Source organism: Hylobates moloch, unplaced genomic scaffold (assembly GCF_009828535.3).
Source record: "Hylobates moloch isolate HMO894 unplaced genomic scaffold, HMol_V3 SCAFFOLD_1, whole genome shotgun sequence".
NCBI lineage: Eukaryota > Metazoa > Chordata > Mammalia > Primates > Hylobatidae > Hylobates > Hylobates moloch.
In genome coordinates, this window is record NW_026652276.1 from 97,507,966 (window position 1) to 97,793,200 (window position 285,235).

The window sequence follows — 285,235 nt, forward strand, 5'->3', positions numbered from 1 at the left end:
GGTGGTGGGGGTGATGACAGAGGCGGGGGTGGCTAGACAGTAATAATTCCCATCCACAGTGGCTGTGAAAATCTGCTGGGATGTCTTGGAGCGGGTTGGGAGTGGGGAGACAGACAAAAACAACAAAAAATAAGTAAGCAGCATGGCTTCAAATGATGATGAGGTCATGAAGAAAATGAAGCCAGGCTGGGCGCTGTGGCTCACACCTGGAATCCCAGCACTTTGGGAGGCTGAGGTGGGAGGATTGCTTGAGCCCAGGAGCTTGAGACCAGCCTGGGCAACATAGTGAGACCCCATCTCTTAAAATAAGAATAGTAGTAATGATAGATGAAAATGAAGCTTGGCTGGGCATGGTGGCTCCTGCCTGTAATCCCAGCACTTAGGGAGACAGAGGCAGGAGGATTGCTTGAGCTCAGGAACTTGAGACCAGACTGGGCAACACAGTGAGACCCCATCTCTTAAAATAATAATAGTAATAATGGTAGATGAAAATGAAGCTTGGCTGGGCAAGGTGGCTCCTGCTTATAATCCCAGCACTTAGGGAGGCAGAGGTGGGAGGATTGCCTGAGCCTAGGACTTCAAACCAGCCTGGGCAACATAGTGAGACCCCATTCTCACGAAACAAGAAAATGAAGGCAGGTGATGGGAAGGAGTGCTACTTTACAATGGATAGTGAGAGAGTGTCTCTTGGAGAAAGAGGTGGCTTTTTTTTTTTTTTTAGACAGAGTCTCGCTCTGTTGCCAGGCTGGAGTGCAGTGGTATGATCTCAGCTCATTGCAACCTCTGCCGCACAGGTTCAAGGGATTCTCCCGCCTCAGCCTCCCAAGTAGCTGGGATTACAGGCATGCACCACCATGCCTAGCTAATTTTTGCATTTTTAGTAGAGACGTGGTTTCACCATATTGGCCAGGAAGATCTCGAAATCTTGACCTCGTGATCCTCCTGCTTCAGCCTCCTAAAGTGTTGGGATTACAGGTGTGAGCCACTGCGAGAAGGTGGCTTTGGAGCTGAATCCTGAAAGACAAAAAGGACTGAGTTAAGGAATGAGTTATGGAAAGATGTGAAACTGGATTTCTCCACCTGGGCACTGTGGATGTTTGGAGCTAGATAGTTCTTTGCAGTTGGGGGAACTGGGCTATCCTGGGCTCCCTGTGCCCAACAGGTTGTTGAGTGGCATCCATGGCCTCTGCCCTCTGGATGCCAGTAGCCCCCTTCTCATCCCCCAGCCCCCAAGTCCCCACAACCAAAATGTTGCCAGATCACATGTCCCACAGGAGGAAAAGTCAACCACTGACTGAGCCACAGGAAGGACGTCCTGCAACAGAGAACAATAACCGTGTAGGATCCAATGTGGGAACGAGCTCAGCAGGTTTTCTTGGAACAGAAGTTTCCAGAAACAAAAGACTTCAAGCAGATGACAGATGATGGGTGGAGTCCAGTGTGGGAGGAGAGGAGAGGAATGGGGAGAGGTGTATGGCCTGGGTGCTGGCAGGGAGCCTGGTGCTGTGGGAGGGAGGTGGATTTCATTCTGCATGGCAGGGGAGGACGCTGGAGGGACGTGACCTAAAAGATCCCTCCAGCTGCTGGGGTAGGGGCCGGGGGACAGATTGGAGTTTACAAGAGCGTTAGTTTCCTGTGGCTGCGGTAACCAGTTACCAGAGAGGTGGTGGTTTAAAACAGTAGAAATGCGGCCGGGCACGGTGGCTCACCCCTGTAATCCCAGCACCTTGGGAGGCCGAGGCAGGCGGATCACCTGAGGTCAGGAGGTCGAGACCAGCCTGGCTAGCATGGCGAAACCCAGACTTTACTAAAAATACAAAAATTAGCTGGGCGTGGTGGCGGGCACTTGTAATCCCAGCTACTCTGGAGGCTGAGGCAGGAGAACCGCTTGAACCAGAGAGGCAGAAGTTGCAGTGAGCCAAGATCTCGCCACTGCACTCCAGCCTGGGCGACAGAGTGAGACTCTGCCTCAAAAAAAAAAAAAGAAAGAGAGAGAGAAAGAAGAAAGAAGGAAGGAAAGAAAGAGAGAGAGAAAGGAAGGAAGGAAGGAAGGAAAGAAAAGAAAAGTAAAGAAAAGAAAAAAAAGAAAAGAAAAGAAAAGAAAGAAAATGTGTGGCACATCTCTCTCTTGCTCCTGCTCCTGCCATGTAGATCGCCCGCTCCCGCTTTGCCTTGCACCATGATTGGAAGCTTCTTGAGGCCTCCCCCAAAAGCAGAAGCCTCCATGCTTCCTGCACAGCCTGCAGAAGAACTATGAGCCAATTAAAACCTCTTTTCTTTCTCAATTATCCAGTCTCAGGTATTTCTTTACAGCAGAGCAAGAACAGACTCATACAGGGATAGAGCAGGGATTGTGTGTGTTTAACCAGCCTGGGCTCTGCCATATCACAGCCCAGACGATGGAATAACAGGGCTGAGATGAAGAGTGTTCCATCCAAGCTGGCAGCCTCTCAATGGCTTGTGGAAATCTGAGCAGCAGAAATCAAAAGGGAAACGATGGGCATTGCTTGCCCGTGAGTGAACAAGTTCAGAGCCGTATGCTCAAAGTGTCTAAAACATCATTTCCAACACATCCACGACCCTGCCCTGGGCTATACTGTGAATGGAGCTAAAGTTGTCTTTTTTTTTTTTTTTTTTTGAGGCGGAGTCTCGCTCTGTCACCCAGGCTAGAGTGCAGTGGCACGATCTCCGCTCACTGCAAGCTCTGCCTCCTGGGTTCACGCCATTCTCCTGCCTCAGCCTCCCGAGTAGTTGGGACTACAGGTGCCCGCCACCACGCCCGGCTACTTTTTTGTATTTTTAGTACAGATGGGGTTTCATCGTGTTAGCCAGGATGGTCTCTATCTCTTGCCCTCGTGATCCGCCCACCTCGGCCTCCCAAAGTGCTGGGATTACAGGCGTGAGCCACCGCGCCCTGCCAAGTTGTCTTTTTTTAAGAGTCCCTGAACAAGGTGCGTTGTTGCCTCTTCTGCAGAGCTCTGGCCCACTGCTGGAGAATTAGAACTCCCAAGCCACAGCCAATCTTGAAGCGCTAAAGGAGAATCCCGCAGAAGACACATCAAACCATTGTAATGTGGAACATAAAACTTCCAAATACTGCCTGTCTCAGCTGCTTTAAAATCCCAGGCCTTTTTTTTTTTTTCGAGACAGGATCTTGCTCTGTTGCCCAGGCTAGAGTGCATGGCACAATCATAGTTCACTGCAGCCTCCAACTCCTGGGCTCAATCGATCCTCCCATCTCAGCCTCCTGAGTAGCTGGGACCAGTAGAGCGCACCACCGTGCCCACCTAACTTTTTGTATTTTTTGTAGAGATGGATTTCGCTATGTTGCACAGGTTGGTCTTGAAACTCCTGGACTCAAGCGATCTGCAAGCCTTGGCCTCCCAAAGGGTTGAGATTACAGGCATGAGCCACTGCACCCAGTCAGTTTTTTTTGCATTTGTTATTACTTATTTTTTTAACTGACAGCTAAACTTGTATATGTTTATTGTTTACAACATGATGTTCTGAAACACATATTCATTGCAGAATGGCCAAACCAAGCCAACCAACAGGCATAAGCATCACCTCACATTTGTAATTTTTGCAGTTGTAATTTTTGCAGTGGAAACACTTAAAATCTACTCTCTTAGCATTTTTCAAGAAAACAACATATTGTTATTTTATTTTTATTTTTGTTTTTATTTTTTGAGGCAGGGTATCTCTCTGTCACCCAGGCTGGAGTGCAATGGCACAATCACAGCTCACTTCAGCCTCAGACTCCTGGGCTCAAGTGATCCTCTCTCCTCAGCCTCCCGAGTAGCTGAGACTACAGGTGCACACCACCGCACCTGGCTGATTTTTAAACTTTTTGTGGAGATGGGGTCTCGGTATTTTGCTCTGGCTGGTCTTGAACTCCTGGGCTTAAGCAATCCTCTGGCCTCGGCCTCTCATAGCACTGGGATTACAGGCATGAGCTACCTTGCCCAGCCAATATATTGGTCACCATGTTGTACAACCAATCTCTTGAACTTATTTCTCTTATCTAACTGAAATTTTGTAACCTTTGACCAACATCTCCCAAACTTCCTCCCCCATCACCACCCTAAGCCCCCTGGTAACCTGGGCTCTGCCATATCACAGAGCAGATGATGGAATAACAGGCCATTCTACTCTCTACTTCTCTGAAATCAACTTTTTTATGTGCCCCATGTAAGTGAGATCACACAGTATTTGTCCTTCTGTAACTTTCTTATTTCAGTTAACATAATTTCCTCCAGGTTCACCCATGTTGTTGCAAATGATAGGATTTCCTCCTTTTGTGGCTGAATAGTATTCCACATTTCCTTTATCCATTCATCCAGTGATGGACACTTAGGTTGATTTCACATCTTGGCAATTGTGAATAGTGCTGTCAATCAGGAGTGCAAAAGACTTAAAAAAGGAAAAATTTGGCCCAGCGTGGTGGCTCATGCCTGTAATCCCAGCACTTTGGGCGGCCGAGGCAGGCGGATCATGAGGTCAGGAGATCAAGACTATCCTGGCTAACATGGTGAAACCCCCTCTCTACTAAAAATACAAAAAATTAGCCGGGCATGGTGGCGGGCGCCTGTAGTCCCAGCTACTCAAGAGGCTGAGGCAGGAGAATTGCTTGAACCCGGGAGGCAGAGGTTGCAGTGAGCCGAGATTGCGCCACTGTACTCCAGCCTGGGTGACAGAGCGAGTCCCAGTCTCAAAAAAAAAAAAAAAAAAGGAAAAAGATTTTTAAAAGATAATGACGTCATTAACATGAGTGCGCAGATATCTCTTTGATGTACTGATTCTACTTTTTTTTTTTTTTTGAGATGGAGTCTCACTCTGTCACCCAGGCTAGAGTGCAGTGGCATGATCTCAGCTCATCACAACTTCTGTCTCCTGGGTTCAAACAGCTTCCTACCTCAGCTTCCTGAGTAGCTGGGATTACAGGCGTGAGCCACCACGCCCTAGCCTGATTCTACTTCTTTTGGATATATGCCCAGTAGTGGAATTGCTAGATCATATGCTAGATCATATGCTAAAATTTTTAATTTTTTGAGTAATCTCCATACTGTTTTTCACAGTGGTTTCCATGATGGCTGTATTGATTTACATTCCCACCAACAGTGTGCGAATGGTCCCTTTTCTCCACATCCTCACCAACACTTAATCTTTCATCTTTCTTCTAATAGCCATTCGGACAGGTATGAAGTGATATCTCATTGTCAATTTTTTTGAGACAGGGTCTCGCTCTGGAGTGCAGTGGCTCAATCATAGCTCGTTGCAGCCTCGGCCTTCTGAGCTCAAGCAATCCTCCTGCCTCAGCCTCCCGAGTAGCTGGGACTACAGGTGCACACCATCATGCCTGGCTATTTTTTTTTTAATTTTTTATGGAGACGGGGTCTCACTTTGTTGCCCAGGCTGGTCCTCCCACCTATGCCTCCCTCCATAGGGCTTTGTAAGCACTGCCAAGCAAGCTATCTCATGCGCCTTTCTTCTTTGTGCCTGTCACAAGGGCGCTTTCACATTTGTTTGTGCTGTTATTTATTGATTTATATATTTTTTGGAGATGGAGTCTCACTCTGTCACCCAGGCTGGAGTGCAGTGGCATGATCTCAGCTCACTACAACCTCTGCCTCCCAGGTTCAAGAGATTCTCCTTCCTCAGCCTCCCGAATGGCTGGGATTACAGGCGTGTGCCACCACCCCTGGCTAATTTTTGTGTGTTTAGTAGAGACAGGGTTTCACCATGTTGGCCAGACTAGTCTCATACTCCTCAATTCAAGTGATCTGCCTGCCTCAGCCTCCCAAAGTGCTGGGATTACAGGCGTGAGCCACCAAGCCCAGCCTTGGGTTGTTATTTTATCAGCACCTGTATCAGGGATCTTTGGGTGACAGAAAGCTGAACACAAGCTGACTTAAGCAAGAAGGGGATATCTCGGGTTATTTCACTGAACTTGAGGTCAGGGCAGTGATATGATGGAGCAGCTTACTGACTGTGTGCAATGTCTCCCAAGCCTGAGTTCAATCAGCCTGGTGAGAATATTTACACTATGGAAATTGGCAGATGCTGTGAATCAGGGCTCCCTTACCCCTCACCCCAGAGCTGATTGTTAAACATTTACCAGCACACCACTGGATATTTATTTCAGGTATGGCTGCATACAGAGGCCAAATGATGTCACCAACCTCTGACCTCACTTTATGTCTCTGTTTGGCTTTCCTCTGCTGGCTACTCTCAAGCAGGCTTTCCCTTTATGATATGCGACAGTGGTGACAGTTCTAGCCTGCAAGCTTCCAGGACAAGCCAAGGGCAAGAGAAAGGACCCCTTTCTCCCATGTCAAAGCCTCATTTTGTCTCTCTAATTCGAAGTGGATTATGTATCTCTTTCTTTTCTTTAAAAACATTGTTTTGGGGCCAGGTACAGTGGCTCACGCCTATAATCCCAGCACTTTGGGAGGCTGAGGGGGTGGATCACGAGGTCAAGAGATTGAGACCATCCTGGCCAACAGGATGAAACCCCATCTTTACTAAAAATACAAAAATCAGCTGAGCATGGTGATGTGCGCCTGTAGTCCCAGCTACTCAGGAAGCTGAGGCAGGAGAATCGCTTGAACCCAGGAGGCAGAGGTTATAGTGAGCTGAGATTGCACCACTGCACTCAAGCCTGGGTGACAGAGCGAGACTTCATCTCAAAAACAAAAACAACAACAACAAAAATTCATTGCTTTCGTTTTTTTTTTTTTTTTTTTTTGAGAGACAGGTCTTGCTCTGTCACCCAGGCTGGAATGCAATGGTGCAATCATAGCTCATTGCAGCCTCAAACTCCTGGGCTCAAGCAATCCTCCTGCCTCAGCCTCCTGAGCAGCTGGGGCTACAGGCATACACCACTACACTCAGCTAATTTTTAAAAAAAATTTTGTTGTAGAGACAGGGTCTCACTATGTTGTCCAGGCTGGTCTCAAACTACTGGGCTCAAGCAATCCTCCTGCCTTGGCCTCCCAAAGTCCTAAGATTATAGGCATGAGCTATTGTGACTGGCAGATTACATGTCTGTTTCTAAACCAATCACTGTAGCCGTTTAAAATTGAGTTGAAAAAAATATATAGCCAGGTATGGTGGCTCACGTCTGTTGTCCCAGCTACTCAGGAGGCTGAGGTGGGAGGATTGCTTAAGCCCAGAAGTTGGAGGCTGCAGTGAGCCATGACTGTGCCACTGCATACCACCCTGGGCAACAGAACAAGACCCCATCTCAGAAAAAAAAAAAAAACAAGACCCCAGTGGCAGTTGAAAATTATTTATTGTGTGCCTACTATGTGCCAGGCACTGTTCCAAGCTCTCGAGTTTCAAGATAATCAACATAGGAAAAATCCCCTCTGCCTCCAGAACTTATGTTCTAATGAAGGGAGACAGACCAAAACCAAGAATGATAAAAGTCAGGGGCTAAGAAGTGCAATAGAGAGCCCAGGCACGGTGGCTCATCCCTGTAATCCCAGCACTTTGAGAGGCCGAGGAGGGTGGATCATTTGACGTCAGGAGTTCGAGACCAGTCTGGCTAACATGATGAAACCCTGTCTCTACTAAAAATACAAAAATTAGCCGGGCGTGGTGGTACATGCTTGTAATCCCAGCTACTCAGGAGGCTGAGGCAGGAGAATTGCTTGAACCAGGGAGGCGGAGGTTGCAGTGAGCCGAGATCATGCCACTGAACTCCAGCCTGGGTGACAGAGGGAGACTGTCTCAAAAAAAAAAAAAAAAAAGTGCAATAGAGAAATGAAATGGTGGGGAGAGGTAAATGGAGAGTGTGGGGAAAAGGCTACAAGTAGAGGGTGGTCAGGGAAGGCTTCATTGAGCAGGTGACATTTGAGTAAATACCCGAATAAAATGAAGAAGCCAGGCAGGCAGATGTCAGCATGGGGGGGAAGGGTGTTCAGGGCAGAGGCAACGGCAAGTGCAAAGGCTCTGCAATGAGATGTTGGAGAAAAATCCAGCTCTTGTTTTTTGTTTGTTTGTTTTTTGTTTTGTTTTGTTTTGAGACAGAGTCTTGCTCTGTTGCCCAGGCTGGAGGGCAACGGCGAGATCTTGGTTCACTGCAACCTCCGCCTCCCGGGTTCAAGCGATTCTCCTGCCTCAGCCTCCTGAGTAGCTGGGATTACAGGTGCCTGCTACCACGCCTGGCTAATTTTTTTGTATTTTTAGTAGAGACAGGGTTTCACCATGCTGGCCAGGCTGGTCTCGAACTCCTGGCCTCAAGTGATCCGCCTGCCTTGGCCTCCCAAAGTGCTGGGATTACAGGCATGAGTCACCGTGCTCGGCCTCAATGAAGCATTTTTGAGTGCTACTTATAACATTTATATTTAATATCGACATCCCTGAAATTAAAAACATTTTATTAATTTTTTTAATTTTTAGAGATAGGGTCTCACTCTGTCACCCAGGCTGGAGTGCAGTGGTGTGATCATAGCTCACTGCACCCTGGAACTCCTAGGCTTATATGATCCTCCTGCCTCAGCCTCCTGAGTAGCTGAGACTACAGGTAAACACCATCACACCTGGCTAATTTTTAAAAATTCTTATAGAGACAGGGTCATGTCATGTTGCCCAGGCTGATCTTGAACTCCAGAGCTCAAGCAATCCTCCCACCTCAGCCTTCCAAAGCACTGGGATTACAGGCATGAGCCACCATGCCTGGTCTAAAAACATTTTAAGAAAAGCATGCCAGTGATGGTCCAAGTACATTTGGTAGCACATTAGAGCCTTGTTGCCCTTTGGAAGGATGTGTAACCTGGAAGATGTTGGTGTAGAGAGAGGACAGAACCAAGGGAGCCATTCTCAGCAACAGAGCATTTTTCATAATGCTTTCCGTGTGGTTCTTCTTTTTGCCTAGCCTTGTATACAATGAGTCCCCCTCCCAAAATTGAGAAAATGATGAAAAAAATTACACAAAATGTCAACTGAAGAATTATGAGGTTCGGTTCACAAATTTGGAAAGGAGAGCTTTATTTCTTACAAAGGGTTGCAGCCTACAGGCTGCCATCCCACAGGCTGGGAAGTGTAGCCTCAGGGAGAAGCCAGAAGCAGGTACGTGGAGGGAGGAAAGAAGGAGAGAGGAATTTACGTGGAACTATAAAATTTCAACTATACATATTCAACAGGTGACTATACATATTGAACAGGTTGTGGGAGGAGCTATGAATATTCATGAAGGGAGAACATGCACATGCCTTGTAAGCAAACAGCATGTTACATGCATCCTATGTTCACTTTGGGCAGAGACTTAACATTTAAATGTATTACAATGAAGCCCTACACATCAAAGGACACGAAGCAGAAGACACGAAGGCGCTCAGTGTGCAGCGTCTGTAGACCGGTCAGAACCACTCCATGATCTGTGGTCTCTTTTTCTGTTTGTTTTGAGATGGAGTCTCCATCTGTCTCCCAGGCTGGCGTGCAGTGGCGCAATCTCGGCTCACTGCAAGCTCCACCTCCCGCGTTCACGCCATTCTCCTGCCTCAGCCTCCCAAGTAGCTGGGACTACAGGCACGCACCACCAAACCCAGCTAATTTTTTGTAGTTTTAGTAGAGACGGGGTTTCACCGTGTTAGCCAGGATGGTCTCGATCTCCTGACCTTGTGATCCGCCCACCTTGGCCTCCCAAAGTGCTGGGATTTCAGGCATGAGCCACCGTGCCTGGCCTGTCTTTTTTTTTTTTTTTTGAGACGGGAGTCTCACTCTGTTGCCCAGGCTGGAGTGCAGTGGCCCAATCTTGGCTCACAGCAGCCTCAACTCCTAGTCTCAAGTGATCCTCCCACCTCAGCTTCCCAAGTAGCTGAGACCACAGGTGTGCACTACCATGCCTGGTGAATATTTTGGATTTTTTGTAGAGATGGGGTCTTGCTATGTTGCCCAGGCTGGTCTCAAACTCCTGGGCTCAAGTGGTACTCTTGCCTCAGCTTCCCAATGCACTGGGATTTACAGGCAGGAGGCACCACACGGGACCTCAGTGATCTTTTATCAGGGAAGAATGCTGGGCAGTTGCTGTGTTGAAACTGCAGACAGGGAGGGGAGTCTGGCAAGTCTTTCAAAAGCGCTGGTTTCTGTTTAACCCTTAGGAAAGAAAGTCTAACTGCAGTTAGCAAGGGAGAGGACACGGGGAGCCTGTCTAACCCCCCGTTTCATCATGGCTGGGAACTCCATGTGTAAACTATCTCTGCGGTCCCCCTTGCCAAGAGGGAGCCTGTTCAGTTGTTCAGTTGGTTGAGGAACTTAGGATTTTATTTTTGTTTTTCAAATTGAATCAAGGAGAGTGAGAAAAGTGATGGCAATGGAAAAGAAAGTATTGAATATAGCCGGGTGCAGTGGCCTGTAATCCCAGCACTTTGGGAGGCCGAGGCGGGCGGATCACCTGAGGTTGGGAGTTCAAGACCAGCCTGACCAACATAGAGAAAACCCATCTCTACTAAAACTACAAAAAATTAGCTGGACGTGGTGGCGCATGCCTGCAATCCTAGCTACTTGGGAGGCTGAGGCAGGAGAATCGCTTGAACCCAGGAGGCAGAGGTTGCAGTGAGCCAAGATCGTGCCATTGCACTCCAGCCTGGGCAACAAAGGCAAAACTCCGTCTCAAAAAAAAAAAAAAAAAGGAAGTATTGAATACAAAGCAACTGTACGTTAACAACCATCTTGTTCTATGATGGAAACCCCATGCTTTAAGCATTTTACTTAAGCATTTATGAACATGATGGTTTGTTGTCACATACAGGAGACTTATGTATGATAAAACTGACTATTTTCACTTCTCCATTTCCATCCTTTAACCTCCTAGCCTAGGAATCTGCAAACATTTGCTTTTTAAAAAATTTTTGAAATTTTTATGTTTTGGGACAGGGTCTCGCCCTGTCACCCAGGCTGGATGTAGTGGTGTGATCACCAGCTCATTGCAGCCTCAACCTCCTCCCACCTCAAGTCATCCTCCCACCTCAGCCTCTCAAGTAGCTGAGAATCACAGGTGTGCACCACCATGCCCAGCTAATATTTTTATTTTCTGTAGAGATGACATCTTACCATGTTGCCCAGGCTAATCTCAAACTACTGGGCTCAAGAGATCCTCCTGCCTCGATCTCCCAAAGTACTGAGATTACAGACATGAGCCACCGTGCCTGGCCTTTTTCTTTTTTTTCAGTAAAGAAGGGGTCTCGCTATGTTGCCCAGGCTGGTCTCAAACTCCTAGCCTCAAGCAATCCTCCTATCACCATGGCCTCCTCCCTGTGGTGACAAAAGGCAGAGTAGTGGTGACCTAGAGGAGAGAATGATGGGGACAGGTCCCCAAGGAGCCTGGCCAAATGCTGGAAGTGCTCTGTATCTCTGCCACCCAGTATGTAGCCACTAGCCACATGTGGCTATTTAAATTTAAACGTGAAATTTACTTCCTTGGTATAATAATTCCTGAAAAAAACAATCAAACATAGAATTATGCTGTGACTCAGTCATTCCACATCTGGTGCTGTAAACCCGGTAGAATGTGAAGGTAGAGTCTGGAACAGGTATTTGCAGCATTATTCACAATAGCCAAGAGGTGGGAGCAACTGAATGGCCATCAGTGGATGAACAAATGTGATGTTTTCATACAGTGGAATATTGCTCAGCCTTAAAAAGGAAGGGAATTCTGACTCCTGCTACAACACTGATGAGCCTTGAAGACATTATGCTTAGTGAAATAAACCAGTCGCAAAAGGACACACACTGTATAATTCCACATTTATGAGGCACTTAGAGAATCAAATTCAAAGAGACACGGCTGGGCGTGGTGGCTCACACCTAAAATCCCAGCATTTTGGGATGCTGAGGCTGGTTAGCTGGCATGGTGGTGCATGCCTGTAGTCCCAGCTATTCAGGAGGCTGGGCAAGGAGGATCGCTTGAGCCCAGGAGGCCTAGACTGCAGTGAGCCATGACCGCACCACTGCATTCCAGGCTGGGTGACAGAGCAGTACCTGGTCTCTCTTTAAAAAAAGAAAAAAAGAAAAATAATAATAGAGGCAGAAAGTAGACTGCAGCTGCCAGGGGTTTGGGGGAAGGAGATGAGGAGAGTTCATGGGTAGTTTCAGTGGGGGAAGCTGAGAAGTTCTAGGGGAGGATGGTGGTGATAAATGTACAAGAAGGTGAATGTGCTTAGTGCCACTGAACTGTACACTTACAAATGGTTAACATGGGCCAGGCACACTGGCTCACGCCTGTAATCCCAGCACTTGGGAGGCCGAGGAGGGCAGATCACCTGAGGTCGGGAGTTTGAGATCAGCCTGACCAACATGGTGAAACTCCATCTCTACTAAAAATACAAAAATTAGCTGGGTGTGGTGGTGCACCTATAATCCCAGCTACTAGGGAGGCTGAGGCAGGAGAATCACTTGAACCCAGGAGGTTGCTCTGTCTTGCTCTGTTGCCCAGGCTGGAGTGCAGAGGTGCGATCTCGGCCCACTGAAACCTCCGCCTCCCGGGTTCAAGCGATTCTCCTGCCTCAGCCTCCAAAGTAGCTGGGATTACAGGTGCACACCACCACGCCTGGCTAATTTTTATATTTTTAGTAGAGATGGGGTTTCACCATGTTGTCCAGGCTTGTCTCGAACTGCCGACCTTAGGTGATCCGCCCACCTCAGCCTCCCAAAGTGCTGGGATTACAGGAATGAGCCACCGTGCCCGGACCTGCTGCTTCTCATTGATGTAATTCCCAAGCATGAGACTTATAGACAAGGAGAGGGAGCTGCAAGCATTTCTACGCCCCTCACGCTGAGGGAGGTTTACTGTCATCTTCTCTGATGGTTAGAAGACCTGGACTTGATGGTACAAGCAAAGCCCCAAATCTTATGCTTACATTTGGCAGCCAAAAAGACAGGTACTCTTACTCAACTTCAGAGAGACTGCAGCAGGTCCTTCTTCCTCCAGATGGCTTCAGTCTTTTTTCTCTCTCATAATGGCGTCTTCACATTCTTGTGAAGACAAGAATGAATGAATTCCCATGCCTCACTGTGTACTTTGGGGTCTTGTTGAGGACAGAAGCTGCATCTCACCTATTTTTCTACATCCCGTAGCACCTATTACAGTCTCTGGCGCAGGTAGCCATTTGCTGTTTTATTTTGAATTATTATTATTATTTAATTTTTCAAGACGGAATCTTGCTCTGTCACCAGGCTGGAGTGCAGTGGCGCAATCTCGGCTCACTGCAACCTCCACCTCCCAGATTCAAGCGATTCTCCTGCCTCAGCCTCCCGAGTAGCTGGGACTACGGGTGCGCAACACCACGCCCAGCTAATTTTTGTGTTTTCAGTAGAGATGGGGTTTCACCACGTTGGCCAAGATGGTCTCAATCTCTCGACCTCGCGATCCGGCTGCCTCAGCCTCCCAAAGTGCTGGGATTACAGGCGTCAGCCACCGTGTCCGGCCTTATTTTTAATTTTAAAATTTTATATAAGTGCCAGGATTCCTGCCACCAAGGTTGAGATGACTTACAAAAAGAAAATGTGCCACAAAATAATCTTAACTCAGATAGGAAGAAGGAATCAGGGCCAGCTCAGCAGAAAAGAAGTGACAACGAGGAACAGAAGAATTTAAAAGGCAAGTCAAAGGCTGACATAGTTGCTCTAGGCAAGCCTCTTATTTGGCTCAGAGCTTCCTGGCAGGCAAAGTGAAAAGGGAGATGTGACCAATGAGTTGCATTCTTCTTATTGTCAGGGAAAGAAACACATCTATGCCAGGTATCTCTCCTTTGCCGATTCAGGCCTGCTCTCAACCGTTCTCCAAGCCATCCTCTATACTACAAGGCTGAGCTGTAGAGACTTTATCCACAGGTTCTTGTACTCTCCAGCTTCTAGCTGGGTTGAGCTCTGGCATGAGATCAGAGGGAGGGAGAACAGCGAAGTCTGGCTGTTCATCTTCTCCCTATCCCATCTTCTTAATCCTTCAAGGTCAAGTGGCCTTGGGCTGGCTATGGCCCTTAACTGAAGATCATCCTTCTATACCTAGCTGTCTTCCCTCTTGGGTTCTGGCAGCTCCTCCTTTCCCGCTTCTTCCAGCCAGGGGTGATAACGACTTGCTGCTGTTATTCACACCTTTGTAAATAATTTCATTGTAAATAGCCCCTTCTAAAATGATCCTATTTTGAGTGCATCATCAGGATCTTAATGGTGATGCAGGGCAGGTAAGCCCCAAATTGGGGCTTAGCCTGGGAGGGCTCTTGGGTTCACCCAAGAAAGAATTCAAGGGCAAGCTGGTGGTGTCTTTATTATTATTATTATTTTTTACTGTCGCCTATGCTAGAGTGCAGAGTGCAGTGGCACGATCTTGGCTCACTGCAACCTCCGCCTCCTGGGTTCAAGTGATTCTCCTGTCTTAGCCTCCCGAGTAGCTGGGATTACAGGTATGTGCTACCATTCCTGGAAAAGTTTTGTATTTTTAGTAGAGACAGGGTTTCACTATGTTGGCCAGGCTGGTCTCAAACTCTGGACCTCAGGTTATCCACCCACCTCAGCCTCCCAAAGTGCTAGGGTTACAAGCATGAGCTACGGCACCTGGCCAAGCCAGTAGTGTTAAACAGCAACTGTTTTTTTTATTTGTTTGTTTTGAGACAGAGTCTTGCTCTGTCACCAAGGCTGGAGTGCAGTAGCGCGATCTCGGCTCACTGCAACCTCCACCTCCCACGTTCAAAGCAATTCTCCTGCCTCAGACTCCCAAGTAGCTGGGACTACAGGTGTCAACCACCATACCCAGCTAATTTTTTTGTATTTTTGTTGTTGTTGCTGTTGTTGAGACAGAATCTTGCTCTGTTGCCCAGACTGGAGTACAGTGGTGCGATTTTGGCTCACTGCAAACTCCACCTCCCAGGCTCAGGCAATAATCTTGCCTCAGCCTCCCGAGTAGCCAGGATTACAGGCCCACCACCGTGCCCAGCTAATTTTTGTATGCTTAGTAGAGATGGAGTTTCGCCATGTTGGCCAGGCTGGTCTTGAACTCCTGACCTCAGGCAAGCCACCCACCTTGGCCTCCCAAAGTGCTGGGATTACAGGTATGAGCAACCACACCCGGGCTTTTTTGTTTTTTGTTTTTTTTGAGACGGAGTTTCACTCTGTCACCCAGGCTGGAGTGCAATGGCATGATCTCAGCTCACTGCAACCTCCACCTCCCGGGTTCAAGCAATTCTCCTGCCTCATCATCCTGAGTAGCTGGGATTACAGGCACCCACTACCACACCCACTAATTTTTGTATTTTTAGTAGAGACAGGCTTTTGCCATGTTGCCCAGGCTGGTCTCGATCTCCTGACCTCGTGATCCGCCCACCTTGGCCTCCCAAAGTGCTGGGATTACAGGCATGAGCCACCGTGACCAGCCTGCACGGGTATTTATACCCACTTTTACCTATATGCAAATAAAGGGGTGGTATATGCAGACATTTCTAGGATGAGGGTGGTAACTTTCAGGTTGTGGGGTCATTGCCATGGAAAGGGGTGATAACTTCCAAGTGTTGACATGGCAATGGTAAACTGACATGCTGCACTGGTGGGTGTCTTATGGAAAGCTGCTTCCCAGTCTCTGTTTTAGCTGGTCTTCAATTAGGTCCAGTATCTGGACCCCGCCTCTGGAGTTGAGTCCTGCCTGTTCCCTCATTGGGACCCTAACTGATACCTTTTCCATTTCCCTGCCTAGCCCTAAGTCTTAAAATAAACTGGCCAGGCCCGGTGGCTCACACCTGTAATCCTAGCACTTTGGGAGGCCAAGGTGGGTGGATCACTGGAGGTCAGGAGTTTGAGACTAGCCTGGGCAACATGGACAAGCCCCGTCTCTACCAAAAATTAAAAAATTAGCCAGGCGTGGTGGTGCACATCTGTAATCCCAGCTACTCAGGGGGCTGAGACAGGAGAATTGCTTGAACCCAGGAGGCATAGGTTGCAGTGAGTTGAGATTGCACCACTGCACTCCAGCCTGGGTGACAGAGCAAGCCTCCATCTCGAAATAAATAAATAAGTATATAAGAAAATGAAATGAGATAAGATAAAATAAACTTCTCGTGTGGTGATATGAGACCTAGTGAATGGGGGGTGATGAACAAGTTCCCCACGGCAAAGGCGAAAGCAGCAATGAATTTTAATGGACTGCTTCCTTCGATGAGAGCCAAGAATGTCTAATTCATTCATTTGCCAAATAATTATTGAGCACCTGCTATGGTGACCTGCCATCATTCCTAGTTGCTGAGAATTACAGTAGTGAACAAAAAAACCCAGTGAAGGCCGGGCGCGGTGGCTTATGCCTGTAATCCCAGCACTTTGGGAGGCTGAGGTGGGTGGATCATTTACAGTTAGGAGTTCGAGACCAGCCTAGCCAACATGGTGAAACTCTGCCTCTACTAAAAATACAAAAATTAACCAGGCGTGGTGGTGTGCACTTGTAGTCCAAGCTACTGGGGAGGCTGAGGCAGGAGAGTCATTTGAACCTGGGAGGTGGAGGTTGCAGTGAGCTGAGATCGCGCCACTGCACTCCAGCCTGGGCGACAGAGTGAGACTCCACCACAAAACAAAACAAAACAAAACAAAACAAAACAAAACAAAAAAACTCCAGTGAAGACAGCTCTGTGAGAGACAGAACTCATGTGGCCCGGGTATGTGGGCTTTGGGACGTGATTCTCAAACCTCAGCACCAGAAACCCCTGGGAGGCTTGCGTGTAATAGATGCAGATCGCTGGTCCTGGCCGCAGCCTCTGATTCAGGAGCTCAAGGCTAGGACCGGAGAATGTACATTTCTAACAATTTTCCAGGTGATACAGACGCTGCTGGTTTAGGGACCACCTTGACCTCTTTTTTAAAAAATACTTTTTTAGAGACAGGATCTCGCTCTGTCACCCAGGCTGGAAGTACAGTGGTATGATTATAGCTCTCTGCAGCCTCACTGTTGCCCAGGCTGGTCTTGAACTCCTGGGATCAAGCAATCCTCTCACCTCGGCTTCCCAACGTGCTGGGATTACAGGCGTGACGCACCAAGCCTGGCCTCCTACTCTGACTTCTGATGCTCAGATCTTGAGGGTGGCACATAGAAGCCTTCTATCAGTATATGTTTGTAGGCCGTTTGGGGACGTGTATTGCAGCCAGGGCCCGATGCTAAAATCCTCTGTCATTAGTTAACTGGGTCTTGGTCATTAAAAACCAGGAGGACATCCCTTTATGAAAACAAAGTCACCAAGACCAAGCACAGGGGCTCATGCATATAATCCCAGCACTTTGGGAAGCCAAGGCAGGAGGAACACTTGAGGCCAGGAGTTCAAGACCAGCCTGGGCAACATAGTGAGATCCTATCTCTAAAAAAAAAAAAATTTTTTTTTAATTTGCTGGGCATGGTGGCACACACCTGCAGTCTCAGCTACTCAGGAGGCTGAGATGGGAGGATCACTAGAGCATAGGAGTTTGAGGCTGCAGTGAGCTATGATTGCAACACTGCACTCGAGCCTGGGTGACAAAGGGAGACCCTGTCTCCAACAAAAACAAAAACAAAGGTACTAATTCCAGGACTCTGGCTGACAATGGTAGAGCTGAGGAATAAGATCTAGCCCGCAAGTGTTTGGGCACCGTTTTCTGTGTTCCCTTATTGTGGTAGACACTGCTGACTGCCCGTCTGTTGTTTCTTTCTTCTCGAGTACAAGAAAGCCACAATTCTTTTTTTTTTTTTTTATTATACTTTAGGTTTTAGGGTACATGTGCACAATGTGCAGGTTTGTTACATATGTATCCATGTGCCAAGTTGATTTCCTGCACCCATTAACTCGTCATTTAGCATTAGGTATATCTCCTAATGCTGTCCGTCCCCCCTCCCCCCACCACACAACAGTCCCTGGAGTGTGATGTTCCCCTTCCTGTGTCCATGAGTTCTCATTGTTCAATTCCCACCTATGAGTGAGAACATGTGGTGTTTGGTTTTTTGTCCTTGCGATAGTTTACTGAGAATGATGTTTTCCAGTTTCATCCATGTCCCTACAAAGGACATGAACTCATTTTTTATGGCTGCATAGTATTCCATGGTGTATATGTGCCACATTTTCTTAATCCAGTCTATCGTTGTTGGACATTTGGGTTGGTTCTAACTCTTTGCTATTGTGAATAGTGCCACAATAAACATACATGTGCATGTGTCTTTATAGCAGCATGATTTATAGTCCATTGGTTATATACCCAGTAATGGGATGGCTGGGTCAAATGGTATTTCTAGTTCTAGATCCCTGAGGAATTGCCACACTGACTTCCACAATGGTTGAACTAGTTTACAGTCCCACCAACAGTGTAAAAGTGTTCCTATTTCTCCACATCCTCTCCAGCACCTGTTGTTTCCTGATTTTTTAATGATGGCCATTCTAACTGGTGTGAGATGGTATCTCACTGTGGTTTTGATTTGCATTTCTCTGATGGCCAGTGATGATGAGCATTTCTTCATGTGTTTTTTGGCTGCATAAATGTCTTCTTTTGAGAAGTGTCTGTTCATGTCCTTTGCCCACTTTTTGATGGGGTTGTTTGTTTTTTTCTTGTAAATTTGTTTGAGTTCATTGTAGATTCTGGATATTAGCCCTTTGTCAGATGAGTAGGTTGCAAAAATTTTCTCCCATTCTGTAGGTTGCCTGTTCACTCTGATGATAGTTTCTTTTGCTGTGCAGAAGCTCTTTAGTTTAATGAGATCCCATTTGTCAATTTTGGCTTTTGTTGCCATTGCTTTTGGTGTTTTAGACATGAAGTCCTTGCCCACGCCTATGACCTGAATGGTATTGCCTAGGTTTTCTTGTAGGATTTTAATGGTTTTAGGTCTAACATGTAAGTCTTTAATCCATCTTGAATTAATTTTTGTATAAGGTGTAAGGAAGGGATCCAGTTTCAGCTTTCTACATATGGCTAGCCAGTTTTCCCAGCACCATTTATTAAATAGGGAATCCTTTCCCCATTTCTTGTTTTTGTCAGGTTTGTCAAAGATCAGATAGTTGTAGATATGTGGCATCATTTCTGAGGGCTCTGTTCTGTTCCATTGATCTATGTCTCTGTTGTGGTACCAGTACCATGCTGTTTTGGTTACTGTAGCCTTGTAGTATAGTTTGAAGTCAGGTAGCGTGATGCCTCCAGCTTTGTTCTTTTGGCTTAGGATTGACTTGGTGATGCGGGCTCTTTTTTGGTTCCATATGAACTTTAAAGTAGTTTTTTCCAATTCTGTGAAGAAAGTCATTGGTAGCTTGATGGGGATGGCATTGAATCTATAAATTACCTTGGGCAGTATGGCCATTTTCACGATATTGATTCTTCCAACCCATGAGCATGGAATATTCTTCCATTTGTTTGTATCCTCTTTGATTTCATTGAGCAGTGGTTTGTAGTTCTCCTTGAAGAGGTCCTTCACATCCCTTGTAAGTTGGATTCCTAGGTATTTTATTCTCTTTGAAGCAATTGTGAATGGGAGTTCACTCATGATTTGGCTCTCTGTTTGTCTGTGATTGGTGTACAAGAATGCTTGTGATTTTTGTACATTGATTTTGTATCCTGAGACTTTGCTGAAGTTGCTAATCAGCTTAAGGAGATTTTGGGCTGAGACGATGGGGTTTTCTAGATATACAATCATGTCATCTGCAAACAGGGACAATTTGACTTCCTCTTTTCCTAATTGAATACCCTTTATTTCCTTCTCCTGCCTGATTGCCCTGGCCAGAACTTCCAGCACTATGTTGAATAGGAGCGGTGAGAGAGGGCATCCCTGTCTTGTGCCAGTTTTCAGAGGGAATGCTTCCAGTTTTTGCCCATTCAGTATGATATTGGCTGTGGGTTTGTCATAGATAGCTCTTATTATTTTGAGATACGTCCCATCAATACCTAATTTATTGAGAGTTTTTAGCATGAAGCGTTGTTGAATTTTGTCAAAGGCCTTTTCTGCATCTATTGAGCTAATCATGTGGTTTTTGTCTTTGGTTCTGTTTATATGCTGGATTACATTTATTGATTTGCATATGTTGAACCAGCCTTGCATCCCAGGGATGAAGCCCACTTGATTATGGTGGATAAGCTTTTTGATGTGCTGCTGGATTCGGTTTGCCAGTATTTTATTGAGGATTTTTGCATCAATGTTCATCAAGGATATTGGTCTGAAATTCTCTTTTTTGGTTATGTCTCTGCCAGGCTTTGGTATCAGGACAATGCTGGCTTCATAAAATGTGTTAGGGAGGATTCCCTCTTTTTCTATCGATTGGAATAGTTTCAGAAGGAATGGTACCAGTTCCTCCTTGTACCTCTGGTAGAATTTGGCTGTGAATCCATCAGGTCCTGGACTCTTTTTGGTTGGTAAGCTATTGATTATTGCCACAATTTCAGAACCTGTTATTGGTCTATTCAGAGATTCAACTTCTTCCTGGTTTAGTCTTGGGAGGGTGTATTTGTTGAAGAATTTATCCATTTCTTCTAGATTTTCTAGTTTATTTGCATAGAGGTGTTTGTAGTATTCTCTGATGGTAGATTGTATTTCTGTGGGATCGGTGGTGGTATCCCCTTTTTCATTTTTTATTGCATCTATTTGATTCTTCTCTCTTTTCTTCTTTATTAGTCTTGCTAGCAGTCTATCAATTTTGTTGATCTTTTCAAAAAACCAGCTCCTGGATTCATTAATTTTTTTGAAGGGTTTTTTGTGTCTCTATTTCCTTCAGTTCTGCTCTGATTTTAGTTATTTCTAGCCTTCTGCTAGCTTTTGAATGTGTTTGCTCTTGCTTTTCTAGTTCTTTTAATTGTGATGTTAGGGTGTCAATTTTGGATCTTTCCTGCTTTCTCTTGTGGGCATTTAGTGCTATCAATTTCCCTCTACACACTGCTTTGAACATGTCCCAGAGATTCTGGTATGTTGTGTCTTTGTTCTCGTTGGTTTCAAAGAACATCTTTATTTCTGCCTTCATTTCATTATGTACCCAATAGTCATTCAGGAGCAGGTTGTTCAGTTTCCATGTAGTTGAGCGGTTGTGAGTGAGTTTCTTAATCCTGAGTTCTAGTTTGATTGCACTGTGGTCTGAGAGACAGTTTGTTATAACTTCTGTTCTTTTACATTTGCTGAGGAGAGCTTTACTTTCAACTATGTGGTCGATTTTGGAATAGGTGTGGTGTGGTGCTGAAAAAAATGTATATTCTGTTGATTTGGGGTGGAGAGTTCTGTAGATGTCTATTAGGTCCACTTTGTGCAGAGCTGAGTTCAATTCCTGGATATCCTTGTTAACTTTCTGTCTCGTTGATCTGTCTAATGTTGACAGTGGGGTGTTAAAATCTCCCATTATTATTGTTTGGGAGTTTAAGTCCCTTTGTAGGTCACTCAGGACTTGCTTTATGAATCTGGGTGCTCCTGTGTTGGGTGCATATATATTTAGGATAGTTAGCTCTTCTTGTTGAATTGATCCCTTTACCATTATGTAATGGCCTTCTTTGTCTCTTTTGATCTTTGTTGGTTTAAAGTCTATTTTATCAGAGACTAGTATTGCAACCCCTGCCTTTTTTTGTTTTCCATTTGCTTGATAGATCTTCCTCCATCCACAATTCTTTTTGTTGTCGTTTGTTTTTTTTTCCACTGTGGGATCTTACTATGTTGCCCAGGCTGGAAAACCTACAATTCTTTTTTTTTTTTTTTTTTTTGAGATGGAGTCTCGCTCTGTCGCCCAGGTTGGAATGCAGTGGTGCAATCTCGGCTCATTGCAAGCTCCCCCTCCCGGGTTCACGCCATTCTCCTGCCTCGGCCTCTTGAGTAGCTGGGACTATAGGCGCTCACCACCATGCCTGGCTAATTTTTTGTATTTTTATTAGAGACAGGGTTTCACCATGTTAGCCAGGATGGTCTCCATCTCCTGACCTCATCATCCGCCTGCCTCGGCCTCCCAAAATGCTAGGATTACAGGCGTGAGCCACCGCGCCCAGCGAAAAGCTACAATTCTTAGCGGGCCATGTAACCACCTAAAATAAAGCCTTCATTTCCCAGCCTCCCATGCAGCTAGGTATGTCTAGATATCTAAGTCCTGGTCAATGGGTGTGTTTTTTAATTGATATAAAATTTGCATACCATCAAATTCAGCCTGTTAAGGTATATAATTCAGGGCTGGGCACGGTGGCTCATGCCTGTAATTCCAGCACTTTGAGAAGCCAAGGCAGGTGGATCACTTGAGCTCAGGAGTTTGAGATAAGCCTGGCCAGCATGGTGAAAGCCTGTCTCTGCTAAAAATACAAAAATTAGCTAGGTGCGATGACATGCTTCTGTAGTCCCAGCTACTCAGAAAGCTGAGGCAGGAGGATCACTAGAGCTTGAGAGATCAAGGCTGCAGTGAGCCGTGATCATGCCTGCACTCCAGCCTGGGTGACAGAGTGAGACCCTGTCTCAAAAAAAAAAAAAGTATACAATTCAGGGGTTTTGAGTATAATATGCAATGTTGTACAATCATCACCACTATCTACCTCCAGAATGGCCAATGAGGTTTAGGCTTTCAGGAACTTTCCTTGAAAGGTGGCTGTTACAAATTATCTGCTCCTTCTTCTTTGTCCTTCCTTCTATTTTTATTAAACTTGGAATGTGAATGTGGTGGCTGGAGTTTCAGTTGCCATCTAGGACCACGAGGATGAGGTCACACACCAGGGATGGCAAAATGAGAAGCTTGAAGGAGCCAAAATACCAGAGGCCTTTGTGCTGTCATACCAGCCAAGACCATTGTCCCAGACTTTTAAATGAAAAAGGAATAAACTTTTGTCTTGCTTAAGGCACTCTTGGCCAGGTGCAGTGGCTAACAGCTATAATCCTAGCACTTTGTGAGGCTGAGGCAGGAGGATCCTTTGAGGCCAGGGGTTTAAGGCCAGCCTGGGCAACATAGTGAGAAGACTCTGTCTCTTAAAAAAAAAAAAAAAATAGCCAGGCATGTTGGTGTATGCCTGTAGCTACTTAGGAAGCTGACGTAGGAGGATCGCTTGAGCCCAGGAGTTTGAGGTTGCAGTGAGCTGTGATTGTGCCACTGCATTCCAGTCTGGGTGACGGTGAGAATCTGTTTCTCTTTTTTTTTTTTTGAGATCGGGTCTCACCTTGTTGCCTAGGCTGGAGTGAAATGGTGCCATCATAGCACACTGCAGCCTCAGCCTCCTGGGCTCAAGGGCTCAAGGGATCCTCCCACCTCACCCTCCCAAGTAGTTGGGTCTACATGTGCACACCTCCACACCTGGCTGATTTTTGTATTTTTTCTTTTTGTAGAGATGGGGTTTCACCATGTTGCCAGGCTGGTTTCAAACTCCTGAGCTCAAGCCATCCTCCCGCCGTGGCCTCTGAAAATGCTGGGATTACAGGTGTGTTCCATTGTGCTTGGCCAGAGAATTGGTCTCTTAAAGGAAGAAAAGGGCACTCTCAATTGGCTGGGGGTGGGTCACCAATGTTTACAGCTGAACCTAATGCTAACTGATAGCAAGCAATCTGATGAATCAGTCTGAGTTCTTAGGCATAACCACAGAAACGAATTCTAACGGGTCTGAGCAGAAGAGAAATGTAATTAAAGAATAATGGTTCACGCCTGTAATCACAGCACTTTGGGAGGCTGCAGCGGGAGATCGTTTGAGCCTAGGTGTTCAAGACCAGCCTGGGCAACACAGTGAGACTCCATATCTACAAAAAAAGCCAAAAATTAGTTAGGCATAGTGGTGTGCACCTGTAGTCCCGGCTACTTGGGAGGCTGAGGTGGGAGGATAGCTTGAGCCTGGGAGGTCAAGGCTGCAGTGAGCTGTGGTTGTGCCACTGCCCTCCAGGCTGGGCAAAAGAGCAAGATCTTGTCTCAAAAAGAACAAAAAAAGAAGAAGAAGGAGGAGGAGGAGCAGGAGGAGGAGGAAGAAGAAGAAAAAGGAAGAAGGAGAAGAAGAAAGAAGGAAGAAGAAGACGAAGAAAGAAGGGGCCAGGTGTGGTGGTTCACGCCTGTAGTCCCAGCACTTTGGGAGGCTGAGGTGGGCAGATCACCTGAGGTCAGGAGTTCGAGATCAGCCTGGGCAACATTGTGAAACCCCGTCTCTACTAAAAATACAAAAATTAGGCCAGGTGTGGTGGCAGGTGCCTGTAGTCACAGCTACTTGGGAGGCTGAGGCAGGAGAATCGCTTGAACCCGGGAGGCGGAGGTTGCAGTGAGCCGAGATGGCGCCACTGCGCTCCAGCCTGGGCAACAGAGCCAGACTCCATCTCAAAAAAAATAAAAAATAAAAATAAGAATAATGAAAGAAAGAAGGGAGAAGAAGGGAAAGAAGGGGGAAGGGGAATACTGGGTAATTCGGATCTCTAGGAAGGCTGGAGATCCTGGCTTCGAGTCTATAGAGTCAGGAATAAGCCTCAAGTCACAGAATAGAACTGGTTCAATGCAGCTATCACAGCTCATGCTGTTAGAAGCAAAAAGCAACCCGGCTGATTCCCTCTCTCTAGACATTAGATGTAGCGGTGGCTACCCAGTTTCAAAGTGAACATGCCTGGTACCTGCTCCTCTTTCTCCCTAGCCTCTGATTGGTGGTACACAGGTCACATGGCAGGATCCTAGCTTTAAGGGAGGCTGGGAAAATGATCATCAGTTTGCAGTGGCCAGTGCTGGACCACCAGGAAGAATAATCAATGGCTACAACATCCACCTATGTGTTCCCTATAGCTGTTGCTGAATCAGAACCTCAGATGATGTTTGCTGCATAGAGCCTCTGATTTATAATGTCTGCGTGTAGGAAATCCCTGATGGACAGCAGCTTATCTCCCTGACTTAATCAGCAGCACCATTGAACGCTTTACATTGCCTGTCACTTTGGATTGAATGAGGCTGATTGGCACCTCTTGAAATTCCCTGGCCCACCTGGAGGAGAAATTTGTCCATGCACCAGGCAGGTTGTGGGCAGCAGACTGTTCCTGACCCAGCAGAAAATTTCCCCTACCACTCATTGTCCAGATTTGCATTTCCCTTCTGCTTTATCCTTAAGAGGCTCCATTAAACAGCTGTTCCCTGGGCCCAGCCATTACCACCAGGACAGAGGAACTGTTTTGTTGCATAACTTGGACTCAACGCAGATTGTTTATAAAGCGAGGGCTTTGGACTCCGAGACTTCTGAAGACCCCTCCATCTCAGACTGATGTTTCAGGGTTTGATGCTGCTGTGGTTTCTAAATTTCCTGGGCGCCCCTCCTGGACGTAGGTGTTGACACCATGGCTCAGGAGGCAGAGAGCTTTCCAAATGGCCTAGTTTCTATTAAAATGTCTGCTTGTTCAGCAACTCCACTTCTGGGCATATACCCAAAAGAAAAGTGAAAGCAGAGACATGAACAGGTATTTGCACACCTGTATTAATAGCAGCCTTCTTCCTAACAGCCCAAAGTAGAAACAAAACCCACGGGGCCGTCGACGAATGAATGGATAAACAAAATGTGGCAAATACATCTGGTCACAAAAAAGACAAACACCTTACGATTCCAGCTGAATGAGGTTCCAAGATTGGTCCAGTTTATAGAGACAGAAAGTAGAATGGTGATTACCAGGGGCTAGGGGATGGGGTAAAAGGGGTGTGAGAATTCCATGGGAGAGAGTCTCAGTTTGGGAAGACGAAAAAGTTCTGGGGCTAGATGGTGGTGGTGGTTGCACGACCATGTGACTATGCTTAATGCCACTAAACTGTACGCTTAATATTGTTGAAATGGGCCAGGCACCGTGGCTCACGCCTGTAATCCCGGTATTTTGGGAAACCTACATGGGAGGATTGCTTCAGCCCAGGAGTTGGAGACCAGCCTGGGCAACATAGCGAGACTCCATCTCTTGAAGAAAAATTTTGGGGTCAGGCACGTGGATCATGCCTGTAATCCTAGCGCTTTGGGAGGCTGAGGTGGGCAGATCATGAGGTCAAGAGTTCGAGACCAGCCTGGCCAACATGGTGAAACCCTATCTCTACTAAGCATACGAAAAATAGTCAGGCATGGTGGTGTGGGCCTGTAATCCCAGCTACTCGGGAGGCTGAGGCAGGAGAATCGCTTGAACTCTGGAGGTGGAGGTTGCAGTGAGCCAAGATCACACCACTGCACTCCAGCCTGGTGACAGAGTAAGACACTGTCTCAAAAAAAAAAAAAAAAAAAAAAAAGGGCCGGGCACGGTAGCTCATGCCTGTAATCCCAGCACTTTGGGAGGCCAAGGCGGGCAAATCACCCGAGGTCAAGGGTTCAAGACCAGCCTGGCCAACATGGAGAAACCCCGTCTCCACTAAAAATACAAAATTAGCCAGGCGTGGTGGCACATGCCTGTAATCCCAGCTACGCAGGAGGCTGAGGCAGGAGAACCACTTGAACCTGGGAGGCGGACGTTGCAGTGAGCTGAGATTGCACCATTGCACTCTAGCCTGGGCAACAAGAGTGAAACTCCGTCTCAAAAAAAAAAAGAAAAAGAAAAAAAATTTAATAAAACAGTGGTTAAAATGGTAAATTGTATGTAATGCATATTTTACCATAATAACAATTTTTAAAGTCTGCTCGCTCTGAGCTCAGTGTCTTCAAAAGCTCTCTGCTGGGTCCTATTAGCAGGACTAAAGGCAAGTAACATAGTGCCAAAATATCTCATCAATTCAGTTGATTCGTTGATAATTGTAATCAATACAGAGGAAAACAACTAGCTGACCCTTTCTGCACCTATTCTCCTAGGAAACAGCCGCCTGACTCCCTAACCAGCATGAGCTGATGGCCTGGAGACACAGCTCCCCTGAGCCAGCAAACCTGACTTGTGGAAAGGTGCAACTCCTCTGACCTAGTCCAAAATTGCATAGGATTTTTTGCTGTCTAATGACCCCAGCTGCCTTCTGAACACAGAAGTGCACACCCAGATTGGAATAAAGATGCGACAAATAGAATTCTATCTCCACGCGTCTATACCTTGCTCAGAAACAAGGCAGAATAGCAAAATGGAAAAGCTATATGCCATCACCAGACAGCAACAATCCTTCAAGTAAGATTTTAAAAAAGAATACATGGAATGTAGCCAACCATCCCCACCAAAAATAAAACACTCCACTTCCCTCAGCCGATTCAATTATCTCTCTAAAAAGGGCTTTTTTTAACACCTCCCAGCAGGCAGCAGATTCAGTGAGTTGGTGAGGATAACAGTGAATAATTAAGCAACCAGTGCCCAAGGTGTAAAGGAAAACATGGACTGGCTCGACTAGGAGCAGCAGTGTCTAAGCTCCATGAATATAAATGTTTAGAAATGCATATTATTGCCTAGTGCCATCTGGAATATTTTTCATTATGTACAGCATGTTTTGGAAAACTGTTAATGATTTCCTTTTTTGTGTGCCTGAGACAGGGTCTCGCTCTGTTGCCCAGGCTGGACTGCAGTGGCGTGATCACAGCTCACTGCAGCCTTGACCTCCTGAGCTCAAGCCATCCTCCCACCTCAGCCTCCCAAAGTGCTGGGATTACAGGTGTGAGCCACCGCGTCCCACTAATGATTTTCTAACTGTGAAGCCATCCCTGTGACAAAGTCTCTGTCCTTGACATGATATTGCTCTGAGTTGAAATTCTTACCTGAAAAATCTGCCAACGTAGGCCGAGCACGGTGGCTCACACCTGTCATCCCAGCACTTTGGGAGGCCGAGACGGGCAGATCACCTGAGGTTGGGAGTTCAAGACCAGCCTGACCAACATGGAGAAACCCTATCTTTACTAAAAAAAATACAAAATTAGCCAGGCGCATGGTGGTGGCCTATGCCTGTCATCCCAGCTACTCAGGAGGCTGAGGCAGGAGAATTGCTTGAACCTGGGAGGCGGAGATTGCAGTGAGCTGAGATCGTGCCATTGCACTCCAGCCTGGCTGGACTTTGCTTTTCGCAACAAGAGCGACACTCTCAAAAAAAGAAAAAAGAAAAAAAAAATCTGCCAACGTAAACATAAAAACAGACACGCAAACAACAGTTCTCCCTTTTGCCTGTTAAATAATTGAGGTTCATTCCAAAAAAATGAGAACCTTTGAAAAAAAGAAAAGAAGAAACATCCACTGTGCTATCATTTAGAGACGATCACCGTTAGTATTCTAATGTTTTGGTGATTTCCTTCCAGTTTATGAATATGCATGAGTATACATAGGCATATGAGTATGAGATCGCGTGACCTCCTTTTACTAATACGGTCACATGGGCATTTTCTCTTGTTCACACGGTCACTCCTGGTTGGGTCACATTTGCATGGTTCCTGCTTTCCTGCTTTTTACAGCCTTTGACCTCTGTCCTCTGGCTGGAATACTGTCACCTTCCTTATGCTTTCCAACCTTGTCCAACCTCACCAAGATGTGATTCTCTGCTATTTACGCCTCTACGAAATGTACATTTTACATTTTATGTATATATACATATATATTTATTTATTTTGAAATAGAGTCTCTCTCTGTCACCCAGGCTGGGGTGTTTTGGCACAATCTCAGCTCACTGCAACCTCCGCCTCCTGGGTTCAAGTGATTCTCCTGCCTCAGCGTCCAGAGTAGCTGGGATTACAGGCACGTGCCACCATGCCTAGCTAATTTTTGTATTTTTAGTAGAGATGGGGTTTCACTATGTTGGCCAGGCTAGTTTCAAACCCCTGACCTCAAGTGATCTGCCCACATCAGCCTCCCGAAGTGTTAGGATTACAGGCGTGAGCCACCGTGCCCGGCTCATTTTACATTTACGTGGTCTTGACCTCATGGCTGCATTGGAGTTTCTTTTTTTTTTTTTTTCCGAGATGGAGTTCAGCTGTGTCGCCCAGGCTGGAGTGCAGTGGCTCAATCTCGGCTCACTGCAACCTCCGCCTCCTGGGTTCACACCATTCTCCTGCCTCAGCCTCCCGAGTAGCTGGGACTACAGGCACCTGCCACCCCGCCCAGCTAATTTTTTGTATTTTTAGTAGAAACGGGGTTTCACCGTGTTAGCCAGGATGGTCTCGATCTCCTGACTTCATGATCTGCCCACCTTGGCCTCCCAAAGTGCTGGGATTACAGGCGTGAGCCACCGTGCCCGGCCTGCATTGGAGTTTCTGTGCTCGGGGCCTGTACTGGGCAATCAGGCCTTTCTGGGGACGCAGCAGTGACACTGCCGGACCCCAGCTCTCTGGCCAGGTCTCTGGCTCCCACAGGCAGCCTCTGGAGAGAGTCACCATTCACTACCCATTCTCCTACCAGACAGAGATCAAATGTACACCATAAAAACTGTAGTTCACAATATCATATAGTATTTGGGATTTTTGCTAAAAGAATAGATTTTAGGTTGCTCTTGCCAAACACACAAATGGGTAACTATGTAAAATGATGAATATGTTCATTTACTTGGGTATAGTAACCATTTGACTGATTATATGTATATCAAAACGTCATGTACACCTTAAATATATATAATAAAAATAATAAAATAGCAAAAAAAAAAAGCCTGAGGCCCCCCTTTTTTCTTTTCTTTTCTCTTTTTTTTTTTTTTTTTTTGATGCAAAGACAAATTTTACCTCTTTTCCCCCGCCTGGGGTGCGGGGGTTTTTTAAGGGTTCACTGCAGCCTCAACCTCCTGGGCTCAAGCAATCCTCCCATCTCAGCCTCCGGAGTAGCTGGGACTACAGGTGCACACCACCATGACTGGTTAATTTTTTAATTTTTTGTAGAGATGGGTCTTTCTATATTGTCCAGGCCAGTCTCAAACTTCTGGGCTCAAGCGATCCTCCTGCCTCAGCCTTCCAAAGTGCTGGGATTATGGATGTGAGCCTCCACACCTGGTCCCATTCTTTTCTTTGAAATCTCCCCTACTTTTTTTTTTTTTGGGGGGGGGGAGTGAAAGAGTTTGCAATCATTTTTCTCTGTGAGAATTATTAGCTCACAAATTTTCCATTTCTTAGCCACCTCAGTAAGAAGAAAACCACAAATGGTTGTTCTCCAAGGAATCGGGGGTCGTCAAGCAAGACCCACATAAATGCCACCAGCAGAGGAGAACAGAGGCTGTTTCCAGGGCTGCCCAGAGATGTCCCACACATTTTTTGTCATCTGATACCTCTTAGGGGCAAGGAAGTCCCCATTTTCCAGCTAAGAGATAGCTGAGTTGTTTTATCTTCTGGTATTGGCCTCTGTGCCCAAGCCCCCTCTGATCTGTCCTTTCCCTGGGTCTCCATCCGTCTGCCTGAGCTGGACGGAGCCTCAGCCCTTCCAGAAGAGAGGTTGTAACCGAATCACAGGTTCAGTCACTCACCACTTGCAAAGTTCCATTAACAAGCAAGAGGTCTGGTGGCTTTTTATTTTAAAGCTAGCTTGCGGGAAGAAGTACAGGTTTCCTGGCTTAAGGGTACCACTTCGCTTTTGGAGCAGAAAGTGTGCACTTTTAAAGGGGGGGTCTGGCGTGAATGGCATGCAGGGGAGAAAGTGAGCAGGTGGGGGGTCTGCCCAAATTTGTTTGGTGCCTTATTTACTGGGCAGTCAAGCTAGCACCTTCATGGGCAGAACTAGGTTGTAAACTCTCCAGGTGGGAGAGAGTTTCAGTCTTCAGAGTGGGTGAAACTACCCAGTGGGAGAGAGTTTCACAGTGGGCATACTTTGGGTTGTAAATAGATCGTAGTCTCTCAAGGCAATCTCCTGATGGGACTGAGTTCCACTCTGGAGTTTCTAAGCACATAGTTAGATAAGCTTGCCCTGCAGGGAGTGTCTGGTGAAGGGGAGGTAAAAGGTTATCATGTCATTCCTTTTTGTTTGTGGCAGGGGAGGGACAAGGTCTTGCTCTGTCTCCTAGGCTGGAGTGCAGTGGTACGATCTTGGCTCATTGCAACCTTTGCCTCCTGGGTTCAAGCCATTCTGGTGCTTCAGCCTCCCCAGTAGCTGGGATTACAGGCATGTGCCACCACGCCTCCCTAACTTTTGTATTTTTAGTAGAGATGGGGTCTCGCCATGTTGGCAAGGCTGGCCTCAAACTCCTGGCCTCAAGTGATCCACCCACCTCGGCCTCCCAAAATACTGGGATTACAGGTGTGAGCCATCATGCCCGGTCAAGGTATAATTGCATTTCTAAAGGGCTAAGTAGGAAATGAGGAACAGGAGGAAACAGAGAAAAGAAGAAAAAAATAATAAATAATTACTCATTCTCTTTTTCTTAGAAAAGTAGGGGAACTCAGTTACTAGGTGAGCAGGTGGGGTTGGTCAATTTCCCCCAAGAGGAAATAGATGCAGAGAGAGAAACTAATAACCTCAAGGTCCAAGTGAAGTCAGTAGCAGAAGGTCGGCTTCCTCAAGAGCCCTTCCTTCCTGCTGATGATCAAATACTGCCCTAGTCTTCTTGGCATCACCCACAGGAAAACAGAGGCTCTCTGATTCCTGCATGGGTAAAATGGGCACAGCTCCACCCTCAGAGGACTTATTGCAGGGAGAGATGACATACCTCACAGGAGATGCCTGCGTGCCACCTGGGACACACAGCTGTCCAGGCATCCTGAACCGAATCTGAAATTGTTTGTGGATTATTCGTGGGGAATCAGAGAAGGGCAAACACGCTTGCCCTCTTAGCAGATGAGCTGTGGTTTGTGATTACAACCTGGGTGTACAAGGGGCAGTGAAAAGCTCAATTTCTTTCTTTCTTTTTTTTTTTTTGATAAGGAGTCTTGTTCTGTCACCCAGGCTGGAGTGCAGTGGCGTGATCTCAGCTCACTGCAACCTCCACCTCTTGGGTTCAAGTGATTCTCCTGCCTCGGCCTCCTGAGTAGCTGGGATTACAGATGCCTGCCACCACACCTGGCTAATTTTTGTATTTTTAATAGAGACAAGGTTTTACCATGTTGGACAGGCTGGTCTTGAACTCCTGACCTCGGGTGATCTACCTGCCTTGGCCTCCCAAAGTGCTGGGATTACAGGCGTGAGCCACCGCACCCAGTGAAAAGCCCCATTTCTTTCTGTTTGTTTGTTTTTGAGATGGAGTCTCGCTCTGTTGTCCAGGCTGGAGTGCAGTGGCACCATCTCAGCTCATGGCAACCTCCGCCTCCCAGGTTGAAGCGATTCTCCTGCCTCAGCCTCCTGAGTAGTTGGGACTACAGGCATGTACCACCATGCCCAGCTAATTGTTTGTATTTTTAGTAGAGGCAGTGTGTCACCGTGTTAGCCAGGATGGTCTCGGTCTCCTGACCTCGTGATCCGCCCGCCTCGGCCTCCCAAAGTGCTGGGATTACAGGCGTGAGCCACCATGCCCAGCGAAAAGCCCCATTTCTAATAAAGTCTGGCAATTAAATAAGTAGCCACAACTCCTTCTGCTATTAAATAATAAAGCCATTGAGTGTTACACAGAAAGAACCACAAATTCCGGCCAAGCCTGTTGGTGGCTGTTGGAACCGCCCTAATAAACAATTTCAGGTGTGGCAGAGGGAGGTGCAGGAAGTTCCCTGGGGCCTCCCAGCCTAGGCCCCCCCGGCAGCGGGAGTGAGGGCCTGCTGGTGAGGCCTGGCTTCCTGCTGGGCTCTGAGCCCAAAAAGAAGCCAAAGGCAGACCCAGAGAGCAACTGCAAACAGTGATGAGATGGTTGATTTGGGTGACCTTGGACCCAGGATTCTGGAATGCTGGGTTACAGGGGAGTCACTTCCTCACTTCCTCACTTCTCACCTTATGGGGTCACATGGAGCGTTTGCTCCCCAGCGATTTGGGGAAGATAGAAGCGACTCCTTAGAGTATCTTGAAGTAGGGGCTTACAATCAGACAGACACAGAAAAAGCTCCCCCCATTCCTCTTTCCCGCTGCCCCTCACTGAGATAGGTGGATGAGACAGGGTGGCATTGCATGGAGTGGTGGGGAGACCCAGGCCGGTCTTGCTGGAGGAGCTCCCCAAGGACTCCCTTTGCTGGAAGGCTCCAATCCCTGTTCTGGTCCAGTGCCGAGGAAGGGACAGAGGATGACGCTGCATGAGCTAATTGGTCCCTGGGAAGACAACGGGCCCTGCCCTACCTGCCCATGTGCTGGTCTGGCACCAACTCGCCTGGCCTGTTCTAGCTGGCCTGGCGGAAACTGACGCAGCAGGTGACTCCCTCGGTTTTATGGGCTTGGGGCAAAGGTCCTGTGGCCAGCAGAGTGGCTGAGGCAGGTAGGGTTTTCCACAGCAGCCTGGGCTCTCCTTGTCCTAGAAGTCTAACAAGTCATCTTCTTGTTTACCCTGGTGCCTCCCTGGAACATAACTTGACACATCACAGGCACTTCCTGTGTGTGTTGAAATAATTATCAAAGGATTGGTAAGGAGCAGATGTGAGTAGAACACGTGCCCTGTGCAAGAGAAGCCCGCGGTTCCCAGAAACTCACAATTCTTTTTTTTAATTTTTTGTTTTTGTTTTTAAGATAGGGTCTTGCTCTGTCACCCAGGCTGGAGTGCAGTGGTGTGATCATGGCTCACTGCAACCTCTACCGCTGGGGCTCAAGGGATCCTCCCACCTCAGCCTCCTGAGTAGCTGGGACCACAGGCATGTGCCACCATGCCCAGCTAATTTTTAATATTACTATTTTAAAATACATGTAATTGTACTGAGTCTATCTTCTCAAAGGACAAAGGTTTACTCAGCAACTATTAACTTCAGGGTAGAGCTTGTTCCCCACCTCTGCTCTTCACCCTACTCCCCAGCCCCAATCCCACCAGAAAGCAACACTTAATAGGGTCTCTCACCTGAGGGGTATCCAGGAGCAATTTGGCCCACACCTCATCTTCTCAAAAAGCTTTTAATGTATACTTTGTTGTTGTTGTTGAGACGGGATCTTGCTCTGTTGCCTAGACTGGAGTGCAGTGGCTCAATCATGGCTCACTGCAGCCTTTCTCTTGGCTCAAGTGATCACAACCCTCCCGCCTCAGCCTCCTGAGTAGCTGCGACTACAGGTGTGTGCTGCCATGCCTGGCTAATTTTTTTTTTTTTTTTTCTGTAGAGACGGGGCCTTGCTATGTTGCCCAGGGCAGTCTTGAACTCTTGGTCTCAAGTGATCTTCCCACCTCAGCCTCCCAAAGTGCTGGGTTTACAGGCATGAGCCACCGAGGCATGCAACGGGCCTCAATGTACACTTTTGACATTATTCGGTTTTGACTCTGATACTTAGCAAGGATGCCGGAGCCAGGCTACCTGAGTGTGAACCCTGCTTCTGTCACTTACTAGCCATGTGACCTTGGCCAAGGGCCTTATCTTCTCTGTTTCTCTCCCCTCATCCACAAAATGGGAATAAGGATAGATTAAGCCAATCACCAAAAGCAACGTATTGTATGATTTCATTTATATAAAATGTCCAGAATCAGCTGAATGCAGTGGCTCCTGCCTATAATCCCAGCATTTTGGGAGACCAAGGAGGGAGGATCACTTGAGGCCAGGACTTCAAGATCAGCTTGGCAACATAGCACGACCCTGTCTCTACCAAAAATAAAAATAAAAAAGCCTAGAACAGGCAAATCCATAGAAGCAGGAAGTAGATTAGTGGTTACCAGGGGGAATGGATGGGGAATGACAGCTAACGGGTAGAGTTTCTTTTGTGGGTGATAAAAATATTCTAAAATTAGATAAAGCTTAAAGAGTTATTACTTATAAAGTGCTTACAGCAGTGTCTGACACATCAAAAGTGATCTGCAAGTCATTGTCGAATAAAACTTACCTCGAAAGGAAGGCATGCATACTAATGAGCTTGGAAAAAAAATCTTCATAATACAATTTAAAAACGGTATTTCATTCCCGAATCTCACTATCTGCTGTGTACTTTTTATAAATCCTGCTGTAATTATTTTGTGCATGGCATCATTATATAGCTGTATAAATTATGTATATTAAAAGTGTTAATTTGTTAGACTTAAACATGTTAGCCCTTTTTAACATATTGGGTGGTTTCCGCACCCCCTCCAAAAATGGGAGGTGGCTCAAGGCTCTGGTAGGCAGCTGGTGAGCTGTCCCTGAGTCAGAAAGGTTTAGAGGCAACAACAGGTAAGGACTTTGCACAAAGGCATTTGGAAAGGCAGCCAATTGTCCATCATGATATCTCACCATTGCCCAGCATGGTAATTGATGTATCATTTGCATTAATGATACACCACACATCATTATGCAGATAAAGTTGGCTATCATCCAGAATGAGGCGCACGGCCTCATTGGCAGAGAAGTAGGGAGAGTCAAATGACTTTTAACCTACTTGGTCTCCTTATTTGTCTAATGCTGAATTAAAGTCACACAATCACGACAGGGATTCAAGTCAAGCAAAGGTGATCATAAAGACCCGTGGGAGGATGTCCTATGGTGAGACCACTGATGTGCCGGCTAGGGGTTAACAAGTGGCTCTTGACTGGGTGCGGTGGCTCATTCCTGTAATCCTAGCACTTTGGGAGGCTGAGATGGGAGGCTCGCTTGAGACCAGCCTGGGCAACACAACAAAAACCCATCTCTACAAAAAAATGTAAAAAAACCAGCCAGACGTGGTGGTGCATGGCTATAATCCCAGCTAACTGGGAGGCTGAGGTGGAAGGATTACTTGAGCCTGGGGAGGTCGAGGCTGCAGTGAGCTATGGTCGTGCCATTGCGTACTCCAACCTAGGCAACAGAGCAAGACCCTGTCTCAAAAAAAAATAAATAAATAGGTGGGGTGCCGTGGCTCACACCTGTAATCCCAGCACTTTGAGAGGCTGAGGCGGGAGGATCATGAGGTCAGGAGATCGAGACCATCCTGGCTAGCACGGTGAAACCCTGTCTCTACTAAAAATACAAAAAATTAGCCGGGCGTGGTGGCAGGTGCCTGTAGTCCCAGCTACTTGGGAGGCTGAGGCAAGAGAATGGCGTGAACCTGGGAGGCGGAGCTTGCAGTGAGCGGAGATCACACCACTGCACTTCAGCCTGGGTGACAGAGCGAGATTCCATCTCAAAAATAAATAAATAAATTAATTTAAATAAATAAATAATAGAAAAAAGAAGACAGGAAAAGACACCAGGTATGCATGTGGCCAGAGGAAAGACCATATGTAGACACAGAGAGAACGCAGCCATCTACAGGCCAAGGAGAAAGGCCCCAGAAGAAACCAACCTGGTCAACACCTTGATCTTGGACTTCCAGCCTCCAGAGCTGTGAGACAAGAAATTTCTGTTGTGTAAGCCACCCAGTCTACGTTTTTTTTTTATGGCAGCCCATGTAAACTAATACACTCAGAGAGCAGTTTGCCCTTAGAATAGGCAGGGAGGGTTGCCCCGGGTTCTTGTGCTGGAGGTGCCCATGTATCAGAGGCACAAACAGAAATGTATGAAAGAACACATGGGCCCCCTGTCATTTGGGCAGTGTGCACCCTGTAACTAAACATCCATGCATCCACTCTCTTTTTTTAAAAAAAAGCTTTTTTTTTTTTGTAGGCTGGGCACAGTGGCTCAAGCCTGTAGTCCCAGCACTTTGGGAGGCCAAGGAGGGCAGATCACAAGGTCACGAGTTCGAGACCTGCCAGACCAACATGGTGAAACCCCATCTGTATTAAAAATACAAAAATTAGCCAGGTGTGGTGGTGCGTGCCTATAATCCCAGCTACTGAGGAGGCTGAAGCAGAATTGCTGGAACCTGAGAGGTGGAGGTTGCGGTGAGCTGAGATCGTGCCATTGCACTCCAGCCTGGGCAACAGAGCAAGACTCCGTCTCAAAAAAAAAAAAAAAAGAAAAGCGTTTTGTTTTGTTTTAAATAGAGACAGGATCTCCCTATGTTGCCTAGATGGAATTGAACTCCTGGGCTCAAGTGATCTCCCACTTTGGCCTCCCAAGGCACTGAGGCCAGGAGTTCCAGATCAGCGTGGGCAATACAGTCAGACTGCCATCTCTCCAAAAGAAATTTAAAAATGAGCCAAGCATGGTGATACATGCCTGTGGCCCGGCTACTCAGAAAGCTGAGGTGGGAGGATCACTTGAGCCCAGGAGTTTGAGGCTGCAGTGAGCTATGATTGTGCCACTGCACTCCAGCCTGGGCAACAGAGTGAGACTCTGTTTCAAAAAAATAATAATAATAATAATAATAAAAGTAAATAACAAAACAATTTAAAAAATGACTTTCTGGGGAAAAGGAGCCCCAATTAACAGTGTTTGCCAATTACCTCTGGTATAAATACTCATATCATGGCTTATTTAAGCTAGACATGATGTCACTGAACTTGAAGGTGGGAAGAGGTACAGTATTATAATTCCCACCATAAAAAAAAAAAAAAAAAAAAAAGATGGGCCGGGCACGGTGGCTCACGCTTGTAATCCCAGCACTTTGGGAGATGGAGGCGGGTGGATCACCTGAGGTCAGGAGTTCGAGACCAGCCTGACCAATATGATGAAACCCTGTCTCTACTAAAAATACAAAAATTAGCCACGCATGGTGGCATGCGCCTGTAATCCCAGCTACTCAGGAGGCTGAGAGTGGAGAATCGTTTGAACCCGGGAGGGGGAGGTTGCAGTGAGCCAAGATTGCACCACTGCACTCCAGCCTGGGCGACAAGAGCAAAACTCTGTCTCAAAAAAAAAAAAAAAAGGTCAATAACCTTAAGAGCATAGATAACATAATTAGGCATCAATAACTTTTAAGCATTTATTATCTTTGTTTTTTCAATAACAACTTTATCGAGAGATAACTCAGACTGTAAAATTCACCCCTTGACAGAGGTGAATTTTGTAATATAGTCACCGAATTGTGCAACCATCACCATCATTTAACTTTAGAATATTTTCACCACTCTAAAGCAAACCAAACCCCTATACCTATTCACTGTCATTCTCCATTCCTTTCTCCGTTCAGCCTCTGGAATTACTAATCTACTTCCTGTCTCCATGGGTTTGCCTACTCTAAATTCCTGAAAATGAAATCATACGATGATGTAGCCTTTTGTGGCTGGTTTCTTTGATTTAGCATGATGTTTTCAGGGTTCATTCATGTTATAATATGTATCAGTGTTTCATTTCTTTTTTCCTGCTAAATAATATTCCATTGTATGTATATACCACATTTTGTCAATCCATTTATTCGTGGCTGGGCATTTAGGGGGCTTTGGCTTTTTGGCTCTTATGAATAATGTTGTCATGAACATTCATGCAAAAGCATTTGTTGGGATGTCTGTTATCATTTCTCTTTGGTAAAAACCTAAGAATGGAATTGCTGGACAATATAGTGATTCTGTGTTTAACATTTTGAGGAACTGCTTGTTTTTCAATACGCCTGAACCTTTTTTTTTTTTTTTTTTTTTTTTTTTAAAGAGATAGGATCTTGCTCTGTCCCCCAGGCTGGAATGCAGTGGTGCAATCGTAGCTCACTGCAGCCTCAAACTCCTGGGCTGAAGCAATCCTCCTGCGTCAGCCTCCTAAGCAGCTGCAACTACAGGTGTGCACCACCTTAGTCGTCTAATTTTTAGTAGAGATTGGGGTCTCACTATGTTGCCCAGGCTGGTCTTGAATTCCTGGGCTCAAGTGATCCTCCTGCCTCAGCCTCCCAAATGGCTGGGATTACAAGCGTGAGCCACTGTGCCCAGCTAAGCTGAACCATTTTGTATTCTGATGAGCAATGAATGAGGGTTCCAATTTCTCCATATTCTTCCTAATACTTGTCTGTCTTTTTTATTATACCCATCCTGGTGGATGTGAAGGGGTATCTCATCGTGATTTTGATTTGCCTTTTCCTCATGGCTAATGATGTTGCACATCTTTTCATGTGCTTATTGTCATTTGTACATCTTCTTTGAAGAAATGTGTATTTAGATCCTTTGCCCATTTGGCTGGATGCGGTGGCTCATGCCTGTAATCCTAGCATTTTGGGAGGTCAAGTTGGGCGGATCACCTGAAGTCAGGAGTTCGAGACCAGCCTGGCCAACATGGTGAAACCCCTCTCTACTAAAAATACAAAAATTAGGTGGGTGTGGTGGTGGGCGCCTGTAATCCCAGCTACTCAGAAGGCTGAGGCAGGAGAATCGCTTGAACCCGGGAGGTGGAGGTTGCAGTGAGCCAAGATCGTGCCACTGCACTCCAGCCTGGGCAACAGAGTGAGACTCTGTCTCAAAAAAAGAGAAAAAATCCTTTGCCCATTTTAAAATTAGGTTATTTATATTATTATTGAGTTAAGAGAGTTCTTTATATATCTGAACACAAGTCCTTAATCAGATACATGATTTGAAAATATTTTCTCACATTCTGTGGGTTGCATTTTCACTTGTGTTCTTTCAAATACAAAAGTCTTTAATTTTGATGAAGGCTAATTTTGATGAAGTCCAATAATTTTTTTTTGCTTGTGCTTTTGATGTGCTTTCTACAAAAACATTGCCTAGTGTAAGGTGATGAAGATTTATACCTAGGTTTTCTCCTAAGAGATTTATTGTTTTAGTGCTTACGTTTAGGACATTTTGAATTACTTTTTTAAACTGCTTCTTGCAGAGCAGGGCTAACCCATAAGCAGCGTGCCCAGAGTAGCCAAGTTAATTTTTTATATGACGTAAAGTAGGAGTTTATCTCCATTCTTTCCATGTGAATTGTCCCAGAACCATTTATTGAAAAACCATTATTTCTATTAAATTGTCTTGACAACCTTGCATAAAATGAATTGACAGTAAATGTGAGGGTTTATTTCTGGACTCTCAATTTTATTCCACTGATATCTATGTCTATCTTAACTCTTCTTATGCAGTACCACACTGTTTTCATTACTGCAGCTTTGTAGTAAGTTTCAAAATCAGACCGTGTGAGTCCTCCAACTTTGTTATTTTTCAATATTGTTTTGTCCATAGTGGATCTTTTGGAATTCAGAATGAATTTTAGAATCAGGTTCTCAATTTCTGCCAAAAAGGCAGCTTTTTGGGGATTTTGATAGGAACTGCATTCAATCTGTAAATCAGTTTGGGAGTATTGCTGTCTTAACAACATTACATCTTCTAATCCATGAACATGTGATGTCTTTCCATTTATTTAGATCTTTAATTTCTTCCAGTAATGTTTTATAGTGTTTGGAGTATAAATTGTTCCTAAGTATTTTGTTAAATTTGTTCCTAAGTACTTAATTCTTTCTGACGCTATTGTAAATGAATTGTCTTAATTTCTTTTTTGATTTCTCATTGCTAGTGTACAGACACAATTGATTTTGTATTGAGCTGTATCTTGCAACCTTGTTGAACTCATTTCTTAGTTCAAATAGTATTTTAATGGAGTCCTTGGGATTTTCTACATACAAAAGGATGTTGTTATCTGTCAACAGAGATTGTTTTATTTTTTCCTTTTATGTCTGAATACCTTTCTTTTTTTTCATGACTAATTGCCTGGCTATAATGTCCAATATAATGTGAAATAGAAGTAACAAGAGTAGACATCCTTGTCTTGTTCCTGATCTTAGGAGGAAACATTCAGTCATATAGCAAGTATGATGTTTGTTATAGGGTTTTCATAGATGTGCTTTATTATGTTAAAGAAGTTCTCTTCCATTCCTATCTTGTTGAGTGTTTTTATCATCAAAGAGATTTTGTCAAATGCTTTTTCCATGTTTATTGAGATGATCATGTGTTTTTGTCCTTTATTCTACTAATATGATATATGTTGACATTGATTGATTTTCATATGTTAAACCAAGTTTGCATTCATGGGATAAGTCTCACTTGGTCATGGTGTATAATTCTTTTCATATGCCTGTAGATCCTGTTTCCAAGTGTATTGTTAAGGATGTTTGCATCTATATCCATAAGGGATATCAGTAAATAGTTTTCTTGGGCAATGCTGGCTTCAAAGAATGAGACAGGATTCCTTTTCTATTATTTGGAAAAGTTTGTAAAGGACTGGTGTCATTCCTTTCTATTAATGTATGTTTTGTAGTATTCAGTAATAAAGCTGTCTGGGCCTGGGATTTTCTTTGTGGAAAATTTTATGATTACTAATTCTGTCTCTACTGTTTATAGGTTTATTCAGACTTTCTATTTCTTTTTAAGTTAGTTTTAGTAGTTGTGTCTTTCTAGGAATTTGTCTATTTCATTTAGGTTACCTAATTTGTTGGCATACAGTTGTTAATAATATTCCCTTATAATTATTTTTTATTTCTGTAAGGTTGGTAGTGGTATCCTGTATTTCATTTCTGATTTTAGTAATTTGAGGTTTATCTCCTTTTTTTCTTGGTCAGTCTAGCTAAAAGTTTCATTTTTGTCAATCATTTCAAAGGATAAACATTTGGTCTTGTTGTCTTTTCTCTATTACTTCAATTATTTCTGCTTTAATCTTTATTTCCTGCTTCTCCTAGCTGTTGGTTTAGTTTGATCTTCTTTTCCTAGTTTCTTTTTTTATTTGTTTGTTTTTGAGATGGGATCTCACGTTGCCCAGGCTGGTCTTGAACTTCTGGGCTCAAGTGATCGTCTTGCTTCAGCCTAATCAGTAGCTTGGATTACAAGCTATAGGTGCACACCACCACACTTAGCTCCATATTTTACTAGTTGCTTAGGTGGAACACTAGGTTATTAATTTGAGATCTTTCTTCTTTTATAATTTAGGTGATTAAAGCTATACATTTCTCTATAAGCACTACTTTATCTACATCCTACAAATTTTTGTATGTTGTGTTTTCATTTTCATTTATCTCAAATTATTTCCTAATTTCCTTTGTGATTCCTCCCTCCCTCCCTCTCTCTCTCTCTCTCTTTCTTTCTTCCTTTCTTCCTTTCTTTCTTTTTTCTAGCTTTGTCACCCAGGCTGGAGTGCAGTGGCATGATCTTGGCTCACTGCAACCTCCACCTCCCAGGTTCAAGTGATTCTCCTGCCTCAGCCTCCCAAGTAGCTGGGATTATGGGCGCCTACCACCCATGCCTGGGTAATTTTTCTATTTTTACTAGAGACAGGGTTTCACCATGTTGGCCAGGCTGGTCTCAAACTCCTGAGGTCATGATCCACCCTCCTTGGCCTCCCAAAGTGCTGGGATAACAGGTGTGAGCCACCACACTCCATCCCTTTGTGAGTTCTTGATTTATTTGTTATGTAAGAGTGTGTTGCTTAATTTCCGCATATTTGTGAATTCCCCAAACTTCCTTTTATTATTGATTTCTAACTTCACTCTACTCTTGTCAGAGAACACATACTTTATTAGATTTTAATTCTTTTAAATTTATTGAGACTTTAAAAGTGGCCCCAAATATGGTCTATTCTGAAGAATGTTCCAGATGCATTTGAGAAGAATATGTATTCTTCTGTTCTTGGATGGAGTGTACTATAGATGTCTGTTGGTCTAGCTGATTTATGGTGTTGTTCAAGTCTGCTGTGTCCTTGGCTTTCTACCCAGTTGTTCTATCTATTACTAAAAGTGGGATATTGAAGTCTAAAGTATTATTTTTGAATTGTCTATTTCATTCTTCAATTCTGTCAGTTTTTGCTTCATGTATTTTGAAGCTGTGTAGTTAGGTGCATGTTTCGACATAATTGTAATATCTTCTTGATAGATTGACCATCATTATAAAATGTCCTTCTTTTTCTTGTTGTTGTTTCAAATTCTATTGTCTGATATTAGTATAGACACTCCACCTCTCTTTTAGATGCTTTTTGCCTGGTTTTCTTTTATCTCACTTTAAATTTATTTTGCTTTGAATCTAAAATGTGTCTCTAGTAGACAGCGTATAGTTGAATGATGTTTTCCTATTCATTCTGCCAATCTTTACCTTTTGATTAAAGCGATAAGTCCATTTACATCTAATGTAATTATTGATAAGAGGATGAAGATGATGATGATAATTTATTAATTTTTTTTTTTTTTTTTTTTTTTTTTGAGACAGAGTCTTGCTCTGTCACCCAGGCTGGAGTGCAGTGGTGCGATCTCAGCTCACTGCAAGCTCCGCCTCCCAGGTTCACGCCATTCTCCTGCCTCAGCCTCTCCAAGTAGCTGGGACTACAGGCGCCCGCCAGCACGCCTGGCTAATTTTTGTATTTTTAGTAGAGACGGGGTTTCACTGTGGTCTTGATCTCCTGACCTCGTGATCCGTCTGCCTCGGCCTCCCAAAGTGCTGGGATTACAAGCGTGAGCCACCTTGCCCGGCCGATAATTTATTAATTTTTTTAAAGTAAGGATCTGACTCTGTCATTCAGGCTGGAGTGCAGTGGTGCAATTATAGCTCATTGCAGCCTCAAACTCCTGGACTCAAACAATCCTTTCACTTCAGCCTCCTGAGAAGCTAGGATTACATTTGCATGCTACCACACCTAGCTAATTTAAACAATTTTTGTAGAGATGGAGCCTCACTGTGTTGCCCAGGCTGGTCTCAAACTCTGGACTCAAGTGATCCTCCTGCCTTGGCCTCCCAGATCCCTGGGAGTACAGGTGTGAGTCACTGTACTGGTCATCAGCAAAATAGGATTATGTCTGTCATTTTGTTATGTATTTTCTATATGTCTTATGTGCTTTTTACTCCTCTATTCCTCCGTTACTGCCCACTTTTGTGTAGATATTTTCTAGTGTATAATTTTAATTCACTTGTTACTTGTTTTTAAATATATTTTTCGAGTTTTCTTAGTGGTTGCCCTACAGATTACAATTAACATAATACCCTAAAACAAGCTAGATATGATTAATACCAGCTTAATTTTAATAGTATTTAAAACTTTGCTCCAGTATAGCTCTCTTCCCACATCCATCTTTTGTGCTATTATTGTCATACAAATTACATCTTTATACATTATAAGTTCCTCTGCCAGTTTTATAATTGTTGCTTTATGTAGTAGCCTTTTAAATCAGATAGGAGAAAAGAGAGTTATAAACAAAAATACATTTATATTTATATTCTTATATTTAGTGATATAGTTTCCTTCTCCTGGTGTTTTTTATTTCTTTATGTGAATTTAAGTTTCTGAATAGTGACGTTTTATTTCTGTTTAAAGGACTCCCTTTAGTATCTCTTGTAGTAAACGTTGTTAGCAACAATTTCACTCTGTTTTTGTGTATTTGGAAATGTCTTGATATTCGTTTTATTTTTGAAGCTTTACTGGACATATAATTCTTGTTCGACAGTCTTTGCCTTTCAGCTCTTTAACATGTCAGCACTTTGAATTTGTTGTCCCACAACCTTCTGGCCTCCATGGTTTCTGATGAAAAGTCAGCTGTTAATCTCATTGTGGAACTTCTCTATATAATGAGGTTCTTTTTCATGTTGCTTTCTAGATTCTCTCTTTGTCTTTGAACAGTTGACTATGATGTGCCCAGATGTGGATTTCTTTAAGTTTATCCTACTTGGAGTTATTTGAGCTTCTTGGATGTGTAGCCTAACACTTATCATGACATCTGGGAGATTTTCAGCCGTTATTTCTTCAAATGTACATATTTTTTCCCTTTCTCTCTATCCTCTCCTTCAGGGAATCCCCCGCTTTATGTATTTTGGTATGCTCAATGGCATCCCACAGAGCTTTGAGGCTTTGTTATTTTTTTTCTTTTAAAATAAGCTTTTGATAGTTTCAGATTTATAGAAAGATGTGAAGCTAGTACAGAGAATTCCTATATATCCCACACCCAATTTTTCCTGTTATTACTTTACATTAATGTGGTATATTTGTTATCATTAATGAATTGCTATTGAGATATTATTCCAACTAAAGCCCATATCTTACTCAGATTTCCTTAGTTTTCACCTAATGTCATTTTTCTGTTCCAAGATCTTATTTTGGATACCACATTATATTTAGTTATCATATCTCCTTAGACTCCTCTTGGCCATGACAATTTCTCAGACTTTCTTTGTTTTTCATGACCCTGACATTAAAAAAATGTTTTTTAAATAACCAAATACTTGCAACAAATGACCTTGACATTTTTGAAGACTACTGGTCATGTATTTTGTAGAATGTCCCTTAATTGGGATTTGTCTGATTGGACTAAAGTTATACATTGAGGATGAAGACCACAGTTCATAACATCATATCAAAAATACATAGCATCAACATGACTTAACATTGTTGATGCAGACCTTGATCATCTACCTGAGGTAGAGTTTGTCAGGTTTCTCTACACTTCAGTAAAGCTACTCCACCCACCCCCACACTATACTTTGTTCATTTTTATTTATTTGGTTTTCCTTCTACTCCTCAGACTGGATGATCTCAATTTACCTATTTTCAAGTTCATTGATGCTTTTTTCTGTCAGCTCAAATCTGCTATTGAGTCCTTCTAGTGAGTTTTAAATACAAGTTATTGTACTTTTCAACTCCAGAATTTTTATTTGGTTCTTTTTAAAGTAACTGCTATCTCTTTGTCAATATTCTCTTTTTTTAAGTAGTTGTGTGCACAGGTAATGAACTCCCTTTTTTGAAGTACAATTCAATAGTTTTAAACAGATTTACAGACAAAATTTTAGAACATTTTCATCATCCCCCAAAGAAATTCCATACCCATTAGCAGTCATTCCTCATTTCTTCCCCACCCTGTCAGCCCTAGGCAATCACTAATCTATTCCCTTCCGTCTTCAGCCTCTGGCAAACACTAACTTACTTTCTGTTTGTATGGATTTGCCTATGCTAGACATTTCATAAAAATTGAATCATACAATATTTGGTCTTTTCTAACTGGCATTGTTCACTAAGCATTATATAGTTAAAGTTTACCCATGTAGTAGCACATATCAATACATCATTCCCTTTTTTGTTGGTGACTAATATTCCATTTTAAGGATATACCATATTTTGCTAATCCATTCATCAGTTGATGGACATCTGGGTTATTTATACCTTAGGACTATTATAAATAATTCTGCTATGAACATTTGTGGAAAAGGTTTTATATAGACATACATCTTCAATACTATTAGGTATATACCATTAATAGAACTGCTGGGTAATATTGTACCTCTGTGTTTAACATTTTAAGGAACTACTAGACTCTTTTCCAAAGCAGCAATACCATTTTACCTTCTCATTTGTAATGAATGAGAGTTCCAACTTTTCTACATTCTCACCAGTCTTGTGTCTCATATTTTAAAAATTAGACCTGTCTTTTTATAAACTAAAACCATCCTATTGTGCATGAAGTGGCATTGATTTGCATTTCCCTGATGCCTAATGATGTTGAGCATCTTTTCATTTGTTTATTGTTTACCTGTATATCTTCTTTGAAGAAATGTGTACTCATACCCTTTTGCCTAGTTCTTAATTGGGCCGACCAGGTGCTGTGGTTGATGCCTGTAATCCTGGCACTTTGGGATGCTGAGGGGGGTGGATCATTTGAGGTCAGGGGTTCAAGACCAGCCTGGCCAACATGGCGAAACGCTGTCTCTACCAAAAATACAAAAATTAGCTGAGCATTGTGGCACATGCCTGTAGTCTCAGCTACTTGGGAGGCTGAGGCAGGAGAATCACTTGAACCCAGAAGGCAGAGGTTGCAGTGAGCCAAGACTGCACCACTGCACTCCAGCCTGGGTGACAAAGTGAGACTCTGTCTCAAAAAAAAAATTGGGCTATTTGTCTTCTTGTCATTGAGTTGTTAAGAGTTCTTTTTGTTCTTTTTTTTTTTATTTTTGGTGTTTCGTTTGGGAGGTATTTTGTTTGTTTTCTTACTTTTTATTTATTTTATTTTTTGAGATAGGGTTTCTCTATTTGCCCAGGCTGGTCTTGAACTCTCAGGCTCAAGCAATCCTCCTGCCTCAGCCTCCCAAGTAGCTGGAATTACAGGCATGTGCTACTGTGCCCAACTTGTAAGAGTTCTTTTTGTATTCTAGATGCAAGTATCTTATCGTATATATGGATTTCACATATTTTCTTTCATTTTGTGGGTTATCTTTTTACTTTCTTGGTTGTGCTTTTTGAATCACAAAAGTTTTAAATTTTGAAGCCAAATTTATCTATTTTTCTTTGTTTGCTTGTGCTTACAGTATCCTATCTCTGAAACAAACCTAATCCAAAGTAATAAGGATCTGTGCCTACATTTTCTTGTAAGAGTTTCATAGTTTTAGCTTTTGCATTAGGTTCTTGATCTATTTTTAGTTAATTTTTGTATGTGACATTAGGTAGGGGCCTATCATCGTCATTCTTTAGCATGTGGATATCCACTGTCTCATAGCATTTGTTAAGAAACTATTCTTTTCCATTGAATTGTCCTCCTCATTGAAAATCAATTGACTGTCCATCTTAAGATTTATTTGTAGACCCCTAATTCTATTGTTTGATGTATATATGTCAGTGCCACACTGTTTTGATTACTATAGTTTTGGAATATGTTTTGAAGTCAGAAAATGTGAATACTCCAACTTTGTCTCCTGAGCCCTGCCCAAGATTGTTTTGACTATTCTGGGGCCCTTAAATTTCCATATGAATCTTAGGATCAGCTTCTCGATTTCTGAAAAGAATCTAGATGGAATGGATGGGAACCACATTAGATCTATAGCTCAATTTGGAGAGTATTGCCTAAACAATATTGTCTTTTGATCCAGGAACATGGGATGTCTTTCCATTTATTGAGGTCTTCTTTATTGTTTTTCAATCAACCTTTAATTCTTTAGACATAGTTATAATAATAATTATTATTTAATTATAATAATTATAATTTAAAGTCTTTGTCTATTAAGTCCAACTTCTCGGCATCTGATATGGTTTGGCTCTGTGTCCCCACTCAAATCTCATCTTGAATTGTACTTCCCATGTGTTGTGGGAGGGACCTGGTGGGGGTGGTTCCCCCATACTGTTCTTGTGGTAGTGAATAAGTCTCACAAGATCCAATGGTTTTAGCAGGAGGTTCTGCTTTTGTGTCTTCCTCATTCCCTCTTTGCCTGCTGCCATCCATGTAAGACAGCACTTGCTCCTCCTTGCCTTCTGCCATGATTGTGAGGCTTCCCCAGCCACATGGAACTGTAAGTCCAATTAAATATCTTTCTTTTTTCTTTTTTTTTTTTTTTTGAGACGGATTATTGCTCTGTCACCCAGGCTGGAGTGCAGTGGTGCCATCTCGGCTCACTGCAAGCTCTGCCTCCTGGGTTCATGCCATTCTCTCACCTCAGCCTCCTGAGTAGCTGGGACTACAGGCGCCTGCCACCACACCTGGCTAATTTTGTTTTTGTATTTTTAGTAGAGACGGGGTTTCACTGTGTTAGCCAGGATGGTCTCCTTGATCTCCTGACCTCGTGATCCACCTGCCTTGGTCTCCCAAAGGCCTGGGATTACAGGCATGACCACTGTACCCGGCCATTAAATCTCTTTCTTTTGTAAATTGCCCAGTCTCGGCAAGTATGTCTTTATGAGCAGCATGAAAATGGACTAATACAGAATCCTCAGGGAAAGTTTTTGTTGTCTAATTTTTCATCCTGTGTATGAAGCATATTTTCTTGTTTCTTTTTCTGTCCTGTAACCATTTTTCAAACACTGGACATTTAAAATTGCATAATGTGGAAACTCTGGAAATCAGTTTTCCCTGATATTCCCCTTCCCCAGGGTTTGCATTGTTGTTGCTGTTTGTTATTGCTGCTGCTGCCATCATTCATTTTTAAAGGGATTTTCCTGGTCTAATTCTGTATTTTGAAAAATTTGTGAATGGCCATGAAAGTCTCTGTTTAGTTAGCTTTGTGGTCAGCTAATGATTACAGAGATTTCCTTAAATTCTTTTTTTTTTTTTTTTTTTTGATATAGAGTTTTGCTCTTGTCACCCAGGCTGGAGTGCAATGGTGTGATCTCGGCTTACTGCACCCTCCGCCTCCTGGGTCCAAGTGATTCTCCTGCCTTAGCCTCCCAAGTAGCTGGGATTACAGGTGCGTGCCACCATGCCCAGCTAATTTTTGTATTTTTAGTAGAGACAGGGTTTCACTATGTTGGCCAGGCTGGTCTCAAACTCCTGACCTCAGGCGATCCGCCCACCTTGGCCTCCCAAAGTGCTGGGATTACAGGTGTGTGCCACTGCACCTGGCCTCCTTAAATTATTTGAGCCAATATGTCTCCCTGGTTTTGCTAAAGGTCTCTGTATGTGTGTTGGAGCATGCATCTGATGCTCTGGCCATTTAAAATTCTGCCTCAGTCCTCACTTTCTGCTTGCATAGCCTCATGATGAACTAAGAATGAGAAACGAGGGCCTTCTCATGTATTTCCTGGCCATGTTCATAGCCTTGTACATGCACATGGCTTTCCAGATTTCCAATAATATGGTGGATCTTTTCAAAGCTCCCACTGACATATTATTCCCTAGATTTTTCTTTTAAGTTTCTCATCAGCCAACTGGTATCACTGGCTCAGGCAATTGCAGTGTTAAACAGTTGTCACTGATTATTTTCAACAAACAGGATAGGACTATTTGCACTGAGGCATTTATCAAATGAAAAAAGCCCTGAAAATAGTGCCTTTCTAAGGAGCTGCCAGACAGGTCAGATAGTCACAGTTCTTTGGGGATACAGGTTTTGGGGGAGCTCCAAACCTATTCTGCCCCCTCTGGTAGCTGCTAGGCTGCTTATTTTCACAGTTCCCATGGTGGTGAAGCTGCTGGTTTTCAAGGCTATCACAGAGGTGGGGAGAGAAGAATGGAAATAGGGCAAGTAAAAATTTCATGAAGCTCATTGTTCTTATGATATTTGGCCATTTTTCTTTTCTTTATTTTAAAGGACAGGGTTTCACTATGTAGCACAGGCTGGAGTGCAGTGGTGCAATCACAGTTCACTGCAGCCTCAAATTTCTGGGCCAAAGCAATCCTCCCATCTCAGCCTGCCAACATGCTGGGACTACAGGCATGGGCCACTGTGCCTGGCTAATTATTTATTTTTAGTAGAGATGGGGGTCTCACTATGTTGCTCAGGCTGCTTTCAAACTCCCAGGCTCAGGTGATCCTCTTACCTCAGCCTCCCAAAGTGTTGGTATTACAGGCATAAGCCACCACACCTGGCCTCAGCCATTTTTCTTTAACAAATTGACTCATGATATTGCAAACCTTTGGCGAATTCCTAGAGTTCTGAAGAAGTTTATGTGGACAATTTTGCTAGTGTTCTTCTTGCCTTCCATTCTTCAAGTATCAGTCCATTCTTGCATTGCTATAAGGAATACCTAAGATTGGGTAATGTATAAAGAAAAGAGGTTTAATTGGCATATGGTTCTGCAAGTAGTACAGGAAACATGATGCTAGAATCTGCTTGGCTTCTGAAAAGGCTTCAGAAAACTTACTATGATGGCAGTAGGCAAAGGAGGAGCGAGGCATCTCACAAGGTGGGAACAGTAGAGAGAGAGAGAGAGGGAGGAGGTGCTACATGCTTTTTAAACAACTAGATCTCATCAAAGCTCACTCACCATCACAAGAACAGCACCAAGAGGATGGTGCTGAACCATTCATGAGAACCCTCTCCCATGATCCGATCACCTCCTACCAGGCCCCACCTCCCAAACTGTGGATTACATCTCCACACGAGACTGGGTGGGGACACAAACCCAAATCGTATCAAAATGCTTCCCTCATGACCTTTGTTTTTAAAATAATTTGTTTAATTATACATTTATATAATTTATTTATTTATTTTTGAGATGGAGTCTCGCTCTGTTGCCCAGGCTGGAGTGCAATGGCATAATCTCAGCTCACTGCAACCTCCGCCTCCTGGGTTCAAGTGATTCTCCTGCCTCTGCCTCCTGAGTAGCCAGGATTACAGGCGCCCGCCACCATGCCTGGTTAATTTTTGGATTCTTAGTAGAAATGGGGTTTCACCATCTTGGCCTGGCTGGCCTTGAACTCCTGACCTCAAGTGATCCACCCGTCTAGGCCTTCCAAAGTGCTGGGATTACAGGCGTGAGCCACTGCCTATAACTTAAATTTTAACAATAGCCGTGTTGAACAACCAGTGTGCAAAATTCCTGAACATTTAACAATTGGCTTTCATGAGTTGGCACCAGCAGCTCCAGGACCCCACCGACAGGCCTCCTGGGTGCCCCATTTGATCCAGCTGAGCTCTGTGAACCTTCAGAGTATCTGCTAGGTGCCAGAACTCCAGAAGTGCTCATCCAATACTAAGCTGACTCCACACCCTTCAGCATCCAGGCCTCAGCCAGAGCTTGCTGGCAGGACAGACACTGGCAGGAGGGTCTTCCAAGCGATGGCTTGGCATGAGGGAAAACTTGCAAGAATGGCTGTAAAGGGCTGGGCATGGTGGCTCATGCCTGTAATCCCAACACTTTGAGAGGCCAAAGTGGGCAGACCACTTGAGGTCAGAAGTTCGAGACCAGCCTGGCCAACATGGTGAAACCCCGTCTCTCCTAAAAATACAAAAATTAGCCAGGTGTGGTGGCGGGCGCCTGTAACCCCAGCTACTCAGGAGGCAGAGGCAGGAGAATCACTTAAGCCTGGGATGCAGAGGTTGCAGTGAGCCAAGATCACACCACTGCACTCCAGCCTGGGTGATAGAGTGAGACCCTGTTTCAAAAAAGAAAAAAAAAAAAAAAAAGAATGGCTGTAAAACACTGAAAGATATTGCTTCTAATCTTAGGCATCGATTTCCAAATTGTGCTAAAAGCTGTGTTCTGACTTCTAGGTGAAACTAAACAAAGCCAACAGGTTTTTGTTTGTTTAATAACATCTCTAACTGGAAGTCTTCAAGTATTGAGTAAAGGCATACACGGTGAGGGGGGTGGTGGGGCAAAGGTTGCCTTTAGACATCCTCTGGAGGATGTGTACTGTAACCCCTGTTCTGTGAAAGAGGAAAAGAAGTTTGTTTGTTTGTTTGTTTGTTTTAACTTTTGGGCTTGCTCAAATAATAGCAAAATCTACTTTGGGATTGTGGTCCAATGTGCTGTTGGAGTGCACTTTAGTTGTAAATAACCACTACCAGGATTATCAGGCAAGGCCTTCCTTAGGCCAGCACTGCGGCAGGCAGTCACGAGTCTCCTCGCAGTACACAGCGTGGGTGTCCCTGGCTTCTCTGAACTCAAAGTGAGAAGCTTCCTGATAGAAGTAGAAGTATAGGCTGGGCGCGGTGGCTCATGCCTGTAACCCCAGCACTTTGGGAGGCTGAAGAGGGCAGATCACGAGGTCAAGAGATTGAGACCATCCTGGCCAACACGGTGAAATCCCGTCTCTACTAAAAATACAAAAATTAGCCGGGTGTGGTGGCGCGCACCTGTAGTCCCAGCTACTCGGGAGGCTGAGGCAGGAGAATCGCTTGAACCCTGGAGACGGAGGTTGCAGTGAGCTGAGATCGCGCCACTGCATTCTAGCCTGGTGACAGAGCAAGACTCTGTCTCAAAAAAAAAAAAAAAAAAGAAGTAGAAGTACAACAGGGTGATTATGTCTCTTTCCTAGACCATTGCCTTCCTTACCAATTCCGCATATCATCAGCAGAAAGCCGTGAACTTTTTTTTTTTAAGAGAGTCTTGCTGTGTCACCCAGGCTGAAGTGCAGCGGTGTGATCTCAGCTCACTGCAACCTCTGCCTCCTGGGTTCGAGCAATTCTCCTGCCTCAGGCTCCCAAGCAGCTGGGATTACAGGCATGTGCCACCATGCCCGGCTAATATTTTTTGTATTTTTAGTAGAGATGGGGTGTGGCCATGTTGGCCAGGCTGGTCTCGAACTCCTGGCCTGAAGTGATTCACCCACCTTGGCCTGCTAAAGTGCTGAGATTACAGGCGTAAGCCACCGTGCCTGGCCAAGCCATGGGCTTTTAAATTCAATGTTTCTCGTTCCAGCTATTTGTCTCCTTAGATATTTATTGGCTTGCCTCTATCATCCAACAAATATTCCCTGGGCATCATCTGTGTGTCCAGTGCTGTGTTAACATCATCAACAGCTGGTATTTAGGATGGACATTTGGGGAGTTTGGAGAATTGGGGAGGTTACCCTGTTGCCAGGTGGCAAAGTCTCATCTGATAAGATTGAAATCAGCTCCTCTCATGCACACACTGAACCAAAGCTCCTCTCCAGTAAAGCTTGGCATTTTCCCAACCCTCATGCATCTGAGCACTATATTACTTGTGTCTGGAGAGTGCTTTCTCTATCCTCTCTGAAGGACTGTGTTCTCACCTCACCTCTTGGTGGGGAGAAGGTCACCGCTGCTCTGCCCTGGTGCAGGGACCAGGGCCATGCACCACTGCTTTAGAGAACACCTGCTCCGACCCAGGTCCTGCACCAGGGATTTCCCACCAGCTGAATCAGACACAGTTGCTGTCCTCAGGGAGCTTACAGTCACGGGTCAATAGGACACTGCAGCTGGGATAGCAGTCCATACAGGGCCAGGGCGGGGCACTAAGGAGATGACAGTCATTTCTCTTAGAGAGTCATGGATGAAGTCATATGTCAGGTGAGTCTCGACAGATGAAAGGAAGAGTGTCTGCCAGATGGACAAGAGGCAACAGCTTGAGCTCAGGAGGTGAGTCAGTGGGTGATGCCGAGAGAGGCATTCTCTTGTTGATCAATTCAAGTGAAAAGCCCAAAGCTGTTTGATGGCTGAGAGGATGTGTAGGTCAACTTAAGGAGAAGAGCCTAAAACAGCTCTGACAAGTAAAAAAAAAAAGGCAGAAGACAAGACAGGCCTATTTTTGCATGTTATAAAACACCGAGAAAAAAATATCAGGATGATTGTCATGGTCTTCTTTACATTTTCCTGTATTTTTCAATTTAAAATAATTGTTGGTGTTACCTGCTGCCCACGCACTCCTCCGTCTGCAGGGGGCGCACCGGCCGCCACCGCTCACTCCTTCAGGATGATGGGCGGGGCCTCCTGGGCTGGTGTGGACTGACGAGTGGCTGGCCGCCCTGTCCATCACGACGTCCCGCCCCCGCGCTACGTCACATGACGCAGCCCATCATGGCGGCGGGAGCGCGGCTGCTAGGGCCTGCCGCTCCGCAGGGCTGCTGCCGTTGCTGCTGTTGAGAGGCGGCGGCGGCGGCGCAGGCGGGCGGGAAGGATGGTGTTTCTGCGACTGGAGCGGCAGGTGCGGACCGGGAGCCGGACCGAGGTTTGGCAGAAGCAACGTGTGCTCGGGAGCAGCCGGCGCGGGTGCCGCTGAGGCAGCGGAGGGAGGCAGGACCGACTGACGGGCGAACAGACGGACGGACGGAAGGCGACTCGAGAGCCGGCCCCGGAGCCGCGCCGTGGGCGAGATGCCGGGGCCGCCGGCGTTGCGGCGGAGGCTGCTGCTGCTGCTCGTCCTCCTGATCGCCGGCAGTGCTGGGGCCGCGCCACTTCCGCAAACAGGTGCAGGTGAGCGGGCCCGCGGCGGAGACTGGGCTGCGGGGTCTTCGGCGTGTAGCGGAGGGGGCGGCAGGGCTGGGCCGGCCTCGGCGCCGAGGGATCGGAGGGCCTGCCGGGGGCGGGAAGGGAGGCGAGTGATTAGGGAGATTTCTGCCGCAGGGGCGTGGGATGGGGGGGGCGGGGGCAAGGCGACGTCGTTGGGGCTGGGGAGGGCGGCGGGCGAGGTGGCAGCCACCGACCCCTCCCGGGATAGGCTGCAGTACCGGCCCTGGACCTGTTGCCTTAAGATCCTCAGCTTATATCGCTTCCTGGCAGTTCAGCTTCCCTTTCCAGATGTCACCTGCCCGTTGTGCTTTTTTCTCGCATCTCATAAGAACCGTTTCTTAGCCCTAATCATACTTAAATACAAATGACTTGGCGAGCTGTGCGGAGTTTGTTTCGCTCCCTGCAACTTATTCTGAAGTTGTAAATTGATTTTAGACGCTGTGCTTTTTATTCGGAATGTATCTCCGGGGATAAGAAGGAAACAACTATAAATATTTCTATTTTAGGAAGCCAGTGATTAGAGTAGCAGGCGTTGAATAACTATTGACAAACTGGCTTAAGGGTGATGGAAGTTTCTATTTTAGCTAACGTCAGTGTATGATTTTCTTTCCCCCCCCCCTCTATTTTCTCACCATCGTTTTTATTTGGGGTTTATTTTCCTAAATAAAATTTCAACCCAAGAAAACATCCCAAGTTGGGTCATTTTTCTAAAAAGGAAAAAAAATCTAGGCTAACTTGGCATTATTGCCTGCCGCCATTACCTTTGAAATGGGGAAAGATTGAAATTTCATACATTTATAGAATGTTAGAGTTAGAAGAGACCTTAAAGAAAATTTAGACTAATTTCTTCGTTACGTAGTAAGAGATACTGGGGATGTTGGGTCAAATGACCTACCCAAGGTGACACAGCTTCATTGTAGGCAGAGCCCCAAACCCAGGTCTTAGATATCCCTAGTTGTATGATGTTTCTTTTTAAGTCTTGTAACTGTTTTGGAATACTCTTGAGGTCAAGAGTTATTTTGGAATAATGTTAATTGGGTACAGAATGTGGATGTACTGTCTCCAGTAAAGACATATTTTTCTAACAAATCTACGATGAAAGCTACATGTAATTGCTTCCAGAGCTACATCAGGGTTTGTCATTGAGTGCCCTTTAGTTGAACGTTAAATGTCCTCATTGTACCGTATAATGTAGCACTAAATTTCTGTTACTGCCTTAGATCAAATACTTGTGAGGTGAATTCTGTTTTCTGATCTGATAGATAAGAAGAGTAAATGTTATCAGATATGTATAGGCAACCCCGGTAAGAGTCACAGAAAGTACCTGGGAAATAATGAAAGATTATGTGGAAGGATGGTGATGTTGATATTTAAAGATATTGATATTGAAAGTTAGCACTAATGTAGGGTAGTAGGTAAAGAGTATTTATATGATGGGGATTCAAGAAGTTTCCAGATGACTTTACACTTAATTGGATTTTTATATATTTTGAAGTATCGATTCTTTATAGGAACCTATGTCTGCCTGTACACTTTTTTTTTTTTTTTTTTTTTTTTTTTTTTGAGACAGAGTCTTGCTCTGTCACCCAGGCTGGAGTGCATCGTCGGCGCGATATCGGCTGACTGCAACCCCCACCTCCCGGGTTCAAGCAATTCTCTGCCTCAGCCTCCTGTGTAGCTGGGACTACAGGCCCCTGCCACCATGCCTGGCTAATTTTTGTATTTTTAGTAGAGACAGGTTTCATCATCTTGGCCAGGCTGGTCTTGAACTCCTGACCTCGTGATTCACCCGCCTCGGCCTCCCAAAGTGCTGGGATTACAGGCGTGAGCCACTGGCCTGGCCACCTGTACACTTCTTACAGGGTTTTTATTCCATTCTTTTACAATTTTATGGTGTCATGAATTATAAGAAACAGTTTTGTTGGGGTGTTGTAGAACAAAGCAATCAGAAAAGTTAATCTGTAAATAGAGATATCAAATCTTGACATACATAAAGCATAGGAAATATTTGGTAATTTGTAGCAGCTTTTGCTACAAATTTTCCTTTCATATTCTGATCTTTGTAGGATAGGTGTATATGCTTTGATGTGTTGCATATGAATAATGGGTACCTAGGGTTAAAGTCTGGAAAAGATGGTCAGGCCGGGAGCAGTGGATCATGCCTGTAATCTCAGCACTTTGGGAGGCCCAGGTGGGTGGATTGCATGAGGTCAGGAGTTTGAGACCAGCCTGACCAACATGGTGAAACTCCCTCTACTAAAAATACAAAAATTAGCCGTGCGTGGTGGTGGGAGCCTGTAATCCCAACTATTTGGGAGGCTGAGGCAGGAAAATTGCTTGCACCCAGGGAGCGGAGCTTACAGTGAGCCGAGATTGTGCCACTGCATCATAGCCTGGGCAACAGAGTGAGACTCTGTCTCAAAAAAAGAAAGAAAGAAAGATGCACAATCAGATGTAGATTGAGGGGCTTGTCTCTCCCTCCAAAGAGTTTATTGATCCTCGTTAACTGAGGTGGGTTCTTGACCAAGATGTATTAGACCAAGATTTTAAAAAAAAACCTTTGAGCTAATCCTGACTAGTGAGCTTGCTGGTTAAAAAAGAGGAATCCTGCTTGACCATGTATGGTAGATAAAAGAGCAGTTACAGGCCAAAAACATAGCTAAAGCTTCTGGTGATCCAGGAACCTGCACTCCTTGTGATGATAGAGCTAGACACTTTCAAATAAGGATAGACCCATTTCATAGAGTCCTTCGCCTCCTTGTTCTTCTTTCTCCTTGAAGCCTGATCAGCCTATCCAGTTTAATGGTGCCTTAGAGAAAGCATGCAGTTAACTGAAATTCAGCTTTTAAACTGAAGATTGTTTATCTATGATGTCTTCATCATCTAGATTCATTGCTAGGCTCAGAAGCTGAAAAAGATATTTTTTCAGTCATAATAACGCTATGTAAATATATAGATTGCACTTGCCCATCAGGCAAGAAGGCATTTCTTGGTTGAACTTTATTTTAGGCCTCTTCTTTGAGCTGGGATGCCCTTATGCCCCCCACCCCCACCCCGTCTAGGAGCCTCTTTTCCTGAGAATCTGTGTTTCTGTAAGGGCCCTTGTTGTTATGTAGACTAAGACTTGCTGGTCCTCTCTAGGAAGCTTTTATGTAAAGGGAGAAGGTTCACTGTTTTCACACCCAGTTAAATTGCCAAACTAAGATTACAGTTCAGTTCTTTTCCCCAGATCATAGTTATCAGATCATTCTGCTCTTAGAAAACATGGATGCGCCTTTTCCAAGATTCTCAGGATTCACATCATAAGTGGGGACTAGAAATAAAGAAAGATCTTGTATATGTGAACGAATTTCTCTAAGCTCACACTTTCTTGTTAATATTAGGATAGTGGTGAGACAAGGAAACCCAGTTCTATTGTTCTGCAGCATATTAGGTCACAGAGTACAGAGGAAGCTTTTAGCAGCTCCAGATAAAGGACCTCACGGAAGCCCGTGAAGCCAGTGGGACTCAGCTACTGATTAAACGGCAGCTTGTGAAACCGAGCCTCTCGTTTTAGATTAAACAAACAGACTTGTATTTTGAAAAAGATTTCTAAAGTAAAGGAAATGTTTTCTAAAGTATGAATTACTGTGTTTAACAGCCTCTGAGAAAATTATTTTCAGCAGGCTTTCTATGCAAATTATTTTAGGATTTATAGCTGTAAGTCTTGAAATTTGATTTTGGTTGGGATTGCTGTAATTACTTTTACTTGGTGATATTTTGGGGTTAACTAAATATGCTCATTTGAACAGTAATAGGAAGTCTGTCCAGCAGTTTTGTAGCTGACTAGCACTGAAGTCATCAAATCCTTACAGTTTTGCTGATAATCAGTGTGCTGAGTGTTCCTGCAAATTCTCTTAAAAATTTAGAGTCCTTGGGCCCTCTCTGGCCCCTGTGTATTGTGTCACTTAGATAACAGCTGTAGATATAATTTTAAAAAGACACTGTCATGTAAATAAGGGACGTCCAGGGTTCTGAAACAGTAAACAAATGAGTCCTCAAAAAAGTTCTTGTAAATGGACATATAGAAATAATCCAACTTTTTCATTTAATTGAGAGTAAAATTCATGAACCAATCCTAGCTGGAACACAGTGTTGTAGGAAGAGCTTGGGCTTTGTAGTGAGATCTGAGTGTGAAGCCTTGGCTGCCACTGGAATAGCTTAGGGACCCTGGGTCAGTTACTCGACCTCTGGGCTTAGAACTCCATCATTAAAAAGGGTGGTGATGACAATATTTACCCAAAGGGTTGTGGGGGGCACAGTGGTATACCCTCTCACACTAGATTGCTTCATTGTTTCAGATTTCTTTGTAAATTTGGTTGTCATCAAATTGACTAATGGTAGGTGGTATGGCTTCAAAGCAGGAGCTCAAAGTGGTAGCTGCTTAACATGGCATGTCTAGAATTTACTGGATTTAAGAAATCTTTGTTGCTCAAAATAACTTTTTTATGGTGGATAGAGATGCTTTAGAAAGAAATCTGGTTTATTTAAGTCTAAGCTGGTATTGTTACTACTTGAAATTCGTAGTGTTGGAGAACTATGCTGGAAATTTTTAGGATCATCTGGGTTAGTCTGCTTTTATGTAATAAACCTGTTTTTAAAGTGGAAGATGACTAAAGCTCTTGCATGTGAACAGTTGCTGGTTTTAATTTATTTAAAGGAATCATGAGCACTTGAAAGTTTTTCTTGATCTTAAACACAATTGTGTATGGTCATGAGGCATCCCTGATTAACCCAGGTTGTAGTGGAACAAGCCCAGAGCTGATGCTTTCTCTTAGAAACCGGAGAGATGAATGTGACTGACGTTTTTCTTTCTCCCTCTCATTTTTCCTTTTTTTAAGAGACAGGACCTTGCTCTGCTGCCCAGGCTAGAGTGCAGTGGTGCGATCATAGCTCACTGCAACCTCCAACTCCTGGTCTCAAGAGATCCTCCCATTTCAGCCTCCCAAAGTGCTGGGGTTATAGGCATGAGTCACTGCACCAGGCAAGACTTGGTTTATCCGTAAAACGGGGAGAACAGTTACAGTCTTGTGAAGGTCCAAGCCTGTGTCGTCTAGTACAATAGCCACTAGCTCCCTGTGGCTGCTTAAATGTAAATGTTTTAGAACGAAAGCTTCAGTTCTTCAGTGGCACTGGCCACCAATTAAGGGCTTGATAACTACAGGTGGCTGGTGGCTACAGCATTGGACAGCACAGAAGAGAACTTTCCATTATGGAAAAAGGTTCTGTGGGACAGTGCTGGTGTGAGGTGGGTACGGTGCCCAGTCCTTGATTAGGACACGTAAGGCCAGCTGGGGTTATAATTATGATCGTGATCCTGATTCTTTGTGAACTGCCAAATCTAGGCCCACTACAAGGGTGAGGGAAGTGAGAAGAGGGCTTTGAAAAAAGAAAAGACAAAATAGTTGTGGAGTTTTTGCTGGTGAAGAGATGAGAACTGAAGTAGCACAACCTCAGCTCCCCACTGCAGAACAGAAGAAAGAGACTTCAGGGAAAAACAGTCTTGCTCTGTCACCCAGGCTGGAGTGCAGTGGCGCAATCATAGCTCACTGTAGCCTCAAACTCCCGGGCTCCAGCAGTCCTCCTGCCTCAGACTCCTGAGTAGGTGTGTGTCACCTACACACACTTACCTGTAGGTGTGTGACTACAGGTGTGTGCCACCATGCCCACTTTATTTTTTTGTAGAGATGGTGATATGGTTTGGCTGTTTCCTCACCCAGTTCTTATCTTGAATTGTAGTTCCGGTAATCCCCATGTGTCGTGTGAGGGACCCGGTGGAAGATAGTTGAATTATGGGGGTGGTTACCCCCATGCTATTCTTGTGATAGTGAGTGAGTTCTCACAAAATCTGATGGTTTTATAAGGGACTTTTCCCCCTTTGCTTGGCACTTCTCTCTCCTGCTGCCATGTGAAGAAGGACATGTTTGCTTCCACTTCGCCGTGTTTATAAGTTTCCTGAGGCCTCCCCAGCCATGTGGAACTGTGAGTCAATTAAACCTCTTTCCTTGATAAATTACCCAGTCTTGAGTGGTTCTTTATAGCACTGTGAGAATGGACTAATACAGTTGGGGTCTCACTGTGTTGCCCAGGCTGGTCTCAAATTCCTGGCCTCAAGTGATCCTCCTGCCTCAGTCTCCAAAAGTGGTAGGATTATAGGTATGAGCCACCGCACCCAGCCCTTTCTCATTTAAAATCATGTGCTTTTATAGTCGACTAGCTGTGCTTTATTACTGTTTTAAAACTTTATATTTACTAAAATGAGGGAAGGAATATTCTCGGAGGAGATGCTGGACAACCATCTCTGATCTAGAAAGACTGCTCCCTCTAGGGTTTTTAGATTCCATTATCAGCTTTTCTTTGAATCTTTGTATGACGATACTGTTGCAGAAAACTGGGGAAGTATGGTAAAATTAACGTGTCTGCAGAGCAAAATATTGGATTGATGTCTTTTAAAATTGCAGCAAGTGGCTAATTTGGAGCCCTGCCTCGGCATTACAATTGTTTGTCACAAAGAGCAGGCATATCAGAAAAGTAACCTCATTATTAAATTTTTTTTTTTTTTTTTTTTGCAAAAGTTAGCTCAGTGCAGTGATTCCAAATCTCATTTATTGTATTGTGATTCAGGTGGGAAAAGTGAGCACTATTTATGCCAGATGTCTCAGATGCCCTCAGCCACAACGTTGATCAGTATCTTTCATTTTCTCTGCCTTTTTTTCCTTCCCCAACCACAAAAGAGTGACTCTGTACTCATCTGCCCACCTGGGCGTTTGGTAGGAGGGGGTGGTGGTGGTAAACCTTCTGTTTAATTTTTGACAATTTGGTAGGTTTTGCATTTTATTATATGTGTTTTTTTAAAGTTTTGTTTTTTTTTTTTTTTAGAGACAGGGTCTTGTTCTGTCACTCAGGCTGGAATGCAGTGGTGCAGTCATATTCACTGCAGTCTCAACTTCTTGGGCTAAAACGATCCTTCCACCTCAGCCTCCTGAATAGCTGGGACTACAGGTGCACACCACCATGCCTGACTGAGGTAAAACATTTTTTTCTATAGAGATGGGATCTCACTATATTGCCCAGGCTGGTCTCAAACTCCTGGACTCAAGTGATCCTCCCGCCTCAGCCTCCCAAAGTGCTGGGATTACAGGCATAAGCCACTGCACCTGGGTAGTTTTAATATTTTAAAAGGCTTGAGTTACCATCAGGTCAAATTAGGTGTGCAGGACCATGTGCTATGGCTAAAGTAGCCCCCGGCTCCCTGCATCTGGTGAAGGGAGACCGTTGCATCGGGATGTCTGCTGCAGTGCATCTGTTGTTGTTCCTGCCTCCATCCTCCACAGCACTTTCTTCAGAGCTAACTTGATCTGCCGATCGCTTGCAAAATATTCCGTGCAAGTTCCTATCTTCTGGCTCTCCATATATTCTCCCTGTTTGCAGTTGCCTCTTTTCCTGCTTTTGTAAGTGCTGCCATCTTTTTATTTTTTAAAAACCTCTTTGCGGACCCACCTTCCCTACTGAGTTATTGATCCTGGCCCAGCCCTTAGAGATTCCTTCCCTTGGTGAACTTGAGAGTGTATACCTGTGGAGCAAGATATTTCATGGGGTGCTAGATGAAAACATTGGAACTGATGTTTATTCTCATTTCATCCTCTTAAAAAGTTAACTTATGTGACGTTTTAAGGTATAGAATGTGTGGTACACTAACATTTTTTGATTTATAAGTGATATGGGATGGAAAGAACATAAAATGTACTGCCTGGGTACAGTGGCTCATGCCTGTAATCCCAGCACGGTGGGAGGTCGAGGTGGGTGGATCACATGAGGTCAGGAGTTCAAGACCAGCCTGGACAACATGGAGAAACCCTGTCTATACGAAAAATACAAAAATTAGCTGGATATGGTGGCACACTCCTAAAGTCCCAGCTACTAAGGAGGCTGAGGCAGGAGAATCGCTTGAACCCAGGAGGCGGAGGTTGCAGTGAGCCGAGATCATGCCATTGCACACCAGCCTGGGTGACAGAGTAAGACTCAAAGAAAGAGAGAAAGAAAGAGAAGAAAGAAAGAAGACAGAAAGAGAGAAAGAAAGAGAAGAAAAAAAGAAAGAGGAAGGAAGGGAGGGAGGGAGGGAGAGAGGAGAGAGAAATTACTGCTGGCTGAAATCAAGAAAGGTTTGGTTTCGGGCTGGGTGCAGTGGTTCACGCCTGTAATCTCAGCACTTTGGGAGGCCGAGGCGGGCAGATCACGAGGTCAAGAGATTGAGACTATCTTGGCCAACATGGCGAAACCCCATCTCTACTAAAAAGTTAGCTGGGCGTGGTGGCGGGCACTTGTAGTCCCAGCTACTCAGGAGGCTGAGGTTGAACCTGGGAGGCGGAGGTTGCAGTTAGCTGAGATCGCACCACTGTGCCCAGGCCTGGTGGTGACAGAGCAAGACTCCATCTCAAAAAAAGCAGAAAAAGAAAGGTTTGGTTTCATCATACCAGTCTACTACTTGCACTTAACAAATACCAAATACTACTTTATATCTTCATATCATTGGTTTTTTGTTTGTTTGTTTAAGAGACAAAGTCTTGCTCTGTTGCCCAGGCTGGAGTGCAGAGGAACTGTTATGGCTTACTGCATCCCTGAACTCCTAGGCTCAAGCAGTCCTCCCACCTCAGCTCCTGAGTAGCTGGGACTATAGGCGCATGCAACCATGCTTGGCCAATTTTTACTTTTTGTGGAGATGGTCTACAAAAGTAAAGTTGCCATGTTGCCTAGGCTGGTCTCAAACTCCTGGCCTCAAGCAGTCCTCTGGCCTCGGCCTCCCACGGTGTTGGGATTATAGGTGTCAGCCACAGTGTCCGGCCTACATCATTGTTTAAGTCCTGTCTCTTTACCTAGTTTGCAAGAACCGTGTCTTATGTCCTTGGGATAGCACATTTTTGGGATTGATGTTTGGATGGTATGTCACAGGTTGTAGATGCTCTGTCAGCATTTGTAACTGAGGATGATGAATATGATACTAGAGAACTAAGTTCTCCAAACCAGTACCCCAGTGTGTGTGTGTGCATGTGCGTGTGTGTTTGTGCACATGTGTGTGTTTGTGTGCGTGTGTTTGTGTGTGTGTGAAGGAGAGGGTATCAGCTGGAGCCTCTCATTCTCTTGTGGACTTGACTTTCCATGCAGCCACAGACCTTCACCTGGAATGAGGCCATTTATAGTTTTTTTTTTTATTAAAACCTTTTTCTTTTAGAACAATTTTAGATTTACAGAAACATTGCAGAGATAGTAGAGTGTTCCTGTGTATCTTTTCCCCAGTCCCTGTTGTTAACATCCTACATTAATGTACATTTGTCACAACTAAGGAACCAGTATTAATATATTGCTATTAAATAAGTCCACAGCTTATTCAGTTTCTTTAGCATTTCTCTAGTGTCTTCTTTTCTCTTCCAGGAAACCACATTACATTTAGTAGTTATGCCCCTTGGGCTCCCCCAGTCCATTCCTTGTTTAGAGTGACCTGGACACCTTTGAGGAGTACTGGGCAGATATTTTGTAGAATGTCCCTCAACTGGGATTTGTCTGATGTTTTTGTCACGGTTAGACTGGGGGTGTGGGTTTTTGGGAGGAAGACCACAGAGTTAAAGTGCCATTCTCATCATATCACATCAAGGGCATGTGCACACAACATGGCTTGTCACTTGATCACCTGGCTGAGTAGTGTTTGTCGACTTTCACCCTGTAAAGTTACTCTGTCCTCCCCTCCCCATGGTGTACGAGTGCAGGGTCAACACTTAATGAGTGGCAAGCTATGCTCTACCTCTTTGCAAGGAAGTGTCTGTAGACATTCTTTGGAGTTCTGTTTAGAAGACTTGCCTATTCTCTTCTTTTCTTTTTTTCTTCCTCTTCCCCTTCCCTTTCCTTGACAGGTCTTGCTCTGTAGTCCAAACTGGAGTGCAGTAGCACAGTCATGACTCACTGCAGCCTTGAACTCCTGGGCCCAAGTGATCCTCTGTTTATTTCTTTATTCAAGCATTTACTTATGTCAGTGTGAATGCATGGATATTTATTTTATACTTCGAGTTGATTCCACAGTGTTGTTTATTTGTTCTTACGTTGTTCCAGCTTTGGCCATCGGGAGCTCTTTCAGTTAGCTCCTGGGTGCCCCACTGACATATCCTCATTTTTTTTTTTAAGTATTTCCTTATTTTCTGGCATTTCAAGAAGCTACAGGTTCATCTTGTATATTCCCTGCCCCAGTCCTAGAATCAGCCTTTTCTTCAAGGAGCTCTGGTTCCCCTGATTGGAGAGTGTTATGAGAAACCAAGATCTGGGCCAGGCGCAGTGGCTCATGCCTGTAATCCCAGCACTTTGGGAGGCCGAGGTGGGCGCATCACTTGAGGTCAGGAGTTCGAGACTAGCCTGACCAACATGGTAAAACCTCGTGTCTGCTAACAATACAAAAATTAGCCAGGTGTGGTGGTGCACGCCTGTAATCCCAGCTACTCGGGAGGTTGAGGCAGGAGAATCACTTGAACCCCGGAGATGGAAGTTGCAATGAGCCGAGATCGGACCACTGCACTCCAGCCTGGGTGACAGAGTGAGACTGTGTCAAAAGAAAAAAAGAAAAAAAAAAAACAGAACAAGATCTGGGTGCTGGGTTTGCTCATTGCTTGTGGGCATTTTTAATAGATTTTTGATCCCCTGCTTCCTGTACCTAATCTTTGGGGTTGTGGGGAGGGGAGGAGAGAGCAACTTTGGGACCTCTTAGAGACAGATGAGCTGGAAGGACTCTGTCCATGTTTTCTCCCTGTCACTTAAACTATTAAATACCACCATAAACATTCTAAATACCATGTTTGTGGTACTAACTGCATTATAATGATATTGGCAGAATCTTATTTTTCTGTTTAGAGTAATAGATATATGAAAAATAGATTCGATTTACCTCCTCCAAGAGCAGCTTAATCTCTGAGAATATGAACGAAACCTCTTTGGCTTAAGAATTTAGTTAGAGAGGATTATTTTGGGGGGTCTTTCAGAGTTGGAATTGCTGAAAGGGATTATAGGCAACTCCTTGAACTGGTAAAAGTTCAGATGAAATTTCTACTGGCAAGTCTCTTGAAGAGCATGGGGCTGTAGACTTACTTTGATCTGTTTACTGAGCTTTGCTTTCTTTTGCCTTTTTTTTTCTTTTTATTATGGAAAATTTCAAACATACAGAGAAGTAGAGTGAAGTGGTATAGTGGACCTTTGTGTTCCTGTCACCCAGCATCCACAGTATTTTCATTCGTGGTTCATCTTGTTTCACCTTTACCCTTCCCTCTGCCTTGGCCTTTGTTGTATTGATGTAAATCTCAGTGACAGATCAGTGCAGCTGAAAATGCTTCAGGAAGAAGTAAGGGTGTTTTTATAAAACAGGATGGCTTGCATGAAGATCACCTAGGTATTTGTAGAAATGCAGATTTCAGCCGGGCGCAGTGGCTCACGCCTGTAATCCCAGCACTCTGGGAGGCCGAGGCGGGCAGATCACAAGGTCAGGAGATCGAGACCGTCCTGGCTAACATGGTGAAACCCCATCGCTACTAAAAATACAAAAAATTAGCCAGGTGTGGTGGCGGGCGCCTGTAGTCCCAGCTACTCAGGAGGCTGAGGCAAGATAATCGCTTGAACCTGGGAGGCGAAGGTTGCAGTGCGCCAAGATAGTGCCACTGCACTCCCGCCTGGGCGACAGAGTGAGAATCCATCTCAAAAAAAAAAAAGAAATGCAGATTTCTGGGTCCCAAACTAAGCAACTGAATCAAAATGCTGAAGGCTGGCCTGGAACTTTGCATTTATAATAGTTTTCTGGTTATTTCTCCCCTCATCCCCTCACTGCCACAACACACATATTTTATCTTCTACTACCTACAAAATAGTATCAGTTATTTACTGGAAATCTGTTGACTTGTGTAACTAGTGAGAATGAAGGAAAGGAGGAAAACATTCCATTTAATTAAAAACTTGAGATTTTAAAATGAATGCCAACACCTGAAATCTGAAGAGCTCACTCATCCTGAGCACCACGTGTAAATATCTTCCTGTGAATACATATGCCATCACCACAGAGGAATTCAAGCACTCCAGGGCAGAACACAGCTAAAGCTTGAAATAAGTATTTTTTTATTTTTAAAAAAACTTCACTCTTTCTCTAGATGTCTGCATAAATAATAGCTTCTTTACATTTTATGAATATCCTGTATAAATATCAGGAAAAACAGCAGGTAGTCCGACAATCAAATGCTGGTAACGTAGCTGAGAATCTTGGTGCCAGTCCTGGACCACCAGGCCTCAGCTCACTGCAGCTAGAGTCGGGGTGGCAGGTGACTTGTAGGGAAATTTTGAGAGCAGATATAAAACTGTGACATTCTTAATTCCCCGGGTGATAAATGTGTGTGCTATAATATGAGAACCCCTGATTCATGATCTATACGGTAACTTGCAGGGTATTTTGTTTTGCTAGGATAATATGTTGTTAGCATCTTGCTTTTAAAAGTTTATTTATTTATCTTTTTGAGATGGAGTCTTGCTCTGTCGCCCAGGCTGGAGTGCAGTGGTGCGATCTCGGCTCACTGCAAGCTCCGCCTCCCAGGTTCACGCCATTCTCCTGCCTCAGCCTCTCCGAATAGCTGGGACTACAGGCGCCCGCCACCACGCCCGGCTAATTTTTTTGTATTTTTAGTAGAGACGGGGTTTCACCGTGGTCTCGATCTCCTGACCTCGTGATCCGCCCGCCTCGGCCTCCCAAAGTGCTGGGATTACAAGCGTGAGCCACCGTGCCCGGCCTAAAAAGTTTATTTTTCTAAGCTCACTCATTTAGGTATAGCCTAGGATTTGTAACCTATTTCATATTTTTCGATAGGTACTTTTTCTTAAAAGCTGTTTGTTGTTATATTTTGATATATTTGCTGTGGATGATCTGTACAAAATTTTCTTATGATGAGCTAAAAAAAGTAAACTGTCTCTGAAGCTGCTACATTATAATGATCGTATAATCATCAGTCGGGTTTGATGAAGAACACCATAGGCTCTTGTACTAGTACAGACTATTTTTTGGCAACATGTATGCCTTGGGTGGGAGAAAAGAATTTAGTTACAAACATCTATGATAGTGGTTTTTGAGAGAGGAGCTGCTCTTATTTAAAAGTGAAACCACTATAATTTTAAAAGGCTTATGTCTTTTTTCCCCCTTCAGGCTCACATTCTCAGTCCGTCCCCAAACTTTGTTTTTCCTGTTTTTGCTAGACTGAAGAAGGGACTTGAGTTTGACATGGTATAATTGCAACCTTTAATTATAGGAAGTAAATCCGCAAGACAACTTGGACTTAGAAGATAAAGGAGGAGAAGTTTGCAATCATTTTGCACGTTTAAAATATCTGTTTTAACCAACTAGTAATTATAAAATTTTGCAGTTTCAGCTTTTTACTGCAAAACTAAAGTGTTGTGATCTATTGGTGGCCTCTCACATTAGCCACTAAATTCAAGTTTAAAGTATTTTTCTCATCGCAGATTCTTCTCAGAACCCTCAATAAATTAAACTTGTGCCCCTTTCAAGAGGAAAAAATATCCTGTCCTCGTTCTTTCCTGGCAATTTGCCCCTGTAGAAGGGTTCCCTATCTAGGCAGCAGCGGTTGCTTCCCCGGATCCAGCCTGTCAGTTACTGAGCAGAGCCCCACTTGACTCTTACCTCAGACTGTTATTAAAATGCAACACCCGGACACTGATTGCTGGTAAGGCACTGAAAAATAACCAACTTACCAAAATAGCCCCCTGGGAACACTCTCCCAAAGGCCTGCCACAGCAGTACAATTCAGGAATCTGTCATCTAACTTAGTTTTCTGTATTGAAAAGAAAATTCACTTTATTTAATAAAGATCTGATCACCAATATTAACCGTATAGGCACTTGGTAGACTTAGAAAATGTTGGGACTGTAAATCCTTGTCTATAGAATTTTAGAGTTGAAATGCCAGTTTTACAGATGAAGGAACTGAGGCCCAGAGAAGTTGATCAGTGAAGTCAGTCCCACATCGCCAGTTAGGGGCAGATCTGATTCAAAAGTGAGGGTCCTAAGGTCCAGGCCACCTGTTCACCCTGGTGAACCACATTGTGCTTTAAAGAACCTCTGTAGTGCGATGCACATGCACACACACGGAGACCCAACTCCAGCCCCTTCTCTGGATATTGATGTCTATATATTCCCTGAAAGTACTGGGGTGAAGTGTTAAACTACGAATCATAAGATTGACTCTTGAAGTACTAAAGAAAATGCCATATTGAAAATTAGGAAACCAAGCCTGGCGTGATGGCTCACGCCTGTAATCCCAGCACTTTGGGAGGCCAAGGCAGGTGGATCACGAGGTTAGGAGATCAAGACCATCCTGGCCAACATGGTGAAACCTTGTTTCTACTAAAATACAAAAAAAAAAAAAAAAAAAAAATTAGCCAGGCGTGGTAGTGTGCACCTTTAGTCCCAGCAACTCGGGAGGCTGAGGCAGGGGAATCGCTTGAACCCAGGAAGGTGGAGTTGCAGTGAGCCAAGATTGTGCCACTGCATTCCAGCCTGCCAACAGAGCCAGATTCCATCTCAAAAAAAAAAAAAAAGAAAGAAAATTAGGAAACCAAAGTGCTAGCTTCCATAATTAGGCTGAAAAAAATCATATTCATATTGTTTTTAAATTTGTGCCGGGCATGGTGGCTCAGGGCTATAATCCCAGCACTTTGGGAGGCTGAGGCGGCTGGATCGCTTGAGGCCAGGAGTTCGAGACCAGCCTGGGCAACATGGCAAGACCTCGACACTACAAAAAATTTTTTAAAAAATTAGCTGGGTGTGGTGGTGTGCACCTGTGGTTACAGCGACTCAAGAGGCTGAGGTGGGAGGATCGCTTGAGCCTGGGAGGTCTAGGCTGTGATCGCACCTCTCCACTCCAGCCTGGGCGACAGAGCCAGACTGTCGAGACCCTGTCTCGGGGTAAAAAAAAAAATTGTAAGAACAACTATTTAGTTTCTACCTATGAGATGACATTATACCATTTAATTAAAGGCGATAAAAATGTTTCTGACTTTTAAGAAGTGTAATCATAAACTTGTAAGCATTCATTTGTAAACATGGAAGATACTTTAAACACCACCATTGATTTATATGCTTTTATGGAGGTCTGGACTCCTTTTTTTTTCTTTCCAACTTTTGTTTTAGTTTCGGGGGGTACACGTGCAGGTTTGTCACGTGGGTAAATTGCATGTCGTGGGGGTTTGGTGTATAGATAATTTTGTCACCCAGGCAATCAGCATAGTACCCCATAGGCAGTTTCCCAGTTCTCACCCTCCTCCAACAACCCTGGACGGCTTTAGGAATCCGCCGACTGCTGTAGATCCCAAGAATAATGCTCATTGGCGGATATTTTGTATATCCTTGCAAGAGTCATGGACAGGTATTTTAAAAAGCGTGTGGAACAGTCAACAAATGTCATTTTTCTCCTCCTCTTTTCTCTCAGCTCTTTAAAACAAGCTTTGTGACCCATTCCTCTCATCCCACCCTTTCCTGGCAGCTGTAGCATCCTTCACTTACGTTCTCTTTGCCTCCTGCTCTTGGACCCTTGCTCTCAGCTTATATAATAAATAATAGTTCAGTGAATATCTCTACATGGTGTGTGTGTGTGTGTGTGTGTGTGTGTGTGTGTGTGTGTGTGTGTGTATAACTGGATCTCACTCTGTTCCCTAGGCTGGGGTGTCCCCTCCCAAAGTACTGGGCTTACAGGCTGAGCCACTGTGCCTGGCCCCCATAACACTTTTCAGCATGCTTTTCTCCTCTGCCTTCCATGGTAATGTGCCTGCCTGTTGCCCCCGAAACATCCTCTTTACTATTTCCTATCAGCTCTGTTTCTTTGTCCCCTCCCTTAAATGTTGTTTCTTATCTCCTTGGTTCTCTTTTTTTTTTTTTCCTTCCCCCTTGATCTGTTTTGTAAATTATAGTTGCAAATGATGCATGTAAATAGTTTTTAAAAATTAAATAGTTTTTCAGGGTTTATGACAAAAATAGTGAATCCCTGTCCTGTCCCATTCCTCCCCATCCCTGCTGCTGGCTCCCAGTGGCAACGCCCTGCAGCTCTTTTAGCCACATCGTGGGCTAATGTGCTTGTAGCAGTGTTTGTTGGTTTAATCAGATACTGAGTTTCTACTATGCATGACAAGGATTTATATATTCACACACACATATGTGCATTCACCCTTCTTCTCAACACAGTCACTTAAACTTTTCGATTAAATCACCATTCATTATTTATATTTTTATGGCTACAAACATTATTTACAACTGACCCTATAGTGTTTGTGATGATTACAGTTCTTTTACTTTTGTTAGTTTTTTATGAACACATCATTAATCCGTCCCAGGTGCCTTGTCAGGATCTTAAATCTCCTCTCCGTGTGTTTGGCTGTTGTGTCCTGGAACCCTTGTGTCCTATGCCAGTCTTGCAGTAGTGTCTCTGTGGCTGCTGTCCAGCCTGTTGAGAGGTCTGAAGCTTTTAAGACTTCCTCTGTGTCTAGATTCTGAACAGTTGTAAAGCTGTGCCTTGGTATGAGTCTCACTTCATCCATTTCATTCATCGACATGGATGCACAATGGGCCCTTTGAACCTTGAAAGTTGTGTGCTTTAGTTCTGGACAATTTTCATATATACACACACACACACAGATATACACATGTATGTGTATATATGCACACACTTTTTGGGAAGAATTATCTTCTCTTCCTTCTCTTTCTTCTTTCCATCTAAAACTTCTATCAGCAGATTGTTGGATGTTTTGGAATGAGCTTTTACTTCTGTTGATCTTTTTGTCTGTGTTCTACTGCTATGTGCAAGTATTTTTTTCAATTTCATTTGATTTCCAGGAGGCCTCCTCTCCCCACTTTTTAAATAACCTCTTTCTTCTCATGAGTATACTGTCTCTTGTTATTTCTAAGAATATAGTTGTTGTTTTTTATTATTTTTTAGCCCCTGCATTGTCTGTTTCCCTCAGGTTCCTTTGTATCTGTTTGGGTTGGGCACTGTCTTTTACCTAAGAGGTTTTTCAAATGTCAGATGAGAATTGAAAGTCTGTTCCTGTTTGAGAGCAGGGAGTTAATCAGTGGATTGGAGGTGTGCTCCATGCCCCCTTTTCCCTCCAGCTTCACCTCGCATCTGCCAGCAAGTCCTGGCTCCGCCTGTTTTCGTCCCCTGCTCTGTCATGGAGCGGGAAGAGCTTGCACTCTGAGCCTCACCATGTATTGCCTGACCTTGGAGAAGTTACTTTGCCTCTTCATGCTCCGTTTCTTCATTTTAAAATGGGGCTTATCAGGCACAGTGGCTCATGACTGTTTCCCAGCACTTTGGGAGGCCAAGGTGGGGAGAATCATTTGAGGCCAGGAGTTCAAGACAAGCCCGGGCAACATAGTGAGACTCCATCTCTGCAATAAATTTTAAAAAATTAGCCAAGGGTGGTGGTCCATGCCTGTCATCTCAGCACTTTGGGAGGCCAAGGTGGGAGGATCACTTGAGGCCAAGAGATGGAGACCAGCCTGGGCAATATAGTAAGACCCTGTCTCTACAAAAAATTAAAAAATTATCTGCGCATGGTGGTGCACACCTGTAGTCCCAGCTACTCGGGAGGCTGAGGTGGGAGGATCGCTTGAGCCCAGGAGTTCAAAGCTGCAGTGAGCTAAGATCATACCACTGATTCCAGCCTGGGTGACAGAGCAAGACTGTGTCTCTAAAAAATACAAATAAAAAATAACATAAAATGGGGCTAATGATACTACCTACCTCAAAGAGTTGTTATTGGAAGAGTTTAGAATACTGCCTGGAACATTGTATGCAACATGTAAATATTGACTATTTTTATAATTCTCCTGGGACCAAATCACTGTCATTTCTTGCATGAGTTAGTTGTAATATCAGAAACGTGTTCCCTGGTCATTTCCATATAAAATAACAATCTCCCCAGTCCAGGCCAGGCGCTGTGGCTCACACCTGTAATCCCAGCACTTTGGGAGGCCAAGGCGGGCGGATCATGAGGTCAGGAGATCGAGACCATCCTGGCTAACACAGTGAAACCCCATCTCTACTAAAAATACAAAAAATTAGCTGGGCGTGGTGGCGGGTGCCTGTAGTCCCAGCTACTCGGGAGGCTGAGGCAGGAGAATGGCATGAACCTGGGAGGCAGAGCTTGCAGTGAGCCAAGATCACGCCACTGCACTCCAGCCTCGGCGACAGAGTGAGACTCCTTATCAAAAAAAAAAAAAAAAAAATCTTCCCAGTCCTTTGTTTTATTTTTCCATATTGCTTCTTGCCATCTGACGTATCATATATTTACTTAGTTGCTTATTGCCTGCCCTGTGTGCAGGGACTTTGTTTTTTTCACTTCTTTATTCTCAGAACCTATAGCAGCACCTGTCTTATAAGATGCTTAGTAAATGTTTGTTGAATGAATGGATGTGTTGGTGGGTCTTTCTGCCTGGTGAGCTTCACAGTAGGGTGACTGCGCAGCCATTTCAGTAGGTGACACCCCTGTCCCATAACCCTCTTAACTATTTGGAGGTCTTTTATCTTGGGCTGGATACCTGAGTATCTGGAAGCACCTAATTAGATATTGAATTGTCTTTGGGCTTATTTTTCTGTATGACATAAAGACAACAGTTGAAGCGTTATCAAATAGGAAATGCTAGATGATCTTGCCTTTGTGTGCTGTAGAACCTTGTCAAGGTCACTGTTGTAATCAGTTTCTGACTTAGTTTCGAAGATGGTACTTAAAAATCAAAACTTCATTGTAGAGAATTTTGAACATATGCAGAAGTAGAGAGAAGAGTATAATGAATTCTCTCTACCCATACACGGGCCCAGCCATCTCTCACCGCCAGTCCTGCTTCAATATTCAATAGTACCACCAGATACTTCCTCTCTGAAGAGAGAACTTGGAAGGACACATTGCCTAAGATTGCATTTCAGTTATATTTGCAAGAACTTAAGTTAGGCTTTAGGAACCCAGAAGGGCTCTGAGAACATAGACTCCATCGAGGGATTGTAGGAGATTTGAAAGAAAAAGTAGACATGTTTTTCTAGGCTATTTAGGGTCTGCCCTACATGGGAAGTAAGGAGCAGACATTTAGGGCACTTCTCCCATCCTTTCAGCTGTATTGTGCAGAAGTTGGATTGGCTAAGTGTTGTGAATCTAGTACTGCCATTGACTTGCCTGCACATCTCTGCAGATGTACATGGGAAGTTGTGTGACAAAACAGAATATCCTTCCCCTAGACGTTGGTGGTCCACTGCAGGGATGGTTGTGGGGGTGAGCCCTGGGAATCTGGCTCTGAGTCTCTCCTTCTGGGACTAGATGCTTCCCGTTCCTGCATCGGCTTCCTGGAGTGTGGAACCACCATTCAAAGCTGTTAAAGACATGGAAGCGCCATGGATGACGCCATAGCTCAGCTATGCCAGCAACTTAACCAAAGTTCCAGTTCCCGGAATATCCAGCCCTTCATTTCTTGGGGTGTGGGGACCCAGTCATCTGGCAGAAGTCATTCAAGCCCGACAGTCTTTTGGCCACACCGTGCTGCCTTAGATGAGCTTTTCTGTAGTAGTCTCCATCCTAGTTAGTGTTTTAAAATGGGAATGAAATGGCTCTTTGATAACAAATTTTAGTGGAATTGTCTGAGAGAAACCAGCAGCTTCGTATAAAATGATCTCATTCACAGGTATTTAATTAGCACTCAAATTATATAACCTTTCTGCAAGTGTGAGGGAGCAGTTGGGCTGGCTGACCTTGAAAATCACTTTTGAACAGAGGAACACCTCCCTGTCTGTGATTAGCACACAGAGCGATCTGTTTTTCTAGGCTGTTGAGATTCTGGCTTAGGGTCTTCGTGGAATCTCTGATTCATGAACAGGATCATCGGTGCACTCTTTACTGTTGTGTGTGGCTGAGTATATTTACTGCCATGCTTCATTTCCCTTTTCCTTTCCTATATTAGAATACCTGAGGGAGATTCTAGGTTATTTAATTTCTTATAAATAGATATATTGTTATATTATGGCAAGGAAAACACTTTGTGACTTAAAATTCTGTGTACAGGAAACCTTGATGATAGATGGGTTTGTACGTTTGAGGCGTTAAATAAAAATGTGTGATCTGCAATAATTGTTCAGATTTTTTTCCCCAAGTAGTGTGATGATGATTCATTTTATTAAGTCTCTGGGCTGCAATGCTACTTGTCAGGGTGTTAGAAGAGGCCTCAAGACAGGCTTAGGGGTCCTAACGTGCTAAGAGAAAAAGGCCCAAACAATGTGTTTTAGAGATAGGCTTTATGTTGGGCCCATTTGGAAGGTTGCTGGCCCTTAGCTTCCCTCAGTTCTGTGAGTTTTCTTTGTCTAATCCTTTGTCTAAGTAGCCACTATTGTTAATTTTCAAGTAGGCACCGAATTCTCCTATGCAAATTCCCTGAGGCGAGAGGGTCTGGGCAAAACAGAAAGCAGGCGAGATGTGTAAGGACCTGGCCCTTGCTTTACACTTGCTTTTCCATTTAGAAGGCAGGATGCCCTCATGCCCGTGCCTGTGCTGTCAAGGATGGACCCCTGCCGGTGGGATTGGCTTTCTTCAGTTAATACATGGACCAAGTATAGGTTAAAATAACTAAAGGAGTGGAATTGGAGTGTTCCTAACACAAAGAAATGATCGATGCCTGAGGTGACAGACACTCCAAATACCCTGATGTGGTTATTACACTTCGTATGCCTGTATCAGAGCGTCACACATATGCCATAAATATATACACCTATCTGTACACTTAAAAATAAAAAATTAAGGCTGGGCATGGTGGCTCATGCCTGTAATCCCAGCACTTTGGGAGGCCAAGGTGGGTGGATCACCTGAGGTCAGGAGTTTGAGATTAGCCTGGCCAAGATGGCGAAACCCAGTCTCTACTAAAAAATACAAAAATTAGCTGGGCGCGGTAGCAGGTGCCTATAATACCAGCTACTTGGGAGGCTGAGGCAGGAGAATCGCTTGAACCTGGGAGGTGGAGGTTGCAGTGAGCCAAGATCATGCCACTGCGCTCCAGCCTGGGAGACAGAGCAAGACTCCATCTCTAAATAAATAAATAAGTAAATAAATAATTTAAAAGGTGAAAAGATTAGTAAATTGACACAGTGCTAGGGGCTGAGTTTTACCCCTCCATGTACCTCAAACTATAACTGTATTTGGAGATAGGGCTTTTAAACAGGTGAGTCCTGAGGGCGGGCCGTAGTCCATTCTCACTGTTGTCCTTGTAAAATGGGGAACTTTAGACACACACAGAGACACCAGGGGTGCACACAGAAGAAAGCCCCTTTGAGAATGCAGAGAGAAGGCCACTGTCCACAGGCCAAGGAGAGAGGCCTCAGGAGAAACCAGCCCTGCTGACATCTAGTCCTCTAGGACTGTGAGCAAGTCAAGTTCTGCTGTTGAAGCCCCCAGCCTGTAGTATTTTGTTTTAGCAGCCCTAGCAAACTAATACACGCAGTGTTCAGACTAAAACAAATTTAAATCACGTCTTAGATGGCACCAATTAAGATTCCTGTTTTGTTCCTAAACACATATTGGCGCAGAGGTCCCAGGGCTGTGGCTCTTCTCAGTCCTGTGGTCCAGGGGCTCCCTGGAGAAGAGGATGCCTTTGGATTCTCGCTTTGCCTGCACTGAGTAGAATGTACTGATGGCCTCCAGTGAGACGAGGCCGTGCGAGAACATGGTGCGTGTGGGTAAACACCTGTTTTTGAGGGGGAACATAAATTGGAGGAAATCCACTTTTTGAGATAATGTATTTCTTAATAAAACACCTTAGTTAGGCAGCTGAAGCAAAATGGGTACATGTTTGTGGGAGTTCTTGGAGCCCTGGGGAGTAAGCATCTCGCCACCCCAATACAGTGTATGTTAACAGTGGGAAAATGTTCCCGAGTAAGAATGTAAAATTATTGAAGGATGCTTCTCTTATAATCTTATTTGTTTGACTCTGAAAACATAAGTTTATTATTATTATTATTTTTGAGACCGTCTCATGCTGTCACCCAGGCTGTAGTGCAGTGGCATGATCACAGACCACTGCAGCCTTAACATCCTGGGCTCAAACCATCCTCCCACCTCAGCCTCTCAAGTAGCTGGGACTACAGGCTCATGCTGCCATGCCCAGCTAAGTTTTTGTATTTTTTTGTAGAGACCCAGGCTGGTTTTGAACTCCTGAGCTCAAGCACTGGGATTACAGGCATGAGCCACCGTACCTGGCCCATAAGTTTATTCAGTTTTGTTTTGTTTTGCTTTGCTTTGTTTTGTTTTGTTTTGTTTTGTTTTGTTTTGTTTTGTTTGGAGATAGGGTCTCACTTTGTTGTCCAGGCTGGAGTGCAGTGGTATGATCGTAGCTTACTTCAGCCTTGACCTCCTGTGCTCAGGCGAGCCTCCCAAGTAGCTGGGACTACAGGTGTGTGTCACCATACCTGGCTAATTTTTCACACTTTTTGTAGAGATGACGTCTCACTATGTTGCTCATGCTGGTCTTGAACTCCTGGGCTCAAGTGGTCCTCCTACCTCAGCCTCCCGAAGCACTGGGATTACAGGCGTGAGCCACCATGCCTAGCTCGTAAGTTTATTCTGTGATCCGGTAGGTTGGTTATGGTTTCTTTCTGTTGTGGTTTTTCCTGTTTCGTTCCCTTGCTTGCTTATTTTCCCTCGCTTGCTCATGCCCCTTCATCGCTCTCTCACTTTTTTCCCTTTTTCTTACCCCGACTTCTACCTGAATGCTAGACGCTGGGCTAGGCTCTGGGGAGTCATTGGTGGATTATACAAGCCTGGCCCGTGACCCCATTCAGCTTGCAGCCTAGTGGGGAAGTCATCTGGGCATTTACCACATGGAATGACAGTTTCCATGGGGCGATGCGGGGTAATTGGGGGTGCACAGGCAGCGACTCCAACCGTGGGCCTGAAGGATGGTTTCCAAGTTGAGCTCTGATGGGCAGGGATGAATGAATGGTGGGGGCAAGGGGGTGTGTCATGGTAGCGTCTCTGGGTAGGGGAAGTTATGAGAATGAAGTGGCAGAAGATCCATCTGGAAGGATGGAGAGAGGGTCATCGTAGCTCATAGGAGAGAGCTGATGGGGAGTGATGGAGTCAGGGCTGGGAGGTCAGGAGTAGCCAGACAACGAGGGATGCCGAAGCCTTGTTAAAGAGTTTTGCCATTAGGTTAAAGATGGCGAGAAGCCAGGGGTACAAAATTCAACAAATAGGAAAGGATATATCACCTTTGTTCTATACCAACGAATAGGAAAGGATATAGCACACTCTGTCCCCCAGCCACTCTGTTTCCGTCCTTGCAGGTAGCTGCTGTTGATATGTGCACCTACTGGTCTCTGGCTCTTCTTTGTTTTTCCTTGTTTTCATTTAAGCATCTGTCCTGGAGATGTGTTGGATGGTGTTCCCCCTAAATTCATACGTGGAAACCCTAACCCCAGTGCCTCAGAATGGGACCTTATTTGGAGAGAGAGTCTTTACAGGGATGATCAAGTGAAAATGCGGTCATGAAGGTGGGCCTAATCCAGTGTGACTGCTGTCCTTATATATATAAGAAGAGGAAATTTGGACACAGACACACATAGAGGGGAGATGATGGGAGGAGACTTAGGGAAAAGGCAGCCAGCTGCCAGAAGCAAGGAGAGGCCTGGAACAAACCCTGCCACCACAGCCCTCAGAAGGAGCCCGTCCTGCTGCCACCTTGATCTTGGACTTGGAGCTTCCAAAACTAGAGAATAAATTTTGGTTATTTGAGTCACCTAGTTTGTGATACTTGGTTATGACAGCCCTATCACGTTAATGGCCATATCAAGAGTAGGCAAGAATATGGAGTATAAATTATGATATCTGCTTTCTTCCATTTAAACTTTTAAAATTCATTTAATAAATGAAAGCTTCAAGCATGCAAGACATAGATACTGTAATGAATTCCCACACAGCTTCCACCCAGCCTGAATTAGCTGCGGCCTATCTTTCTTCATGCTGCCCCCGTCCACTTCCTCCACTCCCTCGTGCTGTTTGGAAGCAAATTCCAGACATCATTAAGTAGGTCACTATCTCCAAAAGATAAGGACTACATTTAAAAACAAGCACATGATCATTATCACTCCGAGGAGAAATGAATTACATTTTCTTAATATGGTCAGTTAGTGTTCAGATTTCCAATGCCTGAAATGTCATAATTTTTAGAATAGGTTGAATCATGATTCAAGTAACATCCATATGTTGGAATTGGTGGGTAGGGCTTTTAAGTCTTTTAATGTTCGCCACTCTCCCTCTCTTCATCTCTTTCTTTTTTACAATTTCCTAGGTTTTTCTTCCCAAGTGTTTTTCACAGCCTGTATTTTGCTGATTACATTCTTGCGGTGGTATTTCACATGTTTCACTATTCACAATGTTTCCTACACATTGACATTTGGATCTAGGTGGTTGATTAGATTCAGGTTTGATATTGTTTTTGTTTGCTTGTTTTGGGCAGTACTGTTTCATAGGCGGTGATGTGTTTTTCTATCAGGAGATACATAATGTCTGTCTGTCTGTGTTATCAGCTATTGATATAAATTTCATGTCTCATAAAATGTTATTTTGGATTAAAAATACGATTTAAAAATGTGAATTCTTAATTATTCTTAGCTTTCAGGCCATACCAAAACAAAAACTATGGGCAGGATTTCACCCAGTGGCCACAGTTTCCTGATCCCTATTACCCGAAGAGGGCAGCTGCTTAGACCACAAGGGTACCAAAGTTCAATGTTACAAAACCGTGTGATACATTGTTTTCTAAGGTAGTTGTGACACCGGCAGTGAATAAGCAGCTCTACTTCCTGAAACTGAGGTCTTTACATTAGCAGTTCACTTTAAAAGAAACCAAGGCTCCTTGGGGAAATGATTGATAGGAGGTCTGAAACAGAAACTATAAAAGATGAGCCTGGAACAACCCAGGGAACAAGAACTCCACCCAGGCCTGCTGGGACCCTGTGGGAGGGCTTGGGAGCAAACCGCTTTAGAGGCCCTGCTTGCCAAAGACAGGACAATGGAAGTGTCAATCAGAACAACCACAACGGATGGAAGCCCGTGGGTGCTTTAAATCCATTAGCTCATAATGATATCACAAAACAGTGACAGCAGCTCTCTGAACTGGTCACTGCCAGAGGGTGCTAGTAAACCAACTATTTTTTTTTTTTTTTTTTTTTTGAGACGGAGTCTCTCTCTGTCACCCAGGCTGGAGTACAGTGGCGCGATCTCGGCTCACTGCAACCTCTGCCTCCTGGGTTCAAGTGATTCCCCTGCCTCAGCCTCCCGAGTAGCTGGGACCACAGGCGCGCGGCACCACGCCTGGCTAATTTTTTGTATTTTAGTAGAGACGGGGTTTCACCATGATGGTCAGGATGGTCTCAATCTCCTGACCTGTGGTCCCCCGACCTCGGCCTCCCAAAGTGCTGAGATTACCGGCGTGAGCCACCGGCACCCAACCACCAACTCATTTTTTAAAAACTGGCAAAGAAACAGAAAGATTTAAGTATCTAGTCTGCCTTTTCCTTATGACTTGAACCACTGGGTAACCAAATAGTAAATGTGAGGAAATTTCTCTTTATAAAAGCATATCCACTAGTGACTGAACAAGGAATGACAACATTAGAATATCCAGCATTTTGTAATCCCTAATGGATCTAAACATTGATCATCATTTCTTTTTATCTGTGGCCTTTAATTTTTTTTTTTTATTGAATCCCAAAATAGCTTCATAGACAACTCTTTAGTTAATTACATATGGATCCAGTTTCATCTGAGGTTCTAGAGATCATGAATCAGATAATTGGGCTGGAGTTATAATAATTGAATTAATAGGTGGTATTCCTGGCTTACCCTGAGTCATTACTGAGAAATTGCATTCTCCAAATTACCTGTCTCTAAAACAGATAATATGTACCTATCTCTTAGAGTTTCTCAAGTTTTCTGCTTATTAAATCAAGTTCTAGATAGCTATTAAAATGCTTTGAAAACTATTAAATGAAAACTCACAGAATGTGCTGTAGACATGCCAGGTATTTTTTAATCAGTGTCTTGGGGGAAGCATACGTAGTCCCCCAGACCTCAAGTGGTGCTTGCTCTCAATTTGTGATGGGAAAAGCTGCCTAAATGTATGGTGATGCCTGTTCTTGATGTTGTTTGGTAGATGACTGGCTTGATGTATGCCCTTCTCAGTGCCGTAGGCTGCATGTTAAAGAAAGCTGCCTTTCTTCATTGGGTTCTAACAGCTGCAGTCAGGAACTGTGTCAGGGCCTGGTTTCTAGTTTGACCACAGCGGTGTGGGGATTTTATTTGTGGTTCCTCAAGTCTAGAATTTACTTCCTCTCTGTGGTTTCTGCAAACCCATCTCACCTTCCAGCCTATGTTTGATTTCCTCATTTTATGGAAGTTTTTTTTTTTTTCGTTGCTAGAGTTTTTTTAAAGCACAGTGCTTTTGGACTCATCAACAGAAAAATACTTTAAAGTTTTAAAAAGGGGTAACTAAAAATGTCTACTTGAAGCTACCTAGTCAGTTTCTCAGGCAATAGTTTTAATGGGACTGTTAGATGCTGAGGTTGAGTAAGTGTGGTTCACACTGAGGAAATCTAAGGGAGAGTAGGTGCCCCGCAGCCCCTAGCAGAAGTAAGTATAGCAGAGAGCTAGGGCAAAGCTTGGCATAGTTCATTGGTCTTAACCTGGTTATACTCTTCATGCCTATCTAGTGACTCACAGAGGACACTTTCATGAATCAGATAATTAGGCTGGCATTCATACAGTCCTTATCCAGTTCTATAATAAATGGGTAGTTTGTGATGATTAAAAAAACAAAACAAAAGCTCTGGGTGCAAGAGAGGAAAAAGTAAGTCAGGATCAGCTTTGTGGAGTTTGAAGAAGTATAAACTACCCTAATTAATGACAGACTTGGGTTCAAAGGACAGTGGGCTGTTTTTAAGTGTTAAAAGTTAGCCACGTTGAGGCAGAGCAGTGGGGTTTCAAGGAAAGCGAGGGAGCTTGCACCCAGCACACCTGAACTCAGTCTGGCCTGCCACTGTCCCACCTGGGTTCATGGGCATATCGATTTCTTCATCTGTGACGTGGAGCTGGTCATATTACCTCAGAGGTATTGTGACAACCAAATGAAATAATACTGTATTTTATCAAATGTCAGATGAGGTTGATGATAAGTCACACCCTTATTTTTGTGCCATTAGAAAGAAGAAATGCTGCCAGTTAAACTAATTTGAAGTGTGAGATGCACCTGAAATTCAGAGATGCAGTGGACAAACTATGTCTTATTTTTTCTTTTTATTCTCCCTTACAATCCAAATGCGTCTTTAAAAACAATCAATAAAAAACAATGTACATGAAAGTGCTTTGCTATATAATCCTCAGGAGTCAAATTTAATTTTTATTATGTGAATCGGGAGTGAAGCACAGTTCTTCAGAAATAATTCCAGCAGTCTGGCGCAGTGGCTCATGCCTGTAATCCCAGTGCTTTGGGAGGCTGAGGTGGGAGGCGCACTTGAGCCCAGGTGTTCGAGACCAGCCTGGACAACATAGTGAGACCCCTGTCTCTTAATAGAAAAAAAAGAAAGAAGGAATTCCAGTGGGGAAGCACAGGCTTCACTTGTCTGGATGAGTGAACAGCTCACTGCAAGGAGGAAGAGAAGAAAATCCTCCCTCTTGGTCTTCATAAGAATTGGCTCTCAGTGCCTCAAGCTCCTCACTTAGTTTAGGTTTTCCAAATGGACACAAGTGTGTCTGTGGTTAGGGAGTTCTTGTTCTCATTGAAAGTTGACTTCCTCCAGATTGGTTTCAAGAGGAAGCACTGAGTTACCTCCTGTGTTAAATGTATGGGCTTTCCTCTGTTTTAGACTTTGTTGATTTAGAACTCGGAGATTCTCGACACCCCTTGGTTAACTATATTATTCTTAAGCACAGACTGAGCCCACATGTAACAATGGTGTTTCAGCATTGCTTTCACAAAGGGACCTTTTGTTATTGAAAAAGAACTTAGTTCTGTTTGCAGTTCATTTTAGACTTCCCTGATCTTCACTGAAGCTTATTTTAGATTCAAGAATGTGTTTTGCTCACCTAGGAGTTTGGGTTAGTTTTTCTTTTCTTCAAGTACCCTAGCTTCATTTAAGAAAAAAATAGCCTCATTAATTTATCTCTCTGCCTTCCTTTTGGTGCATTTGAACACTTAATTAGCCATAGATGAGGATTTATTTTTATTTTTCGAGACAAGGTCTTGCTCTGTCACCCAGACTGGAGTGCAGCGATGTGCTCATAGCTCACTGCAGCCTCCTCCTCCTGGGCTCAAGCCATCCTCCCACCTCAGACTCCTGAGTAGCTGGGACTTCAGGCATGTGTCACCACGCCCAGCTAATTTTTATTTTTATTTCTATTTTTTGTAGAGTTGGAGTCTCACTTTGTTGCCCAGGCTGGTCTGGAACTCCTGGGCTCAAGCGATCCTCCCACCTTGGCCTCCCAAAGTGCTGGGATTACAGGCATGCCCACTGTGCCTGCCATAGATGAGGATTTTAAGGAAAAGTTTATTCCTCAGTAAAACTCCGGTAGCTGAGACTTTATTAGTTTGCTCTAACAAAGAAAAGGTTCACAACTATCCTAGTTGAATAAGATGTTTTCCGGATAACGAAGAACTTGCTAAAAATAAGATGTAAAAATCTTTATGCTCTAGATAGGGATGGGAAAAGGCCAGGCGGTAAAATATTTTAGGCTTTGTGGCTCACAGGCAGTATCCTTGGCATATTCTTTTTTTTTAAACAGCCCCTTAAAGATGTAGAAATCATTCTTTGCTGGAGAGTCGGGGAGGCCCCCCATGCAACAGCAGGCCGCAGGCTGTAGTCTGCAGGCCGCCTCCCTCCCTGCTTATCATGACCAGAGCTCCTTGGAGCAATGGCTGGTTCTCAAGCAGAGTAGGGAAAATATGAGGAGCCTGGAGCTTCCTGTAGTGCCCGGAAGTAAGGAAGAGTTGGAGAAAAAGGGAAGGATGGGGCATGCCAAAAAGATCTAGTAGTCACCTTGACAGAGCTCCCAGTGACAAGGCTGGAACCATTGGAGCCACAAAATGTGATGATGACTTTGGATTACAGCCCGGCGAATAAATATCCATGAGTCCATAAGTATATACATGACTGAATAAAATAAATAAGGGGAGGAGAGGGGACCAGTCTTCCTTACAGAATACCAAATAACAAATGTACAAGAAACGAGGGAAATAGAAAATCACCTTCCAAACATCACAGTAGTAATTGCTGTAGGCAAGATGCGCTGACAGATGCGGAAAACTGGTGTGCAAGACCTGAAGGAGAAACAGGCAGTTGCATAGCCTCAGAGTTTCTTCCCCCGATATTACTAATTACTGGAGGGTTTTTAACCTGTGTCTGCAGACTCTCTACCACTCCTCCCTCCAGGAAGTACAGCTTACGTCCCTTCCCTGTGGGCCAGCATTGCTTTCGAGGAATAGAGTACGAGAAGGGAAAGGTAGGCCTGCAGTGGTTTGGTGACGCCTGGTGGGAGCCACCTGGCCCGTGGGATCTAAGGTCACTTCACCAGGCGTAGGTCATGCACCCTGCTGTGCAAGCAGAACAGTTCACCCCACTAGAATTCTCTGACTCCTTCCCAGGTAGCCACAACCTTGGTCTGTTCCTGAGAGGACATTGGGTGGCTCAGGTTGAGAGACGTTCCACAAAATAACTGACCGGCACTCTTCAAAAATGTCAAGAGTTATGAAATGTGAGGAAAGACGAGAAGCTGTCAGAGACTGGAGGAGCTGAGGGGCATGTGGTGATTAAATGCAACGTTGGTAGTTTGGATTGAGTCTGAAAAGAAAAAAGGACTAAAGTGGAGAAAACAGTAAAATCCGAATAAAGCCTGAAGTTCACTGCATAGCCTTGTTACCAGCGTTACTGTCCTAGTTTTGATCAGCGTACTATGGTAATGTACGATGTTAGCATTAGCGGAAGCTGGGCGAAGGCTGTATGTGAACTCTCTGTATTGTCTCTGTAACTCCTCTGTAAATCTAAATTATTTCAAAGAAACAACAGCTTCTTATCCTGGATGGATCATCAGCTTTTTCTCAAGCATTATTTTAGTAACCCTTACACCCGTTTGTATATAGAGGAAAATATATTGATTCACTAATTAAAGTTGATTTTGGAATGTATATGTTTTTAATATTATTTATCTCTCTTTCCAGGGGAGGCGCCACCTGCTGCAGAAGTTTCCTCATCTTTTGTGATCCTGTGTGTGTGCAGTTTAATAATATTAATAGTATTAATTGCAAACTGTGTATCCTGCTGTAAGGACCCAGAAATAGACTTTAAGGTGAGCACAGAGGGTAGGAACATTTAAAACGGTCTTCCAATATGTTTTTCAATAGAATAACTGGATAGCACAGTCCTTTAGGAACAGGATCAGCAGATTTTTTTTTCCCCTAATGGCCAAATAGTAAATATTTTCTACTTTAGTGAATAGTAAATTTTGTGGGCCATACAGTCTCTAAAACAGCAGCTGAACTCTGCCAGGATAGACACTGTTAACAAATGGTCATGGCTTTGTGCCAGTAAAACTTTATTTACACAAATAGGAGGTTTGGATTTGGTGCACCAGCTGTAGTTTGCTCCGCCTCCATCATTGACAATAACCACTTGCCTGTGGTGAGTTGAGGTTTTTGCTGAGTGGGGAGTGAAGCGTGGTGATTGAATTCACTGTTGTCCATAAGGCCTATGAGGAAGAGCAAGATGATTGTTCCCGTCCACCCCCAAACTTCTGTAGACTGGTGAATTTGTGGTCACTGAGATTACTGAGGCAGAGGGATCCCCCAGTGTGTTTTGTGAAAGAGGAAGATCATCGAAACCTCGAGTTCCCTAACAGGGAGGAGGAAGCTGCAGACTGTAAAGTCCTGGCCAGGGAGGGTAATAGAGAAGATCTGGTTGTAGCAGCAGACGGTGGAATCGACCAGTGAACCAGCCGGGAAGGCCTCTAGAACTTACTGCATGCCTGCTGGAGTGCATTCGGCCTGTGTAAATACTTGTTATAAAGGAATACATGGGTGAAAGAAGGAAGGAATGCGGCGTGCAGAGAAAATGGTCCTTAATGTCGCCCGCTGTTGACTGCACAGGGCTTGCCCAGGAGTCTGGAGGTCCAGTGGTTCAAATTGAGGAAAAAAAAGGTCGTCTTCTGGCTAAAGCCTTGTTTTCCCTGGGCATGGGACCCTGGTCTTTAAAACCTCATGGCTGTTTTTGTGTGCTGTCTTTACCCCGAGCCTTCTAGTAGCCCTGAGGAGACACACAGATGTGCTGTTTTCTTGCGTCAGCACTGGCCGTATACACACAGAGGGCTGAGAACACAGGAGGGCGGTCAGAAAACACTAATGGAGATCAGTTCCTTTAGAAGATTTTGCCCCAGACCTGTAGAGTTTTACTCACAACGTGAGTCCCTAGGCCTTAGAACCCCTACAGACACTGCTGTGGCACCTGCTGACTGCACTAGTAGTAGGGGCACAGTTGTAGGTGGACAGTTTGTGTCCCTTGCTTGTTAGTCTTGCTGTGGGACTTTACACAGAAATCTGGCCATTTCAGGACAAAGATAAAGCCTGATCAGTGTTGCTGATACTGAAATCCAGTCTCCATCTCACATTTCATGATGCCTCATTCTTGCCTTAGATCATGCAAAGCTTTTTGAATCTCAGGACTGAATGCGGGAGTTCATTTGAGAGCCAGGAATCTGTGTTGTTACCAAGCTTCCCCCGGAGATGCTGGCGCAGGGGCCGCAGTGTCTTAGAGGACTCTCCAGCTCTAGAGTCTGTGTGACTGTGTAAGAGTATTTCCATCTGTGATTTATTGGCTTTCTCTAGATTTAAAGCTGTGCAGTTTTAGAGCTGATGGTCCGTGGAAGTCGTTTTACAGACCAAGAAGCTACAGTCTGGTAACACAGGTGACTTGCCCACGTTCATCCAGATAGCCAGCGGTAAAACTTTAAAAGTGACCCAGGCTTATCTAATTTTTCTTCTTTTCTTTTTTCAGACAGGGTCTCTCTCTGTCACCCAGGCTGGATCCCACTTCACTGCAGCCTCAACTTCCCAGGCTCAAGCAACCCTCCCACCTTGGCCTCCCGAGTAGCTAAGGTTACTGCAGGCACATGCCATCATTCCCGGCTAAGTTTTGTATTTTTTGGAGAGACAGGGTTTCACCATGTTGCCCAGGCTGATCTTGAACTCCTGGGCTCAAGTGATCCTCCCGCCTCTGCCTCCCAAAGTACTAGGATTACAGGCGTGAGCCACCGGGCCTGGCCATTTTTTTTTATTTTTATACTACATTACCTGGTCCAAATCTTTAGAATCATCTGTTGGTATATCTAGTGGTATGTCATACTGCTGCCAAATTTTGAATGGCATTATTTTAAGGTAGGAGTGATGGACAAAATCATTTTACAGAGAGCCCTATTTAGGAATGTCCAAAAGGAAAATTGAAGGATTTTCTCTGTTCAAAAATCCCCTCCCAGATTGAAGTTACAGTACCTCATTTTTCTTGCTCCCAACTCCATCAATACAACTAGCAATAAGGTCCTTTAATGCATTGGAGAACATACATGAGAATAATGTCTTCTCACATTCATATGGAAACACAAGTGTTAGAGAAATCTACCATTGTAACTTTTAGTTTCTTTCTTGTATTGGATGGGGGCTAGGAGAGGTGGTAGAAAAAATGAAAATAAAAGTTCATAGACCGTTCAGTGGAGAACAGTCTTGTTCGCTGATCTGTTCCCAGCTTCTGTTATGGTGCCTGGAGGGGTAATACATGTTAATTATCTGAACGAATGATTTGATGAATGACTTGATAATTGGCCGTCTCTATGGTAAATTAACATGGATATCAAGGTATACCAGTTCACCAGAATGGTGACAGAAGTCATAAAATTATTATTTTCTTTTTTTTTTTTTTTTTTTCTTCTCTTCTTCTTCTTTTTTTTTCTTTTTTTCTTTCTTTTTTTTCTTTCTTCTTTCTTTCTTTCTGTCTTTCTTTCTGTCTTTCTGTCTTTCTTTCTGTCTTTCTTTCTCTTTCTTTTCTTTTCTTTTCTTTTCTTTTCTTTTCTTTTCTTTTCTTTTCTTTCTTTCTTGACAGGGTCTCGCTCTATCACCCAGCCTTGACCTCCCAGGCTCAAGCAGTCCTCCCTCAGCCTCCTGAGTAGCTAGGACTACTCCAGTAGTCCTGCGCCACCATGCCTGACTAATTTCTTTAAATTATTATTTGTAGAAACAGAGTCTTGCTATGTTGCCCAGGCTGGCCTAGAGCTCTTGGGCTCAAGTGATCCACGTGTCTCAGCTTCCCAAAGTGCTGGGATTACAGGCATGAGCCACTTCGCCTGCCTGCATCCTCAGTTGTAAAGTTGTCATCTTTAGAAAGCCAGACGTGCTTGTATGTTAATTACACTTATGCATCGCACAATTTTTTTAGTGACCTTTGTGGTTCAGATCCTGGTGATTTTTTTAGCTAATTTAGTAATGTTTCCATTGTTACTCTTTTCAGAGAAATAGAACTCACTTAAAAATATCTTTTCTGAGTCTTTCAACATTTATTTTGATAGAAATCACATTTCAATTAGAAATGCATATACAACTTTAAAATAAAATGATTCATTTTGATTCAGTATGCAAAGAATCATGTCACAAAAGTAATAATTTTAAAATAATTGCCTGGCTAGGCGCTGTGGCTAACATCTGTTTTGGAGCCTGAGACAGGAGGATTGCTTGAGCTCAGGAGTTTGAGACCAGCCTGGGCAACATAGGGAGACTCTGCCTCTACAAAAAAGAAAAAAATCAAAAAATTACCTGAGTGTAGTGATACGTGCCTGTGGTTTCAGCTACTCGGGAGGCTGAGGTAGGAGGCTCACTTGGTTCCTGGAGGTCCAGGCTGCAGTGAGCCATGATCATGCCACTGTGCTCCAGCTAGGCAACAGAGCAAAACCTTGTCTCAAAAAAAAAAAAAAAAAAAAAAAAAAAGAATTGCTTAAACTGTAGTCATTTAAAAGTAAATTTTTTAAGCCTAGAAAAGTATTTTTGTGTAAATTCCATTGCATTTAACTTCAAACTAACAGTTTAAAAAGTTACATGAAATATATATAATTTATTTTCCTGTCTTATGTATTCTGCTGTTTGGAGTCAGAGAACAAAATTACATATGCTTTTTACTTAAGTACGAACTGGAAAAAAATAATTGTGGTAGCAAGTTCCAAATGATTGCGCAAATATGTTCCTATTTTAAATGTTAGCCAATGGTTTTTAATGCTTGCTCTCTTTCATTTTAGGAATTTGAAGATAATTTTGATGATGAGATAGATTTCACACCACCAGCAGAAGATACTCCCTCTGTTCAGTCCCCAGCAGAGGTCTTCACACTTTCAGTACCAAATATTTCACTCCCAGCTCCCTCACAATTCCAGCCTTCTGTAGGTAAGACCATACAGCCTAATGCCACATTTTCATGAATTGTTTCTGAGATGTGAGAATGGAGCCTAGCCATCATAAATATTGGACTGCCCATCTCCTCTTTGGTTTATTTCTCTTCCTTCTGCTCCCAGTGAAGCTGAATTCTAGTGGTCAGGCCCATTGTATTCCTGCAATAGCTTTGTCTTCTGCTTTCTGGATCCTGGGTCTGGTATGATAATAAAACGGATCTCCTTGATTCATTGACATTGAATACCTGGACAGAACTCCCAGGCTCTGTTCTGGAGCTGGTTTCTCTGCTAGTTCTGGCCACGGCTGACCTTGCTGAGTAGGACACTGCTAGCTTCCATTGGGATGCCCTGCATTTGGGTAGGAGAGGAAAGTTTGGATATGTTAATCAGATTGACTTTTCTAAGCTTCTTCAGATAGAGTTTTGGTTCTATGTTAATTGATGTCTTGTGAAAAAATAGAATGTGACTAGAAAAATAGAATGTGACTATAGTTTTTTTTTTAGAGTTTGAAATTTAAGCCCTTTTTAGAGTTAGAACTTTTTGTGGTCTTAAGAAATTCTGTGATTAAAATAATACCTTTTTAAAAACATTTTAAGCTTTTGCTTTGACAAAAGAAGTAGGTTCAAGAAGTAGGGTTTTCTGAGATTGCTGCAAGAAGGCTGTGTAAGTCTGTAGGTGCTGGGACTACCTTTTCTGGTGTGACACACGCTGTGGGCTCTGCCTAGGGCAGAATAAACCCCCGAACTGATGCCACTGCAGGCAGGCATGACTACAAGAAAAAGCCAGATGGAATGTGACATAGCTGGTGCATTTCATTTAAATATTTGTAAAGTAAGAATATATTTAAATTTATAGATTTTGCAGCATTAAAAAAAAACAACCTGGAGTGTTTAATTGCTGTAAATAACAATACCACTACTCCAACCAAAATAATGAAGTTTAAAAGGAGGTCTAATATATTCTTGGGATAACTTAAGTATACTTACTCTAAATGGAAATATTTTATCGTTGCTTGTTTGATAATTTGCTTTCCTTTATACTTAAGAAAAACCTTGAGAGACTTCTCAGAGCTTTTACAGGCCCATAGTCGATCCCCGGTGGATTTATTTCAAGTAGCTGAATTCCAAATTAGATCAGCCTAAGTGGAAAAGAGAATTTTCTGACACATGGACCCAGACAGTAGGAAGAGCAGGGGTCCAGCTGACCTTGGAGACAGCTAGAACTAGGACCTGGAACACCATCAGCATTTTAATTCATTTCTGATTTTCTCTTCTTTTTGCATATCTGCTGAATCTCTTAGGCAGCTTCTCTGCTCAGTAGGGAGGTTGGCTGCCAGCAGCTCCACGCCCATTCTCTTGTAGTTTTATAACCATAGAGGAAGGGAGCTTCTTTCTCTCTCTCCTTGGACCAGAAAGAAAACCCTTTGGAGGGACATTCTGGTTGTCTTCACCTACGTCACAAGATGCAGAGCCATCACTGGTCAGGAAGGTGGGGACAGACAGACAACTTCTCTTCAGGATCTACTGGGGATGGATGGGAGCACAGTCAGATGCGGGCAGAAGAGAAATTATGGTGACCTGGGCAGCCATTGTAATTTTGTTTATATACACACCCCTTTCTGTTTAACCGAAGCCCCGTACCCTAATATCCCTCTTCATATGAAGAAATTATTTTGAATTTCTCTGCATAGAATGCCCTCAGAATATTTTTATCATCTTGGGATACAAGAGGCCTTTCCAAGCATGCACCAAATCCAGAATCCATAAGGGAACATACTGCCAAATCTGATTTACAAAAATGAAATATTCTGTATAGAAAAAGACACCACACACAAATTGACAAGAGTCGCAAAAAATATTTGTAAACTACAAACAAGATTAAAAACGGTTACATATCAAGAGTACAAACAAATGCAGGATAAAAAGTAACACGCTACTAGAATAAATAAGCTGAGGACATGAAAGGAGAATCTCAAATAGCCAATAAACATAGTAACCTCGTTATTAATTAAAGAAATGCAGACTTAAACTGATAGCAGATAGGTAAAGATGAAAAGAAATGACGCCAGGTAGTGACTGGTGAGCATGTGGAGGGCAGCAGGCAGTCTCATCCACTAGGATTAGTGCAACTATAAATTGCTGAGGATGTTCTTTCTGGAGGGGTAGTCGGGCAACATGTATCAAAATATGAGACATGTTGACTCTTGATTGAGCAGTTCCACTTTTAGTAATTTATCTTTAGGAACTAATTGGGCAAGTGTGCAAATATGCACGTACAAAGGAATTTATTGCAGCGTTGTTTGGCAGGGTAAGATGGAAACAGATTAAATGTCTGTCAATATGCGATTTGCTAAATTATAGTCAATACAGTGGCGATTTATGTGTTCCCATAAAAGGATCAAGGTGAACTGTATTTGACTATGAAAGATATTTATGATATATTACATGAAAAAGATATACCACATACAAGCAATTCTACAAGTTCTACCATTTTTTTCTATTTTTAAAATGTATTTTATTTTTTGCATAGATAACATATTCACTTGGTTCAAAAACCATAGCATTACAAAAAATACATATATTTAGGCTGGGAGCAGTGGTTCATGCCTGTAATCCCAGCACTTTGGGAGGCCGAGGCAGGTGGATCACGAGGTCAGGAGATTGAGACCGGTGAAACCCTGTCTCTACTAAAAATACAAAAAAAAATTAGCTGGGCATGATGGCGGGCGCCTGTATTCCCAGCTAGTCGGGAAGCTGAGGCAGGAGAATGGTATGAACCTGGGAGGCGGAGCTTGCAGTGAGCCAATATCTCACCATTGCACTCCAGTCTGGGGGACAAAGTAAGACTCTGTCTCAAAAAAAAAAAAAAAAGAAAGAAAGAAAGAAAAAATACATATATATTGAAAAGTCTCCCTGTGGTATTTAAATCTGACCTATTTAACACCGCTGCCTTCCCTAAGTAACAGCTGCACTCTTGGTTCTGGTTTTTCATACACCTTTCTAGAATTTGTTGATGCAGGTATTTCCCCTCACTCCCATTCACATTTACTTTAATTTTTTAATTTTTTTTTTCAAAGACTTTTTATAGAGAAGTTTGAGGTTCACGGGAAAATTTAGAGGAAGGTAGGTACAGACATATCTATATGCCCCCACCCACACACATGCATAGTCCTCCTTTTTTTTTTTTTTTTACTCAAAGGTATCACGGTAAATTCGTTATTCTGCATCTTGCTTTTTTTTCACTTACCAATGTACCTTGGAGATCTTTCCATATCATTAAAGCGTATGTATTCTTGCTTCTAGGTTCGTACTATGTAGATTGTATAGTTTAGCATAGTTTATTTAAACAGCCCCCTGTTGATGAATATTTGGCTTGTTTCTAATGTGAAAACAAAGCTTGTATCTGTGTTGTTTTGCAGGTGGTTGTTGTACTGGTATCCGTGGAATACATTTCTTAAAGTGGGTCAAAGAGTACATGTGTTTATAACTTTGATGGGTCTTGCCAGCTTACCCTCTGCAGGAGTTGTACCAATTTATTTTCCTGCCAGTTGGGTATCTAATGGTAAATGCCATTGCTTTTGAAGCTAAATTGGTATCAATTCAAACTAGATGGTTATAAATTTAGGATGCTAACTGTAATCCCCATGGTAACCACTAAAAAATTTACAGAAAGGGAAATGAAGAGGGAATCAAAATGGTACACTAAAAAAAAAAATCAATCACACATATACAAAAAAGGATTTTTGATGAACAGGATTCCTAATTTTAATATAGTAAATTTTACAGTTTTTTTTAGAGTTTGAAATTTAAGCCCTTTTTAGAGTTAGAACTTTTTGTGGTCTTAAGAAATTCTTTCTTATTCTGGGATTAAAATAATACCTTTTTAAAAAATATTTTAAGCTTTTGCTTTGACATTTAGATCTAAAACCCATCTTGAGTTGATTTTTGAGGATGGTGTTAGGAGGAAATCCAACTTCAGCTTTCCTTATAGATTGCTGTGGTTTTTCAGCTTCATTCATGCACTGATCTTTCCTTTTCTGTCTGCCTCCATATGTGTATGGGTCTATTTTAGGCTTTCTATTCTCTGTCATTAATTTGTGTATTTCTTGTCCCAATACCATTCTCTTAATCACAATCATGTCGTAATAACATGAATTACAAATATTTCTCAAATTCTGTATGTTCTCTTTCACTCTCTTAATAGTGTGCTTTGATGCATAAAAGTTTTCCATTTTAATTTTGATGAAGTCCAGTTTATCTGTGTTTTACTTTTGTTGCTTGTGCTTTTGGTGTCATATTTAAGAAACTATTGCCAAATCCCTGGTCATGAAGATTTATCTGTATGTTGTCTTCTGTAAGTTTTATAGTTTTAGCTCTTGCTCCTTGATCTATTTTGAGTTAATTCTTTTATATGGTTGTAGGTAAGGATCCACCTTAATTCTTGTATACATGGATATCCAGTTGTCTCAGTTACCAGTGTTTGAGAGACTGTTGTTTTCCTGTTGAATTGTCTTGGAACCCTTTTTGAAAATCAGTTTACTATATTTTTTGGGGTTATTTCTGGACTCTTGGCTGTATGTCCATCTTGATACAGACTCTTGATCTGTATGTCTGTCCCTATGCCAGTACCACACCATTTTGATTGCTGTAGCTTTGGTTTTATAGTAAGTTTTGAAATCAAGATGTATGAGTCTTCTTTGTTTTAATTTTTCAAAATCCTTTTGCCTATTTGGGATTTCTTACAATTCCAGCTGTATGTAAGGATCAGCCTTCCTATTTCTGTAAAACAGGCCACTGGGATTCTGATAGTTGTTTTTTTTTTTTTTTTAAGTCTAGTCAGGTGAACCAGTGGGAGTGGAGAAGGAACAAAATAATCTGTAATGGTTGTAATCTAGGAATTTTTTTTTGATGTACCATTTTGATTCCCTTCTCATTCCCTTTGGATTATATTTTTAGATGTTTTCTTAGTGATTATAATGATTACAATTAACATACCAAATTGATAACACTTTTGAATTGATATCAGCTTAGCTTCAACAGCACACAAACTCTTCTCCTGTACAGCTCAGTCCCATCCCTTTATGTTATTATCACAAATTACGTCTTTATACATTTTGTGCCTGTTAACACAGAGTTATAATTTTTTTAATGCATTCGTATTTTAAATTGTGTAGGAAATAAAAAGTGGAGTTAGACACCAATAATACAGTAATAATGGCTTTCGTATTTACCTACATGGTTACCTTTACTGGAGATCTTTATTTCTTCAGATGGCGTTGAGTTACTGTTCAGTGTCCTTTTATTTCAGCCTGGAGGACTCTCATTAGCTTTTGTTGTAGGGCAGGTATACTGGCAGCAAACTCCCTAAACATGTGTTTATCTCAGAATGTCTTAGTTTCTACTTCATTTTTAAAAGATAGTTTGGCCAGATATAGAATTCACAGGTATTTGCTTTCAGCACTTTCTCCGTGTCATCCCACTGCCTTCTAGCCTCCACAGATTCTTTTGAGTAACTGGTTGTTAATCTTATTGAGGATCCCTTGTACGTGATGAATTGCTTTTCTCTTGCTGCTTTCGGGATTCTGTGTCTTCGGTTTTCTACAGTTTGTGTCTCAGTATGGATCTCTTTGAGTTTATGTTACTTTTTTTTTTTAAGTCTCGCTTTGTCACCCAGGCTAGATTGCAGTGGTGCAATCATGGTTCACTGCAGCCTCAACTTCCTGGGCTCCAGCGATCCTCCCACCTCAACCTCCCAAGTAGCTGGGACTACAGGTGCATGCTACCACTCCTGACTAATTTATTTTTAATTTCTTGTAGAGGCAGCATCTCACTGTGTTGCCTAAACTGGTCTCAAACTTCTGGGCTCAAGCAGTCCTCCCATCTCAGCCTCCCAAAGTGTTGGGATTACAGGCATGAGCCACTGTGCCTGGCCAAGTTTATCTTACTTGGAGTTTTTTGAGTGTGTAGATTCATGCCCTCTGTTTCCTTTTCTTTCTCACTTCCTTCTGGGACTCTAATTGATAATATGTCTTGGTTTATTTGACAGTGTCCCACAAGTTCCTTGGGCTCTGTTCCTTTTTCTTCATCCTTTTTCCTTTCTGCTTTTCAGACTAGATAATTTCATTTGATCTATCTTTAAGTTCACTGATTCTGTCTGCTCAAATTTGTTGTTGAAACACTTAACTGTGCTTTTCAGGGCAAGCTTCTTCTAGAATTTCTAGAGAAATTCTTCTCTATTTGGGAGAAACTCATTCTCCTGGTTTCCTTTGGTTCTTTGTCCATCATTTCCTTTAGCTCTCTGAACATATTCACAACAGTTGATGTAAAGTCTTGTCTAGGCCGGGTGTGGTGGCTCACACCTGTAATTCCAGCACTTTGAGAGGCCAAGGTCAGGAGTTCGAGACCTGCCTGGCCACCATAGGGAAACCCCATCTCTACAAAAAAATACAAAAATTAGCCAAGTGTGGTAGCTTGTGCCTGTAGTCCCAGCTACTCAGGAGGCTGAGGTAGGAGAATCACTTGAACCCAAGAGGCAGAGGTTGCATTGCGAGATCGCACCATTGCACTCCAACCTGAGTGATAGAGTGAGACCTTGTCTCAAAGAAAAAAAATTAGGCCAGGTGTGATGGCTTATGCCTGTAATCTCAGCACTTTGAGAGGCTGAGGTGGGTGGATCACCTGAGGTCAGGAGTTCAAGACCAGCCTGCCCAACATGGGGAAACCCTGTCTCCACGAAAAATACAAAAAAAGTTAGCTGGGTGTGGTGGCGCTTGCCTGTAGTCCTAGCTACTCGGGAGGTTGAGGCAGGAGAATTGCTTGAGCCCGGCAGGCAGAGGTTGCAGTGAGCCAAGATTGCACCACTGCACTCTAGCCTGGGTGACAGAGCGAGACTCCATCTCAAAAAAAAAAAAAAAAAAAAAAAAAAGAAAGAAAAAGAATTAATTAAAAAAAATAAAGTCTTGGGCCGGGTGCGGTGGCTCATGCCTGTAATCCCAGCATTTTGGGAGGCTGAGGTAGGCGGATCACAAGGTTAGGAGATCGAGACCATCCTGGCTAACACGGTGAAACCTCGTCTCTACTAAAAATACAAAAAATTAGCTGGGTGTGGTGGTGGCACCTGTAGTCCCAGCTACTCGGGAGGCTGAGGAAGGAGAATGGTGTGAACCCAGGAGGCGGAGCTTGCAGTGAGCTGAGATGGTGCCAGTGCACTCCAGCCTGGGTGACAGAGAGAGACTACGTCTCAAAAATTAATAATAATAAAACAAAATAAAAAATAAAGCCTTGTCTAATAATTAGTCCAATGTCTGTTTTCTCAGCGACAGTTTCCGTTCATTCATTTTTACTTGTGAATGGGCCACATTTTTGTTTCTTTGTATGTTTCATAATTTCTTTGTTGGAAACTGGACGTTTTGAATAATATGATGTGCAAAAGAGAAGTAGAAGAAAGAAAACAAAAAATACTGTCTAGGTCTTTGCAGATTGGCTCTGCTAGGGCACTCCTTCAACACCTAGCCAGGCCATTTATAACCCTGCCTTAGCCTTCACTTCCTTCTTGTGTTGGGCCTGAAGACCAGCTCCAGCTGAAAGTCTGTGTTCTTCCTCAGCCTTTCTGAGCACGCATCCTGCCCTGAGCATACATGTGGCTATCTAGGTTCCCATCTACACAGGAGCTTTCCAAAGCCCCCTTTCTCCTCCAAAATCTCACTCCCCAGCCTTTCTGCCAAAACTTTCAGCATGTGTACTGTTGGCCTCAACTGTTATTTTTTGCCCTAGGTGGCAGTAGCTTGTTCTCATTTGCCTTTTGTTGTTTTCGAGGAATATGTGACCACTCCATCCTGATAGAATTGTGAGTTATGTGAAACAAAGAGAAGCCACTTGTGGCAGTTCCTCAGGGCAACTCCAGTTAGGTCAAGACAAACATAGTTCCTTGGGAATAAGGTCCACTGTGCTCCCTGTGGACCCTGGTACCCACCTGGGAACACAGGTCATCTTTAAGACTGTGGCTGCACTGGGGAGGGAGATTGGAGAAGTAGGGTAAGTTAAAGCTACAAAGATATTCTACCCTGTGTCAGTGGACTTTCTCCTGGCTCGCTTGGTTGCTGTAAACCTTTGACCATCTTCTAGAGTTTTTATAAGGTTGACACTGGCAGTTTAAAAAAAGTCTTTTAGTCTTTCTTGGAAGGGACAGCTGCCAGAGGAGACGTCTCTGCTCCACCATTTCCACTGCTGTCACTGTTTCCACTGCTGTCAGTTAATTCGATAGAGGTGCAGTTAAATGGTGCCGGAACACCTGGATATTCATTGGCAAACAAATGAACTTTGATCCATGCCTTGCACTATATGTAAAAATTAACTCAGAATGCATCACAAACCTAAATGTAGAACCTAAAATTATAAAACTTCTAGAATAAACTCTTTATAATCTTTAGTTAGACAAAGATTTATTAGATAGGACACCAAAAGCATTATTCACAAAAGGAAATAGTTATAAATTGGACCTTATCAAAATTAAAAGCTTTTTGGAAATTCAAATTAAAATTTAAAATTTAAAGTGTTTTGGAAAACAGTGTTAAGAGAATGAAAAGTCAAGCCATGGACTGGGAGAAAACATTTGCAAATTACATATTTGTTAAAGGGCTTGGTTTCAGAAGATAGAAAGAACTTTCAAAATTCAATAATAGGAAACAGCCCAATAAAAATGAGGCAAAGATTTGCATAGATATGTTACCTCAGAAGATATACAGATGGCAGAAAGGCAAATGAAAAGGGACTTGACATCATTAGGCATTAAGAAAATAAAAATGCACTTTGGGAGGTCGAGGCGGGCGGATCACAAGGTCAGGAGTTTGAGACCAGCCTGGTCAATATGGTGAAACCCTGTCTTTACTAAAAATACAAAAATTAGTTGGGCGTGGTAGCAGGCACCTGTAGTCCCAGCTACTCGGGAGGCTGAGGCAGGAGAATCGCTTGAACCTGGGAGGCGTAGGTTGCAGTGAGCTGAGATCATGCCACTGTACACCAGCCTGGGTGACAGAGCAAGACTCTGTCTCAAAAAAAAAAAAAAAAAAGAAAAATGAAAACTAAAGTAAGATTGCATACCCTTTAGAATGGCTAACATGAATAAGACTGACTACACCAAGTGATGGCAAAGAGATGAGGCAACTGGAACCCTCATGTGCTACTCATGTTTTAGGAAGCAGTTGGCAGCTTCTTGAAAAGTTAAAGAGACACCTCCCATATGATCTCACCATTCCACTCCTTCGTATTTATTCAAGAGAGATGAAAGCACTTGTCCCTACAAAGATTTGCATGCATGTATTTATAGCATCTTGATTTGTGATAGCCTCAACCTGTAAACGACATGAATGTCCATCCACTTGTGAATGAATAAACAAACTGTGGTATATTCATTCAGTGGAAAATTCTTCTGTGATAAAAGTAAGAATAAACTCCTGATACACTCCAGACCTTGACTGAATCTTAAAATAATTTATGTAAGCCATACCATCGAAAAAAGAGTACATACCATATGATTCTGGTTGCATAACATTTTAGAAAATGCAAATTATAGTGCAGAAAGCACGTGAATGGTTGTGTAGAGATGGGGACAGGTGGAAGGGATTACTGGGGGTATGAGAAGACTTGGGGGTAATGGAGATGTTCCGTATTTTATTTAGGTGATGGTTTCACAGGTGCATACAAATATTAAAGTGTATCAAAGTGTATACTTTAAATATGTGGACTTTATTGTATATTGATTATACTTCAGTAAAACTTTTTCAAAATTAAGGGGAGTAGTTTAAGAGGGCTAATCATATGTCTAGGTGAGCTGTTCAAGAGAGATGAAAATGAAGACTAAGTAAAGGCCATTGGCGTGGTGATTGGTGGTTACATGAGAGTAGTTGAATCGGAAAAAAACAATGCAAGGTATTAAAGAATTGGTAGGAAACTCATTAAAAAATATCGTCAGTTTTGAAGCCTAAAACTGTTTTGGCATGATTCGTTTGAAAGAGGTGTTGTATGTATTTATTCCTACCTTTATTTGCACAAGCCTTTATGTTAGTGTTTATATTTTATAGGTTATATATTTAATATTTAGATACTTATATTTCATTTTTAATGTTTTTTTCTCTACAGAGGGATTGAAGTCTCAAGTTGCCCGCCACAGTCTAAACTACATACAGGAAATTGGAAATGGCTGGTTTGGAAAGGTAAGATGCTCTCCACTTGTGTTTGTTTACCTCTGAATGATACTGTGTTCAATGCAGGGCTGATGAAGAATTGTGTTGTGCGGAGTTCCACATGCCCTGTTGGCCCTGCAGTATTAATTGAGTTTCCCCATTCCCCCTGTGGCAGTGTGGGGGCGTGAGCTTCAGCCTTGCTGTGTGTTGAGCCTTTTCCAGGAAGGGTGTCTCATGGCATACAGGCTGTTATAACAAAATATCATAAACTGGGTGGCTTATAAACAACAGAAATTTATTTCTCACAATCCTGGAGGCTGGGAAGTCCAAGATCGAGGTGCTGGCTGATTCAGGATCAGGTGAAGGTGGCACCTTCCTGCTGCGTCCTCATGTGGTTGAAGGAGCAGGGCAGCTCTCTGGAACCTCTTTTGGAAGGATGCGAATCCCGTTCCCTCCCAAAGGCCTTCCTCTTCTCCATCGCATTGGTCATTAGGTTTCAGTTTATGGATTTGGGCAGGACACAGGACACAAACATTTCGATCATAACAAAGGCCTTTAAAAAAAATGTATCAGAGACTTTTCTAATTGTTGACATAAGAAAGTAAGAAGGGAAAAGAGACCTGGAATCTTAGCAGCTTCAGCTTTGTATCCTCCTCAGGTTAGATTGTTTTTTAATCCCTTCCCCTTATAGCACTTAAGCCACTTTAGAACTGTAAATACAGCCTTACAATGAAGACCACCATGAACAACTAGCCTTCTCTCATAGCCTGTCAAGTGGCCTGTAGTAACAGTGCTTTGTTGATCTTTTTATCGTAGATGGCTCGGAAGGAGTAATCTCCTACAGCCATTTCCACAGTACTGCAGTCGTGTTCTGCAAGAGGTTCCTAATGGAGTAGGGATTACATCGTAAGCAGGGTGCTTATGACGAGAGGATGCACTTCCCAGTAGTCAGCCATCTGCTGCTGCTTCTCCTTCCTTTCAGCGTTGTCTGTGTCTTTCATGTCCTCCCAACTGTTTGAATTCTCTTCTGCACCATTCAGCAAAACCTGTTACGTAGCAGCCATTGTTATTGGTGCTAGGGGCATGATGTGGAAGAAGATGGGTCAAACCTTGACCTGTGTGGAGTCCTGTATGAGAGATCAAACAAAACCCTATCTTCACAAGGCTTAGATATCTAGTTGGGAGGGTCAAACAGCAAACAGTCAGTTGTGGGAGGTGGGCTCAGAGAGGTAGAGGGCAGGCAGGTGATCTGGGATATTGTGTGCCTAGAGACTGCCTTGCTCAGAGTGAAACGGGGAGATACTCTGGTGCTTAAGAGATCATGATGTAATTGAGCTACTTTTTTAAAAGGATCACTCTGGAAGTCATAGAGGGGGAAGGTGAAAGCAGGGAGGAGATGGGCTAGAAGGCTTCTGCAGGCATCCAGGGAGAGGCCCAGGCAGCTTGAACCTGGATGGTAGTGGTGGAGGCGGCAAGAAGTGATAGGACCCAAGACAGATGTTCAGACAAGAGCATGCAGGTGTAGACTTAGGGGGATGAGACATGGACTGTGGAGGAAGAGGCAGTCAGGTTGACTGCTGAGGGCCTGATGAACTGGAAGAATGGAGTTGCTGTCAACTGAAATGCAACAGACACTGCAGGAGAGGCAGGAGGAATTCGGGAGTTCACCTTTGCTATGTCAGGTGTGAGTTGGCTGTTAGACAACTCAGTGGGGGCACCAAGTAGCTGAACTGGAAATGCAGAGCAAGAGTTGAGGAGAGAGGGTCCTGGCTGGAGATGTAAATCTGAGTGATCTCATTTTATAGAGTGTATTCAAAGCTAGGAGACTAGGTGAAGTCATGGAGAATTTCAAAGTGGAAACCAGGGGGAGGCTCTGCAGCAAGGAGAGGCCGGTGCAGTCAGGGAGAAGCAGTGAGGAGGGAGAAGCCCAGGAGACAGGAGTCTTCTGAAAGTTCCAAGAAGATTAATTGTAGTAATGCTGCAGCTTACAAATGGAGTAAGATGAAGCCTGGGAGAATGAGGATTCAGCAGCTTGAGTTCCTTGGCGTCCTTGAAAGAAGCTGTTCAGGGGGAAATGGTGATGGCACATTCTTGTGTGGAATGGATTCAAGAGAGAAAGAGGAGACAGTGCATTTAGACAACTCTCTTGAGGAGTTTTACTCGTTAAGGAACAATAGGCCGGACACGATGGCTCATGCCTGTAATTCCAGTGCTTTGGGAGGCCCAGGTGGGGAGGATCACTTGAGGCGAGGAGTTTGAGACCAGCCTGGGCAACATAGCACAACCCCATCTCAAAAAAAAATTCGCTAAGGGGGGTGGCACACGCCTTTGGTCCCAGCTACACGGGAGGCTGAGGCAGGAGGATCACCTGGGCCCAGGAGTTCAAGGCTGCAGTGAGCCATATTTGCACCGTTGTGCTCCACACAGGGTGACAGAGCAAGACTCTCTCAAAAAAAAAAAAAAAAAAAAAAGAAGGTGATCTAGTTAATTATCAGAATTTCTTGTTCTCCATTTTTCTGTCCTTATATTTCTGATAAACACATTGAGTTCTGTTCATGTTCTTACTGTATTTTCAGGACATTAAAATTAATCTATTTTAAAAGAAGTATTTTTATTTTGATCATTCTCTTTTTTAAAAATAATTCTCTAGATTTAAATAAAAACCTTTATTTGCATTTTCATCTTAAATATTGCACTTTGGAATACCTTGGCATTGTCCTGTTCTATATTTACCATTTCCCTTGTAGCTAGTTCTTATGTGAGGCAGCACATTCTTATTTCGTGTTCTGTTGATTTCAGTGGGGTGTTTTGAATGGAGTTTTGGTAGGAGATCAAGGCCGGGTATCATTGGATGGAGTGCGATGGGTATTTAAGTTTCAGGGCAATGATTGATTGTTATTAGCTTTTGTCAGTTTACTTTCTCATATGTATAGCAGACTAAATAACAAAACTTATTGGAAGTGTTTTTGAGGAACATTTGAGTTATGTTGGAACGGAACCTATAAATTGCACTTCCATAAAGTCATAGTTAATTTCCTTGAAGTAGAATACATTTTTAAATAAATCAAACAAAATAAGTATAAATACATTTTAAAATAAATAGAAAAGAAATATATGTAAATATGTGAATATTGTAAATATCTGGTGAATAGTTTAAAATGGTCCTTTTACTGACGAAAAACATTTGAGTTTTGCAAGCTTTTGGTGAGTTAGTATGTAAAAGAATAGAAGGTCACCTTATTGCTTAACTCGTTCACCTGTATTCCATTTCCTTGGTAAATGCGACAGACTCCTTTATCATTTTGATGGAAATGAGACAAAAAACTGTTCTTTGATTTTAGGTTCTCTTGGGAGAGATTTACACGGGTACTAGCGTAGCAAGAGTCATCGTGAAGGAGTTAAAAGCAAGTGCCAGCCCAAAGGAACAAGATACTTTTTTGAAAAATGGAGAACCTTACTAGTAAGTAAACCTTGTCATGTGTTCTGTAAGGCTAGTCTGTGGTCTGTTGAAGGTCAGGTGTTTAAAACTACTGTGGGATTTCTGCCTGCAACATACATGATTAAGTAAGTTCCAAGGTCTCATAAGACCTAAAATGTCCAGGCATCATCTGAAAATCACTTAGCATTCAAAGAACCAAGAGAACCCAGCCTAAACCAGAAAAGACAACAGATTCCAACACAGATGACAGAGATGTTAGAATTACCCAACAAGAATTTTAAAGCACTCATCATAAAAATGCTTTGTGAGCAATTGCATCACATTTAAAACAAAAAAATACAGTCTCAGCAGAGAAATAGAAGACATAAAGAAGACCTAAATGGAAACCTCAGGACTGAGAAATACAGGAACTCATCATTTCAGTTACATCCCCAGGGACATGGGGAAATATAACAAAAGATCCAGCATTATTCATGCATAGATGTCTCAGAAGGAAAGGAGGTAGAGGATGGGGCTGAAAAAGGATTCAAAGCAATAGTGGCTAAAATTTTCTACATTTGGAAAAGAAAAAGCCTACAGATTTAAGAAATTGAGAAAATGCTAAACAGGATCAACCCAAGGAAATCCATGCCAAGACACATAGTCAAACTTCTGAAAATGAAAGACAGAAAATCCTAAAAGCAGGGAGACAGAAACAGCACTTTACCTGTAGAGGGAAGCAATGTGAAGGACAGCCGATTTCTCATCAGAAACCTGGAGGCCAGAAGGAATCGGCACGTTTTTCACCTTTCTAAAGAAAAGAACTCTGAAATTCTTTCTCCAGAGAAAATATCCTTCAGGAATGAAGGGAAATATCAAGACATTCTCAGATGAAAGAAAACTAAGAGAATTTATTACCAGCAAACCTGCCTTAAAAGAATAAATTTTCTAAACAGAAAAGAAATGATAAAAGGAGGTGTCTTGGAACATTAGAAAAGAAGAACAAAAATATGGCTAAACTTCCTTAAAAAAACTGATAAATTGTATCATCAAAATTAAAAACATTTGCATTGTGAAAGACCTTGGTAACAGTGAAAAGACAAGCCACAGACTGGGAGAAAATAGCTGGAAACCACATAGCTGACATAGGACTCATATCTAGAATTTATAAGAAACTCTCAAAACTCAAAAGAAAATAACGTAATTTAAAAATTGTCAGAAGACATTAAGAGACATTTCACCAAAGAGGAGATAGCACGGATAGCAAATAAGCAAAATAAGCACATGAAAAGACATTCAGTGTCAGGAGCCACTAAAGTAATGAATTAAGATCCCTTCATACCTATTAGAAAAGCTGTAATGGCCGGGCGCTGTGGCTCACGCCTGTAATCCCAGTACTTTGGGAGGCCGAGGCGGGTGGATCACGAGGTCAGGGGATCGAGACCATCCTGGCTAACACGGTGAAACCCTGTCTGTACTAAAAATACAAAGAATTAGCTGGGCGTGGTGGCGGGGGCCTGTAGTCCCAGCTGGTCGGGAGGCTGAGGCAGGAGAATGGCGTGAACCCGGGAGGCGAAGCTTGCAGTGAGGCGAAGCTTGCAGTGAGCCAAAGCTTGCAGCGAGCCGAGATCGTGCCATTGCACTCCAGCCTGGGCGACAGAGCGAGACTCTGTCTCAAAAAAAAAAAAAAAAAAAAAAAGCTGTAATGAAAAAATAGTGACAATACCAAATGCTGGCAAGGATGTGAAGAAATTAGATCCCTCATACATTGCTGGTGGAAATGTAAAATGATAGAGCCACTATAGAAAATAGCTTGGCAGTTTCTTAAAAAAACAAAACTTACGTTTAGTTATATATTAGCATTCTCCAGAGGAACAGAACCAATAGGATGTGTATGTACATGTATATCTAGAGAGAGACGTTTTAAAGGAATTGGCTCATGAAGTTATGGAGGCTGGAAAGTCTAGAGTCTGCAGGGTGGACCAGGAGGCTGGAGACCCAGGGAAGAGTCGATGTTGTAGTTCAAGGCTGAAGGCTGTCTGCTGGCAGAACTCCTCCTTCTGTGGGGGAGGTCAGTCTTTGTTCTGTTAGGGTCTTCAGCTGATAGATGAGGCCCACCATTGTTGCAGGATTTGCTTTACTCCAAGTCCACCGATTTAAATCGTCATCTGCCGGGCACAGTACCTCAGGTCTATAATCCTAGCCTTTTGAGAAGCTGAGGCTGGAGGATTGCTTGAGCCCAGGAGTTTGAGACCAGCCTGGGCAAAGTGGTGAGATCCTGTCTGTACAAAAAGTAAAAAAAAATTAGTTGGGCATGGTGGCACTACGCACCTGTAGTCTCAGCTTCTCAGGAGGCTGAGGCAGGAAGATCACATGAGCCCAGGTGTTCAAGCCTGCAGCGAGCCATGATGACACCACTGTACTCTAGCTTAGATGACAGAGTGAGACCCTGTCTCAGGTAGGTAGGTAGGTGAGTGGGTAGGTAGGTAGGTAGGTAGGTAGATAGATAGATAGATAGATAGATAGATAGATAGATAGATAGATAGATAGATAGATACAGAGAGACAATAATTTCATCAAAAAACACCCTCACAGAAACATAATAAGGATAATATTTGACCAAATACCTGGGCACTATGGCCCAGCCAAGGTGACACACAAAATTAACCGTCACGTCATACAACCCAGCAGTTGCATCCCTTGTCATTTATTCCAGAGCAGTGAAAACTTTTTTCCATACAAAAACCCTTGCATGATTGTTCATAGCAGCTTTACGTGTAATAGCCGACAATTGGAAAAACTAACATGTCCATCAGTAGGTGAGTGGTTCAGCAAAGCAGTACATTCCTGGAGCACTGCTCCCACATTAAAAAAAAAAAAAAAAGAACCGTTGACACATGGAACACCTTGGATGACCTCAGGGGGATTATGTTGAGTGAAGAAATCAATCTCAAAAGGTCACGTACTATACCAATTCCATTTACATAATATTCTTAGAATGAGAACATTCTAGAAACGGAGAACAGGTAGTGGTTGCCAGGGGTACAGATGGTTGGGGTGGGAAGATCTTTGTGGTGATGGGATAGTTCTGAGTCTCCATTGAGGTGGTGGTTACACACATCTGTGCACATGCAGACCTGGCATGGAGCCCTGCACACACTTTATCACAGTGGCAGTTCCCGGGTTTGGATGTTGTACTGTACGTCATTGTGTCAGATGTAACTAACAGGGGAAACTGGGTGAAGGGTATACCAGGCCTCTCTCTGCTGTCTTTGCAACTCCTGTAAATTCAAAATTGTATCAAAATAAAGGTGTTTTTTAAAACTATTTTGGCATACCTTTTATTTAACTATATTTTCTTTTGGACACAATATTTTCCAAAAGGAGTTTGCATATACTGTGGAAATTTATGGAAAAGAATGTATAAGCTAGATAGCCTGAAGGAGAAACTGAGTTATTTAGTATCTGGATTGAAATACATATTGAATTTGTTTTGTTGTTGTCGTTGTTTTGAAGCAGTGTCTTGTTTTGTCCCCCAGGCTGGAGTGCAGTGGTGTAGTCATGGCTCACTGCAGCGTCCACCTGCTGCGCTCACGCAATACTCCCGGCTCAGCTTGCTGAGGAGCTGGGACCACAGTTGCGCGTCCCCACACCCAATTAGTTTTTTTGTCTTTTGTACAGATAAGGCCTCCCTTTTTTGTCCTGGCTGAAATACTTTTTGAATTTGTATATACAGTTGGCCCTCTGTATCCATGGGTTCTGTATCCATGGATTCAACCAATGGTGGATGGAAAATATTTAAAAAAAAAATGGAAAGAAGTAACAATGCAATAGTAAAAAATACATAAATAAACAATACAGTATAACAGTTTTTTACATAGCGTTTACATTGTATTAGGTATTACAAGTAATCTAGAGACTATTTATATGGGCGGATGTGTGTAGGTTATGTGTAGATAATGACACCGTTTTATGTAAGAGACTTAAACATCTGCGGTTTGGATTTTGGTATCTTCAGGGATTCATGGAACCAGTCTCCCGCAGGTACTAAGGGATGACTATATAGTCTGCCCTCTTTTAAATGCTGCTTTAAAATATTATCTTTAAACTTAAATTACTAAAGATAAAAATTCTTGAGGCCAGGCATGGTGGCACGTGCCTGTAATGCCAGCTATTTGGCCAGCTAAGGTGGGAGGATCACTTGAGCCCAGGAGTTGGAGGCTGCAGTGAGCTATGATTGCACCACTGCACTCCAGCCGGGGTGACAGAATGAGACCCTGTCTCTTGAAAAAAAATTTTTAAAGTTTCTTATGTTAAGATTTCTTTTTTAATTTGTGAAAATATTCACTTGATTGGCTTTGAATTACTTGCTAGATAACTTAGTATACACCTTTTAAGTATAATCTTCGTGATCTTTTTAGCCTGTCATTTATGTAACTATATAAATTATGAAAAAATTTGGATTACTGTTTGAATAATTTTATTATTATGCTTTTGTTTGAATAATGTTATTATCATGCTTCCTGATGAACAATATTATGGCTTTTATTTTTCCCAGCATTCTTCAGCATCCAAATATTCTTCAGTGTGTTGGACAGTGTGTAGAAGCGATCCCCTACCTCCTGGTGTTTGAGTTCTGTGACTTGGTAAGTTTTTTGAAGGAATTCAAGTTTGAGCATTCCAAAGGTTGTACTCAAGTGTTTTTGACAGATGGACATGCTGGATGAGGGGTTGCTTTCATGTCTGTCCCCCACTTGAAGAACTTTATGATGAGTAACTTTTATTACCTTTGGTGATAGTGATAGTGTTGACTGACACTTACATAGTGGTTGGTTACACGGCAGTCCCTGTGCTAAGCTATTTAGTTGCCTTACCATACTTAATGATAACAAACTCCAGAGTTAGGTACCAATATTTGTCCATACTTTCCATTTGATGGCCATGGTGTGGATCAAGTGTATAGCAGAGCCGGAGCCAGAGCTTGGATCTAGATGTGCCCTCCTAAGAGCTTGAACCGGGCTTGAAACATCTTGAAACACTTTAACCCCCTGAGAGAGCCCAAGAATCACTTTACCTAGAGTACTCCTCATCTGTCAGCATCTGAAAATAGCAAACGTATGTGACATTTATATGTTTAAAGAGTTAGATTTCGGCCGGGCGCGGTGGCTCACGCTTGTAATCCCAGCACTTTGGGAGGCCGAGGCGGGCGGATCACGAGGTCAGGAGATCGAGACCACGGTGAAACCCCGTCTCTACTAAAAATACAAAAAAAATTAGCCGGGCGTGGTGGCGGGCGCCTGTAGTCCCAGCTACTCGGAGAGGCTGAGACAGGAGAATGGCGTGAACCCGGGAGGCGGAGCTTGCAGTGAGCTGAGATCGTGCCACTGCACTCCAGCCTGGGCAACAGAGCAAGACTCTGTCTCAAAAAAAAAAAAAAAAAGAGTTAGATTTATTTTCTTAAAAACCTTATTTCTTAGCATGATAATACTATTTATTGGACAGTTGGAAAGATTGTTCTTTGTGCAGTTTCATGAATAATTTCAATAGTAATTTCTATGTGAAATTTCCTCTAAACATCTTTTCCCGCATGCAGAATATTTCATCTTTTTTAAAAGCCCATTTTTAGCATGTAATTGTTATCTTCCAAAAACAGTGGTGAGCTGTTAATTGGATGAGTCAGGTTTTACTTGATTTCTTTGCATCATCTCAGTTTTTGGAACATTGAAACTTCCGTGGCTGTGCATAGAAAAATAGGAGTACCCCAAAACAAATTCCCAGTTAATTCAAATAACATTTTCATCTGTTTAAATAAAGAACAGTAAGCATCGTGATTTTTTGTTTTAATTCCTAAGTGTGATTCGAATATTTCTCTCATTGGCAGAGGTGGTTGATTAATAAACTTGATAACATTAGCTTTCGTTGGATTATGTAATAGTTACTCTCAAATATCTGTGGCTCATTGCAACCAGGTGGTTCTCGCTCATCTTAGGTGTTGGCTTTGAGTCAGCTGTGGCTCTCTTCTGGGCTGTGTTCATCTTCACTCTAGGATCAGTGTTTTTTCATGCCTGTAGATGCTGGAAAAGAAAAAAAGAAAAAGCGTATTCTGATGTCGTTCCTTAAAGCATTCTTCATGGGTCCTCTGGGTCAAGTTTGTGAGGTTGTTTAAATCTCTCATATCTTCTGATTTGAGGGAAGGAGTGTGGAGGGGGTTTGAGTCAGTTTTCTATTGGTTACTGAAAGAGGCTCTGGTTATAGATTTTCCTTATAAGTCTGGTTGTTTTTACATTTTGATGCCCTGTTATGTAGGCATGAACATTTAAGGTTGGTATAATTTCCTATAATTTGAACCTTCTATCATTGTGAAGGGGCTCTCTTTAAGGTTAAAAGCATTAATAAAGATAAAGTCGGGTTTTATCGATACTAATATAGTTAGACCAACTTTCTTTTGGTTAGAATTTGCCTGTCAAATTATATTTCTGTCAATCCTTTTCTTCTCTGGTTTACACCTCTTGTAAATAGTTTGTTGTTAAAAAATTTTTAAATCTTGCAGTCGTGGTCACTTAAAATGGAATATGTAGTTCATTTACGTTTCTTGTAATTAGTGAGATATTTGTAATCTTATCTACCTATTTGGTATTCTTTTTTGTACCTGTTACAATTTTTCTTTTTTGCTTTTTTTCTGTTCTTTGGGATTCTCAATTTTTTTTGTTTGTTTCAATTTTCCCCATCTACAAGTCTGGACTTGAGATATTTGTTTCTTAATTTTTTTGTGTGGTCGCACTAGAAATTACAGCATGCACATTTTTTAACGTAACAAAGTCTAAAATTAACATTTTAATCCTGCCCCAAAGGAGTTGGAACCTCCTAGAGCTCTCTCTCCATGTAAGGAAAACTGGAATTAAACCTACTTTTCTGGGTGGGCCACCTCATATTCTCTGCCATTGTGGGGGATGCTTATTCATTGGACACTTAACTGAAGTAAGGCAGCATGCTGCACCTGGAGATACCGAGACTCAGTGTGCTCGTTGTCCTCCAGGTCGCCCAGTGAGAGGTGACACATGATCAATTATTTAGTAGAGGCATGAGAACTAAGAGGAAGGAGTTCTTGCTGGGATTTCTCAGGGTGTTATTGCATATTATTATATAATTGGTTTTGATCTCCATATCATCAGTTATAAAATGTATGATCCTAGGTTATTGTGATATAAAAATAACTTCCTTTTAGTCTAGCTCTGTGTGACCCATGGAAGGTGATTTTGGCACTGACACAGCATCAACAAAAAAAAGTTAGGACACAGAAATGCGCCCATAGGTCACAAGGCAAGTCTGCTTGTCAGAGGTCCACTATTCTGAGCTGTTTCATGTTGCCTTTTTTGGTCCCTAAGCTCCTTATATTAATTATAAATAACAGCTGAGACATAGTCTTTGTGAGTGACCATCACAGAAATAGAGCCGGAGTCAGCATCTATTTGACAATTACCCGTTTCCCAGCTGATGGAGGTGGCTTGGAAAACTATCTCATATATTTTAGCATTTTCCAGTTCTTCTTTGCCCTTCTGCATCCGTTCCTGAAAGTTCCAGTAGACAATGTTAGTTTTTTCATACAATGATCAAAGACCTTGGCCACTCCGCTTCATGTTTTCTTCTGAATGGGTTCAGAAGATGGGCTTTGTTTTAATGCTATTTTAATTTATTTTTTATAGCAGCTATCCTTTTTGGGACTAGTAATTTAACCTGTTTTATAAAGAAACACAAAAACATAGCGAAATAACTCCTTTATGTTACCATAAATGACCCAGTATTGATCTAGAGTATTATTTGTATCTTTATCATTGTATAGACATCATTTTTATGAAAATATAAGAAATACATCTGTTCTTTAACTCAGCATCCTTATAATTTTTTCCCCAACAATTTTAGAGCTCAGACTTAAATACATGTTATCCAAATATTTAGACTGAGTATTCAAAGCATATTAACTTACCTAAATTTGATTGGCTCTTATACTTTGGGGCGAATATTATGCATACAGCCTTCTAGAATGAGCAGATGTGACTTCATGAAACACATTTTATGTGACCCTCCTAAGTCACTTGGGGACGGTCACTCCTGAACATCCCGAGGAGCTCTGGTCCCCACCAAAAGCTTCCACTGGCAGTGCAGAGCTAATAGCTGTGTTTAATTTAAGCGTCCTACCTAATGGTACATTGATCAATAAAATTTTTTAAACAATCATTGTTCCTCAAATAATTAAAAATACAATTACCATATGATCCAGCTAGTTCTACTTCTGGGGATATATACAAAAGAAGTGAAAGCAGGCCCTCAGGCAGATATTTGCACACGTTATTCACAATAATGGATTATTATTGAAACCACTATTCACAGTAGCTGGGAGGTGGAAGTGGCCAGGTGTCCATCAATGGGTGAAAGGATAAACCAATCTGCTCTCTCTGTGCAATGGAGGATTGTTAAAAGGAAGGAAATTCCAACACAGGCTACAGCATGAATGAACCTTGAGGCCATTATGGGAAGTGAAACAAGCCAGTCACAAAAAGACAAGTTCTGGGTAATTCTACTTACAGGAGGACCTAGAGTAGTCAGATTCCTAGAGACAGAAAGTAGAAAGGTGGGTGCCGGGGCAGGCTGGGGCTGGGAAATGGGGAGTTGTTTAATGGATGCAAAGCTTCAGTTTTGTGAGTTGAACAAGTTCTGGAGGGGGCTGGCAGCAATGGTTGTGCAGCAAGGAGAATATACTTAACTCTGGAATTGTAAACTTAGACATGGTTACAATGCCAAATGGTATTTTATGCATTTTTTTTTTTTTTACCCCAGTAGAAAAAAAAATGGATAATTACCTCCCACAATTTAAGGTGCCGTGTCAGGTGCTACCAATGTTAGGGGGCTAGGATGCCCTTTGGAAATATTTGGTTATCACTTGGCGTGGCCAGTCTTGTGTCAGAGTCAAGGTCATAAACACAGGGTGCCACCAGCTTGTCCAGCAGTGAGAGGTCACATTGTTTCCTTGGGCAATTTCATACATATCACTTCTGGGCCCTCGTAAACTTGAAAAGGAACAGGTTTTCCAGCGGCAAGGACTAGGGGCCTGACAGGGTTCTTGGCACTGAAGTCCAGCTTCTCCAGGCTCCCACTGTGTGGCAAGAGCGGTCAGGTAGCACCAGCCCAGGGAGCCAGAAAGGGCATCCACTTGAAGGGACCGAGGGTTGTCCATGGGACACACCAAAGTGTCACTTTGACACTGAGCCCAGCTCCCAGCCTGGATGACCCAAAACCTGCCCAGAAACAGGCCTTTCTGATCAGAGGGGCATAACCCAAGGCAGGACCTGCCCCCTGGCCGCAGTCCAAAGGGCACAGAGGGCAGCGGTCCGGGCTCTGTAAAAAGCCGCTGTGGCCACGGTGAAGGACCGGCTATCACTGCCTGTCTTAGCAGGTCAAGAGCGATTGAATGAACAGTGGCCTTTTCAGCCGTCATCCTGCATTCATCGTGCCCAATGATAACATCTCCCAAGTAGAAAGGAGAAAATATTTTTGCACTTACTTAATTCCTTGTAAGATGGAATTAACCAGCCTGTTTTAAAAGGCACTTAATCATGGAATTTTTATGAAAGTAAATGAAAACTCTTCTGAGTGCATTTGGTAGCTGGCCTGCAGCCACAGATTTGCAATGCTGACGGTGACAATGTTTATGAGAGGAGCCGAGAGATGACTGGAGGGTGTTTTATAGAACTTGTTGCCATGGCAGGTACACACCACTCTCACGTGAATATCAAGGCAAGGAGACTTTTGATTAAGGATCACTCACTCAACAAAAATGGATTGAGCAAATTCGAAGTGCCGGGAGCTGCCTGGTGCTTTAAGGAACACGGAAGTGAATAAGCCCCGCCCCTGACTTGCCTGCTCGGATGTTCATTCTGCCACTCACTGGTTTATCACCTTGGAAAATCCCTTAACCTCTTCTGTAAAATGGCAGTAATACTGTCTCCCCTTTGAACTGCCCTGACCATTAAGTAAGATGATGGATGAGATTACCGAGCACAAGGAAAATGCTCAGTAAGTCGTGGCCATTTTTAGTTACTAAAATTGATTGATTCTAATTATTAAATAAAAGCTTGGGTAGTGTGTATAGAAGTACGGGAGTCCCAACCAGGATCACTGGGGAAGGCTTTGTAAAGTAACTGTGGAGACAGGGGACGCTGTGCCCTGGTGGCGAGGCCGGCTGGGTCTGTTGGGAAGGCTCAAGTGGAAGGGGTAAGGACAGGGAAAAAAAGCACGCTGGAGACCAGGCTGCCAGCGGGGAAAGAAAAAGGAGGATGTAGACTAACCTTTGCCACATCCTAATCTTTCTTAGGTCAGCAATTTCTTCAGCTCCATCAGCTGGCTCCGCAGCAGATGATACTGTGTTCTTTTTTTTTTTTTTTTTTTTTTTTTTGAGACGGAGTCTCGCTCTGTCGCCCAGGCTGGAGTGCAGTGGCGTAATCTCGGCTCACTGCAAGCTCCGCCTCCCGGGTTCACGCCATTCTCCTGCCTCAGCCTCTCCGAGTAGCTGGGACTACAGGCGCCCGCCACCACGCCCGGCTAATTTTTTTGTATTTTTAGTAGAGACGGGGTTTCACCGTGGTCTCGATCTCCTGACCTTGTGATCCGCCCGCCTCAGCCTCCCAAAGTGCTGGGATTACAAGCGTGAGCCACCGCGCCCGGCGATACTGTGTTCTTGAATGTTGTATCCTGAACTCCTTTACTAAATTCAGCCAGTAAAACATGGAGTCAGTTTCTGAAGGCAGTTCGCAGTGGAGAAGGGGAGGGCATCCACTAGCTATTCTTTGACAGCAGGGCGTTGCTCTGTGGGACTTGTGCTCTTCTGTCTCTCATGAAGAGCGGTGACTTGGGGGCAGAATCAGAGGAGCTTAGACCCGTGGGCTTTTAGACCTGGAAGGAACCTTGGCCACTGCCCACAATGGGGAGTACGATGGGGAAGCTCTGAGCTCTCTGGGCTAGGCCCGGTGCTGGGCATTTGATGTGTGTTCCCATCAAGTGAGTCATCTTGACAATGCTGTGAGACCCGTAGCAGTAGCTTCAGTCTACAGATGAGGAAACCAAGGCTGAGAGAGGGGAAGGGACTGGCTGAAGAATCAGACCCAGGCTGCGTGTGTCAGGGTTGGTGATGGACTTGCCTGAGGGTACAGAGTTACTAGTGCCAAAGTGAGTGTGTTTATGGGTGGCTTGATTTTATTCTAATTTTATTCTATTGTTTTAAAAGTAGAGATGGGGTCTCACTATATTGCCCAGGCTGGTGTCAAATTCCTGGTCTCAAGCAATCTTCCCACCTCAGCCTTCCAAAGTGCTGGAATGACCCAGCCCTGTGTGCTTTTATACCAGGTGGTTTAATGCCACCACCAGCGGGAGGCCTCCATTTTAGAGTTGGCCTTTGGTGCAGAAATGCCTAATTAATGGGCAGCTCTTCTTTATGAATGTAGTTATTAATAAGCCCTATGCACCAGGGCACCTCAGGTCAGCAATTTCTCCTCAGGCACCGGGCACACCAAGATGGATGACGTGTCGTTGCCCCTAAGGAGCTCATGTAGAGGAGAGGGGACACGGAGTCACGGTGGAACAGGCGTGAGGAGAGCCGAGGGCACAGGTGGACGGGGTCCCTGACCAGAGACAGCAGAGGGGAGGCCTGTGCTGGACGACCGCATGGGTTGAGGTGTGGGGGTGATTGAGTAGGGGGTACATTCCCAGTCCCTGGGTCTGCCCTGTTTTGGTGCCCGGCCCTGTGCTGAGGCCCTGCCAATGGCTTTGACCCTCCCCATGCCTGGCTGCAGCCTGGGCACTATGGCCTTGGCCCTTGCTGACAGTCTGCCCTGGCTGCCTCTGGCCAGGCCCTTCCTGTCTTCCCTGGTGCCTGCTCCCCCCTCCCCTGCGTTTCCTCCATCAGCACTGCTTCCCCATGTGTGTGGCCACCCTGCTCCTAGGTGCTGTCTTCTTTCTCCCCTGTTGCTGCAGTGACAGGTCGTCGCTGCTTATAACCAAGGTGTGCACCTGTAGCTGGAGCCACACGGAGTGGCAGCTGTGATCTCAGCAGAGGTTCTCTGGCGCCCTCCGATAGTGCTTGGGCAGGCTGATGGGGGCCTCACTGTTGTCCGTAAAAGTTTAAAAAGAAAAACACTTTTAACAGAAAAACTTACAGAATAAGGATATAAAGAAATATTTTTGTACAACTGTACAATGTGTTTTTGTTTTAAGCTAAGTGTTATTACAAAAAGACTCAAAAAAAGTTACAGTAAGCTAAGGTATATTATTGAGAAAGAAAAATTTTTTATATAGATTTAGTGTGGCCTAAGGGTCTCTTGAGCCCAGGAGGTCAAGGCTGCATACAGAAATACTTGCCATCGTGTTACAGGGGCTTACACTATTCAGTACAGTAACATGCTCTATAGGTTTGAAGCCTAGGCTGTAGCAAGAAACCCCCGTATGTAGCCTCGGGGTACAGTAGGCTGGCCATCTGGGTTCATGTGAGTATACTCTGTGACGCTTGCACGATGGTGAAATTGCCTAACAACACATTTCTCAGAGGCATCCCCAGTGTTAAGTGACACGTGACTGTATTTTAACAGAATTTTGGAATAATTTAGACTCTCTGTTCTCAAAGTAACATTTACTATACAAAGATAAACTTTCAAAAAGAATCAGATTTTACTTAAAGAGTATTATTTTCCCAAATTAAGTGTCTTTGGCTAGCTTTAATGTACAGAGTAATGAAGTAATAAATTTAAAAGCCCAGTAAAAATGTGAAATTTCAGATTTACTCCTAAGTTCATTCTTATTAGATTGTTAAATGGAAATGATAGGATGGGGCTGCTTTGGGAAAACAGTTGTCCCTACTTTAACCTGTAGGGCATCATTTAGAATGTCTGCCTAAGTGTTTTTTCTTTTTTCTCCCATTCATTAAGCAAATATTAAACACATGCTGTGTGCCCAGCACTGTTCTAGGTTTTAGAGACACAATAGGGAACTAGACGGAGTCCTAGCCATGTCTAGCTTGCTTTCTAGTGGTAGAGACAGACAAGGAAATAAAACAGCAGGGAGGAACCCAGGCTCTCACGGTTGGATTTATGTTTTCAGGGACTGGCTTTGGCTGCTCAGGCGAATGGATGCAGGGAGACCGCAGGGAGACTGGCGCAGGTGTGTCCTCAGGGTGGGGTGGTGCTGGGACCAACACCACAGCAGCGGAGGCATGGGAGGTAGTTTGAAAACAGACCCAGAACTTGGTGACAGGTTGGATGTGGCCGCCTAGAGGCAGAACTCACAAATGACATCTTCACTTTTGGTCTGACCCACTTGGAAAACGGCGATGCCACTTACTGAGATTGGCAGAGGTTTGTGCCAGAGGGCTCTTAGGCATACAGGGAGGGAAGTCGAGTCGGGAGATGAGGGGCTGGGCCAGAGAGGTGTACGTGAGGCATGGGCTTTCAAGCCATGGGGTGGCTCAAACCCCTGGGCGGGGAGCGTCCCCAGGGCTGAGGACCAGGACGGAGCTCCAGGGTCCTTATGGATCAGTGAGAGGAGGGAGAGCCAGTGGTGGGGGCTGAGGAAAGAGCGGCCAGTGGGATAAGAAGAGACCCAGGAGGTTGCGGTGCCCGAAGGCTGGTGAAGAAGGACATGTTTAAGCAAGGAAGGAACGGGCCCGTCTCTGTTAACGCTGGTGAGATGAGACCCGACCAGCTGTGCTTGGGGAGAAGTGGGCAGATCGCTCCTTGATAGGCATGGCGAGAGCAGCTGCCACTGAATGGTGGATGCAAGTGCTTCTGATGGCGGCAAGGGGTTCTTGAACAAGGAGCCAGGACTGACCAGGCTTCTGAGGAGTTTAACCATGGAAAGGAGAGAGAAGTGGAGGGCTGGGTTTACCTGGGAGGCGTTTGGGGCCAGAGCAGAGAGAAGAGATGGACCCTCGAGAGGACTCAGCTTAGAAAGGCACAAGACGAAGAATCCATGGCAACCAAAGAGGAGATGATGTATAAGGTTATGGATGCCAGTGGGCGAGGGGACCAGTGGTGCTGAGAAAAAGTAGACACAGGCAGAGAGCTGCTGGGATGGAAGAGAAGCCCTGGGCTGCGCGGAGGCGTGGCGGAGTCAGCTGCCCCAGTCTGCAGGTCTTCTATTTCATTAGCAGAAGTGGGGGTGTTGTGCTGTCTATATCATTCTTTCATCCTTTCAATAAAATTATTGAAGATTATGTTTTTCCCCAGAATCATCCTATTAAACATATAAATGACTTTAATTTTTCAGTTCTAAAGCTATTTACTTGTTGACTTTTTACACAGTATTGAAATTAATTAATTGCTCCTAGTGTCCTGCAGAAAAGCTATATAAAGCCCGCCCTGGCCATTCACGTCAGCATTGAGGGAGGGGGCTTGCGAGAAACCCATTTACAGGTGTTTGAATGACTCATTCCACGAGGGCGTTGCAGGTCACTTGCTCTGCTGGTGGAGAGCTTGGTGTAGCGCTCTGCTGCCATCTAGTGTCATAAGTTTTCCTTCGGCAGTTTTTTGGGTGGTTTTGGGAACCTGAGAAATTTTTAAAACTTGGATAAAGGAATGTTTATTTTAATTCAGAATACATTGCTGTTCTTGGTGAGCTTTTTTTCTTTAAACAATGGACCAAAATAATCATGTCTATTCACTAAGCACCATTAAAGTACAAATAAATCAGATAACTAAGTATGTCTGTTTTGGATAGAGTGAATCAAATTTTAGTACTTGCTTAACATAAACATCTTTACTCTAATTGAAGATTTTATGTTGATTTTTTCTTTTAAAGTGTGGTACCAGGAGAGCTCTATGGACCTTTCTGGAACATAGAACTAACCCTGGATCCTACACAATCCACGACAAGTCTCAACCATGAATGAGAACCATGACCAGGGGCCTCCAGTAATCTTTGATGTTCTTCCCTATTCCTGGGTTAAAGATATTTTTGCCTGGAATGTACTGATTTAATCTATTCTTAAGTAAAATCCCCTTCTGTTGATTATATTCTTTGAGTGAAATTTGGGAAGTGGGCTATTATGGAGAGAAGACATTTTAAGAACAGTAAGTGGTGGTGAATATACTTTAGACACCCTTGAAAAGCAGCCACGCCCGCTCTGCGCTTCGTCTGCCTTCATGGCCAGAGCCACAGTTCACTGCCTGCCAGCAGCTGCTGTTGGTTTTGAGGATTGGCCAGATTCAGCCCAGCAAAACCATGTTTTTGTGTGAGAGTAAGTTTTTCCTTAGATGGGTATTGGTGGCAGAGGGGTTAGGCAGAAGAATTTCATTGCCATTTCCTTGGTAATATAGATAGACTTAAGCTTTTTTCATGTTTACTTTCTCTATGGGCTACCTTATGAAACTCCCATCCACCTGTAGTCCTGGAGTTTTTTGCTGGAATTTTTCTGGGTGAATTTAATTGTCTTCCGAATCGTTTGTTATCCTTACAACTCCCAAGCTCCACAGAGCCTAACCTGGATGGAGGGGCATATGTTTTTACAAGAAAAAAAAAAAGTTGTCTCTTTCTCCTCTGGAGTGGCTTCTAATTTCGTTGGAAACAAAGGAGAGGGCACCACGTTTGGAAGGAAATGTGTGAAGGACAGTGATGCTGGTGCACAGCACCGAGGGAAGGCCACTGCTCCCCTGGCAGAGCAGTCACATGACGCTTGGGAGACCCCAGCAGATTGATGGGATTGACCTTCAGTTATTTTATGTTCATTCTTATAAAATACATTGATGTTGTCTGCATACTGATTTAATTCATTTGCTAAATAGAGCTTTCTTGACTAGTTGGTAAACCAAAAAGTAGAAGCACAGCCCTACCATTTATTAGCTCTGTGGCCTTGGGCAAATTTCTTAACCTCCCTAAGCCTCAGTTCCATATCTGGTAAACATCTCACATTGTATTTGCAGTAACAAGTGCAAAAACTCCTAACATAACACTTGGCTCAGGGCTGAAAGCACAAATGGTGGCAACTATTAATATCAACATTATCACTCATGTAAAGATCTTGGAAACTGGGAATGGAAACAAATTTAGATTCTTGGAGTGGACCTAGAAGTTACCTCAGAATGTACTCGGTATTAAATGTGGGCATATGTTTGTAAAGGAATACTGTGTCTGAAGGTTTTATTCTGGGAGGTATTTGATAAATTGGCTATCTTCAGTAACAGTTACAAGACATGTACTCTTTAGTGGGTCAAGGAAAATGTCCTTCCTCAGGAGTCTTTTTTTTTTCTTTTTTTTCCCGCTCCCTGCCTCCAGCAGTCTTTTCTTGACTCAGATTTAAAGAACACTGAAAGCTATTGGCTTGCTTTTTAAATTTTATTAACTGATTCGAGGGGGCTTTAATTTGGAATGATACCGTATCAATAAATATTTAATCATGTGGTAAGGAGAATATGGAAGATTTTATTCCTTCAAAAGGGTATTCCCCATAACAGATACACTGTAAACTCCCCAAAACATAGTATCCTAAATGAAAATCATGAAATAAAGACAGCGGAACACAGGGAAGTCTTGGAGGAGGCCTGGGGAGCCCCGCAGTGTCATGTCCGTGTGCTGGGCGTCTGACCGTAAGTTTATTTTCCTGCTCAGGTTGCTCTCCTTTGAAGAGTAGGCTTGTTAACGTGGTGAGTTTTTCTGGAGTGGCTGGAATGTTCTTTCTCTTCACCGTCTCAGGATAGCACAGATCCTGGGGAAGCTGGGGGAGACCTGAAGCAGTTGTTGCTGCACTACCTGGACTTCTCCTCCTTTCCCACCCATTTTTCTTTCCTTCTCTCCCGCTCCATTGCTCCTCCAAGATTTGGCAGTAACCATGGCGCCTTCGTGATGAAGCGCTCACTGCCCAGCGGCCGCCTGGAGTCCATAGAACAGGCAGTGTGAGTGGCACCATTTCTTACACTCTCCGGGTCATCTCTTAGGTAACCTGGGAGTTTCTCTAATTCTACACAGCATTTAGTTTAAATGTGCATCATTGCAAAACTATCCTTTTTTAAACTGTTTTGTTTTCCATGTGTTTATGTGACAAAAATGTTAACTAGTTAGAATGTTCCTAAAAGCATAATGGTGTTCTATACTTTTGCAGTATTGGGTTGGAACTTCTTTAAGTATGAACAAAAGAAGTTTCTAATAAATAATCTTAACAGTTAGTGTTCACCGAGGCACGTATTTAAGCGCTCACTTTGTTCCTGTGGTTTGTTTTGAAACTCAAACGGGCTGACTTTTGCAGGGTGACCTGAAGGCGTATCTGCGCACCGAGCAGGAGCACATGCGGGGGGACTCACAGACCATGCTGCTGCAGAGGATGGCATGCGAGATCGCCGCAGGGCTGGCCGCCATGCACAAGCTGCACTTCCTGCACAGGTGGGTCCCTGCGTCAGCGGTGCACGCCCCACACAGCGCCGGCGGGACAGTCCAGAAAGGCTGCTGGGTTTGTGAAACTTAAGGAGGACAGGAGGTGGCAGAATGAACCCAGCTCATGTAGGTAGAAGCGATCTCATTCTTGCCCATGTCCGGATAAGGGTTGAGTTGGGCTTCATTGAAACCAGTACCAGGGAATAAGATGTCTTAATATATTTATTATTTCCAGCATTTCAAAGAATGTGAACAGTTGTACCTGCCTCAGAGTTGGGAGTAAACAGTCCCGATCCACCGTATGGCACCTCGCGTGTTTCATTCTTGCCACACCAGCTTTAGGCTTCTGGTGCCACCCGCCCGGTTTCACGGTGTGTCCCAGTTCACATTCCTGAGAGAGGAAGAGAGAATCTCTAGGCCAGCAGCCTCTGTTTGCACAAGGTCATAGCACTGGTTTCTGGCCAGCTGAAGGGTGGGCTTCAGGTGCCCATTTGGAAGCAAAGGTGTCATGGGATCCAATCTGAAGAGCCCCATCCCCCCTCCCCCCTGCCGGGTGGGTAGTCAGGGGCTGCTTGTGAGCAGCACAGCGATCTGTGTAGCACATTTCTGTTGCAACCTTTCAGGCCCCACTTGAATGACCATAGTTTTTTTTTTTGTTTTTTTTTTTTGAGACGGAGTCTTGCACTGTCGCTCAGGCTGGAGTGCAGTGGCACGATCTCGGCTCACTGCAAGCTCTGCCTCCTGGGTTCACGACTTGAATGACCATAGTTCTTTGGAACACGTTGTATTTTGTTCAGATCATCAATGGTGATTTTCGTAATTAAAACACCAAAAGACTTGGAGTCCTGTCTCAAATGACGAGTCTGTTCTGTGAACCCAAAAGGAGATTTCTGCTTATTCTCCTCTAGGCTTTTGAGCTGTGCTTTATGTTTAAAAACAACACAATACGTTTAAAATTATTTCTTAGGTCTCCAGGGAAACCAGGCAGTATTTCTTTAGTCGGCTTTAAGTAAATCATTTAACTCTTAGTAATCCATTGACCTAAAAAGGAACACCTGTGTGTCTTGACTTGAAGGGATGTGTGTATGAAGTATTCTATTTTTAATTTATTTATGTATTTTTTTTTGAGATGGAGTCTCTATTGCCCAGGCTGGAGTGCAGTGATGTGATCTCGGCTCACTACAGCCTCCACCCCGGGGTTCAAGTGATTGTCCTGCCTCAGCCTTCTGAGTAGCTGGGACTACAGGCACGCGGCACCATGCCAGGCTTATTTTTGTATTTTCAGTAGAGATGGGGTTTCACCATGTTGGCCAGGCTGGTCTCAAACTCCTGACCTCAGATGATCTGTCCGCCTTGGCCTCCCGAAGTGCTGGGATTACAAGTGTGAGCCACCGTGCCTGGCTTGAAGTATTCTTTTTTGTAAAAAGCAGATCTCACAGTAATATACTTACAGTGTGATTCCATTTTTGTTTTAAGTATGAAAACAGCTGGCTGTATTTCTAGAGGTGTGTGTGTCTAAACAGGCATGGAAAATGCTGTGCCTATCAGACTCTCAACATGACTTCAAGTGGGGACAGAGGAAAATTATTAACCTTCTTCTTACACATTTATATCTTGTTTGATTTACGATAGTAAACAAATCATTCTGGTAAAGTGTTTTGTTTTGTTTTTAAAGACTCAAAAAGTTACCAGTTTTTTAAGACCCAAAGCAGAATCCCTTACATGAAGCTTTATAAAGATTTCGTAATGGAGAAAGCCTATATTTAGCTTTTGATGTCTTTTATAACAGGCTATTATCTAGCATAATTTATATTGTTAATATCTTACAAAATGTAGATAATTACTAATATTGGTTTAGGAATTCTTAAATTTTGGAGAAGGGGGTTTAATTTTAAAAGAGCATCATATTGGAATCAGCAATGTAAAATTATCAAAGACAACTAGAATCTGTATTTTTTAAATTGGCAAAGATATCAGAGTAAATAGTATTTTCCTGTGAATTTCAAGTTAAAGTTTTACTTAATTTCAAATCTTGTGGACTTTAGAACAAGTAAAGATGATGAGTAAATCACATAGTTTGGGTTTTATTCAAGTTCTAAAACTCAAGTTAAAGAAAATCCTTGAGGCCGGGCGCGGTGGCTCATGCCTGTAATCCCCGCACTTTGGGAGGCCGAGGCGGGCGGATCACAAGGTCAGGAGATCGAGACCATCCTGGCTAACACGGTGAAACCCTGTCTCTATTAAAAATACAAAAAATTAGCTGGGTGTGGTGGCGGGCACCTGTAGTCCCAGCTACTCGGGAGGCTGAGGCAGGAGAATGGCGTGAACCCGGGAGGCAGAGCTTGCAGTGAGCCGAGATCGTGCCACTGCACTCTAGTCTGGACAACAGAGCGAGATTCTGTCTCAAAAAAAAAAAAAAAAAAAAAAACCTTGAAACCATTGACAGCTGTTTCATTTTGTTGTAAAAAAAAAAAAAAAAAAGTAATCATATCTGTATTAAATTTCTGCTTGGGGCAAAGTTTTGTGCTTTAAGATCTTTTTTTGTCAGTAGCATGTCATATAGTGTATTTTTAAGTTGGAATTTAGAATATTTATTGGTTGACTTAAAGTAGGACTTCCTCTGTTGGTTGAAAATAGAACAACCTACACGTCCAATTAAAGTTCTTAGCTCCATTTGGAAACTCATCTAGTAAGGCACCCCTGGTGAAGTTGTATTTCTACCTATTGTTTAAGAAGAGCCTTAACCTGGAGTGTGAGGAGCCTGCGTCTCTGAAGTCGTGCATGTGACTTTTGGAAAGCCATGTAAACAGCGGGCGCTGCCAGCTTGCTGCTGTGCCATCCCACTCGCCTTGCTGGCCTGGAGCCCAGGACTTCCTGTCCCCTGCCTGCCAGTCTCCTGAGCAGCCCGTCCGTGAGATGCCACCAGGTCGCTGTGATGAGCTAAGCCAGGGGGTTCCCATGGGCGGCCTGTTTCCTCACAGCGGCTCATGGAGCTGGAGACCTGGAGGGGGTAGCCTCGAGGAGTACCTGGGCGACCACTGTGTACAAAAGAACCTCTATAGGATTTGCCCAGTTGTAGCGTTACGGTTACTTTCTGCTGTGCAACACTGGGGTTAGTGTGCAGTGAACTTCCACTGCCTGCAGAGTTCAATGACAAGGTGAGAGGTAGAGAAATGCATTTAAAATCCAGTGACAAGGTGAGAGACAGAGAAATACATTTAAAATCAAAGCAAAATGCACACCTGTTGCTCACTACCGCCCCAGCAGGAGAGTGGAAACGCGCATTCTCATTTGGCAGGGTGTTTGCTGTGTTCCATGCATTTACAGAACGTTCTGTGAGTAGTGATTTGATCGTCAGGGCCACCCCACGTGCCACGAGGCAGGTGCCATTATTCATCCCACTCACAGAGGAGAATACTGAGGCTCGGGGTGCTGAGCGGTTGGTCTGTCTCAGCCACTCATTTGATCATTTGATGAGCAGTTTGTACCCAGGTGCACATACCGTGTGTAGTCATTTCTGCAGGAGGAGGAAGAGTTACTTTTGTCTGGGAAGAGTCCAGGTCGATTTTTGGAAGGAGGGCCACCAAAGTGATCCTTGAAGAATGGGCATCAGTTGAAGGCTGGAGGATATTCAGAACTGCTGGAGAAGGGAGTAGCAAGATGATGTATGTGGTAGGAGGAAGAGAAGGAAAGGGAGTTTAGGGAAATGTCAGATAGTCCAGTGTAGCTAGAACAGAAGATGCGAAAGAGAAGATAGTGGGAGATAAGAATAGAGACGCAGCTTGAAACCAAATTGCAGAGGGCCTGAGTGCCAGGATAAGGCCTTCAGGCTGTGTTCTGTAGGCAGTAGGATGGCATGCCCAGAGCTTTGTGTGTGCATGTGCGTGCATGTTTAATCACTATTGCACTACAGCTTAGGCTGGTTTAGAAAGAGAGGGCACTACCGAAAAGAAAACCAAACAGGAATTCATATGTGGCGGATGTCCATGAAGTTTCCTTATTTCCCTTTCTACATGGAAGACTTGCTGAAGGCAGGGATTGTATCTTCCTGACCTTTGTATCTCCCACGATGTGTGTCACATAGAAATGAGGAAAGGCTTCAAGGGAAAGGAACCAGTTTGACTGCAGCTACAACCCAAGAAGAGATGGAAAGACTGTAATCAGCCGAGTAGCTGCACTGGGAAGGTGATTAAAGAGCTTTCATTTTAAAAGGCTCTAGGTCCAGAGGGTTTCATGGGTGTCCTCTGTCTGACCTTTAATGAACAGGTGGCTCCAGTGTATTTAAACTATTCCAGACCATAAAGAAGACAGAAATTTCTATAACTCGTATCATGAATCCAACACAAGCTTAATAGCAAAAGATGACATAAAGAAATTATTGACGATTCTCCTGAATGAACATAGACACAAATACTAGCAAACCGCATCTATCAGTGTGTGAACAAAACAATTAAGACTTATTCTAGGACTGTAAGGGTAGATGTGTATTATAAAAATATGTCTACATAATTCATTCCATTGACAGAATAAAAGAGGAGAAATACATTATAGCAATAGATCGCAGAAACATCATTTAGTATAATTCAGCAGCTATTCTATGTTTACACATTCTTAATAAGAATTTCACACCCTGTGGAAGAACTCTGTGTACCCAAATCCTAGCAGGTACCTGAGATACACACAGGAGGCACTCAGTAAATGTACCATTGCCCAGCTAGCAAAGACTGACCTAATAAACAGGGCAAACACTGTCAAAACTCTAGTATAAAGTTGCCTCTATGTGCTTTATCAGAATCCTCTTGGTTTAACCCTCTCCTGGTACGTCTCCGTCCCATCTTAGAGTGTTAAGTGCAGAGTCCCTTCGGAAGCTTAAGTCTTTGTGGCTACCAGAGTCCAAATGACGTGGTGAGCAGAGAGAGGCTTTGGAATTGAAGTTTTCATTCACCTCTCATCAGCTTTACCAGTATAAGCCTGGTTATTTCATCCTTTGGAGCTATATCTCTTGTATAAAATGGGGATCGTCTTTAAAGCCCTGGAGTGCTGTTGTCAAGATGGAGATAAAGTATGCCAAGCTGCTAGAAGAGCATTCAGTAACTTTCCGGTATTTTGCTTCCCGTCTGTGAGCTCTTATCAGGAATCCAGGTTACTCGGGAAAGCATAAGTAGTTCACATAATAGAGGTGTGGATTATTTTGAAAATGCCTCCTGCATGTTGAGTTTGCATTGGAGAACCCTGAAGACGCGCAAACTAGTCCTAGCGTGAGTGAGCAGCAACAGTGGTACTTCCTTGTGAATTGGGGTGGGAACCCTTCAGAACCGCGGGCTCCCACTTTCTGTCCATCGTTCTGCTCATGCGGCCCTGAGTCTCGTGGTTACTGTGGTCTCAGTCACAGCAAGTGCTGCCAAGCTCAGGTGACCCTGCCAGAGCCTTCTGAGAGCCGGGCGGGGCTGGTGCCACTGGCAGCCTCATCCCTGGACCTGTTTTTCAACTTGACGGGAGAGCAGACTGGCTGTGTGTTTGCATTTCCTGACAAAAGCAACCATTGACGTCAAGAGTTCCCTCTGTTGTTAAGAAGTGACACCTGTGTTTTTCTTTAGCTTTGCATGTTATTAGGCTTCAGATAATATTTATTTTTACCAACTTTGACCCAAATTGTATTATTATTTTGAATCTATACAGCACTTTTATGTTTTCAAAACATTGCATATATTTTTCAATTTTACCCTTGCAACAGCCTTGTGAGTTAACCATTTCAAGTGCACCTTGTTGTTTTGTGAGGAAACCGAGGCTCCTCTGCTATGCCCGTGACCAGCCCAGCATCACGTGGTCTTGGAGCGGTGGAGCAGAGATGAGCTCCCAGCCTCCTGACTGCCCAGGGCTCCCTTCCACTGCGTTGTGGAGCCTGGGCGCTTGGGGAGGAGTGGGGCAGGACCCAGTCCTGCCACTGTTTGCTTCCTCACCACCTCTGGGTTTCAGGTTGTGAGAAGCATTGCCTTTTGCCCTGGGAACACCAGTTGCTTGCTTTCGAGTTTTATAATGAGAGCCAAGGACCTTCTGCAGGCATAATTGTTCATCTTTTACCAAGCCTTCACATTTCAAGTATCCAAAGACCTACGTGGAACATTTGTATGGTGAGAGAAGAGGAGGGAGGGAGTGGGATAGCCATCCTGCCGCCCAGGAGGTGCCTGAGCTCGACATCGCCCAAGCTAGCCTCAGGCTGCTGCCCCTGGCCTAGCAGGACACGTGCTTGCCCTTATTGGGATGTTGGCATCCAGCTCCTTGTCCTGGTCTCAGGAGGGAGATGTCAGGAAGGTTCACAGGGTCTGTTTATAGACCCTAGAGGCGGTCGTTGGTGGTGCCCAGTGACGGAGCCTCTATTGGCAAAACCTGTATCTCTGCAATCGCAGCTGTTGGCCCAGTGGATAGAACAGCATTACTTAAAGCATTTTCAGTTTTCTGTCCTCAAATGGCATGTTCCTCCTCCCTCTCTTCCTCCCTCCCTCCCTCTCTCCCTTGCTTAATTCCAAGAAATGGGGACCAACGTTCTTCTTACAATTAGAAGATTCTATGTTGTTTGTAACAGTGGAGTCACAGGTGCCCCAAGGTTTTTCCCAGGCACTTCAGCAGGCCTGAAGGCTTCTGGATGGAGCGCAGAAAATCACTTGTAAGCACAAAGAGTGTGGCAAGTGATGTGATGTAGTTAACTGGAATCCACATTCAGGACCAGCTGTGTGCTTGGAACAGCAGCTGCAAGTGTTACTGCACTATCGTTGAGAGTTATTGACGGTGAAAACACAAACATATTACCGAACACTACCTTGCTAGCTTTGTGGCCCTAGCGAAGTCACTTCAATTCTCTGCCTCAGTGTCCATATTTGTTAATAAAGAAAATAATAGTACCCACCTCACGGGTTTGTTGTGAAGATTAAACACTTAGAGAAAATGTAAAATGCCTCTTGTGAAGTAAGTACTTTGTGAATATTGGCCATGATTATGTTATTGAATCAATGTTATGTACCAAGCTGTTACCAAATTATATCGGTGTTAGCCGTTGCCATCATCATCTCCATTATCCTTGTATTTCAGACATGTGAGCTTTGGAAATTAAAATCTTTGAAAATATGAATGTAATAGTTTAAGTTTTTGGTCTTTTGCCGTTCTGTAAAGACATACATTTTGGACTATGGAAATTCAGCTTTGATATCTTCAGTTTACAACTTCAAACTATAAATTAGGCCTCCTTTTCTATTTTAATTTAATGGCTTTTTTATTCATATGCCAGTTGGTGATTATAAAGACTCCAAGGGTTAAAGCCAAAAGCCAAAAAACTTAATCTGTTGGCTGTATGGGAAGTTCCTTTAGAAAAAGTAGTTTTTACTTGTCAAATTGTGTGTTTTTGAAAATTAACTTTTTCTTAAAATAAATTCTATAATTGTTCTAAGTCTTGAAATATGCTCTTTACCTCCCTTGTGGAGAAGTAGAGTTTGGAAGTCATGAAAGTCATTTGGAAAGGGCCTGACTACAACACTTGCATATCTTTGAAAAAGGGGAAAAGGCCGGGCGCGGTGGCTCACGCTTGTAATCCCAGCACTCTGGGAGGCTGAGGCGGGCGGATCACGAGGTCAGGAGATCGAGACCATGGTGAAACCCCGTCTCTACTAAAAATACAAAAAATTAGCCGGGCGTGGTGGCGGGCGCCTGTAGTCCCAGCTACTCGGGAGGCTGAGGCAGGAGAATGGCGTGAACCCGGGAGGCGGAGCTTGCAGTGAGCCGAGATTGCGCCACTGCACTCCAGCCTGGGGGACAGAGAAAGACTCCGTCTCAAAAAAAAGAAAAGAGAAAGGGGAAAAATAAACATTTTTAATAATGTGGATTATTTTTGGGTACTTGAAGTTATAAATTATATTAATATTTACTTATAACAGACTATTACTCAAGTAATACAAGCTGTAAAAAAAATTCAGGCAATTTTGCCAATAGCGTTTTAGAGTTCTTTCTTAGTCACTCTGAAAATACAAGGAAACGCTCGTTCAGGTCGGGCCAGGCCCAGCTGGTTCCAGTTCCGTGAGCGCCCGGCAGACTGAGGGAGAGAGAGAGAGAAAGAGGAGGGGAGGAGGAGGAGGATTCAGGGAATAGGAGCTGGGGAGCCCTTCTGCAGAGCCGTTCTGCACCACAGTGATACCAGCATCAACATAAAAGTGTGGAATGGGAGAAAATTTCTCAAAGCCTGAAAGAAAATCTGGAGATGCTATTTTTCCAGCAGCTCAGTTGAGGGAGAACTTAGCTTGTCTCTGTTTTTTGATTCCTTTTCAACTTCTGTTTGCAAACGAAGACTTGTGTTTGGAGAACTGTATTGTACTGAGCCTAAGTCATTTTTGATCTATAACAAGAACATGCATTTTCACATGTCAACTAGATTTGTGGACCAGTAAAGTTCTCCCCAAAGAGATGGGCTCTCACTCTGCCATCCAGGTTGGAATAGTGGCGCAATCATAGGCCATTGTAGCCTCCATCTCAAGGACTCAAGGGATCCTCCCTCCTAGGCCTCCCAGATAGCTGGGATTACAGATATAGAAATGCATATCCTAAAATTCATATGGAATCTGAAGGGACCTCAAATAGTCAATACAGTACAGAAACAGAAGAACAAAGCTAGAAGACTCACCTTTTCTGATTTGAAAACTTACTACAAAGCTACAGTAATCAAAACAGTGTTGTACTACCGTAAGGAAGACATATAGACCAATGAAATAGAAGAGAGAGCCCAGAAATAAAACCTCATATATATGGTCAAATGATTTTTTTCTTTTTTCTTTTTTTTTTTGAGATGGAGCCTCGCTCTGTTGCCAGGCTGGAGTGCAGTGGCACGATCTCAGCTCACTGCAACCTCCGCCCCCTGGATTCAAGCGATTCTCCTTCCTCAGCCTCCCCAGTAGCTAGAATTACAGGCACTCACCATCATGCCCAGCTAATTTTTGTATTTTTAGTAGAGATGGGGTTTCACCATGTTGGCCAGGAAGGTCTCGATCTCTTGACCTCATGATCTGCCCGCCTTGGGCTTCCAAAGTGCTGGGATTACAGGTGTGAGCCACTGAGCACAGCTGGTCAAATGATTATTAACAAGAGTACCAGGACTATTCAATGGAGAAAGGATAGTGTTTTCAACGAATACTGCTGGGAAAATGGGATATCCACATGCAAAAAATGAAGTTGAACCCTTAACTAACACCATATACAAAAATTAACTCAAAATGGATCAAAGACCTAAATGTAAGACCCAAAACTATAAAAGTCTTAGAAGAAAATAAGGAAAAAACTTTATGTCAGTGATTTATTCAGCAGTTATTTATTGGGTATGACATCAAAGGCACAAGCAACAACAACATAGAAGACTACATGAAAATGTTTAAACTTTGTTAATCAAAAGGCACTATCAATAGGGTGAAAAGATAACCACCGAATGGAGAAAATATTTGCAAATTATATATCTGAAAAGGGTTATATAAAGCATATATGGAGAATTCCTGCAACTCAACAACAAAACAGACAGCTTGATTGGAAAATGAGTGACTTGGAAAAACATTTCTCCAAAGGAAATATACAAATGGCAATAGGTACACCAAAAGATGCCCAGCATCACTGATCATTAGGAAAATCCAAGTCAAACCATAACGAAATACCACCTTACACCCATTAGGATGGCTACTATCAACATCAAACAATAATATGTTTTGCTGAGGATATGGAAAAAATTGGAACCCTTGTGCTCTGTTGGTGGGAAGGTAAAATGGTACAGTCACAGTGGGAAGCAGTATGATGGCTCCTTATAAATATTGAAAATAGAATTTCCATATGATGCAGTGATGCCACTTATGGGTGTATCCCCAAAATGGTTGAAAACAAGGTCTTAAGGAGATAATTTGTACACCAATGTTCATACCAGCATTATTCCCAATAGCTGAAATATGGAAGTGTAAACTAAAAATAAAACTTTAAGCTTCCTAATGGTCTGAATGAACTCGTCCTGTCAGCCAAGGACATCTCACAGTTCAGGACATGATGGGGAGGGGCCAATCAGATTTCCCATTATACTCTCCCTTTGGAATTCAGGCACGACTGACCAACATTAACATTAAAACAGATATCTTACGACTTTTTGTAGCAATAAGACACCATATTCCAGTCTGACTAAAGTAAAGCATCACATGACAGATAGCAGGCCCTGGAAGAAATTGAAGTATTTTGCCCCAAAATATATTCCTTTGACATATTTAAAAATGGCCCTGCAAAACTGTCTCTTATAGGCAAAATCTACATTGTGTAGAGAATGCCTTTCCCTTTCTAGGTCTTTTCTCTGATCCTGGGGAGAATTATGTGAGTCTTTCATCATTTTAAGTCTCATAAGAAACATTTACAATCTATTCTTTCTGAAGCCTGCTACCTGGAGTCTTCATCTGCATAATAAGAACCATGGTCTCTACAACCCCTTATCTTAACCCAGACACTCCCTTATATGGAATTTCAGGTGTTTATTTTTTATTTATTTTTATTTTTTATTTTTTGAGTACCCAGGCTGGATTGCAGTAGTGCGATCTCGGCTTATTGCAGCCTCCGCCTCTGGGGTTCACATGATTCTTGTGTCTCAGCCTCCTGAGTGGCTGGGATTACAGGCATGCACCACCATGCCTGGTTAATTTTTTTGTATTTTTGGTAGCGATGGGATTTCACCATGTTGGCCAGGCTGGTCTTGAACTTATGACCTCAAGTGTTCCACCTGCCTCGGCCTCCCAGAGTACTGGGATTACTGTGATCCACCATGATCCGGCCTCACTCCAGCTTTTTGTATTTTCAGTAGAGACAGGATTTTGCCACGTTGGCCAGGCTGGTCTTGAACTCCTGGTCCATCATGCCTGGCTAATTTTTGTATTTTTAGTAGAGATGGGGTTTCACCATGTTGGCCAGGAAGGTCTCGATCTCTTGACCTCGTGATCCGCCTGCCTTAGCCTCCCAAGATGCTGGGATTACAGGTGTGAGCCACCATACCCAACTGGGTTTCTGGTCTTTAGGTAAACTCGTTTGACAAGTTGCTCATCGGAAAATCTTTGAATCCACCTGTTAGCAGTGGTGAATCTATATGGGTCTGGGTCTGCAACAACTTGATTCTTGCCTCCTTGAAGGAAGGAATTTCGCTGAGAGGCAGTAGTTGGTTTAAGGCAGAGGGAGAGACTGAGGCAAGTTTTAGAACAGGAGTGAGAATTTGTTAAAAAGTTTTAGAGCAGGAGTGAAAGGAAGCAGTACACTTGGAAGGGCCAAGCGGGTGACTTGCAAGATCCAAGTGCCCTGTTCATCCCTTAACTTGGGGTTTTATACAGTGTTATGGTTCTGGAGGTTGCTGAAGTTGTGCACTGTTCACTTGAGGAGTTTTTCCCTTACCTGTCGAGCGTTCCCAGTGGAAGGTCGTATAAGAGGCCATTTTGCCTCTTAGTGTGCCTGTTTGAGGTCTTACTGAGAAGAGGATAACACCAGCTCCGAGTGTTTTCTGTCTGTTAGGAGACTGTTAGGAGACTGTCTTTTCCTGGTGCTGGCTGTGACCACTTACCATTTTAGAGAGACAGTTTAACAACCACCTGACCATCACTTGATTGTCACCTGACAGTCCTGGGGGCAACAGGGGTTGAGGGTATGTGTGTGGGGGTGCTCTCATGCCCTGTCCATATCTGCCTAACTACCTACTCTAACATACCTATGAGCTGGAAGCCTCCAATTAGAGTGTTTGAGTTGTTCTGCCTTTCTTGACTGAACCATTGTACATCTTACATGTATTGGTTGATGTGTTATGTCTTCCTAAAATGTATAAAATTGACCCGTAGCCTGACCACCTTGGACACATGTCATCAGGACCTCCTGAGGCTGTGTCACAGGCACGTTCTTAACCTTGGCAAAATAAACTTCTAAATTGAATGAGAAAAGAAAAGAAAATACAAGGAAACAAGCCATAAATCCGGTTTTAATGCAGAACATGGTACAGATAAGGTCAGTATTTAACCTGAGCTAGTTACTTGCCAAAAAGTGTGATCATCTTTATTATTTAAGTAATTGATGACATATATAATACTTCTACTATGAAAAAGAATTTTAAGGGGTTAATTCTTAAGCAGGGAGCTCAATATACTTAACTCGGATCCCAAGAGAAAGCCCATTTCTGTGGCATTTCCATACAGCATGATCCTGGTTGTTGATTCTTCTTGCCGTGTTCACTTCCCTCTGTTTTCAGTGATTTAGCCCTGCGGAATTGTTTTCTCACCTCCGACTTAAATGTGAAAGTGGGAGATTACGGAATAGGATTCAGCAGGTACAAGGTAAGCCGGAGATTTAAATGTTTTCAGTCTGATTTAATTTGAATTGTGAAGTTGTAATGTCACCAAATGCCCAGTGTGTAAGAATCTTAGTCGCGAGGCTTTCTGGAGAAGGATTTGCAGCAGTCATTTTTATGGTGGTCTGGGCTTCTGGTGTGCGGCTTGTGTAAGTCTGCGGCTTTGCATCCGAGGTTTTGCAACAGCTTTCCAAAAGTTTTGTTTAAAAATATTTATAAACACTGTAAATGATGTAGTCTGATGGTGCATAATAAATTTTAGAGTGAACACATGAGCAACAGTAATTATTATTACCTGTTATGATAAAATATACATATCATATAAATGTTTCTCTATTGTGTGGTCAGTAAAATTTCAGCTCATGTTCAGTAACCTGGGGATTTAGGTTTTTTTAACTCTGTCATGAATATATCCTAAAGGAAATAAGCGAAGAAGTCAATGAAGTTTCCATTTGTGTGTGTCTGTGTAGCCCCAGTGAATGAGGTAGAGCGTTCTGGGGCAGAGAATGGGACTGTCCCAGCTCCGGGCTGTCAGGAGACCTCGGATAAGCTACTTGACCTCCATTTTCTTTTCCTTTCTTTTTTTTTTTTTTTGAACGGAGTCTTGCTGTATTGCCCAGGCTGTTCTCAAACTCCTGGGTTCAAGCAACTTGCCTGCCTCGGCCTCTCAGAGTACTAGGATTACAGGTGTGAGTCACCCCACCCAGCCTTGACCTCCGCTTTCTGAGCAGCAACATATGGATAAGATCTGTTCTATTTTTCAGAGTTCTTATGAGAACCAAACGGGTAATATTTTCAAAAAATATTATGCAAATAGAAATTGGTTATTTGTCTACATAGCAGCTCTAGTATCTTGAGCACTTGCTAGATGCCAGGCACTTAGCACCTGCCTGCATCTTGCATCATCTCTCTTTTTTTTTTTTTTCTTTGTTCTTTTTTTGAGATGGGGTCTCACTGTCACCCAGGCTGGAGTGCAGTGGCGAGATCTCGGCTCACTGCAACCTCCGCCTCCCGGGTTCAAGCGATTCTCCTGCCTTAGCCTTCCGAGTAGCTGGGACTACAGGCTCCCTCCACCACACTCGGCTAATTTTTGTATTTTTAGTAGAGATGGGGTTTCACCCTGTTGGCCAGGCTGGTCTCGAACTCCTGACCTTGTGATCTGCCCACCTCAGCCTTCCAAAGTGCTGGGATTACAGGCGTGAGCCACCAAGCCCAGCCTGCATCATCTCATTTAATCCTCACCACAGAGGGGTAGGTTTGTGTTCTCCTCATTTCACAGATCAGGAAAAAACTTCACAAAGTTGTTGCTTGCGTAGAATCACATAGCTGGTAAATGGTAGAATGAGGACTTCAAACCCCGGTCTGTCAGAGTCTAAAGCCTGCAGTCTTACTCACTAACTGGCTTCACTATTCAGCGCATAAGGCCCAGTATATATTGTTTTAATGTTTTGCTCAAAGTCTATGTTATGTGCATCAGACACAGCGTACTTTCCTTTTCCAAGAAGGATGACTTAGCAAGCGTTCATGGCTCGCAGATGAGCTCATGAAGCCCAGGAGGCTTCAGAGAAACTCCTTACCCACTTTCTGCCCAGAAAGTCGCTCTTCATGCCTGCTTTTTTTTCTGACCTGGTTTTTTGGATTGGGTATATGTTTTCTGAGAATACCATGGATTTAAATTCTTGAACTCACCAAAAGTATAATTCTATTCAAAATTCTGTGTGCTTTCTAACAAAACAGGAGGATTATATTGAAACAGATGATAAAAAAGTTTTCCCTCTGCGATGGACTGCTCCAGAATTAGTAACCAGCTTTCAAGACAGACTGCTAACTGCAGATCAGACTAAGTATAGTAATATCTGGTATGTATTGGCTTACCGTCTTATTAGGCATTTCTTTGGCAAAGTCCTAACTTCTTCCTCTTTGAGTACTTCCTTAAAGGAAAGTAGTTGTGTAAGATGTAGGAACAAAAGAGTGCCTGATGGTGTGAAAAAGACAGTCTAAGAGACATAAGTAGCAATTATCACAATTGTGGTGATGGAGTTCACGTTTTGAATATTGCCTCTGCTACCCATTTTCCTTTATAAAAGCAGGAACCAAGTCTGTTTCATATTCTGTGCCTCCCACAGGACCTGACATATAATAGATATTTAATATGTATTTATTGAAGTGAAAGAAGAAACTGAAAGGGGTGTGGACTATCATGTTTATACTGTGATTTATAGGAGTCAGTTTAATGGGAGTTAAAAAGATGCACCTAAAATTTTGACTAACAATTTCTGTCACAGCCTTCTTAATTTATAGCTATGTTTTATGTGTTGTTGTCCTGCTTTTTTTTTTTTTCTCTCCTTACTTTCTTTTGGATTGATTTCTTTAAAACAATTTTTTTGCTTTTATTATTTTTTTTCATTGACGTGTATAATTCGACATATTTATGGGGTACAGTGTGATATATATATATATATATATGGTTTTTTTTTTTTGACATAGAGTCTCACTGTCATCCAGGCTGGAGTACAGTGGTGCAATCTCGGTTTATGGCTCACTGCAGTGTCCACCTCCCTGGTTCAAGTAATTCTTGTGCCTCAGCCTCCCGAGTAGTTGGGATTACCGATACGTACTACCACACCATTTTTGTACTTTCAGTAGAGATGGGGTTTCGCCATGTTGGCCAGGCTGGTCTCGAACTCCTGACCTCAAGTGATCTGCCTGCCTCGTCCTCCCAAAGTACTGGGATTACAGGCGTGAGCCACCGCACCTGGCCCAGTGTAATATTTTGATAACTATATACAGTGTGTGATGATCAAATCAGGGTAACTAGTATCCCCTTCACTTCAGACTTATCATTTTTTCTTCTTGTTTTTGAGAACATTCAAAAGCTGCTCTTATAGCTGTTTTAAAATATACAAAAATTTGTTGTTAATTATAGTCACCCTTCAGTGCTGTAGAACACTAGATCTTATTCCTCCTTCCCAGCTGAAATTTTGTATTCGTTGCCAGCTTCTCACTATTCCTCCTCTCCCTCCCCTTCCCAGCCTCAAGTAATCACTGTTCTACTCTCTACTTCTATGAGATCAGATCAACCTTTTTAGCTTCCACGTGAATGATGAGGTTTTCTTCCTTTTTCTTTCTCCTTTTGTGTCTGCTGTACCTTGTGTATCGTGAGTTTGATACTTTTGTGTTTTTTCATGATGATGGTTATCCTCCTTTAGCTTCCAGATACAGGACTCTTGGACCATTTCTCTTAAGGCTGGTCTCATAGTGATGAATTCCTTCAGTTTTTGCTTGTCTGGGAAAGACTTTATTTCTCCATTTTTTAAAAAAAAAAAGTTATTATTTTATATATATTTTTAGTAGAGATGAGGTCATGCCGTGTTGCCCAGGCCGGTCTTGAGCTCCTGGCCTCAAGCAATCCTCACGCCTTAGTCTCCTAGAGTGCTGGGATTATAGGCCTGAGCCATCGCGCCTAGCCCTCCTTCATTTCTGAAGGATATCTTTGCAGGGCACAGTGTTCTTGGCTGCCAATTTCAGTACTTTGAATATACCATCCCATTCTCTACTTCCCTCCTATATGACTTAATGCTTTTCTCTGGCTGTTTTTAGAATTTTTATCTTTGTCTTTGGCTTTTGACAATTTGACTATAATGTGCCTCTGAAATGACCTTTGGGGTTGATAGTATTTTGAGGACCTTTGAGCTTCCTGGATCTGGATGTCTGTATCTCTCCCAAGACTTGGGAAGTTTTTAGCTGTTCTTTCCTTAAATAGCCTTTCTGTGCCTTCTCCTAGCTCTTTTATTTCTATAACTCCCGTAAAGTGTGTATTTCTTTGCTCTGTAGTCTCCCATAAGCCCTGAAGCCTTCCTTCACTCCTTTTCATTCTTCTCTCTTTTTCCCTCTGACTGGGTAATTTCAAACAACCTTTCTTCAAGTTGAGAGATTCTTCTGCTTGAGTCTTGTTGAAGTTCTGTATTTCTTTTTATTTCATTTATTGAATTCTTCAGCTGGGCTTACTGCCTGTGAGGACCCCAGGCGACCCCAGTGTGAGGACCATAGTGTCCATGGTGAGCAGTGTGAGGATGTAGGTGTCCACAGTGAGATCCTCTTACTTGCCCTTACCTGGAAGAGAAAGTTGCTCCTGGTTCCTGGCTGCCCCTGCCAGGGATGGAGTGGTGGAGGCCAGGCGTTTCCTTCTGCTCTCGCTGTGGCCGTCCTGAGTTTCCTGAGTCCCTGTTACTCCTTTGATGTGCTCTGGTGCTCTCCTTTAGTGATTTTTGTCAAAATGTAGTTGCTTCTTCGTTGTTTGGGGTGTGTCGTGGAGGGTTAGCTGGACATCAGAATCACTGGGGAGCTTTTTAAAAAGAGAGTTTTCTAGGCCACACCTGGATCTACCAACTGAGCATCCTTAGGGGTGGACCTGACCTACCACTGTATGTGTTCATGGCTTCCCAGAGGACACAGATGAGAGTCAGGATCGGGAACATTGCAGTAAATAGACACAAATGCAGGATGGAGGCAGCTCGTGATGGGGAGGAAATGCAGAGACCTCGTGGAGGAAACGAGAAGCAGCTCATCTGACCCAGGAAGCCAGCAGAGGCTGTTTCCATGGGGACAGAGCACCGGGGTGTGAGAGAGGATTGGGCTGGGACTGAGAAGGGCATTCCTGCTGTGGTGAGGCAGCCCTCAGGGCCTCTCCTGGCACACAGACAGCTGCCAGCGTGATGGGGGATCCCTTCAGAATAGCAGCAAAACCCACGATACTGAGGAGTAACTCAAACCAAACTTGTGGATCTCACAGAGGGGACATTGTCCTGCCCCTGTAAAGATTCCTTTTAGATGCTTTCTGGTGTTTACTACTGTTGTTAATAGGTGTATTTTGCTACCAAAAAAAATCAGAATTCAGGGTATTTATCTTGTTTCCAGCCATTCTGCCAAATTTTTAGAACATTCTGATGGTCTTTCCAATAATTTATTGAGTACTTAAAAATTGATAGTCATCTCATCCACATAATTACACTTATTATCTCTGTTTTGTACTTTTTTCATTGGCCAAAACTTCTAGGGTGGTATTCAGTAGCAAATAGGAGGCATGATCTTCCTCATTTTAACAGAAACACTTCTTTTTTTGCTATTGTGCTGTTGATTATTGGTTTGAGATTAAAGAACAATCTTGGCCGGTTGTAGTGGCTCACGCCTGTAATCTCAGCACTTTGGAAGGCCAAGGCAGGTGGATCACCTGAGGTCAGGACTTTGAGAGCAGCCTGGCCAACATGGTGAAACCCCGTCTCTACTAAAATTATAAAAATTAGCAGGACATGATGGCTGGTGCCTGTAATCCCAGTTACTTGGTAGGCTGAGGCAGGAGAATCACTTGAACCCGGGAGGCAGAGGTTGCAGTGAGTGGAGATCATGCCATTGCACTCCAGCCTGGGCGACAGTGAGACTCTGTCTCAAAAAAAAAAAAAAAAAAAAAAAGAGATCCTATTAATAATCTTTTCAATACACACCTTGTCCTTAAAATTGCTGGCTATATAACAAGTGTGAGTGTTAAAAATTTGATATCTAAAGGGAGAGAGAAACAGCCGTTTTCTTTTTCCAACAGGTCCCTGGGTGTGACACTTTGGGAGCTTTTTGACAATGCCGCACAGCCGTATTCAAACCTTTCCAACTTAGATGTCCTCAACCAAGTCATTAGAGAGAGAGACACAAAACTCCCGAAGCCCCAGCTGGAGCAGCCCTACTCTGATAGATGGTTGGTAGCCTCACATTCCGCCTGTTCCGTTTCATCTTCACTGTGAGGTGTCCCCAAAACACAAAAAAATTCTGGGCCAAATATTATATTTCTTCATTTCCTCTTTCACCATGAGCTCACCATGAGCTGAACTACTTAATGTGGTTGGCAGTGATGAAGGTGTAGAAATGTTTGGGGTGTTGAGTTGGCTTTAGGGTCCCTGTAAAGTCTTTTCATATTGTTTATTTATTTATTTGTATTTAAAGAAAAAAAAAGTAGAAACGGGGTCTCGCTATGTTGCCCAGGCTGTTCTCGAACTCCTGGCTCAAGTGATCCTCCCACTTCAGCCTCCCATTGCCCCAGGATTACAAGTGTGAGCCAGGGTGCTTGGCCTCTTTGATATTTTTAACTGATTCGGCCAGGCACAGTGGCTCATGCGTGTAATCCCAGCACTTTGGGAGGCTGAGGCAGGCAGATCACGAGGTCAGGAGTTTGAGACCAGCCTGGCCAACATGGTGAAACCCCGTCTGTACTAAAAATACAAAAATTAGCTGGGCGCGGTGGCGGGCGCCTGTAATCCCAGCTACTCGGGAGGCTGAGGCAAGAGAATTGCTTGAACCCAGGAGGCAGAGGTTGCGGTGAGCCGAGATCATGCCACTGCACTCCAGCCTAGGTGACAGAGCAAGACTCCATCTCCAAAAAAAAAAAAAAAAAAAAAAAAAAAAAAAAAAAAAAAAGATTCGTGATGGTTCCACTGATTGCTTGTCCTGTGCTGCTCAGGTATGAAGTCTTACAGTTCTGTTGGCTGTCACCAGAAAAGAGACCCGCAGCTGAAGACGTGCACAGGCTGCTGACTTACCTGCGGCTGCAGAGCCAGCGGGACTCAGAGGTCGACTTTGAACAGCAGTGGAACGCTCTGAAGCCGAACACAAACAGCAGAGACTCCTCCAATAATGCTGCATTCCCAATTCTCGACCACTTTGCCAGGGACCGGCTGGGTCGTGAAATGGAGGAAGTCCTCACTGTGACCGAAACGAGCCAGGGCCTGAGCTTTGAGTATGTCTGGGAGGCCGCTAAGCACGACCACTTTGATGAGCGCAGCCGGGGCCACCTGGACGAAGCCTTGTCCTACACGAGCATCTTCTATCCGGTTGAAGTTTTTGAGAGTTCGCTTTCAGATCCCGGGCCCGGAAAGCAAGATGACAGTGGCCAGGATGTCCCCCTGAGGGCCCCCGGAGTGGTTCCTGTTTTTGATGCCCACAACCTTTCTGTTGGAAGCGACTATTATATCCAGTTAGAAGAAAAAAGTGGTAGTAACTTGGAGCTTGATTACCCACCAGCACTGCTCACAACCGACATGGATAATCCAGAAAGGACTGGCCCTGAACCGTCCCAGCTCACGGCGCTCAGGAGCGTTGAACTTGAGGAGTCCAGTACAGATGAGGACTTCTTCCAAAGCAGTACAGACCCCAAAGACTCTAGCTTACCAGGGGACTTACATGTGACCAGTGGCCCCGAGAGCCCTTTCAACAATATATTTAATGATCTGGACAAATTGGAAGATTTGCCCAGTCACCAAAAAATATTCGACTTAATGGAATTAAACGGAGTTCAAGCCGACTTTAAACCTGCCACTTTAAGTTCCAGTTTGGATAACCCCAAAGAGTCAGTCATAACGGGCCACTTAGAGAAAGAAAAGCCCCGTAAGCTTTTTGACAGTGAGCCTCTCTGCCTATCAGATAATCTTACGCACCAAGATAATTTTGATCCATTGAATGTTCAAGAATTGTCAGAAAACTTTTTATTTCTTCAAGAGAAAAACTTACTAAAAGGCTCATTGTCCAGCAAAGAACACATAAATGATCTTCAGACAGAACTTAAGAATGCTGGTTTTACTGAAGCTATGTTAGAAACGTCACGTAGAAACTCTTTAGATACTGAGCTTCAGTTTGCTGAAAATAAGCCAGGCTTGTCTTTGTTGCAGGAAAACATAAGCACAAAGGGTGACGATACAGATGTCATGCTCACAGGTGACACTTTGAGCACCTCATTGCAGTCTTCCCCGGAAGTGCAGGTGCCGCCTACCTCCTTCGAAACAGAAGAAACGCCCCGTCGGGTACCCCCAGACTCACTCCCGACACAGGGAGAAACCCAGCCCACGTGTTTAGATGTTATTGTCCCAGAGGACTGTCTCTGCCAGGACATCAGTCCAGATGCTGTGACTGTCCCGGTTGAAATTCTCTCGACCAATGCCAAAACCCACAGCCTGGATGTCAGGTCCCAGGACTCTCCTGCCCAGAGTGAGGAGACCCTGCGACTCACCGAAAGTGACTCTGTTCTTGCTGATGACATCCTTGCCAGCAGGGTGAGTGTGGGGAGTAGTCTCCCAGAACTGGGACAGGAATTACACAATAAACCGTTTTCGGGAGACCATCACAGTCATCGCCAGCTAGAGAAAAACTTGGAGGCTGTGGAGACTTTAAATCAGCTCAATTCTAAAGACGCAGCAAAAGAAGCAGGCTTGGTGTCTGCCCTCTCCTCGGACTCAACCAGTCAGGACAGCCTCTTGGAAGACAGCTTGTCAGCACCCTTCCCAGCCTCTGAGCCGTCCCTGGAAACCCCAGACTCTCTGGAGTCAGTGGATGTCCATGAAGCGCTACTGGACTCTTTAGGATCTCACACTCCCCAGAAACTAGTGCCCCCCGATAAGCCGGCAGACAGCGGCTACGAAACAGAGAACTTGGAGTCTCCCGAGTGGACCTTGCATCCTGCTCCTGAGGGCACCGCAGACTCAGAACCAGCCACCGCGGGCGATGGCGGCCACAGCGGTCTGCCTCCCAACCCGGTCATTGTCATCTCAGATGCTGGTGATGGTCACAGAGGCACAGAAGTGACCCCTCAGACGTTCACAGCTGGCTCCCAGGGTTCATACCGAGACTCTGCGTACTTCTCAGACAATGACTCTGAGCCCGAAAAAAGGTCTGAGGAGGTCCCGGGAACCTCCCCATCTGCCTTGGTGTTGGTACAGGAGCAGCCCCTACCCGAGCCAGTCCTCCCCGAGCAAAGTCCTGCTGCCCAGGATAGCTGCCTGGAAGCCAGAAAGAGCCAGCCAGATGAAAGTTGTCTGTCTGCTTTACACAACTCCAGTGACCTGGAATTAAGAGCCACGCCGGAGCCAGCACAGACTGGTGTTCCCCAGCAGGTGCATCCCATGGAAGACGAGGCCAGCAGTCCCTGGAGTGTGCTGAACGCAGAACTTAGCAGCAGCGATGACTTCGAGACACAGGAAGATCGCCCCTGCACCCTCGCTTCCACGGGGACCAACACGAACGAACTCCTTGCCTACACCAATTCTGCGCTGGACAAGTCCCTGTCCAGCCACTCCGAGGGCCCAAAGTTGAAGGAGCCGGACATCGAAGGGAAGTACCTGGGGAAACTCGGGGTGTCGGGGATGCTTGACCTCTCGGAGGACGGGATGGATGCGGACGAGGAGGATGAAAACAGCGACGACTCGGACGAGGACCTGCGGGCCTTCAACCTGCACAGCCTCAGCTCCGAGTCGGAGGACGAGACCGAGCACCCCGTGCCCATCATCCTCAGCAACGAGGACGGAAGGCACCTGCGGAGTCTGTTGAAGCCCACAGCGGCCGATGCCCCCGACCCGCTGCCCGAGGACTGGAAGAAGGAAAAGAAGGCAGTCACGTTTTTCGATGATGTCACAGTCTACCTGTTTGACCAGGTATCTGTTCCCTCGAAATCATTTTCTCTGTATATCCATATAAGGTTTCCAAAATGTGCTAGGAAATTGAGTGTGGTCTGTTTTCTAGTTGCCATTTTGAGGCAGCAGATTGTGATTACTCATAAAAAGTAATTTGGGGTTGGTTAGAGTTCTAAGCATATATGCAGAAATGTCATTTGCTCAGGGAGTTCGTATTAAATTAAGAGAAAGAGACCTGAATGCTCTTCCTGGGTCTTCTAATGGAGTCTTCCTGAATTAGTCACCCTTTACACACCAAATTTTTACTGTTTTACTTTTTATTTTTCTTTTGAGACAGCCTTGCTCTGTGGCCCAGGCTGGAATGCAGTGGTACAGTTGCAGCTCACTGCAGCCTTGAACTCCTGGGCTCAAGCGATCCTCCCACGTCAGCTTCCATAATAGCTGGGCCCACAGATTCGTGCCACCATGGCTGGCTAAGGTTTTGTTTTTTTTTGTTTTTTGTTTTTTGTTTTTTTGTTTTTAATTTTTGTAGACACACAGTCTTGCTATGTTGCCCAGGCTGCTCTCAAACTCCTGGGCTCAAGCCATCCTCCCACCTCAGCCTCTCAAAGTTTTGGGATTACAGGCATGAGCCACTGTGCTTAGCCTCTAATTTTTAGAGCCTGACAATTGGCAGTAGGACCCACCACTTGCGTACAAGTCTGGAACCATGGCTGGCGTGCAGCCCTGGAGACAGCTCAGGAGAGGGGCCGACCAGAGGCCCTGCGGTGGGTGTCTGGAGGGTGGGACACATAGCAGGAGCGTCTGTGGTCCTTCTGCTCTGTCCCCTGACCTGTCCTCTTTCCCTGCTTTGGAGCAGGCAGCTTAGTTTGCACTGCTGAGTGGGCATGGATTTAGGCTCCTTTAAAAATGTAACAGCGTATAATTCAAGCGTGCTTTAAAAAAAAAAAAAAAAGTTCTTTTCATACTAGTCTTTGTAGCCCTTGAATTCGCTGCTTGAATCAGCTGGATTGTTGGGAGAGCTCAGTGGTGGGACATGAGAATGGGGTCCCCTCACCTTCTAGAAGGCGCAGGAGTCCTCGCCGTCTCCTTCACATTGCTTGCCCTCCCTTTCGCTCCATTCTGGGAACCCAGACCTTGGTCTCAGCCCCTGCGTGGCACCATCCCTCATGGGTCCGTGGCTATGGCGGGTCCAAGCACTGTTCCACCTCCTCCCCCAGGAGCTGCGTCTGTTGAACGTCACTTTATGGCTTGTTGTTCCTCTGTGTTCTGTTCACTTTGGTTTTTATGATGTTTCTTTAAAAATCGTTAAATCACCCGCATTTGAGCTATAGCATATACGGCGGGGAAGTGGATGTTTAAAAAATGAAAAGTAAGGCCAGGCGCGGTGGCTCATGCCTGTAATCCCAGCACTTTGGGAGGCCAAGGTGGGCGGATCACCTGATGTCGGGAATTCAAGACCAGCCTGGGCAACATGGCGAAACCCCATCTCTACTAAAAATATAAAAATTAGCCAGTCACAGTAGGCAAGACTGCAGGCCCAGCTACTTGGGAGGCTGAGGCGTGAGAATTGCTTGAACCTGGGAGGCAGAGGTTGCAGTGAGCCATGATTGCACCGCTGCACTCCAGCTTGGGTGACAGTGAGACCTGTCTCAGAAAAAAAAAAAAAAAAGTAGCCTCCTGAGCTCAGCCTGACCTCTTGAAGCTGATTCTGTGAGAGGGGCCAGGAGGCTGTCTTTCTCTTTTCATTCCCCAGGTGGTTCCTAGGCAGATCTCTAACTCAGGAGCCTCTGAGCTCAGGCAGCCTGGGAAAACAAGCTGCCATTTTCTAGTAAGAGTGGAAGGGAGAAGGGATCACCTGGCCCCTTGGGTTTGTGTTTTGTTTTCAATGCATCCACATAGCCCTTTCTCCACCGTCTCTGTGAACTTGGGTTATTGCTGCATTTCTCCATGGATGGGGTAATGTATAGGTGGGACGGAACTGACAACTGTGCTCGGTGAGCACTGCGGGTAGGAGCTAGGGAGCACGCTGTCCCCACTTCCTGAAAGCCTGGGGGTAGCTGGAGTAGTGAGAGGGACGCAGTCCCAGTGGAAGCAGCGTGCGGAGAAAACTCCCTGGGGCCACAGAGCATGGGCCCCTTGCACAAGTCTTTGTGGAGGATGTTATGTTTTTCTGGCTTTAGAAGACAGAATTGCAAAAGATGAAGATCTGTGACAAGGGCACGCTAGTTATGGGATGGAAGGTACAGAGATCAAATACCAGACATGCTTAATGGACTCAAGGCTTTGACAAGGAAGTTAGTGTCAAGGAGAAAGTCGGAAGGTGGGTCAGGGCCAGAAGAAAATGAGGAAGATCTTTCTGATGATCTGAAATTCGTTTGCTTATGCGTCTCATGCAGCGTGCCTTGAAGTGACAGCCACCAAGCGTTCACACCGAGGACTGAGGGTTTCCTCCCACTCCTGCTGCTTTTTTAATGAGCTGGTTTTGAAGTTGTATAGTTTTTAAGCATTTGAAATATCTTGGCTCCAAACTTTTAACTGAGTGTTCATGGGATTGGGCAGCATTGTTTCTTGGTTATATGACTATTTGTCAGTTTAGCAAATACTTAACCAGCACTTACCGTGTAAAGCAGTAAAGGCTGGTGAACAGTCTGTGGGTGCCGGCACCTTATTATACATTGAGTCTTGTTTTGCTTCCCCATGTCGGGGTGGTTGTCACCATCTTCATGGAGAGGACCCTGAGGCTCAGAGTAGGTAAACTTTGCACAGGGTCTGGCCCCAGTGAGTAGCAGTGCTAGGGCTTGACCCAAGTCTCCTGGACCGAGCACAGAACTTTTCACCACTGAGCCCTGCCACCTCTTGCATGCGCCTTTACAATCTGCAGCCTGGCATCGCATTCGACTTTAAGCACTTGCGATGTCCTTCCTCAGTGCACAGTGTTCTTGAGACAAAAGTAGCGGGTAATGATGCTTATTTGCAATTAGTACGACAGGGTTCCCTTCAGCCTGGTCCGTCATACTGTAAACAAGCACTGAAGGCTGGGCACAGTAGCTCACTCCCATAATCCTAACGTTTTGGAAAGCTGAGGCAGGAGGATCGCTTAAGGCCAGGAGGTGAGACTGGTCTAGGCAGCATAATAACCGATTTTTTAGAAATTGGCCAGGTGTGATGGCCCGCACCTATAGTCTCACCTACTCAGGAGGCTGAGGCAGGAGGATCACTTAAACCCAGGAGTTTGAGAGTGCAGTGAGCTATGATTGCATCACTGCACTGCAGCCGGGGCGGCAGGGTGAGACCCTGTCTGAGAGGCTCCCTCTCTCCAGCTTTGAGGAATAAACATTCGTGGGCTCCACTTAGGTGTTTTTGGTTGGTTTGGGTTTTGTTTGTTTGCTGGCACTGTCTTTGGTTTTGTTATCAGAGTAATTAATGCTGGTCTCATAAAATGAGTTGGGAAATATTTCATTCTCTGACAGTGTTTGGAAGAGATTATGTAGATTTGTTGATCTTTCCAAAAAATTGCTTTTGTTTTCATGGATTTTTTTTTTCTTTTCTATTTCATTGATTTCTGCTTTGTCTTTATTATTTCCTTCCTTCTCCTTGCTTTGAATTTATTTTGCTTTTTCTAGAAAAGCTTAGAATTTGAGACCTTACTTCTTTTCTCTCTCTCTCTTTTTTTTGAGATGAAGTCTCACTCTGTCGCCAGGTTGGAGGGCAGTGGCGTGATCTCGGCCCACTGCAACCTCCGCCTCCCGGGTTCAAGCAATTCTCCTGCCTCCACCTCCCGAATAGCTGGGATTACAGGCGTGTGCCACCGCACTTGGCTAATTTTTGTATTTTTAGTAGAGACAAGGTTTCACCATGTTGGCCAGGATGGTCTCAAGCTCTTGACCTCATGATCCGCCCACCTCGGCCTCCCAGAGTGCTGGGATTACAGGCCTGAGCTACCGCGCCTGGCCTCTTTTCTCTTTTTTTGAGACTGGGTCTCGCTCTGTCGCCCAGGCTGTAGTAGTGCAGTAGTGTGATCTCTGCTCACTGCAGCCTCCACCTCCCAGGCTCAAGGGATTCTCCTGCCTCAGCCTCCTGAAGTAGCTGTGACCACAGGCGCCCATCACCGTGCCTGGCTAATTTTTGTATTTTTTGTTTCGTCATGTTGCCCAGGCTGCTCTCGAATTCCTGAGCTCAGGTGAATCTGCCTGCCTTGGCTTCCCGAAGTGCTGGGATTATAGACGTGAGCCACTGCACCCAGCCTCTTCTTTTCTAATAATTTAATGCTATAAATTTCCCTTTATGTACTACTTTAGCTGTACCCAGCAAATTTTAATTTGTGAGTTTTCGTTTTCATTCAGATCAGAAAGTTTTTTGTAAGACTTCCTCTTGGGAGCATAGATTAATAAGTATAGTTTAATATATTACTTGTTATAATTAATTACTAATAATTGGTTAATATATTGTTTAATAAGTATATTGTTTAATTTCCAAGAGTTGGAGATTTTATTGTATCTTTTTATTATTAAGTTTTAGTCTAATTCCATTATGGGCAGAGAACATATTTAATATGGTTTCAATGCTTTTAAATTTGTTAAGGTTTATCTTTGAGCCAGGATATGGTCTTTCTTGGTGAATTATTCCATGTTTACCTGAAAGAGTGTGTATTTTGGTTTTGGTGGGTGGATCGTTCTATAAATGTCAGATTTAATTTGTTGATGGTATTAGTTCTTCTCTATCATTGCCGAGTTTTCTGCATACTTGTTCTATTACTGAGAGAGAGGCTGTTGAAGTCTCCAGCTGTGGTTTTTAGATTTGTCTATTTCTCTTTTCATTTCTGTTCATTTTTGCTTCCTGTATTTTGCAGCTCTGTTGGTGCATATACATTTAGGATGATGATGTCTTCTTGCTGAATTGACCTTTTTATCCTTTCGTAATGTCCTTCCGTATTCCTTTGTCTTATATTCATAGAGCTGCTCCGGCTTTCTTTCTTTTTTCGGAGACAGAGTCTCACTTTGTCACCCAGGCTGGAGTGCAGTGGTATGATTTTGGCTCACTGCAGCCTTGACCTCCTGGGCTCAAGCAGTCCTCCTGCCTCAGCCCCGCAAGTAAGTGGGACTACGGGCGCACACCACCACACACAGCTAATTTTTGTATTTTTTGTAGAGATGGGGTTTCACCATGTTGGCCAGGCTGGTCTCGAACTCCTGAGCTCAAGAGATCCGTCCACCTCGGTCTTCGAAAGTGTTGGGATTACAGGCGTGAGCCGCCGCTCCTGGCCACGTTGTTTTGGTTAATGTTTGCGTGGTGTATCTTTTGCATCTTTTTACTTTTAATCTACCCGTATCATTATATTTGACATGAGTTTCTTGCAGATCTTATAGTTAGGTGGGGTTTTTAAAACTCTGTTCTGAAAAATCTGCCTTTTAATGGTGTGTTTAGATCATTTACCTTTAATAAAATTATTGATATTTTGGATTTACGTATGCCATTTTATTTGTTCTATTTTTATTTCTATTCTTCCTCTTTTTAATAAATTGAACATTTTTAGTATTACATTTTAATTTTTCTTTCTTTTTTTTTTTTTACACTGTTCTTTTTGTGTAGTTTTTGTAGTGGTTGTTCTGGGGGTTACAATGTATGTATTAAACTTCTCACAATCTACTTAGAATCTGTATTTGCATATTTCAGATGGAATGTGGAAACCCTATTGTCACTTAGGCCTTTTGCCCTCCGTCCCCATCTTGACATGCTCTTCTATGTTGCATACATGTACACTGATAACCCCTCAGACAGTGCAACACATTTGACTTTCTGTCATCAAACACATTCTAAGAAACTCAAGAGGAAATGAATAGTATTATACAGTTGGCCCTGGAGCAACATGGGTTTGAACTGTGTGAGTGCACTTACACATGGCTTCTTTTCAACCCAAAACGGATCGAAAGCAGAGTATTCTCGGGATGTAGAACCTGTGTATAGATACGGAGGGCTGACTTTCTGTATATGTGGGTTCCGCAAGGCTAACCACAGGACTTAGTATGCACAGGTGTGGTTATGCACGGGCAGTCTTGTCACTGATCTCTGTTCAGATCGTTTCTGGAGTTGTCCCTTGGTTTCCAAGAAGTGGTGGTTCCATAATTTGGATACCATAATTAGAGGATGCCCAAGCGCGTTATATGAAATGGCATCATATTTGCATATAACCTGCACACATCCTCCTGCAGACTTTCAGTCATCTCTAGATTACTGATAATGCCTCATACACTGTAAATGCTATGAAAATAGTTGTTATACTGTATTATTTATTTTGTTGTTGTTGTTATACTGTTATTTCTTATTCGTGGTTGTTTCTAAATGTTTTCTGTCCTGGTTGGTTGACTCTGAGGATGTGGAACTCTGATCTGGAGGGCCTCCTGTCCTTCTGTTGTTCTTTTTCATTATCGATGTTCCAGGTTTCCTTCTGGGACCCTTTCCCTTCTAATTAAAGAAATTGAACTAGCTTTTCTTTTCTTTTTTTTTAAAAAAACCATTTTTTGCAAGATTCCTTTTATTTTTAAATAAATTCTTAGTTTTTTTTTCCATCTAAGACTGTCTTTATTTCACACTCATTCCTGAAGCCTATTTTCTCTGAGTGTAGGATTCTGTGTTGATAATTGTTTTCTTTCAGCATTTTAAAAATGTATCCCTTCCTTCCACCTTCCACGGTCTCTCATGAGAAATTTGCAGTCACTCAGATCACTCTTCTCCTAGGAAGTACAAGTGGAGCGTCCCTTATCTGAAATGCCTGGGACCAGAAGCATTTTAGATTTCTGATTTTTTTCAGATTTTGGAATATTTGCATTATACTCACCAGTTCAGCATCCCAAATCTGAAAATTCGAAATCCCAAGTGCTCCAGTGAACACTTTGGGCGTCATGTCAGCGCTCAAAAGGTTTTGGATTTTGGAGCATTTTGGATTTTTGGTTTTCAGATTTGGGATGCTCGAGCTGTAATACATCTTTTATCCCTGGCTGCTTTCACATCTTTGTCTTTAGCTTTCAGCAGTTTGATTATGGTGCATCTGAGGGTGGATTTCTTTGTGTGTGTGTTTTGTTTTGTTTGAGACAGAGTCTTGCTCTGTCACCCAGCTGGAGTGCAATGGCATGATCATAGGTCACTGCACCCTTGAACTCCTGGGCTGCAGTGATCCTCCCTCCTCAGCCTCCTGAGTAGCTGGGGCTACAGGCGTGCACCACTACGCCTAGCTAATTTTTAAATTGTTTGTAGAGACAGCGTCTCACTGTGTTGCCCAGGCTGGTTTTGAACTCCTGGCCTCAAGGGATCCTCCTGCTTCAGCCACCCAAAGTGCTGGGATCACAGATGTGAGCCACCCCACCTGGCCCAATTTCTTTGTATTTATCCCGTTTTTGTTTTGCTAAACTTCTTAAATCTGTAGTTTTGTATCTTTCACCAAATTTGAGCCAAGTTTCCAGCCATTATTTTCTTCTAGTACTTTTTCTGCCCTACACCCTGTCTCCTCTCCTCCTGGGACTCTAGGGTTAGACCCTGTGTATTCTCTCACAGGTTCTGAGGCTCTGGTCCTTTTTTCCTCCAGGTTTTTTTTTTCTTGTCTTGTTTGAATTGGGTGATTTCTGTTGCTCTGTCTTCAAGGTCCCTGATGATGTCCTTCGTCATCTCCATTCTGCTGTTGAGCCCATCCATTGAGTTGCTAGATTTTGGTTATTGTACTTTTCTGAGTTTTGCTTTTTGTCATTCTTCTTAACATCTGTTCCTTTGCTAAGATTTTCCCTATTTCTATTCATGGTAAGAGTGTTTCCCCTTAGTTGTAGGAACATTTTTATAATAGTCCTTTTTCAGATAATTCCAACATCAGTGGCACCGTGACACTGACACCTGTTGATTATCTGTTCCCAGGTAAATTGAGGTGTTCCTGGTTTTTTGAATGAGAAGTAATTTTAGCTTTTAGATCCCCCTATCATGTTAGGCAGTCTGTGCTGTGTTTAAATGCTGTGAATCATGTTGATATTTTTATCTTAGCAGGCCTTGACCCGGTGGGTGCAGGCCACAAGTTCCAAGCAGCCTTCTGTGGGCTGTGGTTTCAGTGTCAGTTCCCAGTTCCCCTTTCAAAGCCTTCGCTGTGCTGTTTGAACCTGCCCCACGTGTGTGCCCCGCACCCCACCTGTCTCCCCTGAGGTTCATTTTCAAAGCTTTGGTGTGTTCAGAGTCAGATCTACCACACACAGCCCAGGAGCCCCCCAACAGCCTCGTCGGGTCACCTTTTTGAGCTCCTTCCTCTTCTGTGATATCCCTGATACTTGCAGCTCTTTGGGCCTCTCCTTTCTGGTCCCCTAGCTAGAAAGTTGAGGCTTTAGTTACATGATGCGCCATACTTCCTGCAATCACACGCACGTCTGGAGCCAAGCAGTGGGAGGACAGAAGGGAAAAAAACTCAGTGAGGGTCCCCTCCCGCTCGGGATCACAGTCCTCCAGTGGAGAGGAGGCCTCATGGCCCTCAGGATTATAGGCAGCTGTTGCCCCGGGATTGCTTGGGACTGGAGAGCAAGAGAACAGAGAAAAGAAGAAAGCTGGAATTCCCCCCTTCTCTTTCTGAGCATCAGAAGACCCCCTTCCTGCTCCGAAGCCAGAACCAAGGGTTTCTCCTGGAGCGCTCTGTCCGGGGCGGTGCCCACTTTGGATTCCGGGATGAGCTGAGTCCAGGCGGGGGGTTGTGGAGGAGAAGCCGACACACTTGTCGCTGGCGGGTGGCACCTTGAGCGCTGCCGCTCGTCCCTGCCTGCCTGCTGCTCTGCGCTTCTCTGCAATCTCAGAGAGCTGCTTCATGCCTCTGTCGAGGTCAGAGCAGCAAGGGAGAGACGGGGCCTCGTGTCTGTCCATCCTCCCAGGCCCGGAGCCGCCCTTGTCTTGAGACGCTCACTTCTCAGTCGATCAGTCCGATGCGCCTGCCAGTGGGGAAGCAGTCACACAGGGGGGTTCCCGTGAGCAGGCCTTTGCTGACAGGAGTTTCTGTTTGGCTTTTCAGGAGACCCCAACCAAAGAGCTGGGGCCCTGTGGAGGAGAGGCGTGCGGCCCGGACCTGAGCGGCCCGGCCCCAGCCTCAGGGTCTCCCTACCTGAGCAGGTGCATCAACTCCGAAAGCTCCACCGATGAAGAAGGTATTTCACATCATTTACTGGTTTTAAAGGAAACTGAAAAATTGAGTAATGTAAAGGTTTTTTGAGGGTAACTTCCCATGTTGCTTTAATGACGCCCCCCTGACGTGGGCATGTCGCTGCCATCAGCCAGCCGAGCCAGGCTGTGTCTTCCGACCTGCAGGGCGCGCCTGCCCAGAGGCTCCCTCTCTCCCTCATCGCGCAGTGATAAAGGGTGGGGTTTTATTTTTTATTTCTAGGTGGCGGCTTTGAGTGGGATGATGACTTCTCCCCAGATCCTTTTATGTCAAAGACAACAAGCAACCTGCTCAGCTCCAAGCCTTCTCTCCAAACATCCAAGTACTTTTCCCCGCCGCCACCGGCCCGGAGCACGGAGCAGAGCTGGCCGCACTCGGCGCCTTACTCGCGGTTCTCCATCTCTCCCGCCAGCATCGCCAGCTTTTCCCTCACACACCTGACCGACTCGGACATCGAGCAGGGCGGTGAGAGGCGCCGCGTGCTGGGGGTTGGGAGTGTGGGGTCGGGGGTGGGGCGCTGCAGCTGGGAGATGGTGGTCTTGTAGGCCTGATAATCTCATGTCGTCCTCACATTTGCTGAGTAGATTACAAACTCGTTTTTATAAAACTCCGATCATCAGCTGGGTGCAGTGACTCCTGCCTGTAATCCCAGCTACTCAGGAGGCTGAGGTGGGAGGATCAGTGGAGCCTGGGAGTGTGAGACCAGCCTGGGCAACACAGTGAGACCCCATCTCTACAAAAAATAAAAACTAAAAAATTAGCTGGGTGTGGTGGTGTGCACCTGCACTTCCAGCTACTCAGGAGACTGAGGTGGGAGGAATGCTTGAGCCCAGGAGTTCAAGGCTACAGTGACCTATGATTGTGCCACTGCCCTCCAGCATGGGTGACAGAGCAAGACCCTGTCTCTAAAATAAATAAATGAAACTGCCAGCATCCTGAGTGTGCTCTCAGGGCCACGCCACCTGCCTGTTTGTTATGGTCACTCTCAGGCTCGTTACCGCTCACCCTGTGGGGCCAGGCTGAGGCCGAGGGGCTCTGGGTCCCAGGAACGCCCAGGCTGCGCGCCATCTCCTCTTTTTCTCCTGTGGCTGCATAGTCCCCCCTCTGCACTCTGTCTCCTCCTTTCCCAGAGAGAACCTGCTCTTCAGCAGGCTCGTAACAGCACTTGACCCCTGGCCTTGGGACCAGCCCACATGCCCTCTGGTGCTGCCCCTGGAATGTTGGTTTTGCTACTGAGTCTTGGTCCTGCTGTGGCTCCCGAGGGTGGGGAGGGGTGAATGGGCAGGGGCTGTTTGAAGTGGAGGTATCTGAACATAGGGAGCCTTCTTTCCCCGTCACTAGATTGAAAGATAAAGGTTAATAGGCTCATTTTTTGATTGGAAGTTTACAGATCAAATAATAAATATGGAATACAAAGAGGCTTTATTTGCATCGGTGCTAGGCTTCATTTGTGCCGATTAGATAACACCTGCTACCTGCCAGTCTGTCGGGGCAGATGTGTGGATCCCAGCTGACTTCTTCTGCACCCTGACCCTTAGTGCCCAGCTGGCATTTGAGCCTAGCAGATGTGTTTGTGGGAGAGTCAGGCAGGGGCTGCTTCTGAAGGAAAGGACAGGAAGGGCGGCTCAGGCAGTGCTGGGCTCAAAACACCTGCTTCCGTTCCTATGGTGCAGCGCACGTGCCATCCACGCTGTGCCCATCTGATCATTTTAAAAACCCAGCTTTGTCGTCTCGCTTCCTGTCTCCTCAACAGGAAGCAGCGAAGACGGAGAAAAGGACTAGGTGGCTGCCAACGTGCACGCTCGGGTCCGAGGCTGCTCCCCTGGAGCGGCGCCCCTGCGCCCTCAGCCCGAGCAGCGACATCCACTCGCCATTTGCTGACATGAGATTGGGAGGAAGAATCCAGAGGTGAAGAGGGAGACGGCTCTGAGCTGCATTCAAGGCGGGGCCCTCGGGAGCCCAGGTGCGGAGCGAGGCCGTGTCCAGGAGCCGGCGTCCCTCAGTGCCCCATGCACCCGCGGCCGTGGCCTCCCAGGCAGTGCTCACGCGCTGGCCGCCGGGGGAGGCAGGGGCACAGCCTCCATGTGCGCATGTGTGTGGAGCTGTGCGCACCGCGTGTGTGCTTTCCACAGGGGCGTCTCTGCGTCCACGCCTGCACATCCCGACACATGTGTGGGCACCACAGAGGACACGTGAGGGGAATGGTCACCAGTGAGCCATATTTATTATTTCTAGAGAAATCACGAATTGCTTTCTGTAATTGCACTGTGGATAAATGTTCTGAGAGTCTCCATTGTTGTACAGAATCTTAAATTATTCAAGGAAAATGAGGCAGGTCAAGCCGATGCTATCCACTAGTTTGATTTTTTTTTCTGTTTTATAGTTTGTGCTGCATGGTACTTGTAAAGCTTAAATATTTTGAGTGTTCTCCTGTGTCTAGGATTGTTGGGACTGTACATATGGTACTCTTTCATAAATGATAAATGATTCTGAATGTTAGTGTTTTATGTTCATATAGGAAATATTTTCAGTGAGTCCAAAATACCACTGTTTTGTTGATGGAATTGAATGCATTTTTGTCTCTTCTTGATGAAGTGGCTTCCCCACAGCAAATGAGGCTTCTCTCTGAGGAGCTGAGAGGTCTTGCAGCCTCTCCTTGTCATTCTCCCACCCCACGTCCCATTTTTTAAAGCCCTTTTGGTAAAAACCGACAGGTTGTGGCCACAGACCTCAAATGGACCTGGCCCATCCCTGGGGACATGCTGGTGTGGCAGGTCCAGAGAGCTGCACCCCGCACAGGGCACTGCACCGCTTCCCTCCGCACAGCTCTTCTGCCTGGTTTTCGGAGGCCAGGCTGCTGGGAAGCTTCCGTGTTCCCATCAGTCCTTCTTCCTTCAAGAAGCCGGGGAACTCAGGCAGACTCATCTCTGCAGAGCATGCCAGCCATGGGGGACGGTTTGACTTGATGATGTGTGCGCACTTCAGGTGGTGGGGACTTGAGCTTTAAAAAAACCTCCACAGCCGAATCTTCTCCTCCGAGCCACTCCACGTCACGTCCAGCTGGGCCTGGCCAGTCTGTGGTTATCCGTGTGGGATGAGATAACACCACATCCTGCAGCTGTGAAGGGGGACGGACAAGGGACGACGGCAGAGCGTCAGCAGCCGACACATAGTCCGGGTCGGGGCCTTGGGTGGTCCTGCGTGGCCCAGGACTCATCTCACAGACCCTCCGTTCTGCATTAAGCCCCAGGTTCTCTTCTGGCTTTGAAAGGGCCCAAGTGCTCCCAGTGTAGCTTCGTCACATCAGCACGAGCCCCTGTGGTCATGGGCGACCTCACACCTCCCTCCCTGAGTTCTGCTCTGACATAAGAAGTCCCCAGTGGCTGGTGCAGCGCGGCTGTGCTGTGCTGGGGAGGCAGCCGTTCCTTCGGGGGTCCTCGGGCCTGCAGTCCCCTCACACTCACCCTTCACCCCACATATTTTCCGGTGCTGATACGTTTTCAGACTCCAGCGCAACCTGGGGCGCTCTCCAGACCCGTGCAGGGGCCGCCTGGGGTACACGGAAGGAAGTTGAGTCCTAGTGCAAAATGCAGGCGGGCATTGCCAGCTCCACCCCACTCCTCTCATTTTTTATACTAAGCAATAACTTTCCAAAGCAAGAAGTTCAGGATGGAGAGAGTCCCCTCCTGTCTAGGCATGGGGTGGACGCGGTGCCCACCTGGGCTGTATGGGGAGCACCACTGGCTCTCAGGATGCGCAAATTTTTTTTTTTTTTTTTTTTTTAAATAAACAGGGCATTAGAAGATGATTTTGCCAAAATTGTCATGACTCTGAATTCTTGCTGTGGGGACTTCCTGAGTTTTCTCAGTTTTTACATCTAAGATTAGTCTTGGCTGAGGAGAAATGAGACATGATTATATTACTTTTTCAATTGCAGGTTTAAGGAGTTCAGATTTAATGACCAAAGTCACGCAGATCATGGAATCTGTCGTCTTCTTATACAGTGTCAGCCTCGAGTACATTTATTGATCTTTTGGGGCTGTCAGTTTTCCACTAGGATTAAGATTTTGGCCAGGCACGGCGGCTCACGCCTGCAATCCCAGCACATTGGGAGGCCGAGGCGGACAGATCACTTTGAGCCCAGGAGTTCAAGACCAGCCTGGGCAACATGGCGAAACCCCGTCTCTACTAAAAACACACACACACAAAAAAAAAGAAAAAAAAAAATACTAGCTGGGCACATAGTGGTGTGCACCTGTAGTCCCAGCTGCTTGGGAGGCTGAGGTGGGAGGATGGCTAGAGCCCAGGAGATGGACATTGCAGTGAGCCGAGACTATGCCACTGTACTCTAGCCTGGGTAACAGAGTCAGACCCTGTCTCAAAAAAAAAAATTTTTTTTCATAACAAAATTCCCATTTTTATTTATTTTGAGTCACTCATAATTAATTGCCAAAAAAGCATTTTATACATTGAGTTGGGGGGTAGTGGATCTTAGTGTGGTGTTGCATGGAGGGGCGAAATTTTATATTTATAATCAATACGTGGGTTAACATGTTTTTTTGAAATCCAAGCAATACACAGGAAATTTAAGTAGAATAAAAATTGCAGCCCATTTTTGAAATGTCAGCATGTGCTGTGTTCAGTTCAGGTTTTTGTTGTTTGTTTTGTTATTTTTTAACTAATAAGTTGGTTATCAGTGGTGGGTTTTCAAAATGTACTTGTTCTAATAAGTTGTACAATGAAATAAATCAGTGGCATTCTCTAGATAATGTGGGGGAAGGTTAGAATATTTTCTGGCCTTCTATGGGGTAGCAACCCAGAATCAGTCTGAATTAGTCCTATTTTGGTGGAGTTTGTACATTTTAAATCCTATAAGAAAAATAATCTAGTTTTCATTTCCTTCCTAGCTAGATTCGAATTTGTCTTTTCAAATGACCCTGTCAATAAGCCAGAAAGGGCAACACAGAAAAAGTGCTCCCCAAATCCTTCTGAGACTTGGCCCGTGTGTGTGGACAAGAAGCCATTCACCGTAAGGGTGCAGAAAGCTCGAGCAAGCCGAATTGCAAACAGCGTTCGTTCTGTTTTTAAATGTACAGGTTCGATCGTTTCTATAGAAATGGGTTTATCTAAGAAAAGTCTGGGTTTGTCTTGCTGCTGTAAAAGCCCTTTCCGAACCCCTCCTTTTATTCCTGTTTCCCGAAATAGGGTATTTATAGAGTTAAGGACCTACTGTATGTCTGTCCCCAGGGACCTGGTGGAAGGAAGGCAGTGCCTGCTGTTCCTTGACTCAGCCCATCATCTGAAAATTCAGAAGTGAACCAAGGGTTAGACGCCAAAGGTTGGGCTTCTGTTAGAGTGGCTTCAAAACATGAGCCTTATGAGAAGTAGCCTTAAAAAAAGAATGGGTATATGCAGTGACTTCCGATGGAAACCTCCAAAACAATATTCCTAAGTAGCAATGAGGTTGGCTCAAGTCTTTATTAATGAAAAACATTCTCTTTCATCTATAAAGAAATTCTTAAAGATGCGTTGACAGTATTGAATTACCAACAGCCTGTGAAGATCAGTTTGACCGGCGTGGACACGTGCTGGTTAAGCGCTCAGGCCTACACGGGCTGAGCGGGATCTTGATCATGGGGCTGGTGTATGGATCCACCGTCGGATTCCGTCTGCAGAGGAGGACGTAGGGGGCCGTCACACCCACCAGGCCTCCCCTGCTGTCCTTTAACACAGGCAGAAGAGGTTCATGGCAATATAACAGTCAGTGAACTTTCAGTTTAAATTGTGTACATTTTTAAATTGTAAGATTTTTACTGTATATTGATGCATAGTGTGATTCAATAAATTGCTTGTAATTTAAAAACTATTTAATATTCAAAATAAATATAGTTATATATTTATAAACTCTGTTGGCCGTGTTTCTTCTGTGTTTTGTCCACTGTGCAAGGGCCACCTGGGTGGGTGGCCTGGCCCTGCCCTGCTGTGAGTGCCTGCAGCCTGTGCCCCGGGCCCCTGCCCTGGTCCCTCTGGAGCTTGTGTGACAGACCTAAACTCCCCGCACTCCTGAGGACATAAAGCTTTGTATAACCACTGGAAAACCAAACCTGTTTAGTGTTCCTGCCACCTTGAAGCATGTCTATAGTCCATGCCTTTGCACTCATGAATTTCAGAAGCATTTTCATTTCCAAGGACTTCGTTTGGCCCAGCCTCAAGTGAGCTCTAGGCCAAGAGAAGAACTAACCTTGGCTCCAAGCCAGCCTTTCTGTGCCCGCTCCCCGCCCCACTATGGCCCCCTCTGAGTTCCCACCCAAAGGTACTGAGACAGAGCAGCGAGACCCATGAGTGTGGCGCCCAGGACTGCCAGCCAGCGTGACACTCACAGTCACCACACCCCTAGCAACCCCGAATGGTCCCTGAGCAAGATGCTGCTTTGGCTGGGCGTGGTGGCTCACGCTTGTAATCCCAGCACTTTGGGAGGCCGAGGCGGGTGGATCACTTGAGGTCAGGAGTTCAAGACTATCCTGGCCAACGTGGAGAAACCCCGTCTCTACTAAAAATACAAAAATTAGCTGGGCGTGGTGGTGCACGCCTGTAATCCCAGCTACTCGGGAGGCTGAGGCAGGAGAATCGCTTGAACCTGGGAGGCGGAGCTTGCCGTGAGACGAGATCATCTCGCTCCATTGCACGCCAGCTTGGGCAGCAAGAGCGAAACTCCGTCTCAAAAAAAAAAAAAAAAAAAAGGCGTTCCCGTGGACTGCACACCTGCCCAAGGAGCCCCCTACCCCAACTCGCGCTCCGCCCCCAGCCCGTAGGAGCCCCAGGTTCCCCTAAACACCCCGGGTGGCGGGGCGGGGGAGCCCCTGGGAGATGCCCGCGTTTTCGCGGAGCGGCTCGTCCCGGAGTGCTCCTGCGACTTGGGCTGTCTGTGCTGAACCTGAACCGGGGCTGCCCCTCCGTCCGGTGGCTCCCAGAGACCTGTTTCCCATTGGCGGAATGGGCCCGGGGCCCTGCCACGAGTGGAGAGGCCGGCAAGGAGGATCGCGGGAGGCATGGATGCGGGGGTGCTGTGTCAGGGGGAGGGTCGGGGAAAGCGGGCGGGGGGAGGCTGTCTCGGGCACGGATATGGGGTAGGCGGATGGGGAAGGTGCGGGTGGAAATTGAGGGGGAGGATGGGGAAAAGCAGGTTGTGGGGAGGCTGTCGGGGGACGGTAGGGGAGGTGGGGACGCAGGCTGTATTGAGGGGGTTGTAGCGGGAGAATGGGGAGAGACGGATGGGGGGAAGCTGTCTCGGGGCGGTTGGGGGGCTGTCAGGGGAGGATGGGGAGAAGCGTGTGGGGGAGGCTGTCTGGGGGAACGAGGGTGGGGGGCTGTCGGGGGAGGATGGGGAGAGGCGGGCGGGGGTGGCTGTCTTGGGGGACGAGGGTGGGGGGCAGTAGGGAGAGGATGGGGAGAGGCGGGCAGGGGAGGTTGTCTATCTTGGGGGCGGGGCGGAAGCTGGGGGCGGGGCTGCGCGGCCACCTAGTCCGGGAGCCCCAGGCGCCGGCCGCCTGCCCGCCCGCAGGTGCCGCCACTGCTGCCCCGCGCCCGCCGGGACACCCAGACCCCGGCCCCGCCCCTGCCCCGCCCCGAGGGCTCATTTGCATGCGTCCGCGGCCCCGCCCGGGGCGGCTAAAGCGACGTGTCCTTGTCCCCCGTGGGCAGCCTCGGCGCGTGCGGCCGCGGATCCCCAGGTAACCCGGGAGCTGGGAACTCGGGTGGGGCCGCAGGGAGGGGACCCAGGGGCAGGACCTGGCGGCGGGGTTGTGGGGGCTGTGGAGAAACCTGGCTGGGGGACCTCTGGTCTGTCTGGAGCCCCCACGGGGGCCATCCACGTGGTGGGATTGGGGGCTGCCACCAGGCCCTGGCCATTGCCGACCTCTGACCTCCACGGCTGCCCCGTGTCCGCAGCGGTTCTGGCCCCAGTGCTGTCCCTGCACGTGTCACGTCCAGCGGGGCAGGACAGCGAGAGCCTGGTGGCTGGAGTCACTGCCCGCCCACGGGATGAAGGAGTCAGTGCCGCCTCCGGCAGAGGTGCCCCCTAAGCTGGGGTGGGGGACGCATCTCAGGGTGGTCTAGGCAAAGTGTCAAAGGTCACCGACCTCAGGAGGCACTTGGGGGGCAGTGAGGGGCATGAGCCAGAGGAAGATCTAGGGGTCAGGGTAAGTCACCCTGGGGGAAGGGGGACGCAGGGACAGGGACAGGTTCCAGAGGTCTGTATGAGGTAAAGCAAGGGCCTGGGTGTGTGGGGGATCAGCCCAGGGCTAAGCGTGTGAACAGAAGGACCTCGAGTCGCGGAGCGCCAAACCCCGCCCCTGGTACCATTGCTGTCAGCAAGGAGGAAGCTGCCAGGGACGGCACCCTAGCGGGTCCCCTGGCCATGTGGGGTGACCACAGAGTGTCCTGTGTTCTGGATTTCAGCTCCAAGGGCCTCACCTCCCTGCCGCCACCTCCTAGGACAGCCAGTCCAGGGCCATGAAGACCAAGAACCGGCCCCCGCGGCGCCGGGCCCCGGTGCAGGACACAGAGGCCACCCCCGGGGAGGGGACGCCCGACGGGTCCCTGCCAAACCCAGGGCCAGAGCCGGCCAAGGGTCTGCGGAGCCGGCCGGCCCGGGCCGCAGCAGGGGCTCCGGGTGAGGGCAGGCGCAGGCGGCCAGGACCCTCGGGGCCCGGTGGCCGTCGTGACAGCAGCATCCAGCGGCGACTGGAGAGCAACGAGAGGGAGCGGCAGCGGATGCACAAGCTAAATAACGCCTTCCAGGCCCTGCGTGAAGTCATCCCGCACGTGCGCGCAGACAAGAAGCTCTCTAAGATCGAGACGCTCACGCTGGCCAAGAACTACATCAAATCATTGACGGCCACCATCCTGACCATGTCCAGCAGCCGCCTCCCGGGCCTGGAGGGGCCGGGCCCCAAGCTCTACCAGCACTACCAGCAGCAGCAGCAGGTGGCCGGAGGCACGTTGGGGGCCACGGAGGCCCAGCCCCAGGGCCACCTGCAGAGGTACTCCACGCAGATCCACAGCTTCCGAGAGGGCACCTAGCGCCCAGCCCTGGGTGGGGGTGGCGGTGGCTGCAGCTGCCTGGCCTGCTCCTCCCAGCCCCAGTCCCTCCAAGCCGCGAGCCCCAGATGGGCGGTGACACCCCACAAGGACGCGGCCTCAGCGGTTCCATTTTCCCCCGAACATTCAGCCACTTCCCTGGAGCAATTTTTCCTGCCCCGCTGGGGACCAGCGAGTGGCCTAGTTGCAGCTGTGGCCCTGGACAGCAGCGTGAGGCCCAAACCTCTGGGTAAGGCCCAGTCGGATCCTGATTTTTCATTGAGCCAGGCAGTTTCAGCCGGAGTTGAAAGGGCTCCTTAGCCTTGGAACTAGCGTCTCTTCACCCTGACTTCCTCCAGGGCAAGGGGAGATCCCAGGAAAAGGTTTACCTGCAGGTTTTCCGAGGCCAAAGCCCCAGCAAGGGACCCCCTCTCCAACCTTTGTTATAGGGCTACATGGGGCCTGGGCTCAGCGTCCTCATTTGGGGTAAACTGAGGCCCAGGACAAGCCCGGCAGAGCCCAAGGCTGCTCGGGGAGTGGAGCCAATCAGAGATGGTTGGAACTGCCAGAAACTCTAATCAGATGACCTCAAATTCATCCTCAAAGGTTGAATGGTTGGGAGGGGCTGGAGTCTCTTCCTCCCTCCTCCCGAGTGGGGGCTCCTGGATGTGTTGACCCCAGGCTGTGCCTGGTTGTGGAGGGTCTGGGGCAGGGTGTGAGGGGCGCCGTGGAGCTGGAGCAGGACACAGGGCTGGGTGTTCCTTGTGCATCCCTTCTGGGCATGGGAGAGAAGCCCCAAGGCCCTGGGTTGCTCCCCAAGAGCGGCTCTGAGGCCTCCTGCTCAGCCCTGGCCCGCGCAGGGAACGAGTGTGCCCCCCACCCAGACCCTGCCACCACTGTTACTTATTCTCACTGATGTGGGGTTATATAATTGGCACCATGCTGTCTGTAGGACATTACAACGTGCTTGGGTCCTGGTTTGAGTTGGCAGCCCGTTGGGTCTGTCTGCCTGGTGGAGCCTTGGGGTGGCAGGTACGTCCCTTCCCCCACCCAGGTGCTTCATCCTCATGGCCGGGCCTGGCGGCTTGGCACGTCTCTGCTGCCCCAAGCCCAGCTTCCTTCTGCTGGGCGTTCCTGCCCCACTGGCTCTGCCGGACTTGGCTACTTGACTCTCCCCTCCCGCATGCCTCTGCCCAGAGATGTCCCAAAGGCCCTCAGGGCCAAGCCGGGCCAGGGATGTGGCTGCCACAGCTGAGACCAAGGGCTCTGGCTGGCCCGTCCCCACCCAGTGGCCTTGCCCTCCCCAAGTTGGGGGTCGTGGCGCTTGGGGTCAGGCCTAGCTACGTAAGGACACAGGTAACACCCTGAGGATCTGGCATTGGCAGCTTTAGGCCTAACTTTCCTGGTCAGGGCCCCTTAAGGTGGCCCGGGCACATTGGTTTCATTTTGATGAGACTTTATCAGAGGCCTGGTCTGGTCCTGGCCCTACCGCCTCAGCTGTCCTTCAGCACAGCTCGGGGTGGGGACTCCAGGACACTGGGTCTGCCCCTTGGGAGGGGCACTGTGGAAGGTCAGGGTGATCCACCACTGTGAGCTGAGGTTGGACGCAGCTGGGAGCTTGGGACAGAGAGAGCCCGGGGCTCCCCTGCTGCGGGGCACCTGCCCAGCGGGGACACGAGATGACAGAGACCTCCCCGGCGGGGGTACTCAGGTGCTACGAGCATGGCAGCTCTTGTTTCTGGCTGAGCCATGGCCAGAGCAGGGCTCAGTCCGTCCCTGAACTTGCTGAATGCACCGACAAGCTGAGCCTGAAAGCCCAGAAGAGCCTCGGTCCAGGAGACGGAGATCTGGCCCGGTGTCCAGCGCAGCCCAGGGCTTCCTGGGGGGCAGCAGGAGGGCCTGGGGGGCACCGCCTTCAGGACAATGGCCTCAGTGGCTCTTTCTTTCTGCCTTGAACTGGCACCTGCACCTCCTCTGCTTCCTAGAGGGTGACCTGGGCCAAGCTGCCCAGTCCTTCTTTCCGAGGCCAGAGGGGATGCCCCGTGGCCACATCACCCAGCATCCTCAGCAGCCAGTCTCGCTTCGGGGTGTCCAGTGTTTCGAGGAGGAGAGGGGCCAGGGGCCAGGTCCACTCCCTTGGCTCTCCCCTTGGACCCCAAGGCCAGGATGGATCCTTTTATCCTGTGGGGACCCCCCTGCCTCGGCCATCAGGATGAGTTCCCTCAAGTCCCTGCACAAGCTGGTCAGAGACCCACATGCCATTACTGGGCTACCCCACGTGCCATCCCCCAAGGCTGTGGACGCACCCATCCCCCGGCAGACAGGTGCCCCGAGAGCTCCGGAGGTGTGATCCCCATCCCCACCAGCGGAGAAGCCAGAATCGCGATTGTTGCATCTGGGAAAACCCAGCTGGAGCTGAACGGCCCATGCCCCCGCTGTAATTGTGCTGAAAATGTTTCTCAAACGACCCAAATTGGCTCTTATTTTTTCTAATGGCCCTTTCAAAGTATTCATGAAATTGATGCTGTGTCATAAAACAAAAATAAAAGATTTCACAGCAATGTCTGCTTCAGGCACACGGGGAACCACGCGTTTTAATCAACGTATCGATAAAAAACACCAGGGCATGGACACTCCAGGGGAAATGTTTATTGAGTAAAGCATCCGAGGAAGTGATGCAGGGCGGGTAAACAGTTGGTGCTCAGCAGTGAGAGGACGCATCGCTCTGCCGTTCTGCAGGGTGACGCCCTCCCCGTACCTCGCTGAGAGCCACCTGCAGACACAGCAGGCCACAGCAGAATGCACAGGTCACTGTTGTAGGGGAACAAACCGTAATGCCCAGAGAAAACCTGATAGTGAAATGTAAACAGACAGGACAGGGTGGTTCCAGGTGGCCGCCACTGCCAGGCCCTTCCCATGATTGATCTGAGAGCTTCACAGCCGGCGGCACTGGGACCCACTTCCAGAAACACTGGAACACCAGGTCTCTCAGATGCCCGCAGGAGGGGCCCCGGGGAGACCTTTCTCAGCATCAGCTTTTGGGTGACAAACCCCATACAGCAAAACTGTACAAATACACACAACAGACCCCCTGCTGACAGTGAGACCAGGACCCTAGGAAGGTCAGGTGGTGGTAAGTCATCCCCTCTCCAATCAAGCAGAGCCTGGGGTTGGGCTCTGATGACCTCCCTGGCAAAGTGTCCAGGTGGAGGAAGCAAACTCCCAAATGGGGCACAAAGGGATAAAAAGCAGCTGAGAGGCCGGGCGCAGTGGCTCAAGCCTGTAATCCCAGCACTTTGGGAGGCCGAGGTGGGTGGATCATGAGGTCAGGAGATCGAGACCACGGTGAAACCCCGTCTCTACTAAAAATACAAAAAAATTAGCTGGGCGCAGTGGCGGGCGCCTGTAGTCCCAGCTACTCCGGAGGCTGAGGCAGGAGAATGGTGTGAACCCGGGAGGCGGAGCTTGCAGTGAGCCGAGATTGAGCCACTGCACTCCAGCCTGGGCGACAGAGCGAGACTCCATCTCAAAAAAAGAAAAGAAAAAGGAGCTGAGAGATTGCGGGATGGGGTTGGGGCCACTTGGCCGACACTTTCTGCCTTGACTGGCCGGGCCAGGCTGGGCTCTCGCCACAGGATGGAGGGTGACTGTGTGCCCTGCTCCATGTGCAGGACAGGCTGAGGGTCCCATGGCCACTGCCGACGGACACAGTACTGCTCCCCACAGAAGCCTGCAGTCTGCACCCCCCCTACAACATGATTTGACATCCAAGAAGCCCGTTGCCAGCACATCTGGGGAAGGGGCCGAATGGGGGTTGATGACGATGACTGCGCACACAGATGCTGCCTCCAGCCACGGGGCAGCCTCTCGCCCTCTCTCAGCCTCCCATCTGGTGCCCCGGCCCCTCAGGGAGGAGGACATCCCTCCACTCCAGTGTTATTTCCAATCTGCGGTCTCCTTCCTTCACTTTTTTTTTTTTTTTTTTTTTTTGAGATGGAGTCTCGCTCTGTTGCCCAGGCTGGAGTGCCCAGGTTCAAACGATTCTCCTGCCTCAGCCTCCCGAGTAGCTGGGATTACAGGCGCCCTCCACCACACGCCTAATTTTTTTTTTTTGTATTTTTAGTAGAGATGGGGTTTCACCATGTTGGCCAGTCTGGTTTGAAACTCTTGACCTCAGGTGATCTGCCCACCTTGGCCTCCCAAAGTGCTAGGATTATAGGCATGAGCCACGGCGCCCGGCCTCCTTCCTTCACTTTTGAAATGAAAGCCTCTTTACAAGTCCTGCTCTGAGAAGTGGTCACTGCACATGGTAAAGAGGCCCTGAGCCCCACGGCTATCTCTTTTGGTCAGGGGTGGCGGGGCCCGGGTGCTGTCTGAGATGCCGGCCCAGGAGGGCTCCATCCTGGGCTCTGCTGCCCCAGGGCCGGCGTTCCTGGAGGACTCCAGGTTCCGGGTTCTGGTCCTGGAAAGGCAGGAGGGAGAGGGGAAGGGAAGCGTGGGAGGGGCCTCTGGGAGGTGCAGCCCCACCCCATGCCCCACACCCCGGGGACTCCTCGCAGACGGGGACACGTGCAGGAGCGTCCGCAGAGCTTCACATTTCAGGGCCGTCTCAGCCAGTGCCTCTGAAGTGGCCGCAGCCTTGGGGCCAGGTTCCCTCCTGAGTCTGCCTGGCCCACATCGCTCCCATGGTGCACACTCCAGCACAAGAATGGCTCAGCCTTGATCCCCCAAACTGGGCACCGTCCCTGCATGTAGGTGTGTGTGGGGGCCTCAGCAGCAGACGGGGCCATGGGCCTCTGGTGGGGCACTCAGCTCCTGCTCCTGGGACGAGCTCCGGGGGGCCCTGGTGGCATTGGCCCGGACAGAGATATGGTCCCAGCCTCCCTGGAAGGAGAGAGCTGTGTCACCAGGGGACTCGGGGACTTGAGGATCCTGGAGGGGCTCTGCCTGGGGGCCTCCCTGCAACCCAGACACCGGGTCCCAGGGGACGGTCCCACAGTGGCCGTCCCCGTCTTCAGCACCAGTGCAGGCACAAGGTGACAACACAGCCCCAGGCCTTGGGCCCCACTCACCCCGATGCCGTAGTCCCAGCCGTGGCCCTTGGGTTCGTGAGGCTGCACGCCCGTGCGATGACACACTGTCCCCCGGCTCAGGCTGTGGCTGCCCTGCACTTTGTTGGCGATCACCCAGACCTGGAGCACAGACTCCATGAAGCCCTCAGCCCCACCTGCCATGGGACGGCTGGGCATGGGATGGGGGAGACCAGAGAGGGAACCAGAGCACCCCAAGTGCCCGATACCCCCTGAGCACCCCCACCTGGTCCAGGGGCCCCACGGACACTCGGCACACGTTGTTGGACACGTGCTCCCAGCTGGAGCCCTGCGGGTAGCTGGGTGTGATCCCTTGGCGATACCACAGGTTTCCTGGGAAGAGAAGCAGTGAGGGTCAAAGGGGAAGACCTTCCCAGCCCCTCCTGCCCGTGCGGCCCGGCAGCCGGTGGCCAGGCCCTGCTCTAACCACTTCGGGGTTTGGGAAGCTGCTGGAGAGACAGGAGGGTCCTGGCCCCTGAGTCAGGGCCACAGCCTCCTCCGCTTCTCCACACTCAGGAGCCTGGGCTGCAGCCAGCTCCGCCATCTGCACACTCGGGGCGTCCCCCGAGCCTCATAATCGCCCTATTGTGCGATTAGGCCGGCGTCCTAATCCTCTTTCTGCTGAGGCAGAAACTATGGACAAGGGAAGTCCTAGCCAGAGCAATCAGGCAAGAGAAAGAAAGAAAGGGCATCCAAATCGAAAAAGAGGAAGTCACGGTGTTTCTGTTTGCCCATGATAGGATCAAATACCTAGAAAACCCTAAAGATGCCTCCAAAAGACTCCTAGATTTGACACGAGTTCAGGAAAGTTTCAGGTTACAAAATCAATGCACACAAATTAGTAGCACTGCTACATGCCAGCAGCAATCAGGCTGAGAATCAAATTAACCCCTTTCACAACAGCTGCAAAAAATAACATAAAATACCTGGGAATGTACTTAACCAAGAAGGTGAAAGATCTCTATAAGGAGAACTACAAAACACTGCTGAAAGAAATCAGATGACAGAAACAAATGGAAATACATCCCATACTCATGGACTGAAGAGTATGGGATGAATCAGTGGAAGAATCAATATCATGAAAATGATCATACTGCCTAAAACAATCTACAGATTCAATGCAATTCCTGTTAAAATACTGTCATCATTTTTTACAGAATTAGAAAAAAAAAATCCTAAAATTCATATGGAACCCACAAAGAGCCTGAATGCCCAAAGCAATTCTAACCAAAAAGAACAAATCTGGAGGCATCACATTACTGGACTTCAAATTATACTACAAGCCTACAGTAACAAAAACAGCATGGTGCTGCTATAAAAATAGGCACATAGACCAATGGAACAGAAGAGAGAACCAAGAAATAAAGCCAGACACCCCCAACCAATTGATCTTTGAGAAAGCATACAAAAGCATAAATTGGGGAAAGGACACTTTCTCCAATAAATGGTGCTGGGAAAACTGGATAGTAGCATGTAGAATAATGAAACTGGATCCGTATCTCTCACCATATTAAAAAATCAACTCAAGATGAATCAAAGACTTACATCTAGACCTAAAATCATAAAAATTCTACAAGAAAACCTAGGAAAAACTATTCAAGGGCTTTGCCTAGGCAAAGGATTTCTGACTAAGATCCCAAAAGCAAATGCAACAAAAACAAAAATAAATAAAGGAGCCCTAATTAAACTAAAAAGTTTCTGCAGAGCAAAAGAAATAATCATCAGAGTAAACAGACAACCCACAGGATAGGAGGAAATATTTGCAAACTATGCAACTGACAAAGGACTAATCACTAGAATCTAGAAGGACTCAAACAAATCAGCGCACACACAAAAAACCGAAACCAATAATCCCATCCAAAAGTGGCCAAATGACATGAATAGACATTTCTCAAAAGAAGATATGCGGCCGGGCACAGTGGCTCACGCCTTTAATCCCAGCACTTTGGGAGGCCGAGGCGGGCGGATCACCTGAGGTCGAGAGTTCGAGAACCAGCCTGACCAACATGGCGAAACCCCGTCTCTACTAAAAATACAAAAAAATTAGCCAGGCATGGTGGCAGGGACCTGTAATCCCAGCTACTCGGGAGGCTGAGACAGGAGAATCACTTGAACCTGGGAGGCGGAGGTTGCAGTAAGCTGAGATCATGTCACTGTACTCTAGCCTGGGCAACAAGAGTGAAACTCCATCTCAAAAACAAAAAAAAAATTTTTAATGGTACATTTTACTCTATTTTTATTTTTATTTTATTTTTTGAGACAGAGTCTTGCTCTGTCACCCAGGCTGGAGTGCAGTGGCATGCCTTGGCTCACTGCAATCAATATCCTCCTCCTCCCAGGTTCAAGCAATTCTCCTGCCTCAGCCTCCTGAGTAGCTGGGATTATAGGTGCGCACCACCACACCTGGCTTTTTTTTTTTTGAGACGGAGTCTCGCTCTGTCGCCCAGGTTGGAGTGCAGTGGCGCGATCTCGGCTCACTGCAAGCTCTGCCTCTGGGGTTCACGCCATTCTCCTGCCTCAGCCTCCCGAGTAGCAGGGACTACAGGCACCCGCCATCACGCCCGGCTAATTTTTTGTATTTTAGTAGAGACGGGGTTTCACTGTTAGCCAGGATGGTCTCGATTTCCTGACCTTGTGATCCGCCCGCCTCGGCCTCCCAAAGTGCTGGGATTACGGGTGTGAGCCACCGCACCTGGCCTAATTTTTGTGTTTTTAGTAGAGATGGGTTTCACTAAGTTGGCCAGGCTGGTCTCAAACTCCTGATCTCAAGTGATCCGCCCACCTCGGCCTCCCAAAGTGCTGGAATTATAGGCATGAGCCACTGCGCCTGGCTAATGGTACATTTTAAAATAATTGAAAGAGGGCCAGGCGTGGTAGCTCACGCCTGTAATCCCAGCACTTTGGGAGGCCGAGGTGGGCAGGTCACTTGAGGTCAGGAGTTTGAGACCAGCCTGGCCAATATGGTGAAACCCCGCCTCTACTAAAAATATAAAAATTAGCCAGGTGTGGTGGTGCGTGTCTGTAATCCCAGCTACTTGGGAGGCGGAGGCAGGAGAATCGCTTGAACTCAGTGGGTAGAGGTTGCAGTGAGCCGAGATCGCGCCACTGCACTCCAGCCTGGGAGTCAAGAGTGAAACTCCTTCTCAAAATAATAATAATAATAATAATAACTAAAAGAGTATAATTGGATTGTTTGTAACATAAAGGCTTGAGGAGGTGGATACTCCCTTTACCCTGATGTGATTATTATGCATGGCATGCCTGTATCAAAACATCTCACGTACCCCATAAATATACACACCCACTCTGTACCCATAAAAATTAAAATTTTTTTTTTTTTTTTTTTTTTGAGATAGAGTCTCGCTGTGTCATGCAGACCATGTTGGCCAGGCTGGTCTCGAGCTCCTGATCTCAGGTGATCCGCTGGCTTCAACCTCCCAAAGCGCTGAGATTACAGGTGTGAGCCACCATGCCCAGCCAAAACATTAAAAATTTTAAAAAAGAGCAACTTGCCGTTCTCATCCAGGGCGTACACCGACGTCTGCCCCACGGATACCTGCTTCAGCCTCTGTCTCGGCGGGGACGGGATGTGGTACCAGCAGTCACCTGCAAAGGGGAGGCTGACTCAGCCATGTGGCCTTCTCCTGCTCGCGTGGGCCAGGTGGGGCTGTGGGCCTCGGTCCCCAGCTGCCTCTAGGATGTGTAGCCTGGTGTCAGCTGTGGGCCACACAGAGCTGACCCGTGCCCTGCCGTCCACCCGGCACTGTGCCTGGGGTCTCTGGAAGCCGTGGCGGGCTCCGATGGACTCATCTCGCCAGCGCAACACAAAGGCTTCCTGTGCAGCTCACGGTGGAGGCCCAGCCTCAGGGGCTGCCCTGCTAACCCATCCCTGTGCGGAGGGCAGCTGAGTACCAGCGTCCCCGTGCTGGACACTGGACATCTGGAGAATAAGCCAGCACAGCCCGTCCTCCCGGGCGGCCACCAGACTGGTCACTGTGGAGTGGACCCTGCAGGGCCGAGACACAGGGGCCACCCCGGGAAGGGCCAGGCAGGCCTGGCTCCGGCTGCCCCATCACCCAGGTGACCACCTCCCAGTCAGTCCCAGCGGGAGGGGGACACGGCTTCTGAGGGACCCTGGCCCAGAGGGGATGTTCAGCAAACATCAGCTTGGATGGAAGGTGAACACTGCAGGGGCTCCTGGGGCGCAGCACTCACCGGCTGGCTGCGAGGGGTACACGGAGCCCCGGTAGAAGGCGGAGCCGTCCCTCGCAACGGCCCACACCTGGTAGCAGGCCCCAATGGAGATGGAGGCAAAGGGCTGGTCGGTGCCAACGTGCAGCCAGGAGGAGCCCTGGGGACGGCAAGGAGGGGCGCTGAGGTCACCAGGGCCCCCACCCCCAGGGCCCCACCTCCAGGCCCAGCAGAAATGGGCCTAGTGGGTGGGCAGCACGGGTGGCTGGGGGACAGCCAGGAGTCATACAGCCCCACCCGGCTTGATCTCGGTACTTGTTGAAATCCTGGGCGCAGCTCATCCTCCTGCAAGCAGGGAAAGCGCCCCCGTGGGCGTGTGCACCTCACCGGGGTGCTGACCACCAAGGACCGGGTGCCAAAGAGCCGCGGTGTCCCCTGGGCCCACTTCTGTCACCCCCGCCCCACCGGCCTCATTCCTGGGCCAACTGCCCCAGGGCACAGGGACCCACTTGGACCATAGGCAGTGTCCACTGGTCCTAGGGGCTTGTCCTGAGCAGGGTCTGAGCCCAGCTGGCCTCCAGAGCAAGGGTCTCATTTCAAGAAGAATCTGTCTGGCTCCGGCACTCACCGCAGGGTTGAGCTCTGACACGCCCAGGCGGCACAGCACATCCCCCTTGTCGCTGATGGCCCAGAGGGCAATGCTGTGCCCACTCCCCTCGGCACCTGGGCTCTCCGGGATGATGGACACGTCCCTGAGGGTGATGGGGGGCACCTCCAGCCAGGGCCCGCTGGTCACCAGCTTGCATTTTCTGTACAGTGGAGAGGGGACACAGCCCGGGGACCCCAAGGTGACCGCCAGGCTCCAGGGCCTCTGCCCCTGGAGCCAGGAGGAGGAAAGCAGCCAACCCTGGGGTGGGTAGAAACAGGGGCCCAGAGGTGGCCTCCTCCCCACCCCCACCCCGGCCCAGCCAGGCCCCCACCCCCACCCCCAGCCCCAGCCAGGCCCCATTCTCTGTCCAGCTCACAGGCGGAGTGTGCCAGTGACATTTCTCTTATTTGTTCATAAAAACAAACTATTCTGAAACCAGAGAGCACTGGGAGCCTGCGGGCAGTTCCTGGGCTGACATTTACTTAGATTTGGCTTCCCTCTTCACCCTACTCCCCACTGCTTCTTCCCTTGGGACTGAGGTCAGAGGCCAGGAGATCTGGCCCGCGGTGCGGGGAACCAGAGCTCCCTCAGGGGCAGCTCCTCCAGGAGCCTGACCGTGACAGTCACCCTGCAGCCCTGCCTCACCTGGCCCAGCACCTCCTCCTCACAAAATCCTTCATCGTTTTGGACCCATGGTATGAGCTGCAAGGAGGAAGAAGATGAAATCAGGGCCACTTCATGGAAGTTTCTGGAAAGGGACCGTGCATGTAAACATTCTTGTTCTACCCGTTACAGGGCATGGGGACTGGGTGGAAGCCATGGATGGGGTTCAGAGGAGGAGGTGTCACCACGCGCGGCTCTCAGGAGGCGCTTCTCGGCTGCCCCGGCGGGGTCAGGGCTGAGTGTAGCCCCAAGGACCTGCAGGGAGGGCCTCCCGGGGGTTGGGGCCTCCCAGGGGCTGGGGGCTCCCTAGGGAAGGGGGTCGGGAGCCTCCCTGGGGCTGGAGCAGAGCAGTCACTTGTCAGGGGTCAGGCTAAGGGGACTCAGCCCTCCCCTCCCCAGGCCCCGTCAGAGCTCTGTTGGGGAGCAAGAGCCCTCAGTCAGGATGAGGCCCGAGGCTGGGCAGAGGGTGGTCCAGGAGGCCTGGCTGTGGCCGAGGGGACAGTCCTGGTCTGCTCAGAAGCCACCTGGCTCTGGGCCCCAGCTCAGGCTGTCCCGGCTCCATCTTCCAACAGGCTGAGACTGTGCTGTGTAGGGCCTGCCCACGCCGTGCACCTGCGCCGCCAGGGTCCAGGGCCTTGGGGCGGCAACTGCATCTCTCCGAGGGGCTCACACTGCCCCTTCACCTAACATCTCGTGTTGGGTCCCCCAACACTCAGGGCCTGGCTCAAAGCCCCCCAGAGCTGAACCTGCTAAGGCTGTCAAGGCCACTCGCCCTCCTCAAGCCCCTCAGTCTGGTGCCCTGGGTGCCACCATCTGACCCTCCCAGAGCCCGTGCCCGGCACAGCAGGGATGAACGTGGCATGGGGGAGCCATGGCGCTCCTACCCGTCCCACGCACGGAGGTCAGGGGTGCCGCGTGTGCAGGGAGTGCTCCCCTGGGCCCCTCCTGGCCACTCTGATGGCTCCTCCCCCTCCAGTAGCAGGGCTGGCACCAGGGGTCTGCTCCTTGGCCAGGCCTAGGGGGCAGGGTCTGGCCTGGAAGAGCAGTGAGGCCAGAGGCCACACACTCCAGGGCCCTACATTCAGGACCTGGCCCGAAGGCCCTGTGCAGGGAGAAGCTTACGCAGGGAAGTCGCTGGCATACTGCCACCCCTCCTGGTCCGTGCCCCCCGGAACGCTGAAATCCACGAACCAGTCGGAAACCTGGGAGGAGTGGGTCAGTGAGGATGGGAACCCCCAAATCCAGAAGGCAGTCAGAACACTCGAGGAGGGGCAAGGAGGGGTGGGAGGGCGGATTCCCAACCCCCCAGGGGGCAGCGGGGCCTCACCCAGGCCCACTGCAGGGACGGGGGCTTCGTGCCAGCCTTCGTGCACTCCTGTAGCCCTGAGGCGTCGCTCCACATGTACCGGTCCGTGGGCAGACCCCTGTGGCAGGACGACAGGGCAGGTGACGAGGGAGACTGGGGAACCAACCGGCTCACTCAAGACACCCCCATAACACCCCACAGGGAAGTACCGAGCTCCAGTCTCAGAGCCAGCCACCTCCAGGCACTCGCACTCCTAAGAGGTGACAGCCTGCTGGGCACAGTGGCTGATGCCTGTAATCCCAGCACTTTGGGAGGCCGACGTGGGCAGATCACCTGAGGTCAGGAGTTCAAGACCATCCTGGCCAACATGGTGAAACCCCATCTCTACTAAAATACAAAAAATTAGCTGGGTGTGGTGGCGGATGCCTGTAGTCCCAGCTACTCGGGAAGCTGAGGCAGGGGAATCGCTTGAACCCGGGAGGCGGAGGTTGCAGTGAGCCGAGATTGTGCCACTGCACCACTGTACTCCAGCCTGGCGACAGAGCAAGACTTCGTCTCAAAAAAAAAAGGTGGCGGGGGGTGGGATTTGGACACAGAGACATGCATAGAGGGGAGAAGACTTTCTCTCTTTCTCTCTCTCTCGTTCTTTCTTTTCAGAGACAGGCTGTCGCTTTGTCACCCAGGCTGGAGTGCAGGGGTATGATCATAGCTCACTGCAGCCTCGAATTCCTGGGCTCAAGTGATCCTCCCAACTCAGCCTCCTGAGTAGCTGGGACTACAGACACACGCCACCACACCTGGCTAATTTATTTTTAAATGTCCTGTAGAGATGGAGTCTTGCTTTGTTGCCCAGGCTGATCTCGCCTCGCAAAGCACTGGGATTACAGGCGTGAGTCCCCACACGTGGCCACATTTCTCTTGTTCAAACCATGTGGTCTGTGGTACTTTGTTAGTGCCACCACAGGACACTCGAGTGGCAGGAAGCAGCACACAGGGCGGTTTTGGGGGCGGCTGAGGCTGAGATGCCTGGAGAACGCAGCTGGGGCATGCATTTGTGATGACCAGCTGTGGCCCTTTCAGGCCTTTCTGAGACAGATGTGGGTGCGCAGCCCTGCCCTGCCCTGCCCTGTCCTCTGTCGGAACTGAGGAGGACGTGAGGAGGGGGTGGAGATCCAAGTGTGCTGCCAGGCTGTGTGGACACTGCCCACAGCTGAGGCGGAGGTTTTCAGGATGGAAATATTTTGGCGATGTGTGCCAACCGCCTTAGAAAATCTCAAATCCCCTGATTTACTGGGGTAAACACACAGATACACAAATATTTACACACAGGGACATCCTTTAAATGGTTCCATAGGACGCTGAAAAGGTCACATATGGTCGAGAGGTCCAAGGCTGAGTAAAGTCAGATACACTGGGTCCACTCTGGGTACGGAACAGTGAGGCCATGGAGCCACCTCCCTGTGCCTGGCCTTGTCTGCCCCCAACACGGACACACAGATGGCTGGAAGGCCACACGGCTGGAAGGCCACACCCCACATGCTAATCGCAGTTGCTGTCTTTGGCTGGTGAGATTAGAGTCGTCAGAGAGTTTGTTGTTTCTATTACTAAGTGTTTATTTCGTCAGTTTGGAAAAGGCAAAAGTGGAGGCCAGGCGCGGTGGCTCACGCCTGACGATGCCTGTAATCTCAACACTTCGGGAGGCTGAGGCGGGCTTCGGGAGTTCAGGAGTTGGAGACCAGCCTGACCAACATGGCGAAATCCTGTCTCTACTAAAATACAAAAATCAGCCAGGTATGGTGGTGCGTGCCTGTAATCCCAGCTACTCAGGAGGCTGAGGTAGGAGAATCGCTTGAACCTGGGAGGCAGAGGCTGCAGTGAGCCAAGATTGCGCCACTGCACTCCAGCCTGGGTGACAGAGTGAGAGTGTGTCTCAAAAAAACAAAACAAAACAAAACAAAACCAAAGAAAAGCAGGAGAGGAAATCAACTGCATTTCTTTAGACAGCCTCAAAAAGTTAAAAAAAAAAATTTAAAACTTTGAATATGCCACTTATAATAGTGTCCAAAAATATGAAATACCGTCTAATAAAAGATGTCAAAGCTCTAGTATAGAAAACTACAGGTCAGGAGTGGTGGCTCACACCTATAATCCTAGCACTTTGGGAGGCCGAGGCGGGTGGATCATGAGGTCAGGAGTTCGAGACCAGCCGGACCAACATGGTGAAACCCCGTCTCTACTAAAAATATGGAAATTAGCCAGTCATGGTGGCGCGTGCCTGTAATCCCAGCTACTTGTTAGGCTGAGGCAGGAGAATCGCTTGAACCTGGGAGGCAGAGGTTGCAGTGAGCCATGATCACGCCACTGCACTCCAGCCTGGGTGACAGAGTAAGAGTCAGTCTCAAAAAAAAAAAAAAAAAAAAAAAAAGAAAACAAAAGTACAAAACCTTTTTTTCTTCTATCTCTGGTGCTTGAATCAGGAACAGAATCTTATTAAGAAGGAATTACATACATTTCTTGGAGGTAGAAACTTTGTCAATACAGTTAGAGACTTTCGGCTGGGCGCGGTGGCTCATGCCTGTAATCCCAGCACTTTGGGAGGCTAAGGTGGGCAGATCACTTGAGGTCAAGAGTTCAAGACCAGTCTGGCCAACATGGTGAAACCCCGTCTCTACTAACGATATAAAAAATTAGCTGGGCGTGGTGCCAGGCGCCTGTAATCCCAACTATTTGGGAGGCTGAGGCAGGAGAATTGCTTGAACCCAGGAGGCGGAGGTTGCAGTGAGCTGAGATCATGCCACTGCACTCCAGCCTGGGTGACAAAGCAAGACTCTGTATTAAAAAAAAAAAAAAGATTCAAGGAAAAAGAAATCTCAGTGAGCGATAAGATCTGGTTAGTTTCCTGCTGGGGGCCTGACACCAGGCTCTACCGGACTCCATGCTATGGTGGATGTTGCTGTCCTGTTTTTGCCAGGACTAAGGCCTGTGCCAGGCAGCATCCTGGCCGGGCACCTGTGCCACTTACCTGCTAGTGTAGCCTGTGACAGGGTTCCAGCGCTGGTTCTCATAGATGTGAACACACTTCACGTCTGACTGCGTGTAGATGTTACTGGTGCTGCTGGCCAGGCCTGTGGGGAGAGGTGGCTGCTGGGACCGAGGCCACATATGCTCTGCTTGGGACTCTGGCTTTCCGTCTGAAGCACAGATTCCCAGAGAGACGGGGAGGGTGGGCTGGAGCCAGGTCAGCAGTGAGGGGCAAACAGTCCTGTTGAGCTTATCTCACGGGGGTCGGCCTGGCTTGGGTTTTCTCCTCTGGGACTGTGATTATTCTGGGATTGCGCAACCTCGATGAGCACAGCCTGCTGTGCATTAAAACTCCCATCCACACCCCTCCAGCACCTCTTCCCACCTTGCCCTCCTACTTAGCACCAGGGAGGCATGAGGCCCACCCAGCTCACTCTGTTACCAAAGGCACCTGGGACCATCAACGTAACCTCTGTGAGCCCCGGCTTCCTCACTTGTAAAATGAAGACAGAGGTCACTTCTGCCTCACACACAGGGAAGCTGGAAAGCCTGCTCAGATATGCGTTCCTGGGGTGTCAGGGGACCACAGTTCTCTGGGGTTAGCTGCTCCCCCATGGGGCATGTGAGCTGTGGCCTGGAACGCCCCGTTTCGGTGTCTGTTTCTGCCTTCGTTTTCCAGTAGAAACAGAGGGACCCTGGCTCCTAGAAATTGGGAGGCCACAGAAGTTCAGCGAGTGCCTACCCTGAAGGAAGAACATACCTAACGCCCTGAAAATGAGGGGCCGGACATGCCAGTGGACCCCGGCCGCTGCCTCTCTGGAACCTTCGAGGCCTTCAGCTCGAAGTGGGTACTGGCAGGGACCATCCTCGGTGGAGGCTGGCAGTGGTGAAGGTCACCTGTCAGCCAGCTGTTAGCCGAGTGTGAACACTGGGACAGTGGCCCTGGCCTTGGGCAGGGAACCCAGACGGGGACTAGAGGAAAGAATGCCCAGGAAGGCTCCGGGGGGGCCACGGGCTGCCCTCACCTTGGAAGCAGCCGCCTCCATAGCCACCTGTGTACACCCAGGCCGTGTGGTCATAGCCGATGCCCCACACCACGCCCCGGCTGTTGGCCTCCACCATCCGCAGGTGGCCGCCCATCTGCCGCCAGAACCTGGAAGGATGGGAGAGGGCAGGTGCAAACCCCTCAGGCCCCACCTTCCAACCCTGCCTGGCCGCCCTTTTGTTCCGTGCCCTCCGGTGGTTCTGGGATTTTCCCAGCCCTCAGTCTCCAAGCACAGACCATCGACCCTGCCTGACCTCCGCGTTCATATTAATCAAAGCTAAAGAGACTCAGCCCAAGAGAGGTGCAGCGTCTTGGCACTGGGGCTGTGCAGGTCAGACCGTCTCCACGGGCTAGGAGTCTTCCGGAACCCACTCACTTCAGCCCCATGGTGACATGGAGGGGGATGAGGCCAGCGGCGTGTTTCACAGGGCCCCTTGGGGTCTGGGACCTGGGGGAACGGGCTGGCCACAGTGGCAGGTGCAGCCAGGCTTGAATGTCACAGAGCAGAGCCGGCCATGACGTCTAATCCTCTGCATGAGTGACAGCACAGCCCTTGGGCTTCCAGGGTGTCGGCGGGAGGCGGCGCCAGCACAGCATGGCCTCCTGGGTGGGCAGAGTGCAGGCTGCTGCCGGTGCAGGTCACAGCCTCCTGCAGCCGAGGCCCTGTCACTGTCACTGTCACCAGAGGTGGTCTGAATCCTCTGGCAGGATACTGCTCTCCCCTCCTGCAGCCAGGGCTTCTGGCCAGCCCCCGTGCCCATGGGTAATGAAGCCCAGGACCTCGTCAGCTTGGGAACACCCCCGGGGCAGCCTCTGTCCCACAGGGGACAGAATCATAGCCCCCATGTCCCCTGCCGGGCCCTCCTCCTCAGGACTCAGCTCAGATCGCCCCCAGGGAACTTCATTCCCTCTTTGTGGCTTTTTTTTTTTTTTTTTTTTTCCTGAGACAGGGTCTCCCTGTGTTGCCCAGGCTGGAGTGCTGTGGTGTGGGTGTGATCACACCTCACTGCAGCCTTGAACTCCTGGGCTCAAGTGATCTTCCCACCTCAGCCCTCCCGGTAGCTGGAACTACAAGTGCATGACACCATGCCTTGCTAATTTTTTAAATTTTTTGGTTTCTTTTTTTTTTTTTGTAGAGACGAGTCTGGCTATGTTGCCCAGGCTGGTCTTGAACTCCTGACCTCAAGTGATCCTCCTACCTCAGCCTCCCAGAGTGATGAGATTGCAGGCGTGAGCCAACCTGCCTAGCCCCGCCTTGTGTCCCTCAATGTCCCCAACAGAACAATGCCTCCTAGGCTTGTGCGCCCAGCCCTGCCCTCACCCCACTCCAGCCTGGCTACCCCGGGTCCCCCAGGTCCGGTCTCCACCGGCACTTACCAGTGCCAAACGTCAAGTCCTCTCTCCACCCACTCCTGCTGGACTTTGAACCCCACCAACTCTGCCTTGACCACGCCCCCAAACTTTCCTCCCACAGTGGTTCTCTCCTCTCTGCCCCCAGGCCCCGGGCCACCCACTCAGCAGGGGCTCAGCTGGAGCTGGAGGCGGCTGAGCGCCCGGTCTGTGCCCTGGGCAGGTGGAGAGATGTGGCTGCTTTACTATGGCCTGGAAGCCCCCTGGGGTGGAGGATTGTGCCCCTCACCCACACTCCACGTTCCTCCCGATGCTCAGAGGCTGCTGGGCGGCACTGACCCACCCTGGGCCCAGTGGGGCTTCTGGTTCCCCTTCTTGGGGTCTTTGGACAGGCCCAGGGGGACTTGGGGGCCTGGGAACCAGTGGCCGTGCCTCTGGCCGGTCAGCGAGAAGCTTGACCCTGCGTGGACTCCAGTCCTCTGGAACCCCCTTCTGTAACCACGAGCTCGGGGTGAGGCCAGGCCCCAGACCCCACCCAGAGTGCGGCCCACTCACATCTGGTCGCAGGGCAGGGGGTGCTCGTGGGCCTCCAGGTCCGGGCTGGGCTCGCTCACGAAGACGTCCCCCTTGCAAGTGACGGACCAGATGGCCTGTGGGGACGGGCGGCCCTGCACCTTCCGGCTCTCGCAGCAGGACAGGCTGAGCAGGGCGAGCTGGCGTGGCACAACGCCGGTCACTGCTGAGCAGGCCAGGCCAGGCTGCCCCACCATGGCTGTCCCTCCCCCAGGCCCGAGGGGACCACCGCCCACTCACCCAGTCATTCACGTCCTGCTCGGTGGTGGCAGCCAGACGCACCGGCCACCTCTGCCGTGTCCGCTCGGGGGTGTACAGGGCAAAGGAGTGCTTGGTCTCGTTCAGCACTGGGACCAGCGCCACCACCTCATTCAGGAATATGTGGATGTACTGTTCACAGAGCAGGCGCCCGGCAGGGCTATCACCCAGGGCAGGAGGCCTCTGGAGGGCGACCTCCACTGTGCTTCACCCTGGGACCCTGGCCCTCGGACACCCTCTCTCCTGGCACCCCCAGCCCTGCCCCCTCCCCTGGGTACCCCCAGCCCTGCCCCCTCCCTTGGTACTTCATTTCTGTACCCCCTCCCCTGGGCACCCCCACTTCTGTAATCCCTCTCCTGGTACCCCCATTTCTGTACCCCTCCCCCGGGCACCTTCATTTCTGTACCCCTCCCCTGGGCACCCCCATTTCTGTACCCCTCCCCCATTTCTGTATCCCTCCCCTGGCACCCCAGCCCTGTGTCCCCTCCCTGGCCCCATCTCCTGTGGGACCCGCGGGCACCTTCTTCTCCTCGTGGACCACGTAGTAGATGAAGAGGATGCTGTCCCGGGCACCGTCGTGCCCCGTGAACTGCTCCAGGGCCACGCGCACGTCCACCCACTTGTGGGGCTTCCAGTCGCACCACCACTGCAGCGCCCCGGTCTTCACCCACACCGACTGCGCAGGCCGGGGCAGTGGACACCATCACAGGCAGGCCCGGGGTGCCAGGGGAGGAGGGCGGGGCTGGGGGTGCCCAGAGGAGGAGGCAGGGCTGGGGTAGGGCCCACCCAGCACTCCCGGCTGTCAGCCCAGCTCCCCCTACGCTAATGATAACAGTGACGCTGCCGGACACCCGATAGGTGCAGGCTGAGCCAGGGCTGTTCCGTACAATCTCCTCTCTCTCAAACAGCCAGAGAGTGGTCACTGCCACCCCGCCTTCTGCATGGGGAGACAGGCTCGGGAGGTTCCGTGCCTGGCTTGGTGTCACAGAGTGAGCCAGCAGCAGAGCTAGAACCCAAACCACAGCCTACTCGTGTCCAGGGGCCTTTGGAATGAGGCGGGTCACATGCTCTGTGTGACTTCCCTGTCACCCCCACACTTGACTGTGAGCCTCTGAGGGCCGGGCTCTGCCACAGGATAGCGGGGCAGAAGCAGGGTCGGCCCAGGGGTGGGGTCTCTGGCCGCCCTCTGTGCTAACTCCTTGCAATCACACGCTACACCCCTGGGCGCCCGGGGTTCCCTCCAGCAGGGAGAGGATGATGTGGTTCCCCTCCCTGGCCACCCTCCCCTCCCCACCCACCACCCTCTGAGGTTGCTGCCGTCTCTGGGTCCCCAGGGCCTCCAACGAGTCCGGAACACAGTGGGGCCCAAACCAAAGTCTTCAGGATGGATGAAGAAAGCCTGAGCTCATTTCTCTATGCCTGCATCTGGGCGGGAGACCGGGGGATGCAGGCATCCATCTGTTTCTCTCAGAGCTGGTACACAGCAGGTGCTCAATGAATGATTGCTGGAAAAAAAAAAAAAAAATGCGTGCGCAGCCACCGGGGTGCCCACCTGCTCCACGGCCTGCTCGTAGTGTCTGAAGTTCTCCAGCTCCCGCTTGGTCCTTTCCGTGAGCTGCTGGAAGATCTGCTTCCTCCAGGCAGCGGTCTGGGCCGGCGTGATGGACAGGGACAGCATGTGTACCGAGGAGGACAGGCCTGTGGGGCAGACAGAGCCTCAGGGCCGGGGCACCGTCCTGCCCACAGCTGGGCAGGAAGCCACGGTGCTCCCCTCCACCAAATCAGCCCTTTCTAGCTCAAAAGCTACGCTCTCTGTTAAGCCTTCTTCCACCCTTCGCCCTGATGGACAAGTTGCTCTCCCCCAGTAATTCAGCCTGGAAAGCGGCCACCGCCGCTAGCACAGGGGAGGGGCTGCAGACAGGGGAAGGGGCACTGGCCACTGTGCTTCCAGGTCCTGACAGCCTCGGGCTGGTCTCCAGAGGCCACAGAGGAGTGCAATGTCTGGCTCAGGGCTGCTGAGCACAGTGAGGCGTCCAGGGAGGACAGCAGGCCTGCCCAAGCCCCCCCACCCCGGCCTCCTCCCACACCCCACACCCCCAGGGCACCTGGCCATGTGGATGCCCCCAGGTGCTGCAGGAGCCCTTACCCGCCTGGACAGTGAACCACCTGGGCATGGCACACGCCTCCACCACGCAGCCGCCTCCTGACACCCAGGCCCACAGCGGGTGGTCATCCACCCCATACGGCTCCTCCAAGCCCAGCGGGAGGAGCCCCAGCGAGGAGAGGCTGGTGGTCTCGGGGAAGCCAGCGGCCGAGTGGCTGGGCACTTTCTTGGGCTCCTTGAGGTCAATATTGGTCCAGGGCAGCTCAGCAGGGGTGGGGGCCGGGCCGGGGTGTGTGTTGGGTCTGGCCTCCCTGCTGCCCTCGGCTGGGCAGGCATCCTCCACGGTATCTTCTGCGGTCCTGCCAGCCCCTGGGCCTGAGGCTGAGTTCCCCGCGGCATTCTTGGAATCGTCTAGAGGCTCTGCAGGGAGAGGCTGGCCAGGCCCCGGTCTCTCGACTTCCGAGGAAGCATCGGTGTCACTGGGGGCAGACTCGCCACTACCCCTCACCTCGTCACCGAAGAAGCAGCCGGCACTGGGGACAAATCAGGCCAGACCCATCACTCCCTTGCAGGGGAACATGCGCTGTCAGGCAGGCCTGGCTCTAGGGTGCTCCACCATGACTGCCTGTGGAACCTTGGGCAAGCCAGAACCTCTCTGAACTCCTGTCTCTTCCTCTGTGCAAGGTATACATCAGCACCTGCTTCCAGGGAGCTGAAACCTGGGCCACCCTGCAGACCAATCACATCGACATATCTGAGAGTGAAGATCTAGAATTACTATTTCTTTTTTTTTTTTGAGACGGAGTCTCACTGTCACCCAGGCTGGGGTGCAGCGGCACAATCTTGGCTCACTGCAACCTCTGCCTCCCAGGTTCAAGCGATTCTCCTGCCTCTGCCTCCCGAGTAGCTGAGAGATTACAGGCATGCACCACCACGCCTGGCTAATATTTGCATTTTTAGTAGAGACGGGGTTTCACCTTGTTGGCCAGGCTGGTCTTGAACTCCTGACCTCAAGTGATCCGCTGGCCTCAGACTCCCAAAGTGCTGGGATTACAGGCGTGAGCCACCGCGCCCGACCATAAACCTCTTTTCTTTATAAAAGACCAGCTTCAGGATTCCCTTATAGCAACACAAAATGGACTAAAACGTGTTTTCAAGCCTCTTGGGTATACACCCAGCAGTGGATGTGCTGGCTCACAGGGCAGTTCTGGGTTTCATGTCTTGAGGAATTGCTAAATTGTTCTCCACAGTGGCTGTACCATTTCACATTCCTACCAGCAGTGTATGACGGTTCCAATTTCTCCATGTTCTCACTAGCATTTGTTATTGTCTTTTTTTTTTTGAGACAGTCTTTCTCTGTTGCCCAGGCTGGAGTGTAGTGACGTGATCATAGCTCACTGCAGCCTCGACCTCCTGGGCTCATGTGATCCTCCCACCTCTGCCTTGTAAGTAGCTAGGACTACAGGCCCATGCCACTGCACCCAGATAATTTTTTTTTAAATTCTTGTAGAGATGGGGTCTCACTATGTTGTCCAGGCTGACCTTGAACTCCTGGGCTCAAGCGATCCTCCCACTTTGGCCTCCCGAAGTGCTGGGATTACAGGTGTGAGCTACCGCACCCAGCCTCGCCTTTCTTCCATTGACTTTTCACTCTCTTGATAATGTCCTTTTGATTCACAAAAGTTTTTAATTCTGATGATGTCCAATTTATCTGTATTTCCTCATTGCCTATGCTTTTGGTGTCATATCTAAGAAGCCATCGCTAACCTCAAAGTTATAAAGATTTGGCATCTGTAGTTTTTGAAGCTTCTCAGCTGATTCTAATGTGCTTTCCAGTTTAAGAACTAACAGCTGGGGCCAGGAGCGGTGGCTCACGCCTGTAATCTCAGCACTTTGGGAGGCCAAGGCGGGAGGATCACAAGATCAGGAGATCGAGACCATCCTGGCTAACATGGTGAAACCCCATCTCTACTAAAAATACAAAAAATTAGCCGGGTGTGGTGGCGGGTGCCTGTAGTCCCAGCTACTCGGGAGGCTGAGGCAGGAGAATGGTGTGAACCCGGGAGGCGGAGCTTGCAGTGAGCCAAGATCGCGCCACGGCACTCCAGCCTGGGCGACAGAGCGAGACTCCGTCTAAAAAAAAAAAAAAGAACTACCAGCTGGCCGGGTGTGGTAGCTCACACCTGTAATCCCAGCACTTTGGGAGACAGAGGTGGGAGGGTCACTTGGGGTCAGGAGTTCAAGACCAGCCTAGCCAACATGGGGAAACCCTGTCTCTACTAAAAATACAAGAATTAGCCAGGTGTGGTGGTGAATACCTGTAATCCCAGCTACTTGGAAGGCTGAGGTGGGAGGATCACTTGGGCCCAGGAGTTTGAGGCTGCAGTGAGCCATGATCACGCCACTGCACTCCAGCCTGGATGACAGAGTGAGACTGTCTCAAAAAAAAAAAAAAAAAAAAAAACAATCTGAGCAGACTAAACCCTCAGGTGACACATGAGCAAACGCCTGCCCTGGCCGTCCTCCCTGGCCCTCTGGGCTGACAGCACAGCAGGGTGGCAACCATCAGCCTCAGGGCATAGAGGGGTGTGGACCAGGGGCTAGGGAGTGTCACAGCTACAGGTGGGAACAATGTGGACGGTTGCAGAGCCCGAGCCCTGAGTGCCATCTCCATCCACGCCTATGATGTGGACATGCCTGCTGCAGAGCTGAGCTGTCCCCAGCTTATCCACTGAGTCGCCTGCCTGTGCTCTCACGGCCGGTGGGCAGAGCTGGGGCTTGTCCATGCTCTTTAGACCCACGGACCACCAGGTGCAGCCCCAAAACTGCAGCAGCATCACCTGGGGGCTGGTGAGAAATACCAAGTCTCAAACAGAAACTCGGGGTGAGACCCGGAGATCAAAGTCTGAACAAACCCTCCAGGAGACCCCGATGTCTGAGTCTGAGACCACTGCTGCAGGCGAAGCAGAGACCCTCTGTCTTGTCCTTGTTTCCCCTGGACAGAGGGGCCTTTACTTCTACCCCGGAGAAACTGTTTCTGCCCCAGATCTTCAGCCTTTGGACCCAATGGGACAACCTAGCTCAGGGTCAAGCCTCACCTCCATCACGATGGCCCAGCCTTACCCTGCTCCCAGATGCTGCCATCAGCAGCCCAGAGTGTGTCAAACACCTCCAGCGGCCACCCCGGGCTGCCCCCAGGACCTCCTCTCTGTGGGACTGAGGCAGGAGGGCTTCGGCTCTTGTGGCTCTTGTGAGTAGAGACCCATTTTCTCCTGCCTGGGGCAAGTCCCGGGACCCAGTAGGGCAGGTGGCAGCCTCTTCTGGACATGACCATCTAGGCTCAGACAGCCCATCCTAGCCTGACTCCTGCGCACCCTGCCACCCCCGGTCACCTGAGGAGACTAGACGAGCTGCCAGAGTATGACCGGTCACACTCTCGGGCCGCGACAATGGCCTTCCAGGTCTTCCCGCTGAGCTCACTGGGGGTGACACCCTGCCGGAAGTACACAGCTCGGTCCTCACAGCCAATGCCCCACACCTGGAAGAGAGAGGCTGTGTTCTGAGGAAGCTGGGCGCAGGCCCGGGGGCTCCTCTCGCTTCTTAGGGGTGCAAAATGCAGACAGGGTCCTCCATGTGCAGGTGTGTGTGGGCTGGGAAGGTCCATGCTGGGGCTGTGTGGTGGGCACAGAGGTCAAACACTGGAAAGGGGCTCAGGAGAAGCTGCGACCTGGTCCCGTCTCCCTGACCTCAGGCAGACCCAGGGTTTCAAGGTGACAAGGTCTAGGGGAAGAGGCAGGGCTGGGGGACGCTGTGTTAGGAAATGAGGTTCACCTGCCTCCCTGTCTTGCGTGTGCCCTCTGGTGGGAAGCAGATGCCCCCAGTGAACCCAGAGGTGGTCCTGGTTTTGTTGTCTTTGTTTTTGTTTTTTTGTTTGTTTGTTTGTTTGTTTGTTTGTTTTTTGAGACGGAGTCTCGCTCTGTCGCCCAGGCTGGAGTGCAGTGGCGCAATCTCGGCTCACTGCAAGCTCCGCCTCCCGGGTTCACGCCATTCTCCTGCCTCAGCCTCTCCGAGTAGCTGGGACTACAGGCGCCCGCCACCACGCCCGGCTAATTTTTTGTATTTTTAGTAGAGACGGGGTTTCACCGTGGTCTCGATCTCCTGACCTCGTGATCCACCCGCCTCGGCCTCCCAAAGTGCTGGGATTACAAGCGTGAGCCACCGCGCCCGGCCTGTTTTTGTTGTTGAGACAGAGTCTTGCTCTGTTGCCCAGGCTGGAGTGCAATGATGCAATCTTGGCTCACTGAAACCTCCACCTCCAGGGCTCAAGTGATTCTCCTGCCTCAGCCTCCCCAGTAGCTGGGATTACAGGCTCCCATCACCACACCCGGCTAAGTTTTATTTTGTTTTGTTTTGGAGATGGAGTCTTGCTCTGTCGCCCAGGCTGGAGTGCAGTGGCGTGATCTCACTGCAACCTCTGCCTCCCAGCTTCAACCGATTCTCCTGCCTCAGCCTCCAGAGTGGCTGGGATTACAGTCACGTGCTATCACGCCCAGCTAATTTTTGTATTTTTAGTAGACACGAGGTTTCACTGTGTTGGCCAGGCTGGTCTCAAACTCCTGATCTCAGGCGATCCACCCACTTCGGCCTCCCAAAGTGCTGGGATTATAGGTGTGAGCCACTGTGCCCGGAATGTTTTTGGTTTTTTTTAGAGATAGGATCTCAATCTGTCACCCAGGCTGGAGTGTGGTGGTGCAATCATGGCTCATTGCAGCCTCGACCTCCTGGGCTCAAGCAATCCTCCTGCCTTGGCCTCCTGAGTAGATGGGACTACAGGTGCACACCACCACACTTGGCTAATTTTTAAATTTTTGTAAAGATGGGGTCTCACTATATTGCCCAGGCTGGTCTCAAACCCCTGGGCTCAACTGATCCTCCCACCTTAGCCTCCTAAAGTGCTGGGATTTACAAGTGTGAGCCACCACACCTGGCCGTGGTGTTTTTTTTTAAGATGCAAAGTAACCTCCCTGATTCTGACCTCACTTTCCATGGGTAGGCATCCTACTCTCTGCCTTTGGGCAAGAAGTAAGGTTTGCTAAAGGGCTCAGGTGGCCTGGCTAGGTAGGCTGTGGCATCTCTGTCCCTTGGCCCTGGCAGGCTCAGCTCAGGCTCAGCTGAGCTGCCTCGGGCTTAGCACCCCTGTGCATTAGCAGGTGCCTGTCTCCCCCCAGCCTCTGGGTGCTGTGCCACCGGAGTGGGTGGGAGGAGGGCGTGGCAGCAGAGGGAAGCCTGGCACCTCAGAAAGAATCTCTTGCTCAGTGCAATGGAATGGGGGGCTGTCCTTGACAGCAAGGGGCTGAACCCTTTGAGTTTTTTTTTTTTTTTTTGGAGACAGAGTCTCGCTCTGTTGTTCAGGCTGGAGTGCAGCGGAGCAATCTTGGCTCACTGCAACCTCCACCTCCTGAGTTCAAGCGATTCTCCTGCCTCAGCCTCCCGAGTAGCCGGGACTGCAGGCATATGCCACCACACCTGGCTAATTTTTGTATTTTTAGTAGAGATGGGGTTTCACCATGTTGGTCAGGCTGGTCTTGAACTCCTGACCTCAGGTGATCTACCCACCTCGGCCTCCCAAAGTTCTGAGATTACAGGCGTGAGCCACTGTGCCCAGCCCACCCTTTGAGTCTTAAAAGTCCCCAATCCTCATTATCTATGAGAAGGCCACACTGTAAAACTGTGCAGATGATTCTTAAGAGAGGCTGCACTGATTGGGCATGGTGGTTCATGCCTGTAATCCCAGCCCTTTGGGAGGCCGAGGCAGGCGGATCACTTGAGGTCGGGAGTTTGAGACTAGCCTGGCCAGCATGGTGAAACCCTGTCTCTACCAAAAAATACAACAATTAGACAGATGTGGTGGTGCACACTTGTAATCCCACTTACTTGTGAGGCTGAGGCAGAAGAAACACTTGAACCCAGGAGGCGGAGGTTGCAGTGAGCTGTGATCGTGCCACTGCACTCCAGCCTGGGCGATAGAGCGAGATTCTGTCTTAAAAAACCAAAACAACTTTTTCTGCCCGTGGACGCTGCCGAAGAAGCATCGTTAAAGTCTTTCTTTATCCTGCCATCATGTCTAAGTCAGAGTCTCCTAAAGAGCCCAAACAGCTGAGGAAACTCTTCATTGGAGGGCTGAGCTCTGAAACAACTGATGAGAGCCTGAGGAGCCATTGTGAGAAATGGCTCAAAACACCAAGCTCTCCAGGGGCTTTGGGTTTGTCACATATGCCACTGTGGAGGAGGTGGCTGCAGCTATGAATGCAAGGCCACACAAGGTGGATGGAAGAGTTGTGGAACCAAAGAGAGCTGTCTCGAGAGAAGATTCTCAAAGACCAGGTGCCCACTTAACTGTAAAAAAGATATTTGTTGGTGGCATTAAAGAAGACACTGAAGAACATCACCTAAGAGATTATTTTCAACAGTATGGAAAAATTGAAGTGATTGAAATCATGACCGAGGCAGTGGCAAGAAAAGGGGCTTTGCCTTTGTAACCTTTGACGACCATGACTCCGTGGATAAGAATGTCATTCAGAAATACCATACTGTGAATGGCCACAACTGTGAAGTTAGGAAAGCCCTGTCAAAGCAAGGGATGGCTAGGGCTTCATCCAGCCAGAGGTCGAAGTGGTTCTGGAAACTTTGGTGGTGGTCGTGGCGGTGGTTTTGGTGGGAATGACAACTTTGGTCGTGGGGGAAACTTCAGTGGTTATGGTGGCTTTGGTGGCAGCCGTGGTGGTGGTGGATATGGTGGCAGTGGGGATGGCTATAATGGATTTGGTAATGATGGAAGCAATTTTGGAGGTGGTGGAAGCTACAATGATTTTGGCAATTACAACAATCAGTCTTCAAATTTTGGACCCATGAAGGGAGGAAATTTTGGAGGCAGAAGCTCTGGCCCCTATGGTGGTGGAGGCCAATATTTTGCAAAACCACGAAACCAAGGTGGCTATGGTGGTTCCAGCAGCAGCAATAGCTATGGCAGTGGCAGAAGATTTTAATTAGGAAACAAAGCTTAGCAGGAGAGGAGAGCCAGAGAAGTGACAGGGAAGCTACAGGTTACAACACATTTGTGAACTCAGCCAAGCACAATGGTGGCAGGGCCTAGCTGCTACAAAGAAGACATGTTTTAGACAAATACTCATGTGTATGGGCAAAAAACTCGAGGACTGTATTTGTGACTAACTGTATAACAGGTTATTTTAGTTTCTGTTCTGTGGAAAGTGTAAAGCATTCCAACAAAGGGTTTTAACGTAGATTTTCTTTTTTGCACGCATGCTGTTGATTGCTAAATGTAATAGTCTGATCGTGACGCTGAATAAATGTCTTTTAAAAAAAAAAACAAAAAAAACAAAGAGAAGCTGTGTCCTTGGAGTCCACATTAGGGGGTGAGTTCCTTCACTTGGTGACCATCGCACCTGATAATCACCTAAACATTTCTCAAGGAAACCTTCCAGTCTCCAGGAATCCCTTCCTGCCACCTGCCAGGCCAGATCCGTGCTCATGGCTCTGAGGCCTTAGGAAATTGACCTAGGGATAAGCGAGGGCCCTGGGACCCTGGCAGAACCAGCCCCCTGGGAACCCTCGCGGGCTGAGAGTGTGCAGAGGTGCCAGGACCCCCGCTGTACCGCCATCATGAGCTCCTACAGTGGGAAGGGGCCACCGGGCTATTGTGTGGCATCAGGAGCCCCCATTCTGAGACCCCTGCTGTTTAGGGGCTGTGGACCCACATGCACACCTGGTCGTTCATTCCCACGTTCACCATCGTCATCTCACCAACCATCTCAATCCAGCTGGTTCCGCAGGGATTGTGAGAGTTGACGCCTCTTCGGAACCACACCTGGGGGAGTCAGAAATAAACATGCCTTCCTGGAGGGCCACTGAAACAGACGGTTCATTCGTTTAAGCCTCAGGGAGAACAAGTGAATAATTTGATCCTTTGGTTCACGTCACAAATGAGCAGTAGCATATCATTTAGTGAGGAAGCCCTTATCCATGATCCATATCCCTCTTCCCACACCCCGGCCGCATCTCCTGTGCCTGGCACTATCCCATGAGGGCTGAGGGTCTCCTGGCCTTAGCCACATGTGTCCTGGCAGCTTCCTGCCCATTCTCCAGCCTAACGCTTGGAAAAAGCTAGTTTATTTGAATTGAGTTGGTCCCTGTGAAAGACAACAGCCTTAATACTGTCATTCAGGAAAACTAGTTTTTAAAAAGTTCATGATTAGAACAAACAAGACCCTTATTTTAGGTCTACTCTTAGTACTTCAAGAAATAATTAAAGTGAAGTATTTTCATGTCAACGTGTAAAAATACACACACTCCCACTAGATTTTCCCAGACTACCTGTGGCTCTGTGATTCAGCAGCTGGTCATGCTCCACCCTGCCACCCGGCATTCCATCTGGGCTGTTCTTATACATTCCCCATGGTGGCCTGGGAGGCCCCGCTAGTCTCAGACCTACTGGAGACCTTGTGCTATTAGAATTCCCGAGATGCTGCCAGACATGGTGGCTCATGCCTGTAATCCCAGCACTTTGGGAGGCTGAGGCGGGTGGACCACCTGAGGTCAGGAGTTGGAGACCAGCCTGAACAACATGGTGAAACCCTGCCTCTACTAAAAAATACTACAAATACTAGTCAGGTGTGGTGGTACATGCTTGGAACCCCAGCTACTAGGGAGGCCATGGCAGGAGAATCGCTTGAATCCAGGAGGCGAAGGTTACAGTAAGCTGAGATTGCGCCACGGCATTCCAGCCTGGGTGACAGGATGAGACTCTGTCTCAAATTAAAAAATAAAAAAAAGAAATCCAATGTTGCCCATTTAATCCAAAGAAAGTGACACATTGCTGTAAGAGGGGCTTGGAAGTTGTGGTCTCTGGGAAGTGGGGTGACCAGGACCCAATGTGGGGGACAGTCTGGTCTGTAGTTTTGTAGGCTGGGAGTGGCCTCAGACTCTGAGAGCTTCATCACTGGAGATACAGACGCAGAAGTGTGGGCCGTCTATCCCCAGGGCCAGGGAAACCCCCTTGACAAGCAGTTAGAAAAACCCCATGAGTGGCCGGGCGCGGAGGCTCACGCCTGTAATCCCAGCACTTTGGGAGGCCGAGGTGGGCGGATCATGAGGTCAGGAGATTGAAACCATCCTGGCTAACACGGTGATACCCCATCTCTACTAAAAATACAAAAAATTAGCCAGGTGTGGTGGTGGGCGCCTGCAGTCCCAGCTACTCGGGAGGCTGAGGCAGGAGAATGGCGCGAACCTGGGAGGCGGAGCTTGCAGTGAGCTGAGATCACACCACTGCACTCCAGCCTGGGTGACAGAGCGAGACTCCATCTCAAAAGAAAAAAAAAAAAAGAAAAACCCTGTGAGTAATCGGAAATCGGCTGGTTTTATTGGACTTGCCGCTGATAAGATGCAAAAGACAAGCAGTGACTAGAGGATGGGGAGGCGCTCGGTTAACTGAGGGCTTCAGGAAATTCGCTTCTGATTCTTTGAAATGTTGCAGCCTATCAGGTGATACTCGCAGTTGCTGCATTTGGGTACCAGTGTGTGGGTGGAGGAGGATTTTATGGCACCAAACGTCCTGGAGATTGGCAACAATTTCAGCAACAAACAATGCATAGTGCTTGTCTGGTGCCAGATTTGTTCTAATGGGTTTTTCTTTTTTCTTTTTTGAGACGGAGTCTGGAGTGCAGGCTGGAGTGCTGTAGTGCAATCTTGGCTCACTGCAACCTCCGTCTCCCAGGTTCAAGCGATTCTCCTGCCTCCCAAGTAGCTAGGATTACAGGTGCCCGCCACCATGCCCAGCTAATTTTTTATATTTTTAGTAGAAACAAGGTTTCACCACGTTGGCCAGGCTGGTCTCTAACTCCTGACCTCAGGCAATCTGCCCACCTAGGCCTCCAAAAGTGCTGGGATTACAGACATGAGCCACTGCACCTGGCCTGGGTTTTTCTTTTTTTTAAATTTGAGACAAGGTCTTGCTCTGTCACCCAGGCTGGAGTCCAGTGGTGCGATCACAGCTCACTGCAGTCTCCAACACCTGGGCTCAAGTGATCCCCCAGCCTCATCCCCATCTTACCTTCCAGTCCTTGGTGACAGCCCAGACCACGCTGACTCCCACTGAGACGTGCATGACCCCGTTTTCAGATCCAGGAGACTCTACAATGGACCAGGAACTTCCTACCGGGCCCCCAAGAAACCCCCAGTGGCCCCCATCAGCCTGGACAGCTGGGGAGCGAGTGACCCTCACCCTTCTCCCCAGTACAGGGTATGTGGGTGGGGGGGCCGGGCTGCCCACCTTTGGGATTGTTCCTGTTGATTCCTTCCCGGACAAGGGCCTGCCCCTCCCAGAGTGTGGCCCACAGGAGGTCGTGGGGCCCACAGCTGATCTGAACCACCTCCCCGGGGGTGTCCAGCAGGGACCAGGAGGACCCTTCGGGGTTGGAGTGGCTGACGTCCTCTCTGTACCACACCTGGGAGGCAAGACAGGGACATAGCACCTGCATCAACTCATTCACAAGAGCCAAGCACGGGGGTCTTGGTGTGGTGGGGGTAGGACCCATGTCCCCTGACTGTCCAGATCTCACTCCCTGCCCCCTACCCTGGCCAAAAAATGCAAACCCTGGATTCTGGCGGTCCTGGGGGATACACTTGTTCCATTCATCTGTTTGGGGTGACGCCCCCAACCCCGCCCAATCATGGACACCCACCCACCACCTGATTCCAGTCTCAGCCATGTGGGTCTCCAGCCACTCTGGCCAGCCCGTATGTCCCATGCCCCCTTGTGGCGATGCATTCTCACGACACCTGGCTCCAAGGGAGGGTCCAACTCCCATTCATAAAACTATCTAAGATGTCAGTTCTTTTTTCCTTCACTGAATGGTTAAGACTGGGAGCAACGTGCTCAGAGCGTCCGAACTGTTTGGCTCATTTTACCTGGGGGAGACTACATGTCACTTCGTGATCCAGAAAGGGCAAGGGACCCTCCCCATAGGGCTGTCTTCAGACTGGGGACCCTAGCCTCCCAATCCTGCCACTATCCCCCTACAGCGGGCCCTGCAGGACCAGGCCTAGGAGCCTCCCTTCAGCTAGCAGGTGGCTTCAGGGCCATCTGTCTCCCCAGCTTCTACAGAAGCCCAGGTCCTGGTGCCACCTCTCATGGACCACAGGTGTGGTGCAGGCAGCACCAGCTCACGGTCGACATTCCGGGACACAAACGCTGCTCTGCGGCCCCTGTTCTCTCCTCTCTCTCTTTGCATCCAGATGGGCATGGCCCCCCACTGGGGCCTCAGTCCTGGGCCAGGCCCTCACTCTGCCCGGCCCCTCGCCACCGCACTTCAGCAGGGCTGAGGAAGCAACTGTGTTTGCCTATGCCCAGGCCAACGTGGCCGCAGAGGGTGGCTGCGACAAAACCCGCAACTTCTGATAACTGCTAAGCCCACTGGGGAGCTGTGGTCAGTGCGTGGCGAGAGCGACTGAAAAATCCTGCTGTGCAACTGAAAGCCGTGACTCCAGTGTCAGCGCCCTGAGCTCAGGACCCTCGGGGCCTCTGCTGCCCTCAGGGGATGCTTCGATTCCTCTGCTTAGTTCACAAACTCCCTGAGACAGGATTGCCTCTCTCTAAACAGCCACAGATCCACTACCCACCTACCCACCCACCCATCCACCCATCCATCCATCCACCCATCCATCCATCCATCTGCACACCCATCCATCTGTCCACCTGCACACACCTTCCATCCACCCAACATATACCCACCTATCTATCTACCCATACACCCACCCACCCACTCACTCACCCATCCACACACCCACCCACACACCCATCCATCCACACACACACTCACACGCCCATCCACACACCCACCCACCCACCCATCCATCTGCCCACACACCCACCCATTCACTCATCCATCCACACACCCACCTATCCATCCTTCTGCCCACACACCACCCATCTGTCCACTGGCACACCTTCTGTCACCCACACACCCACCCCCACACTATTCCTGAAGACTGTGGGAGGCACCAGCAGGGAGCCGGCAGGGAGCTCAGAATCTGTCTTGAGGAGGCCACATTGATGTGCCTGAGCTGAGGCTGGGCACTGATCAGCACGCTGGGGGCTTGGAGGAGAGAAAGGCCAGGAACAGGCATGGGGTGGGGGGGCCAGGGCTCCTGGGAGGAGCAAGACCCAGGGTAGGGAGAGGGGTTGGCCTTACCTTGCCCTGCAGAGACACAGCCCACACTGACAGGCGGCCCACGGGCTCCTCCGTGATCTCCCAACCCCCTACAGAGAGATCGTTGAAGGGGTCGGGCAGCTCCTTGGGGTCATCCTTCGAGGGGATCTGAAGCCAGGAAGTGAGAAGCGGTAGCAGTCAGCACCCAGTGGGCACCTGGGCATGCACCCACCTCCCGCCCGCCTGCCATCCAGACGTCCATTCTCCAGCCCAGCCTGCAGCTGCCTTAATTCACAGGGAAGGCAGCATCAGGACTGTGGGGGCCCCTGCCCAGCTAATTTTTGTATTTTCAGTAGAGACGGGGTTTCATCATGTTGGCCAGGCTGGTCTCAAACTCCCGGCCTCAAGTGATCCAACTGCCTTGGCTTCTCAAGTGCTAGGATTACAGGCATGAGCCCCCACACCCAGCCTCTACAAAAAATTTAAAAATTAACGGGGCATGGTGGTGCATGCCTGTAGTCCTAGCTACCAGGAAGGCTGAGGTGGGAGGATTGCTTGAGCTCAGGAGTTCAAGGCTGCAGTGAGCTGTGACTGCACCACTGCACTCAACAGAGTGCAACAGAGCACCGTCTGGGCAACAGAGCGAGACCCTATCTCTAAAAAGAAAAAAAAAATAGGGTCAGCTCCCTGGTCTCCTGGCTTCTCCCAGTCCCAGGGGCAGCCCCACCTGACAGCCTTGGACATCCCAGGGAGGCCTCCGCTCATTGGAGGCCACGCCAAGACCTGGGTCCAGGGCTGTGCTCCCTAAGCTGGGAGGTTCCTCTCGGTCACGGAGCAACGCTAGAGCCAGAGGTGCCTCCCTTGGCTGAGGGGGAGGACAAAGTGCCAGATGAAGGCTCGGTCTGGGACACAGCAGCTTGGACACCAGGGTCAGGGCAAGTTCTGTGCTGTCCTGGGCCTGGCCTGGCTCCCTGTGTGACTATCTCCCAAGTGAAGGGACACGCAGTGCCGTGATGTTCCTGGGACAGGAAACAGCTCAAAGGCCAGGTCCCGAGGTGGGCGTGGCGTCCCCTGGTGCACACAGGTGCGGAAGGTGGAGAGGAGGCTGCATGTGACAGTCTGTCCTGGCCCTATCCTGCCCCCAAGCCACATTCAGGAACAGAGACCTTGGCCCAGATGTCCCGGGACTTGTATCTTCTGTACCGGATCCACTTCCGGCGCCGCACACAAGAATTCCACTTCTTGTCTTTCGTGTAGGTGGCGGGAAAGTCGATGGCGTACGTCCACCCCTGAAACACCAAGGAAGGGGCTCTCAGGCTCTGCGGGGAAGGCATTTGAAGAGCTGGGGAAGGTGGGGAGGGAGGGTGCGGCCTGAAACACCCGAGCTCAGGCACCACAGGGTGCAGGGGACAGAAGCAGGGACAGGCGGGGCCCCAGGCACCCCCTCCCCACAGGGCAGCCATGGAGGGTCCGGAGTTCACCTACCCCTTTCTCAGTGGGTTCGCCTCCAAAATTCTCATCCACGTACCAGTCAGACTCCCACTCCCAGTGCGGCGAGGGCAGTGCCACCCCGTCCAGGGGCCGGTGCTGGAGCCCACTCACGTCACTCCACGCCCAGCGGTCACTCAGCAGGAGCTTCTCACAGAAGCCGCCCACAGGATTCCAGCGCTGAGGGCCAGGGACACAGAGGCGGCCTTGGACCCAAGCCTGCTGGGAGGGAACCCAGGCGGGCCAGGCATCTCCAGGACCAGCTAACCCTGCCCAGCTGACCCCCTCATTGATCTCCAGAATAGGAAGTGAGCAGAGGGCCTGTGTGGGACCCAGCAACTGGGGACCCCCACGCCACTTCATCATGAGCCAGCAAGTACATCAGCGCAGCCCCAAAGGGCAAAGAACCCTCCTGCCAGCCACGGCGCTGTGAGCACGGCAGGTGGTGGAGGGCACATCTTGTCCTAGGCTCCCAGAAACCACTGGAGCTTGCCCTCGTGGGGACCTGGCCAGACTGCTTTGGTGAGGACACAACAGTGGCTTCAGCCTCAAAGACCCTGGATACTATGCAACTTGGATTTTTTTGCGGGGGGGCGGGGTACAGGGGGACAGGGTCTTGCTCTGTTGCCCAGGCTGGAGTGCAGGGCACGATTATGGCTCACTGCAGCCTTGACCTCTCCAGCTCAAGTGATCCTCTTGCCTCAGCCTCCTGAGTAGCTGGGACTAAAGGTGCACACCACCACACCCTGCTAATTCTTGTATTTTTTTTGTAGAGGCAGAGATTTGCCATGATGCCCAGGCTGGTCTCAAACTCCTGAACTCAAGCGATCTGCCCGCCACAGCCTTCCGCAGTGCTGGGATTACAGGCGTGAGTCACCACGCCTGGCAGCAACTCAGATTTTAAGTACAAGGAAGGAAATGAAGGCAGGAACTGGTGGGGAATCTGGGGCCTCTATTTCCCTTCTGTGGTTCATCATTTTAACCAATAACCCAGCAAACTGACCCGCTCGGCAACTCCAACCATGAGGGTCGCTACCTGATTCTCGTAGGCCTCCTCTCGGCGGCGGATGGGGACATCACTGGCACACACGTACACATAGACCTGGTTGTCACAGGCAATGCCCCAGCAGCACTGCGTGGTGGCGCTGACACGCTTGAACTCCAGCTGGGAGTCCTTGCACAACTCCCAGTACTGGCCTGCTGTGGACAGCGTGTACACTCTCCCGAAGAGGTCCACCGCCCACAGCACTGAGTTGGGCATGGCAGCGGCTGGAGGTAACCTGCGGCAGGAGGACGAGGGCCAGCGTTCAGGCTCCCAGCCCAGGGGACATCAGAGTCATGTGAAACCTGGGAGACTTCTACTGTGACTATTTATTCTTTTTCTTTTTTTTTTTTTTTTGAGATGGAGTCTCACTATGTCGCCCAGGCTGGAGTGCAGTGGCACAATCTCGGCTTACTGCAACCTCCACCTCCCGGGTTCAAGCAATTCTCCTGCCTCAGCCTCCCGAGTAGCTGGGATTACAGGCACCTGCCACCACACTCAGCTAGTTTGTGTATTTTTAGTAGAGATGGGATTTCGCCACGTTGGCCAGGCTTGTCTCGATCTCCTGACCTCATGATCTGCCTGCCTCGGGCTCCCAAAGTGCTGGGATTACAGGCGTGAGCCACCGCGCCCGGCTGACTGCTTATTCTTTGTTTTTCTGTTTATCTTTTTGAGATGGAGTTTCACTCTGTTGCCCAGACTGGAGTGCAATGGCATGATCTCGGGATCTTGGCTCACTGCAACCTCCACCTCCCAGGTTTTCTCCTGCCTCGGCCTCCCCAGTAGCTGGGACTACAGGTGCATGCCACCACGCCTGGCTAATTTTTATATTTTTAGTAGAGACATGATTTCACCATGTTGGACAGGCTGGTCTAGAACTCCTGACCTCAGGTGATCCACCTGCCTCTGCCTCTCGAAGTGTTGGGATTACAGGCATGAACCACCACGCCCGGCCTCTTTTTTGTTTTTGAAAGAATTTAAAAATAGATCACTTGAGGCCAGGAGTTCAAGACCAGACTGGTCAACATGGTGAAACCTCGTCTCTACTAAAAATACAAAAATTAGCCAGGCACGGTAGTGTGTGCCTGTAGTCCCAGCTACTCAGGTGGCTGAGGCAGGATAATGGTTTGAACCCGGGAGATGGAGGTTGCAGTGAGCACACACAGTGCCACTGCACTGCAGCCTAGGTGACAGAGGGAGACCCTGTCTCAAAAAAAAGAATTTAAAAAGTAGAGACAGGGTCTTGCTCGGTCGCCCAGGCTGGAGTGCAGTGGTTCGATTAGAGCTCCTTGCGGCCTCAAACTCCTGGGCTCAAGTGATCCTCCTGCCTCAGCCTCCTGGGACAACAGGCATGCACCACCATAACCAGCTAATTAAAAAATTTTTTTTGTAGAGACAGAGTCTCACTATGTTGCCCAAGCTGGTCTCAAACTCCTGGTCTCAAGCAATCCTCCCATCTCGGCCTCCCAAACTGCTAGGATTATAGCCTTGAGCCACCATGCCTGGCCAGATCTTTGTTTTCAAAAGAATCAATGAAAGCTTACAGGTTTAGTTGAATCTCAAAAGATGTAACTACCCCACTGCCTCCCCAGGGGTCCTTCCCCAGAGTGGGCAGGTCTCCCCGCCATGTTGGCCTCTATCTGGGCATAGTGAGGGCATTCTAGCCAGAGCCAACATGACCATGTGAATTCAAGGACGTAGGGGTCTTCTCTTCATGCTCCCTCAATGACTCCCTCCTTCTCTTCCCCCGGCTCTCTTCTTCTGCCATTCTCTACTCCTTTCTTTTTCTTTTCTTTTCTTTTTTATTTTTTAAGAGAATATCTTGCTCTGTTGTCCAGAATGGAGTGCAGTGGTGCAATCATAGCTCACCGCAGCCTTGAAGTCCTGAGCTCAAGCCATCCTCCTGCCTCAGCCTCCTGAATGGCTGGGACTACAGGCATGTGCCACTGTACCTGGCTAATTTTTTTGTAGAGATGGGGTCTCGCTATGTTGCCCAGGCTAGTCTTGAACTCCTGGCCTCAAGCGATCCTCCCACCTTGGCCTCCCGAAGCACTGGGATTACAGGCGTGAGCCACTGCACCCAGCCCTTTCTCTCTTCTTTCTCTGTGCTTTGTAGGCATAGCCAAGGCTATTGCTAAGTTCTGCCACTGACCACCCCTGGCCCCACCTCCAGGGCCCACAGTGCTGTTGCACCCAGGGGTGTCCTTCCTGGAGTCCTGGCTCCTGATAGGAACAGTCTTTCCACCATGGCAGGGCCACATGGCCAGGCACAAGGCAGCCAAACACAGAGCTACCGGATGAAGCCACCGGGGCCATCACCTGAGAAGCTCTGCCCGACAGGGCGGCTCCTAGATCCAACCCAGGACACTGCCCCGGGGCCTGAAGAGAGGAAAGAGCCTACAGATGAAGACATGGCCAGTCTGACTTAAAAACCGGAGCAAAAGGAGATAGGCAGAGTTTATTTAGGTGCCTGGAGGCTGTGCCCAGTGCTCCTGCAGCATGCCAGAGCCATGCGGGTGCTCCAGAAGGCCGGGTGACTGTGACGATGGCACGAGATAGAAGCATGTCTGAAAAGAGGAGCAGCTGCCACTGGCAAAAAAAAAAAAAAAAAAAGAAAAGAAAAAAGCCAGTTGCGGTGGCTCACGCCTGTAAACCCAGCACTTTGGGAGGCCGAGGCGGATGGATCACCTGAGGCCAGGAGTTCGAGACCAGCCTGGCCAACATGGTGAGACTCCATCTTTACTAAAAAATAAAGCGAAAATTAGCCAGGCGCAGTGGCGCGCGCCTGTAATCTCAGCTACTCAGGAGACTGAGGCAGGAGAATTGCTGGAACCAGGAGGTGGAGGTTGCAGAGAGCCAAGACTGCACCACTGCACTCCAGCCTGGACGACAGAGCAAGACACCATCTCAAAAAAAAACAAAAACAGAACTAGGCTCTTTGGGGACAAAGTGTATCTTTTTTTTTTTTTTTTGACAGTCTTCCTCTACTCCCAGGCTGGAGTGCAGTGGCACGATCTCGGCTCACTGCAACCTCCACCTTCTGGGTTCAAGTGATTCTCCTGCCTCAGCCTCCCAAGTAGCTGGGATTACAGACCTGCACCACCACATCTGGCCCATTTTTGTATTTTTAGTAGAGACGGGGTTTTGCCACGTTGGCCAGGCTGGTCTCAAACTCCTGGCCTCAGGTGATCCGTCCCAAAGTGCTAGGATTACAGGCATGAACCTCTGGCCCTGGCCGGGACAAGGTATATCTTACAAACACCAAGAAGACAGAATGCAGGTTGAGAAGGAAGTGAGAGAGAGGGTGAGGAACAGGAAGACAGGAAGCAGAACAAAAGCTCAGCTCTGGGAAACTCCCATAACAGGAAGTGGGGGAAAAGAACAGGAGGGAGACCACCCAATAGAATGGAGGAAGCCCGGGGAGTAAGAGCCCCTCCCAGAGCGGCCGACCTCTTCCACCCCAGGACACCAAGGCCCGTCAAACATATGAGAAAATCAGAACAACAGCTTTCTGGGACCATCTGAAACTGAGCTGGGACCCCTGGTGACCCCTTCGTGCCTCATTGATCAGGATTGAGAGTCCCTCTGGCACCTTCACAGTGACTAAGAGAGTCCAGAGCTGCCTGGATCTCAGAATGCTGCATTCTGGGATCCTCACCTTCTTGTACCACCAAAAGCTAACTAACCTCTCTGTGCCTTAATTTCCTAATCTATAAAAGGCAGAATGAGGCTGGGCGTGGTGGCTCATGCCTGTAATCCCAACACTATGGGAGGCCAAGGCGGGCAGATCACTTGAGGCCAGGAGTTTGAGACCAGCCCGGCCAACACGGTGAATCCCATCTCTACTAAAACTACAAAAATGAGCCGGCTTGGGAGGCTGAGGCAAGAGAATCGCTTAAACCTGGGAGGAGGAGGTTGTAGTGAGCCAAGATCGTGTCACCACACTCCAGCCTGGCCAACACAGCAAGACTCCATCTCAAAAAAAAAAAAAGGAAAACAAAAAACCAAGTCCCTTTCAGGTTGAGTCTTCAGCCTCTTCATTTCCATAATAGTCTCTGCACACAGTGGGTGTTGAAACATTTAAGGATAATCACCACCACCTACCTCCAACACACTGCCAACTCCCGGATCTAAAACAGAAATACTTCTCCAGGGAAAACAAATGCCACAAATAACTTGAAAAGTAAGGTCATAATTGGTGGACAGATATGTGATAAAGCAAGTAAAGTGTCAATACTAGAATCTGGCGAGGATGGGGATGCTGACTGTATAATTCTTTCAACTTGGCTGTATGTGTGAAAATCTTCAATAAAATGCTAGGGGAAGACAAAGGTTTTTTGTTTTGTTTTTAACTGTCACTTTCTAGAGTGTTAAATATAAGTTAGTCTTCAAAGATAGCTCAGAGGCCAGGTGCAGTAGCTCATGCCTGTAATCCCAGCACTTTTCGAGGCTAAGGTGGGAGGATCGCTTGAGCCCAGGAGTTCAAAACCAGCCTAAGCAACACAGGGAGACCCCATCTCTACAAAAATAAAAAGTTAAAAAAAAAATTAGTCAGGTATGGTGGCACATGCCTGTGATCCTAGCTACCTGGGAGGCTGAGGCAGGAGGATCACTTAACTCAGGAGTTTGAGGATACAGTGAGCTATGATTGTGCCACTGCACTCCAGCCTGGGCAGCAGAGTGAGACCCTGTCTCAAAAAGGAAAACAAACAACAACAACAACAAAAAACAAAGATAGCTCAGAATTCACTGGATAAGCAAGCAGTTTAGCTAGACTCGGTCTGCAGGTTGAGCTCAATGAAAGGAGATTTTGACTTTCCTTCAGATAAATGACTAAGCACTAATTTCCTCATAGACATCATTGAATCTTCTGGGCAGTTAATGGGAGGAGACTCTGCTACAGTGAAAGGAAGGGGTGGGGAGTTGCTGTATTTACAAACTCCCTTCAGAGTGGAGACCCAGGCACCCATCGCCACTTCCCAGCTACAGTTGACTTCAGGTAACCATCCTTGGTCAGCCACACTTTCTTTCTGCCTCTGCCAAGAGGCTCCCCCTAGCTCCTCATGGGCCACTTTCTGGCTGTGAGCTGATCAGGCAACTTGCACAGGGTCACTGGGTCAGAGGACTCTTGAAACCCCCTTTCAAGAACATGAAGCCCCATGATTCAGGGATCCTGGGACTTGTTTGTTTTGTAAGGTTAGAGGGATGGAGGAAAATCTTCCAAATCAGCAGCCTCGAATTCACCAAGAATTTCTACAAGATGAATTCGAGTTGAACCTTCAGTCGTTCCACGAAGGTCTGCTCGCCACCCTCAAAGCCATCTGCCTTTCTGTCTCAGTTTATTCACAGATCCTTTCAGAGACCAAAAAAAGCACCCAAGAGAGGCGGGGACAGAGATGTGGTAGAGGAAAAGACACAGTACCAAGAACGCTCCGCAAGCACTTACTTCCTCTGAGCCTTAGGAGTCCTACCTAAAAGGTTTCTTGCTTGTTTTTCTATTACACTGTCACTCCCATCCGATAATGCAAACAGAGTCGGCAATGCCCACTACAGTAGCTCGCTGGCTGCAAGGTGCAGGGGCTGTTCAAAAGCGACATCGGGGTCCTAAAGGTGGGAAAAAGCAGCATAACTTGCATGGTAGTTGATTCTTTCCTGAAGAATAGGGTCCACCCAGCCCCACCGGGCAGGAGGTGTCCTGAGTCAGCCTGGCGTTCAGCCCAGTTCTGTGCACTTGGGTGACAGGTGGGGCCCCTGCACTGCCACCAGTAGCATATGTCGGAGCTCTGGGCCCTGACCATCTGCCAAAGCTAATCTTACGACAAGCAGATTTGCTCCCATCAATGCCCAGGGAGACGACTAGGCAGGCCCCTTGCTGCGTGATTCTCGAAAACAACCAGGATCCCGCGATCCGTTTCTCCCATGGCTCCAGTCCAAAGGCTGGAATGGGGGCGTCACCTGCACCAGGCCACTTCGCTAGCCTGTGGGCGTTCCAGGGCAAGGGACGGGGGCGGCACCCTCCAGGTGTGCAGACGAGAGGACAAGTGCGGTCCCTCCTTCCTCCCTCCCCGCGAGCGAACAGCCTGGGGGTGGTGGGGAAGGCGGCGTGCCCAGCCCTTCATCGCCCCAACCTTTCCGACGGCCCTGGCCGCCGCTGCAGCTGGGGCGCTGCGCTGCACTCACCTGGGCCCGCGCCGGGCGGGGCGGAGTCGCGGTGGTGGGTCCTCGGCGTCCGGGAGGAGCCGACCGGCCATCCCGGGCCCGGACAAGAGGGTGGGCCGGAAGCGGCATCAGGCCCCGTGCCCATTGGCCAGCCTCTCCAGGACGCTGCGGCCCGGGACGTGCGATTGGCTGCGGTGCGCCGCGTCGGCGCTGGCTTCGAGGTCGCGCGCCCGCCCACTTCCGGGGTCGCGCCAGGTCAGGAGTCCAGAGTCGGCTGAAGCGAGTTCCCGCGTTCTCTCTGGCGGCGCGACACCGGCCTGTGGACCGCCCGGCCGCCCTTCAGGATCCGGTCTGCAGGAGCGGAGAGGGCGGTGTGGACACCCCCTGCAGGCGAGGAGAAGGGGTGGCGGGGAGGGTACCTGGGTGCGTGGCTCTGCGGCGACAGGAGGAGCAGCGTGTGGGCGCCCGGCCTGGGGCGTGGAGAGGACGCAGGGAACAGGTGTCTTCCTGGTCTCCATCGAACTGAAACGTAGCCCTTGAGCACACACTACACTTAAAGCTTTACTCTTTCGGGGAGGATTCCTGGAAGCGTATGTGATTTTGTGACTATAGCATGGTGTGGTGTCAGTAACAGGCCCTGGATTGCTTAAACTCTATTGCCAGTGACAAAACCCAGTGCAAGCTGGCCTAATATATTAATAGTAATATGCGAGTCCTCCCGGGGTGGCGGGCACTGACGTAAGTGCTTTATTTGTGTCTTCTCATTTCATCCTCCCAGCAACCCAAAGAGCTGGCGGCGTCATTCCCATTTTAAAAATGAGAACACAGGTTCAGAGGTGGAGCGACTCACGTTGTAAGCGATGGAGCTGGGATTTGAAAACACTGTATCCCGCTTGGCAGAAAACTGGCAAGGTTAGGATGGAGAAAGGAGAAAAAAGAAAGATGTCTGGGCCAGGCGCGGCGGTTCATACCTGTAATCCCAGCACTTTGGGAGGCCGAGGCGGGCGGATCACTTGAGGTCAGGAGTTTGAGACGAGCCTGGCCAAGATGGTGAAACCCCGTCTCTAGTAAAAATGCAAAATTAGCCAGGGGTGGCATATTCCTGTAATCGCAGCTACTCGGGAGGCTGAGGCAGGAGAATAGCTTGAACCCGGGAGGCGGAGGTTGCAGTGAGCCGAGATCGTGCCACTGTGCCACTGCACTACAGCCTGGGCGACAAGAGCAAAACTTCTCGGAAAAAAAAAAAAAAAAAGGCATCTGATGAAAGGCTAGATACTACCCGACATTGAGCTAAAACAATGTCACCTGGTTGGACCTAGGGACCTATTCCTGCTCCCCCCCCCCCCCCATTTCTCTCTCATTTCTGGGGTTGCAGACAGGCTTTGCCTGGGCCTCATGTCTGGGGAAGCCCCACATAGGCCAGCTCCGTGGAAGAAAACGCCCCCGGAAGCCTCTTGTTCACCCTGGATGGCTCTGCGGAGTCCTGTGTCTGACCTTGACTTTAGCTTGGGCCTGAGGGACTGGCATTTGTGGACTTCGTCTGGGGATGTGGGCAGAGCCCCCGGCCAGCATAAGGGATCAGCCAGGCACAGGGGATGGCTCCTCAGAGGAAGATCAGGGTGCTATTAGCAGAAGGAGGATGAGTGGGCCAGGTACGCTCACGCCTGTAATCCCAGCACTTTAAGAGGCCAAGGCAGGCGGATCGCGGGGTCAGGAGATCGAGACCATCCTGGCTAACATGGTGAAATCCCGTCTCTACTAAAAATACAAAAAATTAGCCAGGTGTGGTGGTGGGCGCCTGTAGTCCCAGCTACTCAGGAGGCTGAGGCAGGAGAATGGGGTGAATGCAGGAGGCGGAGCTTGCAGTGAGCTGAGATCGTGCCACTACACTCAAGCCTGGGCGACAGAGTGAAACTCTTGTCTCAAAAAAAAAAAAAAAAGAAAAAAGGAGAATAGGAGGATGAGTGGTCGCTAGACTGCTGGAGAAAACAGTCTAGAGGCAGGGAGCCCTGGGTTCTGTCCTGCCTGTGACACTCTGTAGCCATTTATCTCCTCTTTAGCTTTAGTTTCCACATTAAAAGAGGCATTGAAAAAAAATGAAAAAGAGGCATTGAATTAGGAGCTTTCTGTGGCCCCTTGCAGTTTTCATGTGTGGTGACAAAGTTCAATACAGTTTTCCTGAATTCAGGGGCTGGGGACCCATGTCCTCCTACCCCGAGTTCTTTTTTTTTTTTTTTTTTGAGGGAGTCTCACTCTGTCGCCCAGGCTGCAGTGCAGTGGTGAGATCTCAGCTCACTGCAACCTCCACCTCCCAGGTTCAAGCCATTCTCCTTTCTCAGCCTCCTGAGTAGCTGGGAGTACAGGTGTGTGCCACCATGCCAGGCTAATTTTTTTATTTTTAGTAGAGACAGGATCTCAACATGTTGGCCAGGCCGGTCTCGAACTCCTGACCTCAGGTGATCCCCCCACCTCAGCCTCCCAAAGTGCTGGGATTATAGGTGTGAGCCAGCATGCCCGGCCAGAAGGTTGCATTCTTGTGAGTCGGATCAACCTTTCACTGAATACACAATTTACATGTAAGAGTAGGTAGAGGAATAGTCACATATGCCTTACTCACTGTCTGGCTCAGTGAATCTGCATTTTTGTATAAACAATAGGGCAGAGGAAGAAATCACGTATGCATTTGTCTTCAGTGAGCGGAGGGATGACTTTCTGCATTGTACCTGTGAAGATAAGCTATCAATTTACATTGCCAGGGAAAATTCATCAGAACTGTTTTAGGACAAAGATCTTGAGGCCCAAAAGGAATTTTCTTATGGAGAAATTGTGAGGGGGGTATGTAGCTGTTTTGAACTTTCTAGCTATCTTATTGAAGAATAAAATGGAAGGCAGGTTTGTCTGATGCGACCCTCAGCTTGACTTTTCTCTTTGGCTTAGTGATCTTGGGGTCCTGGGATTTATTTTCCTTTCACTGTAGGATACATTGATCAGGTCAGTGCTACAGTACAAGGGTCAGAAGTGTTTGAACCTGAGCGACTGCATCTTGAACAGGGGCTGGGTAAAATGAGGCTGAGAACTGCTGGGCTCCATCCCCAGGAGGCTGGGCATTCTTGGTCACAGGATGAGATAGGAGGTCAGCAGGTTTGGTATCACAAGATACAGGTCACAAAGCCCCTGCTGATGGAAGAGGATGCGGTAAAGAAGCCAGCCAAAACCACAATAGTGATGGAAGTGACCTCTGGTTGTTCTCACCGCTCGTTATACGCTAATTATAATACATTAGCATGCTAAGAGACACTCCTCCCGGTGCCATGACAGTTTGTAGATGCCATGGCAACGTCAGGAAGTTACCCTATATGGTCTGAAAAGGAGGGGAAACCTTAGTTCCAGGAATTGCCCTCCGCTTTCCTGGAAAACTCATGAATAATCCACCCCTTGTTTAGCATAGAACCAAGAAGTAACTATAAGTATACTCAGTCCAGCAGCTCATGCTGGTGCTCTGGCTGTGGAGTAGTCATTCTTTTATTCCTTTACTTTCTTTTATTTTTTATTTATTATTATTATTTTATTTGAGATGGAGTCTCTGTCACCCAGGCTGGAGTGCAGTGGCACGGTCTTGGCTCACTGCAACCTCCGCCTCCTGGGTTCAAGTGATTCTCCTGCCTCAGCCTCCTGAGTAGCTGGGATTACAGGCACATGCCAGCATGCCCGGCTAATTTTTATATATTTAGTAGAGATGAGGTTTCACCATGTTGGCCAGGCTGGCCTCGAACTCCTGACCTCAGGTGATCTGCTCACCTCGGCCTCCCAAAGTGTTAGGATTACAGGCGTGAGCCACCGCACCTGGTCTGGGTAGTCTTTTATTCCTTTACTTTATTATTATTATTATTTTTGAGATAGAGTCTTGCTCTGTTGCCTAGACTGGAGTGCAGTGGCACTATCTCAGCTCACTGCAACCTCCACCTCCCGGATTCAAGCAATTCTCCTGCCTCAGCCTCCCGAGTAGCTGGGATTACAGGCGCACGCCACCACATCCAGCTAATTTTTGTATTTTTTAGTAGAGACGGGGTTTCACCATGTTGGCCAGGATGTTCTTGAACTCTTGACCTCAAGTGATCCGCCCACCTTGGCCTCCCAAAGTGCTGGGATTACAGGCGTGAACCACTGCACCCAGCCTATTCGTTTACTTTCTTAACAAGCTTGCTTTCACTTTATGGACTTGCCCCAAACTCTTTATTATGTGAGGTCCAAGAACCCTCTCTTGGGGTCTGGATCAAGGCCCCTTTGCATTATAACAAGGATCAGGAGTAGACAAAGGAAAGTCCACGTCCCTGGCTCAGCAGAAACTACTCTCCAGCAAACAAGATAAAACTTGCTGTCTCCCTTTAATTGAAGTCCCTAATGTTTGTGTCCCAGTAGGCATCCATATGGTCTCTGTATTTACCAGTGGCTGGAAGCTTGCTTTGTACATTACTCTGCACGACACCACATGACTGCTCCTGACAGTAATTTGAGGAGCTTCTGATGATGGTAAACTTGCACAGTATGTTCAAAACCAACCTACAATCTGTGTTACGCCTGTATGTTTCACAAGGAACATGTCTGTATATTTCGACTCCAGAAATATAATTTGTCAAACCAATTATCGTACCTAAAATGTCTTGAGCTGTGTTTTATAATAATTTACGCAAATGAGTTCCATTTCATGTAATTAACCTATTCCAGTGTGATGTTTCTCACCCCAACTTTGTCAGCTCTCTTTCCAGCACAGAAACAGAGTTCCACTAACCATCGCCAAAGGCAGGACCTGTGAACAGCTGAAGCACCTCCTGGTCTCTGCTCTGCTGAGCCTTCCATAGCAAATCCCAGGCAGACAGGGTCCTGAGGATTGATGGCACCTGGGCAGCAGGTGTGACCTTCCACAACATTCTCTTATGCCTCTCTGAAAGCCAATAATCTCCTGGCATGGTGGCTCATGCCTGTAACGTCAGAGTTTTGGAAAGCGGAGATGGGAGGATCACTTCAGGTCAGGAGTTTGAGACCAGCCTAGGCATCAAAGTGAGCCCCTATCTCTACAAAACATTTTTTTTAATTAGCCAGGTGTGGTAGTGCATGCCTATAGTCCCAGTTACTAGGGAGGCTGAGGCAAGAGGATCGCTTAAGCCCAGGAGGTTGAAGCTGCAGCGAGCTGTGATTGCACCACTGCACTGCAGCCTAGGCGATAGAGCAAGACCCTGTCTCAAAAGAAAAAAGAAGGGCCGGGCGCGGTAGCTCACTCCTATAATCCCAGCACTTTGGGAGGCCGAGGCGGGCGGATCACGAGGTCAGGAGATTGAGACCATCCTAGCTAACACGGTGAAACCCTGTCTCTACAGGCTGGGCGCGGTGGCTCACGCTTGTAATCCCAGCACTTTGGGAGGCCGAGGCGGGTGGGTCACGAGGTCAGGAGATCGAGACCACGGTGAAACCCCATCTCTACTAAAAATACAAAAAATTAGCCGGGCGTGGTAGCGGGCGCCTGTAGTCCGAGCTACTTGGAGAGGCTGAGGCAGGAGAATGGCGTGAACCCGGGAGGCGGAGCTTGCAGTGAGCCGAGATCACGCCACTGCACTCCAGCCTGGGTGACAGAGCGAGACTCTGTCTCACAAAAAAAAAAAAAAGAAACCCTGTCGCTACTAAAAATAAAAAAATCAGCTGGGCCTGGTGGCACACGCCTGTAGTCCCAGCTACTCAGTAGGGCAAGACAGGAGAATCGCTTGAACCCCGGAAGCGGAGGTTGCAGTGAGCCGAGATCACGCCACTGCACTCCAGCTTGGGAGACAGAGTGAGACTCGGTCTCAAAAAAAAAAAAAAAGAAGAAAGAAGAAAAACAAAACAAATGGTCAATAAACTTACGAAAAAGTGCCCAACTACAGCTATAAGCAGGAAAATGCAAATTAAACCCACAATGAGTTGCCTGCCCAAAAGGCTAAGAGAGTAGAAGTACGAGCTGGTGCCATCACTGGGGAAATCAGTGACATGGCCTCATAGAGCTGAAGCTAGGGCTGTGCTGTGGCCCAGCAGTGATTTAGGTGCTCTATGTACACACCTTACCAGCACTCTATGTAACAACAGCCCCAGGTGTTCATCTGTACTGGAATGCATGATCGGTGTGATGGAGTCACATTAGGTTGCTGCAAAAGGACTTGCGGTTTTGGCCATTAAAAGTAATGACAGAGTGGGTGCGATGGCTCACACCAGTTATCCCAACACTTTGGGAGGCTGAGGTGGGCAGATCACTTGAGGTCAGGAGTTTGAGACCAGCCTGGGCAAAATGGCAAAACCCTGTTTCTGCTCAAAATACAAAAATTAGCTGGGCATGGTGGCACACACCCGTAATCCCATCTACTCAGGAGGCTGAGGCAGGAAAATCGCTTGAACCCAGGAGGTGAAGGTTGCAGTGAGATGAGATCATGCAACTACACTCCAGCCTGGGCAACAGAGCGAGACTCCGTCTCAAAAAAAAAAAAAAAGAAAGAAAAAAAAGAGGCCAGGCACGGTGGCTCACGCCTATAATCCTAGCACTTTGGGAGGCCGAGGCAGGTGGATCACCTGAGGTCAGGAGTTCGAGACCAGCCTGGCCAACATGGCAAAACCTCATCTCTACTAAAAATACAAAAATTAATTGGGCATGGTGGCACATGCCTGTAATCCCAGCTACTCAGGAGGCTGAGGCAGGAGAATCACTTGAACCCCAACGGGGGCGGAGGTTGCAGTGAGCCAAGATCGCACCACACCACTGCACCCCAGCCTGGGTGACAGAGTAAGACTCCTCAAAAATAAATAAATAAGTAAAAGTAATGACAAAAACCACAATTTCTTTGGCACCAACCTAATACAGTGTAATATTATTGGTAACAAAACAATGAAGTACAACTAAATGCAACAACATGAGTGAGTCTTGAACGTACGCCAAGGAGAGAAAAGCCAAACACAAAAGAATATATGTGATCCCATTGACATGTGAATTTCAAAAACAGCTAATAACTTGATTATAGTGTTTGAGAGTGTATGTTTGGTAGTAAAAGTATAAAGATGGCGAGGCACAGTGGCTCACCCTTGTAATCCTAGCACTTTGGGAGGCCGAGGCAGGTGGATCACAAGGTCAGGAGTTCGAGACCAGCCTGGCCAACGTGGTGAAACCCCATCTCTACTAAAAATACAAAAAATTAGCTGGGAGTGGGTGGCGTGCACCTGTAATCCCAGCTATTTGGGAGGCTGAGGCAGAAGAATCGCTTAAACCCAGGAGGCAGAGGTTGCTGTAAGCAGAGATAGTGCCACTGCACTCCAGCCTAGGCAACAGAGCGAGACTCCATCTCAAAAAAAAAAAGTATAAAGACAAGGAGGTGATTAGCATAATGTTACAACAATCAGGATGTGGATGCCTTTGGGGCAGCAAAGGAACACAGAGGCTTGGCCGTGGCCAGCAAGATTCTCATGCTTGCCCTTGGTGGTGTCAGGTTTTGCTTTACAATAATTCACAAGATTTATGTCTGATATGCTTTTCTCTGTGTCTTATGTTTTACAATTAAGGAAGGGTTTTACAAAGCACATATGGTCCAGCCTGGCCAACATAGTGAAACCTGTCTCTACTAAAAAATACAAAATTAGCTGGGCATGGTGGTGCGGGCCTGTAGTCCCAGCTACTTGGGAAGCTGAGGTGGTAGGATCACTTGAGCCTGGGAGGTGGAGCAACTCACCTAATTTTACATGAATGGGATAACTTATCAAGTGACAGCATCACACGATTTGTGTGTGTGTGTGTGTGTGTGTGTGTGTGTGTGTGTGTGTGTGTGTGTGATGGGGTCTCACTCTGTCACCCAGGCTGGAGTGCAGTGGCATAATCATAGTTCACGGTAGCCTCAACCTCCTGGGCTCAAGCAATCCTCCACACCCAGCCTCTTGAGTAGCTGGGAGTATAGGTCTGCACCACCGTGCCTGGCTAATTTTTTTGTTTTTTGTTTTTTTGTGTGATGGAGTTTCGCTCTTGTTGCCCAGCCTGGAGTGCGGTGGCATGATCTTGGCTCACTGCAAACTCCGCCTTCCAGTTTCAAGCGATTCTCCTGCTTCAGCCTCCCGAGTAGCTGAGATTACAGGTGCACACAACCATGCCTTGATAATTTTTGTATTTTTAGTAGAGACAGGGTTTCACCATGTTGGCCAGACTGGTCTCAAACTCCTGACCTTGTGATCTGCCGGCCTCGGCCTCCCAAAGTGCTGGGATTACAGGCGTGAGCCACCGCACCCAGCCACTAATTTTTTTTTTTTTTTTTTTTTTTGAGACGGAGTCTCACTCTGTCACCAGGCTGGAGTGCAGTGGCGTGATCTCACGATTATTTGAGGGAGCCTTCCTTGGAGCTCACCACATGTAAGGGCAGACCCAGTAGCTGTTATCAGCCCCATCTGTCAACAGAGAGAGAAAGTAACTTGCCTAAGTTCACACAGCTAGTCAGAATTCTTGGGTTGCTGAGGAAGGATGAACCATCATAGGCTGGAAATGAAATAGGTCAAAACTCCTTCAAATAATTTTATAAACGTTGGCTCAACTTTTTGAGAATGAAAATAATACGTCTATTTATAATACTTATTAATTTGGTTTTACCTACATTTTTCTTTTTTCTTTTTTTTTGGATACAGTCTCGCTGTTGCCCAGGCTGGAAGCTGGAGTGCAATGGCGTGATCTCGTCTCATTGCAACCTCTGCCTCCCGGGTTCAAGTGTTCTTGTGCCTCAGCCTCTACAGTAGCTGGGATTACAGGTGCCCACCACCATGCCTGGCTAATTTTTGTATTTTTAGTAGAGACGGAGTTTTGCCATGTTGGCCAGGCTGGTCTCAAAACTTCTGACCTCAAGTGATCCACCTGCCACAGCCTCCCAAAGTGTTGGGATTACAGGCATGAGCCACTCCACCCAACCATTATGTACATATTTCAAATCACATTTTGTAGAGAGACTATCTTTAGTAAATGCTTTTCTTTTTTTGTTTTTAGAGACACAGTCTCACTATATTGCCCAAGCCAAAGTGCAGGTGTGATCATTGCACATGACAGCCTCAAACTCCTGGGCTCAAGCAATCTTCCTGCCTCAGCCTCCTGAGTAGCCAGGTGCGGATCAGTAGTGGGACTCTGCTGGTGAATAGCCATTGCAACCTGGGCAATATGGCAAGACGTTGTAATCCCAGTACTTTGGGAGGCCTGGGCAGGTGGGTGGATCACTTGAAGTCAGGAGTTTGAGACCAGCCTGTTCAACATGGCGAAACCCCATCTTTACTAAAAATGCAAAAATTAGCCAGGCATGGTGGTGAGCGCCGGTAATCCCAGCTACTCAGGAGGCTGAGGCAGAAGAATCGCTGTAAGATAAAAGCCTATAAGATAAAAAACAAGTTGGTTACTTCCAATATACAATGGTGGTACCAGCAATGGGTAAACATTCCCATTCCAAAAGGGAGAAATTGGCCCACAGAAAGAGGTAACAGTCTCCAGGCAAGTCTGAAACCCAGCAGGGCAGACATTAAGCCTTAAAGCTTAATCTCCCTTTACTCCATGTCACGGGAGAGCCCCCATGACTGCTCTCCCAGGTTAGAGTCTGCTGCCTGTGGCTTTTCCAGGCTGAGGATGCCAGCTGCTGGTGGATCTACGTTTCTTGGGTCTGATCTGGAGGGTAGTGGTCCCCTTCCCACAGCTGCACTAGGCAGTGCCCCAGTGGGGCCTCTGTGTGTGGGATCCAACACCACATTTCCCCTCAGCACTCCCCTAGTAGAGTCTCTCTGCAGGGGCTCCATCTCTGCTGCAGGCTTCTGCCTGGGCACCTGGGCTTTCTGATACATCCTGTGAAATCTAGGTGGAAGCTGTTAAGCCTCCTTCACTCTTGCGTTCTGTGCACCTGCAGGTTTAACACCATGTGGAAGCTGCCAAGTCTTACAGATTGTGCCTTTAGGAGTAGCAGTTCAGTTAGATCTGGGACCTTTGGGCTGCGGCTGGAGCTGGAGAGCCAAAATGTAGGAAGCAGTGTCCTGAGGCTGCACAGGCAGTGGAGCCCTGGGCCTGGCCCCTGAAGCCATGCTTTCCTCCTAAGCCTCTGGGCCTGTGATGGGAGGGGCTGTCCTGAAGACTTCCAAAATGGCTTCCAGGCCTGTTTTCCATCTCTTGACTCTTAGCACTTGGCTCCCTTTTAGTCATGTAAATCTGTCTACCAAATGATTGCTCCACAAGCTCCTTGAATTCCACCCCCAAAAATGTTCTTTCCTTCTCTACCTACCACATGGCCAGGCTGCAAATTTCCAAACTTTTATGCTCTGCTTCCCATTTATTTCTTTACTTATATATTTATTGAGATGGCGTTTTGCTCTTGTTGCCCAGGCTAGAGTGCAGTGGCGCAGTCTCAGCTTACTGCAACCTCCGCCTCCCAGGTTCAAGTGATTCTCCTGCCTCAGCCTCCCGAGTAGCTGGGATTACAGGCACCTGCCACCACGCCCGGCTAATTTTGTATTTTTAGTAGAGGCAGGGTTCCACCATGTTGGTCAGCCTGGTCTTGAACTCCTGACCTCAGGTGATCTGTCTGCCTCAGCCTCCTAAAGTGCTGGGATTACAGGCGTGAGCCACCACGCCTGGCTGTTTATTTATTTTTTTGAGACAGAGTCTCACTCTGTCACCCAGGCTGGAGTGCAGTGGCATAATCTCGGCTCATTGCAACCTCCGCCTCTTGAGTTCAAGTGATGCTCCTGCCTCAGCCTCCCACATACCTGGGATTACAGCACATGCCACCATGCCTGGGTAATTTTTGTATTTTTTTAGTAGAGATGGGGTTTCACCATGTTGGCGAGGCTAGTCTTGAACTCCTGACCTCAGTTGATCCGCCCACCTTGGCCTCCCAAAGTGTTGGAATCACAGGCGTGAGCCACCGCATCTGCCTTTTTTTTTCTTTTGAGACAGAGTCTTGCTCTGTCACCCAGGCTGGAGTGCAGTGGTGCTATCTCGGCTCACTGCAACCTCCGCCTCTCAAGTTCAAGTGTTTCTCCTACCTCAGCCTCCCGAGTAGCTGGGACTACAGGCATGCACCACTATACCCAGCTATTTTTTCTGTATTTTTAGTAAAGATGAGGTTTTACCATGTTCCCCAGGCTGGTCTCGAACTCCTGAACTGAAGCGATCTGCTTGCTTTGGCCTCCCAAAGTGCTGGGATTACAGCCATGAGCCACCACACCCAGCCAGGATTACATTTTCCATACGAGACCAGTGTATACATTACAGCAATTTTATTGGTGTAATTTCAAGGAAGATAATTTATTACTCCCTCTGTAGGGATCGTAATCTGTGAGAGTCTTATCTCTGGCTCCATTTAGTCTTCCTAATTATTTATTTATTAAAAACAGTTTTATAGAGACAGGGTCTCTCTGTGTTGTCCTGGCTGGTCTGGAACTCCTGGAATCTAGCCATTCTCCTGCCTCAGCCTCCCAAAGCAGTGGGTATAGGCATAAGCCACCACACCTGGCCTAGTCTTCCTAATTATTTATAGAAAAAAAAGGCGGAAGTTGCCAGGCACGGTGGCTCATGCTTGTAATTCCAACACTATGGGAGGCCAAGGCGGGTGATCACAAGGTCAGGAGTTCGAGACCAGCCTGGCCAACATGGTGAAACCCCGTCTCTACTAAAAATACAAAAATTAGCTGGGCATGGTGGTGGGCGCCTGTAATCCCAGCTACTCAGGAGGCTGAGGCAGGAGAATCGCTTGAACCCGGGAGGTGGAGGTTGCAGTGAGCCGAGATCGTGCCATTGCACTCCAGCCTGGGTGACAAAGCAAGACTCTGTCTCAAAAAAAAAAAAAAAAAAAAAAAGCTGCATGCCATGTGAGTCAAGCCACCTAGCCACATTCCTCTCAAGGGTCAGAATAATTTAAAATTCCAACAGCTGTAAATTTGAATTCTTTCACATACTGAACTGTCAAAAACCCAGTCATTGTCCCTTCGAGCTCATCAGCTCAGCAGCAGGCTGGGACAGATGCCTGGGATGACATGAATTCCTCCTGTTCCTTCTGTCTTTCTTTAAACAAGTCACCAGGGGCCATATCCATGCCCCGTGGTGGGTAAATGGTGTTGTGTCCCTAAAGGCCTCCCGCTCAAGGCTGTCTCTGGCCAGGAATGTGGATTTCTTAATGCACAGTTTGACCAGCTCCTTCACTGCCAGGCATAGATCTTTGGGTATTGTAAGTGTTCAGTAAGCGCCCGTGAAAGGTCAGAGATGGGGGCAGACGGTGGAAGTGATTCAGAGAAACAAGAAGGAGAATTTGATTGCGGTGTGAAAAGGCTTCCACAAGCGGCCAAAGATAAAATATGCCTATTGATCTGCAGGATGTTAAATTAATAAAACAGCCAGGCGCGGTGGCTCACGCCTGTAATCCCAGCACTTTGGGAGGCCGAGACGGGCGGATCACGAGGTCAGGAGATCGAGACCGTCCTGGCTAACACAGTGAAACCCCGTCTCTACTAAAAATACAAAAAATTAGCCGGGTGTGGTGGCGGGCACCTGTAGTCCCAGCTACTCGGGAGGCTGAGGCAGGATAATGGTGTGAACCCGGCGGAGCTTGCAGTGAGCTGAGATCACACCACTGCACTCCATCCTGGGCAACAGAGTGAGACTCCGTCTCAAAAAAAAAAAAAAAGAAAAACATAGGCCAGGCACAGTGGCTCATGCCTGTAATCCCAGCACTTTGGGAGGCTGAGGCGGGCAGATCACGTAAGGTGAGGAGTTCGAGACCAGCCTGGCCAACATGGCGAAACCCCATCTCTACTAAAAATAGAAAAGTCAGCCAGACATGATGGCACGCACCTGTAATCCCAGCTACTCAGGAGGCTGAGGCAGGAGGATTGCTTGAACCCTGGAGATGGAGGCTGCAGAAGGTTGCAGTGAGCCAAAATCATGCCACTGCACTCCAGCCTGGGTGACACAGCAAGACGGTCTCAATAATAATAATAATAATAAAAACTTAAAAAAAAAGAGGTTTGAGGCAGCTGTTCACTCCATCTGCCACATGGTGGCACAGCAAGCGGGCAACTATGAAGCAAGAGTGAGCCCTGACTAAGCATCGAATCTGCTGGGGCCTTGATATTGGACTTCCCAGTCTCTAGAACCATGAGAAATAAATTTCTATCATTTATAAATTACCCAGTCTAAGGTATTTTGTTATAACATCCCAAAGAAACTAAGACACTGCACAACAAATGGTCACAAATTTATCAGCTTCCAACAGCACACATTTATTCTTCCACAGTTTCCATGGGTGAAGTCTGGGCACTGCTTGGCTGTGTCTTCTGCTCAGGGTCTCTTGGGGCTACAGTCAAGGTGTTGGAGGGAGAGGCTGCATTCTCATCTGGAGGTGCGAGTGGGGAAGAATCTGCTGTCAAGCTCGTCCAACTTGGCAGAATTCATTTCCTTGCAACCAATGATGGAAGGCACCCTGTGTCTTGCTGACTGCTGGCTTCCCTCAGGTCCTGGAGCCACCTACCATTTCCTGCCACATGACCCTCTCCTGGGGCTGATCACGACATAGTTGCTTGCTTCTGCAAGGCCAGCAGGACAGAGAGGCTCTAGCCTCCAAAAGGGCCAAATGCCTCTTCCAAGGGCTTCTATTAATTAAACCAAGCTCACCCAAGATATTCTCCCTTTTGATGAACTCAAAAGCAACTCATTTCAGTTAAGTACATCTGCCAAACCCTTTCATCTTTTCCATATTCTGTTAGCTAGAAGGAAGATAGAGTCCAATTCAAGGAAAGGGGGTTACATAGGAGGCAGAGAGGCTGGGAGCCACCGTAGGGTCTGTCAGCCGCAGTGAAATGAGTGGGAGAAAGATAATTTGATTTTGGTATGGAGAGGGAGCCATAGATAAATATGCCTACTGATCTCAAGGAAGTCAAATTAAGAAAAACATAAAGGAGGCCAGGTGCAGTGGCTCACGCCTGTAATCCCAACACTTTGGGAGGCCAAGGTGGGCTGATAACCTGAGATCAGGAGTTCGAGACCAGCCTGGCCAACAGGGTAAAACCCCATCTCTACTAAAAATACAAAAATTAGCCTGGCATGGTGGCACATGCCTGTAATCCCAGCTACTCGGGAGGCTGAGGCAAGAGAATTGCTTGAACCTGGGAGGCAGAGGTTACAGTAAGCTGAGACCATGCCATTGCACTCCAGCCTGGGCAACAAAAGCAAAAATCACTTGAACCCAGGAGGCAGAGGTTGCAGTGAGCTGAGATCACACCGCTGCATTCCAGCCTGGGCGACAGAGCAAGACTCTGTCTCAAAAAGAAAAAGAACTGGTGGGCATGGTGGCTTACACGTATAATCCCAGCACTTTGGGAGGCCGAGGTGGGTGGATCAGCTGACCTCCTCACCTGAGGTTGGGAGTTTGAGACTGGCCTGACCAACATGGAGAAACCCCGTCCGTACTAAAAAATACAAAATTAGCTGGGAATGGTGGCACATACCTGTAATCCCAGCTACTCGGGAGGCTGAGGCAGGAGAACTGCTTGAACCCCGGAGGCGGAGGTTGCGGTGAGGTGAGATCGTGCCACTGCACTCCAGCCTGGGCAGCAAGAGCGAAACTCCTTCTAAAAAAAAAAGACCAGCTCGTGTGGAAGGTGCTTCTCTTGGGCACTCAGGGTCAACGGATGCAGGGCAGGGTGGTCCCAAATGGCATGCTGAAGGAAGGCCAGGATCTCACACCATGGGCTGCCGAGAGCCACTGAAAGTTTTTAAGCAGGGAGAGCTGGTGGCTCAGCTGAGCACGGTCACTCAAGGAAGATTACTCTGATGGTGGGAGGGGTACGCAGAGACGGGAGGCTTGCAGGTGACAGGGGCTGGGACTAGTCTAGGTCATGAGATGGATAAGAAGGCTGTGCAGGCTTTAAAAGCAAGACACAAGGGCTAGGAGCAGTGGCTCACGCTTGTAATCCCAGCACTTCGGCAGGCCAAGGCAGGAGGATCACTTGAGCTCAGGAGTTTGAGACCAGCCTGGGCAACACAGCAAGACCCTGTCTCTTAAAAAAAAAAAAAAGCAAGACACCACTATTACATCTCAATAAGGCTGTACACACACACACACACACACACACACACACACACACACACACACACACATACACGACAGACTACAAGTCATAGTTCCTGGATACAGCAATACAAGAGGATTGTGTGTTTGTATGTTTCCATGGAAAAGGGTTTCTCAAAAACTAAAGAGGGGCCAGGTATGGTGGCTCACACCTGTAATCCCAGCACTTTGGGAGGCCATGTCTTGACCTTGTGGCCTCAAGCGGTCCTCCCACCTCAGCCTCCTGAGTACTTGGGACTATAGGTGTGCACCATCACACCTGGTTAGTTTTTGTATTTTTAGTAGACATGGGGTTTCACCATGTTGGCCAGGCTGGTCTTGAACTCCTGACCTCGGGTGATCCATCCACCTTGGCTCCCAAAGTGCTGGGGTTACAGGCATGAGCCACCGCACCCAGCCCATATCCCTTTTTCTAATGCTATATTATAAATGCAAAAAGGAATTGTCCCAGGAAAGTAAGGAAAATGATCCACTAAAATGAATGAATGATGATTTTTTTTTAATTTTTATTTTTTGTAGAGGTGGGGTCTCACTGTGTTGCCCAGGCTGGTCTCAAACTCCTGGGCCCAAGCCATCCTCCCGCCTCAGCCTCCCAAAGTGCTGAGATTATAGGCACGAGCATTACAGGCATGACCCCAGCCTGAGGTGGGGGTCTCTGAGGGGGGCTTGGTTCACGGAACTGAGGGGCCGCTCCTGTCTACTCATGGATCAGACTATCTGCTCACCCAACTGACCCTAAAGACACTTTCTTTTTTTTTTTGAGACGAAGTCTCACTCTTATCCCCCAGTCCGGAGTACAATGGCACAATCTCGGCTCACTGCAACCTCCGCCTCCCGGGTTCAAGTGATTCTCCTGCCTCAGCCTCCCTAGTAGCTGGGATTACAGGTGCGCACCACCACGCCCAGCTAATTTTTTGTATTTTAAGTAGAGACAGGGTTTCACCATGTTGGCCAGGCTGGTCTCGAATTCCTGACCTCAGGTGATCCGCTGGCCTCGGCCTCCTAAAGTGCTGGGATCACAGGCGTGAGCCACCACGCCTGGCCCCTGGAGACACTTTCTAGGGCCTCAGGGAAAGCCTGAAACTGGGCTGCTGGCTTGGGCATTTGTCACTTGGCAACTTGGGCATTGTCTTGTCACATTTTGTGTTCATGTGGCTGGTTCTCCGTTGCCACTTCTCATAAGTCAGGGTTTTTATCAAGGATTCCCTTGGCATTGGTATTAATCCAGCTTCTCCCCAAACCGTCCCGGCTCCGAGGGGTGGCACCTGGCTGTGGGCACCATGAGTCGCTGGCTAGCAGCCGGACTCCAGGCTCAGAACCTGAGAATCTTGGCGGTGGGGCAGGATTGTGAGGCCGCATTCTGTCCCCGGCAAGACCTGGCTCTGCCCAGTTCCTCCCGGGCCTCCCAACGCCCCAAGGGCTCCTTCCCCCTGGCCGTCTGTCCGGTCCCTCCTTCATGTCAGTCGCTGGCCCACCAGTGACTGCTTGGCTTCTGCTGGAGTTTAAGGGGGCTTTTCCCCGCCCCTTACTGAGGCACCCCCGCAACATTCCTGGGTGTGTCCCCAAGAACAGCCATGGCCTCCACAGTGCAAGCTGAAGGTAGGAGCCCCCAGAACAGACGAGGGAGGCAGCGGAGGGTGGGCTGGGCTAGAAAGAGGATGGGGGGTACCTGCTGGGGAGGAGAAGGGATGGGGGAGAGAAGAGGGGACCCTCCTGCTGCAGTGGCATTGGGAAGCCGTGGGGGCTCCTTCCCTCTGTCCCTTCACCATGGCAGCCTCTCTTCTTCGGAGAACCCCTCTGCACTGCTGCCCCCCAAGCTCACATGTTCCGCAAAGCCAAGACTCCATGAAACAGCATCTCCAAGCCTTGGTGTCTTCTCCTCCACTCTGCGGCTTGAAGCAGAACCGAGTTCTGGGCACTGCTGGCAAAATAGAATAATGACAGAGAGGAGGAGACCCAGATCCTTGTAGGCCCTGAGAGGGTCCCCTAAACATCATCGTTTGGGGGTGGGTCCCGAAAGCTGCTCCCTTACTGACCAAAGGAAGTGACCTCTCCATCTCAACCTGGGAGTGGTCATTTTTCTGCTTCATCCTAACCAAAGATGATGCCTCCTGTCACCAAACTCAGAGCTGTGGTGACTGGGGACAAGTTTGCCTCAAGTTCCACTTCAATTCTCTCTACCATCGTAGATTATTTCAATTTTATAATATAATGTTTATATATTCAAAGGGTACAAATACAGATTTCTTTCTTTTTCTTTTGTTTTTGAAACGGAGTCTCGCTCTGTTGCCCAAGGCTGCAATGCAGTGGCGCGATCTCGGCTCACTGCAACCTCCGCCTCCTGGGTTCGAGCGATTCTCCTGCCTCAGTCTAACAAGTAGCTGGGATTACAGGTGTGCACCACCACACCCAGATAATTTTTGTATTTTTAGTATAGATGGGGTTCACCATGTTGGCCAGGCTGGTCTCGAACTCCTGACCTCAAGTGATTTGCCCGCCTTGGCTCCCAAAGTGAGGGAATTACAGGCATGAGCCACCGTGCCCAGCTTTTTTTTTTTTTTTTTGAGATGGAGTCTCGCTCTGCTGCCCAGGCTGGAGTGCAGTGGCACAATCACGGATCACGGCAGCCTCAACCTCCCAGCCTTAAAACACCTCAGCCCCCTGAGTAGCTGGGAACACAGGTGCACATCACCATGCCTGGCTAATTTTTAAATATTTTTTTGTAGAGATGGGGTCTTACTGTGTTGCCCAGGCTGGTCTCAAACTCCTGGGCTCAAGCAATCCTCCTGTCTTGGCCTCCCAAAATGCTGGGATTACAGGCGTGAGACACTGCAGCCAGCCAGCCACAAGGACAGATGCCTTACATGCAGGTATTGCATAGTGCTGAAGTCTGTGCCTTCAGTGCACCTGTCACCAGAATCGTGAACATTGTACCCAACAGGTAATTTTCAGACCTCTCCCCCCTCCTGCCCTCCCACCTGTTTCAGTCTCCAATGTCTATTCTGCCACTCAGTATGTCTGTGGGTACCCATCGCTTAGCTCCCACATGTAAGTGAGAACATGCCATCATAAATTAAACCACAGCTAACAGATCCCATAGGGAAAAACCTTCTGTCAGTCTGGATAACTATTTTTTTTTTTTTTTTCTGAGATGGAGTCTTACTCTGTCATCCAGGCTGGAGTGCAGTTGTGTGACCTTGGCTCACTGCAACCTCCACCTCCCAGGTTTAAGTAATTCTCCTGCCTCAGCATCCTGAGCAGCTGGGATTGCAGGTGCGCACCACCACATCCAGTTAATTTTTGTATTTTTAGTAGAGACGGGGTTTCACCATGTTGGCAAGGATGGTCTCGAACGCCTGACCTCAGGTGATCCACCCGCCTCGGCCTCCCAAAGTAATGGAATTACAGGCGTGAGCCACTGCGCCTGGCCAACAATCAGGATAACTTTCATTGTCATCTGATAGAGAATAGAAAAGTCACAGAGGTGCCTCATTTTCCCTGAATGACACTCATAATCTCCAAAACTATCGAGTGAGATCCCAAAGAGCATCAGTCATCTCCACCAGCATCTTCCCCACCATCTAGGCACTCTCGATTTATTTTATGTTATATTATGTTATGTTATGTTATGTTACGTTATGTTATGTTATTTATGAGACGGAGTCTTGCTCTGTCGTCCAGGCTGGAGTGCAAGCTCCGCCTCCCGGGTTCATGCCATTCTCCTGCCTCAGCCTCTTGAGTAGCTGGGACTACAGGCGCCCACCACCGCACCCAGCTAATTTTTTGTATTTTTAGTAGAGACGGGGTTTCACCGTGTTAGCCAGGATGGTTTCGATCTCCTGACCTTGTGATTCGCCCACCTCGGCCTCCCAAAGTGCTGGGATTACAGGCGTGAGCCACCACACCTGGCCTATTTTATTTTATTTTTTAAAAATTTTTTATTTTGTGGAGACAGAGTCTAGCTCTATCGTCCAGGCTGGAGTGCAGTGGTGTGATCTCAGCCCACTGCAACCTCCTTCTCCCAGGTTCAAGTGATTCTCCTGCCTCAGCCTCTCAAGTAGCTGGGATTACAGGTGTCTGCCACCATGCCCAGCTAATTTTTGTATTTTTAGTAGAGATGGGGTTTCACTGTGTTGGCCAGGCTGGTCTGGAACTCCTGACCTCATGATCTGCCCACCTCAGTGTCCCAAAGTACTGGGATTACAAGCGTGAGCCACCATGCCTGGCCTCAGTTTATTTTTCTTTTTTCTTTATTTTTAAAAATAGAGATGGGGGCCAGGCGCGGTGGCTCACGCCTGTAATCCCAGCACTTTGGTAGGCCAACGCGGGTGGATTACCTGAGGTCAGGAGTTCAAGAGCAGCCTGGCCAACATGGTGAAACCCCATCTCTACTAAAAATACAGAAATTAGCCAGGCCTGGTGGTGGGCGCCTATAATCCCAGCTACTCAGAAGGCTGAGGCAGGAGAATCGCTTGAACCCAGGAGGTGGAGTTCAAGTGCACCATTGCACTCCAGCCTGGGCGACAGAGTGAGACTCCATCTCCAAAAAAAATAGAGATGGGGTCTTGCTATGTTGCCCAGGCTGGTCTTGAACTCCTGAGCTCAAGCAATCCTCCCACCTCAGCTTCCCAAAGTTCTGGGATTACAGGAGTGAGCCACCGCACCTGGCTGCTCTTGATTTTTTTTAAATGAGGAATGGCCTTATGTCATGATCCAGACATATTTCTAGCCTGAAGAGAGGATGCCCTTTATGGTCTATGAACCAGAGCTTGAGTCTGGAGGTGGGAGAACCTAGGTTTGAATCCCCACTTAGCAGTCAAATGACTGTGGGCACATGACCTTGAGTTCAATTTAACACTTAGTGTGCTCCTACTACGTCTGAGGCATTGTGGATACAGAGATAAGGCAGTGTCCTGGCCCACAAAGAGCTCAGGGGACTTGCTCAATGAACAGCCGGCTCTTTCCTCATGTGTAAATCGGGGATGATCATATCTGTCCATCATGGCTCTGGGGTTAATCGTGACGACAGAATATGGAAGTATGAATCACAACACAGTACTCAACACAAAAGAGAGCAGTGGGACATGCTGCTGCTTTCTCCCCTGAAGTTCCATTTATTTATTTATTTAGAAACAGGGTCTTGTTCTGTCACCCAGGCTGGAGCATGCTGGTGCGATCATAGCTCACTTTAGCCTCCACCTCCTGGGCTCAGGTGATCCTCCTGCCTCAGCTTCCTGAGTAGCTGGGACTAGAGATGCATGCCACCATGCCCGGCTAAGTTTTTATTTTTATTTTTTATTTTTGAGACGGAGTCTTGCTCTGTCACCCAGGCTGGAGTGCAGTGGCGTGATCTTGGCTCACTGCAACCTCTGCCCCGTGGTTTCACGCAGTTCTCCTGTTTCAGCCTCCCAAGTAGCTGGGATTACAGGTGTCCGCCACCATACCCGGCTAATTTTTGTATTTTTAGTAGAGATGGGGTTTCACCATGTTGGCCAGGCTGGTCTTGAACTCCTAACCTGCTCAGCCTCCCAAAGTGCTGGGATTACAGGCGTGAGCCACTACGCCTAGCCTGGTTTTTATTTTTTGTAGAGATCTTGTTGCCCAGGCTAGTCTTGAACTCCTGGGCTCAAGCATTCCTCCCTCCTTGGCCTCCCAGAGTGCTGGGATTACAGGCATGAGCCACTGTACCTGGCCTTGAAGTTGCATTTAGAAATGATGACTCTGTCATTCTGGAAGGTGATGAGATAAAAAATGCCCCCAAAGAATAGACATGATTATAATTCTGAAAGAATGCTTGAGGGCTCTGGTTTTAGAAAGCCTGGCTCCCTGAGGTTAACTGACGTGCGCCCGTCCCGCAGGGAGGACATAGAACAGTCTGAATAAGAACCACTAGTTCTTTCAATCACAACTCACTGCCCTCGACATCCAAATTTGGCTGACGTTTTATTGGATCCCCCCGCCACTAATCAAGAAGTCTTGGAAAAGTACCCTGTTCTATTACTCTGAATATAGCAGACATAAAAGGTGTCCACTGAATTCTGCATGTGTTGCCAGAAATGTGTTGACATCCATGTTTTAGCCTGGAGGTATCGGTGCATCTGTTAATCCTGCAGCTGCTTCTCAGGGGTTTTGAGTACAGCAGCTTGGAAACTTACTTAGCCAGAAACTTGCCATTCCAAATTTGTGCTTTCATTATTATTTTTTTTTTTCAACCTCCATCTCCCGGGATCAAGCCATTCTCTTGCCTCAGCCTCCCGAGAAGCTGGGATTACAGGCATGTGCCATCATGCCCAGCTAATTTTTTTTTTTTTTTTTTTGAGACGGAGTCTCGTTCTGTCCCCTAGGCTGGAGTGCAGTGGCGCAATCTTGGCTCACTGTAACCTCTGCCTGCCAGGTTCAAACAGTTCTCCTGCCTCAGCCTCCCGGGTAGCTGGGACTACAGTCATGTGCCACCAGGCCCTGCTAATTTTTTTTTTTTGTATTTTTATTAGAGACGGGGTTTCACCATGCTGGTCAGGCTGGTCTCGAACTCCTGACCTCGTGATCCACCTGCCTCGGCCTCCCAAAGTGCTGGGATTACAGGTGTGAGCCACTGTGCCCAGCCCTAGTTTTTGTATTTTTAATAGAGACAGGGTTTCACCATGTTGGCCAGGCTGGTCTCAAACTCCTGACCTCAAGTGATCCGCCCACCTTGGCCTCCGAAAGCGCTGGGATTAAAGGCGTGAGCCACCGTGCTTTCTTTTCAAATTTTTTTTTGTAGAGGCAGAGTCTCACTATGTTGCTCAGGCTGGTCTCGAACTCCTGGCCTCAAGCAATCCTCCTGCCTTGGCCTCCCAAAGTATTGGGATTACAGGCATGAGCTACCATATCTGGCCCAGAATTTGTTCTTTGTTCTTGTGGCAAGTGCTTGAAAATGTGGATTATAAAAGAAATGCTTTCTATGTTTCATTGTGTGAGTTAAGTGTGTTCTACCAGGCAGATTTATGTAGTGAGGACCACCCCACTAGAAAATGAAGAGTGTAATATAGATTTAAATATGTAAATATATACATAGAGGAAATATATATATATATGTATATACACACATGACTTGTGATATAATTTGTCTTGTCACTCAGCAAGAGAAATTTTTGTCTGTGTCATGTAGAAACTTATGTGCTTAAGTTATAAAATATTTAGAAATATTTGCCTGGTAGAACCGTAAGGCTTACCTCAGGCTAACCATAAAACTCGGAACTTAAAGTGTTTATCTAAGATAAACATTTAGCAAATATTCAGCAAATATTTGGCAAGGGCCTTCCCTGAGCCAAGCACTTGTAATTGGTTACAGCCTTGGATTTTGAACTTATATTTGCTTCCTTTTTTTTTTTTTCTTCTTTTTCTTTTTGGTCCAGTCCCTACCATGTGAGATACTTGCTGCTTGCGTGTTCCCAGAAGCTCACGTGGTGGGTTATCAGCCTTTCTCAAGAGCATTCAAGAAAGGGCATGATCCTGGTTTAGGTTTCCTCTGATACGTTGGAGGAGAGTCCATGGTGACTGTCAAGGTTTCTGGAACAAGACATCTCCCTCATCCCCCAGGCGGGGGCCAGGACCTCCACTGTCCGGCCAGGTCTCCTTGCTGAATGCCCCCAGTGAAAACATTCACACAGAGCAACAAAAATCACATGTATTCATTTGTATGGGAATGGCAGTACTAAAAATAATTTTTTAAATGTCTGCATGAGGCCTGGTGCGGTGGGTCACACCTGTAATCCCGGCACTTTGGGAAGGCCGAGGTCAAGAGTTCGAGACCAGCCTGGCCAACATGGTGAAACCCCATCTCTACGAAAAATACAAAAATTAGCTGAGTGTGGTAGCGCACGCCTGTAATCCCAGCTACTGGGGAGGCTGAGGCAGCAGGAGAATCACTTGAACCTGGGAGGTGGAGATTGCAGTGAGCCAAGATCATGCTACTGCATTCCAGCCTGGGTGATAGAGTGAGACTCTGTCTCAAAAAAATAAAAATAAAAATAAATGTCTGCATAATACAAAAGTGGATAAAAGGCCAGGCGCAATGGCTCACTCCAGTAATCCCAGCACTTTGGGAGGCCAAGGTAGGAGGATCGCTTGAGGCTAGGAATTAAAGATCAGCCTGGGCAACAGAGGGAGACCCTGTCTCAAAAAAATTAAAAAATTAGCCAGGTGTGGTGATGGCACACCTGTAGTCCCAGCTACTTGGGGAGGCTGAGGTGGGAGGTCGCTGAGCCTGGGAGGTTGAGGCTGCAGTGAGCTATGATTGCACCACTGCACTCCAGCCAGGCAAGTAGAGCAAGACCCTGTCTCTAAAAAAAATAAGAAAGAAATCCAAAAGTGGACTGTATCCACTTTTGTATTTGTATTCTGTATTCTGTATTCTGTATTTTGTATTTTGTATTCTGCTCTGTAGCAGAACTTCGGCGATCTGAAACATATGCATATTTATGTATTCGAAGTCATCTTCGATAGGAATGCATTTCTCTTAAAACCAGCAAGAGGCCGGGCATGGTGGCTCACACCTGTAATCCTAGCATTTTGGGAGGCCGAGGCAGGTGGATCACCTGCGGTTGGGGGTTCGAGACCAGCTGGGCGTGGTGGCACATGCCTGTAATCCCAGCTACTTGGGAGGCTGAGGCAGGAGAATCACTTGAACCCAGGAGGCAGCGGTTGCGGTGAGCCGAGATTGTGCAACTGCACTCCAGCCTGGGCAACAACAGCAAAACTCCATCTCAAAAAACAAACAAACAAAAACCCAAAACCAAACCAAACCAAACAAAAAATCCAGCAAGAGGCGGCATGCTTCTCTTGTATACTTGGCATGGAGGCAGTGTGGGGTGATCCTAGGATTAAGTGTGGTACATCTGTTGTTTGAATACCCACCTCTACTGGTTGGGAGGCTTTGGAAATGTATGGAGGTGCTCTGTGCTTCAGTTTCCTTTTTTTTTTTTTGAGACAGGATCTCGCTCTGTCGCCAGGCTGGAGTGCAATGGCACAATCTTGGCTCACTGCAACCTCTGTCTCCTGGGTTTAAGCGATTCTCGTGCCTCAGCCTCCTGAGTAGCTGGGACTACAGGTGTGTGCCAAAACGCCCAGCTAATTTTTTGTAATTTTTAGTAGAGATGGGGTTTCACCGTGTTAGCCAGGATGCTCTTGATCTCCTGACCTCGTGATCCACCCGCCTCAGCCTCCCAAAGTGCTGAGATTACAGGCGTGAGCCACCACACCCGTCCGATTTTGTATTTTCAGTAGAGATGAGGTTTCACCATGTTGGCCAGGCTGGTCTCAAACTCCTGACTTCAAGTGATCTGCCCACCTCAGCCTCCCAAAGTGCTGTGATTATAGGCGTAAGCCACCACTCCTGGCCGTTTTTTTTGAGACAATTTTGTTCTTGTTGCCCAGGCTGGAGTGCAATGGTGCGATTTTGGCTCACCACAACCTCTGCCTCCCGGGTTCAAGTGATTCTCCTGCCTCAGCCTCCTGAGTAGCTGGGATTATAGGCATGTGCCACCAGGCCCGACTAATTTTGTATTTTTAGTATAGATGGGGGTTTCTCCATGTTGGTCAGGCTGGTCTCGAACTCCCGACCTCAGGTGATCCACCCGCCTCAGCCTCCCAAAGTGCTGGGATTACAGGCATGAGCCACCGTGCCTGGCCCCTGTTTTTTTTTTTTTTTTTTTTGACAGGGTCTTGCTGTCACCCAGGCAGGAGTGCAGTGGCGTGATCTCAGTTCACTGCAGCCTCCACCTCCCAGGTTCAAGCAATCTTGTGCCTCAGCCTCCTGAGTAGCTGGGATTACAGGCGTGAACCACTACACCGGCTGATTTTTGTATTTTTAGTAAAGACACAGTTTCGCCATGTTGGCCAGGCTGGTCTTGAACTCCTGGCCTCAAGTGATCTGCCTGCCTTGGCCTCCTAAAGTGCTGGGATTACGGGCATGAGCCACTGCGCCTGGTTCTCAGTTTCCTCATCAAGCACCTGGGGAAAAGGAATGCCCACTTTCATGGGATGGTCCTGTGGATGAGCAGAGATGCCAAGCATATAAAGTGCTGTGTACAGAGCCTGGCACATGCGAGTTTGTCATCACATAGCAGCCAAGATGATTGCTGGCCTCACTTTATTTTGTCAGCAGTGGTGCGATCATGACTCACTGCAGCCTCAAACTCCTGGGCTCAAGTGATCCTCCCACTTCAGCCTCTAGGGTAGCTGGGACTAGAGGCACGCACCACCACATCTGGTTAATTTTTAAATTTTCTGTAGAGACGGGTGCGGGGCAGGGGTCTCGCTATGATGCTCATGCTGATCTCGAACTCCTGGCCTGTAGTGATCCTCTCACCTTGGCCTCCAAAAGTGCTGGGATGACAGGTGTGAGCTACTGTGCCCCTCCCTTCAAAGACATTTTTCTAATACTGAAATCTGATGCTCACACTCCCCTGTTAAAACTACGCAGTTCCCAGTAAGCTCTTATAGGATGCTATCCCAACTCCAATGCCCGGCACCGCCTCCCCTGGCCAGCCCCACCTCTGCCTTCTAGAGACTCTTCCAGGGCTCCAGCCACACCAAGTGACAAGTCCTGGCATATAATGGGCCACTGTTTACTCTTTGGGATTGCAGTTCACTCTGCCTGGAATGCTCTGCCACTGGTCCCTGGGGCTGACTCGCCACTGGCCTTCCAAACCAGGCTGTGGCCCTGGAACTCTCCAGGCACCCAGGCTCATCACCACCCTGTGTGTGGCAACTCCAGCCCTCTCGCCATACAAAGCTCGCTCCACCACAGTTACTGTCAGGCTCCCTATCTGCTACTTGTGTCCCTGTCATCATCCTCTTTGGCCCCCCAGGGCTTGCACATAGAGCCCGGGATAGCAGTTCCATCTTCTGCATGCTGCACTTTTGGAGGGGCAGGAACTGCTTTGTGTCTGAGGGCAGCACTGGTCAAAGCCATGCCGGGACATCCCAAAGTCACACCCCAGCATTCACAGGCTTGGAGTTCCAAACCCAGGGGCATTGCTGGGGCAAAAACAATTATTGGAAGAAAAGGGGACCAGTGGCTGTGGATTTTGTAGGGTTTATCAGGAAATGCAGGCAAGCAGTGAAGGGACAATTAGCCATGAAATTGAAAAATGTGCCAGCTTTTGTTGATCTGATAGGAAAGGAGATCACCGGGCCTGCAGCTGCTACTCTTCAGCAGTTTGCAAGGCTGGGAGAATCCAGGTGGCCCCGGTTGACCAGGTGTTAGGAGGGTTGACCTGAGCCACATCTCTTCATGGTTGATGAGGCACGAGGTTGCACCCCAGTATTCTCTGGCCAGGGGCTGTCACCCTATGGTGCCTGGACAGCTGCCCCCAAGGAACAATGGCCTCCTCACTGCCTACCAGGGCCTCTACTGGCTCCAAAGCCCTTGGCCACTCCTGGCCAGTCTCCACTCTTTTTTTTTTTTTTTTTTTTTGAGATGGAGTCTCACTCTGCCGTCCAGGCTGGAGTGCAATGCACAATCTTGGCTCACTGTAACCTCTGCCTCCCAGGTTCATGCGATCCTCGTGCCTCAGCCTCCCGAGTAGCTGGGATTACAGGTACCCCCCACCATGCCCAGCCAATTTTTGTATTTTTAGTAGAGACGGGGTTTCACCATGTTGGCCAGCTGGTCTCGAACTCCTCACCTCAAGTGATCCACCCATCTCACCCTCCCAAAGTGCTGGGATTACAGGCGTGAGCCACCACGCCTGGCCCCGTCTCCACTCGATCTGGCTGTTCGTTAGTGCCAGGGGCCACCCCTCAGTTCCCTAGTGTACCTGGACCACTCCTCAGTTCCTCTTTCGAGGATTGTGGGTATGATGACTAGGACAGGAGGTACAAGATCGATGGCAATGGGCTTCGAAGAGCTGGACTTGTGATAAAGAAATCTGATGGTCAGGTGGGCATGGTGGCCCACACCTATAATGCCAGCACCTTGTGAGGCTGAGGGAGGAGGATCACTTGAGCCCAGGAGTTTGAGACCAGCCTGGGAAACATAGCAACACCCATCTCTACAAAATATAAAAAAAAAATTAGCCGGGCACCGTGGCATGCACCTGTGGTCCCCAGCTACTTAGGAGGCTGAGACGGGAGGATCACTTGAGCCCAGGAGGTCGACGCTGCAGTGAGCCAGGGCTGCATCACTGCACTCCAGCCTGGGCCGTAGAGTGAGACTCTGTTTAAAAAAAAAAAAGGCCGGGCGCGGTGGCTCACGCTTGTAATCCCAGCACTTTGGGAGGCCGAGGCAGGCGGATCATGAGGTCAGGAGATCGAGACCACGGTGAAACCCTGTCTCTACTAAAAAATACAAAAAATTAGCCGGGCATGATGGCGGGCGCCTGTAGTCCCAGCTACTAGGGGAGGCTGAGGCAGGAGAATGGCGTGAACCCGGGAGGCGGAGCTTGCAGTGAGCCGAGATCGCACCACTGCACTCCAGCCTGGGTGACAGAGCGAGACTCCGTCTCAAAAAAAAACAACAAAAAACAATATATATATATACACACACACACACACATATGTGTATATATATATATACACACACACATATATGTATATATATGTGTATATATGTATATGTATATATGTATAGGTATATATGTATATATGTATATGTATAGGTATATATGTATATGTGTATGTATATGTATATATGTATATGTGTATATATGTATATATGTATATGTATAGGTAGATATGTATATGTATATGTGTATATATGTATATGTATATATGTATATGTGTATATATGTATATATGTATATGTATATATGTATAGGTATAGGTATATATGTATATATGTATAGGTATATATGTATATGTATATATGTATATGTGTATATATGCATGTATATGTATATGTATATATGTATGTGTATATATATGTATATGTATATATGTATATGTGTATATATGCATGTATATGTATATATGTATGTGTATATATATGTATATGTATATATAGGTATATGTGTGTATATATATATGAATGATGATCCCTTATTAAAAAATAAAAATAAGGCTGGGTGCAGGGGCTGACACCTGTAATTCCAGCACTTTGGGAGGCTGAGGCAAAAGGATTGCTTGAGGCCAGGAGTTTGAGACTGGCCTGGGCAACATAGCAAGATCCCATACAAAAATTTTAAAAAATTAGCTGGGCATGGTGGCATGCGCCTGTGGTCCCCAGCTACCGAAGAGGCTGAGGTGGGAGCATGGCGTGGGCCCAGGAGGTCGAGACTGCATTGAGCAATGATTGTGTCACTCTACTGCAGCCAGGGTGACAGAGCAAGAGAGCCCCCCCAGGACCCCCTACAAATTTTTTTAAAAAAATTAAAAAGGCGCGGTTCCAGAAGAGCTGTAGTCGTCCCAGAACTACAGTGCAGGTGAGATCAAAATGCAGGTGAGAAAACTGGAGACAGAATACAATAACGGCTACAGGTGCCCCTGAAAAGGTGCAGAGGCGCTAAGGACGCAAGGAATCCTAAACGTTCCAATCCTTCGTTTTAAAGTTGTCCTGGCAAACCCGTGAAGCCCTGTATGAGGAAATGTTTCAACGAGGGCGCCTGACGCAGTCCCCGAGGCCAGAAAACACCCAGGTTTAGATACGGGCTCTGACCCGCACCTGCCACAGCCAAACCCCTCCCCCTTCTGAGCCCGGTCCTGTGTTGTCCTCCAGGGGTAAGCAAAACACCTGGCAGGGCTGCCTGAAGATTAGGGAAACTGAGGAGACGCGGTAGGTGCCCAGTATTTATGGTTTTGTCCCCAAACGGGGGAGTTATTTGTAAGCACTGGCTACCACCCCTGTAAATCACCTAATTGTCCAAAAAAAGGCAAACGGAGGGAGTGCGCCGCAGCTGAGCACCGCACAGGCCGCAGCTGGGGTGCACACCCGGGTGTGCCCTTTGTATTGCTGGGAGCGCTGGCGATAGCGGAGGCAGAGGGCTGGGGTTGGGGCGGCCTGGGACCCACCCGGCCCCGCCCTCCCCCTCCTCCACTGGTAGGGGGACCTCGGCCGGCCTGGGAGATCGGGGCGTAGGGGGAGGTGGGGGTGCATCCGCGAGTCCTAAAGGTCACGACCCTATGGGGCTTCTCTGGGTCGTGGTGGGGGGGGGGGTCTCCCCGCCACGGGAGGCCTAGAGAGCAGCGGCGGCGGGGCGGAGCGGAGTGCAGAGGCGCAGCCGGCGGGGCGGCTTCGGGAGGGCGCGGCCCCTTTAAGACGCCCCGCCGGCCCCGCCCCCGCGCCCCGCCTCCCGTCGCCCACGTGACCCTGGTCTTGTGACTGGGCCGGGGAGGGCGGGGAAGCCCGCGGCTCGCGCCCGCCCCGCCCCGCCCCGCCCCGCGTCTGCCTCAGAGGGGCCCGAGCCACCCGGTCCGCCGCGTCCCCGCCGCCGCCGCCGCGTCCCCCGCCGGGGCCGACCGAGCCGAGCCGGGCCGGAGCGGCGGGCGCGGCCGGGCCGCCATGGACCACAAGCCGCTGCTGCAGGAGCGGCCGCCCGCCTACAACCTGGAGGCCGGCCAGGGCGACTACGCGTGCGGCCCGCACGGCTACGGCGCCATCCCCGCCGCGCCCCCGCCGCCGCCCTACCCCTACCTCGTCACAGGTGGGCCCAGAACCAACTTTCCCCGCCGGCGGCTTCCGAGGTGGCAAGCCCGGGCGGGGGACTCGGGTCCGGAGGCCGGTGGGGCCCGCCCGGGGGTCCTTCCTGGAGCTGGAGGTCCCCGGGCCGGCTTCGGGACCCCGCGCCGCCGAGGGCCAGCCTCCCCCGCTGGGCTCACGTCCTCGGGCCGGTCGTAACCCGGCGGGGCCGGATCCCTGCCCCAGATGAACTTTGTGTCACGAGGCGCTCGCTGTTGGCAGATTAGCGCCGAATCAGGCCCGTGATGGCCGTCCGGAGGGTGGAAAAGACCGGGGGCTTTTTTAGCTGGGTGGAGGTTGGGGGGGACGGGATGAGTAGTCCCCGTCGCGGTCCGATTTCTCCTCCCTGCACCCTAATGACCTGCCTTCCCGCCCACAGGGATACCCACCCACCATCCCAGGGTCTACGACTTCCGCAGCCGGACCGTCACCCGCTATCCTGCCAACTCTATCGTGGTCGTGGGAGGCTGTCCCGTCTGCAGGTGAGTGGGTCTGCAGCCTGGGAACTGGCCCTGGAAGCGCTGAGGACCCCCGCCCTAACCCCCAGGACCTCACAGTCAGCTCTGCTTGTGGGAGTGGGTCTGGCTTGACTTGGATCTTGACCAGAGCCCTTTATGGAAGGGACAGACAGGCTGCCCGTATGCGGTGTGAGAGAGCGTTGGTCCTCTCACGCTTGGCTCTGAACACATTTTGTGGGGGCAAAAGGGTGGATTCCTTTTCCTAGATTTTGGGGCATTGCACCCCAAGTGATTGGGATATAGAAATGGTAACAACGGGACTCGTGGTCCTTTCGTCTTTGTTCTGGGACTTGCAAGGAATCAGGTGTCTGCTTTTTCCTTCAATTTCTGCAAGTTTACTCTGCAGTTGATCGTCGAAGGTGGTGGAAGGTTTCGTTTTCCCGGAAGGGGCATTTGGAAGTAAGTGCACCAGCAGGAGAAACCTCAATGGGAGAAGCGACGGCTGTAAGAGCTGCTTTATCCAAAGCTGGCTTGAAACGCTCTTCCACGAGCTGGACCAGGATGGAAGCCCCGTGGTTCTTTGAGGCAGGAGTGATTTTTTTCATATCCTCGCATTGGACCTGCACACACTTTCTGTTTTTTATAGGGCCCGGAGGTGCAGCTAGAGGCTTGTTTTGTGGAGGTTTTGAGGATTCACATTTAAATAAGGATTAATTAAATATAAACGCTTGGAACCGGGGGGTGTTCAGATTGCTTAGAAAGTAGGGGCAGAGTTGGTGGGAACAGGGTTTTCAGCTGTGTCTGGGAGGAGGAAGTGGAAGCCGCTGAGATGGAATTAAGAAACCCTGGTTTGGACTTAGACTTGATTTCAAAAGTGTGTGTGTAAGGCCTAGAGCGGAGTCATGGGGAAGTGAGTGATTTCAGAGCCTTAGCAGGCAACTTCCTGGGAAGCGGAAGGGCATCCTAGAGGTGGGGACAAGAGGCTGGGACCTCGGGGGCAGGTTGTGGCTTCTTGCCTGCACAGGGACCCTGTGACAAACCCTAACTGGGACGTCAGTTTGACACAGTTGGTCACCACCCAGCAGAAACATTAGCCTTTGGAGTGAAGGTGGAGGGAGGGCAGGGTGGGACGCTGGCTGCCTCCGGGGCATAGTTCTCTCCGGGAGCTGCACCGGCTTGGGGGCGCTGGCAGAGCTGTGTGGGTGTGAAGGCACATGAAGGGGACTCAGAACATGGAGGAGCAGAGGGTCTGCTTGCACGTCATTGTCCGTGCCCTGCCATCACAGTGTCCAGCCTGCCGGAGGAGCCGGGTTCCGGTCTTGGTCCTGCCAGGAACAGCGGGGCCTGTTTCCCCACCTGGGACATGGGGGTGTCTGGTGAGGTGTCTCTGAAGCTCTTAGCTCTTCTCTGTCCAAGCCCCTGAACTTGGAGAGGTGAGAGACCAGCGGCAGCGAGGGATGGCCCAGATATCCCAGGGCTGGGGGGCGCCCAGGTGGCTGCACAGTTGCTGTCGGTATCGGGGTGCTGGCCCTGCCACTTCCCCTTCCCTAGGTGGGAGCTATGTCCCTGCGGAGGCCCATGGCTTCTGCTAACCCGGAGGTGCTCCCTAGTTGTGCAGAACCTGGAGCAGGGTCAGGCTGTGCTCTGCTGGTGAGGATCTTGGGCTCGGCCCTCAGAGGCTGCAGGGGATGGGGTCCTTGGTTACTTGATCACTGTGCTCTCTGCCCCTGGGCAGCTGCACCAGGTAGGGTGGAGGCTGAGTCCTCTCTGAACAAGGTTGGGGGGTCCTTAGTCCTTTAAGTTGGTACCAGAGCACTCTTGGATCCTCCGGCGACCCCTCGGGTTGCAGCCAGGCCCTCCCAGCACACACGTCCCTGTGCTCTGCCCGTGGTGCCCTGGATGCTGGAGAGTCGCTCTGGCTCCCCGAGGCTTTGCCTCTGCAGCAGCATTGGGCATGGGATGGGCCCCTGTGCCCTGCAGCAGCCAGAGGGCGAGCAGGGGGCTGGGTGCTCTGCTGCTGGCGTGGGTGGGGTGTGTGGTCCCTGGGCCACTCCTCTCTGCGAGGAGAGAGGAGACGGTTCCGTGAACACACAACACGCACGTCTGGCGGCCGCCTGGCATCTGGGGCCCCGGAGACAGGATACCGCTCACATGACCACACTTCCTCCTGCCCCAGGTCCAGCCCGCCGGGCTCTGTCCCCCTCCCTGCCTGGTGGCATGGCAGGAATTTGCCCAAGTCACACGTCTGTTAGTCCTTCTGAGTGAGGCTTGGCCAGAGAAGCCCGTGTCCCTTGTGGCTATGCTGCTCTGGCCAGGCCTTTGCTGAAGCTGCCTGACTCCGTCTGCCCTTTTTAGCCGTTTATGAGGAAGCATTTCCGCAGCCTGGTGGCGGATATGTCCCTGCTCCTCCCGCCCTCCTGCTTCACCCCTGCCCTGCCTTCCCCTGCCCTGCCCTGCCCAAGGCCTGGGCCTCTCTGAAGCCGGGTTCTCCCTTGCCCAGGGAGGCCAGTCTTTCTCTGCTGGGGGTGTGGTTGTACCTAGGTGCAGGATGAGGTGGCTGCGCTAGGAGGCTCTCCTGGGCTGGAGCAGAGCCTGCGGCCTGCAAGCCGGGAAGGCAGGAGTGGGGAAGGCCCCTCGCCTGCACCAGGCCCCCATGAGTACTGGCTGGGCTGTCATTGGGTATTTAGTTTTGGGGGTGACCAGAGAGATAGGAAATCCTGGAAAGGATTTCACCTTTCCTAGGGAAGGTGGAAAGAACAGCTGTGGAGGGGGATGTCGCTCAGAGGTCCAGGGTGCGGCTCAGTGGCCAGTGTGGAGGCTGCCACGGCCCTTGGGCAGAGGTGGGCTGTGGAGGGCACGGGGTGGTGACTGTGGAGCCTGGGAGGGGCTGGAGGGGAAGGAGCCTGTGACAGCCTTGGGTTTCCAGATGATGGAGGTGGAGGGGCTGCTCCCTCCTACCACCTGTAGCCTGGAAGCCAGAGCTTCCCTGGTTGAGGAAGTGGCTGAGTTAGCTGGGATGGCTCTGCCCATATGCATGGCCTGTGGGCTGTCCCCGTCCTGACAGTCTTGGCCTGAGGTGTGGGGGCAGCGGATGGGCCGGAGCTTGGGCCTGGGCTGCTTGCTGGGCAGGGCTGCGGACCTCGGGGCCCAGGTGCTGCCTCAGTGGCCTCCTGAGTCTCTGACCTTGGGCTCAGCCCCCAGCTGTGGGCCAAGTGGCACTGCCGGGGTGGGTGTGGTGGCAGGCAGAGTCTCCGGGCACTGCTCAGGCCTTTCTTCTACAGGGGAGGCTGGCCCTGGCCATTGAGTTTGCTGGGAATGGCCCTGGGAGGTCCTGGTGAACTGTCCTGTGGGGAGTGGACACCCTGGGACAGCCAGAAGCTGGCTGGAGCTGCTTTGGGGCCACCTCGCCCTGCGCTGAGCATGGCTTCAGGCCTGCAGCCCTCTGAGGAAGCCCTGTGTCTCCCCTTTTCCTGGCGAGGCCCGGCCTTCCAGCGGGGTGGTGGTCTGGGGTTGTTCCTGGGCATGGATGGTGCCTTGAGGCCACTGTGTGCGCAGAGGGCAGCTGGGTGCCCTGGGGCCAGCCCCCTGTGACACTGACTGCCTTTGGGGGCTGCCTGGGAGGGAGAACTGGGGCTTGCAGGATGGGTGCTTGTGACTGGAGAGCCCATCCAGGTTCAGATCCCAGCCACGCCCTTCCCTGCTGGGAGGCCCTGGACACACCCTGAGCTTCAGCCTCCTGTAAAGTGCCTGTGGGGACACAGGAAGGGCGAGGATGGCCTTTTCCCTGGGCAGCTCAGAGCCCTGCTGCCAGCCCCCTCTGTCCTTGGTGAGGCGGGAGCCCTGCGGCCTCCACTGTCCCAGGGCCCAGCTCTGGTGGATGACAGCGGCATGACTGGCCACTTTCACTGCAGGGCTGGAGTCGCCTTAAGGGAGTGCTCTTGGAATTAGTCAGTTCCCTAATTTCGCCAGTGGCCGTGATCCCTCCCTGGCCTCGTGGCCTATTGCGCAAGAGTGGGGGAGGGGCGGCTAGAGGGAGCCGGTCAGGGCCGGAGCGGTTGAGAAGGTTGAAACCCACCCCACCAACTCAGGTGGCCTCTCCCGGGTTTGGAAGGAATAACTCGAGGCTGTGGGGACCGCAGGTGTTCCGGGGCAGGGGTTCCCCTTCTGTCCTCCAGTGCTGGGGACGGGCCTGCCCTGCAGCTTGGGGAGTCTTGACCTAGAAGCTGGATTGTGTTTCTCAGTTCAGATTTGGGGTTTTAAAAAGTAAATGATGCCAACACTCCTTTTGAGGTCTAGGGCAGTACTGCAGTTAAAACATTAATATTTCTGCAGCAAGACATGAATATTCAGATAAAGTAGGATAAATTACGACTATAAATAGCCACACACCAGTTCAGGTCACATGTTGCTGCCAGGTGAGTTTGCTGTCAAGTGACAGCGAGTTCTGCCTTCAGCGCCTCTTGATGTTTGAAGTTGTGGGTACAGCTGTGGAATCCTGGGGGGTAGGGTATGCTGCCCACCCTCAGGCTGACCCCAGAGCCAGAGGTGAGGGCCGAACTCTCCCAGCCAGCCCTCGGGCCTTCGAAGCCCGTTCAGAGCTCTCAGGCCCAAGTGCTCGTTCTCCCGGGCCGGGGTTCTCGGGTCTGGATCACAGCCTTCTGTTGCTGGCGGAGGCCTGAGCCTCCTGGGACGGCTGGATCTGTCCAGCTCCCGGGTGGCACTGCAGGGAAACAGGCTCGCTATCCCCCAGAGACCCGGGGGCCTTGGCCCTCCTACCCTCTCTTTAAGCTGTGTGGAGGTGGGCAGGAGGGTGGGAGTTGAATGGACCAGGGATGGGGAGGCTGCCTTAGGAGGTGCCAGAGTGGCTCCCCGGACTGAGGGGCTCAGGCCAGGGTGGCACAAACGGCCCAGCCCTGTGCTCTGGCTGAGGATGGGATGGGTCTGGACGGAAATTCCGTGGGTTGGAAGAAGGAGGGTGTTTCCCTGTGCCTGGGAGGCCGTGGGGTCATCGCATTAGGTTTGGCCCATTGTGCTGCTTGCAGCCCTGGGGCTGGGAATCAAGGTGCTGGGAAGTGAGGTGCTGGGGCCTGGGTGGGCTGGGCTGGCGCTGCTGGAAATCCTAGCGCTCAGGTGGGCCGGCGCCCTGGTCGGTGGCAGTGGGAGTGCAGCAAGAGTGAGCAGCCTTCCTGCACTTCTCAGTTCTCACAGAGTAGGTGGGTTTTGGGTCTGGATGGAGAATTAGGAAGCAGGAGGGCGCTGCTGCCCTTGGACTTGGATCCCAGGGGCTAGCAGCAGCTGCAGGTGGGAGGCTGGTGTGGGCAGGGCCCCCAGGCAGCACCGTGAAGCCCCACCCCCGCCCATTGCACCATCACACCTGGTCTCTGCTGTGCCCCATGGGCGGGCTCCAGCCGGGCTCCCCACCCACACCCCTTTGCCCAGCCTCCTCCCAGGCATCTCTGGGCCTTTGAACAGGCAGTCAGCTCTGCCTGCAGCCCTGCCTCTCAGCAGCTTTGGTCCTGAGTCGAGGTGCTCAGATGGTCACTGATTGGACTGGCTGATGGGTGCCCGGTGACACTGGGGACCACTCCGGCGGGGGGTGGGCTTCTCCCCTGGAAGGATTTCTCAGCTGGTTCACCCTCCCTGTCTGCTTTTTCATGGGACATTTTCTAACCAGAATATACAGCCAGTGTGTTTCCTGGGATTTGGCAGTAGATGCCGGGAAGAAAAGGGAAAAGGAAGCTTCCTTGAGAGGCCCAAGGCCACTGGCTCCCTCCAGCTCCCCCAGAGCCTGTCATGGGCATCTGTGGGGACACAGCTGCTGCTCGGCCTTCCCGAGGCTCCCCCACCTCGACAGTGTGGTCTTGGGAGCTGTGGCACCTGGGGGAGAAGGTCCTGGAGCCGGACAGGGCGTGCTGCACTCGGCAGGGCTGGGCAGAGGTGTCCTGCCCAGTCTGGACTGGCAGGGGCAGCCCTGGGCAAGGCTGAACAAGTGTGGTGGCCTTACGACCTTGTGGTGCTTAGATAGGGGACACTTTTGTAAAAGCCAACACAAGAAGTAGAAACTTTCCTGACAGACTCCGGTCTTCTGCTTGGCTTTGCCTTGGAGCTTCATGGTGTGTCCTGCAGCCCAGCTCAGCCCCTCCACACAGACAGGTGGCATTGTGTGAGTTTGGGAAACACTGGGTACAAGAGTGCTGCAGGACTTCTCAGAGCCTTTTGAGAACAAATGGACATAGGGACCCTAGGAGAAAAGTTTCCCAAAATCGGCTGAACAATCCCCCTTTTCCAAATGCGTACCACTGTGTCTGGCTAATTTTAAATTTTTGTAGAGAAAGGGGGGGGTCTTTGTTGCTCAGGCTGGTTTTGAACTGCTGGCTTTAAGCGATCCACCTCAGCCTCCCAAAGTGCTGCAGTTGCAGGCGTGAGCCACGGTGTCCAACTCCATTGGAGAGTGCTGAAGGGACCTCCCTGAGTAGGCTGGAGGGAGGCAGGTGGGCATGAAGTTTTTTTCTTTTTCTTTTTTTTGAGACGGAGTTTTGCTCTTGTTGCCCAGGCTGGATTGCAGTGGCACAATCTCAGCTCACTGCAACCTCTGCCTCCTGGGTTTAAGCAATTCTGTCTCAGCCTCCCGAGTAGCTGGGATTACAGGTGCCCACCACTGCGCCCGGCTAATTTCTGTATTTTTAGTAGAAACGTGGTTTCACCATGTTGACCAGGCTGGTCTCGAACTCCTGACCTCAGGTCATCCACCCGCCTCGGCCTCCCAAAGTGCTGGGATGACAAGCATGAGCCACCGCACTTTGCAACTTTTTCTTTCAGCAGTGGAAAGCCCGACTTCAGAATATTCTGGTTTAGTTTTCCATAATCCCTGGAGAAGCAGGGAACAGGTTCTGTGGGTGGGGGTTGGGCTCCCCAGCCTGCCTTGCCCAGCAAGGGTGGGGGCAGTGGCCCTCATGAGTCCAGTCCCCCAGGAAGCAGCTTGGCAACATGCAGGGGACTGGGATGGGAGCAGGGTCCCCCAGGTGGCCCAGTTTTCTCCCCTTAGCAAGGCACAGGTAGTCACGCTTCCCTGTTGCAGGCAGGCGACCGCACTGCCTTGCCTGTAGACTCCCCTTCCCCACTAAGCACCAGGTCCCATCATCTGCCAGACAGCCCCACCCTGTTGTGTTTTCTCTCCACTCACTCCAGTACTGGCTGGATGGTGGGTTTGGGCCCCCAGGGGAGACCCAGAAGGAGCCCGTTGGGGTCTGCCTGTCTGGTGGGAGCAAAGCTTTTCTCATTTGGGCTGAGCTGGCTAGTGTGGTTAATTTCAGCTGTGTCCAGAACTTTCCAGAAATAGCCTAAGGAGCTGAGCTGAGCACTGGCTGGCTTCCTACTTTTAGGGCCTCTGAAACTGACAGTTGGTTTAGATGATGATTTCAGGTCACTGAACCTAGGCTCACTAGTGCGGGATTTGGGGGATGGCCTGCAGGTGTCTTAGTTTAGTCTGTTACAGACATTGAACTTTGTTGAAGAGGCGGCTTTGAGATCACATTTCTCAAAATAAGTGGCCTTCAGACGTTGTGTGAACATGGCTGACTGTAGTCTCCCATTAACCCACCCCTGCTACCAAAGGAACGGAAATCGAATAAAAGCCCAAACCTGATTGGATCACTAAGCTGCTAGTTGTTCCTTTTCTAAGAGCAGATGTGTGTGGCTTGTGGCACCAAAATGATCTTGCCTCTCAAGGTTTTACTTTTTGAGACGGAGTCTCACTCTGTTGCCCAGTCTGGAGTGCAGTGGCTTAATCTCGGCTCACTGTAACCTCTGCCTCCTGGATTCAAGCGATTCTCCTGCCTCAGCCTCCCAAGTAGCCGGGACTATAGGCATGTGCCACCATGCCTGGCAGATTTTTGTATTGTTAGTAGAGACAGGGCTTCACCATGTTGGCCAGGCTGGTCTTGAACTCCTGAACTCAGGTGATCCACTCACCTCTGCCTCCCAGAGTGCTGGGATTACAGGTGTGAGCCACCAACGCACCCTGCCTTGCCTTTCAAGGTTAACTGATGAGTGCTTTCAACTGTTTTATTCTTCCCCTTTTCTTTGAATGTTACATGTAGTGATTAAATAGCTATGGCCATTCCATGAACGGGTACATGCAGATGGTTCTTGGGCCTCTCCAGGCCAGTGGGCTGTAGCTGGGCGGTGGGGGGCTGTTTTCTCAGGCAGACTGTCAAGTCACTCACCAGAGGTCCCCATGTCAGTCATGGCCACTGGTTGGTTCTTGAATGCAAGGGTGGGAGGGGTGAGGATTCTGGCTGCCCGGGTCCTTATGGTGCCACCCTCTCTGCCCATCTCTGCTGCAGGGTTGGGGTGCTGGAGGACTGCTTCACCTTCCTGGGCATCTTCCTGGCCATCATCCTGTTCCCCTTTGGGTTCATCTGCTGTTTTGCCTTGAGGAAGCGAAGATGCCCCAACTGTGGCGCCACCTTCGCTTAAAGGGAACACCAGGCCCAGCTTTCCTACACCCAGCTCTTTTTCTAATGTAAATGTTGTGTACAATAGTTTTATTTGATTAAGCTTCAGGACTGTTTTGTAAAGCGAGGTGGGACCGATGTGGCACACGCCAGCTGCAGTTTCCCAGAGCGTGGAGAGGCAGTGCTGCTGCTCCCGCCCAAGGCTCATGACAACTCAATAAAGCACTGCTTTTATTTTTTGCAGTCTTCAATTTGAGAAAGGTGAGAAATAATGTTTTCAATAAATGAGGTTCATACCATTGTTGACCTGGTGCTGCTTACTTGGTGCTTTCAGACACCCAGGAAAGACTGGAACGACACCCCCATCGCTGCCTCAGCGCTCCCCCGGCCAGTCCTGACCACAATTGTATTCAGCAGGCACTTACAGCTCAAGAAAATGTTTCCAAGTTCTCCTTTATTAAAATTGTAATCCCTTGATATTTACAGAGCAGGTACCTCGGTGCCAAGGACCAGGCCATCCCCCGGTTCTGGTCTGGGAGGCGGAACCTGGGGTTGGGTGAGCCACGGGGCCTGCGGGTTGCATCCGAGACCCTCAGGTCCTATTCTTCTACCCTGTAACAAAATCAGAAACATCCCCAAGGCGGAACGCCAAAGGCCAGGTGTCACCCACACCCCGGCAGTTCCCCACAGCGCCACATGGAGCTCCCTGAGCCCTGTGTATGAAGTGGGGAACACGGCCACGGGGTTTGTGTGGATTGAATTCTCATGTGGCTGCAGCCCTTTCTGTAGGACAGACTGGGGTTGTTAACAGTTCATGGTGCCTGCAGCCCTTCATGGTGGGGTGCCTGGTTTGGCCTCCCAGGAGAAGCAGATGGTGACACTGCTGGACCTGGCTGGAAGGAGCCTGAAGCATTGCCCATGTCCACTGGCTTACCTGCATGTAACCTTTCCCAATCTCAGTCTCATAGGATACTACACTTATGGCAAGGCCAAAGGAGAGGGGATAAGTCACAGCCCCGGCACCCCGCAACACACGGTGAGCAGCTGGGCTGGGAATCTGTCGCCCAGGCTGGAGTGCAGCGGCATGATCTGGCTCACTGCAACTTCTGCCTCCCGGGTTCAAGTGATTCTCCTGCCTCAGCCTCCTGAGTGGCTGGGATCACAGGCGCCCACCACCACACCTGTCTAATTTTTGTATTTTTAGTAGAGACTCCTGACCTCAGGTGATCCGCCTGCCTTGGCCTCACAAAATGCTGGGATTCCCATACCTGGGCCAGGCTGGGAATTTTAACCATGACTCTCCACTCCAAAATAGGTACAGATCCTTGGCAGCCAGAGGTGATTTCCAGCCCCGGGCTCAGGGCAGCCAGTGCATAGTCCTCACATCCGTATCATAGGGCCCGGTTCTGAGGGCGTCATGGCTGCTAGGCTAAAAAACCCACCCTCTCCAGGCACCAGAGGTCATCCTGGCTTTACACGTATCCTTTGAGAGTCCGTACCTGATTCAAACACGGAGAAACTGGGACCCCAAGCAGTTTGAGTGTACTGGTAATAGATGCAGCTTTGGCCAACTAGCTGAGTGAGAACACAAGGAGCCGGGACTCCGACGCCCAGGCCTGTGTCCTGGATGGGCTGTGTGCAGCGCATCCGTCGGTGACTCCTAACTACCAAGAAAAGGAGCCCTCGGAGGGGATTTCGAGTGCTGCGTGTGGCTGTTATAAGGGAGGCAAAGCGTCTTTGCGCTCTACAGCTCTGCGTGCTTGGAGGGAGGGTGGGGGTTTCCCCATCTCTGGAAGCTCTACACTTGATTAAACATTTTAAGTTAAAAAATTACATTTATATAGTACTTTCATAATTTATATTGCTTAAAATTATGATTTGCATGCTAAGATGCAAACTTACGTGATATCTTCTTTAGACATAATGCTATTAAGAGCACATGCTTTATAAAATAAAACTGGTCTCATTCACATCAGGTGCAGAAAGCCAGTCCTGAAAGCATTGACTATCCCTTATTCTGGCTGTCATTAAGGAAAAAAATTCATTTAAAAAATACAGTAAAGATTGAAACCAAGTTTACTGTTTCTTGAACAGTATAGGAAGAAAATATTCTAAATGACTGAGCTGGTCATTAGACTATTACTCATTTATCTTAAAGGCAGAAATGTGTCAACCCAACTACGTGAAACAGAAGCATGATTTGCTTAGGCAGGCGACATTAGAGTTAGGCCTCTCCGCTGAAGCTTCCCGACCGTCAGCACGTGGCAGACAGGACGAACCCATCATTCCGCAAAGGAGAACCGGAGAGGCCCGGGAGAGTCCTTGGCTGTCTTCTCATCGAATGATGGGTGCCGAGCGATCATTCGTCACAGTCGGGCGGAGTTTCACAGTGGCAAAGGGGTTTTCTCCACTGCAGGGGATAAGAAAAATCTTTCAGAGCTTCCACTCTATGAGGGAAATGATTTTAACAGTGCTAATAACCCGTTCTTGCCCTGTGAGACTGGGCGGCTGACCACCTCCCCAGCTTGTACAGGTCCCAGCAGCGTTTTCTGATTGTGAAAGTTTTGTTCAGTGATGATTGCTATACCATACCACCCACTGCAGAACGATCCCAGGTTTTAAGCATTCTGGACATGGGCACCCACACCTCTTTAGTCCTGCATTGTGCGTGATATGGGGGCCACTCTGGGGTGGGCAGGCCCTGCTCCCAGGGTGGTCTAAAGCAGGTGGTAAAGAGAGCAGGGGGCCGCAGTCCCCCATAGCTCCACAGGCCGAGGCCTTTCTCAGGCTGGACCCCCTGGGCTGGGCACCGAAGGCCCTTCCGGGGGACACTGCGGGGAAGAGCAACGTCACATGCTGAGGTTCACGTAGGAAGCCACCCCTACCTGAGAAAAGGCGGCTTTGCAGTCCCGTTGGCATCGTTCTGTGAGAAAGATAAAGAAGTTTATGGAGGGCTTGGAATTGGTCTTTTAAAAATTATTTTAGGTAGGGATGGGGATTTGCTATGTTGCCCAGGCTGGTCTCGAACTCCTGAGCTCACGTGATCCTTCCAGCTTGGCCTCCTAATGTGCTGGGACTACAGGTGTGAGCCACTGCGACTGGCCTGTATTGGAGATTTTTAATAAGACCCGAAGGTAAAGACATCTAAAACATAAGGGATGTTTAAAAGTGCCCTGTCCCAATCTGTGAGACTGTCTAAATTCACTTGGAAGAATAAGGCAAGAACAGAAAACGCTCTGAAAGGTGGTAGCAGCCCTCCCAGGTGTCAGAGCGTGAACAGAGCATGGCACTGCCTGCGCGGGTCACCCGTGATGTCGGGAGCTCACGTGTGAATGAGCCGCCTGCTAAACTTGGAAACAGTTTCACAAAATGAAGCTTGAGCAACACAGCGACATCACAGAAGAAAACATTTATGCCAGACAGAACCTCTCAGACCCGGTGGAAACAGAGATCCTGCGGGTCCTCGGCCACGGTCGTTTGAGCGCAGAATCTAGTGACTGGGGTGTGCTTTCTGGAAGCTGACTCCTGAAGCATGACACGAAGAAACAGGAAGTAAAAATAAAACCCCGCTGGCTTTGGGGCTGCTAGAGCCAGGGATCTTGTAGGAAGTTCAAACTGAGGAAGAGAGAAGGTGGAACCAAAGTGCAAAGGTGCCTGCAGGGCTCAGGTGGGGAGCACCTACTTCCAGCACCTGCCACCCAGGACGGGCCAGGTGTGTGTGCGCCTTCTTTCCCTCACTCCAAAAAGCCTGCAGGGTTTAACAATCTTTCCTGCCCGCACACAGGGGGCGGAGTCAGGCAGCCGCCCAGGAGAGGGCAGTGTAACACTGTGTAACCAGCCCGCGGCCCGGCCACACCATCCTGACAGCCCCAGGAAGCGTCCCAGCACCCCCGGGGGGTCTCAGGGAGCACGCAGACCTCTCAAGATTGACTTAGGGGAGGTCCTCTCGTGCCCGATGCCAGCGTTAGAGCACAGGCCGTTCCTGGACGTGGAGGCCTAGGCCAGGCCTCCTCTGGGATGGCCTCCACTGCATGTTGGGTGTACAGACTGTGGAGACAGAAGGCAGGTTGGGAGCCCCAGGGTTGTGGCCTGAGACCTGTCCCACCCTCCCCAGATTACCTGGGCAGGGCAGCTGGGGCCAGTTCAGTGTCTGCTTTTCATCACTGGCGCACAAAGCCACTGCCCTGCCTCGCACATCCTACAGGGCTTTAAATGGCTGCAAAAGTGGCTTCTCCCTGCGGGGCATGCAGTGCTTCCCTAGCAGGCCTCAGAGGAAGTCCTTGCTGGTGTGAGGTTCATGCTCTGTGATTATTATGGGCTAATTTATGATTTAAATGCACCAGAGTGCCTGTCGCATGTGCTCACGGTGCTGGCATTTGTGTACCCTGTTGCAGAAAGGCCTCCTGTGGCCCAGAGGGCAGGCGGGAGGGCCGTGGCTGGGCCTGAGGCACGATTCACGCCAAGCCTGACTCCACTCTGCCCTCCCCTCCTCTCCTACTGGAGTCATCTGACTCCTTGGGGCTAACACCGTCTCCCTCCCATGTGCAGCTTACACTAGGGGAAGGCGCTTCCCAAACTAGAAACCAGAAACACCCTCCGCCCACCCCAAGCACACCCTGGAGCTTGTTTAGAGCCTCCTGGGCCCCCACGGGACTTTAAAATGGTCCCAGTGAATCCTTACAAAGAACGCAGCAAGAAGCACCGACTCCTGCCAGGAGGACTGAAAAGGAAAAAGAACGCCTAAGATGACAGCTTGAAGCCACTCAGTGTCGGGCCAAACCCGTGCACGCACGCCTGGGGCCCAACAATCCTGCTCCCTGTAGGAACAAGCAGAGCACACACCCATGGGCACCGAGACACTCAGGCAGCCCTGGAGAAACAGCCCAGACCAGAAACACCAGACGCCCATCCATGGGAGAGCCAGAACCAGCTTCTGTGCAGACAGCGGGTCACCTCACAGTGCTGAGCGACTGTCCCTACGGGGCCACCCCAGATGGCCATCTCTGTGCCAGGGCTTGGGGAGTCTGGTGTTGGAGAATGGATGGTCATGGAGGTGGGCCACGCGGGGTGATCCTGGGGGCCGGGAACGTCCTGCTGGGTATATGGAGTCACATCATGAAAATTCCTTGTGTGCTTTTCTCTCTGTGGTATTCTGTAATACAGTGTTTACTTTAAAATATGTATTGGGCCAGGGATGGTGGCTCATGCCTGTAATCCCAGCACTTTGGGAAGCTGAGGTGGGCAGATCACCTGAGGTCTGGAGTTCGAGACCAGCCTGACCAACATGGAGAAACCCTGTCTCTACTAAAAATACAAAATCAGCTGGGTGTGGTGGCGGACGCCTATAATCCCAGCTACTCAGGAGGCTGAGGCAGGAGAATCACTTGAACTGGGAGGCAGAGGTTGTGGTGAGCTGAGATTGCACCACTGCGCTCCAGCCTGGGCAACAGAGACTCCATCTTAAAAAAACAAACAAAAAACGCAACAAAACAAACAAAAACAAAAACATATTGGACGTGTTCAGGCAGATTTCCCATTTAACATCTGCATGTTTCTCAGGGACCTGAAACCTCAGCACTCCCTCTGGATACAAAGCTGGCAGGAGCCTCTCTGCCTCCCTCTCCACTGCAGAGCAGACCCATGAGGGCAGGGGCTTGGCACATACAGTGCCTCTTATCTGGTGGCCTCCAAGGGTCTCACAGCATCCTCCCTGCATCCCTGTCTCAACCGCACACCTCACACTCAGCCCACTGTGGTGGTCACTGAACCTAGACCTGCCCTTCTCTCTGTTCCCTTTCCTTGCAGTGGGGGACACCTCCAAGCCAGAGGCAGCACTGCCACTGGCACCCAGGGCCTCGCGGGCACTGCCTGCTGCATGTCCTGTGTCCCCAACAAGACAGGAGACCAATAAGGCTACGAAACCAACAGCCACTATGAGAATGGGTTGGGCTGCAACTGGGGACTATAGAGCGGGGCCAAGTGGCTGACTGCGGCCAGGGTGGACACATCTTGTGATCCCCCATCTCCCCCAAGAACCCAAGAATCCAAAACGCGTGTGGACACTGGCTGACCGCCCCATCACTCGATGCCTGGTCCACAACCCCTTCCCCACTGTCCGGAGCTTCCAGGGTGCCCACCGCATAACCATGCGCCCAGGTTGGGGGACTAGTTGATCTGGCTTTCAGAGGGGTCCCGGGCAGCTGGGAGCACCCAGCACCGCTTTTTCCTCGGGCTGCAGCAGAGAATGTTGGTGGCCGTCACTGCAGAGGGCAGGACAGAGTGAACAGGGCCAGTGCAGGTGGCCTTGCTCCAGAGCAGAACAGAACATCCCTAAGGAACATTTCCAAGCCAGCTGGAGGCCAGTTACTTGCAAAAAAAGTGGCCCTCGCTGACACCTGTCTTCAGTGTGAAAACCCATTCCAGTCCTCGTCTGTGGCCCGGACTTGTCTTCCAGTTCACTTCTGATCTAGTTCAACCCCTTTATTCTCAAAATGGGGACGCTGAGGCCCAAACGGAAAAGCCAACTGCTCTGAGTCACTGGCATCTTTTTGGAAGCCGAGGTGGCCATGTTGTGACGCAAAGATGCGTGCAGGCCTGCACACCGGGCACTGGCTGCTCTCAGGAGGGGCTCATGCCATGTGAACGTGCACTGTGAAATGCAGGCTTGCTTTTAAAAAGGAGAGCTGTGTGCTTATTTAAAATGTTGGGAGGGAGCCAATACTTCCTCACTTGGAACTGCAGTAGAAAATATATAAATTAAAAAAATTCAGGCCAGGCACAGTGGCTCACGCCTGTAATCCCAGCACCTTGGGAGGCCGAGGCAGGAGGACTGCCTGAGGTCAGGAGTTCAAGACCAGCCTGGGCAACATAACAGGATCTTATCATTATTAATAAAAACTTAAGAGAGATCACATGACCTGTGGCCAGCCCCCAGCTTGAGTCCTGGCAAGTCTCCCCTGCCCCCTGGGGAGAAGCCCCTGCTCTCAGATCGTCTAAGACGCGCCATCACAGGACAGCTGTAGGGCTTCCCAGGTGAGTGGGCTGCTCGATGTAGGATGGCTCCCTGTACACCTAAGCACTCCAGCCTCGGTGAAGGAGCGAGACTCCGTCTCAAAAAAAAAACAAAAAAAAAACATTAGGGGCCAGGCACGGTGGCTCATGCCTATAATCCCAGCACTTTGGGAGGCAGAGGCAGGAGGATCACCTGAGATCAGGAGTTCGAGACCAGCCTGGCCAACATGGTGAAACCCCGTCTCTACTAAAAATACAAAAATTAGCTGGGTATGGTGGTGCGCACCTGTAGTCCCAGCTACTTGGGAGGCTGAGGCAGGAGAATTGCTTGAGCCCGGGAAGTGGAGGTTGCTGTGAACCAAGATCAAGCCACTGCACTCCAGCCTGGGTGACAGAGCAAGACTCTATCTCATAAATAAATGAATAAATAAATAAATGTAAACCTCTAGTTCCTTTGTTGCACCATCTGTTTTTCAAGCGCTCCGCTGCCCTGTGTGCCCTGTGGCTGCTGGACTGGGCAGGGAACATTTCCATCTGTGCTGCTCGTCCCTGACACACAGATGCTTGATTTGTGCTCCCTGCTGGTGCAGGAGGCTGCGAGGCCAGGAGGCCCAGAACACACGGCCATTCCCCTGCTCCCCGCTCCTGCCCTTGGAGCAGCACCGATGTGTCTGTAGGCTGTTTTCCACAGCTGCGCTCCCGGAACTCCTGACTAGGATCGGTCCAGATAAAACATGGTCACTTGTCTAACAGGAGCGCTGTCTACAGAGGCTGGATGCGGGTGACAGTTGCGGTCCCTCCCTGCAATGCTTTTGCAGTCTGCATAGGATGTTAGAATAACAGCCCGCAGATGACCGCGGCATGTCTTATAGGGAAAGCGTACTGATGTGGAGGCCAAGAAGCTGCTGGCTGAGATTGGGAACTGGGTTTCTAACCTGCAGTGGGCCTTGGACAGCGGCTGCCATTCTTCTGTGCCTCCCTTTCTCCATTTCACGAGGCCCCGAGATCCCTCTACCTCCCCGGGAGGTCCCAGCACAGGCACCGCTCAGGAAGCACCATTGTGAGGTGCAAAGAGTGTGAAGGTACGAAAGACAGGAGGGCGCCACGGGCCGGTGGCACCACTCCCCTCGCAGCCCAGCCAGAAGCCAGGCAGCAGTGTGGGGGCTCATCCTGCCTCTCTGGCTGCTGCCCGACCCCAGCTCTTGAGCCCCCCAAGTCACCGCAACACCCAGGCCTTGTGTTTTTGCCAAAGTTCGTGCCTCAGAGCCTGGCTCCAACGCTTTCCTCCTAGAAGCCTCCCCTGATGCGTCCCAGGAACCCCAGCGTCTCCCCTTGTCCTCGCCCCATGCATCGAGCGCTCCCTGGACTCCACCCCTGCGTGGGTCTCATTCCTCTTTGTGTCCTGAGGGCTTTGCTCTAGGCCACCCAGTAGAGGCTGGCTGGATGAATGCTGATGGGACGGTCTCATCTCTGTCCACAAAACCCCTCCCCGACAGCCATACCCTCACTACCAAGTGACTGTGTTGATAGAAGTCTGCTGGCCTCAGAGGTCTGTGGCCCAAGAAATCTCAGCTGCTATCAGTGATAAACATGACCTCCCTGTGGGCGTCACCTCCACCCCTGTGCTGGACGGGCCTTCTCATCGATTTCAGTGATCATGAAGTTAATCAGCAGTCAGTACTCAAACATGTGCAGAATCAATGACAACTGAAATGATTAGAATCTGCATAAGGAGCGTATTCTCATGAGGTATCTGGGGCTTTTGAATGTTCTTGGATGAAACCAGAAATGAAAGGCTGCTAAAATGAAAGCCTGAAAGCCTTCTAGCTTTTTTTTTTTTTGTATTTTCTTTTTTTTTTTTTTTTTAGTGGAGACGGGGTTTCACTGTGTTAGCCAGGATGGTTTTGATCTTCTGACCTCGTGATCCACCCACTTCGGACTCCCAAAGTGCTGGGATTACAGGTGTGAGCCACCATGCCCAGCCAAGCCTTCTAGCTTTCGAGACAGAAAGAGGGAACCTGAAGATGATGGCGGGGGTGTGTGTGTGCGTGCGCGCATGTATGTGGTGGGGGTTAGAGGGAGGGTGGTCTGTAGGGAAGTGAGCTTTGGCAGGTGCAGCCCGTGGAGGCAGCTGGGGACAGGATGATTGGGAATGTCTCCCGTGGAGGGGACAGCCTGAAGCTCGCGGGTGTGAGCTGAGAATACCAGCTCAGGCGGGAAGGGTGGCAGTGGTGTCCACATGGGCCAGCCGCACTGGTGGAGGCCACAGGGCACCAGGTTGCCCCCTGCAGGCAGCCCCAGCCCAGCCCAGCCCTCCAGGTCAGGGCCCACGGGGACAGTGATGTGCTTAAAGCTCTGCTGCCCGAGGAAGCAGGAAGCGGGAAGCCGGCAAGAGGGGCGCACCATGCGCTGGCAGCCTCCCGACACTGACAGAATGTCATGATCCAGCCAACGAAGAGGTTTAAGAATGAAGCCAGGTCACCTTTCCACTCCCCAGTGCTAAGTAAGGAAGAATCTGTCATTACTGAGTAGACTGATACTTACAACCAGGCTTTTTCCATTTATCCAATTCCCTGCAGTAAGAACGACGGCGACAGTACTTTCTTCACCAAGCGTTATCCACACGATAAATACACTGACAATGACACCTTTTCATTTTCTAACACTGAAGACTATCCAGGGTTGGCCAAAGTGTCAGTGCTCTCACTTACAATGCCAGAGCTGTGATTTTTGGGGGCAAGATTCTTTTACCTGAAAAGGCATTATCCAACCTCAATAAAGCAGCAGGCTAGGCGAACATCAACAGCTACTAACATCACAAAAAGAGACAGACGTCCACATGTGCCTCCTCACTGGTGAAATTCTCCAGCAAAACACAACAGGCAAACACGCAAAACAGCAACAGACTCTGAGCAGGGCCTGAGGTCTAACTACCAATTTACAGAAATACAGGAGACATGGGGGAATGCAGAAAGGACGCCATCAGCAAAACCCAGATGGGGGACACCCTCCAGGACAAATGACTGGTTCTTCTACAAAGACACTGCTAAGGACAAGAGGCAGAGGGGGGACCTGCAGCTGGAAAAGGCCTCACGAGACCTAACCACCAATTACAACGTATGGAGCTGATTTGGATCAAGATTCAAACAACTACACTGTAAACCATTTTTCTTTTCTTTTTTTATGAGACAGGGTCTCTGTCATCCAGGCTGGCATGTAGTGGTATGATCACAGTTCACAGCAGCCTCTAACTCCTGGGTTCAGGCGATCCTCCCACCACAGCCTCCTGAACAGCTGGGGACTACAGACATGTGCCACCGCGTACCTAGCTCATTTTTATATTTTTTATCTATATAGGGTTTTGCTATGTTGCCCAGGTTGGTCTAAAACTCCTGGGCTCAAGGTGATCCTCCCGCCTTGGCCTCCCAAAGTGTTGGAATTACACAGACATGAGCCATTGCACCAGGCCTCAAAGACATTTTGAATGAAGTTTCAAAAGCTAGCATTCCTAAACCAAACCATGCCATTGTAGTCTACAATGAGGCAGGTCTACGTTCCCAGACTCCTCAAGGCTCACGTGTAGGTCCGGGGCAGGCACATTTTAGAAGCGCATCCATTTCATATCATCGAGAGACTCCATGCCTGGGCACCACTCACAGCTGAACAAAGGCCCCGGACACAGGTATAGGGGCCTGGCTCCTTCGCCCCAAAGCAAGACAGCTCCTGGATCAAGGGGTGCAGACACCACCCCCCAGCCTCCTCCCCTTCACCCACAGGTCTCACGCCAGGGCGCACTAACCTCGGCCAACCCAGCCCGGGAGTGATGTCCAGCCGCGCTGCTCCCCACCCCACCATCACCTCACCTTGTGTTACTCTCTGCATGGCTTCTAGCGTCGAGGTTTTTGTTTATTTTTTATTGTCTGCTTCCTATCACTAGAACAGAAGTTCTGAAGAGGCAGGCAGAGTTTGGCCTTGTTCTCCTCTATCTGGAGAGCCCGCACCAGGGCCTCGTGCCCAGCAGACATGTGCCATGGCGGGAATGGATGAATTGGTTCCAGGAGCCCAGGCCCTCCATGCTGGGCCCCCGGAGGCACGTTAGGGTTATCTTTCAGGGTTATCTTTAACCCTAAACCCCGTGCCTAGAGGGTTTAGGGTTAAAGATAACATCCACAGTGCCTGGGAGTAAAGACTTTCTGAAGAAAGATGAAGTTACCACTTTTAAGTAAGCCTCTCTTCAGAAAAGAAGAAAATGAAAGAAAATGGTGATTCAATGGCTAAAAGACTGCAGCCAGGCAGGAGAGATAAGAAACCTAATAAACTCTAGCAAACTAGGGGCGACTGTGTGTAAACTCTCACCCACAAGATAGAGTCCACATGAAAGAAGGGCTGAAGTCAAGGAGGTGAAAGGCTGCATGACAAAGAAGGGAATCTAGAGGATCAAAGGCGGCAAGGCCCCTCCTCCCTCCTCCCCGGGGACACCACCCTCCCCCTGGGGACAGAGCAGAGCAAGGCGGTCACCGCAGGAACAGCGACCTGTGCCTCCCAGTCGGGGATGGCGAGTCCAGGACACAGGACGCCCCGCTGTGGCTTTACTCACAGGAGCCGCGGTCTCGGGCTTGGACCCCGGGGCCTTAAAGGTGGATGTCGTTCTGGCCGCATCTGCTCTCCTGTCGGCAGCTGCCCCCATGGACAAGCATTCCAAGTAGTCAGGTGGGGGGATGACAACACTGCTATTCTCAGACAAGTTCACGGTGCTGATGCTTCTCACCGGCGCGGGGCTCAAACCCAAAAAGGACACAGCACATGTTGGATAATGTCTCACCACCAAACCCCAAACATCCTCCATGACCCTGACCAAGGACAACAGTAACGGTACATCACCAATCAAAACCTGATCTTGATCTCACACACACAGGCACACACAGTACATATATCAATACAAAACACTGTATTTTTTAAATTTTTTTGTGACAGAGTCTCACTCTGTCACCCAGGCTGGAGTGCAATGACATGATCTCAGCTCACTGCAACCTTTGCCTTCCAGGTTTAAGCGATTCTTCTGCTTCAGCCTCCTGAGTAGCTGGAATTACAGGTGCATGCCAGTGTGCCCAGCTAATTTTTTGTATTTTTAGTTGAGATGGGGTTTCACCATGTTGGCCAGGCTGGTCTCGAACTCCTGACCTCAGCTGGGATTACAGCGTGAGCCACCACACCCGGCCTAAAACACTGTAATGTTTTTAGCGGTTTCTAAACGTATCCTCACAAGAAATTTTTTTTTTTTTTTTTTGAGATGGGGTTTCACTGTTATTGCCCAGGATGGAGTGCAGTGGCGTGATCTTGGCTCACTGCAACATCCGCCTCCCTGGTTCAAGTGATTCTCCTGCCTCAGCCTCCCAAGTAGCCACGATTACAGGCGCCTGCCACCACACCCGGCTAATTTTTTTGTATTTTTTTCTTTTTTTTTTTTTTTTTAGTAGAGACAGGGTTTCATTATGCTGGCCAGGCTGGTCTCGAACTTTGATCTCAGGTGATCTGCCTGCCTCGGTCTCCCAAAGTGCTGGGATTACAGGCATGAGCCCCTGCGCCTGGCCAAAAAATTATTTAAAAGACATGACAAAAGAGAGGAAACCTTTTAAATTAGGGGCTGGCTCTTGATTGATTTAATCTAAGGAAAGAAATTGGAGACTAGCAAAAGCTAGAGTGAGCAATGAGCTAAGAGTTAAAAAAAAAAAAAAAGTGTAAACACTTGAAATTTTAACATCCTAAAAGTGTTACTCAGTTTTTGTTCCCCAGCACAATGGCATTTTAGCTCTTCTGCTAGGGATGAAGATTGCAGATAGCAACAGACCCTGGGGAATGCAGCATCGGACCTGGAGGCCTTCTACCTGGCTAGCTGGATGGGTTATGGGGGTTTCGTGAACTTCGATCCTCCCGCCTAAGCCTCCAGAGTAGATGGGACAATGGGCATATGCCACTATGCCCTGGCTAATTGTTTATTTTTTTGTAGAGATGGCGGTCTTGCTATGTTGTGCAGGCTGGTCTTGAACTTGTGGCCTCAAGTAATCCTCCTGCCTCCATCTCCCAAAGTGCTGGGATTACAGGCACGAGCCACCGTGCCCGGCCAGTTTCCTCATTTTTTAAAGTGGGGGCCCACCTCATGGGTCTGCTGTGAGAATTAAGTGAGCAAATCAATGCAAAGCCCTTTGGACAGTCTCTAGGCGATAACTACTGTTATTATCTGATCTGGAACACGGATTTGGGGGTTTTCGTCATGGAGGTGCTCAGCAAAGCCCATCAGTGTATTTCAAGCCATGGGAGTGGACGAGATGGCCCAGCACAGGCAGGAAGGACGGACCCAGGGTGACCCCCAAGAACACTGATGTTTAATTCATGGGCAGAAGAGGGGTGCAAAGAGCTGGTGAGGCAGAAGACAAACAGCACAGGTCAAGCAGCCGGGGCCAGAGAACATTCCAGAAAAAGCATACAACAGCGTTAAGGGCTGTAAGATAAGGATGGTAAGATAAGTGTAAGATAAGGATGGAAAACACATGCCTTGGGTTTAGCGACCAGGAGGTGCAGGGGACAGGGAGGGAGTTTCAGAGGGCCGCAGGACTGTGGGGAGTAGGTGGCCTGGGCTGGGTCTCCTCACGGCAGCAAAGCTCGGGGACAACAGAAATCACGGCAGACAGCACTGTGAGCCGCGGTCTCATCTCTGACTAGTCCACGAGAGCTGAGGCTTAGGGCAGGGCCTGCGATAGAGCTGGACGGTGGTGTGTTATGGAAACGACAGGGCAGGGGTTTCTGTTGCTGGGAGACCTCAGCCACGTTCAGGGCTACCTTGGCGTGGGCTCAGTCACTGCTTCCGTCTCATTTTCTTCCAGCAACTTCGTGTATGACGATGGGAACCAACCCCTCCTACCGGCAAAGAGGGAGAAAAGACCCTATCAGCAGTAGACAAGTGGACAGCAACCCCCTCAACAGCCTGGTGAGAGCTCAGGGCAGACTGGTCCACTGCTCCAGAAACGCCCACGTGTGCAGGAAATGAAATTAAGGCTTTTAATAGGTAAATATGGACTTTCACGTACACTGAACAATGTGTATTGTTAATTTTTCTTTTTTTTTTTTTCTTAATAGAGACAGGGTCTCGCTCTGTTGCCCAGGCTGGAGTGCAGTGGTGCGATCACAGCTCACAGCGGCCTCAAACTCATGGGCTCAAGCAATACCCCCGCCTCAGCATCCAAGTAGCTGTGACTAGAAGTGTGCACCACCATGCCTAGCTAAAAAGCAATATATGTTGTATGTATAACATTGATTTGGATTACTCCTCTTTTTTTTCCATATTGGTTTTAATACATCTGAACAATCTGTCTAGAAAACTGACAAGCTAGTTACAGGAAGGCTTGTGCACATAATTATGGCTGAAATTAAGAGGATTGCATTCAAACTACCTACGTGCTAAACCTTAACAAAGTATATCTGATATGCAGATTATCCTCAATAAATCAAATGCTAATTTTATTTTATTTTATTTATTTTTTTGAAATGGAGTCTTGCTCTGTCACCCAAGGCTGGAGTGCAGTGGCGCTCACTGCAACCTCCGCCTCCCAGGTTCAATCCCAGATTGTCCTGCCTCAGCCTCCCGAGTAGCTGGGATTACAGGCGCCTGCCACCACACCCAGCTACTTTTTGTATTTTTAGTAGAGATGGGGTTTCACTATGTTGGCCAGGCTGGTCTGGAACTCCTAACCCCAGGTGATCTGCCCACCTCAGCCTCCCAAAGTGCTGGGATTGCAAACATGAGCCACTGCACCGGCCAAATGCTAATTAAAAAAAAAAAACAAAAACAAAAGAATGTTTAAACTACTTTCAGAGAGGTGACTTCATATGCTCTAATAACTATGCATGCATCAAATGTATCTCTACATGCACAGACAGATAGAAAATAGCCTGGGATCGAATAACTTGAGTTAACTAAACTAGAACTAAACCATAAACTTAACTTTGGCTAAAACGTGAGCATGTCCACAAAGACAATTTGCAGCTTGGCTGCTCTGGAAGGGAGGGGCCGTCTGGAGCCCTGCGGGGACCACCACGCCCAGACTTACGCCTTGGACACGTCGTGTTCTCCATAGAGCCAGCCATCCTTCTCCTCGGGGATGAGCAGCGTGATGACGTCTCCCTGTGCAAAGCTGAGTAAGGTCTTGTTGGTGCCCGCAGTGTGCGGGAAGATGGTCTTCACTTTCTGCTTCTTCATCATGTTCAGTCCCGTTGCAACCGAAACTGATCGCTGTAAACTGGGATCTTCGGAAGTACCTGTTGGAGGGAGTGTAGCAGTCATGGCTTTTCGAAGCATGAGAATCAATAGGCACGTTCCAATGAGCAAACCCCAGGAATCCACCTATTCTCATCTTGCCGACAACGCTCCTTCCACGGAAACTGACCCTGTCCTATTTCCTCGCTTTGATCATTGCCCAGAAGGGACAGGGACTGTTGAGAAACAGAGGCAGCGTGCAGCCTGAAGGCATGCACCATGCAGAAGAGGATCCCTGCGGCTGCGGGCTCTTTTCCAGGCCCAAGGACAAGGCAGCGTGTGCCGGGTTGATCTGCTGCACTATGCTTTAGCCAGGATGGCTCTTCTTAGAGAGGCAAACCGCTCCGACACCAAACTGCCCTCACAATTCCAATTGCAAAGGCAGGCTAGGGCCACAAACCCAATTGCCAATGTCCACAAAGAAAAGAAGAAAGCTGGAAATGCAGTCGGTCTTGCCATGCTGGCCGCTCAGCTTCTCACCCCCAGGCCTAAGAAGGACGAGGTGAGGATGAGTTCCATTTACAGAGTCCTCACCAGGTGCCAGTCACCGATCTCAATGTCTCACAGCTGCCATCCCGCCAGGCTCCCAGGAGGAAGGCGCTGCTATTATCCACAGGACAGACCCCACAGCTGGCAAGTGGCTGGGCCTGGAACCAGCTAGGGCAGGTTTGTCCCATACTCTCTACTCATGAGCACGAGGCTGTGCTGTTCATGTCTCCATTCAAACACAGACTGATATTTCCACTCCAGGGGAAAAAAGGTAGAAAAAAATATATATATACGTATGTATATACATTTGAGACAGAGTCTCACTCTGTTGCCCAGGCTGGAGTGCAGTGGCAGGATCACAGCTCACTGCAGCCTGGACTTCCCAGGCTTAAAGGATCCTCCCTCCTCAGCCTCCTAAGTAGCTGGGACTAAAGGCACACACCGCCATTCCAGGCTCATTTTTAATTTTTTTTGTAGAGACGGTGTCTCATTATGTTGCCCAGCCTGGTCTTGACCCCCTGGCCTCAAGTGATCCTCCCACCTTGGCCTCCCAAAGTGCTGGGATTACAGGTGTGAGTCACTGTTCTGGCCCTTTTTTTTTCCGTTCAAATTTTCCCAGGCTAGTAATACAGCAAGCATCTTTCATTTAAAACAATGCAAGATCTCTTTCTTCTTTATTCTTGCAGATTCTTCATGATTACAACATAAACCTTGCGCCCCCTTAACCTGCTACTCTCTACCTCGCTGGTGTTGAACCCACCAGCAATTTTCTTTTTCGAGACAGAGTCTCACTGTGTCTCCCAGGCTGGAGTGCAGTGGTGTGATCTGGGCTCACTGCAACCTCCACCTCCTGGGTTCAAGTGATTCTCCTGCCTCAGCCTCCTGAGCAGCTGGGATTACAGGTGCGTGCCACCATGCTTGGCTAATTTTTGTATTTTTAGTAGAGACAGGGTTTCACCATATTGGCCAGGCTGGTCTTGAACTTCTGACCTCGAGATCCACCTGCCACGGCCTCCCAAAGTGCTGGGATTACAGGCATGAGCCACTGCGCCCAACCCTCCACCAGCAATTTTCATTCTGCTTTTACCAGTAAGAACCAGAGTCATCTGAATCACTGGGATGCATACAGTATTACATACTTTAACTGTGTATTTTAGTTAACTGACAGGACTTCCTTCAAAGGCAAATGCCTACACACCATCATCTTCCTCTGCTGGGCCATCCTAGTCATCATTCTGGAAAACTCTGTTCTTTTGCCCAATAGCTTCACATGTTCCGGTACAGGGCTCTCTCTCACAAACAGCTTGACTGCTGCAACCTTCACACCATGGGGGTCTGTGAGACACCCCACGTGGATGGGTTGGGGCCACGGCACAGGTCTTCAGAGTCCTGGGTGCTAAAGACTGTGCAGAAGGATGGGGTCTGACCAGTGAAGCAGCCGGCAACATCTGCAGACAGTAATTGGCTCCAACTTTTGTTTTTGTCGCACTGTCACCCAGGCTGGAGTGCAGTGGTATGACCTCGGCTCATTGCAACCTCCGCCTCCTGGGTTCAAGTGATTCTCATGCCTCAGACTCCTGAGTAGCTGGGATTACAGGCGTGAGCTACCACGCCCCGCTAGTTTTTGTATTTTTAGTAGAGATGGGGTTTCACCACGTTGGCCGGGCTGGTCTCGATCTCCTGACCTCGTGATCTGCCTGCTTCGGCCTCCCAAAGTGCTGGGATTACAGTCCTGAGCCACTGTGTCCGGCCCCAACTTGTTGAAATATAGTCAACAGAATTAAGAAATCCAAGCTGGAACTTAAGTTCTTCACAGAGCATGCGGTGCTCTGTTAGAGATGATGAAAAACACTGATTAGGATTCAAACCAGCTAGGCATGGTGGCTCACACCTGTAATCCCAGCACTTTGGGAGGCCCAGGCGGGTGGATCACCTGAGGTCAGGAGTTCGAGACCAGCCTGGCCAACATGGTGAGGCCCTGTCTCTACTAAAAATACAAAAATTAGCCAAGCTTGGTGGTGCATGCCTGTAGTCTCAGCTACTTGGGAAGCTGAGGCAGAAGAATCACTTGAACCTGGGAGGCGGAGGTTGTGGTGAGCTGAGATCGCGCCACTGTGCTCCAGCCTGGGCAACAGAGTGAGACTTGATCTCAAAAAAAAAAAAGAAAAGAAATTTCAAACCAAGCTTATTGGTAAGCTTAATGATCATAATTTTGTCATGTTGATAATTATGAAGTGCTGGGAAGGGAAGAGCGTGGTCCCTTTAAATGATATGGAACTGGAAGGAAAGTGCTGGGTAGAGGAGGGTGTGGTCTCTGGCTAGGGTTCCACTCCCACGGACCTAGGTGAGGACAGGCATTTCCTGCCCAAATGTTGCATTTCCCAAGACCACTCTGGCCTGCCATGTCCCCATCCTGTGCCTATAAAAACCCTCAAGACCCTAAGCAGGCAGACACACAAGCTGCCGAACGTTGAAAGGAGCACGTTGCTGGAGGAACAAACACAGTGGCTAGGTGTCAAGAGGGAGGCACCGACAGGCTCCAGCACGCTGGCAGGCCACTGAGCAGAATGATATGGAGTTTGGCTGCGACAGGTGGCCAAGGTCACTGAGTGGCCCGACTCCAGGGGAAAACCTTCCCACTCTATCCCCTCCTGACTTCCCCCATCTGCTGAGAGCTACCTCCACTCAATAAAACCTTGCACTCATTCTCCAAGCCCACGTGTGACCCGATTCTTCTGGTACACCAAGGCAAGAACCCGGGATACAGAAAACCCTCTTTCCCTGTGACAAGGTAGAGGGTGTAATTGAGCTGGTTAACACAAGCCACCTATAGACTAAAACTAAAACTAAAACTAAAAGAGCTCACGGTAACATGTGCCCACTGGGGCTTCAGCTGTAAACATTCATCCCTAGACACTGCTGTGAGGTTGGAGCCCCACAGCCTGCTGGTCTGTCTACTCCCCTAGAGGTCTGAGCACGGGGGCACTGAAGAGGCGAGCCACATCTCCATCGCAGGCCCTGCAAGGGGGACAAAGGAACCTTTCCCATTTCAATGTGAACTTTTATAGCTAATTTTATTGCAAAAAAAGTTTTATTACAATTGCCACCAAATATGGAACACACAGCGAGGCTATGCATGTTTCTTATTTATTGATTGATTGACTGATGGATTGGCTGAGACACAGTTTCCCACTTGTCACCCAGGCTGGAGTGCAGTGGTGTGATCTCAGCTCACTGCAACCTCTGCCTTCTGGGTACAAGCGATACTCCTGCCTCAGCCTCCCAAGTAGCTGGGATTATAGGCAGGCACCACCACGCCTGGCTATTTTTTGTATTTTTAGTAGCGATGGGGTTTCATCATGTTGGCCAGGCTGGTCTCAAACTGCTGACTTCAGGTGATCCACCTGCCTTGGCCTCCCAAAGGGCTGGGATTACAGGCGTGAGCCACCATGCCTGGCCTCCATTTATTTGTAAATAGATAATTCTCAACAGTATGTTTACTCTGGATAAACATCAGTCAGTGTGTAGAACTGGTAAATATCAGAGAAATGTATCACTTATCAGAGCGTCTCACAGTCTACTCCTGTATTTCTTCTGAACTCACGCTCTGCAAAGCCAGGGCTGAATGTATCCACCATACCTGCTTGTTTACCCCCAGACCTTGCAATACATTTATCCAAAATATTTATTTCACAGCTTATCTTAAAACAAATGTAAAAGGTATCTTCAAATAAATCAGACTGAATCTCTTACCTGTTGAATTATTTACCCGTTGTGAATTTGAGGCAGCCGTGGCTGGGTTATTAAACATATCAATCAAGGGACTGGTATATGCTCTGCCTGAAGGAGCGGGGGGCATCTTTGGTGAGCATTTAGAAAGGGTGTTGGAATCTTTCCTAACCTGTGAAAAATTCTTTATTAGTCCAATATTAGTATAATGCGGAACTGGAATTACACAGATTCCCAAGGCCGTTTTTTTTTTTTTTAAATAATAGGCTATTTATTTATTTATTTATTTTGAGACAGAGTCTTGCTGTGTTGCCCAGGCTAGAGCACAGTGGCGCGATCTTGGCTCACTGCAACCTTCGCCTCCCGGGTTCAAGTGATTCTCGTGCCTCAGCCTCTCGAGTAGCTGGATAACAGGCACGTACTACCACGTCCGGCTATTTTTTGTATTTTTAGTAGAGACGAGGTTTCACCATGTTGGCCAGGCCGGTCTCAGACTTCTGACCTCAAGTGATCCACCTGCCTAGGCCTCCCAAAGTGCTGGGATTACAGGTGTGAGCCACCATGCCTGGCCACATTTCAGGGGGTTTGAGATGGGCAGAAAGAGTGGATCCATGTGTTCAAAGTACCTGCTGCATCCCAGTCTCCACAAAGAGCCCAAGTTCAAAGATCAGCAAACTACGAATGTGTGAATTCATTACTGTGAATACTTTGACGCCTATTTTTTTTCCTGAAGTGCCTTACGTTGTGATGAATGCCATCAGAGTGTCTAATTTATTCTGAGACACCTATACTTCCTTCCTTGGGAGTAAACTTAGTTGGAATGATTACAATTAAAAACAGTAAGTATGGCTGGGTGCGGTGGCTCACGCCTGTAACCCCAGCACTTTGGGAGGCCGAGGTGGGTGGATCACGAAGTCAGGAGATCGTGACCATCCTGGCTAACATGGTGAAACCCCGTTTCCACTAAAAATACGAAAAAATTAGCCAGGCATGGTGGGGGTGCCTGTAGTCCCAGCTACTCGGGAGGCTGAGGCAGAAGAATGGCGTGAGCCCAGGAGGCGGAGCCTGCAGTGAGCCGAGATTGCGCCACTCACTGCACTCCAGCCTGGGTGACAGAGCAAGACTCCGTCTCAAAAACAAAAAAAACCAAAAAAACAAAACAGTAAGGATAAAATTTCCAAAACAAAGATAATAGCGCCAAACATAGTATAAAACATGTGCCCAGCTTATGGTGGTTCATGCCTGTAATCCCAGCACTTTGGGAAGCCGAGGCAGACAGATCATGAGGTCAGGAGTTTGAGACCAGCCTGACCAACATGGCAAAACCCTGTCTCTACTAATAATACAAAAATTAGCCTGGCATGGTGGTGCGCCCCAGTAATCCCAGCTACTGAGGAGGCTGAGGCAGGAGATCGCTTGAACCTGGGAGGTGGAGGTTGCAGTGAGCCGAGATCACTCCACTGTACTCCAGCTGGGGCGACAGAGCAAGAAAGACTCCACCTCAACAACAACAACAAAAAACAAACATGTGCCCAGTTACCTTCACCCCTAAAGGTAAAGGGATAGAGGTGCGAAAAGGTGGTCCTGGAAGTAATAAAGGAGGACCTGTGATTCCCACCAACACAGGCAAATTTGGCCCAGATCAAGTTAGGAAACACATGATTGAAATCTGGAAGAGAAAACTGGTTCCTACCACATTGCTTCTCTCAATCATGGGTGAAGGCTGAGGCGTTCCGGACACGGGGGTAGAGGCTGGGGTCTTTATTTCTTCGATCATATTCATGATTTTCTCTGGCACTTTGATGGCATCAATACAGGTCTCCTGCCACAGAGGCAGCTTGGAATTCAGTAGTTCTGCAGACTGCAAAGCCAAAAGAAGAAGACTAAAGACAAAGAAGATTGTCTGAAGAGCTGAGAAAAATGACATCACGTCATATCGCTGATAACAGATTACTGGCTTAGCACCAGGAGTGTGGGGGCTCTGGGTTAAACTTGGTGAGCACTTTAAGCACCTAGAGGATCAGCTGTGTCTCACCAGCTGAGAGGGGGCAAAGGCTCTGACTCAAAAGGAAATTTCCTGATCCCTCAGTGTGAATATAGAGCATGGGACTAATACGGGGATGGTAAATGGTTAAGAACAAGAACAGAAACTCAAAGGGAGGGAGTGAGCAATCTGTATGAATCCCGTTTTCCAGGTGGCCTCAGAAACGCCAACCATCACTTTCTCCCTCCCACTCCTACTAAAAGCGGTGCCTCCAACGCAGGCCACCGGCCCGGGAGTTGACTCTGACTGATTCAGACATTAGAGAAGTTAATCAGACACTGTCCTGAGAGTCTGTCTATGGGGAAGAGGGACTGTGGGTGAGTGGTGGGCAGTGCTGAGGGACGCCCCCACCACAGGCCAAACAAGGCTTTGCAGAGCAGACCTGACCAGCAGGGGCGAGAACTCGCAACCCTGGAGGCAGAGCGCCCCTCCAGCACCCACAAGCCTGGCTCTGCTCCTGACAACTGGACTCTCAGAGGCCCCCCCAAGCGCTTCTAGTGAACACCTTTTCTGAACAGCACTCTGGTTGGGAAAGGGGAGGCAGGAGCCTGTCCTGCGGCTGTGTGCATGGCACTCACACTGCTTTTACTCAGCCTCTGAGTTTATCAAGAGTGGTGGGGGGCTGATGTCAGTACTGGGGAAGGGCAAAGCCCCTCTCACACCACCCTGTCCCCAAATGCCACCCCACCCCCAACTGTCACCCTGACACTCTGCAGCACCGTGGACCAGCTGCTGGGCCTGCTTCATCCCAACTCCACAGAAAGGACTGGGGTGCTTTAGCTGAATTAAGGGAAGTCACAAAACCAGTTTTCAGATACTTGAAGAAACTTCCAGTATAGAAAGGAGCAGATTTGGTCTGCGTCACTCTATAAAGCATTACTGGGACCGATGGTTAAGTCTAAGAAAGACTCTGCTGATAACTGGAGCTCCCTGAAAAGGTGCTAGGCTGCCTCATGACACGGTGGGGACGTCATGCAGGGAGAGAACCTTGAGGTCACCTCTGTCCTCTCCAGCCTGCGACCCCAGTGCCACAGGATGCCCTCACTCTGGGAAGAGAAGATTCTAAAGTGAACTCTACATTCCCGAAACTAGTACAGACGTGCTGTTGACAAAAGTGATCACCTAATACAGCAATTATTTCCTTTGCTGTAACCATTTTCTTCTTTTTTGAGAGAGGATTTTGGCTGTGTCACCCAGGCTGGAGTGCACTGGCACAATCACAGCTCACTGCAACCTTGAACTCCTGGGCTCAAACAATCCTTCCATCTCAGCCTCCTGAGTAGCTGGGGCCACAGGTGCACACCACACACCCGGCTAATTAAAACTTTCTCTTTTTTTTTTGGTAGAGATAGGGTCTCGCTATGTTGCCCAGGCTGGTCTGGAACTCCTGGGCTCAAGTGATCCTCCTGCCTTGGTTTCCAAAGAGCTGGGATTATAGGCATGAGCCACTGTGCCTGGCCTGCTGTACTCATTTGAAATCTTATTTAGTTTAGGGAGCTGAATATTCCTTTTTCTTCCTTTTTTTTTTTGAGACAGAGTCTTGCTTTGTTGTCCAGGCTGGAGTGTAGTGGTGTGATCTGGGCTCACTGCAACCTCAGCCTCCTGGGTTCAAGCAATTCTCCTTCCTCAGCCTCCTGAGTAGCTGGAATTGCTGGTGCCCACCACACGTGATTACTTTTTGTATTTTTAGTAGATACAGGGTTTCACCATGTTGGCCAGGCTGGTCTCAAACTCCTGACCTCAAGTGATTTACCCACTTTGGTCTCCCAAAGTGCTGGGATTACAGGCGTGAGCCACCATGCCCAATCCTGAATATTCCTTAAAGTTGTAAAAAGTTTACAGAAAATACAACATTTGCGTACATACAAGGCCAAAGTATTTTTCCTTTAAAACAAAGACAAAGCTGACTTATATTCAAGCTCTTGCAAAGCTTCTCCTATATTGGAACATTCTCTAACTTTACTATGAACAACAATGAATTTCTGATCTCAACCAGTGCTAGTTTTGGATGTTTACAAAGGCCCAACAGAGTTCATAATTTAAAACAAAGGGAAGGAAATGTGACATGTGTTGCATAATGATTCCTGGGGGTTCGCACCTCACAGCTGTGTGTGTTGGAAGGAGGGTGATGAGGTCATTCAGTTGAATAAACCAGGAACCAATACCACCAAGAGGAATGAATGCATCACTGAGCCCAGCTGTCCTGATGTGCGTGAATGGGGGCCCGTGGGCTGGGGCAGAGCTGCCTGTGACCCCCGGACATGGACCCATGAAGGGAGCATCTCAAATTGCCCAGGTGGGATAGACCTGAGCCTGCTGGGACTCACCAGCAGCCATGGTGAAGACACTGATGCTGAGGACACATCAGAAAGGGCCTGGGGAAAGCTGACTCGCAGGTGAGAAGAGCAAACACGTGCTATTTTTCAATGATGAAGCATTATTTTATGAAGGACTTTAAATATGGATGTATTATTAATTAAACATTATACATGGACATTTGACCATTTCAGCTGTATTTCTATAAGTTTATATGTTCAAGTTGGCCAAACACAGTTTCTCTGGGATCTTTTCATTGGCAAAATGGCCCACTGCTTTATATTGGGCATGTGTGGAAGGTGAGTGGTGTGCATGTATGTATGTCTCTGTATGTATGGACTGATTGAGACAGGGTCCTGCTCTGTTGCTCAGGTTGGAGTGCAGTGGCACAATCATAACTCACTGCAGCCTCAGCTTCCCAGGCTCAAGGGATCCTCCCACCTCAGCCTCCTGAGTAGCTGGGACTACAGGCACATGCTACCATGCCTGGCTAGCTTTCTTTTTTCTATTTTTTATAGACACAGAGTTTTGCCATGTTGCCCAGGCCCACCTCAGCCTCCCAAAGTGCTGGGATTACAGGCATGGGCCATGGCCCAGCCTTCTGGGGCATTTAAATATGAAATAAAGTTATTAATACACTCAAGGCAATTTGCCAGCACACCCACCTGTAAGTGATAATAATGTATGTGATTTGCAAAGCCACAGTGCTTATCAACCAGAAAGCAGAAGCGCCTCTTCTCTTCAAGCAGAGCCTCTTTGCAACCATCTGCAATGAATTTCTGGATTTCACTCTGACGAGAAGTAACGGTCTCCACGTACTAAAAAAAAAAAAAAAATAATAATAATAATTACATAAGTATGACATGAGCATCAGATAGAGTGCAGCCTGATGTTTATCTTCTGCCATCTTTATGCCTGCTTTATTTAAATAATAGAGTAAATACATGAGAGGAAAGAATGCTGTAACCTGACCTAAGCAGATACCATTGTTCTCCTTGAGGTCTCTGACTCATGTGCAGAGACAAGTTGCCCAAGGGCTTGACATTCCTACGGGGCGATTTGCACAAATATTATTTTGTACTCCAGAGATATGATCATGTCCTACTGGAAAGCACCATGGGCTTTGGAACCAGAAAGTTCCGGGTTTAAACCCAGTTCCAAATGCCAACAATACATGATATGCTTTGGCTGTGTCCCCACCCAAATCTCATCTTGAATTGTAGCTCCCATAATTCCTATGTGTTTCAGGAGGGACCTGGTGGGAGGTAATTGAATCATGGGGTCAGGTCTTTCCCGTGCTATTCTTGTGATAGTGAATAAGTCTCACAAGATCTGATGGCTTCATAAGGGGGAGTTTCCCTGCACAAGCTCTCTCTTTGCCTGCTGCCATCCATGTAAGATGTGACTTGCTCCTCTTTCCCTTCCGCCATGATTGTGAGGCCTCCCCGGCCATGTGGAACTATGAGTCCATTAAATCTCTTTCTCTCGTAAATTGCCCAGTCTTGGGGTATGTCTTTATCAGCAGCATGAAAATGGACTAATATGATTTAACCTAAGCCTCATTTTCTCCATCTGTACAATGGGAATACTAACACTGATTATGGAGAGTCCCTTCTTCTTTCAGAGCCAGGATAAAAAGCCCATGTTTTGGCAGCAGGTCACTGATTAATTATACTTAACTCAGGAAAACTCTACAGCCTTCAGCTCTCAGTCAAAATGCTTATTTTTAAAAACTGATAATTATATATTTATAGGGCACATGTGATAATGATCAAAGCAGGGTCCTTGGGTGCCCATCACCTCAAGTTCTTATTATTTCTATGTGTTGGGAACATTCCAAGACCTCTCTTCTAACTATTTTGAAATAATGCATTGCTGTTAACTATAGTCACCCTACTCGGCTATTGGACACTAGAACTTATTTCTTATTTCTATGTTTGGACCCATTAACCAACCTCTCCTTCATCCACCCCCCCAGTTGACACACTGACCATCCTCAGCTATCTAGAGAATGACAGGTAACCGTCATTCTACTCCCCACTTCCATGACATCGACTTCAAAACTTTTCTTCTTTTTTTTTTTTTCTGCAACCTCTGCCTCCCAAATTCAAGCAATTCTCCTGCCTCAGCCTCCTGAGTGGCTGGGACTATAGGTACCTGCCATCACCCCAGCTAATTTTTGTAGAGGTGGGGTTTCACCACATTGGCCAGGCTGGTCTCGAACTCCTGACCTCATATGATCCTACTGCCTCAGCCTCCCAAAGTGCTGGGATTACAGGTGTGAGCCACCATGCCCGGCCAACCTCTCTTAAACTGTACAAATTGTCAACAACAAAAGAAAACAAGATATTGCTGAAAAGCTCACCTCAATTTCTTTGTGTTCATATTTGAGTGCGTTTCGGCTTCCTTGGCTTTTCCTTCTGATCTTCTTCAACTCAGCTTGGGATTTCTCCAAAGACTCTAATTTATTCTTGTGTTCTGTTTGGTATCTTTTTAGAGTTGCCTGTAGGTTAAATGGCTGTGCTTATTTTACTGTGGCACCACACAAGTTGTCACACAGTTGCTTTTGCTCACACTTCTACTGTGTGTGGCTCACTGGGGCCCTGAAACCCTCACTTCATGCCATCCTCACATTGGCTGGGGCCCCCACACCCACACCAGTTCACACCATCCTCCTGCTGGCTGGGGTCCCCATGCCCACATTTCGCACCATCCTCATGCTGACCAGGGCCCTCACCCCTCAGTTCACACCATCTGCATGTTGGCTGGGACCCTCACCACACAGTTTACATCATCCTCACACTGCCCAGGGCCCTCACTCCTCATTTCACACCATCCTTATGCTGGCTGGGACCGTCACCCCGCAGTTCACACCATCTCCATGTTGGCTAGGACCCTCACCCTGCAGTTCACATCATCCTCACACTGGCCAGGGCCCTCACTGATTTCACATCATCTGCACAATGGCTGGGACCCTCACCCTGCAGTTCACACCATCCACACACTGGCTGGGACCCTCACTCATTTCACACCATCCTTACATTGGCTGGGACCATCACCCCACAGTTCACACCATCTGCATGTTGGCTGGGGACCCTCACCCCACAGTTCACATCATCCTCACACTGGCCAGGGCCCTCGCTCCTCATTTCACATCATCCTTACGCTGGCTGGGATTGTCACCCCACGGTTCACACCATCTGCACGATGGCTGGGACCCTCACTCTGCAGTTCACACCATCTACATGCTGGCTGGGACCCTCACCCCACAGTTCACACCATCCTCACACTGGCCGGGGCCCTCACTCATTTCACACCATCTGCACAATGGCTGGGACCCTCACTCTGCAATTCACACCATCTGCATGCTGGCTGGGACCCTCACCCTGCAGTTCACACCATCCACGCACTGGTTAGAACTCTCACCCCTCAGTTCACATGGCCTCCTTCATTCAACTTTAACGTCTTAGCTTTGTTCTAAAGGTTACTGTTTAAATGAGGAGCCCCCGACCAGAAGGCAAGTCTCGGAGGACATCTTCTCTTTCTTTTATTCCTTCTTTCCTCAAAGGCTTTTTGATGCTGGGTGGTTAACTTTCTTCTGCCACCCAAAGTCTCAAAGTCCTATCCAAAGCACTTAGCCACTAAGGTGGTTGCAGCAAGCCGAGATCACACCACTGCATTCTCCGCCTCCTGGGTTCAAGCAATTCTTGTGCCTCAGCCTCTCCAGTAGCTGGGATTACAGGCGCACACCACCACACCCGGCTGTATTTTTAGTAGAGACGAGGTGTCACTATGTCAGCCAGGCTGGCCTCGAAATCCTGACCTTGGATCCACCCACCTTGGCCTCCCAAAGTGCTGGGATTACAGGCGTGAGCCACCACGCCCAGCGAACACAGGGTCTTAAAGGGACCCGCGTCAGAATTCAAATCCCTGTTTTGCCTATAATCTGTGAAGTGCAGATAAGAAGGGTGTCTGGCCAGCACGGTGGCTCACACCTCTAATCCCAGCACTTTAGGAGGCCGAGGCAGGTGGATCACGAGGTCAGAAGTTTGAGACCAGCCTGGCTAAGATGGTGAAACCCCGTCTCTACTAAAAAAACACAAAAATTGGCCGGGTGCAATGGTGGGTGCCTGTAATCCCAGCTAATTGGGAGGCTGAGGTAGGAGAATCGCTGGAACCCAGGAGGCGGAGGTGGCAGTGAGCCCCGAGATCACACCACTGCACTCCAGCCTGGGCAACAGAGCAGGACTCCACCTCAAAAAAAAAAAAAAAAAAAAAAAAAAGAATGGTGTCTATGTTTCGGAGTTTCTGAAGGGATAACAATTAGATACCATATGTAAATCACTTGGCATGAAATGCACCTTAGCAGCTGTCTGGGTCCTGTGGCCTCCTGCCGGGAGGGTGCAGCCAGGCCGCAGTCCTCACGACGACGACAGGGGAGGGATGATTCCAGGGCAACTCGCACACTCACTGCCACACGGGGGTCTGGGTGAGCAGAAAGGGGACTTTGGGTGGCAGGAGAAAGTTAAGTACTCTATAGCAGCAAGGGAAGATGGCAAGAGCCCTCAATACCAGGGCTATAGGGCCACCCTGAAGGGGACCTGCAGAAACCTGCCGGAATGGACAAAAGTGGACAGAGAAGGGGCGCCATGCAGGAGCAGTCTCTGCAGATGGGCCAGGGCACGCCGGGAGCCCCAGACGGCGCTCTCCCGCACACCACCCACAGCCTGAAGTGCTGCTGGCTTAGGAAGTGTTACGTCTGCATCAGCTGCAGCGACACAAGCACAAATGTCCTAGAGCGTGAATGTGTTCTGTGAAGACAATGCTTTCTGGAAGCAGTGTGATTTCCTGTAATACTTTTCCCTATGCTTTTTTTTTTTTTGAGATGGAGTCTTGCTCTGTTGCCTACGCTGGAGTGCAGTGGCATGATCTCGGCTCACTGCAACCTCTGCCTCCCGGGTTCAAGCCATTCTCCTGCCTCATCCTCTCGAGTAGCTGGGATGACAGGCACGCGCCACCATGCTCGGCTAATTTTTTTTGTATTTTGAGTAGAGACGGGGTTTCACTATGTTGGCCAGGCTGGTCTTGAACTACTGAACTGAAGTGATCCACCCGCCTCGGCCTCCCAAAGTGCTGGGATTACAGGCATGAGCCACCGCACCTGGCCCCTATGCTTTCTAATAAGATCCCAAGTGTTAGCAAAAACCAGCCCACGCAGCTCAAAGGGAGGTTGTCAGTTTCATGCATCTGGGCATCATCAACATGGAGCTTCACTCCTGTCTGCTGCTGATGTGTCAACAGTGGGAACAAGTTCTCCCCAGGCTGGGAGGTCAGACAGCCCAAGGCTGGGGCTGGAGGAAAACCATGCACTTACGTTCATATATTTCACGTCAAGTTCTATCTTCTTCTCCAGCTCATGGATAATCTCTTTGTGGAATTTTTTAAACTGTTAACAAAAGGAAATAAATTCATACCAGATCTGAGACTTTAAGCAATATAAGTTCTAAAACCTGAAACGAGTGTATTTTGTAAATAGAAACACAGATCACGTACATTTTCATCAAGACTCTCGTTGAGTTTCTTGTGGGTACTTGAAATCTCTATGAGGACATGTCCTGGGAACAAAAGCAGATATGTTAGCGGGAAGCCACTGTATATTTTTTTGTTTTGAGGCAGAGTTTTTGCTCTGTTGCCCAGGCTGGAGTGCAAAGGCACACTCTGGCTCGCTGCAACCTCCGCCTCCCGGGTTCAAACTATTCTCCTGCCTTAGCCTCCCAAGTAGCTGGATTACAGGTGTGCACCACCATGCCCGGCTAATTTTTTGCATTTTTAGTAGAGACAGGGTTTCACCATGTTGGCCAGGCTGGTCTTGAACTCCTAACCTCAGGTGATCAACTGCCTTGGCCTCTCAAAGTTCTGGGATTACAGGTGTGAGCTGCCACGCCAGGCCCATTGAACAGTTTTGTAAAGTATTAGGAAAAGTGAAACAGGGCAGGGAAACACAGAAATACACTGTCCTCAGGGTCTCTAAGCATCATCCCTGAGACATATCAGGAGCACGACAGGGTCCCCACAGTGGCTTCCAGGGGGACACAGCTGATAGCAAACAGCTTCTACAACATAATTAATCAGACAAATGCAAACTCTCTTCACATGAGTCTTTGTTTTGTCTTTTGTTTTTTGAGACAGGGTCTGGCTCTGTCACGCAGGCTGGAGTGCAGTGGCGTGACCTTGGCTCACTGCAGCCTCCACCTCCTGGGTTCAAGTTATCCTTCCACCTCAGCCTCCCGAGTAGCTGGGACTACAGGTGTGCACCACCACTCAGCTATTTTTTTGGGACATTTTCTGGGAGGGTTTTTCACCATGTTGCCCAGGTTGGTCTTGAACTCCTGACCTCAAGTGATCCGCCCACCTCGGCCTCCCAAAGTGCTGGGATGACAGGTGTGAGCCACCGTACCTGGCCCGCGTGGCCCTTTCTATATGTACTTTTTCCCTAAGCCAAGTTCTATATATCTGATTTAAATTTTGAAATTGTCTCACAAATGATTACTTCGGTCATCACAGTAGCTAACTCTAGGAATAAAAAATGATTTATTTTTATCGAATCCCCAGAGTAATCTGATTATCTGTCAGGCACGAGAGATAAAGCCTATTTCTTTTTTCTCACATTAGTTCTTACAATGTTTTGGAAAATACTAATGCCAGGGGAACCCGCAGCAGGAAGAGTGCGCAGCCTTGCCTCTCCTGGGAATACACCAGCCCCTGAAACCAAGCGCAGTCACGTGACGGGCAGGATGCTCCAGGACAGAGGAGCCTCACTGCCGAGGGCAGCAATCAGGCCCCAGGGTTTGCAATCACATCTTTGCAGTGAGTGGCAGTGCGCCAGCTCTCTGCCACCTTTCTACAGGTGACATCTGATAAAGGTGAACAAGGGCCTGTCTCTGCCAACTTATCTGCAGTAACCAAATGGGTTTCCTAGGGTCTGACACCTAAGAAATGGGAGAAACACATAGAATAATGTGGAACCACCACCATCAAACAATGCCGACCAACAGCAAAATGTGCCGGCGGACCATCCTACAGCTCAGTGGCCAGATAAAAAGGAATTCCAGGCCAGGTGCGGTGGCTCATGCCTGTCATTCCAGCACTTTTGGGAGGCTGAGGTGGGAGGATCACGAGGTAAGGAGATCGAGACCATCCTGGCCAATACGGTGAAACCCAGTCTCTATTAAGAATACAAAAATTAGCTGGGCATGATGGTGCGTGCCTGTAATCCCAACTACTCAGGAGGCTGAGGTGGGAGAATTGCTTGAACCTGGGAGGTGGAGGATGCAGTGAGCCAAGATCGCGCCACTGCACTCCAGCCTGGGTGACAGAGTGAGACCCTGCCTCCCTGCCCCGCAAAAAAGGAATTCTAGTGGGGAAGTGAAAGGCTGCAGGGGAGGAATCAGAATGAGGACTGTGGTAGAATATGGGGAGAGAAAGCACAGACTGGACAATGGCCTCGGCTATGATCACCATACAAATGACCCTATCGTGTCCTGTTCTAGGTACATTTGAAGACATGTGAGTCTGACACTGGCCACCCAGGCTTCCCTTGTCCCAGCTCAGGATTCAACCCTTGCTGAACATGACCACGCAGACGTCCCATCGGGCACACCTCATCCTTGACGTGTCTCAAAGTGACCTCTCTGGCTGCCCTGCATTCTCTAATTCCAGCTCTCAGCTGCCAGCCAGCCAAGGATCAACCTCTCACCCACGTGTAATACCTGACGATCCCTTGGGGATACGAGGCCATCATCGGAGCCACCTGTAGGGTGCAGCCATGTCCCTTCCTAAGCTCTGTGATCTCTTCCCTGCCCAGGACAGAAGGCATGGGGAATGGCGTGTGAAGTCACCAAGACATGTTCACCAGGTGATCTGTTCCACCAGAGATGGCGGAGGATTCTCCCATCCAACCCCAGCACTCATGTCCCACCACGTGGGCTTTTGAGGAGGTCCTCTCTCATGCCTGCCCAACCCCAATGCCTGCTTCCATCCCTCATCCTCTCTCTGGACTCCCAGCTTGTTCTTTCCCGGATCACCTTCCTCACAGATGCCAGGGATCTTTCCAAAATGCAGGCGTAACATGTTGCTCCCCTGCTCCCCCCATGGTGTTCCAGGGAAACCAGCTCCCGAGCTGTACTTCAGAGCCCTCTGCAAACGGTGCTACCTAGACAAGGCGGGGTCAGAAGCTCTCAGATAAGCAGAACTTGCAGGGTTTGTGACAGGTATATAACCTAGTCCTTAAGCCCTGTGGGATTTTACGGAGCGCTCTGACGGAGTAACTCTATGGCTAAACACGGGGAGTAAAGACAGAACCATCCCAGGGCTCAGGGCTCCACCCTCCGAGTAAGCGAGCTTCCCACTCCACATCCTTAGCAACGCCGGCTTCATCTTCCAGAACGCGGCATGAGAAAACCGACAGACCAGAATTCTTCACAAAAGCCGCCTTCACACAGCCAAGAACATAATTCCATTACTGTGCCATTTTATAGCCCCTCAGTCATTTCAGACACAATCTCAGTTACTTTCACATCTATTTTAAACCCACAAACAATTCCTCACTGGGGATGAAATATAAACAACAACAAAACCCACTCCAGTTATTTAGAAAATCAGACACTCTATTCTTGGCAAGGGAGATCTACTTAAAATAAATAAATAAACATCTAAAAATAACGTGGCTCAAAGCATTCGGTGATTTGAGCTAGAGGAAATGCATTCACATTTTTTTCTCATACTGTTCTCTTTCATGAACTTTATTTCCACAACCTTATATAATGTGGATCTCTGGGAAGCGTGCTGCCAAAACCAAGGTGTGTGCTGGGGTGGACGCCAACACCGTTGAACCTGGTGCTCCAGCCTGGTCGGGTCTCTGGGCACGCTCCATGCTCCTGCCCGTGGCTGCCCGCAGCACGGGGGAGAGGCGCAGTGAAGCAGCTCTTTCACTCTGCGGGCAGGCCGGCAACACCTGGCCTTGTTATTCCTGTCCCTCACTGCTCCTGGAATTCAGATGCCGGCCTCACAGCAGCTGGCCGCCGCGGAGTCCGCGGTCACAGAAAGAATTAACACACATCTTGGCTGCGATTCTGCAAGTAGCCGAAAGAGTATCTTGAAGCGGAAGATGAAAACACCCTTTATGTTCGATCTGCAGAAGTTTCATCTTAAATAGAGCAAGTGTTACTTTATGTTTAAAATGTGATGCCACATGGGTTTGTTTGCTCTTAGTTCGGTAACCTACTTTTTCAGAAATTACATTTCAGAAGGGAGAAAAAAAACCCCTAAGGGTGGGGAGAAGCAGGCACAGCCTGGACTCAGATGAAGCAAAGCTAAGCATGCGCCCCAATAAGAACCACACCACTGTGCTGTGCACACTGGGACGCCTGCTTCCTTTCTCCCCCAGTTATGTTTGGAGTCATCCTTTTGGGAAGAAACTCAGCGCCGTCATTACAGTACTGTGATTCAGTCTGAATAAGTGGCAATATACACGTATTTCAAAAGCAGGAACTCAACATAACTCAAAGACATTTTCTACCATCAATTTTTCCTCAATATTCACAGAAATAATTCACACAGAGTGTTACAGCTCTGCGAGAGCTTGTCTAGCAGGTTGTGGAAATCCCCAACAAAAAAAGCATGGTTAATGGTGGTATCACTGTGATTTTAGAAACTGTGAACAAATATGCCCAACATTTTGGACACTACTGTATAAAGAGATGCATTTAGCCAATAGGTGGTATGGAGTTAAAACAAAAAAAGAACAAAACTTCAGGAAGATTATTGGTATGAACGCCTAGAACATTTTCATTGGAAACACAGGGCCAGGTGTGGGGGCTCAAGTCCCAGCACTTTTTTGGGTTCAGGCGGGGCAATCACTTGAGGCCAGGAGCTCAAGACCAGCCTGGGAAACATAGTGAGACCCCCATCTCTACAAAAAAAATTTAAAAATTAGCTGGGCTTCACGGAACATGCCTGTAGTCCCAGCTACTCAGGAGGCTGAGGCAAGTGGATCACTTGAGCCCAAGAGTTCGAGGCTGCAGTGAGCTATGATGGCACCACTATGCTACAGCCTGGGAGACAGAGCAAGACCTTGTCTCCAAAAAGAAGAAGAATACAGTCATTGGACTATTAATATATTTTCTTCCTCAGTTCACAGTACAAATTTAGAGGAACCAGATGGAGATTACTAATGCACCTGAACTGCATAGGACATGTAGGCATAAAGATTCTTTCCATTTATATCTGATCATGGATAATCAGAACCTGCTTCATTTCCAGAGAACGCAGAGCAATGCCTGAGTCATGCACTACTTCCTACACATCACTACAAGTGGAATCAGACAGTAAAAAGTGGAAGCAGCCAATCTAGTACTGTTCTAAAGCTATGCCGCATAGATTAAAGTAAAATTGATTAAAAATATCATTGGAGGCCAGGTGCAGTGGCTCACGCCTGTAATCCTAGCACTTTGGGAGGCTGCGGCAGGCAGATCACAAGGTCAGGAGTTCGAGACCAGCCTGGCCAGTATGGTGAAACCCTGTCTCTACTCAAAATACAAAAATTAGCTGGGCATGGTGGCGGGTGCCTGTAGTCCCACCTACTAGGGAGGCTGAGGCAGGAGAATCACTTGAACCCAGGAGGCAGAGGTGGCAGTGAGCCGACATCAGGCCACTGCACTCCAGCCTGGGCAACAGAGTGAGACTCTAAAAAAAAAAAAAAAAAAAAAAAAAAAAAAAAAAAAATAATAATAATAATAATAATAATTGGGGCCAGGTGTGGTGGCTCATGCTCATGCCTGCAATCCCAGCACTTTGGGAGGCCGGGGTGGGTGGATCACTTGAGGTCAGTAGTTCGAGACCAGCCTGGCCAACATGGGAAAACTCCGTCTCTACTAAAAATACAAAAATTAGCTGGGCTTGGTGGCGGGTGCCTGTAGTCCTAGCTACTCAGGAGGCTGAGGCAGGAGAATTGCTTGAACCCAGGAGGCAGAGGTTGCAGTGAGCCAAGGTCGTGCTACCGCACTCCAGCCCGGGCCACAGAGCAAGACTTCGTCTCAAAAGATATATACATATAAAAAAAATAAATAAAAATGTCATTGGAAAAAGGACTTAATTTTTCTGACAATTTTCCAAGTTTCAAATGGATGAGGAGAAAACAGTGGAAGTAAAAGCAAACTGCTCCCCAACACACAAACAGGATGCATTAAAAAACGAGTATGGGCTCTAAAGATTAGAGTCACCCACACTGAATCAGTGCGGAGGCAGATTGGTAACCACAAACATGTGACCAAATTCGAAAGGCCCTGTCAGCATCTGAGAACCTGCAGTCAGTCCCTGGACGCAGCTGGAGGTGAGGTGCCCTCCTCCGGTCAGCACCAACACTACACAAGCAGCTGGGTGCGGTGGCTCACACCTGTAATCACAGCTCCCAGTTTTGGGAGGCCAAAGCAGGAGGATCGCTTGAGCCCAGGATATGGGCAACATAGTGAAACCCCATCTCTACAAAAGATACAAAGATAAGCTAGTTGTGGTGGTGGGTGCCTGTGGTCCCAGCTACTCGGGAGGCTGGGGAGGGAGGATCACTTGAGCCCAGGAAGTTGAGGCTACAGTGAGCCACAACTGTGCCACTGTACTCTGGCCTGGGCAACAGAGCAAAGCATGGTCTCAAAAAACCAAAACAAAAACACGTACGAACAACCAATGTGCATGAAGGGATGACCCCAAATAAGTGATAGGGTGAGCATTGCATGGATCAGTCCTCTGTGTCTAGCTGCTGACTTAAATAACAACGGCACTACATCCTAATCAATGTCTTACAAGGAGACTGTAGTTACTGTACACTGTGCTCAAAACTAACTAACTAACTAACTAACTAACTAACTAACTAACTAACTAACTAACTAGAGGGTATGCCACAAGAGCCGGCTTGAAGGAGCTAGTACTGGCCGTGAAGAAGCTCATCCTGGGACAACTTGAGCACCAAAATAAACGCAGTCATAAATTGCAAGTCATGGAAAAGTCTAGGAATCTGCGAGTCCACAGTAAACAGATTAGAAAAAAGAAATGGGGGACCAGGGACAGCTCTTGCTAGAAGTAGAGTTGCACAGTGCCAATCAGTAAATGCAGACGGAGTACAGAGATGGAAAATCATCACCACAGGGCAGGGAAGACTTGTCTGGGCAGAAATCATCAACAGATGCTCAACTAGGGCACAAGTGTTGACAAGGAAAGGGAGGTTTGTATGGTCTGAAAGTGTTTTCCCCACAAATTCCTTACTAGTCGTGATAAAAATATTAACTATACAGCATAGAGATCAGACAACATCTTCAATGGACAATCAAAACTAACATAACAAATGAGAGGAAAATGAACACTGTGTGTTCAAATTTTATATTCAGTGGACACAAAATGACTTGGACAGTATTCCAGCTGAGGACACACAATCTGAATCTAATCAGGGAAATGTGGTATTTGAAAGTGAGGATCCCGGCCAGGCGCAGTGGCTCATGCCTGGAATCCCAGCACTCTGGGAGGCCAAGGCAGGTGGATCACCTGAGGTCAGGAGTTTGAGACCAGCCCGGACAATATGATGAAACCCTGTCTCTATTAAAAATATAAAAATTAGTCGGGTGTGGTAGTGCACATCTGTAATGCCAGCTACTTGGGAAGCTGAAGCATGAGAATTGCTTGAATCAGGGAGGTAGAGGTTGCAGTAAGCTGAGATCATGCCACTGCACTCCAGCCTAGGCAACAGAGCAAGACCCTGTAATAAAATAAAATAAAAATAAAAAAATAAAAAAGCCAGGCGTGGTGGCTCACACCTGTAATCCCAGCACTTCTGGAGGCCAAGGCGGGCGGATCACCTGAAGTAAGGAGTTTGAGACCAGCCTGGCCAACATGGTGAAACTCTGTCTCTACTAAAAATACAAAATTAGCCGGGCATGGTGGTGCATGTCTATAATGCCAGCTACTCGGGAGGCTGAGGCAGGAGAATCACTTGAACCCAGGAGGCAGAGGTTGCAGTGAGCTGAGATTGTACCACTGTACTGCAGCCTGGGTGAAAAGAGCAAAACTCTGTCTCAAGAAAAAAAACAAAAGAAAAGTGAAGATTTTGTATTCCTAACTATTCATCCTTGTTTAGCATTTCTGATGTGGGTTCACGCCCGTGCCAATTCTTTATTGCACTACTAAATAGATTTATTTATTTCTTTTTAGAGAGGAATAAAATGATTTTATCCACCTCCGGCAGTTAATCCAGTGTGGTTGAGGGAGGTAAGGGGGAAATGGAGAAGTGTGTTAACAGGATAAATATTATTAATGCTTTACTTAACAGTAAAATCTCTGGCAATCTCAATTTTAGAAAATGAGACATGGCTGAAGACTTGGAGATGAAAAGCCAAAAAGAGTTGCAAGCAGAAACCTGAACATTGGTTTTTTTTTTTTTTTTTTTTTTTTTTTGGAGAATGGGTTCCCTTTTAGACACAGCACAAATACACCTTCATTTTATATATAAGTCTAGAATGGATTGCTCAAAGGACATTGATTTTTTTCATGCTAAAAAGTCAGAAGCGACTGCTGACCTCTGAGTAATAGAATACAAGATCTTTAGGAAGAAGAGCTCATGAGGAAGATGGGAAGGCTGGCTGAGGAGGCTGGAGAAGGGCCAGGCACCATGAAAGGGAAAAGATTGGACGCAGCTTCAGAAGGCAGAAGGTTCTGGATCAGCCTCTATAGAGAACTCAAGGACACGAAGACGGGGCAAAGGTCACAGAATCCACAGGAAGATGCAATGACGTCAGACAGGCCTCTTAGTACCTGTGCATCCCCAGGAAGTTCCCTAACCTCTTTCTGCAGTATCTCTTGGAGCTGTGGTATTCTCATCTGTGTAGCGTGCCTGCTCCACAGGCTTCGGTGGGTACTGCGCTTTCCAGTGTTCTGGACAGAAACACTGGCTGCTGAGGTGCCCGAGTCCAGACACGTGGAGCACATGGGTTCAATAATGCACTGGCTTGTACCTGCAGTCCCAGCTACTTCGGAGGCTGAGGTGGGAAGACTGCTTGAACCCAGGAGTTCGAGACCAGCCTGGCAACATAGCAAGATCCCATCTCAAAAAAAAAAAAAAAAAAAAATTCAGGATACACACCAACAAAAATGGGCCCACACACTCCTCAACAGGCCATTTTCTGGGCGAGTATTTATTTTCTGGAAATAAAATCCACACATGCAGTTGTTCAGCCTGTAGTCTCCATTTTTTGGTGCACTTTACACATATCCATCTATATATTCAGCTCAACACTTCTGTCATAGCCTTTCTTTCCCCAGTCCCAGAGTCCTCAAAGGAAAAACTGTCAATCTCCTATTATCTAAGGGAACATACCTGTAGAGTATACTCTATTTTCCTCTATTTTTCAAAACCTTAAACAGAATACTGAGAACCTCAGTCTGAAGTGCTGACATTTCTCCTATAGTTTATGTTGCATCCATCAGGATTGATCCATCAGAGAACACACACATCTGGTCACCGTTGATGCAAAAACAATCGCAAAAGCACTTCCGGTTTCCACTCCAGCACGTCTAAGAGCTTAGAGGTCATCACTCCCTTATAATAAGAAAAAGCTAAACAAATGGAAACAAGCTAAAATAAGAAACAGTAATTCTGAGATTCATGACAGAACTAAGCTCACAGGGTAAAGATGTGCCCTGAAAACTGGACAGACAGGCTGATGCAGACACTCATAGTTCACAGGGAGTAGAGACCAATGCTAGGGCCATTCCTGGCAGAAACTCTTACACTGCAATGGAAGAATTGCCAGGGGCTTGGCAAGGAGGAGTCTGAGAGTTGAAAACTTCAGGGGGTCAGTCTTTGTGGGTGGTCCCCACACTTTCATGAGTTTTATGTCTAGGAGTCCCACCACATTCTCACTGGGGAGGTTGGAGAAGATTCCCCTGGGGCTTCTGGTAGAGGGAGTGGGAGGTAAACATTCTGAGATATGCCCAGAGCTTAGTTATGTTCTCTGTACGGAAGGCCAGGCCTCAAGGGAATCTGCTGTAATAAAGCCTTATCCAACCAGGGAAAGGGCGACTTGCTAACTCCAGCCCCCTCCAGTCTTCCTGTCTCAAGTAAAGAGATTAAAAAAAAAAGACTCAAACTCTTCCGAAAGGCATCCCAGGAACTCTGGCCTATCACCCCACACCCATCCAAACACAGGGATTTAAACATAAGAGGAAGATTCTTGCCCTCCCCAGTACTTGACCACCAAGTTATCCATCAACAAGGCTCCGGGATAGTATCTGTGGATTACAGCACAGAGCCGTACATAAGACACAGGCTTCATTTAGAAGAATTTTTCTTGGGAAAACCAAAGACAACAGCAGAGACAAAAAACAAGGACATCAGAGGAAAACCGAAGCCTCTGACTCCGTTACAGATACAGCTTCCTCTGTCGTTAAATCCATGCTAACTCCTAGTCAGATAAACATAAATCCTCACACTAAAGGCTCATCTACCTCAGTTCCTATGACCCGACATGTCACGTTCAGCTTCTAAAAGCAACAAACATTACAGGCATGCTAAGAAAAAAAACCAGATTCAGATGTGGTAGAGAATCTGGAATTATCAGACAGAGAACCACCACCATGACTAATACGCGGAGGGTTCTCCTGGAAAAAGTGGGCGTCATACAAGAAGAGATGGGTAACGGAAGCAGAGAGATGGTGTGTTAGTCCGTTTTGTGTTGCTTATAAAGAATACCTGAGACTGGGTAATTCATTAATAAAGGAGGCTTAGGCTGGACATGGTGGCTCACGCCTGTAATGCCAGCACTTTGGGAGACCGAGGCGGGAGGATCATCTGAGGTCAGGAGTTCGAGATCAGCTGGACCAACATGATGAAACCCTGTCTCTACTAAAAACACAAAATTAGCCGGGTGTGGTGGCACACGCCTGTAATCCCAGCTACTCGGGAGGCTGAGGCAGAAGAATCGCTTGAACCCAGGAGGCGGAGGCTGCAGTGAGCCGAGATCACGCCATTGCACTCCAGCTGGGGTGACAGAACAAAACTCTGTTTCAAAAAAATAATAATAAAAAGAAAAAATAAAGGAGGTTTATTTGGCTTATGGCTCTGCATGGTACCAGCATCTGCTTGGCTTCTGGCGAGCCCTCAGGAAACCTCTACTCATGGCGGAAGGCAAAGTGGGCGCAGGCATGTCACATGGTGAGAGAGGGAGCAAGAGAGTGGAAGGGGTGCCCTCTCTGTTAAGCAACCAGATCTTATCTGGACTAATGGAGTGAGAACTCACTTATTACTGCAAGGAGGGCACCAAGCCTTTCACAAGGGATCTGCCCCCATGACACAAATACCTCCCACTAGGCCCCACCTCCAATAGTGGGGGTCGCATTTCAACATAAAATTTGGAGGGGACAAATATCCAAACTATATCAAATAGAAACTCAAAGATTCAAAAAGAAATACTAGAAATCAAAAACACTGAAATGAAGAAACAAAGAATGCCTTTGATAAGTTCACCAGTAGACTGGACACAACCAAGGGAAGAATGAATGAGCCTGAAGATATGTCAACATAAACTTCCGAAACTGAAACGCAAGGAGAATAAAGAACAAAAAATGAAACAGAATATCCAAGAACTGTGGGAAAATTATAAAAGGTGTAAATACCCACAATGGAAATACCAGGAGAAAAAGAGAGAAGGGAACAAAAACAATAAAAACTGATGTAATAATATCTGAGAATCTTCCAAAGTTAATGACAGACACCAAACCACAGACCCAAAAAGCTCAGAGAACACAGGACAGGATAAATACTAGAAAATCTACACCTTGGTATAGCATATTTAAACTGTAGACTAGCAAAAAGAAAAATCTTTTTTTTTTTTTTTTTTTTTGGAGACAGAGTTTCACTCTTGTCATCCAGGCTGGAGTGCAATGGCGTGATCTCGGCTCACCGTGACCTCTGCCTCCCGGGTTCAAGCGATTCTCCTGCCTCAGCCTCCCGAGTAGCTGGGATTACAGGCATGCACCATCACACCCAGCTAATTTTGTATTTTGTAGAGATGGGGTTTCACCATGTTGGCCAGACTGTGTTTCGAAATCCTGACCTCAGGTGATCCACCTGCCTCAGCTTCCCAAAGTGCTGGGATTACAGGTGTGAGTCACTGTGCCTGGCTAAGAAAAATCTTAAAAGAAGCCAGAGGAAAAGAACACCTTGCTTCTAGAGGAGCAATGATAAGAATGACATCAGACTTCTATTTACAAACCATGCAAACAAGAAGAGAATGGAGTAAAATACTTAAGTGTTGGAAGAAAAAATTCACCAACATAGAATTCTCTAGTAAAATCATTCTTCAAAAGTGAAGAAGAGATAAAGACATTCTCAGACAAACAAAAACTGAGGGGATTGGTTACCAGTAGGTCTGACTTGGGAAAAGATGTTAAAAGAAGTTCTTCAGAGACAAAAATCACATAGGTCAGAACTTTGCCTGGGCAACAGAGGAAGACTCTGTCTCAAAATAAATAAATAAATAAATAAGTAAATATAAATGAGCACACTGGTATTTAAATATGAAAGAAAAACTACTGCAATTTCTTGATTACTAGATACTTGGTTTTATGTCATTTTCAGAATACCAAGGGATAACTACCCTGCCCGCCCACCCCCACCCCCCAAACTAAGGGACAATTTTCCCCACGAACCAAGAAGAAACAAACCCTGTACCCAATCCCAGTACTCCAGTCTTCATCTTCCTCCCTGGCTCACGGCTCCACGATGGTGCCAAGGCTCATGTGTGGAATGTTACATTTTAAAAAGCAGTGCACAAAGTCTATAGGCACAGGTTTTAATTATGTAAAAACCGGCATTTGGGCCAGGCATTTAAAAATAATAAAGTTAGAAATTGAGTTTGATGTTTATTAGGTTCATTTCTCAGTAAAGGTATACATTTAAAAAATACATAAAGTATATTTTAATTCCCATTTTAAAATGAAAGTATGTTTCTAAACTTCCCGGGGGACTCATAAGCTATTTTAAAATGTTAATATGAAATGAGAAATTAGGCAGAAGAATAAACATGGCATAAGATTAAAATGTTTAATCAAATAAAGAGAAAAAGAGAGATCTTAGTAGGTCACAAATCTCTATAGTTATAAAAATGGAAGCTACTAACAGCCCTACCTTCGAGTTTAAATGCCTGAGTCACACGGATGAGCATCAGTGCACCCAAGAGTTATAGGAACAGACTTACTCTGGAGTCTAAAAGTCCAGCTTCATTGTAAAGAGCTCACCATTTAATATGCCTCTTTAGTCACCTAGTAATTTTTATTTTACCTTTGAACCCATGCTTCTAAAATATTAGTCAGTTTTTTTAAATAACTCAAAACCTTTTAGTCCTAATAATACTAATTCTTATTTCAATTTGAAACAAGAACATATAAACCCAGAATCTGGCACACAAAATAACGAGGCTCATTAAGGGGTTTTTGTTTTTTTGAGACAGTCTTGCTCTGTCACGCAGGCTGGAGTGCAGTGGCATGATCTCGGCTCACTGCAACCTCTGCTTCCTAGGTTCAAGCAACTCTGTCTCAGCCTCCCGAGTAGCTGGGACTGACTATAGGTGCCCCCCATCACGCCCGATTACTTTTTGTATTTTTAGTAGAGATGGGGTTTCACCATATTGGTCAGGCTGGTCACGAACTCCTGACCTCAGGTGATCCGCCTGCCTCAGCCTCCCAAAGTGCTGGGATTACAGGTGTGAGCCACCGTGCCTGGTCAAGTTCTTAAAAATTTATCTCCAGCCGGGCACGGTGGCTCACGCCTGTAATCCCAGGACTTTGGGAGGCCGAGGCGGGCGGATCACGAGGTCAGGAGATCAAGACCATCCTGGCTAACACGGTGAAACCTCGTCTCTACTAAAAAATACAAAAAATTAGCCGGGTGTGGTGGCAGACGCCTGTAGTCCCAGCCACTCGGGAGTCTGAGGCAGAAGAATGGTGTGAACCCGGGAGGCGGAGCTGCCAGTGAGCCGAGATGGCACCACTGCACTCCAGCCTGGGTGACACAGCGAGACTCCATCTCAAAAAAAAAAAAAAAAAAAAAAATTTATCTCCCATGATCCTCTCCATGAGCCCTCAATCCCAGGTCAATGGAAATATCCCATCCCTTCTCTGTTCCCTTCTCCAGAAAAGATCACCCTTTCCACTTCCAACGCTGACCATATGTAATATCCCCTGACACTCAGCTTCCCTCCACCCCAACATAGGTGGGATCATCTCTTCCCATGAAATCCTGTAGCCTTTGTACCATTTTACTCTTGCATTCCATCCTATATTAAAACTATGTGTATAAATGTACACGTGTGTGTGTATAGATTTCATCATCTCCTTTACTGCATTGCAGGTATCTTGAAGGTGGGGACCAAGTCTTATTAATGCTATAAATGAGGACCTTGATTTCAAGAAAGCCCAGATAAATCTGATTCATTGGATTAGAGCCCAATACTCTTATCTGATACACCCATTTAGTCAATCAACAAACATTTCTAAGCTCATCCTTAACTATATCCAATTCTCACATCCTTGCCTCACCAGAAGTTTATCACTGAGGCGGGCAGCGGTGGCACAGGGGTGGTAACTGCTGCCAGCTCCCCCGCTGGGACTCCCCTCCAGCAGATACCCCTGAAGGACCACCGGGACACCTTCCCTCAGTTTCAGTCCCATTCTTGAGACACTGCAGCGGCACAGCTGTTCACAGTTCCTGTCCAGGTTTTACAGAAGGGCTTGTCCCAAGGCCATTTTTTATACTGAACCAAATTCTGGCTTCTTGGATCCTCCTTCAACTGGACTGAAGGAACGATACACAGGAGGTCTAAATCCTCCTCTCTGCAGCCATAAAAAGGGAAATCATGTCCTTTGCAGCAGCATGGATGCAGCTGGAGGCCAGTATCCTAAGTGAATTAACGCAGGAACAGAAATCCAAATACCACATATCTCACTTATAAGTGGGAGCTCCACAATGGGTATTTGTGGACATAAAGATGGGAACAACAGACACTGGGGACTATGAAGGGGGGCGGGAGAGAAGGGAATAAGGGTTGAAAAAGTAACTATTGTGTGCTATGCTCACTACCTGGATGACAGGATCAGTCATACTCCAAACCTCGGCATCACATGATATACCCAGGTAACAAACCCACACACGCACCTTCAGAGTCAAAATACAAGCTGAAAGTAAAATAAATAAATGCATAAATAGGCCAGGCATGGTGGCTCACGCCTGTAATCCCAGCACTTTGGGAGGCCGAGGCAGGCCAATCACTTGAGGTCAGGAGTTCGAGACCAGCCTGGCCAACATGGTGAAACGCTGTCTCTACTAAAAATACAAAAATTAGCCGGGTGTGGTGGTGGACGCCTGTAGTCCCAGCTACTTGGGAGGCTGAGGCAGGAGAATCGCCTGAACCCGGAAGGCAGAGGTTGCAGGGAGTGGAGATTGCACCACTGCACTCCAGCCTGGGCGACACAGCGAGACTCTGTCTCAAAAAAATAAAATAAAATAAATGCATAAATATATCATTCTCTTACATGCCCAGTCTTCCAGTTTTTGAAGACTGCTTTCATGATTTGCTCCCTGCATAGGCATCCAACATTTAAGGGTCAGCCTGAAGAAACAGAATACAAAACTACAAATTGAAAATGAGGTGCCCTACAAGGTTTTAGAGGGGTGGAGAGACTGGAAAGGCCTAAGGTTGAGCGCCATGAGTTTTGTGATGAATATTTCACTGTCCATGGAATCAAGGACTTTGAATTTAAACCCCAACTTTGCTCCTTACCTGTTGTGTGTACTCCTTAGTTGGATGAAATTAGACAAGTCGCCTAAGCTTCCATTTTCTTGTCCATAAAATGGGAATAATATCTATCTGAGAGGACTGCTGTGAAAACTAAATGAGACTCCTGAATTTCGTATTTCCATTAATGCTAATAAAATTCATTTACTGTGCAAAGCGCACTGAGTCACGGCCAACTAAAACTCTTCACGGGGTCACGGCGAGGTTATGAGGCAGCGCACGTGGGAAGTGCTGGAAAGTGTGTGGCACGCTGTCTGCAAGATCTCTGACCAACCAGGACCCAATTCTCGTTTTCAGATACCTTTTTTTTTTCTTTTGAAACAGTCTCATTCTGTCGCCCAGGCTGGAGTGTAATGGTGCAATCTTGGCTCACTGAAACCTCTGCCTCCTGTTCAAGCAATTTCTCCTGCCTCAGTCCCCCAAGTAGCTGAGATTACAGGCGTGTGCCATCACGCCCAGCTAATTTTTGTATTTTTAGTAGAGACGGGGCTTTGCCATTTGGCCAGGATGGTCTTGAACTCCTGACCTCAAGTGATCCGCCCACCTCGGCCTCAGAAACCTTCTTGTGTGAACAGTTGAGGAGAATAAGGCAGCAATCAGATGCTAATGGCATTGCTGCCAGACTGCCTGAATATTCCAGAGTGCCAGAAAACACTGGTCAAATAACTGCTACTCCTACAGATTTCATAGTTGGGTATGTGGCCGGGCGTGGTGGCTCACGCCTGCAATCCCAGCACTTTGGGGGGCCGAGGAGGGTGGA

The 285,235-nt window shown here is 47.9% G+C and overlaps 5 protein-coding genes and 1 pseudogene across 15 annotated transcripts in view; 4 read left to right on the forward strand and 2 right to left on the reverse strand.

The window, feature by feature from the left end:
• Positions 1–53,695: 53,695 nt before the first annotated feature.
• On the forward strand, positions 53,696–154,511 carry LMTK2 (lemur tyrosine kinase 2). 2 transcript variants are annotated; one of them, XM_032755894.2, is made up of 14 exons: positions 53,696–54,095; positions 84,483–84,610; positions 88,592–88,736; positions 98,878–98,951; positions 102,263–102,381; positions 106,898–106,985; positions 119,618–119,751; positions 132,017–132,101; positions 133,853–133,974; positions 137,712–137,861; positions 138,621–141,579; positions 150,587–150,719; positions 150,956–151,198; positions 152,487–154,511. In XM_032755894.2, the coding sequence occupies exons 1-14, from the start codon at positions 53,996–53,998 to the stop codon at positions 152,513–152,515; spliced, it is 4,509 nt and encodes a 1,502-aa protein (XP_032611785.1). In that variant the 5' UTR covers positions 53,696–53,995; the 3' UTR covers positions 152,516–154,511. The 2 variants fall into 2 exon arrangements, with proteins under 2 accessions (XP_032611785.1, XP_058298819.1); XM_058442836.1 differs by having other exon boundaries at positions 53,696–54,089.
• A 3,892-nt stretch (positions 154,512–158,403) lies between these two features.
• Positions 158,404–162,408, forward strand: BHLHA15 (basic helix-loop-helix family member a15). Of its 2 annotated transcripts, none has more exons than XM_032755895.2 (2): positions 158,404–158,463; positions 159,191–162,407. In XM_032755895.2, the coding sequence occupies exon 2, from the start codon at positions 159,245–159,247 to the stop codon at positions 159,812–159,814; it is 570 nt and encodes a 189-aa protein (XP_032611786.1). In that variant the 5' UTR covers positions 158,404–158,463; positions 159,191–159,244; the 3' UTR covers positions 159,815–162,407. The 2 variants fall into 2 exon arrangements, with proteins under 2 accessions (XP_032611786.1, XP_058298839.1); XM_058442856.1 differs by lacking the exon at positions 158,404–158,463 and adding an exon at positions 158,567–158,803 and having other exon boundaries at positions 159,191–162,408.
• Positions 162,409–162,678: 270 nt separating this feature from the next.
• TECPR1 (tectonin beta-propeller repeat containing 1) lies at positions 162,679–201,081 on the reverse strand. Of its 3 annotated transcripts, none has more exons than XM_032755898.2 (27): positions 200,999–201,081; positions 200,290–200,422; positions 194,813–195,056; positions 193,774–193,956; positions 193,455–193,577; positions 192,331–192,456; positions 190,410–190,584; positions 190,191–190,291; positions 187,845–187,946; positions 183,454–183,599; positions 180,104–180,594; positions 179,510–179,655; positions 178,478–178,633; positions 177,940–178,089; positions 177,682–177,839; positions 175,757–175,884; positions 175,492–175,608; positions 174,733–174,835; positions 171,732–171,828; positions 171,527–171,606; positions 170,387–170,443; positions 169,721–169,901; positions 169,117–169,252; positions 168,415–168,507; positions 165,128–165,234; positions 164,884–165,003; positions 162,679–164,695 (listed from the first exon to the last, which is right to left on the reverse strand). In XM_032755898.2, exons 3-27 carry the CDS (start codon positions 195,035–195,037, stop codon positions 164,582–164,584), a joined length of 3,615 nt encoding a protein of 1,204 aa, XP_032611789.1. In that variant the 5' UTR covers positions 195,038–195,056; positions 200,290–200,422; positions 200,999–201,081; the 3' UTR covers positions 162,679–164,581. The 3 variants fall into 3 exon arrangements, with proteins under 3 accessions (XP_032611789.1, XP_032611788.1, XP_032611792.1); XM_032755897.2 differs by having other exon boundaries at positions 200,265–200,422; XM_032755901.2 differs by lacking the exon at positions 175,492–175,608 and having other exon boundaries at positions 200,265–200,422.
• On the forward strand, positions 186,128–187,344 carry LOC116810883 (heterogeneous nuclear ribonucleoprotein A1-like; annotated as a pseudogene).
• A 29,354-nt stretch (positions 201,082–230,435) lies between the features above and the next one.
• Positions 230,436–239,985, forward strand: BRI3 (brain protein I3). Its single transcript, XM_032755908.2, has 3 exons — positions 230,436–230,735; positions 231,150–231,252; positions 239,574–239,985. Exons 1-3 carry the CDS (start codon positions 230,594–230,596, stop codon positions 239,704–239,706), a joined length of 378 nt encoding a protein of 125 aa, XP_032611799.1. The 5' UTR covers positions 230,436–230,593; the 3' UTR covers positions 239,707–239,985.
• Positions 239,986–241,742: 1,757 nt separating this feature from the next.
• BAIAP2L1 (BAR/IMD domain containing adaptor protein 2 like 1) overlaps positions 241,743–285,235 on the reverse strand; it is a 104,960-nt gene continuing 61,467 nt past the window's right edge. For 3 of the 7 annotated variants that reach the window (XM_058442866.1, XM_058442871.1, XM_058442864.1), the window contains exons 4-14: positions 269,138–269,199; positions 268,959–269,030; positions 265,950–266,087; positions 264,250–264,402; positions 260,918–261,085; positions 259,249–259,396; positions 254,801–255,008; positions 253,533–253,610; positions 251,293–251,545; positions 242,570–242,607; positions 241,743–242,094 (exon numbers count right to left, since the gene is read on the reverse strand). In XM_058442866.1, the coding sequence (XP_058298849.1) occupies positions 242,019–242,094; positions 242,570–242,607; positions 251,293–251,545; positions 253,533–253,610; positions 254,801–255,008; positions 259,249–259,396; positions 260,918–261,085; positions 264,250–264,402; positions 265,950–266,087; positions 268,959–269,030; positions 269,138–269,199 (1,394 nt within the window). In that variant the 3' untranslated portion in view covers positions 241,743–242,018. Of the gene's footprint in view, positions 242,095–242,569; positions 242,608–251,292; positions 251,546–253,005; positions 253,195–253,532; positions 253,611–254,800; positions 255,009–259,248; positions 259,397–260,917; positions 261,086–264,249; positions 264,403–265,949; positions 266,088–268,958; positions 269,031–269,137; positions 269,200–285,235 lie in introns of those variants that run through there. The other 4 variants (XM_032755903.2, XM_058442870.1, XM_058442873.1 and 1 more) reach the window with 3 other exon arrangements.

Coding starts and splice junctions, on each gene's coding strand:
- LMTK2 (XM_032755894.2), top strand. CDS start 53,996: ATGCCGGGGCCGCCGGCGTTGCGGCGGAGGCTGCTGCTGCTGCTCGTC. Junction 54,096..84,482: donor ACTTCCGCAAACAGGTGCAG/GTGAGCGGGCCC, acceptor CTCTCTTTCCAG/GGGAGGCGCCACCTGCTGCA. Junction 132,102..133,852: donor TAGGATTCAGCAGGTACAAG/GTAAGCCGGAGA, acceptor CTAACAAAACAG/GAGGATTATATTGAAACAGA.
- BHLHA15 (XM_032755895.2), top strand. CDS start 159,245: ATGAAGACCAAGAACCGGCCCCCGCGGCGCCGGGCCCCGGTGCAGGAC.
- BRI3 (XM_032755908.2), top strand. CDS start 230,594: ATGGACCACAAGCCGCTGCTGCAGGAGCGGCCGCCCGCCTACAACCTG. Junction 230,736..231,149: donor CTACCCCTACCTCGTCACAG/GTGGGCCCAGAA, acceptor TCCCGCCCACAG/GGATACCCACCCACCATCCC. Junction 231,253..239,573: donor GGAGGCTGTCCCGTCTGCAG/GTGAGTGGGTCT, acceptor TCTCTGCTGCAG/GGTTGGGGTGCTGGAGGACT.
- TECPR1 (XM_032755898.2), bottom strand. CDS start 195,037: ATGCCCAACTCAGTGCTGTGGGCGGTGGACCTCTTCGGGAGAGTGTAC. Junction 190,585..192,330: donor CTGTGTCTCTGCAGGGCAAG/GTAAGGCCAACC, acceptor CTTGCCTCCCAG/GTGTGGTACAGAGAGGACGT. Junction 180,595..183,453: donor AGCTCGTCTAGTCTCCTCAG/GTGACCGGGGGT, acceptor ATTTGTCCCCAG/TGCCGGCTGCTTCTTCGGTG.